The 272,449-nt window shown below is 42.7% G+C and overlaps 1 protein-coding gene across 5 annotated transcripts; it reads right to left on the bottom strand.

The window, feature by feature from the left end:
- Window positions 1-29,730: 29,730 nt before the first annotated feature.
- SIPA1L1 (signal induced proliferation associated 1 like 1) lies at window positions 29,731-234,980 on the bottom strand. Of its 5 annotated transcripts, XM_083166408.1 has the most exons (23): window positions 234,742-234,980; window positions 165,925-166,017; window positions 113,749-115,542; window positions 103,173-103,303; window positions 96,050-96,238; window positions 79,645-79,819; window positions 76,505-76,608; window positions 71,088-71,245; window positions 69,159-69,735; window positions 67,860-68,134; window positions 63,462-63,740; window positions 62,732-62,884; window positions 59,811-59,935; window positions 54,397-54,515; window positions 52,090-52,535; window positions 49,383-49,622; window positions 48,792-48,951; window positions 42,409-42,634; window positions 39,346-39,492; window positions 37,770-37,826; window positions 37,115-37,229; window positions 34,066-34,147; window positions 29,731-32,080 (listed from the first exon to the last, which is right to left on the bottom strand). In XM_083166408.1, exons 3-23 carry the CDS (start codon window positions 115,235-115,237, stop codon window positions 31,937-31,939), a joined length of 5,391 nt encoding a protein of 1,796 aa, XP_083022534.1. In that variant the 5' UTR covers window positions 115,238-115,542; window positions 165,925-166,017; window positions 234,742-234,980; the 3' UTR covers window positions 29,731-31,936. The 5 variants fall into 5 exon arrangements, with proteins under 5 accessions (XP_083022534.1, XP_083022538.1, XP_083022535.1 ...); XM_083166412.1 differs by lacking the exon at window positions 49,383-49,622; XM_083166409.1 differs by lacking the exon at window positions 165,925-166,017.
- Window positions 234,981-272,449: the final 37,469 nt, after the last annotated feature.

Raw genomic sequence — 272,449 nt, 5'->3', positions numbered from 1 at the left:
TCTTGTATCTCCTGTATCTCTTATGTATCTCTTATGTATCTCTTGTATCTCTTGTATCTCCTGTATCTCTTATATATCTCTTATGTATCTCTTATGTATCTCTTATGTATCTCTTATGTATCTCTTATGTATCTCTTATGTATCTCTTATATATCTCTTATATATCTCTTATATATCTCTTATGTATCTCTTATGTATCTCTTGTATCTCCTGTATCTCTTATATATCTCTTATGTATCTCTTATGTATCTCTTATGTATCTCTTATGTATCTCTTGTATCTCTTTTATCTCTTGTATCTCCTGTATCTCCTATATCTCTTATGTATCTCTTATGTATCTCTTATGTATCTCTTATATCTCTTGTATCTCCTGTATCTCTTATATATCTCTTATGTATCTCTTATGTATCTCTTATATATCTCTTATGTATCTCTTATATATCTCTTATCTCTTATGTATCTCTTATGTATCTCTTATGTATCTCTTATGTATCTCTTATGTATCTCTTATGTATCTCTTGTATCTCCTGTATCTCTTATATATCTCTTATATATCTCTTATGTATCTCTTATGTATCTCTTATGTATCTCTTATGTATCTCTTATGTATCTCTTATATCTCTTGTATCTCCTGTATCTCTTATATATCTCTTATGTATCTCTTATGTATCTCTTATATATCTCTTATGTATCTCTTATATATCTCTTATCTCTTATGTATCTCTTATGTATCTCTTATGTATCTCTTATGTATCTCTTATGTATCTCTTATGTATCTCCTGTATCTCTTATATATCTCTTATATATCTCTTATGTATCTCTTATGTATCTCTTATGTATCTCTTATGTATCTCTTATGTATCTCTTATGTATCTCTTATATATCTCTTATATATCTCTTATATATCTCTTATATATCTCCTATATCTCATGTATCTCTTATATATCTCTTATGTATCTCTTATGTATCTCTTATGTATCTCTTATGTATCTCTTATGTATCTCTTATGTATCTCTTATGTATCTCTTATGTATCTCCTGTATCTCCTGTATCTCTTATATATCTCTTATGTATCTCTTATGTATCTCTTATGTATCTCTTATCTCTTATGTATCTCTTATGTATCTCTTATGTATCTCTTATGTATCTCTTATGTATCTCTTATGTATCTCTTATGTATCTCTTATATATCTCTTATATATCTCTTATGTATCTCTTATGTATCTCTTATGTATCTCTTATGTATCTCTTATGTATCTCTTGTATCTCCTGTATCTCTTATGTATCTCTTATATATCTCTTATGTATCTCTTATGTATCTCTTATGTATCTCTTATGTATCTCTTATGTATCTCTTATGTATCTCTTGTATCTCATGTATCTCTTATGTATCTCTTATGTATCTCTTATGTATCTCTTATGTATCTCTTATGTATCTCTTATGTATCTCTTATGTATCTCCTGTATCTCCTGTATCTCTTATATATCTCTTATGTATCTCTTATGTATCTCTTATGTATCTCTTGTATCTCCTGTATCTCTTATATATCTCTTATGTATCTCTTATGTATCTCTTATGTATCTCTTGTATCTCCTGTATCTCTTATATATCTCTTATGTATCTCTTATGTATCTCTTATGTATCTCTTGTATCTCCTGTATCTCCTGTATCTCTTATGTATCTCTTATGTATCTCTTATGTATCTCTTATATATCTCTTATGTATCTCTTATGTATCTCTTGTATCTCCTGTATATCTCTTATATATCTCTTATATATCTCTTATATATCTCTTATGTATCTCTTGTATCTCCTGTATCTCCTATATCTCTTATGTATCTCTTATGTATCTCTTATGTATCTCTTATGTATCTCTTATATCTCTTGTATCTCCTGTATCTCTTATATATCTCTTATGTATCTCTTATGTATCTCTTATGTATCTCTTGTATCTCCTGTATCTCCTATATCTCTTATATATCTCTTATGTATCTCTTATATCTCTTGTATCTCCTGTATCTCTTATGTATCTCTTATGTATCTCTTGTATCTCTTGTATCTCCTGTATCTCTTATATATCTCTTATGTATCTCTTATGTATCTCTTATGTATCTCTTATGTATCTCTTATGTATCTCTTATGTATCTCTTATATATCTCTTATATATCTCTTATATATCTCTTATGTATCTCTTATGTATCTCTTGTATCTCCTGTATCTCTTATATATCTCTTATGTATCTCTTATGTATCTCTTATGTATCTCTTATGTATCTCTTGTATCTCTTTTATCTCTTGTATCTCCTGTATCTCCTATATCTCTTATGTATCTCTTATGTATCTCTTATGTATCTCTTATATCTCTTGTATCTCCTGTATCTCTTATATATCTCTTATGTATCTCTTATGTATCTCTTATATATCTCTTATGTATCTCTTATATATCTCTTATCTCTTATGTATCTCTTATGTATCTCTTATGTATCTCTTATGTATCTCTTATGTATCTCTTATGTATCTCTTGTATCTCCTGTATCTCTTATATATCTCTTATATATCTCTTATGTATCTCTTATGTATCTCTTATGTATCTCTTATGTATCTCTTGTATCTCTTTTATCTCTTGTATCTCCTGTATCTCCTATATCTCTTATGTATCTCTTATGTATCTCTTATGTATCTCTTATATCTCTTGTATCTCCTGTATCTCTTATATATCTCTTATGTATCTCTTATGTATCTCTTATGTATCTCTTATGTATCTCTTATGTATCTCTTATGTATCTCTTGTATCTCCTGTATCTCTTATATATCTCGTATGTATCTCTTATGTATCTCTTATGTATCTCTTATGTATCTCTTATGTATCTCTTATGTATCTCTTATGTATCTCTTATATCTCTTGTATCTCCTGTATCTCTTATATATCTCTTATGTATCTCTTATATATCTCTTATATATCTCTTATCTCTTATGTATCTCTTATATATCTCTTATATATCTCTTATGTATCTCTTATGTATCTCTTATGTATCTCTTATGTATCTCTTATGTATCTCCTGTATCTCCTATGTATCTCTTATGTATCTCTTATGTATCTCTTATGTATCTCTTATATATCTCTTATATATCTCTTATATATCTCTTATATATCTCTTATATATCTCTTATATATCTCTTATATATCTCTTATATCTCCTGTATCTCATGTATCTCTTATGTATCTCTTATGTATCTCTTATGTATCTCTTATGTATCTCTTGTATCTCTTGTATCTCCTGTATCTCTTATATATCTCTTATGTATCTCTTATGTATCTCTTATGTATCTCTTATGTATCTCTTATGTATCTCTTGTATCTCTTGTATCTCCTGTATCTCCTGTATATCTCTTATATATCTCTTATATATCTCTTATATATCTCTTATGTATCTCTTATGTATCTCCTGTATCTCCTATATCTCTTATATATCTCTTATGTATCTCTTATGTATCTCTTATGTATCTCTTATGTATCTCTTATATATCTCTTGTATCTCCTGTATCTCTTATGTATCTCTTATGTATCTCTTATGTATCTCTTATGTATCTCTTATATATCTCTTATGTATCTCTTATATATCTCTTATCTCTTATGTATCTCTTATGTATCTCTTATGTATCTCTTATGTATCTCTTATATATCTCTTATATATCTCTTGTATCTCCTGTATCTCTTATGTATCTCTTATGTATCTCTTATGTATCTCTTATGTATCTCTTATGTATCTCTTATGTATCTCTTATGTATCTCTTATGTATCTCCTGTATCTCCTGTATCTCTTATATATCTCTTATGTATCTCTTATGTATCTCTTGTATCTCCTGTATCTCCTATATCTCTTATATATCTCTTATGTATCTCTTATGTATCTCTTATGTATCTCTTATGTATCTCTTATGTATCTCTTATGTATCTCTTATGTATCTCTTGTATCTCCTGTATATCTCTTATATATCTCTTATATATCTCTTATATATCTCTTATGTATCTCTTATGTATCTCCTGTATCTCCTATATCTCTTATGTATCTCTTATGTATCTCTAATATCTCTTGTATCTCCTGTATCTCTTATATATCTCTTATGTATCTCTTATGTATCTCTTATGTATCTCTTATGTATCTCTTATGTATCTCTTATGTATCTCTTATGTATCTCTTATATATCTCTTATATATCTCTTATGTATCTCTTATGTATCTCTTATGTATCTCTTATGTATCTCCTGTATCTCTTATGTATCTCTTATGTATCTCTTATGTATCTCTTATGTATCTCTTATGTATCTCTTATGTATCTCCTGTATCTCCTGTATATCTCTTATGTATCTCTTATGTATCTCTTATGTATCTCTTGTATCTCCTGTATCTCCTGTATCTCTTATATATCTCTTATGTATCTCTTATGTATCTCTTATGTATCTCTTATGTATCTCTTGTATCTCCTGTATCTCCTATATCTCTTATATATCTCTTATGTATCTCTTATATCTCTTGTATCTCCTGTATCTCTTATATATCTCTTATGTATCTCTTATGTATCTCTTATAAATCTCTTATGTATCTCTTATGTATCTCTTATGTATCTCTTATATATCTCTTATGTATCTCTTATATATCTCTTATGTATCTCTTATGTATCTCTTATGTATCTCTTATGTATCTCTTATGTATCTCTTATGTATCTCTTATATATCTCTTATGTATCTCTTATATATCTCTTATCTCTTATGTATCTCTTATGTATCTCTTATGTATCTCTTATGTATCTCTTATGTATCTCTTATATATCTCTTATGTATCTCTTGTATCTCCTGTATCTCCTATATCTCTTATATATCTCTTATGTATCTCTTATATCTCTTGTATCTCCTGTATCTCTTATATATCTCTTATGTATCTCTTATATATCTCTTATGTATCTCTTATGTATCTCTTATGTATCTCTTATGTATCTCTTATGTATCTCTTATGTATCTCTTATATATATCTTATGTATCTCTTATATATCTCTTATCTCTTATGTATCTCTTATGTATCTCTTATGTATCTCTTATGTATCTCTTGTATCTCCTGTATCTCCTATATCTCTTATATATCTCTTATGTATCTCTTATATCTCTTGTATCTCCTGTATCTCTTATATATCTCTTATGTATCTCTTATGTATCTCTTATGTATCTCTTATGTATCTCTTATGTATCTCCTGTATCTCCTGTATCTCCTATATCTCTTATGTATCTCTTATGTATCTCTTATGTATCTCTTATGTATCTCTTATAAATCTCTTATGTATCTCTTATGTATCTCTTATGTATCTCTTATATCTCTTGTATCTCCTGTATCTCTTATGTATCTCTTATGTATCTCTTATGTATCTCTTATGTATCTCTTATGTATCTCTTATGTATCTCTTATGTATCTCTTATGTATCTCTTATGTATCTCTTATATATCTCTTATGTATCTCTTATGTATCTCTTATAAATCTCTTATGTATCTCTTATGTATCTCTTATGTATCTCTTATATATCTCTTATGTATCTCTTATATATCTCTTATGTATCTCTTATGTATCTCTTATGTATCTCTTATGTATCTCTTGTATCTCCTGTATCTCTTATATATCTCTTATGTATCTCTTATGTATCTCTTATGTATCTCTTATGTATCTCTTATGTATCTCCTGTATCTCCTGTATCTCCTATATCTCTTATGTATCTCTTATGTATCTCTTATGTATCTCTTATGTATCTCTTATAAATCTCTTATGTATCTCTTATGTATCTCTTATGTATCTCTTATATCTCTTGTATCTCCTGTATCTCTTATGTATCTCTTATGTATCTCTTATGTATCTCTTATGTATCTCTTATGTATCTCTTATGTATCTCTTATGTATCTCTTATGTATCTCTTATAAATCTCTTATGTATCTCTTATGTATCTCTTATGTATCTCTTATATATCTCTTATGTATCTCTTATATATCTCTTATGTATCTCTTATGTATCTCTTATGTATCTCTTATGTATCTCTTGTATCTCTTGTATCTCCTGTATCTCTTATATATCTCTTATGTATCTCTTATGTATCTCTTATGTATCTCTTATGTATCTCTTATGTATCTCTTATGTATCTCTTATGTATCTCTTATGTATCTCTTATGTATCTCTTATATATCTTGATGTATCTCTTATATATCTCTTATCTCTTATGTATCTCTTATGTATCTCTTATGTATCTCTTATGTATCTCTTATGTATCTCTTATGTATCTCTTATGTATCTCTTATGTATCTCTTGTATCTCCTATATATCTCTTATGTATCTCTTATGTATCTCTTATGTATCTCCTGTATCTCCTATATCTCTTATGTATCTCTTATGTATCTCTTATATCTCTTGTATCTCCTGTATCTCTTATATATCTCTTATGTATCTCTTATGTATCTCTTATAAATCTCTTATGTATCTCTTATGTATCTCTTATGTATCTCTTATGTATCTCTTATGTATCTCTTATGTATCTCTTATGTATCTCTTATATATCTCTTATGTATCTCTTATATATCTCTTATCTCTTATGTATCTCTTATGTATCTCTTATGTATCTCTTATGTATCTCTTATATATCTCTTATGTATCTCTTATATATCTCTTATGTATCTCTTATGTATCTCTTATGTATCTCTTATGTATCTCTTATGTATCTCTTATGTATCTCTTGTATCTCCTATATATCTCTTATGTATCTCTTATGTATCTCTTATGTATCTCCTGTATCTCCTATATCTCTTATGTATCTCTTATGTATCTCTTATATCTCTTGTATCTCCTGTATCTCTTATATATCTCTTATGTATCTCTTATGTATCTCTTATAAATCTCTTATGTATCTCTTATGTATCTCTTATGTATCTCTTATGTATCTCTTATGTATCTCTTATATATCTCTTATGTATCTCTTATATATCTCTTATCTCTTATGTATCTCTTATGTATCTCTTATGTATCTCTTATGTATCTCTTATATATCTCTTATGTATCTCTTATGTATCTCTTATGTATCTCTTATGTATCTCTTATGTATCTCTTATGTATCTCTTATGTATCTCTTATGTATCTCTTATGTATCTCTTATGTATCTCTTGTATCTCTTGTATCTCCTGTATCTCCTATATCTCTTATGTATCTCTTATGTATCTCTTATGTATCTCTTATGTATCTCTTATCTATCTCTTATGTATCTCTTGTATCTCCTGTATCTCCTATATCTCTTATGTATCTCTTATGTATCTCTTATGTATCTCCTGTATCTCCTGTATATCTCTTATATATCTCTTATATATCTCTTATATATCTCTTATGTATCTCTTATATATCTCTTATATATCTCTTATATATCTCTTATATATCTCTTATATATCTCTCATGTATCTCATGTATCTCTTATATATCTCTTATATATCTCTTATGTATCTCTTATATATCTCTTATCTCTTATGTATCTCTTATGTATCTCTTATGTATCTCTTATGTATCTCTTATGTATCTCTTATGTATCTCTTATGTATCTCTTATGTATCTCTTGTATCTCCTGTATCTCCTATATCTCTTATGTATCTCTTATGTATCTCTTATGTATCTCCTGTATCTCCTGTATATCTCTTATATATCTCTTATATATCTCTCATGTATCTCATGTATCTCTTATATATCTCTTATATATCTCTTATATATCTCTTATCTCTTATGTATCTCTTATGTATCTCTTGTATCTCTTGTATCTCCTGTATCTCTCTTATGTATCTCTTATGTATCTCTTATGTATCTCTTAGTATCTCCTGTATCTCCTGTATCTCCTGTATCTCCTGTATCTCTTATATATCTCTTATATATCTCTTATGTATCTCTTATGTATCTCTTATGTATCTCTTATGTATCTCTTGTATCTCCTGTATCTCTTATATATCTCTTATGTATCTCTTATGTATCTCTTATGTATCTCTTATGTATCTCTTATGTATCTCTTATGTATCTCTTGTATCTCCTGTATCTCTTATATATATCTTATGTATCTCTTGTATCTCTTATATATCTCTTATATATCTCTTATATATCTCTTATATATCTCTTATATATCTCTTATATATCTCCTGTATCTCTTGTATCTCCTGTATCTCTTATATATATCTTATGTATCTCTTGTATCTCTTATATATATCTTATGTATCTCTTGTATCTCTTATATATCTCTTATATATCTCTTATATATCTCTTATATATCTCTTATATATCTCTTATATATCTCTTATATATCTCTTATATATCTCTTATATATCTCCTGTATCTCATGTATCTCATGTATCTCTTATATATCTCTTATATATCTCTTATATATCTCTTATATATCTCTTATATATCTCTTATATATCTCTTATATATCTCCTGTATCTCATGTATCTCATGTATCTCTTATATATCTCTTATATATCTCTTATGTATCTCTTATGTATCTCTTATGTATCTCTTATGTATCTCTTATGTATCTCTTATGTATCTCCTATGTATCTCTTATGTATCTCTTATGTATCTCTTATGTATCTCTTATGTATCTCTTATGTATCTCCTGTATCTCCTGTATCTCCTGTATATCTCTTATATATCTCTTATGTATCTCTTATATCTCTTATATATCTCTTATATATCTCTTATATATCTCTTATATATCTCTTATATATCTCTTATATATCTCTTATATATCTCTTATATATCTCTTATATATCTCTTATATATCTCCTGTATCTCATGTATCTCATGTATCTCTTATATATCTCTTATGTATCTCTTATATATCTCTTATCTCTTATGTATCTCTTATGTATCTCTTGTATCTCCTGTATCTCTTATGTATCTCTTATGTATCTCTTATGTATCTCTTATGTATCTCTTATGTATCTCTTATGTATCTCCTGTATATCTCTTATATATCTCTTATATATCTCTTATGTATCTCTTGTATCTCCTGTATCTCCTATATCTCTTATATATCTCTTATCTCTTATGTATCTCTTATGTATCTCTTATGTATCTCTTGTATCTCCTGTATCTCTTATGTATCTCTTATGTATCTCTTATGTATCTCTTATGTATCTCTTATGTATCTCTTATGTATCTCTTATGTATCTCTTATGTATCTCTTATGTATCTCTTATGTATCTCCTGTATATCTCTTATATATCTCTTATATATCTCTTATGTATCTCTTGTATCTCCTGTATCTCCTATATCTCTTATATATCTCTTATCTCTTATGTATCTCTTATGTATCTCTTATGTATCTCTTATATCTCTTGTATCTCCTGTATCTCTTATGTATCTCTTATGTATCTCTTATGTATCTCTTATGTATCTCTTATGTATCTCTTATGTATCTCTTATGTATCTCCTATGTATCTCCTATGTATCTCCTATGTATCTCTTATGTATCTCTTATGTATCTCTTATGTATCTCTTATGTATCTCTTATGTATCTCCTGTATCTCTTATATATCTCTTATATATCTCTTATGTATCTCTTGTATCTCCTGTATCTCCTATATCTCTTATGTATCTCTTATGTATCTCTTATGTATCTCTTGTATCTCCTGTATCTCCTATATCTCTTATATATCTCTTATGTATCTCTTATGTATCTCTTATGTATCTCTTATGTATCTCCTGTATCTCCTGTATCTCCTATATCTCTTATGTATCTCTTATGTATCTCTTATATCTCTTGTATCTCCTGTATCTCTTATATATCTCTTATGTATCTCTTATGTATCTCTTGTATCTCCTGTATCTCCTGTATCTCTTATGTATCTCTTATGTATCTCTTATGTATCTCTTGTATCTCCTGTATCTCCTGTATCTCTTATGTATCTCTTATGTATCTCTTATGTATCTCCTGTATCTCCTGTATATCTCTTATATATCTCTTATATATCTCTTATGTATCTCTTATGTATCTCCTGTATCTCCTATATCTCTTATATATCTCTTATGTATCTCTTATGTATCTCTTATATCTCTTGTATCTCCTGTATCTCTTATATATCTCTTATGTATCTCTTATGTATCTCTTATGTATCTCTTGTATCTCCTGTATCTCCTGCATCTCTTATATATCTCTTATGTATCTCTTATGTATCTCTTGTATCTCTTATATATCTCTTATGTATCTCTTATGTATCTCTTATATATCTCTTATATATCTCTCATGTATCTCATGTATCTCTTATATATCTCTTATATATCTCTTATATATCTCTTATCTCTTATGTATCTCTTATGTATCTCTTATGTATCTCTTATGTATCTCTTATGTATCTCTTATGTATCTCCTGTATCTCCTGTATCTCCTATATCTCTTATGTATCTCTTATGTATCTCTTATGTATCTCTTATGTATCTCTTATGTATCTCTTATGTATCTCTTATGTATCTCTTATGTATCTCTTATGTATCTCGTATGTATCTCTTGTATCTCTTATATATCTCTTATGTATCTCTTGTATCTCCTGTATCTCTTATATATCTCTTATGTATCTCTTGTATCTCTTATATATCTCTTATGTATCTCTTATGTATCTCTTATATATCTCTTATATATCTCTTATATATCTCTTATATATCTCTTATATATCTCTTATATATCTCTTATATATCTCTTATATATCTCTTATGTATCTCTTGTATCTCCTGTATCTCCTATATCTCTTATATATCTCTTATGTATCTCTTATGTATCTCTTGTATCTCTTGTATCTCCTGTATCTCTTATATATCTCTTATGTATCTCTTATGTATCTCTTGTATCTCCTGTATCTCCTGTATCTCTTATGTATCTCTTATGTATCTCTTATGTATCTCCTGTATCTCCTGTATATCTCTTATATATCTCTTATATATCTCTTATGTATCTCTTATATCTCTTGTATCTCCTGTATCTCTTATGTATCTCTTATGTATCTCTTATGTATCTCTTGTATCTCTTATATATCTCTTATGTATCTCTTATGTATCTCTTATGTATCTCTTATGTATCTCTTATGTATCTCTTATGTATCTCTTGTATCTCCTGTATCTCCTATATCTCTTATATATCTCTTATGTATCTCTTATGTATCTCTTATATCTCTTGTATCTCCTGTATCTCTTATATATCTCTTATGTATCTCTTATGTATCTCTTGTATCTCCTGTATCTCCTGTATCTCTTATGTATCTCTTATGTATCTCTTATGTATCTCCTGTATCTCCTGTATATCTCTTATATATCTCTTATATATCTCTTATGTATCTCTTATGTATCTCTTATATCTCTTGTATCTCCTGTATCTCCTGTATCTCTTATGTATCTCTTATGTATCTCTTATGTATCTCTTATGTATCTCTTATGTATCTCTTGTATCTCTTATATATCTCTTATGTATCTCTTATGTATCTCTTATGTATCTCTTATGTATCTCTTATGTATCTCTTATATATCTCTTATATATCTCTTATATATCTCTTATATATCTCTTATATATCTCTTATATATCTCTTATATATCTCTTATCTCTTATGTATCTCTTATGTATCTCTTATGTATCTCTTATGTATCTCTTATGTATCTCTTATGTATCTCTTATGTATCTCTTATGTATCTCTTATGTATCTCTTGTATCTCCTGTATCTCTCTTATGTATCTCTTATGTATCTCTTATGTATCTCCTGTATCTCCTGTATCTCTTATATATCTCTTATATATCTCTTATGTATCTCTTATGTATCTCTTATGTATCTCTTATGTATCTCTTGTATCTCTTATATATCTCTTGTATCTCCTGTATCTCTTATATATCTCTTATGTATCTCTTGTATCTCTTATATATCTCTTATGTATCTCTTATGTATCTCTTATGTATCTCTTATGTATCTCTTATGTATCTCTTATGTATCTCTTATATATCTCTTATATATCTCTTATATATCTCTTATATATCTCTTATATATCTCTTATATATCTCTTATATATCTCTTATATATCTCTTATATATCTCTTATATATCTCCTGTATCTCATGTATCTCTTATATATCTCTTATGTATCTCTTATGTATCTCTTATGTATCTCCTATGTATCTCCTATGTATCTCCTATGTATCTCCTATGTATCTCTTATGTATCTCTTATGTATCTCTTATGTATCTCTTATGTATCTCTTATGTATCTCTTATGTATCTCTTATGTATCTCTTATGTATCTCTTATGTATCTCTTGTATCTCCTGTATCTCCTATATCTCTTATATATCTCTTATATATCTCTTATATATCTCTTATATATCTCCTATATCTCTTATGTATCTCTTATATATCTCTTATATATCTCTTATGTATCTCCTGTATCTCCTGTATCTCTCTTATATATCTCTTATGTATCTCTTATGTATCTCTTATGTATCTCTTGTATCTCCTGTATCTCCTATATCTCTTATATATCTCTTATATATCTCTTATATATCTCTTATATATCTCCTATATCTCTTATGTATCTCTTATATATCTCTTATATATCTCTTATATATCTCTTATATATCTCTTATATATCTCTTATATATCTCTTATATATCTCCTGTATCTCATGTATCTCATGTATCTCTTATATATCTCTTATGTATCTCTTATATATCTCTTATCTCTTATGTATCTCCTGTATCTCCTGTATCTCTTATGTATCTCTTATGTATCTCTTATGTATCTCTTATGTATCTCTTATGTATCTCTTATGTATCTCCTGTATCTCCTATATCTCCTATCTCTTATGTATCTCTTATGTATCTCTTATGTATCTCTTATATCTCTTGTATCTCCTGTATCTCCTATATCTCTTATGTATCTCTTATGTATCTCTTATGTATCTCCTGTATCTCTTATATATCTCTTATGTATCTCTTATGTATCTCTTGTATCTCCTGTATCTCCTATATCTCTTATGTATCTCTTATGTATCTCTTATCTCTTATGTATCTCTTATGTATCTCTTATGTATCTCCTGTATCTCCTATATCTCTTATGTATCTCTTATGTATCTCTTATGTATCTCTTATGTATCTCTTGTATCTCTTGTATCTCCTGTATCTCTTATATATCTCTTATGTATCTCTTATGTATCTCTTATGTATCTCTTATGTATCTCTTATGTATCTCTTATGTATCTCCTGTATATCTCTTATATATCTCTTATATATCTCTTATGTATCTCTTGTATCTCCTGTATCTCCTATATCTCTTATATATCTCTTATATATCTCTTATATATCTCTTATATATCTCTTATATATCTCCTATATCTCTTATGTATCTCTTATATATCTCTTATATATCTCTTATGTATCTCTTATATCTCTTGTATCTCCTGTATCTCTTATATATCTCTTATGTATCTCTTATGTATCTCTTATGTATCTCTTGTATCTCCTGTATCTCTTATGTATCTCTTATGTATCTCTTATGTATCTCTTGTATCTCCTGTATCTCCTGTATCTCTTATGTATCTCTTATGTATCTCTTATGTATCTCCTGTATCTCCTGTATATCTCTTATATATCTCTTATATATCTCTTATGTATCTCTTATGTATCTCCTGTATCTCCTATATCTCTTATATATCTCTTATGTATCTCTTATGTATCTCTTATGTATCTCTTGTATCTCTTGTATCTCCTGTATCTCTTATGTATCTCTTATGTATCTCTTATGTATCTCTTGTATCTCCTGTATCTCCTGTATCTCTTATGTATCTCTTATGTATCTCTTGTATCTCCTGTATCTCCTGTATCTCTTATGTATCTCTTATGTATCTCTTATGTATCTCCTGTATCTCCTGTATATCTCTTATATATCTCTTATATATCTCTTATGTATCTCTTATGTATCTCCTGTATCTCCTATATCTCTTATGTATCTCTTATGTATCTCTTATGTATCTCTTATGTATCTCTTGTATCTCCTGTATCTCCTGTATCTCTTATGTATCTCTTATGTATCTCTTATGTATCTCTTGTATCTCCTGTATCTCCTGTATCTCTTATGTATCTCTTATGTATCTCTTATGTATCTCTTGTATCTCTTGTATCTCCTGTATCTCTTATGTATCTCTTATGTATCTCTTATGTATCTCCTGTATCTCCTGTATATCTCTTATATATCTCTTATGTATCTCTTATGTATCTCTTATGTATCTCCTGTATCTCCTATATCTCTTATATATCTCTTATGTATCTCTTATGTATCTCTTATGTATCTCTTGTATCTCCTGTATCTCTTATATATCTCTTATGTATCTCTTATGTATCTCTTATGTATCTCTTGTATCTCTTGTATCTCCTGTATCTCTTATGTATCTCTTATGTATCTCTTATGTATCTCTTATGTATCTCTTATATATCTCTTATATATCTCTTATATATCTCTTATATATCTCTTATATATCTCTTATATATCTCTTATATATCTCCTGTATCTCATGTATCTCATGTATCTCTTATATATCTCTCATGTATCTCTTATATATCTCTTATGTATCTCTTATGTATCTCTTATATATCTCTTATCTCTTATGTATCTCTTATGTATCTCCTATGTATCTCCTATGTATCTCTTATGTATCTCTTATATATCTCTTATGTATCTCTTATATATCTCTTATGTATCTCTTATATATCTCTTATCTCTTATATATCTCTTATCTCTTATGTATCTCTTATGTATCTCTTATGTATCTCTTATGTATCTCTTATGTATCTCTTATGTATCTCTTGTATCTCCTGTATCTCCTATATCTCCTATATCTCTTATGTATCTCTTATGTATCTCTTATGTATCTCTTATGTATCTCTTATGTATCTCTTATGTATCTCTTATGTATCTCTTATGTATCTCTTATATATCTCTTATATATCTCTTATATATCTCTTATGTATCTCCTGTATCTCTTATGTATCTCTTATGTATCTCTTGTATCTCCTGTATCTCTTATGTATCTCTTATGTATCTCTTATGTATCTCTTGTATCTCCTATATCTCTTATATATCTCTTATATATCTCTTATATATCTCTTATATATCTCCTATATCTCTTATGTATCTCTTATATATCTCTTATATATCTCTTATATATCTCTTATGTATCTCCTGTATCTCCTGTATCTCCTGTATCTCTCTTATGTATCTCTTATGTATCTCTTATGTATCTCTTATGTATCTCTTATGTATCTCTTGTATCTCCTGTATCTCTTATGTATCTCTTATATATTTCTTATATATCTCTTATATATCTCTTATGTATCTCTTATATATCTCTTATGTATCTCTTATATATCTCTTATCTCTTATGTATCTCTTATGTATCTCTTATGTATCTCTTATGTATCTCTTATGTATCTCTTATGTATCTCTTATGTATCTCTTATGTATCTCTTGTATCTCCTGTATCTCCTATATCTCTTATATATCTCTTATATATCTCTTATATATCTCTTATATATCTCCTATATCTCTTATGTATCTCTTATATATCTCTTATATATCTCTTATGTATCTCCTGTATCTCCTGTATCTCTCTTATATATCTCTTATGTATCTCTTATGTATCTCTTATGTATCTCTTGTATCTCCTGTATCTCCTATATCTCTTATATATCTCTTATATATCTCTTATATATCTCTTATATATCTCCTATATCTCTTATATATCTCTTATATATCTCTTATATATCTCTTATATATCTCTTATATATCTCTTATATATCTCTTATATATCTCTTATATATCTCCTGTATCTCATGTATCTCATGTATCTCTTATATATCTCTTATGTATCTCTTATATATCTCTTATCTCTTATATATCTCTTATGTATCTCTTATGTATCTCTTATGTATCTCTTATGTATCTCTTATGTATCTCTTATGTATCTCTTATGTATCTCTTATGTATCTCTTATATCTCTTGTATCTCCTGTATCTCCTATATCTCTTATGTATCTCTTATGTATCTCTTGTATCTCCTGTATCTCCTATATCTCTTATGTATCTCTTATGTATCTCTTATGTATCTCTTATGTATCTCTTGTATCTCTTGTATCTCCTGTATCTCTTATATATCTCTTATGTATCTCTTATGTATCTCTTATGTATCTCCTGTATCTCCTATATCTCTTATGTATCTCTTATGTATCTCTTATGTATCTCTTATGTATCTCTTGTATCTATTGTATCTCCTGTATCTCTTATGTATCTCTTATGTATCTCTTATGTATCTCTTATGTATCTCTTATGTATCTCTTATATATCTCTTATGTATCTCTTGTATCTCCTGTATCTCCTATATCTCTTATATATCTCTTATATATCTCTTATATATCTCTTATATATCTCTTATATATCTCCTATATCTCTTATGTATCTCTTATATATCTCTTATATATCTCTTATGTATCTCTTATATCTCTTGTATCTCCTGTATCTCTTATATATCTCTTATGTATCTCTTATGTATCTCTTATGTATCTCTTGTATCTCCTGTATCTCTTATGTATCTCTTATGTATCTCTTATGTATCTCTTATGTATCTCTTGTATCTCCTGTATCTCCTGTATCTCTTATGTATCTCTTATGTATCTCTTGTATCTCCTGTATCTCCTGTATCTCTTATGTATCTCTTATGTATCTCTTATGTATCTCCTGTATCTCCTGTATATCTCTTATATATCTCTTATATATCTCTTATGTATCTCTTATGTATCTCCTGTATCTCCTATATCTCTTATATATCTCTTATGTATCTCTTATGTATCTCTTATGTATCTCTTGTATCTCCTGTATCTCCTGTATCTCTTATGTATCTCTTATGTATCTCTTATGTATCTCTTATGTATCTCTTATGTATCTCTTATGTATCTCTTATGTATCTCTTGTATCTCTTGTATCTCCTGTATCTCTTATATATCTCTTATGTATCTCTTATATATCTCTTATCTCTTATATATCTCTTATGTATCTCTTATATATCTCTTATCTCTTATGTATCTCCTGTATCTCCTGTATCTCTTATGTATCTCTTATGTATCTCTTATGTATCTCTTATGTATCTCTTATGTATCTCTTATGTATCTCCTGTATCTCTTATGTATCTCTTATGTATCTCTTATGTATCTCTTATGTATCTCTTATGTATCTCTTATATCTCTTGTATCTCCTGTATCTCCTATATCTCTTATGTATCTCTTATGTATCTCTTGTATCTCCTGTATCTCCTATATCTCTTATGTATCTCTTATGTATCTCTTATGTATCTCTTATGTATCTCTTATGTATCTCTTGTATCTCTTGTATCTCCTGTATCTCTTATATATCTCTTATGTATCTCTTATGTATCTCTTATGTATCTCCTGTATCTCCTATATCTCTTATGTATCTCTTATGTATCTCTTATGTATCTCTTATGTATCTCTTGTATCTCTTGTATCTCCTGTATCTCCTATATCTCTTATGTATCTCTTATGTATCTCTTATGTATCTCTTATGTATCTCTTATGTATCTCTTATGTATCTCTTATGTATCTCTTATGTATCTCTTATATATCTCTTATATATCTCTTATGTATCTCTTGTATCTCCTGTATCTCCTATATCTCTTATATATCTCTTATATATCTCTTATATATCTCTTATATATCTCTTATATATCTCCTATATCTCTTATGTATCTCTTATATATCTCTTATATATCTCTTATGTATCTCTTATGTATCTCTTATATCTCTTGTATCTCCTGTATCTCTTATATATCTCTTATGTATCTCTTATGTATCTCTTATGTATCTCTTGTATCTCCTGTATCTCTTATGTATCTCTTATGTATCTCTTATGTATCTCTTATGTATCTCTTGTATCTCCTGTATCTCCTGTATCTCTTATGTATCTCTTGTATCTCCTGTATCTCCTGTATCTCTTATGTATCTCTTATGTATCTCTTATGTATCTCCTGTATCTCCTGTATATCTCTTATATATCTCTTATATATCTCTTATATATCTCTTATGTATCTCTTATGTATCTCCTGTATCTCCTGTATCTCTTATGTATCTCTTATGTATCTCTTATGTATCTCTTATGTATCTCTTGTATCTCTTGTATCTCCTGTATCTCTTATGTATCTCTTATGTATCTCTTATGTATCTCTTGTATCTCCTGTATCTCCTGTATCTCTTATGTATCTCTTATGTATCTCTTATGTATCTCTTGTATCTCCTGTATCTCCTGTATCTCTTATGTATCTCTTATGTATCTCTTATGTATCTCTTGTATCTCTTGTATCTCCTGTATCTCTTATGTATCTCTTATGTATCTCTTATGTATCTCTTATGTATCTCCTGTATCTCCTGTATATCTCTTATATATCTCTTATGTATCTCTTATGTATCTCTTATGTATCTCCTGTATCTCCTATATCTCTTATATATCTCTTATGTATCTCTTATGTATCTCTTATGTATCTCTTGTATCTCCTGTATCTCTTATATATCTCTTATGTATCTCTTATGTATCTCTTATGTATCTCTTGTATCTCTTGTATCTCCTGTATCTCTTATGTATCTCTTATGTATCTCTTATGTATCTCTTATGTATCTCTTATGTATCTCTTATGTATCTCTTATGTATCTCTTATATATCTCTTATATATCTCTTATATATCTCTTATATATCTCTTATATATCTCCTGTATCTCATGTATCTCATGTATCTCTTATATATCTCTCATGTATCTCTCATATATCTCTTATGTATCTCTTATGTATCTCTTATATATCTCTTATCTCTTATGTATCTCTTATATATCTCTTATGTATCTCTTATATATCTCTTATGTATCTCTTATATATCTCTTATCTCTTATATATCTCTTATCTCTTATGTATCTCTTATGTATCTCTTATGTATCTCTTATGTATCTCTTATGTATCTCTTATGTATCTCTTATGTATCTCTTGTATCTCCTGTATCTCTTATGTATCTCTTATGTATCTCTTATGTATCTCTTATATCTCTTGTATCTCCTGTATCTCCTATATCTCTTATGTATCTCTTATGTATCTCTTATGTATCTCTTATGTATCTCTTATGTATCTCTTATATATCTCTTATATATCTCTTATATATCTCTTATATATCTCTTATGTATCTCCTGTATCTCCTGTATCTCTCTTATATATCTCTTATGTATCTCTTATGTATCTCTTATGTATCTCTTATGTATCTCTTGTATCTCCTGTATCTCTTATGTATCTCTTATGTATCTCTTATGTATCTCTTATGTATCTCTTGTATCTCCTATATCTCTTATATATCTCTTATATATCTCTTATATATCTCCTATATCTCTTATGTATATCTTATATATCTCTTATATATCTCCTGTATCTCCTGTATCTCTCTTATATATCTCTTATGTATCTCTTATGTATCTCTTATGTATCTCTTGTATCTCCTGTATCTCTTATATATCTCTTATGTATCTCTTATGTATCTCTTATGTATCTCTTGTATCTCTTGTATCTCTTATATATCTCTTATGTATCTCTTGTATCTCTTATATATCTCTTATGTATCTCTTATGTATCTCTTATGTATCTCTTGTATCTCCTATATCTCTTATATATCTCCTATATCTCTTATGTATCTCTTATATATCTCTTATATATCTCTTATATATCTCTTATGTATCTCCTGTATCTCCTGTATCTCTCTTATATATCTCTTATGTATCTCTTATGTATCTCTTATGTATCTCTTATGTATCTCTTGTATCTCCTGTATCTCTTATGTATCTCTTATGTATCTCTTATGTATCTCTTATGTATCTCTTATATCTCCTATATCTCTTATATATCTCTTATATATTTCTTATATATCTCTTATATATCTCTTATATATCTCTTATATATCTCCTGTATCTCATGTATCTCATGTATCTCTTATATATCTCTTATGTATCTCTTATATATCTCTTATGTATCTCTTATATATCTCTTATGTATCTCTTATATATCTCTTATGTATCTCTTATATATCTCTTATCTCTTATATATCTCTTATCTCTTATGTATCTCTTATGTATCTCTTATGTATCTCTTATGTATCTCTTATGTATCTCTTATGTATCTCTTATGTATCTCTTATGTATCTCTTATGTATCTCTTATGTATCTCTTATGTATCTCTTATGTATCTCCTGTATCTCTTATGTATCTCTTATGTATCTCTTATGTATCTCTTATGTATCTCTTATGTATCTCTTATATCTCTTGTATCTCCTGTATCTCCTATATCTCTTATGTATCTCTTATGTATCTCTTGTATCTCCTGTATCTCCTATATCTCTTATGTATCTCTTATGTATCTCTTATGTATCTCTTATGTATCTCTTATGTATCTCTTGTATCTCTTGTATCTCCTGTATCTCTTATATATCTCTTATGTATCTCTTATGTATCTCTTATGTATCTCCTGTATCTCCTATATCTCTTATGTATCTCTTATGTATCTCTTATGTATCTCTTATGTATCTCTTGTATCTCTTGTATCTCCTGTATCTCCTATATCTCTTATGTATCTCTTATGTATCTCTTATGTATCTCTTATGTATCTCTTATGTATCTCTTATGTATCTCTTATGTATCTCTTATGTATCTCTTATATATCTCTTATATATCTCTTATGTATCTCTTGTATCTCCTGTATCTCCTATATCTCTTATATATCTCTTATATATCTCTTATATATCTCTTATATATCTCTTATATATCTCCTATATCTCTTATGTATCTCTTATATATCTCTTATATATCTCTTATGTATCTCTTATGTATCTCTTATATCTCTTGTATCTCCTGTATCTCTTATATATCTCTTATGTATCTCTTATGTATCTCTTATGTATCTCTTGTATCTCCTGTATCTCTTATGTATCTCTTATGTATCTCTTATGTATCTCTTATGTATCTCTTGTATCTCCTGTATCTCCTGTATCTCTTATGTATCTCTTGTATCTCCTGTATCTCCTGTATCTCTTATGTATCTCTTATGTATCTCTTATGTATCTCCTGTATCTCCTGTATATCTCTTATATATCTCTTATATATCTCTTATATATCTCTTATGTATCTCTTATGTATCTCCTGTATCTCCTGTATCTCTTATGTATCTCTTATGTATCTCTTATGTATCTCTTATGTATCTCTTGTATCTCTTGTATCTCCTGTATCTCTTATGTATCTCTTATGTATCTCTTATGTATCTCTTGTATCTCCTGTATCTCCTGTATCTCTTATGTATCTCTTATGTATCTCTTATGTATCTCTTGTATCTCCTGTATCTCCTGTATCTCTTATGTATCTCTTATGTATCTCTTATGTATCTCTTGTATCTCTTGTATCTCCTGTATCTCTTATGTATCTCTTATGTATCTCTTATGTATCTCTTATGTATCTCCTGTATCTCCTGTATATCTCTTATATATCTCTTATGTATCTCTTATGTATCTCTTATGTATCTCCTGTATCTCCTATATCTCTTATATATCTCTTATGTATCTCTTATGTATCTCTTATGTATCTCTTGTATCTCCTGTATCTCTTATATATCTCTTATGTATCTCTTATGTATCTCTTATGTATCTCTTGTATCTCTTGTATCTCCTGTATCTCTTATGTATCTCTTATGTATCTCTTATGTATCTCTTATGTATCTCTTATGTATCTCTTATGTATCTCTTATGTATCTCTTATATATCTCTTATATATCTCTTATATATCTCTTATATATCTCTTATATATCTCCTGTATCTCATGTATCTCATGTATCTCTTATATATCTCTCATGTATCTCTCATATATCTCTTATGTATCTCTTATGTATCTCTTATATATCTCTTATCTCTTATGTATCTCTTATATATCTCTTATGTATCTCTTATATATCTCTTATGTATCTCTTATATATCTCTTATCTCTTATATATCTCTTATCTCTTATGTATCTCTTATGTATCTCTTATGTATCTCTTATGTATCTCTTATGTATCTCTTATGTATCTCTTATGTATCTCTTGTATCTCCTGTATCTCTTATGTATCTCTTATGTATCTCTTATGTATCTCTTATATCTCTTGTATCTCCTGTATCTCCTATATCTCTTATGTATCTCTTATGTATCTCTTATGTATCTCTTATGTATCTCTTATGTATCTCTTATATATCTCTTATATATCTCTTATATATCTCTTATATATCTCTTATGTATCTCCTGTATCTCCTGTATCTCTCTTATATATCTCTTATGTATCTCTTATGTATCTCTTATGTATCTCTTATGTATCTCTTGTATCTCCTGTATCTCTTATGTATCTCTTATGTATCTCTTATGTATCTCTTATGTATCTCTTGTATCTCCTATATCTCTTATATATCTCTTATATATCTCTTATATATCTCCTATATCTCTTATGTATATCTTATATATCTCTTATATATCTCCTGTATCTCCTGTATCTCTCTTATATATCTCTTATGTATCTCTTATGTATCTCTTATGTATCTCTTGTATCTCCTGTATCTCTTATATATCTCTTATGTATCTCTTATGTATCTCTTATGTATCTCTTGTATCTCTTGTATCTCTTATATATCTCTTATGTATCTCTTGTATCTCTTATATATCTCTTATGTATCTCTTATGTATCTCTTATGTATCTCTTGTATCTCCTATATCTCTTATATATCTCCTATATCTCTTATGTATCTCTTATATATCTCTTATATATCTCTTATATATCTCTTATGTATCTCCTGTATCTCCTGTATCTCTCTTATATATCTCTTATGTATCTCTTATGTATCTCTTATGTATCTCTTATGTATCTCTTGTATCTCCTGTATCTCTTATGTATCTCTTATGTATCTCTTATGTATCTCTTATGTATCTCTTATATCTCCTATATCTCTTATATATCTCTTATATATTTCTTATATATCTCTTATATATCTCTTATATATCTCTTATATATCTCCTGTATCTCATGTATCTCATGTATCTCTTATATATCTCTTATGTATCTCTTATATATCTCTTATGTATCTCTTATATATCTCTTATGTATCTCTTATATATCTCTTATGTATCTCTTATATATCTCTTATCTCTTATATATCTCTTATCTCTTATGTATCTCTTATGTATCTCTTATGTATCTCTTATGTATCTCTTATGTATCTCTTATGTATCTCTTATGTATCTCTTATGTATCTCTTATGTATCTCTTATGTATCTCTTATGTATCTCTTGTATCTCCTGTATCTCCTATATCTCCTATATCTCCTATGTATCTCTTATGTATCTCTTATGTATCTCTTGTATCTCTTGTATCTCCTGTATCTCTTATGTATCTCTTATGTATCTCTTATGTATCTCTTATGTATCTCTTATGTATCTCTTATGTATCTCTTATGTATCTCTTATGTATCTCTTATGTATCTCTTATATATCTCTTATGTATCTCTTGTATCTCCTGTATCTCCTATATCTCTTATGTATCTCTTATGTATCTCTTATGTATCTCTTATGTATCTCTTGTATCTCTTGTATCTCCTGTATCTCTTATGTATCTCTTATGTATCTCTTATGTATCTCTTATGTATCCCTTGTATCTCTTGTATCTCCTGTATCTCTTATGTATCTCTTATGTATCTCTTATATATCTCTTGTATCTCCTATATCTCTTATATATCTCTTATGTATCTCTTATGTATCTCTTATGTATCTCTTGTATCTCCTGTATCTCTTATGTATCTCTTATGTATCTCCTGTATCTCCTGTATATCTCTTATATATCTCTTATGTATCTCCTGTATCTCCTATATCTCTTATATATCTCTTATGTATCTCTTGTATCTCTTGTATCTCCTGTATCTCTTATATATCTCTTATGTATCTCTTATGTATCTCTTATGTATCTCTTGTATCTCCTGTATCTCCTGTATCTCCTGTATCTCTTATGTATCTCTTATGTATCTCTTATGTATCTCTTATGTATCTCTTATGTATCTCCTGTATATCTCTTATATATCTCTTATATATCTCTTATGTATCTCTTATGTATCTCCTGTATCTCCTGCATCTCTTATGTATCTCTTATGTATCTCTTATGTATCTCTTATGTATCTCCTGTATATCTCTTATATATCTCTTATATATCTCTTATGTATCTCTTATGTATCTCCTGTATCTCCTGCATCTCTTATATATCTCTTATGTATCTCTTATGTATCTCTTGTATCTCTTATGTATCTCTTATGTATCTCTTATGTATCTCCTGTATCTCTTATATATCTCTTATGTATCTCTTATGTATCTCTTATGTATCTCTTGTATCTCCTGTATCTCTTATGTATCTCTTATGTATCTCTTATGTATCTCTTATGTATCTCTTATGTATCTCTTATGTATCTCTTATGTATCTCTTGTCTCTTATGGATCTCTTATGGATCTCTTATGGATCTCTTATGGATCTCTTATGGATCTCTTATGGATCTCTTATGGATCTCTTATGGATCTCTTATACAGATGGGGCCGGGCTCATCTTTGCAGGGGATGGCGATGGCGTCGCCATCGCCATTCCCTGCTCCCGCGCCATCTGTGTGTCGGAAGGGGACGCGCGCGCACGAGGTGCGCGCGCGTCCCCTTCCGACGGTGCTGCCCTCGGTCGCCCGGTGCCCACACCGGGCGCCCGCACCCCCCCACAGCCTCCTCGGGTCCCCCCAGCCCACCTCGAGCGGGAGGCGGACAGTATTGCGTCCGCCTCGCCGGCCGCCCGGATACTGAGACGCACGTGTGTGGGGGACGCACGCGCGTCTCAGTCAGATGGCGCGCCGTGTTGCTGGCGGATCGCCAGCAGCATGCTGCTGGCGATTCGCCAGCAAGCATAAGGCCTGCGCTATCTGTGTATCTCTTATATATATAGGAGAGAGAGAGAGAGATATATATATAGGAGAGAGAGAGAGAGATATATATATAGGAGAGAGAGAGAGAGAGATATATAGGAGAGAGAGAGAGAGATATATATAGGAGAGAGAGAGATATATATATATAGGAGAGAGAGAGAGATATATATATAGGAGAGAGAGAGAGATATAGGAGAGAGAGAGAGAGAGAGAGATATAGGAGAGAGAGAGAGAGAGATATATAGGAGAGAGAGAGAGATATATATATAGGAGAGAGAGAGAGAGAGATATAGGAGAGAGAGAGAGAGAGAGAGAGAGATAGGAGAGAGAGAGAGAGATATATAGGAGAGAGAGAGAGATAGATATATAGGAGAGAGAGAGATAGATATATAGGAGAGAGAGATAGATATATAGGAGAGAGAGATATAGATATATAGGAGAGAGAGATATAGATATATAGGAGATATATATATATAGATATATAGGAGATATATATATATAGATATATAGGAGATATATATATATATAGATATATAGGAGATATATATATATATATATATAGGAGATATATATATATATATATAGGAGATATATATATATAGGAGATATATATATATATAGATATATAGGAGATATATATATATATAGATATATAGGAGATATATATATATAGATATATAGGAGATATATATATATATAGATATATAGGAGATATATATATATAGATATATAGGAGATATATATATATATAGATATATAGGAGATATATATATATAGATATATAGGAGATATATATATATATATATATATATATATATATATATAGGAGATATATATATATATATATATATAGGAGATATATATATATATATATATATATATATATATATATATATATATATATATATATGAGATATATATATATATATATATAGGAGAGATATATATATATATAGGAGAGATATATATATATATATATAGGAGATATATATATATATATATATAGGAGATATATATATATATAGGAGATATATATATATATATAGGAGAGATATATATATATAGGAGAGAGAGATATATATAGGAGAGATATATATATATAGGAGAGATATATATATATATATATATATATATATATATATATATATATATATATATATAGGAGATATATATATATATATATAGGAGATATATATATATATATATATATATAGGAGAGATATATATATATATATATATAGGAGATATATATATATATATATATATATAGGAGAGATATATATATATATAGGAGAGATATATATATATATATAGGAGAGATATATATATATATATATATATAGGAGATATATATATATATAGGAGAGATATATATATATATAGGAGAGATATATATATATAGGAGAGAGAGATATATATAGGAGAGATATATATATATAGGAGAGATATATATATAGGAGAGATATATATATAGGAGAGATATATATATAGGAGAGATATATATATAGGAGAGATATATATATAGGAGAGATATATATATAGGAGAGATATATATATATAGGAGAGATATATATATAGGAGAGATATATATATATATATATAGGAGAGATATATATATATAGGAGAGATATATATATAGGAGAGATATATATATAGGAGATATATATATATATATATAGGAGATATATATATATATAAGATATATATATATATATAGGAGATATATATATAGGAGAGATATATATATAGGAGAGATATATAAGAGATATATCTCTTATGTATCTCTCTCTCTCTCGTGTATCTCTTTCTCTCTCTCTCGTGTATCTCTCTCTCTCTCTCTCTCTCGTGTATCTCTTGTATCTCTTATATCTCTATCTCTCTTATATCTCTATCTCTCTTATATCTCTCTCATCTCCCCCTCCTATATATATCCCCCCCCAATCTCTCCCCCCCCCCCTCCCTATCTCTCCCCCCCCCTCTCCCTATCTCTCCCCCCCCCTCCCTATCTCTCCCCCCCATCTCCCCCCTATCTCTCTCCCCCCCTATCTCTCCCCCCCCTCCCTATCTCTCCCCCCTCCCTATCTCTCCCCCCTCCCTATCTCTCCCCCCTCCCTATCTCTCCCCCCATATCTCTCTCCCCCCATATCTCTCCCCCCCCCTATCTCTCCCCCCCCCAATCTCCCCCCATCTTTCCCCTCCCCAATCTCCCCCCCCATCTCTCTCCCACCCCCCATATCTCCCCCCCCATCTCTCCCCCCCTATCTCTCTCCCCCCCCCCTCCCTATCTCTCCCCCCCCCCTCCCTATCTCTCCCCCCCTCCCTCTCCCCCCTCCCTATCTCTCCCCCCCCTCCCTATCTCTCCCCCCCCCTATCTCTCCCCCCCCCCTCCCTATCTCTCCCCCCAATCTCTCCCCCCCAATCCCCCCCCCCTATCTCTCCCCCCCTCCCTATCTCTCCCCCCCAATCTCCCCCTCCCTATCTCTCCCCCCCTCCCTATCTCTTCCCCCCCTCCCTATCTCTCCCCCCCCTCCCTCCCTATCTCTTCCCCCCCCTCCCTATCTCTAGCCCCCCCCCCCTAATCTCTCCCCCCCCCTATATATTTTTTTCATGAAATGTCTCTGTAGAGTAAGTTTCCGCACAAATGTGTTTAAATGAATGGAAGAATGCGCACTCTGTAAGGGGTCAGGGATGGGAAAGGCGTTGGGGTGGGATGCAGGATGGTGGGGTACCTGGTGTCTGGGATGTGTGTGGTGAGTGTGACTTAAGAGGGTTGATAAAATGTTTGGTCAAATAAACCTTTTTATTGAATTCAAATCGGTTTGGGGTTGTCTTTCCTTGGAACTGGGCCTGTAGTTTCCACAGGATGACCACCACAGTGTCACACTTGAGGGACCTAGGAGAGGGGAAAGGGGATTCCTTTAGGGAACCCATTATCATAGGATCCTCACCTGGATCCTATGTTCCCCCCTATAAGGAGGGGGCAGGGGTGTGGGTAAGTCCAATTATGCACACGTAACTAGACTTACACCCCCCCCCCCCCTTTACAGGTTACCAATCATATCACCAGGAAGAACATAAGATCCAAAGCCTTTCTCACTTCTACACTAGGTGTTTGAAATCACTCAGTAACTTTTATATACAATTTAACCACTTGGTGGCAGCAGAGCACCATTTTTATACTGTATGTATATTTTCTATTGTTTTATTCTTGTGAGGAATATTAAACGAAGCACTGTAATCACTTTATATTATATTAGACTTGCACAAAGTCACTTTATAAAATAACATGTCGTCCATGCATGAACTTTTTTTTTATATACACCGCAGCATCCACGTGTGCACCAGCTGATGACCCTGGAAGCGCACCAGGCTGAAATTCCGCGTTAAATTACCGTTACAGGGCAGGCTATATTCCATAATTCATTTGGTACGCATTTAGTACATTTGTTTAAGGATCATTTATAATGACCATTAACACTGGAGGCTCAAAGTCTCCCCATTGATGAACATCTGATTATCTATATATCTAGATATCTGAATCCGTATAACTATATTTCTGCATATATCTGTATCTCTAAATATCTAAATCGGCATAACTATAGCTGATAATCTGTATAACAATCTATATCTAGATATCAATATCTGTATATTTATATATCTGTATATCAATATATAGAGATGGAGCCCTCCTCATTTAGCCTGTTAATTGGATTAAGTGAGTGATAGGATTACTATGCTAATATACTACTGTATTGTTCTATGTATTGTATTGCTGCTGAGAACAATAGGATAGTCATGGCTAGTCAGGAACAAAGTTGACAGGGGCTGCAACTGTATGCAGCCCATAGGTAAAAACCGCCACTGGACAACACTTATCAATTTAGGTTGCTCCCCACCATGCTTATGGGCTCTTTAAATGGTCATGGAAATACTGTAAGTCTGTACTCAGGTTCACCCTGTCCTGACCAGCTAGACTTTCCATGTCCCTATCAATGTCCCCAGTCACCTGGCACCTCCTATCATCCTCATACAGTGTTGAGGGGGGGCCTTTGTGGGTAGGGGCTGCAAGGCCTGCTGTCATAGGATGCATCTGAGCAGCTTTGAGGAAGCTGCTGAATACCACCAGCAGCACAAATGTCACCATCAGTCTACAGTTGGTTAGATAGCAAAACCTCCAGCAGGGCCCAACCACCACAGGCCAGAAGTAGAACCGCTTAAAATTGCAGCATTCATACTATGGAGGAGGGATCAGTGGAGTGGGGCTCTATGTGATATGCAGGCCTTGTAAAGGGGATGGTGCTTGGTACCGGCATGCTGGATGTTGCCACTTCCAGAAATAAAGATAGGTGGGAAACGGAGCCAGGAGAACAAGCTACTGGCCAATGGAGAGGACAAAAAGGACCAGCCAAGCAGCAACTAGCCTAGCTACCTGGTGCTGGTGGCCCAATCCGCCTCTATGTAAGGACCAAGGCACATTATTTGTATGCTTCATATATTAGGGGGGGGGGGTTACAACAAAAGTTCAGCAAAAACAAACAATGATATTGCGTGTTATGGAAAAGCCGAAATAAATATTTTCCTTTCTTGTGTGCATAAAACACAGAAAACTCTTTTTAAAACCAGTTTTATTGTCAGGATTTTACAAGTTTTCTCTGCAACTTCAGATACAATAACTTTGTTGCAAAATTCTAATAAATAGCCTCTGCCTCAAGCGCCTCCCTTTTTCCAAAGAGGAGAAATCAAAACAAGATTTCCAAACAACCGAGAGGTTAGCAAAAAATTCAATTTACAAGTTACATCAGGCATTATTATATAAATCTCCTTCATACAGTCATTTAAAAAAAAAAAAAAATAAGGACACTCAAAACACTTTGATCGCCATTATAAAAGGTCACCAAATGCCTTTGGCAAGGTAAATCAACTGCGCGTTTCTTGTCATGTGGGTGGAACATACAATAATTCTGTACATGCCTCTTTAAGCTACTAAAAATAAAAGCAAAAAAAAAAAAAAAATGCTTCAATGTGTCACAAACATTACTAATGAAGCATTGCGGGCAATACATTTTCAGAGAACATGTTACATTTCATTACAAAATATAAATCTCTCTGCCTAGATAGAATCTGGTAGCAAATATAGGGTTTGGTTTAAAAATTTTGATATAACGGTCCATTTTGAGACTATGTATATTTCATTGTGAAGAGCATCACATAAAACTGTGGGTGGAATATGGAAATGTTTTTTTTCCCGTCCTTACAATATATATTGCTGAAATATTTAGCCCAAAATTACTTTTTTCTCTTTTTTAAAATGTCTTTAGTGCCATAGAAACCAATATGGCCATCGCCGGTTCCATAGCAACAAATTCTTAAAATACAGCTTAAACTACGCACCTATGCAATGGGGAATATTTTATACAAGATTGCAGCACACAGAATCCAACGCTGTTTTGTGTTCTACAAATGATATGGTTGTGTGCTCCTAAATAGCTTACAATGTAAAAACGTATCAATACGCCAACACGTTAGTGTGCTGTTAACTTTATTTTAAAAAAAAAACTAAAACTTTTTTGCTTTCCATTTTTTTACAGCAAATTTTTCAGATAGTTGAAAAAAAAAAAAGCAGATTCACTAAGAGGGTCCTTCAAGGTCAGGCATCATTTTAAAGAAAGATCTAAGGCCCAGGTGCACCTTATCTGATGATGAATGCATACTGCGATTAAGAAGCGTGGGGCATGGAATGTTCTAGAGATCACGGACATACCACGCACAGCATCAGGCTAATCCCCCCCCCCCACATACTGAAACAAAGGGCATGATTCTGGTTCACTCGCAAAAACAAAGGCCTTCTTTAATGGACAAAACCATGTGCACTGCAGGTGGGGCTGATGTAACATGTACAGAGAGAGTTAGATTTGGGTGAGTTATTTTGTTTCTGTGCAGGCTAAATACTAACTGCTTTATTTTTACACTGCAATATAGATATCAGTTTGAAGTACAGACCTCACCCATATCTAACTCTCTCTGCACATGTTACATCAGCCCCACCTGCAGTGCACATGGTTTTGTCCATTAAAGCAGGAGTTTGCATTTCCGAGTGAACCAGAATCAGTTGATGTGTGTTATGCTTACGAACAAGTGAACCTTAAAATTAATCACTGCCATTTTAATATTTATGCCCCTGTACCTGTGTGTTTTCAGGAGACGTGAGTATTATTGCTGTTTTATCAACAGAAAATGTAAAAATAATCATAATTCATTGTCTATAACAGCCGGTGACGGGAAATCCCAAAATACGCCTTTTGATACAGAACTGTTGTGTGCACCAAACTACAAAAGAACCACAGATTCCATTGTTTACTGGTTACCAAGCAACACATTATAGAAGCTGTACCTTACAGTGCATGTTAGTGAATGGCTTACATTGATTTGATCATACACTTTAGCATTTGAAACCCTCGGTAAAATTGGTAAATATGTTTTATGGCAATATCATTTCTTGTTCAGGGATTATTGCCCAAAAAGTGTTTGCCAGACTTTTTGCTTCCAAAACTGTACATTTACTAATGAAATACTCACATTTCAGTTATTACATGTATTATTTTGTGTTATCCCTGGAACGTAGGAAGTAATTACAAAGATACTTTGCTCGAAACCATGCAAGCAGGTTAATAAAAACGGGGAGATTGAGAACGCTGTGGAGTGTTTGTTTGTACACATAGATCCTGGTGCAGTCAAACCCGAAAAAGTCTACGGCACACACCTGACTGGACGCACAAAGTCTTATATTCTGTTCTGTACAGCCTGTATTGTCTACTAATTCATGTCTATAGTGTTGAACACCCACTCGGTGAACTTCTTCAACTTGGCTGAGGCACTCTGGGATTCCTCCTGCAAGCGCATGTTGTCTTCTCGTAAGAGCTGGATTTCTGCCTGAAGGGTTGCCTTGTCCTCCTTTTCCTACAAGAGCAGGTACAAATGATGGTGAGGAAATCTGCTCAGCTACAGAATACCAATGTTACATAACAATCAATGCATTGGAGCACGGCAAAGCAAGCGTGTCAAGTTAGCCAAGCAATGGCATATAACACAAAACATGGGGCTTGATCCAGAGTTTATCGCACGAGCAAAATCTTTCTCAAATGGACAAAACCCTGCTGCACTGCAGGTGAGGCAGATGTAACATGTGCAGAGTGAGTTACATTTGGGGGAAGTTATTTTGTTTCTGTGCAGGGTAATTACTGGCCGCTTTATTTTTACACTGCAATTTAGATTTCAGTCTCTCTCTGCACATGTTACATCTGTCCCCCCTGCAGTGCAGCAGGGTTTTGCGCATTTGAGAAACATTTTGCACTTGCAATGAAATCTGAATCAGGCCCATATATTGGGCCCTACAACAACATTTAAGGTTTATCCTCTAGAACAGGCCTAGCCAACCTGTGGCTCTCCAGCTTTTGAGAAACTATAAGTACCAGCATGCCTTGTCACAGTTTTGCTATTCGAGAATGCTAAAAATGTGGCAATGCATGCTGGGATGTGTAGTTTCTCAACAGTTGGAGAGCCACAAGTTGGCCAGACCTGCTCTAGAACATGAGTATCAGAAGTAGGGCTGCAAAATATCAGAATATATAGATACAACTGGTGAAATGCTGATCGCTGTCCAGATAACATCCCTTCTGCCAACTGCTCATGGATCAATCAAGATGGAGGAACAACAGCCAAGAAACTAGACGAAGCGTAGGGTACTCCTACACACCCTGACTCTACCATTATACATTCGTACCTATCATCCGTATACCAATAAAACAATCTTTATACTTCACCAAATATTTCTGGTGTGTGGCATAAAGTGGATTGTATCATTAGATTGACACACATAAGGCAATAGGTCGACAGGCAGACGCATGAAAAAGGCCAACAAGAGTTTTTCAGGGTGTTTTGATGCCTATGTCGACATGGACACCCTATTGGTGTACTTCTGTGCTCACCCTGCTTCGGGCACACAGCCATCCTAGTGGGCATAGAGGAAGAATATAAAAAAGTATGAACAAGTTGGTTTAAAGAAAAAATCATGAAAAACCAGTGTCTACCTTTTTCCATGTAAACCTTTTGCTTGTGTCAACTTTCTGCCTGTGGACCAATCGTTGTTGACCTATTGACTGTTAACCTAAAGTAGACACTGCCTAATCTAATGACCGTATATCAGCATAAAGGACAGACAAGCTCATGGAATCAGATAGCAAGTCTCAATACACAATGGGGGGGGTTCTGGTGCATTCGCAAAGGCAAATGCCCTCTCAAATGGACAAAACCATGCTGCACTGCAGGTGGGGCAGATGTAACTTGTGCAGAGAGAATTAGATTTGGGTGGGGTTTGACTTCAAAGTGAGATCTACATTGCATTGTAAAAATAAAGCAGTCAGTATTTTCCCTGCACAGAAACAAAATAACTCACCCAAATCTAACACTCTCTCTGCACATGTTACATCTGCCACCCCCCCCCCCCCCTGCAGCGCACATGGTTTTGTCCATTTGAGAAGAAATTTGCCTTTGAACCAGAATAAGGGACAATATCAGATGGTCTATGCACACTCGCAGTCAGCAGGACAGGACAAACCTACAGTAGCTAAGAGCATTTGCCCTGTACCAAGACTCATGTACAGTATACAGTGGTGTAATGGCAGAGAATGTGGCTTCGCCAGTCTAATAGTGTATTATTAATCCGACTTTACTTGTAACCAAATAATATCGGGAGAATCAAATCATGTATCTGCTTGTCCCGTTATGCATTTCTACTCTGGCATTTAGATGAACTTTAAAGTGTAGCTAAGCGCTACATTGTTACATCAAAGGTCTTAATACTAACGAACTATATAAATGATGTCAAATTGATATAAGCAGAATGTACATCCATTGGTACGTTAGTGTTTCGATGCTCGCCGTACCTTTTTAAGGTCATACTGCAACATTTTCAACATGCTCTCCAGCTGCTCAACCTTTGATGCAAGAGAAGTGGGAGACTCCTTCCTGTAATACAAAAAGAAAGCATGTCCTAAGATCAGCAAGGTGCTAAGTATGAGGAAGACTGTACTCTTCAGCTGTTGTGAAACTACAAGTCTCATCATACTGTACCTTGCCACAGTTTTGCCAGCAGAGAATGCTAAAACTATGGCAAGGCATGCTGGGATGTGTAGTTTCACAACAGCTGGGGGGGCCACAGTTTGGACATGCCTGGTGTATAGGATACCTATATTAATGTCTTCCAATTAAGCAGATGCTTCTCTATAATGACAGCTCTGTCTATCACCAAGACAAGCTATATAAATGCAAATATAGGGTCTCATTTAGAGGTGGGAACAAATAATAACCTGGGTTGAAGTGTAAAGGGTGCTAATGCATTGGTTTTTGCATGCAGGGAAAATACTGACTTACACACAGAATGGGTAGTGTTATATGTACTCTGGGATTTAAGCGCCTACTTATAATTTAATGTTTGAGGGACACCCAAAAATACCCAGTATACTTTAGATTTACTAAGGCGGGATCCATGTCTATTGTGGAGCTTTGCCCTGATAAGATAAGGCCATCTCCAGATTCAGTTTGGAGAGGGAGTGTCCCCCCCCCCCCCCCCAATGACAGGGCTACCTCTCACCCGCCTCGCACCTCTCCAATCCATTCTTAACGCTGCTGCTAGGCTCATCTTCCTCTCCCGCCGCTCTACCTCCGCCTCCCCCCTCTGTTTATCTCTTCACTGGCTCCCCATTCCTTTCCGAGTTCTCTTTAAACTCCTCACCACCACCTACAAGGCTCTCTCCTCCTCCACAGCTCCCTACCTCTCTTCACTGATCTCTATCCACACTCCCTCCCGTCCTCTTCGCTCCATCGCTGACCGCCGACTGACCTCTCACCTAATCACCTCCTCCCACTCCCGTGTCCAAGATTTCTCTCGCGCTGCCCCCCTGCACTGGAACAACCTCCCGCCACCCATCAGGCTATCTGATTCCCTTACCTCCTTCAAGCGCTCCCTCAAAACCCACTTTTTTCGACTAGCCTATCCCTCCTCCTAACCTCTTTTGATCCTCCTATCCTGCCTCCGTTCCTACTTATCCTATTGTATTTCGTTCGTCCACCCACCTATTTTTAGTATGTTAACTCTTATGAGCAGGGCCCTCCTTCCTCACGTACTCACCCTACCTCATTACCTCACCTGTGCTCCTGTCCTGTTCTTCCCTTCCTCTACTTCATCTTCGGTCTCCTTGACTATTTTGACACCTACTTCTGAACTGATGCTGATTTTAGTTCTACCAGCTATATCCCTATTTATACTGTATCTTTCTACACACCCTGTACGTTACCTTGTAATTTTTTTTTTTTTTTTTTGCTATGTACGGCGCTGCGGACACTTTGTGGCGCCTTATAAATAAACGTACTACTACTACTACTACTACATGCACCAGCAAAAGGCTGCACATGTGCATTAGCTGCTATGTGCGTGAACTCAGACCACTCTCAGACCTCTTCTAGATCTTCGCTGGGATTGGCTCTTATTAGCACCTGTCTCCTGGCAAGATTAACATACTTGCGTCAAAATGTTCACAATGTGGATAAGGACAAAATTAATGTATCAAACCTCAATGAAATATGTGCATTTTGTGATACATATGCTCCTAAGAGTTAAGGCCCCATACACATGTCTGACTTCAGGTTGGACCTCATGTCACTTGGAGTCTCCCAGGAGGGCTTTATATAATTTGGCACTTGATGTGCCATGTATTGCATGTAGATTCCTGGTGAGCTGCTGGCGGGGAGCAGGCTGCGGTAGCGACTGGAAGTGGATGCAGGAGATTTCAAAACTCCTATTCAAGTTAATGGGCGGCCACTGATTTATTTGAATAGGAGTTTTGAAATCCCCTTGCCGCAACCTCTCTCTCTCGCTGCCAGCTGCGGGGAAGGGGGGGAAATGAGGGGTTCCTGGAGGCATAGAGCAGGGAGAGCACCTCTACTGCCCGGCGTTTCCTGCAGTTTATAGGTCTGACCGTATGCAATACATTGCGGGTGCTAATAAGCACCGATTATGTGCCACTGATAGGTCCGATCTGATAGATCATACGTCCAAATTGGAGGTGTTTGAGCCAGGTCTGATCCAGTGCACGTTCCCGTGCGCATCGGATCCTGTAGTTCATGGGTCTTCAAACTGTGGCCCTCCAGATGTTGTGAAACTACATGTTCCAAGATGCATTGCCATATATTTTCCTATAAGAGCATGCCAAAACTGTCAGGGCATGCTGGGAAATGTAGTTCCACAACATCTGGAGGGCCGCAGTTTGAAGACCCATGAACTACAGGATCCGATGTGCACAGGAACGTGTACTGGATCAGACCTGTGGTCAAACACCTCCAATTTGCCCAGTTTTCATCTGATACATCCTAATCGGACCTTTAAGCCCCCCACTAAATCTGTCCAAGTATTAAAAAACATACTACTTTTAGTGCAAATAACTCAACTGGGTCCATAGTAAATCCAATATAGAAGGAAAAGGTTACGGATAGCTCGTAGGCCAAGTATGGGAGTGTCTCTTACGTTCTTTCAATTTTTTTAAAAGTCACAGGCCCTTTCCCATCACCATGTTGCTAGGAACATGGGGTCTGATTCTGGATCACTTGCAAAAGCAAATTCACTCTCTAATGGACAAAACCATGTGCACTGCAGGTGGGGCAGATGTAACATGTGCAGAGAGAGTTACATTTGGATGGGATTTGTACTTCAAACTGATATCTATATTACAGTGTAAAAATAAAGCAGCCAGTATTTACTCTGCACAGAAACAAAATAACTCACCCAAATGTATCTCTCTGCACATGTTACAATTGCCCCACCTGCAGTGCAGCATGGTTTTGTCCATTAAAGAAAAAAAGTTTGCTTTTGCAAGTTAACCAGAATCAGGCCCATAACCAAGGGTTTAAACGACCCACAAAGGACTCTGGAAGTCATACCCATAGTAAGTGCTCGATGGAGAGGTGGCTTGGCCTTCTAACTGGTCACCGGCTGAAGCTGAACTTCCAGGTCTATGCTCGTCCTCCGTAGAAGTAAAGAAGGAAGCTCTCTGATCTAGAAGGACATGCGTATAGTCAGTTCTACAGACTTACATCTTAAAGAATAAAAAGATCTCATACAGACGTGTCCTCCTACATCTAGCAACAATACGCCACGTAGCAAGAGATGCCTGGCGCGAGTTAGCCGGCAGTTCGTGTGCAACTCTGATCACATTTGGCTTCTTTGCAGACACAGCCGCAGTTACATACAGAAAACAGGCACTCCGTAATTCATTTTTGTTCATCTTAAATGCATGGTGATGCACTAACACTGTGTACCGCACTAACGACTAGGTGCAATTTAGAAGGGCCATTTAACACGACTGCTGTAACTAAGGGAGGACACATCGGTATAACACAAATAGACATAAACGGTTCCAAATCTTTATTCAGGAACCAAAATAAGCCATCTACACAACAGTTATATCTTATGGTATTTTATCGCTTTTTTCCTGCATGCTATTATTAGACTCAGATTAGTAAGTTAGGCACGAGAACACAATTATATAACATTTAGTGTTGCCACGACTGAACAGTTGGGTAAAAGCATAAATACCTATTTGTGAAGTGCTAGAACACAGTGTGTGATATCCACTTCTGTGATGTAGGTCCACTGTAAGGGAAAAGCATTTACACAATCTCTAAAAAGAAGCCAGAGAACGTGTTCATGGCACAAGGAACAATGTACCAGAGGTGGGAAGGTCTTCTCTGGGACTTGGAAACATTGCGATCTACATGTAATGGAGTGTACACGTGGTTGTACTGTGTGGGTGGCAAAGCTTGTGTCTAACAATAATAACAGCTAGCTGTGTTCCCAGATAGAGGCCTGGAGAACTCTGCCTGAGCACTGATTCAGGGAACCCTGTCGCTGGTTACAGGGTACATAGTTTAACGCTTTCAGTGCAGAACAGATGCTTAAGGTTTACAAGTTTTCAACATATTGGTATGTACAGATACTAATAGTTTATACTCATGGATAAAATACAGCTACTTAGGTTTAAAAAACCAGGGTGGGTAGTTTATTGTAAATATACAGGTTGAGTATCCCGTATCCGAGTATCCGTTATCCGAATTATTCCGAAATACGGACATTCCAGAAAGTGAAAAAAAAATATTTTTTTTGCTAAAAACTCACTGGGGACATATGTAACAGCACTACTGGTGACATGATATGTAACTGGCACTATATATGTGCAAGAAAATGATTGCTTGGCATTACAATTCAATATCTGAGATAGGACACAAATTTTGTTTCATGTTTTGAAACCTTGTTTTTTGAACAAATAAAATATATTTGTTGTATTTTATGTGGTAATAAAATAGATTTGTGTGTATTTTATGTGTTTATACAGCATACATGCAAGATACTTCAAAATACATAATTGAAATATTAAAATATTCCGAAATACGGAATAATCCGTTATCCAAATTTCTTCTGGTCCCGAGCATTTTGGATACGGGATACTCAACCTGTATACAGGTACACCACTGATTTTCCGGCAACCGTTGGTTTTTTAATACGGACAATTTTGTTCCCATGCGCAGAAAATGTTCCGGATTAAAAGAGGTCCTTAACCTCTTTTAATCCTGAACATTTTATGCGCATGGGCGTAAAACGCAAAAAGGCGCAAGTGTTAATGGGTAGAGCTTCCGTGGACACTGCAAGTGACACAGGAAGCATGGGGGGGGGGGGGGCTGTTATGGCATCCAAGGTCACAGCAAGTACCGCACATGGGCGGCACACAAAGCATGGGCACAAGTGTCAGTGGGTACAGCTTCCGTGGACACTGCAGGTGACACAGGAAGCATTGGTGGGGCTGTTATGGCGTCCAAGGTCACAGCAATTACCGCACATGGACGGAAAACACAGTATGAGCAAGTGTCACTGGGTACAGCTTCCAACCGACGATGCCGTAAAATCGGTGGTGTACCTGTGCAGATCTTGGTGGTAGTAGCAAATATTCAAACGAGATCTTACTCTTAGAAGCTTACTCGAGAAGCTTACTCTTCTGGTTATATGGTAGACCTAGAATTTAATCTCACGATGCAATGTTCTTGGTAATTTGGATGATTATATTAAAACGGCTGCCAATATATAGAGATATTTCGACCTGGTCTATGCCACACCTTACCCTCAAATGCTTTGGCAGCATCCACCAAGTTTGACCACTCTATATCAGAGGCAGCATCCGGTAGCGGCATAAGACCAGGATCAGACATGGGCTGCCTTCTTTGATCATGGATGTCCGTGAGGGAAGTGTCCGAGGCAGAAAACTCACCTAGATTACGTGAAACAAACAAAAACACTTTAACCCTTTCAGTGCCAACATCCCCTTGAGAGAGATGCAAAATATCTGATAAAAATACCAGCGTCGCTCACATTTGTTATATAAATTAAAATAAAAAAATGTTGTGGGGAATTTTTTTTCCTATATATATATATATATGGTAAACATTATAGGTCATTATGATGAACATAAATGTTTGCTTGGCAAATCTCAGATCCATTTTTGACAAATTCACTTGGCACTCAAAGGTTAACTCAGTGAAATGGGGATTAACCCCTTGAGTGGTGGGTTTTGCTGGGGCAGGACAAACCTACCAGGGCAGGTTTGTCCTGCCCCAGCAAAACCCACCACAGATCATTAGGCGCCCCCCTCACCTTCGCTCCGGCGTTAGGGCATACCACTCAAGGGGTTAAACCCAGTGCAGGATACGCCCAAGGAGCAGGTGTGGTATGGGTCTCCGACAGTAGGGATCCCGACCGTTATTAGTCAGACGTCGGAATCCCGACTGCCTGTACTCAGACAGCATGGAGATCGCAAAAAAGCCCCTTGCGGGCACGGTGGCTCGCTATGCTACGCGAGCCACCTATTCTATTCTCCCTCGATGGGGGTCGCGGACCCCCACGAGGGAAAATAGCGGGTGGCCGCCGGGCACCCGGCCGTCTGCGTTTTGTCAGTCGGGATCCCGGAGTCGGGTAAATGACTGTCGGGATCCCGACTGTCGGGAACCCGTCAGGCACCCCAAGGAGCCAGGTAGTAACATCAACCACTAGCTATCAATATCTGGGAAACCGCTTTTCAAGACTCAGTGGCTACAATATGCATCTTCCTAGTGCAATGGAATGTTCACCTACCTGCTAGACTTAGGGGGATATTCAATCCCTTCTGCTATTTCTGATGTGGGAAATAGCAGCGGGCGCCTATTCAATGCTGTCTTGCCCACAGCACTGAAGAGGCAGATCGACAGAACGGGCCCAACTTTGAAAGATGTCAGGCCCATTTTGTCGATTACGGCCATGAATTGTCACGATTGTGGCCAAATCTCGGCAATCCATGGCTGTTCATGCAGACACACCTCCTTTTTGCCGATCGCCAAGCAGGACATTGAATCCTACCTGGCCCTATGCAGTTTAGCAAAACAAAAATGGGCCAGGGTCACGGCCGCCAGGACGGATCAACAGTCGTGCCCCGGGATGACCTTCTCCCTTAATCCAATACCATGTGCCAAATTGTTCAGCCACTACCATTTCGTGTATTAATCTGCATGGCAGAACTATAGAACTAATATGTTTCAACCAACTGTTTATTTTAAACACTGCTAAAACGTTCTGTAATGTACTATTCATGGCACATACATTTGTGCACAACAAGTGTCTTATTTTGTGCTATTTGTATAAAAAAATGACTATCATTCCACATGTACCAATCCTTTTTTTATGAACAAACCCAAAACATAAATACTGAAATATTGGGGTATTATGTGTAGAATTTTGAGGGGAAAAAATTATTCGCATTCAATGCTGGGGGGAAAGCCACTCTGTGCATACACACTGAGCGGCTTTCCCTGGGCCGGCGCCGATTGAGGGGGGAGGACGGCTTTGCATAGCCGAGCGCTATGCAAACCCCTCCTGAATGCCGCTCATCTGCTGGTGAGCAGATAAACGGCTTTCTCGGCGATGTTGCGGGAGCACGCAACAGCGTTCATCGCCTGGCCATACACACTGGGCAGCTTTGAGCTGAAATATGCTCAAACCTGCTGTTTTACGCCCAGTGTGTATGTATAAAAGCACAGAAACTGCCATGTTGTAAAAGTAATTATAAACAACTTGCTCTACTAAAAATGAGGTTTAATAAAATGTTCCAATATGTAAAACATAAAAATTACTTTCCTGAAAAACTGTTTAGACCACACCCTAATATTTAAACCGTCCATTCAAATTAATGAGAGCACATTGTATTGCAATGATATGACATTAACCCTTTCAAGTCCAACTTCTAGTCAGGCTCAACAGCCCTAGCGCTAGTAGCAGATCCAATGGTGAGCCGCTTTGAAATAAGAACTTTAACATCTTTCAACATTCAATGTAGGCCATTTTTGAATAAAAAAAATTACAATTAATTTAAACATTTAAACCATACTTGCCTACTAGTTTCAGGGAGATTATAGTTGGTAGTAGAATTTTGCACAGCGCCCCATTGAGGGGGCGTGTCATGCCCCACCCAAAGGGCGTGTCTAGTTCAATATAGAGAGATTGTCAAAAGAGATTGTGCACGTGGCTCCTAGAAGCGTGGGTGTGTACGGCTACATCTGAGAGGAATCTTTTAAAATGACTTATATACAAATGTAGATGAGCCCCACAGCAGTTAGTAAGAGCTACTATACTTGGTAAAGTGCTGGGAAATGGTGCTGATTATTTAATGTAAATGGATCTACCTCTCATTCCTTTTTCCCCAAAAAATTTAACCGTATATTGTGTGCTAGGTGACATGAGGGAGATTGCTAGACTAATGAGGGAGAGAGGGAGATTGCAGCTATGTCAGGGAGTCTCCTGCAGAATGCAGGAAGGTAGGTAACTATGATGTAACAGTGTAATGTGGGCTAGGTGACATGAGGGAGATTGCTAGACTAATAAGGGAGAGAGGGAGATTGCTGCTGTTTAAGGGATGATTTAAACCAGACTGAATTATAAAAAAAAAATTGGACTGCAAAGGGTTAAGAAGCATTTACCTGAGAGAACAATTGACCTGATCGTTAGGTCTCCTAAACAGCAAATAACCACAGGGATGATTTGCCATTGGACAAAAGTGAGATTTAATGCTTGGAGGGAATGTTTTTATTAAAATACTCCTCTTTTCTAAAGAGAAGTAGATGAAAAAGGCTTATTCATTTAGGTATCCTACATTACTCACCATGTACTGACGTCATACCCAAGGTGTAGGATGGTCTGCGCATTTGCAGGGACTTATTCAGAGATGGGTAGGTGCTACTGAAGAGGACATCATTGGGAAGAGCTTGGTCCAGGAGTGAAGCGCGGGCATTGATGAACACCATCTCCCGCTGGCTGCTGTAGATACTCTCATCAGAAAGTGTCCTGTGCAAAGACCGCTTGCTGGTCGGTGTTGTAGGGAAAGACGACTTAAAAACAAGAAAGAAATAAACAAAAGTAAAAAATTGCTGCTTACATTGATTTCTCACATTGGTATAAAATATCCCCCCCGGTTGTTACCTTTACGTACTTCTTTTAACACCATAAAGTTATTCAAGACTGACGATTTGGTGAAATGTTAATTACAAAATGTAAAATGGACCAGCGGACCACACACCAATAGGGGAACCAATATTCCGAATGTGGCAATTCACTGGGAACAATGTTCTCTACTGTAGGAATATCTCACTCTGGGGACCAAAAGTGGCCATTATATTTAGACATAGACCATCATTTTATAAAAATAAAATACTTATATATCACAACTAAATAAATGTTTTCTATGCAGCCACTGAATATGGGCTGTATGGCCGAATTGAACAGCATCTGGGTACAGTAGGTGGATCAGCTCTGAGAATCACCTACTGTACTAGGGATCACTGTAGGTGCAAGTTGCTGATCAGTGAGGGAGGCATATTTACAGTTTGGAAGACATTAGATGTGAGTTATCATGTGTTCCATCACCACAAAAAATATGCCATACCGGAAATTGGTCTTATTGATCAGTGACCCAACTGTTCCCCAGAAGCAGCATTTTGTTTGCTTAACCCAGCGTTTCCCATGTTTTACAGACTTATTATGTACCACACGTGACATTATCAGCTTCACCTTTGAATTTCTTAAACAAAATCAGCCAGTAATAAATACACCTGTGCTCTAACTAGGAGATAAAACACGCACTATTAAGCTGGGTCTACACTTGTCCAAACCCCAAAAGATCACACTCCCGTCCGACTGCTTTGACCAAGTGTGTAGCCTCCGCCAACTGACCATTAAACCTAATCCTGGTCCCTGGTTTTATTAACATTATTAAAAACCTAAAAACCCAATGGCCGACTGATATAGACGTTTGTAAACTGCTAAAACCGAAGCAGTTGAGTCTCTTCCACTCTATACACTGGCACCAAGGCAACACTTGCAAGCTGGCACTTGGAGAACCAGAAGCGACAGTATGACCAGACATTTGTATCTTCCTGGATCCAGGCAGGCATGGCGGCGGACCTGGATCCAGGAAGATACCAATGTTTGGTCATACTGTCACTTCTGGTTCTCCAAGTGCCAGCTTGCAAGGGATGACTTGCTGGCAACTGCATGTGGTCTGCAAAGAACAATATTAACATACCATGGACACTTCCACCATCGCCACCAACAGGGGTGCAGTCCTGGAGTAAGGACCGCATTTTATTTTTTGGGGCCCTCACTTTTAAAGGAATGCCTGGACTGACCAGTTTTAGTTCTTGCTAATGTCATAACACTGAGTGTTCCCTGCTATGGGAAAAGCTGCTTTAACTCGTCTCATCGACCGGTTCCCATTCACTGGCCGGGGATATGATTAATAATTGTTGCAATCTCCAGATCCGATCTGATGCACACCAGCCCGCTGAGCGGAATCGGAAGTATAAGATATTCGCTGACACTTTTCACACGATTTATTGGCCAATCATGTGAAAGGGACCAAATCGCACTAGTGTTTGGTCGCATCTTTAAATAGGGAGGAACGTAACAATAGCACAGTGTTTAGACAGTTCTGGGTACTTGTGTATTTTGGCGGCGCCCCCGATGTCCGTCGTACGACGAACAGATCGCATCGCATCGCATGCCATGCACCCGATGGCATGCGATGCGACGCGATTTTGACCCCCTATACGACCAAAAATCGTATAAGCACCCTAAAGGGTGCTTTTGAGCACCCAAATGGGTGCTTACAATGTTAAATGCACCCCCACGCCACCCCCCACTATAAACGTGAACCCGAAGCGTGGCGAGCGCAGCGAGCCCGCGAGGGGCGGCGGTACGCGTCCTACGACCTTTTCATACCCCCACTATCCACGTCGGCGTGGAGTTGAGAATAGAATAGTGTGGCGAGCACAGCGAGCCACCGAGCCCGAAGCGTGGCGAGCGCGGCGAGCCCCGCGGATACCTTCACAGTTATACGCGTCCCCTCGCGGGCTTCACAGGTGTCCGTGGCCACGCGGACACCTGTGAAGCCCGCGAGGGGACGCGTTTACCTGTGAAGGTATCCGCGTCCCCTCACGGGGCTCGCTACGCTCGCCACGCTTCGGGCTCGGTGGCTCGCTGCGCTCGCCACACTATTCTATTCTCAACTCCACGCCGACGTGGATAGGGGGGGTATGAAAAGGTCGTAGGACGCGTACCGCCGCCCCTCGCGGGCTCGCTGCGCTCGCCACGCTTCGGGTTCACGTTTATAGTGGGGGGTGGCGTGGGGGTGCATTTAACATTGTAAGCACCCATTTGGGTGCTTAACATTGTATAAGCACCCATTAGGGTGCTTATACAATGTTTAATCGCATCGCATCGCATCGTATGGCATCGTATGCCATGTACAATGGCATACAATTTCAAAATTGTATGCCATCGTGCACTATCGTACGATATCGCGTCGCATCGCATACCATCGTATGTGTTATGGTATGCGATGCGATGGGCGCCGCCAAAATACACAAGTACCCAGTTCTGTATTACTAAGCATAAAATTTAAGAACAAGAAAAGGAATCTTGACATAACTTGCAATTTTCCAGCATTTCTTCTTTTTTTGGTTTACTATAGCTGTAGGAGGAGAACATAGAGCAAGGTTGTCAGGGGAACTGTAGGCCCAAAATGAGCCATTATAAAGCGTTTCGAGTTCTATGGGGAAATCTGTTCCGGGGCGATGCACCCATAGGGGAATTTGTATTATTAATTGTGGAACTGCTTGGATCATGAACAGTGATGGATATTTTCATTTTCAATGATAATATCACCACTATGTATTTAGGAAAACCCTTATGGGGAGTGATAGCAATTACCGCTGTCTCTGCTAGTTACATCCCTGGCAGTTTGAAATAGTTTTTTACGTTTGTGAAAAACTTCTCTGGGGGAATCTAACACTATGAATGCACTCAGTGCAGGTTCCGGGATGGAGAATGGGGGATGAAAATATCTCTCTCCCTTTACCATTACTCCATAGGCTAAGGCATCTGAAGATGGCTCAAACTAACGTGGCCAACCTCTACAAAGCTTTACTGTTTATGGTTTAGTACATAGAGGTCAGATCATAGGCCTCATTGATAATAATGGGAACTGCTATCTGTAACGCAAAATTAGCATTATGCAAGAGATTTCTGCGACATCGCCTGTATTAAAACCCCCCCCCCCCCCATATTGAACATCTTTAATGTCATTTAATGTATTAGCATCGTGACTGGTGCCAAGGTTGCTAGCATAGGAGAATAAACAGTATTCTTATATCTACAGGGTGCTGACCAAAGTTCTTAAGGCCCCCACACATTTATGTGACTTCTCAGAGAATGAAGTTGCATAAGATTTCACTTGAACCGCCCGAGAGTTTCCCTGAACGATAGGATCTTATTCGGTCCTTTAGCATGTGATATATCGCATGGGTTACCATTCACCGCTGCCGGAGGCTGTCCGATCCAGAAGATCCTTTGTGCAGCAGGACCGACCTCCGATCCACTGTGCACGGGACTGCGCATCGGATTGGTTGTCTAACACATGCGATTTCTCGGCCCGTTCTGTCAGAATCGGGTGAAAAGTGGCCAAAATGCACTAGTGTATGGCTAGCTTTAGACTTTACCAAGAAGGCGACCATCAGCTCAGCCATCGCATCATTATTACTGCTATTATTTTCTGCGCATTCCCTGGCAGAAGGGAACGGGCCACCAGTTGGGACAACGTATTGCATCTCGGCAGAGTGTTTCCATAGTGCTGACTTTGAAAGACTTAAATACAGCACTAGAGTAATGCTGTGTACACACGGTACAATTTGCCATTCGATGTTGACCATATCGTCAAAATCGAACCGGGATTGTATAGACATCGAATGGAGATAGAACATGTTTTGAAGCTTTCTATCCCGATTCGATGCCGATGCACGCTCCCATTAAGCCGAAATCGAAAAGCCAAATAGTGCAGCAATGAAATCGAACGTACATAGATAGCATGAATTGTATGTAAATAGCACGAGTTAGCAAAGACTGCATAGCAATCGTATCTTTAAATCGAATAGTGAAGCAATCTTACCGTGTGTACACACCACCAAATGGACAGCCTGCTTCTTGCATACTAAGTCCTCTTTACTAGCTAGGTCTGATCGTTCTTAAGCCCTGTACCCACAGGCGATTTAAGCCAATATCGCTGGCTAAATGGTCACCAAGCGACCATATTGCCAATGTTTTTGTTGTGTTGTGGTCCATAAATCGCTAGGAACATGTTCCTGCGATAACGGCTAAAACTTGCTGGTCGCTGGCACACAATGCACTGTGCCCCAGCAACCAGCGAGTTTAGTCAAAATCAGTTAGAGAAAGAATTGGTGCAATTTTCAGCCAAAATCGCTGGTTGCTGATGAAAACGGTACACTGAGCAATATTGTCGCTGGGCAAGATACTGCTGAGCGATATAAAGTCTAAATTGCTGAGCAATCAAATTCCACCATGTGTACACATCTTTAAGCTGGTTAAACATTAACCAACAGTGCAAATCATACAATATCGCTAATGATTTTCCTTGACCTGCCTGGAACTCTTGGACAAACATCATAGTGCAAACACATCAAATTCCATCGTAATCTATAGAATTCAGTGGCCACATCCAGGAGCATGCTGTCATTGACAATATAGTCAGGATTATAGTGCATGTATAGTAGTCGGAGGGTGGTTGATAACAACCCACAGGAGCACGTATTGTTATCTATAATTGGGGGCATTCAATACAGTCCATTTTGTTTTGGTTAGCCGAAAAACTTGGACTTTCCTATTCAGCTGCGGCCATTTTCCAACGGTTGTCAGACATGTTTCACCGCTGCAGTTTCAGTTTTGACAAAGGGTAATATTCAATGCCGGGGGTGAGCGTGGAAAGCGAGCAGGGCTGCCTGCTCGCTATCACCGTTACTCGGTCAACATTCAACTGACACTGGTAGCTACACAAAGGGCGGTATTCAATGAGAATACCTGCGAGGTGCAGCGAATCCTTTTTAGGATTCGCTGCACATTCGCCACGTTCCGGAGCCTCGCCGGCTCCGGTATTCAACGAGTCAGGGGCTCGCACGCCGCAGGGAACCTGAGGACGGTGGCAGACAGAGAGATGGAAGTCTCTCTGCCTGCCCCAGAGCGTATGTGGGGGGGAGGTGGGCTCCCCGGGTGCCAGGCAGCACAGGCTGCCCCCCGGGGGTGCCAGCAGGGGACCGTATATTCACTACACCCGATCGTAACGATCGGGTGCAGTGAATATATGAATATCTAATGAGCGGCTCGGCTCCGGAGCCCCCTGCTGGCTGCTGTGTAAAAAAAAATATATATATATATTTTTAAATTAAATATATATTCATGTGCTTACAGCACATGAATAAAAATAGCATGCCTCTCCTCAGAATAAAATTCCTGATTTTTTGACACCAAATGTAAAAAACAAAACACTTTATTTTAAAAGTTCACATTCCACTTCTCCATAAAAAGATAGTGATTGCTACTCGGTGAATCATGGCGAAAAAAAACCTTCAAATGTATTCGCCATGTGGTCATTGAATAGGGTGATTCACCGTTTTAGTCAAAAATTCGCCAAACAGCACAAATTCGCCATAAAAACATGGCGAATCAGGCTCATTGAATACCGCCCAAAGAGTTTATCAATCACAAAACTTAACATTTATTTATTTATCATAAAATACTTTTGGATGTTCAATCCTATACATACACAGACGCACACAAATATTATTTTGTCGTCACAGATAATGTGGCGCATAAACAATAACGAAAAGAAAAAAACCCTACTTATTTTAACAGTCTTTATAAATAGGGGTTTTTCCTTTTCTTTTCATTATTGTTTCTTGCGAGACCGTAGAATTTGATATACATGACAACAAAATTATATTTATGTATGTCTGTGCATAGGATTGCACATCTGAAAGTATTCTATCATAATTAAATAAATGTTAAATTTTAAAAATTCAAATATGCAAGTGTGCCCCAGAGTACGCGTTCCTTCTTTGTGGTCTACTTGGATGGTTTGCTAGAACCACTTCAACAGGGGTCCAGAAGCACCACTGCTAAAACCATACTTATGACATGTACCTTTAAAGGCTTTTCTGATCCAGCAGGTTGGCCGTCGATATCAATGAGTTTCTTAAGCTCGTCCTGAATGGTAGACACCCTCTTCGGAGATGCCTGAAGGTCTCTAATTGACGCCCGCAGCCTCGTTGGTGGCATTTCTGTACAATCGATCTGGTGTCGTCTTTGAGAGAAAAAAAAATGAAAACCCAAGAGACGGGTCAGGAAGTGCTCAGAAGATTAAAGCATTGCCATCGCTGTAAGCTTGCGTAATTAGAGAAATGAATAAAGATGTGGAAGAAAGAAGGGAAAGGAGATGAAGATCTACTTTGGTATGACACCCAAAATCACATGCATGAATACCTGTTAAAGGAAGAAACCTGGACTCAAATGTGCCTTTCTGGGACACTGTGTGTGTGTTCTTGCGAAGTAACTTGTTAGATACACTGGAGACTACAAACATGCAAAAACATCCCCTTAAATGTCATATAAATAGCAGTACAACATTTTGTGCTGGCGTTCCCCAATGTTGGGTAGTACACAAAAGCGCAGAAGATTTTTCAAGCGACTATAGCATTTTCAATCATCTAAGAGCAGAATAGAAAGGGCTCTTACTTTCTTGAATCCATAAAACCCACAGAGTTTATAGTCCCTTCAGGTTTTTTCCATCCAATCAGGTACTTGCTGGTAGCACCCTGGCGAGGGTAGAAAGTCCTAGGACCAGAAGGGGAGGAGGAAGAGGAGGAGAAAGAAGGTACGAGCTGTGGGGAAGTGGCAGAGTGAGACTCTTCTTTGGGTGAACTTCTGGCACTAGTGAAAACAATGGGACTTGCCGAGTGCCGAGAGCTCATGGTGCTGGGGGAGAATGAGAGAAAGCTGATCTTAATTGCTGGATTTTCACCCACTTTATAAATAACCTAAACTGTGGTCAAAGAATCTGCTCTTTTAGGAGAACAAAATACCTTAATGACCAAGTTAGAATGGATTCACTGATTTGGTTAAATCTTTTGGGAAGGATCTCATCCAAACCTTAAATTCTGATTTTTAAGCTAGCCATACACTAGTGCGATTTTGCCCAATTTCACCTGATTCCGACGCAACGGGCTCAGAAATCTGGTAAAATCGGGCAAATTGCATGTGTTTTAGGTCCGATCCATTTCCCGGTGCACACTGGATCGGAACCACTAGATCGCCAGGGCTGCAGTAGGATCTGTCGGATCAGACAGCCTCCGGCAGCATCGTCAGCGGACCTGCTGCCTGGGAAGCTCCTGGACGATTCAAGAGGGATTGGCTGTAACTTCTGAGAATTTCCGGTAATGTATGGGGGCCTTAAGGTTACTAAAATTTAAGGATGAAAAATATTGTTTAATTTCAGGTGAAAATAGAAAACCCATATTCTTGTTGGCTTATTTGACAAATAACTTGGTGTTTGATATAATCAAATACTGAACAGTATGAGGTCATCTAGGAAAAGAAAACCACATACCCCCAGCCCAAAACCCATCATTGTAAGTCTTGGGCTGGTATATGACTTTAAGGCGACTGGTTTACTTTTAATGTAGAAACCAGCTGCCCAGACACCTTTCCAAATGCGGAAACGTCACTGGCACCTGTCAATCTGCCTCACAGCCGAACTGGAGCCTCGGTATACAGGCTTGCTCAAATGATCTCTGTGGCTTGTAGTGGTTAAGGTCATGTACATGATCTCTATTTATTATATATGTAGCAATTTATGGCTCCCTCTAAATTGTATGAACAAAAGAGGGTTTGGTGTTTTCAAGCATGCAAACACCTTACACGAACAAGAAAGATGCGCCACGTGTTTGTGTGTTCATCGAATGGGAACGTGGTCGGGACAATGCCTGCCGGAGGCGGGCTGTTGATGTTACAGGATGTCAGCCGTCTGCCCCGTTATCGGAGCCGCACACCGCAAATATAGGTCAGTCACCAATCAAATGATTTCGCCCCTGTACGCTCTCATGCAAATGGATGTTTATGCTAAACATCCATCCGCAATGCGGCGGTGGCGGGCATTCGCTGGCCCGGTGGGCGACGTTAGACGGCTCGCTAAGCAGTGTATTTACGCTGCTTAGCGAGTCAATGTGAATCGGGCTCTTTGTATGAGTGAACATTTCTACCTGTGTCTTAAGCAAAGCAAAAGCATCTTCAGCCAGTTAGGTGCATTAGGCCCTTTGTGGGGGAAATCTATTTGATTTGAAAAAACAAAAGTAAAAAATGGCTAACCTACAGGAAATGGCAGCAGGTGAGACCTAGCTGCTGTGCATAGAAATACCTTGGCAATCTATAGAAATTCCAGTGCAATACACTAGACCAAAAAAACACAATGGGGAGGGATTCAATTAGCTGCTGTACGATACCACAGACTAACTGATCCCACAGGGCTATTCAATTAGCCCCCATGTGGGCAGTCATTGGGGATTTTATTTTACCAGCCTCTGACCGGTGGTAAAAGCTCTTGGGAGCAATCAGGACTCCCTGACCTGTTAGTGCAGGAATCAGTGTACTCTTCACAAGGCTGTGCGTTAACACTAGAAGTAAACCTGCCTGTCAGTAGAAGATGGGCGGCTAATTAAATTGCCGACTGCATTAAAGCCCAAGGTTAAACCTATTAATTACCCGTAGTAAAGTACTGCGGGTAATTGAATATCCCCTACACATATGTTTTGTTTGGTTTTTACTCATTAAGAAATTATCCTTCTGATTATTTAATGTACTTTTAAAAATAAATCTAAATGATAAACTATGCTGATAATAGAGGTCTCCTTGCAAAGAAGTGATTGCAAATTGTTTCGTAAGATTTAATGGATGCCTATTTACAGTATTCAACTGCCATGAGCAACCTAATGAACAATCTAAACTAGGGTTGGCCAAACCTGTCCTCCAGATCTACCAACCATGTGTCTCAGGCCACCTGTGGATCTATAGAAGGAATGAAAGCAGCAGGTTTGAAAATGTGACAGTTAGTAATGACTACAGCTGTGCACCAACTAGATGGATTGGAAACGTGGACCAGTGGTAGATCTCGAGGAACGGTTTGGCCACCCCTGATCTAAACCATCTACTTTGTTATATGGGAGGGGAATGAAATGTTTTTTCTACGTAAGGTTATGGGGGATAGGTGTGGCAGAAACAATAATAATAAAAATAAAAGAGATGTAAAGTAACATGACAAAGTTCTGACCCCCTCCTCCACTACTAATAGATTAGAGACTGAAAAGATTCCTTAGCTGAAGAACCCACCACCAAGAGCACCGCAGAGCGACACATCCAATACAGAGGAAGAGTACCACTACGTCATTACCTAGTATGAGATGTGCTGTCACTTAGACTGTAGGCGCTGTTTTCTCTGGTCAATGGCTTAGAACCTATAGGGACTTTCGTGTGATTCTCCATAGCGACAGGAGATTCCCTTTTCCCATCACATACGTGAGACTCCCGGTCACAAGTCCTGTCAGATATTAACCCCACATCACTGACGCTGTGCCACAGGGGTGCCACTTTCTCTTTAGGTGGGCCGGAGCGCGGAGAGGTGGCTGAAGCACCAGGCACGGCGGAGTTGACATGGTTGGTGCTGTAGGAAGTGGTGTCGATGCCGCTATCGGAGGATGTTCCTTGGATGTAGGTGTAGCTGTTCATCTCGGCGTCCAGCCGTTCCCCACTGTCATACCACTTGTCTTCACTGTGAGCACTGGAGGCATTGCTGGAGAGAGTGTTGGTGCTGGAGTGGCTGGAGTAATGGCTGTCAGTCTGTACAAAAGAAAGGTATTGTTCTTATATAACAAATAGCTGTTAAGATGAAAACAGCTATTAAGATTCAAAAACTGGAAAACATTCAGAATGTTGACATTTTATTATCAGTTATTTATATAATGTACACATTCTGCAAAGCTTTACAGATAATATTCAGAATTTGGTATCAGCCCCTACCCTAGTGTAACCCTATTAGTGTTCATTCTAGCACCCTTAACCTTTCAAAATCCAGGCAGTCCCCCTATCCTGTCTGCAGTGTCACGCTCCACTGTGGTGCTTGTAGCACAGTTCTATCTGTAATTCAGCAGAGTGTTACAGACCAATCTGTGCAGGTAGCACCACAGCAGAGAGTGACACCCCAGGAAGGAAAGGGGAGCTGCCTGGATTTTGAAAGGTGCAGGGTTCTAGAATGAACACTACCCTTATCACTACCATAAATGGTCCATACACACTGGGCGATTATGCTGTCATTGCTGGGAGGAAAGCGGCTCAGTGTGTACACTGAGCCGCTTTCCTCCTGTTCGGTGCTGTCAGCAGGGAGTGGGGTGGGGGGGGGGTGGGGGCAAGTAGATGAGTAAGCTTTTCCGACGATGATGCGGAGCAGCTATCAGCTCAAAGTCGCCCACTAGAGATCTAGAGATAAAATTGGACAGTAGCCAATCAACCAATCAGAACATATTTGTACTGTGGGGCAAGAACCATCAGCAATTTTAAAAAAATCAAGTATATTATAAACAAATATTTAATACTTTTAATTATGTTTAATTATTCCCATCTGTAATTAGGGGTGATTTGTACAGAGCATTTAGTCACACTCCAAACAGTTTTATTAGCGACAAAAACAACCTGCATGATCTAAGTAGTAGATAAACACACATTAATAGGCGGAAAACAAAAAATAAACCTAAAAACAAATTGCATAGAAATATGTAATAAATGCCAATCTGTATTTATATTTAAAGGTTTCAGAAAATGTCAGTTCTTATAAAACAAATATCTAAAGAAAATATTTACAGGACTGTAATGCGGCAGTCCTGTTTTTTCATACAGGAATTGTACGGACTGACTTTTATCCAATTATCATGAGATCCAATACATTTGATAATGTGTTAGGGTTCCTCATTGTTAGCTGGAATAGCACATCCTAAGAGGTTTTATATCGCCGATTGGTTGGGGGGGCGGGGGGGATATAAGTACCTAGCTGTATACCATTACTGCTGATCTTGGCCTCAAGTGGGACAAACCATATTGGTGGCGTAATGTTTGTAATAGCTTTCCCAATGACCATTAAATGATGACATCAGAACTTATATACAACTTATACATAATTACAAATAAATAACATTACTTGTATAACACACAGAGGGCAAAACTGACCTCTCCCAATCATAGGGACCATGGCCTCAAGCCTTCCATTGGCTTTTGGACACTAAGTAGGAATAACGTCACTATGGGGTTTATTTAATAAGATGGGCGTTCTATTGAAGAGGGGATGTCGCTATGGGCAACCAATCAGAATGTATTTAGCACATTCTAGACGATAATAGATCAAATCTGATTGGTGGCCAATAACAACATCCCATCTTCAATATAACTCCCATCTCATTAAATAAACCCTATGTGCCTGTATGCTGCTATAGCCTTAGTCCTATTCAATAACACTGGCTAGGCTTGTCCTATTGTTCTTTTCATTAAAACCATTGTTCAAATAAAATAAATTTAAATCATTTGTGCATTGTCTATTCCATTTCTATCCAATGCGCCTCGGTATGTTGTTGGCGCTCCAGCCAGAATTCTACTACAAAACTAATATTTTATTTTAAACGGTGCACTGTGAGGGAAGGAGATGAGACTGTACCTGTCCCTGCTTGTGGGGAGAGAGATGCAGCACGGGGTCCTGGCGGATAAGTCTTCCTGTGGGGCTGTCTCTGTATGATGGATGGACCTTAGACACAGCAGGCAGATGACACGTTGGCTCTGGAAAACAGAGAACTGTTTAAAGGCTTTTGTTCAAATTCTACAACAGCATGTTACTCTACCTGTGGGGAGTCATCAGCAAAACCCAAATTAGCATTTAAATGAGTTTTAAACATGCAGCAGAACAACCTTATAATGAAGGGTACGTAACCGATGAGAAGATGATCATGACAGAGTACAAAGAGGTGTCTGTCCGTAGTCATATATCCATGTAAAATGACAATTTGCATGAGAGTTTTCAAAATGAAAAAACATAACCAAATAAAGAGGATTACATAGCACACAATGGTTTGTCCGGATTACACAGCACATCACACTCTGGTTTGTCTGGATTACACAGCACATCACACACTGGTTTGTCTGGATTACACAGCACATCACACACTGGTTTGTCTGGATTACACAGCACATCACACAATGGTTTGCCCAGTTACATGGCCCATCACACACTGGTTTGCCCGGTTACACGGCCCATCACACAATGGTTCGCCTGGTTACACGGCCCACCACACAATGGTTTGCCCGGTTACATGGCCCATCACACACTGGTTTGCCCGGTTACATGGCCCACCACACACTGGTTTGCCCGGTTACACGGCACATCACACAATGGTTTGTCCGGATTACACAGCACATCACACAATGGTTCGCCCGGTTACATGGCCCACCACACCATTGTGTGATGTACTATGTAACCGGCAAACCATTATTTGCCCAGTCTTGCACCCGTGAGCATGGATATAGCTGTACGCATTAACCTATGGAACACTCTTCCTTCTCCTCTTAAACTCTTAAAAAAAGGTCGATATGGACATGGTTAACACTCAAAAAAATTGACAGGAATTTTTCACACTGTATAAGTGTACCGCGTCCCCTTGCATGGCTTGCCACACTATCATTGTCTCACTCTACGCCCACATGGATAGTAAAGTATGAACCAAGTCGGTCTACACCCAAAAAAGTGATAAACTCATTTTGACCTTTTGAGTGTCTACCTTAAGATTATGTCAATCTTCTGTCAATGCCGACCTATTGACCTAGACATTGTCGAGCCAGGCATACCTGCTATGTGGGCAACAGCTAAACAGTAACCCGGTAACCAGTGGCACACTGTCAACATCCATCTTCCACTTTCACTAAATAAAAACTTTACTTTATTCATTTTCCTAAAATACAGCTCAAGTTAGCCTGATCTAGAGTTTAAATTAATAAAGAGAACAGAAACCCAGTGATTATTTTGACTACATGTTGCGGTTAATGTGGGGGCAGATGTAACGTGCAGAGAGAGTTAAATTTGTGTGAGTTATTTTGTTTCTGTGCAGGGTAAATACTGGCTGCATTATTTTTACACTGCAATTTAGATTTCAGTTTCAACACACCCTACCCAAATCTAACTCTCTCTGCACATGTTACATCGGCCCCACCTGCAGTACATATGGTTTTGCCCATTTTGAGAACAAATTTGTACTGCGATCAGATATGAATAAGGGCCATGGAGTACCCTCTACATACATATATCTCATCTTATACAACCACACTAGCAAAAAGAGATCTGCATTGCTCCAAAACGCCAAATGTAGGTTCTACATGGTAAAGAAACAGGTATATACTGAGCATCTCTATAGCTACAAAATTGGGTATTTTGTCAATATTTTATGCAATGGCTCCATTCTGTTGGAGCATGCACACAATCACATTTACATTCTAAGAAACGACTAGGGTCTAGAAATGAATTCACTCGTCAGCTACAGAAAAACACATCTGCGAAAAAAAAAAAACACATTCTGTCCCTCTAAGAAATTACGAAGCAGTTTAATTGCTGGTTTGCCATGTGAGACATATACTAACTGAACAGATGGCTTCACAATCCAGAAATGGCCAGAGACGAATCTGCTGTTACTAAGCAACTCCTGATTTCAGAACATGAATCTAACTTCTTCAAGGTAGCGCTATACTGTATACTGTATGTATTATTTTCTATGCAACGATTCCGACTTGTTCTGCGTGAGATTTATTTATACAATTAAGGTATCTTGTATTTGTCTTCTCATCGCACTATAGGATTATGTTGCTCATTATTTGTAATTCGGCCAATGATGGCTCTTATGCCTATTAATAAATGCAAACACAGCATCTTATTAAATGTAATGGAAAACAGTAACTTAGATGGACGTGGCTGTGTGCAGCTCATATGCGCATACATACAGATGAAGTGGGCAGCATCCTTGGCCGGTGCTCACCAGATCCCTTGCACTGGCGAGCGCCGGCGATAGAAACTGGGATGCGTGTGCGTGCGTCCCAGTCTCACGGCGGCTGGGCAGCGTCTCCCTGCACGTCTCCACTTCAGGGAAACGCTGCCTAGTTCGGGGGGGGGGGGGGGGGGGGTGTCAGCGAAGCGAGGCAGGCTCCGTTTACAAAGGGGCGCACGAGCGTCTCATGCGCGCGCGCCCCTGGCGGGGCTGCCAATTCTATCGCCAGCACCTGCAAAGATGGAGCTCGTTCCATCTGTATGGAAACAACTTACAAATTACAAACTTACAACTATCCTCATCTCTTTCTCTTAAATTAGTCACAAACTTAAGAAAGATGAGGTTTAATAGGTTTAGGTGTGTATTACAAGGCTGTAACAACAAAGTAACAACATTCCCATGCTCCTAAGATGATAACACTGCTTTCCTTGCATACAAAAAACTGCTTTAGATGCAGTATGTTGTGCTGTAGCATAAAACTAGCTTATGATCAGCAATCGTATCGGCCATGTGGTGAAATATATTATATGAATAAGGACTGTTACCCAATACTGTTTACAACACAATACTGTAGAGAGTTCCCAGCTGACAATTGTGCTTGCCATATTGCTGCCTATATCAACTGTGCCCTTTTGTATTTTTTATTTATGCTGTCGCATTTCTGTATGCCTAAGACTGTGATAACTCATACAGGTGTTAATAAACTGCAGCATTTAAACCAGGCATGTCCAACCTGCGGCCTTCCAGCTGTTGTGAAACTACACATCCCAGCATGCCTTGCCATAGTTTTAGTATTCCCTAATAGCAAAACTGTGGCAAGGCATGATGGGACTTGTAGTTTCACAACAGCTAGAGGGCTGCATGTTGAACATGCTTGATTAAAATGATGCCTCTGAAACAAATGCATTTCTCCACACAGTCTCTCCCTACTTCTCATTTGTTTCTTTATGTAGTGCTGTTGATGTACTCTCACAGTACATGCGTCCTCATACACCCATCTTTTTTGTGTAGCTTATTCCTTTGCTGTGCACTTTTTCCTCCGTAGTGCTTTTTCTACATGTTAATGTCTTAGTTCGGGTATGGGTCAATGGGTTAGCCCAATTTACGTCGACATGCATTGTGTTGACCACTGAAGGTCTACAGGCCTTAGGCGGACACCTGAAATAGGTCGACATGGGCAAGTTTGACAGGGTAAGAAGGTAGACACAATCCTTTCTTGTTCTGAATGTCGACACAGTGCACTCTGCACACGATTTTATTCTTCCACCATGCCTTAGTGGATGGTAGGGCACGAAGTCCCGCCTATCGGCACATGTTGGTTCAAAGGAAAAAACGTGAAAAATTCACGTAGACTTTTTGACTGTCGACATTACCATTGTCAACCTAATGCATAAACTGTTTTCGGTCCTTTTGCATTCAATGTATCTCATGTGATCCTAGCAGGGCTAACGGGCTGGAACAAATATTCACGGCAGCCCGTAGGTACGGCAGCTAGTAATACGGATTTCTTCAGCCAATGGAGGGAGAATGCAGAAAGCTAAACAAGATGTTACCATTTACCAAGCTGATCTATCTCTGTCACTCCAGGTGGGGCCGCATCTAATAAGGAGGAACAGAAATATATGCATGCAATGCAGTCCTACACCGCCTGCTGTTTTATTATACAGCTAATATTTTACACCAGCTGACACTTTCATTGTTCAATGTAATGTAATGAAATGTAAATTCCATAGAAAGGCATTTGACAGAGGTGGTTTAAATATTTGATTGGTAAAGTCTAGATGCAGGTCTAACAATATTTGCATGTATACAAATAATGAACGAATAAGGAGGTGATTCCAGCTTTATCATTTGATATCTCAATAGAAAATAAGGACATCTTTGCAAATTTGCTGTGTGTGTATAAATAAATAAAATATACAAAACACTAATAAATTGCACTGCCCAGTGAATAAAATAATAACAGTGCAAAGACTGTCCTATCTGTGCTTGCCTTTTCAAAGAGTAACCAGCTTGAAAAATTGAATATTAGAGTACCAATAACTAAGTAATCCCTATCTTTATTCCTTCTAGTACCTAAATGAGGAGAGAACACATTCTTGAATTATAACACAGATGTCCTAATAAGGGTGGTCAATCCCAGGATTGGCAGGATCTCAATTCCAGGATTGGAGTATCCAATCCCAGGATTAGGCTGTGCATGCTGGGCAGCATCTGAGCACTCGTTCAGACGCTGGCCACACCCCCGGACACGTCTGCCAATCGCTCTGCTGCCGCACGCCTGGCCTGCTCCCCGGCTTTACCGCCTGCCGGACCAACTGACCATGTAATTGTAGGTGGCAGTTGGTTGGGAGGCATGGCCTCTTTTTTTTTTTTTTTTTTAATTAGGGATACCAATCCAGTGATTGAGCATTTTTCAAACCCAAATCATGGGATTTAAAAAAATGCCCCGGGATTGGCATTCCTAGTTCTAATGCAGGGGTTCTCAAACTATTTTGCCCAGGGACCCCATCAGCCAATACATTTGCTAAAACTGCTGTGAAGGCTTTGGGGATGGCAGGGAGGCAGTGGCAGAGAGGGGGAGGCAAAGAATGACAGTGAAAGGCAGAGAGGTAGAGGGTGGCCCACTATGAATATCTGCACATACAGGAGGAAGCAAGGAGTGTAGCCTGCTGGTTGCAGCAGGACAGGAGAAGCAGAGCTGCCTGATGACTACACAGATCTCTAAGGGGTCAGTACCAACAGTTTGAGAGCAGCTGTTCTAATGAAACCGGTAGTTTTGGACTTGTAACGTATTGGACAGGAATTCAGTTCTCTCCTAGATTTCATTTGTATCGGTTCTGTATGTTAACCAGATGATAACCCTGAGGATAACCTAATCCATCTTCAACATTATCGAAGCAATAAAATGGATGTGAGCCTAGTTCTAGGTAACAAATGGTCAATAATCGAACATCTTCCAGCCTGGCAATTGCGTGCGGCGTATAGGATTGTTGAGGTGAAGCATTTCATTCTAGGGCACCTCTCGCTCACCAGCTATAATTACCTATTTGGTCAGTAACATTGTCATCGCTCCTCTGCCAGCTGGGTGTGGACTTCCCACTGGCCAACATGTCCGGTTGGGTGTTCTGTCTGTCGATAGAAGCTGGTGATCTACGGCCAACTCCGAACCTGTATAAAAGGAAACATGATTATGAAGATAAAGATATACATAGTGGGATACAGTAGCAAACAATGAGCTCTTTACCCTGTAGAATTGCCTTTGGAGCCATGGGTCTAACAAGTTCCTACACGGAATATGTTATTACAAGCAAAAAAACGGTCGGTGTGCTTAGTTTTAATGTATAATTGCAGTGGAGATTTATCAATGCATGAAGACGGAGTGAAGACAGACAAAGGGGCGTCGTTGGGATTGACTTAGTAAATTGCAAAGCTCACAGCTGACCAAGACGACGCCCCAGGGAATATACTCCCCACCGCCGCCCCATCCCCCCCCCCACACCGCAACCATGCGAAGGGATGTTAGGAAGACACATCCCCTCACATGTGACCGCAGCAGGAGAAACCATTCGATGGTCGATGACCATCGAATGATTTCTCCTGCCTTCGCAAATATAAGTCAGTTGAGACCGACTTATATTTGAGGGCTCCGGGACGAAGACAGGGCAGGCGGTCAGCCGCCCACCCGAGTACCCATGGGTATGCCCAGCTCCACCACCGCCACTGATCCTCCCTCCCCACTGCGGGTTTGCAAGTGGGCAGAAATGTGCATGTGCAAACCCGGACCATCTGGGCAGGGGCCGAATTCGGTTCACTTAGTGAACCCGAATCGGCATCAAAGTACCTACCTACCTACCTGCCTGTAAAATGACAGAAGCTGATTGGCTGTTATTTTAGCTCTGCCCAAACTTTGATCAATCTTTTCTCATCGAGGAAAATCGGGGCGGCGTCACAGTATTTTGTTAGCATTATAATTTTATGTTCCTGTACTTGCAGAACGTGTTCTTGATTATGGTCTATTAGAATTGCTCTTATATAAACTGCATCCTGTATAAGTACTTTTATATCTTAATATTCATAACTTTTATTCATGTGATTGGAATGGATGGCACTTTAAAAATACATCATCCTCACAGATTCAAGCTAGCATTGTTTGCCAATGTATATTCTATAGAAACAAAGCCTAACAGAGATCATATAAGTATTTCATTCCTTTATGCTTCTTTCAGTTTTAAGTGCGTTCATTTTCTCTGTCTATTCTGCAGATTTACATAATGAACGCTCTAAATGTCTGTACTGTGTCATGTCAACCACCAAGGCAGTCAACAGCAAAGAGAGAGTGTAGCACCGAGCCTCCTGTAGGAAATAAACAAGTCATTATCACCAGGAGCACAAGACATTCACACAGTCTCGTCTGCCTGGGCTCTGTGATCTGACACTCATTAGATAAAAGGGAACACTGCTGTGATCTCGGATCTCTACACGTCCCAACCTTTACAGTCTGAGAGTCTTCCGTTCACAAATTACTATGCACATCATTAACGATGGAGCATTCATGTTAAGAAGATTTAACCCATGGCCACATATGAACATAAGTGTCCATTGCTTGCCATTATTACACAGGATACCAGTAAAGTTGATGTTGTTTATTCATATTATTTCAAGCAAAATGAAAGATCATATATGCAATGCAATAAAAACAGAATATACACAAAGGATTCAATCATTCTGGAAGGTTTACAGAAGACAATTTTCTGACCAAAGTTGTCTACCAAATACCGAACATATCCTGTGACCTCTACCACGGTATAGCAGATTCTACAGGCCCGACTGAGTTTCACCAACGCTTTTCATATTGGATCAACTTTTATTATTAGACCAATTTAAATATATCATTTTAAATGCTTAAAATATATTGAGATTTGTAGTTTGATTGACAGTCAAAACACATATGATTGACACGTATTAGGTTGACATGACAATGATTAACACACGTACAGTATAAAGGGATAGGGATACCCCTGTGGCTGAGCAGCGCTCCAAAACACTCTCAAGGTGAGCGCAGTACACCCCACCCGCAACCTACACGTACAGTATGGTCGACACAAGATTTTTTTTTTAAAATAAAATGACACCCACTTATGTTGACCCTTTTTGTATCCATTATTCCATGTCAACCTTTAGTATTGGTCAACTATTTCACTGTGAACTGTTCCACATGCACCTAATGACCCTGTCAGCCTATGCCGCGTCGACTGCAGGGGGTGGACCTAATGACTATTGACATAATAATCCATTCCCATAAACAATCTACAGTAGCTCTAAAATGAAGAAATGTATTAAGAATAGTTAAAGAACTGAAAGATTACATAAAATTAAGTTCATCCTACTGAAATGAGTGGCACAAGGGGCAACTAAATTTTGCTTATAGACACTCACTGCTTGTCCAAACTGTGGGTAAATTTGCTGCAATGTACCTTTATCCCCTTTACTGGGAAACTGGTTGCTATACGGTATGTCTATTTTAATAATAATATAACAAAACTGAATTATTATTTTTTCAATTGTCAACTGCGCTGATCTGGGCACAACACAAGGGCTTGTAGCCAAACACAGTCAAACTGGCACCAGTGCAATGCCACTTAGTAGGTAACAGTCTAACAGCTTTAGTACTAGATGACAGTCAGAGGAAAGCAGTAGAGGAGAGGAGTTACCAATGGGTAAGAACAACACTTATCCAGAATAATTCCAAAGAACTTCATTGTAGACGAAGCCTTTGATTGCCAAAAATGAAAATGCCAATTAAAATTAAAGCCCACCCAAATGGGACTTCTTAAAACAAAACTCTGGAAAATGCTACGAATCAAACTCCTGAATGTCACTAGAACTACTGTATAGGCATGTATTGAAAGTCTGCAAGCCCAAAGGGCTTGTGGTTCACAATTAAGACATGGAGGAATGACATACCCTTCAGGCATGGATTTCTGCCTGCGGTGGGAGCCTCCAATCGTGCTGGGATCACTGGATGTGGAAATATTGCTAGGAGAGTTACGGCATTGCGGAGATCGGCCCATAGCGACAGATGAAACAGAGACATACATCTCTGACCCTGGAGACAGCCTTATTTAAACCAAATAAAATATATTTATTGTACATAGTATGTTATTTCTTCCCCAATTATAAAGAGCTGGCAGCGCGTATCTAAATAAAATTCTTAATGAAGTAAAAAGGTGGTCAAGTGGAAGTTGATCCAAAATGAAAAAAAAAAAAAAGTAGTACAATTTGCTACCACATCCAGGTGAGGAAACAGAGGGTTAAATGCTTCACAAAACCTTCTCCTAAGTTGTTTCCATTACCACACTGCCCAGCAAAATTCCACACAATGTTAAATAGGAAGTGTTTCAATGTCAGAGATCTATATAGCATGGTGTAAGAAAGTAAAAAAGTCAACGTATTCCAATATTTATGCCATTCCCCAATATCTATGCCTCAAATTAGGGCAGGCTCCAGAGAAGGGGTCACAGTTCAAAATTCAAATAGGGGAGCCACACCCACTGCTATTCCAAACTGAATTACGGGCAGTGGGTGTGGCTCCCCTATTTGAATTCTGAACTGCACTGCAGCCCCACCCCTAAATCTGCCACTGTTCAACATGCAACCAGTCTTGTCTGCCTTCATTAAAGAGACACGATCTCACCTCTTGTTCTCCAGAGGGCGCCCATCACTTGAAATGCTCCTTGGAATGTTTGCAGAACGTTCTGGTGTCTGTATTTTCCCCTCTCCCTTTACAGAAGAGACTCTCGATGAGGCTGGACTCTGGAGCTGAGAGGGAATTTGTCTCAATTGTGCAGTCTCCCCTTTTGCCGCATTTCTTTGCCACTTGTTGTTATTCCTGAATGGGAATTTCAGCTCATATGGGATGCCCTCATTCATTTTATACTCTACTGTAGGCATGCGATATATCTCTGAGCAACCTCTAAAAGAGAAGACTTTAGTTAGAGGCTGATATCCGTCCAATGTACGACATCTTATCATTTACCAAGATCTATGTTAGTCACACTTGCCAACATTTTATGGCAGCCTACCGGGAAATACTCAAAGCAGGTATTGGTGGACGAGTGCATGACAGTGCAACACAGACCCGCCTCCATCACTACTACGACTTGCAGCATTGGTCAATGAGTCTACGATGAGGCAGTTCCCCACAAATCACATCAAGTACCTGGACCTCTCACTGTAATGCAGAAGTGGATATTGAAGGCTGTTCGACTCTCTTGGGAGTGTGGGAAACCACCCTATAGATTGTAAGCTTGTTAGTCAAAAGTCTGATACTCATAGGGTGATTCTGCTTAGCATGAGTGCTAAGCGATGTTGGGCAGACAAGTTCCCCGGTGGCTAGAGAGTCCATACACATAGTGACGTGTGGTATGGGCGATCTGTGCTGAATCAGGGGTAGATGTATGAAGCTGTGATAAGGAAATAGACTTAATCCAGAGGGAAGTGCCCCATGGCAACCAATCAGCACTGAAGGAACACCTAGAATTTGCATAATATAAAATGATACAGAGCAGCTGATTGGTTGCCATGGGCCACTTCTCCTCTGGCTCACTGCTCCTCCCTTATCACTGCTTCATACATCTACCTCTCAGTTTTCTTTATGCACATGCTAGGCTATCTAGATTTTGACTGCATGTGCTAAAGATCTCAACGAACATGACAAGCACCATGCATAGCCATGGGGTATGTACACAAAGCAATGGGTGCTTCATTTTTAAGCGATCTAGACAGATCCCTAAGAAAATATGGAAAAATCGCCCAATGAGTATTCCCCTAATAGAGCGTACACACACAAAAAAAAAATCTAAATTGAATGCTTTTAGCAGCATTTGATGCAGATTCGATCCTGATGCACGCTCCCGTGTAGTATGAATCAAGTAGAAATATAGTCTTAGGGGGCAAGACTATACAGTACCGATCTGTACTATATAGTCCAAATCAAATGCATTTTGCATACCGTTCAATTAGATCCCAATCGAATCGGGATCTAATCCAAGCAAAATCACCCCATGTGTACCCACTATAAGAGATTCAGCAGGACCTCATCTAAATTCACTTGGATAGGATTGGGAGAAGGCGGAGGGGATGGCGAAGTGTTTATATAGTATGTAACGGATTACATTTATACTGTACACATTATTAGGGTTTGATGAAGTCTAGGATGGCATTAGTAAAGAGAAAGGAAGGGTCTTCTTATGTAGACACACTCAGTAACAAAAATGTTTTAATACTTTGCTTTTATTATTTTATAGTTACAATTACGTACCCCTTCTTATTCAGTAGAGAACAGCAAAATATGCAAAACAACAACTTAATCACAATAAAGAAACATAAATACATAACAGACATTACATGTAAAACCGCCTAACCACATGGTTTCGAACCACTATAATACAACAGTGTATGGGACACGTAACATTGTTGCAACAGTTTCCTCCAATCAAGAGAGTCAGATTGTTAAAAAAAAAAAATTGTGATTAAACACATATGCACATAATGAATGATGTTAAATGTTTCCTATATCCTATAAAAAGGAACCAGTTGCTTAAAAAACTATATACTGTATACAGAGACTAATGAGTCCATATGTGTTTCGGATTGTACTATCATCTAGATGAATTTATCATCATCATAACAACTAATAATCAGAAATCACTAAAACACTGCTCACATATCAGTGTGTACCAGACATCTGTATAATAATTGTGGTTTGGTCACAGTTTCTGTAAATCCGTGGATGGCACATTAAGCACAGACTAATGCAATGGATTAAGCTTTTGTAACGATGGCATATGAAGGTGACTCGAATCTGTTAGTTCAGAAAAGTGGTCTAGACAAAATAATGGTGCTGGGAGCCAAATTGGCATTATAGTCTTGCAAAGAGAAGTTGCAAAAGTTTGTTAATGTTTTTACAAATTTTTTAAGTAGCAACAATCTGAAATGGATAATCGTGCTGCCAATTTTAAGAACAAAAATTATCATATGGGGGGATTAATTTGTATAGGCACAACACATTAATGAGGATCAGAAGGTGCAATTAAATACTACCTTTGACTGGACGAGAGTGCCACGGGCACCCACGTTTCTGACTGCAACCACTAGTTTAGACGGGTGTGATATAGGGCTCGGACAGAAGGGGATCCCGACAGTCAGTATCCCGACGTCGGGATCGACAGGGGGGGCGATCTCAAAGAAGCCCCTTGCGGGCTAGCTGCACTCGCCACGCTGCGGGCCCGGTGGCACGCCACAGGTTATATTCTCCCTCTGTGGGGGTTGTGGACCCCCACAAGGGAGAATAGCCCCTGTGTGTCTGGATCCCCCCCCCGTCAGAGCACCGAGCACCGGCAGTCGGGATCGTGAGGTCGGGATAGTAACTGTCGGGACATCATCCAGCACTCATTTAGACAGATCTAGCCGCTTTGCACAGCAAATCTGTTTTTGGGTGTGACAAGTGCAATAATTAATGGGTTTCCAATACAATGGAATTGCTCCATAGGGTGCCCAATAATTAGGGGCGCATAACAAAATAAATATTGAATAGTCTTCATAGAGCTTTTAGCTGATTCGATAAGGTAACAGGACCTCCCACATGTGTAATGTTCTCAAATTCATTGGAATTTCCCACCAGGCAGGCCAATGACAGTCATAAGACTGAGCCTCATATCAGTCAGGGTTTATACACGAAGACGGGAGTTCTATTTCAGATGGGATGTTGCTATGGGCAACGAATCAGATTCTATTATCTTCTACAACACAGGTTTCTCAAACTCGGTCCTCAGGACCACACACAGTGCATGTTTGCCAGATCTCCTCACAGAATCACAACTTAAATAATTAGCTCCACCTGTGGATCTTTTGAAATGTGTAAATGAGAAGTGAGTGCACCTGTTCACATGCTGGGTGACCAGGAAAATGTGAACTGTGTGGGGTCCTCAGGACCGAGTTTGAGAATCCCTGTTGTAGAAGGTGCTAAATAAAAAGAAGCACATTCTGATTGGTTGCTATGGGCAACATCCCATCTTCAGTAGAACTCCCATCTTAGCAAATAAACCCCATACTGTCCCAACTTGAGTTATCATGACATACACACACATATGTAAGAATACCATTCCTAGATCCATTGGGGACAAAAACATTCCCCCAGGAGGGATGGGGAAAAAAATAGGCTACTAGTTGATAAACTTAAAGGTTACCTCCAAACGAATTAATTTTTCCCCACTTAAAATCACAATACCAGGGGTTCATAAACACGGGCGTCAAGGCACCCCCGAAAAACTAGGTTTTAGGCATATCCCTGCTTGTGCACAGATGGTATCATCAAACTTACTAAGGTAGTAATTAAGTCAAATGTTCACAAGCATGGATATCCCTAAAATATGAACTGCTGGGATGCCTTGAGGACTGTTTTCGGGAACCCCTGCAATACACAATACTCGGAAATAAATTCTAATACTTGTATCTAAACCCTTGCATGAAAAAACTCTGTTGAAAGCTATGTTGCTGCTATAAAGGACCATTCTTAAGGTGCCCACAGACGCATCGATCCCTGCGTGCGTTCTGTGCTTAACTAGCACACATCGCATCGTATGCCTTGTGCATGCGATGTGCATACGATGCTATGCGATAAAAAGCTAGTACAAAAAGTATGTGCAGCACATACTTTTTGTACTGTGCGATGAGGTGCCGCGGGAGCGCGCACCCCATCGCATAGCATCGCCGGGATCGGTGCGTGTGTGGGCACCATTAGTAACATCAGAAGCCATGGAAGACAAAAAAAAAAAACTTCAGACTAGTTTATTGCCATGGATACAACTGCTGTTAATAAGGCAAAATCAGTATTGAGTTACTGAAAAAGACATTGTGTAATGTATGTTTATTACATCAGAAAAAGTGAAAATAAACTAGTCTTACAATTTTAATACATTACAAAACGTAACATATAGTGACTATTTCTATTTGTGGAGTCTGACCATAAGCGTATAAACGGTTTCCATAAATTTGAGATGATGTAATGGATAAAAAAAAACAGAATTAATACCTGCGTGGAATGCCTTCGTCATGAGGTGGGATGATGACAACTTTAACTGTTACCGATGTCCTGAGAAGGTCAATCATCTGCTCGTGGCTCAAAGTGGCCACTGCTACTTTACAAATTTCAACCAATCGGCTTCCTTGTCTTAAGCCGGCCTGCCAAGCATAGCCATAGGGTTCTACCTCTGCAACAATCCCTTCATAATTCACATGAAATCCGAGCTGCCCCAAACCATTCCTTCTCAGAGTCATTTCCACAGTTTCGCATCCTTTTGTAACAATCTGAAACGTAAATCCAAAAATAACGACTTAATAATGGACAAAAGTAATTCAATATTGAGGTATAAAGGCAAAAAAGGCATAAGAGGATGTAAAAAGCACTATTTGTATCAGCTTTAAAAAAAATCTTATATTAAAACTAATATATAAAATACACTGGCCTGCATAAGAACCATTATACATGTCCTAAAACAACTTTAAATTTAAGTCCATTAAGTATTTATTATAACAGGTATTAAAGTCTGTGGCACCTCCTGATCATTGGTCAGTTATTGTCTACCCCATCTGTCACCCCTGTGTGTCTGCCCCATTCGCTTTAAAAATGTAAGCTCTCTCACAAGCAGGGCCCTCTTCCCTAATGTTCTTTGCTGATGCAGCTATGTTTATGTACCCTTTATTTGTCCTCTATTGTATTCAACTGTTACGCTGGCCACATAACTGCTATGGATTGCAGCAGTGTGTGGCCATTCAAACTCCTTTTGAACCGCCGGGGACATTCCCGGGCTGCAGGATCGCATGTAGTCCTTTCACATACGATGTATCACATGCAACCTCGTTCACCAGCACCGGGAGGGGGGTTGGAGTCAGAGGTCGACCTCTGGATCCCATCCGATGCGCACAGGATCGCTCATCGGATTGGATGTCAAACACATCAGAATCAGGTCGAATCGGCCCAAATCTGACACGGTTTCCTGTTTTACTTATCCGTTTATGCATTCTGTAATTGGGCCATGCAAATCCCTTGTGGCGTCATGTAAATAATTAATAACAATTGTGAACGATATCTAGATAACATATGACATAAAGCAGTGGATCTCCACTCCAGTCCTCATGTAGCACAACAAGTCATGTTTTGAGGATGCCCAGGTGAGTTAATCAATTATCCCACCTACGTCCACACACACGGACATCCTCAAAACATAACCTGTTGGGAGAACTTGAGAGTTGAGATTGAGAACCAGTAAATTCTACAATTAACATTAGAAGATATCTGAAACCAGAAATACTTTACACAGCTTGATCTTACCTCCAGCCTCTTGACCATTTCTTTGATCTCATCAGTATTGGTGGTGTAGCTTCTTATAAACACACACTCCCCTCTCTCATAGAAAATTTTAACAGTTGTGTTGTTTGAGGTCCATCCTATAACATCTCGACTTGAGCAGTTAAATATAACCGTTTTTGTTTCATGGTCAATCAAAGCCAATATTTCATTGGAGATGCACAGTAGACACTCGATTTCCAGGGCATTGCTGAAATCTTCAACCTGGACGCTCCAGACAATTGCTCCGGTGCTGTACAGTTCAGCCCAAGAGTATGGCTTTGCCTTTTCTTTTTTCTTTGAAGCCAAGGAGATGAATGGAAACTTTCCAGAAGAATCAATAGAGGTATTGGTGACATTCTTTTCTGCAAGGTCTTTCAAATACTCCTGGTGGGTCCTCGTTGCCATGGCTCGAAACTTCTCCGACTTGTGAGCAGCATTCTCTGCATTAATAACTTTGGCTAAAAGGAAGTCCCTGAATACTGCAGATTTAGGAAAGTTAAAACTTTTTGGAATGGGTGGGCCGAAGGCAGGTACATCTCTTGATCTTGTAACAGCAACACTGCCATATGAAAAACGACAATTAATAGGAGATGCAACAAACCACTAAAACTTCTGAATCCTAACGTTTACATGTAGAGTATGTTGCAATGTTAACAAAACGGCCCCACAAAGGTCTTTTAAACAAAAAGAAGCAATTTTGTAACAAACCAAAATGGACAAACCTAGCAGAGTAGCACTTGGACCAAGTCCAGCAAAACAATGTGCAGGTTTCAGGAGAGGGGGAGAGAGAGAGAGGGGGGGAGGGAGAGAGAGAGGATAAGAGGGAGAGAGAGGGAGGCAGGGAGGGTGAGAGAGGGAGGGTGATAGGGAAGGGGAGAGAGAGAGAGAGAGAGAGACACACAGACAGACAGACATGGAAAAAACGCAACAGTTATCAGCCATTGTTTTTGGGTGCTCAATTTCAAATCAGGTCGCTCTTGGTCACGAGCATTACAGAAGATACCAAACCATGCAGCTATGTTTATGCACCCTGTACTTGTCCTCTATTGTACTCAACTGATGTATCGCAGCAGCGTATAGGCCACCTAACCCTCCTTGAGCCGCCCCGGGACCTCCCCGGGCAGCAGGATTGCATGCGGTCCTTTCACATGTATTGCATGCAACCCGGTTACCCGCCACAGGGAGAGGGGTTTGAGGGGGGCGCGGGCCCGTGCATTGGATCAGATGTAAACACACATCCGATTTGGGCCGATATCTCGTCTCGGTGCTATGCTACAGTGTTTTCCAGGAAAAAACTAACGTCCATTTTTAATGCAGATACAACAGGAAAAATGTGAACGTTACAATTGAAATTTAGATAAAGCAGCACTCACTCATGAAATAAAGGCATATCATTTGAATCAGCAGAAGCTGCTTATGCATCCCATTTACTATGTTTTACAATTAAGACACATCTTAATGAAAAAAGTCACAAAACAGACGCCTGGTCACACAGAGTTCACACATTATGTATAACGCGGCTTGCGTCGTATGAAGGATAGAGGTCTGTGGACACATACAGTATGTACATCTGAACATCTCATTAGTGATTGTGTAAACCTTTAGGAAACAAAGACAGCTTTACTTAGTAAAAGTGGTAACAGTTCTATTTAAATAAACCACACACACACACACACACACACACACACACACACACAATAGTCTATCCTTTACAGTGGCAGCTAGTACTGGTAGTCTGTACCAAATTACAAGGCAAATATGTCACTTCTAGATGTGAAAAAGGTCTGCACGGAAGACCATATCTAATACTGCAATATTTCTACCAGAGCCTGGTAGCAAACAGTTAAAGCAGCTGATCTCTCTCCACTGCACAGTGCTATGCAAAGTGTCCATGCACTGGGGGAATCGTACCTGTAATAGACGGAGTCCGTACACGGGTTGTGAGCTCTTACGATCACGAAGACATGTTGGAAATGAGAGCGGATGTTCTTGGGGCTGAACGGCTGGGCTCCAGGCTCTTGAAACACTATTGTCACAATATCGTTTCCGATGTGACGCTTCCTCAGCAGCTGCAATTAAAGAAAATCACAGCTTTAGACATTTAGGCGACACAATAGATGGGCCTCCTAAACTCTCTTCAAGCAAAAGGAAATGTTACAGTGTTTTATTCAGGAAAGCAGAAGATCACCACGACTGGAACGGAAATATAGACATTTTGTGTTCTTATTTGTGACATACAGACAAAGATGTATTCTCCCGAGTAATATGTTAAAAGTCTGTTGCAGTCACTTGCGTTACATGTACAACGCGTGCAACATATGAGTTTAACATCTTAGGTATAAACACTGTACAAAAGGTCTCATTTTAACAAGTATCAAAACAAAAACAATGATAAATACCTTGGTGTACACAATTTAATTAAATAAGCAAACAATGAACAAATGCAAATATCTTACTTTTTCCCCACACTGGAACATATGCAAATATTATGCCTGAAAAAACAGTACTTTGACTTTTGACACCCCCAAAACAAGTAATTGATGATGACAATACCATCTTATCATTCATTCCTTCTACAAGTCCAAAAGTTACAAATATGGCTTTCACCATCTGTATAACAAAACCTGAATCTTAACCCTTTTTTCAGCAAACCTGGCATACAATAAGGGGGGTATTCAATCCCCGCCGCTATTTCCGAGGGGAGAAATAGCGACGACGATGCTGTCTTTACGGACATCATTGAAGCGGCATCTCGTCAGAACGAACCCGACTTTAAAAGCAGTTGGGACTGTTTTGCCGAAAACTGATGTGTATAGTGGAGATCACAGGCGGATCTCGACAATCCACAGCCGTTTTCCCATACACGCCCCTTTTTCGGCGATCGGCAGGCCGGACATTGAATCCGGTCTGCCGAAAAACAGGCGAGCAGACCGTAAACGTGCCAGGGTCCCGACTGTCAGGACGTACCGACATTTAGGACCTGAGATTGAATACCCTCCTAAATCTGACATGTAGCCATGGAGTGACCACAATAGTAACAAATTCAAAAAGAATTTACAACATTTTTCCATATCCAGGTCCCTGACCTCCTTTGATGCATGAAGGCACAGCAGTGTTTGTCCATAAACATGTGAAAACACGCTGTATTAAATGAATAATGCATTTCTAACTTAACTCTAAAGGGCCCTCTTATCCTCCACCAGCAGTAAATTCTATTTATGAACATAAAGCAAGCAGCAGGGACCCAGACTTCCGTTCCTATGGCAACGTGTGCTGACAACCGCTTACTGTAGCGCACTTGTAATTATTTCTCTATGGAGCTGGCTGTTTTAACTGCTGTGGGATCTGCATAATTACCTATAATAAAGCATTATTTTATTGTCTTTTTTTCTAATAGGATGTTCATTGTTGGAAATGGCAGTATCGCAAGCCGAAATGGCACCCTTTTAACACTAGCAGTTTACAGATAGGAGAACATATGTTAAACATGTTCGATGCAGTTTCAAGATATCAATATCCTAAGGAATTGACATTTATTTCATGTAATGTGCTGATATAGTGCATTATTTTAAGTCTATTGTTTTCTCTGCCTGTCAGGAGGTCCCCAGGTTTGTAGTGTGTGGGGACAGGACAACCTGCAGCCAATAACGCCATCAGAATGTTTATAGCAGAGAATTACACATCTGGCCATGCTGATATTTTGGAAGGCAACTGCCTCTGCTCCTGTAGGAGGGTGTCAGGAGGAGCAGCATGAAATTAGGATGGGAATTCAGTCAAGTAGGGAGCAGATAGGCAGATGCTGCAAGCAGCAGCACAGAGCAATGATATGTAGCGCCTGTCACGGGAAGATTGTGGTGACAAACAGCTTCTATGTGAAACCAATGTAATACGTTCAACTTCTCTTTGTTTTGTTCCTACAATAAAGCATTTTAGAGCACACAGCTAAATGTCATTGTGATCTACTGAACAAATCAAATTTTATGTCCTTTGTTTTAGATAAGAGTTTTTATACAGTTTGTTGCTACTATATATATATATATATATATATATATATATATATATATATATATAGTAGCAATAAATCATGTTTTGCATGCATTTCACTGAATAAAGTTTTGTTGAATGTCGAGGCTTTAATAAAAAAAACTGACATTGCTTTAAATGATACGCGCAGGATTCAATTCACAACAAAGGACCAAATAAAAGTTAGAAGACCGGCTTCTCTTTTCTTTTGTTGCTTCTGTAAATATGAATGGGCTTTTAACTAGTAGCAAAATTATTAGCTTACATCAAAGGCCATTCTCCTTTGACTTGGTCACCGAAATATCATGATCAGATGATGTAAGCAATAGATGGAATAGATTCTCTGCATGCCAAGTAAATGTGTGATTGCTTTTTAAATGTAGGTGGAGGTAGATTTCCGTTTATCAATATTTCTTTGAGCCATCATAACTAACTCTTGTGTAAAGTTAATGTTTTTGCTTTCAAATAATGATACCGGTTATCAAGCCAGTGACACTGCATCACACTTGTCTACCTGACCCTCTCCATGAGGGAGAAAATGCTCTGTTTCTGGACTTCCCTGGTAATGTATGATTGTCATCACCTGTGGGGAGCTAGGTAAAGGTGTTTCACCACAGGTGATGGCAATTATACATTACCAGGGAAGTCCAGGAACAGAGCATTTTCTCCCTCATGGAGAGGGTCAGGTAGGCAAGTATGCACTGCATGCAATGCTTTTGGACTTCTGCATTCCAAATGAACATTTTCAATTCAAGTCTGGTTATTCTTCCAGTGCTGACCAGCTCAGGTATTTTATTTAGCTTGGAGGGACTGGACGAGTAATAATTAGTCCACCTGAGCTAATAAAAGTCCTTCATCAGCATGGTTTCTATAGCACAGATGGAAAGGAGCTGAACTGCCTAAATCGCATTACTAAGCTAAATGTTGTATTGTGCTTGATTGCATTTAACCCTATGAGTGCCAACATCTCAAAATAATGTCCAAAATATCTGATAAAAATGCCAGCATCGCTCACATTTGTTATATATATATTCAAATAAAACATTGTGTGTAAAAAAAGATTAGGTACTTGTTTCCTAGCACGGCCACAATCGCGGGCATCGGGTGTAATTTTTAGTGGTCTGCGACGCGACCGACGCGATGCCCCCGATTTCCCATTGAAATGCATTGAAAAAAGTAAAAATCGCGTCGGTCGCATCGCAGGCGGCTAAAAAAGGCTTAAATGGTCCAGACGCGATGCCCCCGATTTCCCATAGGGAACAATGTTAAATGCCTCAATTTACCCAAATCATCATAGGGAACAATGGTAAATGGGCCAGAAACCCCCAAAAATACTCCTGAACAGTCAAATGGCCCCCCAAAATTATTTTACACCACCCCACGATCAACGTGAACCCGAAGCGTGGCGAGCGCTGCGAGCCCGCGAGGGGCGGCGGTACGCGTCCTCCGACCTTTTCATACCCCCACTATCCACGTCGGCGTGGAGTTGAGAACAGAATAGTGTGGGGAGCGCAGCGAGCCACCGAGCCCGAAGCGTGGCGAGCCCCGCGGATACCTTCACAGGTAAACGCGTCCCTTTGAGGGCTTCACAGGTATCCGCTGCGCTCGCCACACTATTCTATTCTCAACTCCACGCCGACGTGGATAGTGGGGGTATGAAAAGGTCGGAGGACGCGTACCGCCGCCGCTCGCCACGCTTCGGGTTCACGTTGATCGTGTGGTGGCGTAAACTAATTTTGGGGGGCCATTTCACTGTTCAGGGGTGTTTTTGGGGGGCTCTGGACCATTTACCATTGTTCCCTATGATGATTTGGGTAAATTGAGGCATTTAACATTGTTCCCTATGGGAAATCGCGGGCATCGCGTCGGTACCATCGCACCAGATTTTTTAGTGCCCGCGATGCCCCCGATTTTTACTAACGATGCCCACGATCATGATCGGTGTGGCCGTGCTAGTAAACAAGTACCAAAGATTATATTTCCTATATAAAGGTAAACATTAAAGGCCCTTATGATGAATAAATATGGTTATGTCAAATTCACTTGGCACTCAAAGGGTTAATGTTCCTATTATTTTGTGTTGTGTGGTAAGCGTAATGGGGAAGGATTGTATGTGTTTTGTACTGCAGTCCCATTGTGTGAACACGAATAAGGAACTGTATTAACAGATATGTTCTATGAAAGACCATGTTAAAATAACACACGTTGGCAAAGTTAACCCTATGAACACCCAACCGTGTGAGTGTCCATTCATAACCACAAAGTGTATCTGTGACAATAGATGGCGGCTTTTCTATATAGCGTAGCTGGTTCCATAGAATATACCGTAAGACACCTGGAATATTTTGACATCAATGACAGCTTATTTTGGGGTCTGTATAGCTATTAGGCAGAATAAGCAGACAATGAGGAATTTGGTGACCGGAGTCCCTTGTGAGCCGTTTGCTTCAGCTGAAACCATGCAAATTGCAAACAGGTTATTTTAGGAACTATCACTTGTTTCAAAATGCACATAAACCCCTCTGGAATATTGCACAATTTATAATAACAATAAATATATAGTAAAATAGTAAGTAAGGCTGAATAAAGACAATTCATCAAGTTCAACCTGTAATTTTTAAGTTTTAACTTGGAGCCAAGTACTAAATTTGTAGTCCGCTATTACCTTCATTAACTCGTAAGGTGATCTTTATACCTATAGATCTCTTTATAACCATTCACGCCTACCTGACAATCTCCATGAGGGACAAAATGCTCTGTTGTTGGACTTCCCTGGTAAAGACTTCCCAGCTAAAAACGCTAACTTATCCAGCACGTTTGAAACAGATCAGTATCCCTGCAAAAATTGCTTTCACTTTCTGTTATGACATCTTTTAGCACACAAAGGAGTAATTAGGTCCATCGAGTGGCCTCTTGGGATCAGCGGAGGTATTTGACCTCACCGAGTAGTTAGCCTTTTTTATATAGAGATAACCTTTTACATTCTTCTATGTTGGAAAAAGGTCAGGGAGAAGGATATGTCCAAAAGTGAGATATGCTTTATATAAGATTGGGAACCCACATCCTTAAATGCGGTTTAGAGTGCTAAAACGGTGTGCGAATGGGCAAAGGGGATTATGTAGGTGAATTCACCAAGCCTCTGACACTTAAGTTGCTGCAGGTGTGGGGACAGAAAGTCACATGACTGAACACAGAAAGTCACATGACTGAACACAGAAAGTCACAAACTTAACCAGTCTTCCTTAAAACAATCTTTATCCATCAGCATTATTCTGCGTACGAGCTCAAACAAAAAGGTATCTTACCTGTTGCTTGTTGTTTGGGGTATATGGCAGCATGGTAGAGACATGAAACATGATCTCGTAATCCTTATATGTAGTGTAAAGGGAATGGGTACCAGTAGAATCGGCTGTTAACATAATAAAAGGTTAAACTATTAATAAGATGGAGACAAACAAATGACGTAGTATACATAGTAACTACATAGTATTTTCACGTTATATCTGGTAGCTTAAATAGAGTATGGTATGCATTAGCTATAGACCACACATTGTATACCATGCTTCTAAAATAATTTGAATTGAGTCACATAACCAAAGGCACACTGTATCCACTTACCCTGACTGTGGCAGGGAGGTGCTAAATGGGTCCACACACGGGGCTATTTCAGGGCATTTTCTGTCCAGACTATGGCCCTCCAGCTGTTGTGAAACTACACATCCCAGCATGCCTTTCAATACATTTAGCATTCCCTAGAAGCAAAATTGTGGCAATGCATGATGGGACTTGTAGTTTCACAACAGCTGGATGGCCATAGTTTGGGCATGCCTGGTTTAGAAAATGCCACTACATTGCTCCGTGTGTAGGGGCGTTAGCGATGTGTGGCCCCATGTGTCGCTATCGCCCAGCAATTAATATCCAGCATGCTGGATAATCTATAATCGCCAGACAGGGACAGTGTTCTCACCGGAGAACACTCGCCCTTACAGATCGCTCAGCGACACATTGCTGTGTGCTGAGCATTCTGACTGATCCAGTGTCGCTCAGAATGCTCAGAAACTCTCCTTGTGTGTAAGGACCCATTCAAACTCATCGACTGTGCAATGGATTAATAATTGTGCCATGATTTAACCAACTTTGTAGCCATGAGAAATTGGTCAATGATGCAACATGGAAAAGAGATTTTTCACAGTCCTTTGTTTATTTTAATTCATTCTTGATACAACCATTATAAAGTCTATCAATGCTTCCCTTTTATCATTGTATGCCTATTGTTTTTAGAGTTGCACCCACACTGCTCTGGTCTTCCAATCATGTCAATACAGACTATAGACACAGTTTTAACAAAAACACTGGCAAGTAGATGATCTATTTCAAACTCAGAAATGTGATTTGCATTTCCTAAAATCCAGACATTTAAAATACATCTGGTGAAAGTAATTATTCAGTACATCTAATCCATGGAGGATTATGGGGCAACATGCAATGGAAGCAGCATGTTCCCCTTAAACACTGGCGTCACGAGCATGGAACTATTGGGTAACCCTAAGCAAAGCAAGCGCACAACTCTAAATCAAGCAAACTGTGTCCCTGAAATCCCCCTGTGTGTATGCCCCATTAGTCGTATGTGTCAATCTTCAGCTTTAAGTGAAGATATTCCTAATTTCTCACAAATTCTAGCCACGGTGCACCACTACCATCATGGTTGAAGTTTTGGAACGGTCCTGCATAATTAGAAAGCATTATAAAAGGTTAGAAAATTGTGTGCACACACACACACACACACACAACATGGGGGATCGCATTACTTGCTTCAGCAGCAAATACTGTAAGAGGCAGGTTCGCTTTGTTCCATAAACCGTAAATCTACCTACTTCTGTACAGTGTGTCTAGATTTTGCAGCTGCAGTATTTTGTTGCCAGGAAAGGGGAATTAAAACATGGTTGCTCAACGATGAGCTGTTCCAAATGTGTGCTGGACCATGCTTAAATCTTGCTGCAGAGACCAGCCGCACAATCATTTCAAGTTTCCAATACGCTGAATCGACAGAGCTACATGCCAGGGAATACTTTCTGGAACAATGAATCATTTCTTTCTGACGGTGGTCTACCATTCGTAGACAGATAAGGAGGCCTTATTTTGCATTCCCAATGAGTCAGGTGAAGATAAATACTTCTGCAGCTCTAGAGAAAGCTCAACGGTTTTCTAACTCTCCTTTGGTAAAGCAGCACGAGCACTGAATGAGTTTCATTCATTCTTTAATTATTCTGGTAATCCATCAATACAACTATACTGTCCAACAGTTTCCCTATTACCAGCAAATCAGTTGGCTAGGCTTCTAGCAAAGACACTCAACATGGTTCCACTGTACCCTCTTAGTGCCATTACTGAATGTTGATAGGTGGGAGGGAAAAGAGATTAGGGTATCACTTACTCTTACTACTAAGTGTTATTCCTATGCTATGTTTTGATTGGTTAATGTCAGAGTGCTGCAATCTCTATTAAATAGCTGCTAAAATGGTTTTGAGTCTACATACACCTATCATATCTCTGAGTAGCTCCATTTAGTGTATCATGGACTTGGTGAATTAGCAGCTCTTTGAGGGAGAGAGGAGGCCACTGCCAGAGCCATCTACAGTACGAGGAGATTCCATGTCAGAGCCAATGATGTGGACCGTGCATACACAAAACCCCGGCTTCAATTGACTGCATCGGCTAAAGCCTACAGAAACCAGGTAGGGCTGCAGGAAAGGAAGGGAGTGGCTTCACACAGGAAGAACACTCTGCTAATTGCAGCTGGGACTGGCAGTCTCAGAGGGAGAAAACCCCTCCCAATGGGGCTTCCCATTCTGGGAGTGAAAGGCAGCTAGAACTTCCAAAGGGATGTCCCTGCCAGTCACAGCGTAACCAGTGCAGTCTCAGACTGCAACTAGCTCACTGAGGTGGCGGATGTTACTTGGGAGTGGCAAATCCCAGATCCTATATGTAAAACCCGTACACTATATGTAAACTAAAAAGCGGCACAGTGTAGGAAAATGTAGAAAAACTGAGAAAAAAGGGCACAGCTAGGATTAAAAGGCAAAAAAAAGGTCTGATACAAATGACCTAAAACGCAAAAGTCAGATCTGATGAGTAACCTGCACCACGCATATGCTTCATTTGTGTCCGTATATCAATTACTTGTGAGAAAACTAATTCCAAGTACCTAGAACCCTCCATACAGTATATGGTAAGACAGATGAAATATTACCTATTAAGGGCAATGTCAACTTTTTAAATACTAATATACAATACTATATTTGTCGTACATATCAAACTGCCTGGTGTTTTTGGAAGGTTGCTCTAGTCATTCATAGATTGCGTAATAAAATTTATTATTAAAAGAAAATGCTAAATACAGCGCAGTATTATTCCTGCTGAAGTGAAGGTAGCGGTTTATACTTACTTTTGGTATCCAGTTGAGCTCTGTACTTTTCAAATCCTTTAAGTCGGACCCGTTCTCCCAGGAGCTGCAGGAATTCCTCGAAGGCTGGCCCTGCTGCCTCATTATTGTACATTTCCTCCTCTGTGCTTTGACTCGCTTTGCAGTACATAATGCCAACCTTTAGCTGGTAGCTTAGCTGTAACAGGACAATTCGATTAGAGAGAGGACCATATAAGTTCACATCTACCATCTGCTTACTGAGTCTCAAGTACAACACAACACAAGCTGCGCGATCCAGCAGCCGCAGTAACCGCTAATACAAAAACACTTTATGAATTATTGGGATGTATCACTTTTATGTCAAGACCTTAGGTGGGCAGTAATGAATCAATTTAGCGACTAATTTATTAAGCCAACACAGGAGTCAGGAACTAAGTATAGACATCGAATGGTGCCAGACACTGTCTAGTGAACAAGCTTTTTTGCGAAACGTACGTTTAGAGAAGCCGATCACGTGGTGCACCGACGTGACCAGCAGAAACGCTGCTGCTCCCCAGGAGAATGGAGATTTGCCGCTCCAGCACACCTGCAGGGGACAAGCTCAGCATCAGCCTGACAAGGGCGGTAATGTATCACAACTCACGGCGGACATAGTCCTTACCGTGGCTTAGCTGCCGCTCCCCAGGAGAACGGAGATTTGCCGCTCCGGCATACTTGCAGGGGAGAAACTCAGCATCAGCCTTACAAGGGCGGTAATGTATTACGATTCACGGCGGACATAGTCCTTACTGTGGCTTATATTCCATCTGTCAATTTTATTCTTGTTCTTAAGTATGAATCGGTGATATGTAAAAGGGATTGATTGATTGCACACATCTCCCTGGCTTGGTGGTGCCGAAAGGCATTGATCGGCTAAAAAAGCATCAAGTTAGGGGGACATTGCATGATTTACCTGTGTACCCGACCTAACACATGTAGATTTAAATTGTTGAGTTACACTAATAGGGGTGTTTCTACAGGTGTGGATTCAGGTGAAGATTCACCAATAGTATAGGGGTGAAAATAGCAATGTTACTGGAATAACGGCTAAATATTTTAACACTGTATAGAAACGCTATCTGTAAGGGGCATATCTTGCATTGACCACTATTGTAGCAAAGGGCCAATCACAGGATTTGTCTGGCCAAAAAAGAGTATATAGCTACTTTATAAAATCTGTATTCCTGCACCAAACTGTGAGAGGCAACATTGTATAACAAAAGCAACTCTCTGATAAAATGTTGATTAAAAGTAGCAAATTCTGCTGCTAAACATTTACTGTGAGAGGCAACATTATATAACAGATATTTTCAGTGTGTGTAGCCTGGTGTGGAAATCAATGTGTGGGAATTTCTGTCCCCTTATCACATGCAAAACTGGTTGTTATGACAATGAGTGGTATTTCATCAATATAGATGTATAGGAGATACAACCAATTGCACTTATAATTGCAGTTAAAATACTGAGAACCATATATTTGTAATATATGACTGCAAGAGTAAAATGTGTAATAATTAAATATAATTTCTCAGGATAAAAACTCCTAAACTGCATAAATCCACCTCCTATTAATACTGCACCCCTATTTGATCTGTATTCATAAGGTGAGTCCACGTCGGATGTATCAGGTTTGCCTACCCTGCAATGCAAAAGTAACAGAGGGGCACCCTGATTTCCCGTCTTAGGGGCCACCTTTCTTTTCTATAACTCTGGAACCATAAATGGACACAGGACTCTCTCACTCCTTGTTCTATGCGAATAAGTAAGACGAGTGAGCAGCAGAAGTACAGTGTACCACAGAGGTTCTAATATTTGTATTTTCAATCTACATGAAATTTGATACTATCCCTTTACCTATATTCAAGGAGGGTCAGGGCAGATATACCTGGACTGCCTACCCTGCAATGCCATCAAGCAACAGGGGGACACCCAGGAGATCTGTCTAAAGGGATCATCCTTCTACACTATCCCTCTGGGACTCTGTATGTACACAGGGCTCTCTCACCCCTCGTCCTATACAATAAGCAAGATGAGTGGGCAGCAGAAGTTCTGTAGACATAGAAATCCCAACCTCTCTAAAAAGAAGAATAGAAACAGTGGAGATATTATGGTGACCCATGATTAAATCCTTAACACTAATCGATGAGTGAAAGCAACCAACACTGGCACACGACCAAGTGTAAGGAAATATGAAGGTCACTTTTATATCAGAATTTTTCTGATCACCATGAGTCCTAATATCTATACCTAACCCAGTAGGTTATTAATAAATATTCGCAATTAAGGCACAAATACAGAAATATCCATATTTCTTTGCCCTGTCTTTCCCTCTTTCCCCTTTATTTTTCCCTCCCTCCTTCCTGTTGGCAGTAATGTGTGGGACCATATACAACTAACTAATTAACCTAATATGTTTTTGCAGTAAGACATAATACTTTGAGGGAGTCTAGCGTGCACCCCACTCGAGTTTCTTTTTTCTCTTGTTTTGGTTAAATGTAATCAGGTATAACTCGGGGGTGCACCACTGTCCGTCACATAAAAAACACATACGGGGTGATTGACCCACATGTGAAATAAGTGACCAACAAGGAGCAAGTCTCCTAAGGCCAGTTTTGATTTCCCTCATATATGACATAATCAATACAACAAATACGTGTCTATACTAGTGCGAGTCCCCAATCTTTTATTTTTTCGAATTATTGGGATGTATCACTTTTATGTCAAGACCTTAGGTGGGCAGTAATGAATCAATTTAGCGACTAATTTATTAAGCCAAAACAGGAGTCAGGAACTAAGTATAGACATCGAATGGTGCCTTGATGTAGCATGGATACTTTCATTCGATTGAAGAAGACATTGGCCAACCGCAATCGATGACCACACAATCACCACCAATGTTGAGAAATGTGCAGCCTACAGAAGACTAGCCCACTCTTTCAGGAGCCTTGAAGAACCCCATAAAATTCTAGATTCTCACAGACATTCCAGAAGAGTTGGCAAGCATGCTGCACGTAAAACTACAAACTATAATTGGGTTTTCTGGATGTGATAATACATCATGTAAAACCATGAAAGTAACAAATTAAAATAAAAAAATAATAGTAAACAGGTCATGAGGTAACTTAGACTGATGTAAAAAAAATACATCCCAGCTGTTTTTGCACATCAAATATCCAAGTCTGCTACTGCCTTGTATAACAATGTAGGACAGCACATGTCTATGCCGATATTGCACTACTATTTACACAGCCTACGGCCAGACACCTACCCTACCCACACCCCCAGATTATATTGGTACAGTATGTAGTTTTTGGGCAAATGTGAATGACCTATCCTCCGAATCATGAAGTGTGTACCAACAATTGCACTCTCATGTGGGTCATTAACCATATCTTTTGGTTGACATGGCATTGCACATCACACCATTGTTCCACGGGCGGCGTGATAGGTTGGCCGGGAACACATTGTTCTTATGCGCATCCGGCCTAACTGAAAGGGCGATTGCTTTCTACACCACTTTCCAGTTTTACGGAAGCATTATAGATCCCGTTGCGGGCTACATCAATAGTCATGGTGGAGAAACGAACCTTTACCAAGCCAATATCAATACAAAGCGGAAACGATTTCATGGAAACTGGGACAGAGCCCACTTCTTGACTGGCCTGTACATAAAAAGTCTATTTATAATAGAGCGGGCAGACAGTCAGAGCTCATATAGCAACATTTACATCTCATGGTCAAAATACATTTACTTTAAAGTCAAGAATCATTATCAGGGCCTATTAGGTTATATCATTTGACAATTAAATAACTTTCATATGATCTAAATACTGAAGAAGAATTTAATGTTTAACTTACACATGTATATAATGGTCACACTAATTATTGTACATTATGTCACTTAATTTTAAACGTTAAAGCGGTTATGCTCTGTCGAAATCTGTATAAAACCATTAATGTAAGTCAATTTTCCCATTTCCAAAAAACAATCTTATAAAATAAACGCTATAGCCTAACAGTTTCTATAGCCTGTTATACCTGAAGCTCTTCTCTTGCCTACACATGCTGAAGACGACCAATCTGAAGATCGAGCCAAGAGTTATGAACATGCTGCCTATCAACTAGTACTGGGACAGAACACTCTAGAGTACGCCAACCTGTGGTTCTCCAGGTGTTGTGAAATTAGTTATCCCAGCATGCCTTGCCACAGTTTTAGCACGCATACCAAAACTGTAGCAAGGTATGCTGGGACTTGCAGTTTCACGACAGCTGGATAGCAACAGGTTGACCAGGCCTGGTCTCAAGTCCTCGGTCCAGCCCATGTATGTGTGCACATGGCAGGAACACAGTACAATTAGACATTCAGATCTCTGTACGATTGTAACACTGATTTGGCTAGAAAGCGTATTTCATAATTATGTATTTATTTACAGTTTTTTTTATATAGCGCACACATATTCCACAGCGCTTTACAGAGTATAGTTGAACATTCACATCAGTCCCTGCCCCAGTTGAGCTTACAATCTATATTCCCTATCACATGAACACGCACACATTTTTTTTTAAGGTTCATTTTTGTTAGGAGCCAATTAGCCTACCAGCATATTTTTGGATTGTGGGAGGAAACCGGAGTTCCCGGAGGAAACCCATACAAGTACGGGGAGAATATACAAACTCTGCACAGTTAGAGCCATGGTGGGAATCGAACCCATGCCCTCAGCGCTGTGCGGCAGTAATGCTAACCATTCCACCGTCCGTACTGCCCATAATGGAACAGAATACACAAAATCACAAGCTCGCTTAACCCTTTAAGTGCCACCATCTCTGTGAAAGATGTGCAAAATATCCACTAAAAAGTGTCGCTCACATTTGTTATATAAATTCAAATAAAAAATGTTATGATGTGAAAAAAGATATTTCCTTTATAAAGGTAAAACATTACAGGTCATTATGATGAATAAAAAGATTTGCTTGGCAATTTGCACACCTATTTTGACAAATTCCTTTGGCACTCAAACGTTTAAAGCCCTTTAAAACATTTCAAGACGGTCACACACCACATTAAATCTGGAAATAAACTCAAGAAACTGCTGACTGTCTACGGTATATTTCTGTATAGAAATCTGTAATTCCCCATGCACAGTAAATAAGCAAGACGTGAGCTATGCTGTGTGTGGCTAATTGAAGGGCAGCTAGTTCATTTGTGTGTCATGAAGAGACAGAAATGGGAGAATAATTTGCTCAAAGCTTAGGAGGCTGTGGGAGTTCCTACAAATTTCATTGCGATTGAAAGGATAGGTCAGAGGTCAGTCTATAAATAACACTCAAATGGATCTGACAATGCTTTAGCATTACTGGAAATCATTACACTATTGTAAAAGTGTGTTAGTTAATCACAACTTAAAGAATTTGTTTGCCAGTTACGTCCATTAACAGCTGCATATGCATTAGCGACAATTAATGATGTGAGAAATTGCTGGCCTGAAAACCGCTCAGCGCATACACACTGACAGATTTTCCCTCTGCATAGTTCCTGTAGTTAGAGGAAATGCCTTTTTGGTAGCTGCTGACAATATAAAATTATTTATATGTACAGGTTGAGTATCCCGTATCCGAATATCCATTATCCGAATTATTCCGAAATACGGACATTCCAGAAAGTGAAAAAAAAATTTTTTTTTGCTAAAAACTCACTGGGGACATTTGTAACAGCATCACTGGGGACATCATATGTAACTGGCACTATATATGTGCAAGACAATGATTGCTTGGCATTCAAATTCAGTGCTACGTTTTGAAACCTTGTTTTTTGAACAATTAAAATATACTGTATTTGTGTGTATTTTATGTGGTAATAAAATATATTTGTGTGTATATTATGTGTTTATACAGCATAAATGCAAGATACTTCAAAATACTTCATTGAAATATTAAAATATTCCAAAATACGGAATAATCCGTTATCCAAAATTCTCCTGGTCCCGAGCATTTTGGATAAGGGATACTCAACCTGTATTGAAGATGATATTTCCCATTAATACTGACACTAATGATATATTTTCAACAGACTGTGCACAATACAGAGGTGTTTCACATACACCTAGCCTCCTTTCATGTTAAACAGCGCTTCTAGTCCCGACGGGTTTCTTTTTTTGCAACTTTTTCAATTATATAGCACTTTACAGTGTTTGTAAATTGGTGCGAATAGGATGCACAAGCAGCTCTGTTGAATCAAATGATTCAGCATGTGACTTCGGCTGCATTCGCATAAGAAATGCTATGTTACATGGTTTTCCAGGAAAACACTGTAAAGTAACGTTCCATTTCTTATGCAGGCACTCACAGACTATAGACACCCCATTTTGCAAATAAGAAGCTATTTAATGGAAAAAGTCACAGAAACTGAATTCTCACGGAACAGAGTCACACGGAGCTACGAGGTTATGTAGAACTCACGGAGGATAGATCAATGTGGATACATCTATACATGCAGCAAAGAGAGGAATATGCAGAATTGAACACAAATCCGCTGTGATTATACCTGCACTACACACCTGGAGAAAAATGCTTGAATTTGCCTATATGCAGAGTTGATTGTTACTATACGAAGGTGAAGCCCCTTCCATATGTTCCGCATCAAGGTGAGCACCAACAGTTCATCCAAGAACCACCGCTATCCTTGCCACAAGGAACCAGACAAGTTCAAAATTCAGTACGATGTTATGCTGAATACTACAGCAAAATCCAACTGTGCATGTGTTTGCAAACAACAGTCGTCCACCAAAAGTTTCCTGCATCGATCTCTGGAGAGCACGGAACAACTGGCAGTATTCCTGGTCACAATGTGCCACGCTGGAACTGCACAGCGCAGCCTTTACTTATAAATATAGCACTCCTATGCTCCAAAGATAACCGGAAAGATTTATCAAAGCTTGGAGAGAGATCAAGTATTAACCAATCACCAACTGTCATTTTTTAAGACTGGGTTTTAAAAAGGACAGGAGCTGATTGGTTGGTATTTCTCTCCAAACTTTGATAGTTTCCCCCCATGGTAAAAAAACAAAACTAAACTAGTGGAGGGGTGGATCCATGTGCCCAAAGTTACAAGGATTTAGCAATGATTGTTTTATAATAAGGTTATTGATATTTTAAATATATTCAGATGATATTCACATTATAAAGAAACCAACTGTATAGGATTTCCCCATTACTGAACATGGTGGCCAAGCTGAAGCCAATCGTTCATTTTTAAAGTTTCTCTTAAAAGAACAAAAATATATAATTATTATATAAATATATAATATATATATATATAATTTTGAATCCTACAAGATGGTCCTGGTTCTATTCAAGTATTCATCTTCGTCACAATCAACAGATGGAGCGGCTCCCAACTGAGGCCTGAAGCGATTTGGGGAGCTTTCACTTTGTGTTTTGCATGTGGTTGCCCAGGACACGCACAGCATGGTCAGATGCAGCAATTTTAACTTGGGGTCTTTAAAACGTCTCACTGATAATTCATTCATTGCCCTTAGCTGCTAAGCCCCACGCATAGAATTAGGATTGCAGACCCCTGGTCGGCACACAAATTTTCTTTGTCCTCTTGTAAATTTTACTCCTTTATGGTGACAAGTCCCATAAGTAGTAGTAATTGTACTAGCATGGGGTCCTTCTTTTGCAAAAACACATTCTGGCCAGCTATTTTATGGTTATTCACTGCCATCTGTTTTTCTAATAAGTCACGTTTATTGGTTGGTAGGAGGCAGCAGGTTTCCCTAGTCACGGCAAGGAGAAGTTATCGAGACGGCATGCAGTCAGCTTTCTGGCAGTTAGAATGCCGGTGATCAGTAAACCGATGCCAGCATACTGACTGCTGTCATAAGACCGGCGCTGGAACACTGAATTGATCAGGATGCCGATGCTGCAATCGATTTGCATACGCAAACACCCGGAGCGAATGCCTTCAGTGAGTCTCAATTTTGACTGGGAGTTCATAACAGTCCGGGGGTGGTCGCTGGGGTCCGCATGCCAACAAAAACTGTTGCCCGCACCCATGGAAACGCTGGGCAAACACCTGCGGATGCAGGCATGCCTCTACCTACTTGGGACAGGTAGACGAAGTCACATGACGCCAGCGCCTGCCCCCAATACCCACAAGAATGGCCAGGATAGAAGTAAGCCCAGGGTTACTTTTATCTACCAAGAGAGGAGAAATCATTTGATAGTGAGTAACCACTGAATGATTTCTCCTGTGTCCTGATGAATGAAAAATGGATCTGTAAGCGTAAACATCTGCTCGCATTGTAGCGCGGTGATTCGGCCGGAGGCGGGGTGTGTGTTTTCAGTGGAGCAGTATTTACCTGCTCGCTAGGCAGCAAATATACACAGAAAATATTCGCGGCCAAGCAAGCAGGCCTGAATCACCCACTAGCAAGCAGACATGAATCATCCCCTAATAAGCAGGCCTGTTCATTATTTTGGAAAGCTATTTAGCACCTGCTTAAAACAACTATTCCGTACTTTATAAAAAGGTGTGCAGATATTACATTTAAGTTATTCAAAAAGGTGGACGAATATCTGTATACTGTATATGACAAAATGTAACAGGAGTGGGTGTGGGTTTATTTATCGTGCGTAAACCAGCCACTTGGGTTAGCCGGACTTTTAAATTCAAACTTGCTTCATCGCCAAGTAACTTCAGAAATGTCAAGATAACGAAAAGATAAAAAACTCTTGCAGTGCAAGCGAACTCAGGAAGGTAAAGGGACAGACGGATGAGGGATTAAGAGTTCAATTTTTTTAGCACAAATTGTTTACACGTACTAAACTTTATTTACATCTCTACTCAAAATTACGGAGTCTGGCGCCAGGTTTCCCTGGCATGCAGGAAAAATGTTACAGAGCTAATTTCGGCACTTGTAGGAGATAGGAGACACACAAAAGGGATAGTTCTGGGGCCTACTATCTATTTGTAAAGAACACATACATATTAGAACAGACACAGACATTTTCAATGTCCAGGAATGTAAGATAGGAAGAACTGAGTGTGTCAATAAAGGAAACCACACACGATTTTATTTTCATTTGCCAAAATTTCTAAGGAAATAGTCGCTAAGAAAGAGTTGCTTTCATGCAGATTATTCAGTATTAAGCCTTTACGGGAGAACAAGTGAGTATCTATGTTCTGAGAAATGGGGATGTTGGTTCTGCATTTAAAAATAGGCTGTTAGTGGTTTGAATTGGATCAATAAAAATGTAGCATTACTATGAATATCCTCTATTTACAGCTTACCACAAGGACACCACAGCGCCTTACGGAGTACATAAACAGAATAAAAAAATTAAATGACTTACAATACAAAATAATGCTCGACAAGGACATACTGTTCGGAGCTTTTGAATCTGTGCCGAATTTTTCGCCAGGCGCAGAAATAGCAAATTTTGCCCGTTTTTATGGCGATTTAGAGTCGCACTATTCAAACTCCGTGCCAATTTTTTTGCCTGGGTGAAAAATCCGGCGCGGGCAAAAACCACACGGATTAGCAAATTTGCTGGCGATCCACATTTTCAGTTGCATTTGCTGGCATTTTCACCATGCCAATTCGACAAAAAAAAAAAAAACGTGAAAAAGGTATGGACAAAAACTTACTAAAAAATGTCGGCAAATTTTTCTGATCGGAGAATGATTGCAAGGCAAGGATTGAATAAACCCCCTCCCCATGTAGAAATATTGCAGTATCAGTAATCATAGCACTCAAATAAGCAGCAAGGTGGCAGCAACCAAGAGTTAGTTACTGCCCTGATAATAAAAGTAGGGGAAGGATAGGGGCACGAGGAAGGGTCCCCTGCATGTAAGAGCTTGCACTCTAAAAGGGGAGAGGCTGACAAATAGGTGACATATGTGGTATAGACTGTGAGGAAGGAGCAGTGGGTTAGGATGGCACTGAGGAAGAAGTGGAGCTTGAGAGCCTTTTGCAGTTTTGAGAAGGTGTAGAGTCTTTCAGGGAGAGACATTGGGAGCAGCACAGGAGGTAGCATTCAGTTGGCATAAATGTAAGGTAGCAATCCGCACGAATGCGACGCGGCATACAATGTCAGAGTTCCCACTAGGCACATGTCTGGGGGCACTGAAACAGGCTTGGGAGGGAAGCGGTACATCTGTCAGAACAGACTCAGGTCTACAGTCATTAGGTCGACCCCGGAAGGTCGACTGTCCCCAAGTTTGACAGGGTTAAAGGTCGACATGGCTCAAGGGCGACATGGGCCAAGGTCGACATGGCTCAAGGTCGACATGGGCCAAGGTCGACATGGGCCAAGGTCGACAGTCATTAGGTCAACATGAGTTTTTCACTGTTTTTTTTACCCGAATGTCGACACAGTTGACATGGACACAGTTTGAGTCGAACCGCAGCCCCTCGCAGTGCTTCGCTCGGCACACTATTTTATTCTCCCACCATGCCCTAGTGGATGGTAGGGCATGAAATACCACCTGTCGGCACATGTCGGCTCAAAAAACTGTGAAAAACTCATGTCGACCTAATGACTGTCGACCTAAAACCATGTCAACCTTGGCCCATGTCGACCTTGAGCCATGTCGACCTTGGGGACAGTCGACCTTCCGGGGTCGACCTAATGACTGTGGACCTAAGTCTGGTCTGACAGATGACCATTTCCCCTTGGGAGCAGGGGGCTGAGCTACACGAGAACAATCAAGGCTGCTGTCAGGAAGAGAGACACAGACCGAAAGAGATAGAGAGCGAAAAAGAGAGAGAGGTGGCGCTACTGTAGATCCACCAGCAAGAGTCTGTTGGAACTACCCTGCTGCTTGTAAGGTATATGTATCTGTTTGCAGTGTATGTGTGTACTGTGAGCAGTAGGGTGCAGTGTGCAAGTGGGGAGAAGGGGGTGATGTATGGTGTAGTAAGCCGCCGATGTAAGCAATGTGAGCAGCAGGTGGGTAGTGAGGGGTGGGGGGGGAGCAGTGAAGCAGTATGGGTGTGATAGGAGTGATGTGGATTCATTAGAGAAGACAGAGAGAGCAATCAGAGGTAGGACAGCCAGTAGATGGCAGCATAATGCAAACCGTGGTAATTTATAATTTGAAGGAGGAGAGGGTGGTCCATAGGGTCAAAAGCCATGGAGAAGTCAAGAAGAATAAGAAGAGAGTAGCAGCCTTTGGATTTTGAAGCAAGATCATTGCTGACTTTTGTAAGGGCAGTTTTAGTGGACAGTTATACCCCTTTTACACCCAAATCCCGGATCCGACCTGGTATTTGGAACACGGATCCAAGCAAGGTCGGATCCAGGATTTGCACCGTTTACACTGCGGTGCCTACCTGCAGTGTGAATGGGGGCGGCGCTTGGAGATGACATTATATCCAAGCGACAGGACCAGTAATTACCCAGTCGGGACCGCTGAGAGCAATCCCAGCATCAAGGTAAGCTGCTGGGCAGCCCCCAGCCCCCGTCTGCACACAGGCATTCATTCACCTCCTCCTTGCCTCCACCGCTGTCTGAAGAGTACAGCAGACAGCAGCGGAGGCTGTGTGTGCCCCCCGTCCAACCTCCATGTTGACAGCAGGACGCTGCGGTCCACAGGTTGGGCTTTCCCCATTGCTGTAAATGGGAGCTGGGTCGGATGACCCGGTGTACCCGTTTACACTGCCCTCTACCCAGGTCCTGCAAGTGTTCTACTCTGGTCAGGACCTGGGTAGAATTCATTTGTAAAGGGACACAGGTTAACCCCTTCTAGAAAAAGCATAATGTATTAGAAACAAAATTATTTGTCTATACTAGAATATATGCATCTAATAAAACAAAACTCCAGTTTCCGAAAGTAAAATCAGACTAATTGCTTTAATGAGTAAACAACACACTCAAGTTCACCAGTAAATAATGACTTAGCCAATGTGTGGTGAACCACCTCTGACTCACTGATTCAGACGAAGTATGTAAGTATAACAGCTGTTTATATAATGGCTCAATATGTTACAGGAAATCGCCTCCCCTTTATTTAATTAATATCCCAAACTAATAATAGGATGTTTAATAATAATACTCTATTTTCATGCTGTCGTGCCAGAATTAGATGCACTTAGGGCTCGTTCGCCCCCAACTGCCTTTACGGCATTTTTTCCTTCCAAAGTAAGAGAAGTGCATTGCAAACAAAATGAATGGTTTCCTATAAGTTAATTTTCCCTATTGAGGACTAAAATGTAAAACAGACTTCCGGTACTATAGAGTGTATTTAAGCATATTTATTACCATTTATTTATAAAATATCCATATATAAAAGCCAGCACCCACAGACTCCTTAAAAAACAACTTTCAGAAATATACATGATGTCATCATTTCGTTTTATTTCAGTCATCGACATGAATATATACAAAAAAGAAGATCCATATACTGTTCCCAACATCCAGAAAATGCATAGATGTTTCCTGGATAACCAATGTACATGTTCTCATCCAACATTCACTTAAAAAAACTTCCTCCTTGGTTCAGGTCCACAGGAGAAATACGGCAAACGTGGACCATTAACGAGTTTGCCTCAACCAGGGCCTATCTTGCTTCCCAAGATATTGCTCACAGTGCAATCTGTTTGGTGGATGCCCAAATTTACTGACCTGTTTCTAGTGCCCTATTTACACACATAGGTTTCTTTGAATCTTCTATGGCCTGAAACAAATGTAGTTGACCGTTTTGCAAAAGCAGCACATTTTTAAGGAGCTTTCTTTCTGAAATGACTTTACTATCGGTAGAAAACAGATCGGTAGACATTAGCAGGTGTCCATGAAACAGAGTACACCCGACTCGTGTTACATTACCACCCTGGGACAGAAAGTAACAGAAGATAATAAACAGAGAATTATAAACGGTACTTATGTAGTATCTGGGCGTCCGATTTAGAAATCGTATCGGATCGCATCGCATCGTATCGCATCGCATGCGACCAAATCGTATGAGATGTGATGGTCAAGATTTTTCCATAGGATTCAATGTTAAAATGGTCTGAGTCCATTTTAACATAGAATTCAATGGGAAAAAGGGGTCCTTTTCCTTTCCCCACTATCCAAGTGGGCATGGAGTTGGATATAAACCTGTGGCGAGCGTAGCGAGCCACCGAGCCCGAAGCGTGGCGAGCGTAGCGAGCCCCGCGAGGGGACACAGAATACTTTTTAAGAAATATGCATCCGCTTGCCACGCTTCGGGCTCGGTGGCTCGCTGCGCTCGCCACGCTATATAAAATCAACTCTATGCCCACTTGGATAGTGGGGAAATGAACAGGACCTTCTTAACATTGAATCCTATGCAAAATCGCATCGAATCGCATCGCATCGCATCTGATTGTATGCCTTAAGGTAAGGCATACAATCACAAAATCGGCAGCCCAGATACTACATAAGTACCTTATAAACTCCTTAAACAGATCAGCCAAGGAAATGATAATATTCAGTGCAGAGAAATATTATTATTCAGAAGTGTATTTATAGATTGTTCCGCTTGCCAATTACATACAGTACTTGGCTAAACAAATTGCAAGGCCAAACCCATGTGAAAGTAGTTACAGTGACACACCTATTACTTTGTAAAGTGTGGGTCATGGGTATGAATGTCTTAAATAACACTCGCATCTGAATAATTGGGGAAGGCAAGTTCAGGCAAGCTGCAGCTCACAAACTGTTCTCAGCATGCCCGCCGTTACAGTGTTCTTGCTGTTGTGTGCCATTCTCCATTTGGACTGCCTTTATAATGTACCAGCGCCTACCTTGTAACAAGGGTCCTGGTCTCTAACAAACTCACATAATCATAACATAAAACGTATAATACAATATATAATGTTATAAACAATAAAGGTGCCCATACACGCTGCGATTATCGCATGCGTTTTGAACTTTTAAAGTTGGATAGAATCGCACCGTGTACCTGCGGGGATGCGATGCGCGTCCCCGCGGGTACAATATTGTAAAGCACAAAAAGTATCTGCAGGCAGTATTTTTTGTGGTACATTGCATCAAATCACTTTTGGAGTACATGCGATGCAATGAGATGTAAATTACTTAACTATAAACTCCAAAAAAAAAAAAAAGGCTAAAATCGCATTGCACCCGCACAGTACAGTAAATCGCATTGCATCGCATCCCCCTTCAAGTGCCAAAATCGCACAGCACAAATGAAGTACAAAACGCACAGCACACATATCGGCACGTGTATGGGCACCTTGACAAAATAAAGAATAAGAAGAAGAAGAAGTAGAAGAATATGGCAGTACGGATGGTGTAATGGTTAGCATTACTGCCTCACAGCGCTGAGGTCATGGGTTCAATCCCCACCATGGCTTTTACTGTGCGGAGTTTGTATATTCTCCCCGTACTTGCGCGGGTTTACTCCAGGTACTCCGGTTTCCTCCCACAGTGCAAAAATATACTGGTAGGTTAATTGGCTCCCAACAAAAATTAACCCTAGAATGTCTGTGTATGCGTGTATATGTGATAGGGAATATAGATTGTAAGCTCCACTGGGGCAGGGACTGATGTGAATGTTCAAAATATTCTCTGTAAAGCGCTGCGGAATATGTGTGCGCTATATATTCTCTGTAAAGCGCTGTGGAATATGTGTGTGCTATATAAGAAACTGTTAATAAAATAAATAAATAATAAATATGGCAGACTCAAATAATAGATAAAAAAAGCCTACTGTGAGGGACTGCTGGAAAAAAAATCCCCCCACTATTAAAAAAAGTTACTTCAAAGATTTTAAAATTTTTGTTTTCAACATTTAATGTTTTAATAACTATTTAACAAAAAAATATGTTGATGAGAACACTGATCCATATTGGAAGAATAGTTATTGGCTATGAAGCCTAATTACAACAAAACAATGAAATGCCAAATTACCGTAAAAATGACCGAACATATCGTAAGACCCCCCCCCATACACTATGCCACTTGAGCTCGATTTCACCCGATTCCGGTGGATCGGGCTGAGAAATCAGGTGAAATCTGCCAAAATCACATGTGTATGACGGAAGTGTATATTGGACCGGAGTCGGAGGTTCATGTGCTGCCCGTCCGAACTCCAACTCGGACCCCCTCCACACGGCGGGGAACGGGATCACATGCGGTACATTACATGGAGAAGGGCTGCATGCAATGTATCGATTACAATCCTGCCTCCAGTGATGCCCCCAGATGGCTTGAGGAGTATCGGTTCCCACCCAGAAACCCCCCCACCCCCTGGAAAAGTCGCAGAGCGCATCCTTCCTAAGCATAATAAAAACGGGATGCAGTTACAATCCCGGCGGTCGGGATCCCGGCGTTCAGAATCCCGACGCCGGAATCCCGACAGCCTAAATGCCGACACTTTCTCCCTCCTGGGGTGTCCACGACACCCCTGGAGGGAGAATAAATTAGTGTGCCGAGCGTAGCGAGGCACTGGGCCCGCTGCGTGGCGAGCGCAGCGAGCCTGCAGGGGGGGGGGGGGCGATCCACGTCCCCCCCTTGTCGGCATTTCGGCTGTCGGGATTCCGGCTTCGGGATTCTGAACGCCGGGATCCCGACCGCCGGGATTCAATACTGAATCCATCAAAACAAGTAATTGGTTAATGCATTGTTACTTTGGTACCCTAGTAATGGGCATTTAAACTCTACCTATGACATGCAGATACACATTTAACAACCAATGCCGCCATGGTTGGATGTTAAGCAGTTAATACACAGGAATGGATTTCATTCTGCTTGGATGAAAAAGAAAGAAAAAAAAAGACATTCTCCTTGGACTCAATCTTTTGTACCTTCAAAAAATATATATTCCTAATTTCCAAACTGTACAGTTCTGCCCAGAAAGTATTGATCTCTGGTAATATTTAGTTTCAGAGCACATCTGTGTCTGATCAGACAGGATCACACAGCTTGCAATGGTCCTAGTCAGGCACAAATATACTGTAACAAAAACATCCATTTAACCTGAGGTTCCCATGAAGACATATTGGATCACCACTGGACAAGTCCAGGTGTCACCAAGACATTGTGCGTACACCAATATACAAACAATACAAACAATTCTACATACAGTATGTAGAGCACACCACTTATGTATTTCCTGCAATAGCAAAATAATGCAATTACAGTGGGCTGGCAAACTAAAACCAGTATACGGCCCGGTACAACCCAACGTGTATGTGCCCGGTGACCTCGTTAGCGATGGGACCCGGTGGAGTTCCAGCATCAGCATGAGACAAACTAATGATATACTCCACCACCTGCATTTACAGATGGGTGGGACTCGACTTTTCTTTAAAAGCCTCCATCCACTGACGTAAACACAACACTCATCCAATGCAATGAAAGCAGGAAATGACATCAGACCACATAGTGCGGTACATACCCCTTGTTCATCTAGTTTCATGAGCTGCTCCGTAACCTTTGGCGTGTTGAAGGCCAGTCGTAGACACTGTACATTCAGCTCAGGGACAATGTGCTCAAGTACCTCCTTAAGCGGCAGCCCTCTTGCTGTCCCATGCTTTGCAGTTGATGGAATAGCATCTTCAAGAACTGAGCCCCGTAACGTCATCAGCTAAAAGACAGCAAAAGAATATATAGGTCACATAACACCTTATCAGCTCAAAGGCAGAACAAGTCCTTACATTAAGGGCATTTAATACTAATGGATAACCCCTCATTTCCTCATGCGCAGTATTTGTATAGACTCAATAATTCCGCAATGAACTTGAAAAATGATGATTAATATCGCTCATTAGGAACTTAAATTTGACAAAAGTCATTTCTATCAGATTGGGGTAAGTGCTGACTTGATAAAGAAAAATGGGATAAAGAGACAAGATGATTAAGAGCAAGAATTTTTTTTAGATCATATTCAATTTGTACCATCGCTAAGGAAATTAAAGCAACAATTACAAGGTTATTAAATTCTTAATACTTAAAAGTGTTATACCAGTTAAAAAAAAAAAAGATTGTTTTTTTTTCTTTCGAATTTGTATTTGGTATCAAATAATAGTCCCTTCATAATTTGTTACGTTAGTTTCAATGTACTTCCACTTTGAGCTGTGACAGTTTTTAGCCCACAAACTCTACACCCTTCCCCCAGTCCCCATCTGCCCATACTTCCAATCTGTCTTTACCACTCCCTCTCTCCATATCAAGCAAGTTTGAAACGGACCATTGTCCCTGCAAAAATTGCTTTCACTTTCTGTTATGACCTCTTTTAGCACATTAAAGAGTAATTTGGTCCACTGGGTGGCCTCTAGTGGTCATTGGCAGTACTGCAACTCATAGAGGTGAGGGGTAGTTAGCAATATTTAGTTTCAGAGAATGACCCTAAAGCAAGGTTACACTATCAAATTACCACAAAACTAAACAAATAAACAAAAATAAATATGGAATAATTACTGTTATCCCAATATGGAAGGCAATACTCCTATGTCTACAGCATAGTTCATCGTGAGCTCCTAACATTTTTATTTGCTCTCATACAGATGGAAAATATTTTTTCAAGAAATGTTGGTACATTGGTCACAACATATAGCTAATTTAACTATGCAGTATATTTGCTAATTGGAAAATTCAACAGTCAAGTACCAAGTATGCCGTATTAATATGCAAATTACTTTCACAGTTGTTCAACTATCTCAGCAAGACAAAACAATCTCTTAATGATTCTTTAAAACAGTCACGTGAAAAACCAAAATATATTTTAGTACATAAGTTCTAAGCTTTTTCTTTTCTAGCTTAAAGAATGGACAATCCAGACAAAGCAGGTGTTAAAATGCAATACGGTACTCTTTACTTAGAAGGGCGCCCATCTCGGGCATCTCGGGGATTGAATGCACTAAAAAATCGGGTGCGATCAACCGACGAGATGCCCGAGATTTCCCATAGGGAACAATGTTAAATGTCTCAATTGACCCGATTTTCCTGTTCAATGCCTCAATTGACCCAATTTTTCCATAGGAAACAATGTTAAATGGGCCACAGAGGCCAAATAGGCACCCTGAAGTGAATAATGGCCACCCGAATTGTTAACGCCACCCCACGATCAACGTCAACCCGAAGCGTGGCGAGCGCAGCGAGCCCGCGAGGGGCGGCGGTACGCTTCCTACGACCTTTTCATACCCCCACTATCCACGTCGGCGTGGAGTTGAGAATAGAAAGTGTGGCGAGCGCAGCGAGCCACCGAGCCCGAAGCGTGGCGAGCGCAGCGAGCCCCGCGAGGGGACGCGGATACCTTCACAGGTATCCGCGTCCCCTCGCGGGCTTCACAGCTGTCCGCGTACCCTCGCGGGGCTCGCTGCGCTCGCCACGCTTCGGGCTCGGTGGCTCGCTGCGCTCGCCACACTTTCTATTCTCAACTCCACGCCGACGTGGATAGTGGGGGTATGAAAAGGTCGTAGGATGCGTACCGCCGCCCCTCGCGGGCTCGCTGCGCTCGCCACGCATCGGGTTGACGTTGATCGTGGGGTGGCGTTAACAATTCGGGTGGCCATTATACACTTCAGGGTGCCTATTTGGCCTCTGTGGCCCATTTAACATTGTTTCCTATGGAAAAATCGGGTCAATTGAGGCATTGAACAGGAAAATTGGGTCAATTGGGACATTTAACATTGTTCCCTATGGGAAATCTCGGGCATCTCGTCGGTTGATCGCACCCGATTTTTTAGTGCATTCAATCACCGAGATGCCCGAGATTTTTTACTAACGATGCCCACGATCAAAATCGTGGGCGCCCTTCTAAGTAAAGAGTACCTGCAATACATATTTTTTTAACAAACTATTAATTCTTTCTACAGCGCTACAGTGTCCGCAGCCATATTCGCCTTCAAACCACCAGATTGCTTCCCCCACCATCTACAATGACTCACGCAGTACAGAGATAGTTAAAGCACAGTACACAGAACACGAAATGTTCATGTATAGTGACAGATCATTCAAAAGCAACATTCTCTCTCTTCACTGGCTGCAGCGATGTTGTGTAAGGACTTACAATACGGGGATTTTTTTTTTGGGGGGGGGTATATATGGGTGTGTGTATATATATATATATATATATATATATATATATATATATATATATACATACATACATACATTCATACATATACACACACACACACACACACAATTACAGAGATGGTGAGATGATTATCCTTTCATTTAACATGATTGCTTACTCTGGTGATCTGTGACATTTACATGCTATAGAAGGCTTGTTGCTATATTTGGTTCGTTAAAACTGTTGGAAAGATGCAGATCCTGTATCTTGCCAATTACACGACCTGAAACCCTTAAGTAACATGTCCTTCTTCTTAAGGGGTCAAACTCAGCAGTCAGACAGTCTGCTCTTGTGCTGTAAGCCTAAAGTATTTCCGGAATGCGATGAAGACACCAGAAACGGATACAATAAATAAGGAGAAGTGGAACGGTCCATATTACAATTTATTGGATATTGAATTCCAGCAAATACACTGCGTTAGGAACATTTCTTTATTACCATTACTTATACAGCGCTAGGAGATACCATTGCATTTTATAATTGGATTCTAAAAAAAAGAATCTGCAATTTAAATCATCTATTGTCATTATTTATTCATTAACAGTTCCTTACGGAGCGCAAAAATATTCTGTTGTGTTTTACAACTGGAAAGAGTGATAACACAAACTGGGTAGTTAGACAGTCAAAAATGTAGGCGGGCCCTGCTCGCAAGCTCACAATCTATAGGGAAATTATTACTAAACGGAGAGCACAATAGTATGCAGTAGTGCAACTACGGTCTTCTGTTAGAACTAGTGTTTCATTGTGAAGAAGCTATTTAAAATCGGCTTCACAATATATTTTATTTGTAATATATTGAGTGCTAACTATTGGTCTAGGTTATCAGGAATTTAGGGTTTGACCCGGTAATTAGTGCGATATGAAATGGGTTACCAGATCCCGCAAACGAGTAGCAACACGGCAATAAGAACTGGTAAAAAATAAGAGTTCTTACCGGTTCGCTGCCGTATTACCGTGCAGTGTGAACGGGTTAAATGGGTTGAGCGACCCCGACCCATTTCCTGTTCACACTATGGAGGCGGCAGCGCTTGGAGCAGCACCAGCTTTAAGCGCTGCCTCCTCCCTTGCCCCCGATGACGCTTCGACTCCCTGCGACGCCCTCAGATGATGTCAGCAAACCGACAATAATGCCGGTTCGCTGAGGGTATGTGAACATCCCAAAATGCAGGGTCGCGTCGGGAGTGAACCGTTTCAAAGTCCCGGTGCGACCCTGCATTTTTTCGATTATTACAGAACTGCATTCTCTGACTAGCTTATTTACTGGTGCATACCAGGGTTCTTGGCACTGGTCCTGGAAAATTGGCTAGGAGACATACAGATGTGTGTGTCTGTGTATGATGTAAGCAGGACGCTAGTTTAAGGCCCAACATGCTACTAATTTAGGACTACCTTCTCATTACTTTTTGGTTGTGGATTACTGCTAAGCTTACATGCTTCTATGAGCAAATGTAATTCTGAGATTGAGGGGACATCTCTGAATACCATGGGTGTCACTTTTGTCCTTCAGGCTGTTACAATGGTGCAAACATTCCAAGAAATTTGCAATCTCTTACATTAGAAGTAGAATACCAGTGCTGACTCTCAGAGGAGGTGGAAGAACCTAGGCTGAGTATCCTGCTATTAAGAGAACTTCCCTCTAAATGCACCTTTGTTCCTTTCCCCCCTCCATATCATTACAATAACCACATCCCCAAAAACTAATGGGGCCTACACATGGTGCAATTTGATATATTTTTTTTTTTAAATCATGTATTTTTTATTGTGTTTTTCAATGCATAATAACAAAAAACATAACAAACATAACGTAATACAACAAAACAAAAATGGAAAATAAAACAAAAGAAAAATAAAGCAAATCAGTTTCAAGTGTGCGTTAGATCAGTTCAGTCATGTCAGTACATCATGCCATACATAATATTCAGTATTTGCGCTCAATTTGATATTTTTAGTTCAAATTGCATTGTGTCTAGTTCAAATCCCACTGTGCATGCTCCCAGGTAGTCAATATTGCAAGGAAAAATAGTATGTGCAGTCTACTCGTACTGTGTGTACAGTCCAAATTGTATAGCACATATTGTATGGCTCAACTCACATCTCACTGTGTGTAGGCCTCATTATTCACATTGTTTCATGGGGAAAAGTAGATGCACTCATACAGAACACATTTTCTGTTAGGGACATCCCAAGCCTTTGCTGTTCTAGGTCTACACTTCGGTTGAGAAAGTGTAAATTAATAAGTTTATGCAGTAGAAGCACGATGATGGATACAATTGAATAATTAAAAAAATAGCCCAAGATTTGAATGTTCATTCATATAATCTCAGAACATAAATGAACAGGGCAGGTGCAAGGTCTCACTGCTTCATCCTAGCGCCTTCTAACCTGCAAACACCCCCACCTAAGGGAGCTGAGGTGAATTGCATTACAATATACTATATACAGAGAGAAAAGGGAGGACACTTAAGGAGTTTTCGAATTAAAAATAATATTTTGAACAAAGTCACAATATACTTTAACTTAAAAAATGTTTGAGCGCCGTTCATTCTTGTATTCATATTAGCTGGAATGTTAGCAATCAGATAGGCCCTGGAGAGCAATTTTACTTTTTTGCTGAGTGCCATGAAAATTGTTAATTACTGTCCGCCGCCCCCTTTATATGTAACATACTGTATTGTGCCATTTACAAGTGCAAACCCCCATTAAGGCTGTACAACCTGTGGTCTGCAGAAACCCCTAGGGATTATTTAAGTTTTTTTGGTTGACGCTCATCATTGTCAAGGTTCGTATTAAAAGCAGCAGAAGCATTACAGTACCGCTGTTGTGCGGACATGTAGTCAGGTTCTGCATGCTGCTGAAGAGCAGGGATCCAGAGGATTAGATGAGTTGCATCAAGGCTATGCGGTACAGTCATGTGGTGGTGCCCCTTGGGAGCTATAGTTACATCCACCTTCACATGTCGGCACAGAGGAAGTGCTTACACACTATGCAGAGCAGCCTGATGTCTTTTTCAAAGAATGAATGGTTCATAAAATATACAAAAGGGCTGTAAACTAGACTCAAAGTATAATAAAGTATTCATATTCAGAAAGACCAAACCACCTAGGGCAGTATCTTATTGGCACACATAGTGGATCACCCGGAGGATATCTAATTATTCCGGTCAGCCAACACTTATCTGGGATTCTGCTTTGTACATCTCAGTCGCACAAAGCAGAGCCCCAGAAAAGCTGCTCATGGGCTTATCATATCCGATAACACGTGGGCCCAAGGACTTATTCCGGATCCCGTGTGTTATCGCCTAATAATGGGTCGTTGACTGCACAATAAAAATGGTATTGATAGCCTGATAGTACCATCAGGCATAAAAGAGATTTTTTACTATACTAGGCTCTTTCTAACCACCTCATCTATGAACACTCATTCATTACCACGTAAACCAACAGAAACACATGGCACCCATTATTCACCTGTTTGATGTAAAGCAGCAATGAACATAACCATACTGCCCAAATATCTCAATGTGGGACAGAGTCCACAAATTAAGACTAACCCACCTTATGGCATTTGCAACAGTGAAAGACTTCTGTAGAGGTCCGTTCAGATTGACTGGTGAAAGTAAAGCCCCATACACACTAGGCGATATGGTGTGCACTATCGCTCAGAAAGGGCTTTCTGAGCGATATTGTTCACAATATCATCTAGTGTGTACACTCAATATCGTTAATGAAACACGCTCTTACACATTGTTTGCGATCCCCTCCCTCACCCTGCATGTTCAGACGAGGGAGGTCACCGGTAATGACGGCCATGCTGCAGCTGCCCGTCGCAACCCTCCTGCCATTGGTAAGTGTGAATGCACTAGCCGATGCCGGAACCCCGCCGATGCAAATATTAGTGTCGGCAGGGAGTCGACTAGTGTGTAGGGGGCTTAACTTTTGCGACTCATAGATAGTAACAGTGATTTATAGAAAGAATGGTGATTTACTGATGTTATGAATGCATGCAAACTAAAAACAAGTTTGACTTAATGTACTAGGAATTTCAACTTCCTTAACAACTAATACATCTTTCTAACGGATGTCTACAGACTACTGTAGCTTCAGGGGCTGCTTTCTAAGATACTAATTTCTGCTAAAATTACCGTTCCAATTTCCTCCAAGAATGTGCCCCGCAGCAGAATCCAGCACACCCTTTTTTGTCACTACACTGGAGTAAATATTGATAGAAGGGAAGGGATAAGCTGGGAACATACACAGGAATGTAAACCAGGACACTCCTCCATGTAGAAGATAGACTGAGGTCAGTCCTGATAACGGTAATCTTCATTTTAACCCTTGGGTGTCAAAGGAAATATACAATTCATCCAATTTTTTATGAAACGAATGGCTCACAACGTAATAAGAATGAAACACAACATAGAGATAAATAAAAAAAACTTTACCTCACTGGTTCTGAAGATCATCCTGTAGTTGTACTGAGGCCCATTTTCTTTTGCGTCTTCCAGTTTTTCTCTGCGAATACTAACGGCCAACGGACCCAGGTTCTCATCAGACCCAAAGTAATTCCAGTGCTCTGAAAACCGTAGAAATTATTATAGGTAACTCTAGCACGGTGATCAGACGTTATATTAATATTAGAATAGGATATAATATTTCCTATCAGGAATTCAGTGTGCACACCAGAGGCCCTTAGGTCACAAATATTATGCCAAATATCCATCAATGTCCCAAAGTAATGTCTTTTGTATAGTTATTACTGTACAACCACTTACACATAATTCACAGGCCTTTATATTGTGCCTGCTTTTGGCAGTGATCCTTTAAATGTTGTAGCTCATACCTAGAGGGAAAACAAGTGTGTTCCTTATTATTCGAATAATGAGATGGGCGGTTCATGGCAAATTGTGCAAGACAGTGGCCAATCACATTAAGTCCCACCCACATCAGTAACCACAGCAAGGCAAACTCAGTGTTTCCCTGGTGGTTTGGGCATCACAAAGGGAAGAATTATCAATGTTTGGAGAGAGTTAAAGTAGAGGTAGATAAACTACCTAACCAATCAATCAGTGTCTGTCAAATAAATAGCCATAGCTGATTGGTTTGGACCTCATCTCTTTCCAAGCTCTGATAAATGTCCCCCATGATCTAAATGCTGTCCCCACATTCCTTGCAGCAGGTAATTGCTCTCCAGAGAAATTGATGAGTGTCTGACACTCCAGTAATCAAAATCAACTTTAAAAAATGGTACTTATGTAGTAACTGGGCTGCCGATTTTGAAATCGGGTCCATCGCATCGCATCGCAGCCGACCATATCGCATGCGATGGACCCGATTTTTCCATAGGATTCAATGTTAAAATGGACTGAGTCACATGGAATTCAATGGGAAAAGGGCTCCTTTTCATACCCCTACGCTCGCCACGCTTCGGGCTTGGTGGCTCGCTACGCTCGCCCACAGGTTTATATCCAACTCCATGCCCACTTGGATAGTAGGGGTATGAAAAGGAGCCCTTTTCCCATTGAATTCCATGTGACTCAGTCCATTTTAACATTGAATCCTATGGAAAAATCGGGTCCATCGCATGCATCGAAGCGTGGCGAGCGTAGCAAGCCCCGCGAGGGGACAAAGAATACCGTCCCCTCGCGGGGCTCGCTACGCTCGCCACAGGTTTATATCCAACTCCATGCCCACTTGGATAGTAGGGGTATGAAAAGGACCCCTTTTTTCCATTGAATTCCATGTTAAAATGGACTCAGACCATTTTAACAAGTGAATCCTATGGAAAAATCGGGTCATCGCATCGCATGCGATATGGTCGTATGCGATGCGATATCGCATCGCATCTGATTGTATGCCTTAAGTTAAGGCATACAATCAAAAAATCGGCAGCCCAGTTACTACATAAGTACCAAAAAAATCTTAATGTATAAAGACAAGTATAACAAAAACACTAATGTGCATTTTTTCATGTTGCCATTACTTTTAATAAAATCCACTTCTTATTAGTTTGTACCTAGTGAAAGTATGCAGTTATGGGGCTTATATGGTTATACAGAGTGGGGGGGTTCCACAACTAAAATTAAAAAGTAATCTGGCGAGTTATTGGTTTGTACTAAAGCGGACGCTTCTCGACTGGATTTCTTCAATCATGGACAGGTTAATCAATCTCTTTATTGCTTCCACCCACAGAAATGAAAGAGTTAGCTGATTAAAACAATAACTGTGGTGATGTGGGATGGGATTTACAGAAGATTAGCACTTGAGTATGTTTGAACTGCTCCTGAAGACAAAGGCTCAGTCTCAGTCATATACTCCTACAGGTGTCTTTGGATTGCATTACTTTACTGTCATTAGCAATGCTCTGGTAACAACCTAATTACATTTCTCGAGACACAGAATCTTCGTAACGCAATAGGTTGATATAATGGATGGTTACATGTTGAATATGCTACAGTTCATATGATCAAAGTTATACTTAATGAGGTGACCTATTACAGTATTAACAAACCGTCAGTGTGGCATTTATTCTGATATACTATAGCCCGGAGGCTCCTTGCTGAAGTGTTGCCCTTTGTCATAAAAGCATCCATGTAGAATAAGGGCTGCTCTATGCACAGGAAAACCTGTTCCGTAAATGCACTACTAAATGATTAGATGATTTTTAAATGGGCAGATAGGGTTATGGTGTAATGCAGAGGTTCTTAAACATGGTCATTAGGGTACCCCAAATGTCCAAGAGTTAAGGATTGCCATGCTTGGGCACAGGTGACTCAATTAGTAGTTCTTCATTTGATTATGCCATCTGTGCACAAGCAGGGACACCCCTAAAACCTTGACTGTTGAGGTGCCTTGAGGAACACATTTGGGAACCACTGGCTTTAACCCTTCTTCCAACTTATTGGAAAAAAAAATCATTATATTCCAAATATAGCCATAACGATCAATGTTCAGTATCAGGCTTGTGTGGAGTGCATGTGACAGCCCTTCTATGTTTAGCCAATAGAAGAGTAAGAATACTACTCCGGCATAGTCCCCAATTCCCAGAGAGAGTCCCAACCGCATATGTTGATTTTTTACTCTTTTTTTTTTTTAGATATGAGCAGTGGTTCCCAATCTTGGTCCTCAGGAACCCATAACAGTTCATGTTTTCCAGGTCTCCTCGCAGAATTCAACCTGTGGAAATAATTCCACCTGTGGATCTTCTAAAATGTGTCAGAATAATGAGTGCAACTGTCGCGTGACCTTTAAAACGGTTAAACTGTTGGGGGTACTTGAAGACCAGGTTTGGGAACCACTGCTTTAGAGTATAGACCAGGGTTAGCCAACTCCGGTCCTTGAGAGCTACCAACAGTTAATGTTTTCCAGGTCTCCTCACAGAATCACAAGTAAAGTATTTTGCTCCACCTGTGGATCTTTTAAAATGTGCTATATAAGAATCTGTAAATAAATAAATAAGTCAGGCAGGAAAGAGTGCATCTGTGTACCTGTGAGGAGCTGGAAAACTTGACCTGTTGGTAGCTCTCGAGGACTGGAGTTGGCTACCCTTGGTATAGACCAACTGCACTTTTTTTTTTGTTTGTAAAGCTGCATATTTACTATACTTATTAAGGAGGCCACACACGCACCGATGCGGGCGGTGCGAAGCTGTACGATGGGGTGCGCGCTCCCGCGGCACCTCATCGTACAGCACAAAAAGTATGTGCTGCACATACTTTTTGTACTAGCTTTTTCTAGCACAGCATTGCATCGCATGCACATTGTATGCACAAGGCATACGATGCGATGCTATGTGTGCTAGTTAAGCCCACAACGCACGCCGGGATCGGTGCGTGTGTGGGCTGCATTAGTCATTATTAGTTCTTAATCGGTGGGCTTTGCAATAAATCTATACTTAATTTTTTTAAATACATCTACAGTTTTCATTAATATAAAATAATATGTAGGATCATTTTGTAGCAGAAAGATAAGCCTTATAAATACCATAATAATACACATTGCGCTAAAGCTGAAAAACGCAACTTCAATGAACAATATACCAAATTAAATCTGCATTTCCGCATTGTAAGCTTGCAGCAGGGCCCCCTCCTACCTCCAAGTCTGTCTGTTGTTACCCAGTTTGTTCTATAACTGTCAACAATTGTAAAGTGCAACGGAATCTGCTGCGCTATGTAAGAAATTGCAAATATAAGAAACTGTAAATATATAGATAATCCACAAATGAAAAAAAAAAAAATCACCCAACCGCACCATTCCATACTCGCCTACTTATAAAAACGAATGTCAGGGAGATAACACCAAGGGAGTCTGACTACACCCATGGGGCATATCTATTAATGCTTATACATGGAGAAGTCAATATAAAAACAGTATATGGCACAACTATGTGTTATGAAACATACATATTTTAAATTGGATGGAGTAAAAATCCCGGCGGTCGAAATACCGACCCCAGAATCCCGACCGCCGCAATGCCGGCAATTTCTCCTTCTGTAGGTGTCCACGACACCCACAGATGGAGACTAAAATAGTGTGCCGAGCGTAGCGAGGCACCGGACCCCCAAGGGGTGGCGATCCACGTCCCCCCCTTGTTGGTATTTCGGCAGCCGGATTCCGGCGTCGGTATTTCGTCCCCTGGGATTTCGTACTGAATCCTTTTAAATATATACCTGTCTTGCTGTACAAATCTTCCTGAAAGGTTAAAGTGTATATAGTGTAACTTAACGGGGAAGTGGATGACACAAGTCCTTGTCATTTAATTCTTGATTGTAAATGGTAACATAGCTGAAAAAATTTAAGAAACAACTTGAGTTGACTATATGTGTGTTGACCAAAATCAAGTCAACCTTTATAATCTGTCAACCTTCAGCACTGTCTACCTTTTACATGCCAAATTTTTGTAGGACAACCGTTTGGGGCATAACCTACTATCTTTTTATTGTAGATCTATCAACCGGACACCCAAGTTTGTTAGCAATGCTGCAATTTTGTCCTTTGACCTATCATGAGGGCCTCAGTATTATCAGTGTTCAGTCGCAGCTAACTGGCACTCATGGTTACTACACGATAAGGGCAAGATTTCTAAAACTCAGATGGGGTAGGGATAGCAATATTTGGGGGGGTGTACATTTTTCTTTCTCCCTCGTCCCCAACTACCAGTTCCGGCACGCCCAGCCTGCAAGGAGACTTGGGACTTGTGCTTACACAGTAACTGCTGAAATACAGGTAGTAAAAACTTGAATGAGATAATAGAGGCAGCGACAAGGACTGCTCCATTAATCAACACAGATAACGTAATGCTACAGTGTTTGATCAATCTCTAACCCTTAAACACACTTTGTATACAGTACATCTATTTGTGGTTCATTGAGGGAAAGGAACATGGCTTCTATCCAGGCCACAAAAGCCACGACAATATAAATAAATACATCAGCTTTCAATTGGATGACTCAGGGAGACACTTTAAAAAACAAAAGTAGCTTCATTTTCATTATTGCTAATTACCTATAGTATATTTATTATTTTATTAAATAAACAAAAATGGCTTTTTCAATCACACCCAAAATTATAAAAGAATTGACTTAGACAAAAATAGTTTAAATGATTCCGGCAGGGTCTTGGAAAGATAGAGCAAAATGGCTCAGCCGGAAGACAAAGGAGCCACAACTGAGGGGCTCAGTGGAAAAGTGGCAATGGCCTCCCCTGCATCGATTTTAGATTTTTTTCTGCCTATAGCTTCTGCTATCTAGTGTCTACGCCACTAAAGGACCCCTACCAAGGGGAGAAGTTGCAGCTGATCTCCCTTGAGCCGCCAGGTTCCATTCCCCGCAAGCAGGTCCAATCTCTGACTCCGATCTGATGCGCACGTGACAACTTCAAATCGGATGTCAAACACATCCAATGTGGACACTTTTCACCCGACTTCTTGGCCCGATCCATCGGAATCAGGTGAAATTTGGCCAAATCGGACTAGTGGAATGGGGCCTTAACTTCTAACTTAGTGGCATGTGCCCATTTCTCACCAGCAGCAACATACAGTGAATCTGGTAAAATAGGGGAGCAAATAATTGTATAACATGTGCCCCTTTTCCACTGATCCCTTTTAATGCTATGCTGGATTGAATGAAAATCGTTGCCTTTCAGACTATATTTAATTTTGTATAATTTAAAATAAACGGAAGCCATTTTGGGGCAGTTGTATTAAAATATGGTAATGTTTCATAATTAATGGGACCCACTTCTCCTGCACAATGAGAAGCGGGCACCCGAAACAGCCTAAAATATTAACCCCCCTTGCACCGATAAGGAGAGCCGTTATGTGCCGTGTCCACAGCTCTCCTTATCGTGCCCCCGGCAGCACTGCGTAATGCGCACTTTAAAAAAAAAACTCTCTCACCGGCGGGCTGTAATGGGCATGCACGAGATCTCGTGCGCAGCCCGGAGCCAGAAGCAAGGCTGGTATTGTCCCGGCAGTGGGAATAGGACTTTGCTAGCCCTGCACTGGTGAAGCGGCTAAACGGGCGATGTATGTCTGTCATACAATAGACTGAGCCATAAACAGCTGGGGGGATTGAAGGGTACTGCTGCGCCGATCATTCAGAAAGTTGTACGACCCCTTGTGCAGGAATTTGCACCCATTGTTCCGTGTAGTCATAATGAACGATGTGTCAATGACGTGTTAATGATTTACAGTCGTTAAATGACCCAACTAATCCTCTGATCATTTACACAATCTTTCTGTGTGTGCGCATAATATCATTTGGCCAGAAGTGTTCTGGATTTCAAGAGAAACTGGGTGACTGTTCACAAAATCATGTGCGTGCACCTTTACTAACAAGATCTGGTAGCTTGGATGTTGTGGTTATTTTGAAGGGAACAGCAATAGGTATAATAGTTTGGGGAGGACTCAAAGGTTTCTCCCACAGCCTCCACTTGATGGCGCCCAACAGAGCAATTCAATTGTTCCTCCGCTTATGCGCGATTAGCTGTGGGAAGACACATTGTGTGCGCATATCAATTGAAGTGCCCCCATTCTGTTCTACATTGTTTCAGTAACTAAGTAATGTGACTATATGGCTATTAGGATAGTGCATCAATTAGCTGTATTTATATCATTAATACCACATTCTTTTTTTAATACTTGGAGAACAATTATATATAATGTAGCTAACAGTAAACCATTATAAAGTGTTTCTCTTGTGCACTATATAAGAATGTGATATGAAGTAGTTAATAAGCTACAGATTACACTGCTTAATCTAATGCCCAGTTGAGCTCTGTGCTGAGCGATCTAGCAGACCAGCGTCTTCTGGGGAGAGAACACCTGGCAATGACTAGATATTTCAAGCATGCTTAAAATATATACCCCGGCGATAGCGACTCACATCGATGTCGGCAGTACGGATGGTGTAATGGTTAGCATTACTGCCTCACAGCGCTGAGGTCATGGGTTTGATTCCCACCATGGCCCTAACTGTGCGGAGTTTGTATATTCTCCACGTACTTGCGTGGGTTTCCTCCGGGTACTCCGGTTTCCTCCCACAATCCAAAAATATACTGATAGGCTAATTGGCTCCCAACAAAATTAATTAACCCTAGAATGTCTGTGTGTATGTATATGTGTGGTAGGGAATATAGATTGTAAGCTCCACTGGGGCAGGGACTGATGTGAATGTTCAACTATACTCTGTAAAGCGCTGCGGAATCTGTGTGCGCTATATAAATAACTGTTAATAAATAAGTGTTGCTATAGGGCATACACACAGCAATTTATGCCTAATTTCTAAGCAATCTAGTCATGGCACTCTAATGGGGACTACACATGGGGCAATTTCAGTGCATTTTCTTTAGCGATCTCACTAGATCGCTTAGAAAATGTCCATGCATCGATCCGTGTGTAGGGGCCATTGCGATAGCGATGTGCTGCCCCGCGTCTCGCTATCATCCGGTGATGAAGACCCAAGCAAGGAGTTAATCACCGGTCTGGTGCCATTGTTCTCACCGGAGAACACTGGCCCTACCTCATAGCTCAGCACACAGCATTGACATATTGTTGTGCGCTGAGCATACTACATTGCTCAGATCGTTCAGCAACATCTCCCCATGTGTAGGCCCCTTAATGTATCAGAATTTATTTTTTACAATACCCCTGGGCCAAAATGTTCTTAACAAAATAAAAAAAAAAGTAGGAAAAAAAAAATACATTTAGTAAACTGTGTTTATGTGTAATCTTAAGGATCAGTTATGAAGTTAGCAACAGGATTTGCTTCGGTTTGTCTACATATTTTAGCATTGGGAGCCACCAGCTATGGTATGCAGTCGGAGAAGCAGAAACTATCTCCCGAGTGAATATATGGGCTGAATTCTCTCCCCAACAACAACTGTCATCTGTGCAAGCAGACAGGAGCCCTTTAACCCAAGCCATTCTACAGCATAATGTCTCCTCAGTCTGGAACAGACAACATTCCATTTTACAGCTGCTTCTAAACGGCACATGCCGTATTGATAAGTTACAAGAAATGCTGTCCACAGTATTGCTGTTAAAAAAAAATATTTTCTTTATCTTTTTCTGTAATAAATGTATTTACAATATATTCTATATTGCCAGTTCTTCATTTTGGATATGTTGATGCTCTGAGCTTGAACCACAAAGAAGGCTGGATACTTAAAACTGAATGATGTAAGCAACTTTTATACTGCTTTCACATTGCAGAAATGGGTAATGACACGGTATTCTTAAATGGGACTTTAAAACGGGTCTGAGCCTTGAGACCTTTCACACTGCAGGTGAAAACCGTTTTAAAAATCATTTAATACCATTCACACATTCAACCCGTTTAACCCCAAGGGACACGTTTCAAGCCATTGAAATAGAGCTGTTCAAACTGCCAAAAAAACGGCTTTAAAACGTGTAGGACTCTGCTTTTTAACCGTGTTGAAATACCGGTTAACTTTAACCGGTAAATCAACTCTGGCACTTTCACATTGCAGCCTTAAACGTTTTAAAATGGAAAAAAAAACAGCAATATACCGTTTTAAAAGTGCAATGTGAAAGGGGTACATGTGTTTCCTGGGACAAGAAAGCATTAAGGTATTCCATGGACTGTTCTATACAATGCAGTTTCACACTTTCAAATAAAGCACTTAATATATATTTTCTAATGCAATTTGCCCATTTTAAATAATGATACAAAATTCTATCTGATATTGGAAAAAATGCTATATTTAGACATCCATGAAGCATTTGCTTAGCATGTGTTATTAGCTCCTCTAAAAGGTGATGGGGAAGGAACAGAAATACATGGCTTTCTAGTGCAGTGCACAGTGATGTGTCCCAGCATAATACGCAGTGCACAATAACCTGTCCCAGCAGAATACGCAGTGCACAATAACCTGTCCCACTATAATACGCAGTGCACACTGATCTATCCCAGCATAATACGCTGTTCACACTGACCTGTCCCAGCATAATACGCGGTGCACACTGACCTGACCCACTATAATACGCGGTGCACACTGACCTGTCCCAGCATAATACGCGGTGCACACTGACCTGTCCCAGCAGAATACGCGGTGCACACTGACCTGTCCCAGCATAATACGCAGTGCACAATAACCTGTCCCACTATAATACGCGGTGCACACTGACCTATCCCAGCATAATACGCTGTTCACACTGACCTGTCCCAGCATAATACGCGGTGCACGCTCACCTGTCCCAGCATAATACGCAGTGCACACTGACCTGTCCCAGCATAATACGCGGTGCACACTGACCTGTCCCAGCATAATACACGGTGCACACTGACCTGTCCCAGCATAATACGCGGTGCACACTGACCTGACCCACTATAATACGCAGTGCACACTGACCTGTCCCAGCATAATACGCGGTGCACACTGACCTGTCCCAGCATAATACACGGTGCACACTCACCTGTCCCAGCATAATACACGGTGCACACTCACCTGTCCCAGCATAATACGCGGTGCACACTCACCTGTCCCAGCATAATACGCGGTGCACACTCACCTGTCCCAGCATAATACGCGGTGCACACTGACTTGTCCCAGCATAATACGCGGTGCACACTGACCTGTCCCAGCATAATACGCGGTGCACACTGACCTGTCCCAGCATAATACGCGGTGCACACTGACCTGACCCACTATAATACGCGGTGCACACTGACCTGTCCCAGCATAATACGCGGTGCACACTGACCTGTCCCAGCATAATACGCGGTGCACACTGACCTGTCCCAGCATAATACGCGGTGCACACTGACCTGTCCCAGCAGAATACGCGGTGCACACTGACCTGTCCCAGCAGAATACGCGGTGCACACTGACCTGTCCCAGCATAATACGCGGTGCACACTGACCTGTCCCAGCATAATATGCGGTGCACACTGACCTGTCCCAGCATAATACACGGTGCATAATGACCTTTCCCAGCATAATACGCGGTGCACACTGACCTGTCCCAGCATAATACGCGGTGCACAATGACCTGTCCCAGCATAATACGCGGTGCACACTGACCTGTCCCAGCATAATACACGGTGCACACGGTATATTGCCATTTTTTTTTTCCATTTTAAAACATTTAAGGCTGCAATGTGAAAGTCCCAGAGTTGATTTACCGGTATTTCAACACGGTTAAAAAGCAGACTCCTACACGTTTTAAAGCCGTTTTTTTGGCAGTTTGAACAGCTCTATTTCAATGGCTTGAAATGTGTCCCTTGGGGGTTAAACAGGTTGAATGTTTGAATGGTATTAAATGATTTTTAAAACGGTTTTCACCTGCATTGTGAAAGGTCTCAAAGCCCAGACCCGTTTTAAAGTCCCATTTAAGAATGCCGTGCTATGAAGAAGAATATATATATATATATATATATATATATATATATATATATATTGCTCTAACACCCCACCCCCTGATTTAAGGAATTATTTATCAAATAGTTGAGCACATAAATCAAGCATTACCAAAGAACAACAACAAAAAATGCATCTTACCTTTTTGATAGAAATATTTCCGGTAATAATATGCACCAAGGTCTATGTGTTCTACAATGTATCTCTTTGCTCTGTCAATGTGTAAAACCAAGTTTTCCTTTGGGACCTCGAGCACTGCCAAACCTGCATTCGCACAGTGTGAACTCATCGTTGATTCAAAAGAAGAATTTTCACTGCCAGAAAATGAGCCCGAGTTTGACTTGGTCAAGCTGACTTTCTTTTCACCTTCGCCGCCCATTTCATTGCGGAAATATGGACAACTCATTACTAAATCGTTACTCTTGTCATCTCCTTGGTCCACGTTTTCCTTTGAGTTCAGATCTTCTGTACTACCAGTAGGTGAGTTAAAACTGGAAGAGTGTGACAAAGGTCCAGCAGCCAGAGAAGCCGCTGCAGCGGCGGAGGCGCCCGTGGTGGTATTTCGGCGTTTGATAACATTATTCCTGTTGATAACAACTTCACTCAAATCAAACAAAACACTCTGAACATCATAATGAGCAAAACATTTAGGACAAGTCCAAGGCTTAATGCTGTCATCAGAACGACTGTCCTCGATGTCTGAAGACTTTCCAAGCTCACCTTCGGCTTTTGCGTTTCGAAGCTTCCGGAAAATGGAAGAATCTCCCGTCTCCGACTTGGAGCGTCGTTTTAGTGGCTTGTCCCTGTCTTTGAATGCCCGGTGTCCATCTCTCTGACCATCTATAACATCCAGTGATAATCCAGAGCCCCTATTTCCAGTGCTCAGTAGTAGTTCGCTCAGTCTGGATGATCCATGTCCTCGATGATCAGATTTCTCATTTCTATATCCTTTTATAATATCAAAGAAGCTTTCCCCAGATGTCCCCTGTTTGTCTATTGAGGAGGTGCTACCATATTCTCTATGGAGTGATGGTCCAGTTTTAAATGTTGGTGACATGCACTCTTCAAAATGGTCCATATCAAACTCGCTAATTGTAATATCACTGTTACTCCTTTGCCTTATCCTCCGATGAACTTTCCTCGGAGAGCTAGCACTGGAGTAGCCTTCAGGAGAGAGAAACCTAGAGTCTAAGCTTTCGGCCTGTCTTGTTTTGCTTTTAAGTGTGTTTTGAATACTTTTCAGCATAGCAGAATCATTAGAGTTCATACTCGATGTACTCACTTGACTACTAGGACTACTCTTGACAGACATATTGTCTACGCTGGTTGTTTCAATATCCTGACTAGTCCTACTCATTTCTTTCACGTTTTCTTTCCTTGGAGGCCAGTCGGCAATACGTGCTCTAACTCCCATCTTGGGAACACCTGGCATGGAAGATATGTGGTGGGAGCTCTCACTGCGTGGTGGCCCAACGGGAGACATGGCAGAAGACCCTAAATTCCCATTCTGTGACCTGAAACGTCTCATGTAAAAATCATCAGAACGAGCCTTTGTTGGTCCATCCGGTACTGCCGATTGTGTTCCACTTGCAACGGACCTTTCAGTCTGGGACCTTTTCAAACTGGTCATGTTCTGAAGGTATACTCAGCTTTAGAACATTACAGAATAAAACACATCCATCTTGATTCTTTGAAAGAATGATATTCTCCTGGAGAAAACACTCCAGAGTATTCACTGGTTTCATTAGATCTGCCAAGTTATAAATAGATATTTATAATAAAAAAATATGACAGTTTAATGGCTTGTTGCTAACTCATGTGGAACTTGATCCGGTAGCATATTTGAGCTTTGCTTTTCGACAGGGCTGATTATCCCACGGCAGATTGTCGTTGCAACATTATAACATTGATCCTGGGACCGGATAGAATATATACCTGGAAAACAAATAAAAAAATGTAACTGTAGATATGCGATATAGGTATCTATATTTATACAGAAAAAAACATTGTATAGTTGTATTGTATAGTCGGTATTATTCTAGTGTGGCCTACACACGTGGCAATGAGCGCTCTGAGCATCATCAATGTGGTGCTAAACGATCTGTCAGTGCCAGTGTTCTCCATGAGAACACTGGCCCTGACCCCGATGATTAACTAGGTTTATCCAGCATGTTGGATATTTAACCGCCGGGGCAATAGAGATACGCAGGCCGCACATCGATATGACCTTACACACGGAGCAAAGTATGGGCATTTTCTAAGCGATCTCACTAGGCCTTCAGGACCCCACACAGTTCATGTTTTTCAGGTCACCTGACAGGTGCACTCATTACTGACTGACACATTTTAAAAGATCCACAGGTGGAGCTAATTATTTCACTTGATTCTGTGAGGAGACCTGCAAAACATGCGATGTGTCTGATCCGGAGGAGCAAATTTGAGAACCTATGGCTTAAAAAAAAAAATACCTTAATTCTTAGGTGTGTAGGCACGATAGGACTTGCATTTAGCAAACCCGGTGTTAAGCACAAAGTAATACAGCTGATTAGTGCTATAACATAACTACAGGTTTGCTCCTTCATGGAACAAACTAACTTAATAGAAAAGAAGTTCCACATCACATCATTTATAGAGAGATTAAAGTCCGATGAGTTTAAAAAAACTGACAATGACAATTCAAATATGCTTAAACCCCCTTGTCACTCAGCAGCCTTTCAAAATGAAGATACAATAGATTTCCCATTAACTGCTCTTTAACGGCTGACTAGTTAAGAACACCCTAGAGACCAACCTTTGTATAATGGCGCATATAAGATGACAGGTACAAACAAAGGACATTCTTTATTGCACTTCACCCGGAAAAGCTTCACTGGTAGAAACTCTGTCCTAAAATCAAGTGCAGCGCACACAGGTCGCTGATAATTTTGAGAACTACATTCCAATCAGAATATTTAGCAGCAATCTGAAGACCGCTATGGAATAATACAAGCTCAGAGAGGAATGGAATGGGTCAAAGGTTTGCAGCAGCCTTAGGCTGCGGCCCATATCTGTGTATATCAGATGCATATTCATCTCATATGGTTTGAAACCATGAAAAACGCAGCACCACACAGTAACGATGTGAATGCTCTCAGACTTCTGAGTGTTTTTTTGCTTTTACTGAGCAAATTACTGGCATACGGTGCAAAATAGATTAGTTAAAAAAAAGTAATTTTCCTTTTTATCAAAAAGTAATGAGATTTCTCCTCGTTGGTCCACTACATCAAAGGATTGTTTACTGCTCAGAACAGACGCTGTCCTACAACATGCTGGCAACCTTCAGAGCACAATGATTGGATTACTGTTCGTTTTCATATCTTGGGAAACGTAAATAAATGTTTAAATTCTATTCATGTATAAGGACTATTTTCTGTTATTTAAATGCTATAGTGAAACAAGCTTACAGGGTCCTAACTGTCTTTTCTTTTGTATTTCTGCACTTCAGGCCTTGCAGAACAGAACAGCAACACCAGATTATTGTTGTGTAGATGTCACTAGCAGGGGATCTGCAGAGAGAACAATATAGTGCTGAGGAAGCAATTACAAGGAATTGATCGGTACAAAAGAAGATCCCATGCTGGTGGCATTTAAAAGGCTATATATATGTTTTTTTGCATAATGTTTGTGATTTAGTTGAATTTTCCCCCTCCTGTTTCCCCTCTAGTGACAGGATGAAGGCCACATATCGTTTTATAGCTGTCATCTATTGTCTAGAGTTAACAAAATGATGTGCTAAATGGATTATCATTGGGGATGGGGTCGGTATGGGGCAATGAATGGAATTAATGGCAACATCACACAACATATGTGCAGCCTGTATAAGTCTCTGGTTGTATTGAGCTCTTTCCTTGCCATTGGGAGACATTTTGAATGCTGGAAGAAGGAACAGTTTGAACTTGATTCAGACCAGGAAAAAGCCCCAATTTGATCCCAATCGGCCAATGCTTTCATTATAGAGCATGTAGCAGAAGCCACAGAGCACAGTGGCTATAGCTCTGGTGGCGGTTTAGATTTAGATGCAGCCAGACGGCTGCGGGTATCTGGAAGCAGCAATGAAGTGTCACTTACACATTTTTTGAGTCGTGATGAAGAGAGACTGTGGCATCTGACGCCATTGTTAGGAGTTTTCTTTCTGCACACACTTTGAGGGCGATTCAGGTTGGTTTGTAAAAGAAACGCCTTCTTTAATGGTCAAAATCATGTGCACTGCAGGTGGGGCAGATGTAACATGCTGAGAGATACATTTGGGTGGGGTGTGTTAAAACTGAAATCTATATTGCAGTGTAAAGATAATGCAGCCAGTATTTACTCTGCACAGACCCAAATATAACTCTCTCTGCACATGTTACATCTGCTCCACCTGCAGTGCACATGGTTTTGTCCATTAAAGAAGGAGTTTACTTTTACAAACCAACGAAAATCACCCTCTTTGTGCCATGTGACAGAGAGCTACAAAACGAGTGGTGCAGCCACCTAGCTCATATCCCGGGCTCCCTCAGGGGCTATTCCTTAAGTCAGGCTGTTGTGAAACATCATGCCTTGCCACAGTTTTGGTATTAGGAAATGCTAAAACTATGGCAAGGCATGCTGGGTAGTTCCACAACAGCTGGAGGGTGTGTTTTTATTACCTAAACAAATGAACATGGCTATTTGAATTCCACCCATAGTCTAAATATAATGAGTCAATAGTCAAAAGATGCCTATTCTAAGCCCCATACACATGGGGTGATATCTGCTAGCCTGCATGCTGAACGGGATCTAATGCCAGCTGTCCTGACCCGGTGAGCAGCATGACGTGATACTAAAGGTCATGCAGTGCTGACCGCATCCCCACACAGCCTGCCCCGCTTGCTCCTCTGCCGTTGGCCCAGCAGCTCAGTGCGGCACCCCCACACCACCCACCCTGCTCATAGGCTGCTCCATCTGGCTTGCTCCCCAGCCGCACCAAGTACTGTATGTAAGTACTCTAAATGTGAGCGGTGGTCTGTTGGGGGGACGTGGGAGGATATTTTTTTAAATTAGGGATGCCAATCCCAGGAAAACCAGGATTGAGCATTTTTCAAACCCAAATTGGATTGAAAAAAAAGGTACTTATGTAATATCTGGGCTCCCGTTTTTCTTATGAGACTGCGTCCCCTCGCGCGGCTCGCTGCGCTCACCACGCTTCGGGCACGGTGGCTCGCTGCGCTCGCCACACTATATAAAATCAACTCCATGCGTAGTTGGATAGTAGGGGTATGAAAAAATGGGGTGCATTTAACATGGGAGCCCAGATAATACATAAGTACCAAAAAAAATGCCCTGGGATTGGCATCCCTAACAATAACCATTATGAATTATTTGCTTTTCTTCTTAGATCACCAATTAAGTACATTTACTACAAGTTTTGGGCTTTGGGATGTTAACTTATCTAAATCTACAGGTCTGTCTGCGGGGTAATAAAAATTCGACAAGATTAAAGGAAATTTGTGTAGCATGAAAGTTAATTACTATCAATTATTTAACATGGCAAGATGAAACAGTTTTTAAAACCCTGACCAGCTCACTGTAACTGTCTGTCCTGGGAAGAACTTTAAATAACGATTAGACTTAATACCCCCAATTAAAATCTGCTTGCTGAAAGACCAATAACATTAGCTAATAAATCCGTGATCACTGTGAGACCTGACCTTACATATGTATTATTTCAAATGTTAAAATTAACTCTTGCATCTGGCTAGTTCTGAAACTCTCAGCAACTAAATGGGCCCACACACGGGGCGATATAAGCCCAGTTTCAAAGCGATCTGACTAGAATGCTCAGAAATAAAATCACAGATTGCTTCATGGGTGTAAACCCTATAGCGACGGAGATCGCACTGGCAATAACACTGCTCCGCACAGATCGCTCAGCGCACATCGCAGGCACATAGCGTGTGTGCAGCGATGTATGCCAAGCGATCTGTGCCTAGGCATCTCGCTCAACTCAGAAAACCCGTGTGTAAGGGGCTTAGATGCCCTCATACTAATTCCTTCGGTCCCCGGCGCATTCGCAACAGGAAGACTGACTTAGATTTGCAAGCAGGGGGGGGGGGGGGGGGGGAATCATTCCAAGATCGAATGTATTTGCCCCCCGTACGCTACCCTGCAAATGGATGTTTAGGCAAAACATCCATTCGTAAAGCGGCAGGGATGTGCGGACCGTGATGGGGGATGGCCTGTCACATCCAGCGGGTGGCATTAGAAGGCTCACTAAGCAGAAATTTTCCCTACTCCATCAAATGGGGGGAATGGGGAAATGTCTCCTCCCCAGGGGAGGAACCCAAACATCTGCTGGGTTTAAGGCTGTCAGATAAAAGCACTGTCAGACTTTATTTCCCAGGAATAATGCAACTAGATGAGGCCTAAATGACCAGAACATGGAAGCAGCACACCTAGAACCCACCCAACCAGGGGCACTGTACTCCCAGGTTCAGTATGATCAATCTTATTACTGACAGAAATCACGTTTCTAGATAAACTGTACAAATCACAAAGCAAATTAATGGTCACTCGTGTCAGAAAATAATCATGTGTATGAGTGATGTAGACAGTCAGTAAGACACCATTTTTCTTTGCCTGTAGGCGAGAAACTCTGTTAAAAAATCATGTGGTTTATATACCGGAAATAATGCAACTAGATGAGCACCATACGAATGTGTCCACTTACATCTAGCCTCCATTCACATAAGCCAGCCCTTCTGGTTGTGTCATGCCAGGACTAGGAGGGATGTTTAACATGCAGGGAGACTTTTACCATTAAAATGTGTCTAATTGCAAAATGATGCAAATAGAACACACAAGCGGCTTTTGCTGATTAATAAATGTGGCCTCAATGTTGAGTACAATTTTTTTGTTTTGGTTGTATGCGGGTGTGCTGGTATAAATCTCACCACATGTTTCACACATATGTATTTACATATTGACATATATCCTTCCTCTCATATGTTCATCCTCCTTCGGGCACAGTTTTACCTTAACTGGTTCGTAGGCGGGGAATCAGAGGGGAGGAGCCAGTACACCCAGTTCAAAGTTATATATGTGCCTGTCTCCTGCGGACACCCTCTAATACCCCAATGTCTTGAGACCATCCCAGTATCCCATAGGATGATAGTGAAAAGTAGGTAGACAGTCATTATCTCGACAGGCTATATATCAACACATTAAAATGGGCGACATGGCCCACCATGCAGTATAAATAGGTCGCCAGTGTTGGGTCCACACAGATTGCTCAGCACACATCGCCGGTGCATCACATGTGTGTCGGCGATGTGTACTGAGCGATCTGTGGCAAACTACATTGCTGAAGTCGCCCTGTGTGTATACCTCATTAGAGCAGTGGCACGCAGGTTAAGGCCCGTACACACGTGGGTGACAGGGTCCACGTGCTGAGCGATGTGCTTAAGCAGAGATCGCTCAGCACACGGCGCTGGCACACATGTGTAGTACCAGCAATCTGTGCAGACCAGTGTTCTCTGGTGAGAGCATGCAGTCAAAATCTAGTCAGGCAATGGTGACACGCAGGACTGTCAGTACCTGAAAATTCTGAGACGCACGTTTCCCCAAGCCCTTCAGCCTTACCCCACACAAACATGCAGAATGTGTGAGTTGCAGTACACATTGTTCAGGGGTTACTCTTATAATAATGCCCCTTTCAGACCGCACATAAAAAACGGTATTTTGCCGATTTTTAATCTGTGCAGTCTGAAAGGTGCAGAACCACTTTGGGGGGTCCTACCCATTTCAGACCCGGTATTTTGGCATAAAAATCGGGTCTGAAACGGTATTTAGGACCCAGCGCAGTGAATATTTAGTGAGCGCTCATTAAATATTCATATTAAATATTCACTGTGATTCACCCCCTGGAGCCCCTGGACCCCCCAGTCACTTTTCTTATAAGCAGGAGGCTGCTTATAAGAAAAGTGACTTTCGGAAAATGGCTGCCCCATAAACAGGTTTTCCTATGGGGCAGCCATTTTCCGAAAGTCACTTTTTTATATAAGCGCATCCGTCCATACTGCCGGGATCCGCAACGCAGGAGGTACCAGCTGCACGGGGGGGTTTCTTAAACACATTGGGGGGGGGGGGGGGGGGGGGGGTCAAACCAGTTATGCGGTCTGAAAGCAGCATAAGTGATACAGCCAATCTGCTGATGCCTAGACCAATAAAAGACACACTGATCAGCGAGGAATGACATCATTTGGCACGCACACCGTCCCCCTGCACCAGGAACCTTAGATAACTTTATTAAGCTGCATCAGCATTGCCGCACAGGGACAGGGATCTATATGTACGTTTTTGAGGATAATGTATACTATGCTGTGCTTTGTCTCTCCAGCATTATGTTAATATGAATAATCATAGCCTCACCATTGAAAAAAAAAATACACATGACCCGAAAACAGATTTTTCTATTACTCAGAATGAACCATAAAAAGCCTGTGACGTCCTGAGCACAGATTATCTCCGCCATATGCTTCCTTATCCGTGGGTTTTTTCTTTTGCATATACTTAAATCAGAATAAAGTATTTAACATTATGCATCGCACAATGAGACGTTTGCCAAGAACTTACATAAACTACGTAACTCAAGAAAAAAATAACCAACTTAAAAGTTGGTGCCAGGAAGCTATAAACACCCATGTTCTGTTAATTAAAGCGTAAAATGTAGATTTTCTGTAAACACCCACCTATTGGAATTAAAACACACACTGTTAAAATGTTCCTGATAGATCCATGCATTTAACACTACAGCTACCAAAAGCTTATACTGGAGTTCTAGCAGTGATAAGCAACAGTGGACATCCCTAGAACTACCCGTGGATCACAACCCGCTACGTGGGTTCTCTACTTTGTTATGTTCTTCGGGGACCTGCAGCTCCGGTCTTCTGCCTTATGAGTTTCACCAGAAGCACCCAGCTCTTATACATAAATAAGCTGAGGCTTCAGCTTCGTCCTCACTCAGTGCAACAAAACTGCATCATGTCAACTTCTCCACAGTCCGCAACAAAGCAAGGGGTCACACTGTGCAAGCAGCCCAGTAAAAGATCAGAGATGGGGATACATGCAGTGCATCCAACATGGCCTCCATATAGGATGCGCTGTGTGTGTTTCCTGCTTACTTCTTTAGAAGAAGGTACCATTTATACATACTCAATCAAGGGCCATGCTACAAACAAGGATGCAACATATCGACAGAACAAAACTTCCCTGCAGAATTGCACCATCTCTGCCACAAATGCATGGCTTCCAAAAGCTGTGGCAACACCAAATAACCCAAAACAGAACTATCGGATTTATTTTTAGGACAATAAAATGTCATCTTATTACAGAGTAGTGCTTATTATAATCGATTATTATCAATAATTTTTTATTTTTTTATTACTTTGAATGCAAATGATCCCATCTTAAGGATGTTGCTGCAGACATATGTGTGTGTCTTAAGGGGTGTACACACGGAGCAAATTTGTGCTATGTTCTAAGCAATCTGACTAGATTGCTTAGAAAGTAAGCACAGATCTCTCTGTGTGTATGCTCCGAGAGATTAAATATCTCTTGCTAACTAAGTCAGTGCATGCAGTCACAATCTAGTCAAATTGCTTAGCAAATGACTGTAAATCTGTCTGTGTGTACAGAATGAGAGATACTGATCGCAATCTCTCATTCTGAACCATTACCCTGACTTTTTTTGCTTAAGCAAAATTGCTTAGCACAAATCTAAGCGTGTGTATGTGCTCTCCATGGGAGATCTTGACACCAGAAAAATTGCTTAGCAAAATTGCTTAGCACAGATCTCTACGTGTGTATGCCCCTTTACATCATTCCAGTCATCTTAACACAGCAATCCTAAACTTATTTTGGCACAAACTCTTAAGCGAAATGGTTAAATTCAGACACCCAAACAGCCTACACTGCAGAACGCGTCATACAAGTCAGCCTACACTGTGGAAAACGTCACACAAGGCAGCCTACACTGTGGAACGCGTCACACAAGGCAGCCTACACTGTGGAACGCGTCACACAAGGCAGCCTACACTTTGGAACGGGTCACACGTTTCTACAAGTGATCCTGTTTGACAGTCCTTCTACATTTCTCACTAAATAATATTTATATCCCATGATATTTTAGGAAAAACAAATGGGAGGATAAATAAATCAGGCAGCCCTGACTAATTCACACAGGTACACTCACATTTTACAAAGATCATCCCTTAACCCTATGAGCAGTATTCAATGTTGCTGGTAAGAGGTTTTGTCAGGCGAGGATGGCTTTTCCTCGCTGCCGTGTACAATGCTGGGGCCAAATCCTTGTTGTGAGAGGCCGGCGGGGATCCCCTTACACTAAAAGGCTCACCGCCAATGCAGCGAGTCTGCCGCATTTTGTGGTGAGCCTAGTTATTTCCATGGCTACACTTGTTGCTTCCACCTCGCCTCAGGAAACAGTTGAGGAGGCAGATGGTGAGTGAACCTCGCCTCAGGGAAGTGATTGAATACACTGGCCGTCAGTTATCGGCACTGAATACCCCATTTTGAGTGCCAAGTGAATTTGTCAAAGTAGGTGTGAAAATTGCCAAGCAAACCTTTTAATTCATCATAATGACCTGTAATGTTTACCTTGTATAGGAAATATATTTTTAAAAATTTTTTTACACATTTTTTTATTTGAATTTATAGAACAAATGTGAGCAACGCTGGCATTTTTAGCGGATATTTTGCATCTCTCTCTCACGGTTAAATCGGTAGCTCCTCAAAGGGTTTGCACTGAAAGGGTTAAGTCAGTAGCCCCTTCTCAGTAGGACCTATACAAGTGACAGCTGTGGATATGTCCTCTTTAACAGTATACAATGTAAATATTCTAATGGACAACAAATACATGATAATAATGGTTCCTTGGATAGAAATATTTTATTTTAATCACCATCTGCAGAAACCGAAACATCCATTTTTAAATGTACAAAGAAAATGGGGCTATTTTTAAACAAAATTACCTGGAAATCTAGAACAGAGAATAAAGCCAAGAACAGACTTACTGGCAGTATTATAGATTAATGGAATATGGGAAAGTATCCTGGTTTCAAGCTATGCTGGGGGAATATAATTGCTCAAGTATAGCTTTCATCATTTTTCCTATATATTTCTGAACAAGTGCCATTTGATCCTCTGAATGAGCAATACAGACATCCCCTCTGCCCTTGTGATTAGGATGGGAAAATCAGCTTCAGGAAACAGAGAACTCGGAGCAATTATAATGTAAGCTGGACAAGCTGTCCTGTATCAGACACATAATAGAGTTCATACAGTAATAAGCCGTTCATCACTAGTCTGGGGGCAGCTGACCTATACCCCAGCCTCGCACTCCTACGTGACCAAGCATATTCAAGATACCAGAAGGTAAAACAGGATATAAACTGGTATAAACAAATTAGATATCACAAATGTCAAAAGCTAAAAAAGTCCAAGTCTGGATGCTAAGGGCAGTATTCAATCTGTGCCAATATTTCCCAAGGCAGAATTATAGGCGCTCGTTTATATTGAAGGCGGTCATCAGTTTTTTAAAGACAAAACTGTTTTGTCGGCAAGGGCCGTGGAATGGCGTGTGGTAGAACACACCGACAGTCAGGATTCCGACAGTCATTAGCCTGACTGCCCGGACACAGACAGCAGGGGGAGCGCAACAACCCCCCACCACCACCCACGTGGGAGCCGTTGCCCGTCTGTCAGGCTTTTAGCAGTCAGGATTCCGACGTCGGTGTAATGGCTGTTGGAAACCCAACTGCCGGTCAGTCATCCGCCACTCGTGCGATGTCGAATTTTTCCACAGACATTCCAACACTCAACAGTCAGAACATTGGATTCCGACTGTCGAGTTAGGGATGGAACCGGTAAAAATATATCAGATTCCGACTGTTGGGACGTTCTGACAGTCGGAATCCCGGAAATACACCCTAAGCATTTTAAAGAACTTCCCCCACACACAACCATCTTTCCAATTAGGTTGAAATGGTCAATAGGTTAATATGTAAAAGGTCGACCGGCTCAATTGGTCACATGACCATGGTTGACAGGTTTTTTTTTCATACAGTCCCATCCACATGGACAACAATTGGGAATAGTAACCAGTGCTCAGCGCGGCAGTTGAGGAGTGGGGATCCTTGCCCAAAGCGAGATGAGAAAATGCAATACACTAATTGGGGTCACATGTGGTTTAATAAACAAAATGACACACAAAATGTTGTGTAGCACATTTTGTGTCGACCATTTACATGCCAATCTTTTATCCCGTCCACCAATTCCAAGTTGACCTAATGGCCCCTGTCATACTGTTGTCCTATGCCATGTTGGAACATATAGGGTCAACCTATTGACTGTCAACTTAATAAGGTTTGAACCAATGGTCAATACACAAATGAAATACCCATTAAAAAGTAAAACAAAAAAAGCATCTTGTCAGTTTATTTAGAAAAACTCCAGCAATGTATGTGAGGATTCTCCAAAGCAGCAGATGGGAGATACAAGCATAGACCCCCATTGCGGGGGGATGCAGCCACTTTTCATCCGATTCCGACTAATTGTTGCGACGGATCACATGTCCTTTTACTGCGATTGCGATGCAAGGGGTGTTCCCGTGTGCCTTGCATCACAACTGCAGATCTCAGTGGCTGCCACAAGGATCTGTCGGATCCTGCAGCCATGACTCGGTTTGCATATAATACATAGTATGCAAAATGACCACATATGATGTATCCTATGCGGTCAAGCCACCAGGGGTCTGCCATGTGAGTAGGTGATGTACTACATGCAAGGTACCGCGATACATCATACTAGTGGCTCCCATCCACCTAACTTCGAGGTGGATGTATTATATGGGCACATACTGTATAGTGCCAGCATAGCGTTTCCTGCTACACCTCTCTATGATGCAAAGCAATAAGCAGTAGCGGAGGATGTGTAAAGATTGTGTTTGCTGAAGTCCAAAGTGGAATAGTGAAAACTCCCCTCTCCAGCGATAATTGTCACACGGCACAGTGCTATAGTGCCGATGAGCGGTGTCTCTCGCACTCAGCTGGGCATGTGCCAGGGCTCCCATGCAGGCCTAAGCTGGCATCACCAAGGTTCCCTTCTATTAACACCTAGGAATAAAGGTTTTAATAAAACTGAAGAAAAGAAAAAAGTTCTTAAAAAAATATATATATATTTTTTTGTGTGTGATAAGATATTGCTGTGCGGTGCTCTTGTACAAACACTGGGCCTGAATGTGAGCACACAAAATGTCTATAGTGGTCGGCAGCAGCCAAATCCAGTTTTACTACCATATGCAAATGTGAGATTCCATTCAAGGGCCAGAATAAGGTGGTGCACAGGGGCTCAGTATATACGCAGTTACCCATTGACCAAGTTTATACTGCCTTTACTCTGTTTTAACAGTGTAATATTCTCCCATGCAGCTTGCGGTCAGTAATGAGAAGTGGGAGGGGGCCCCCCTGTCTAAAGTGACCCAGGGCCCCCTGAAGGCTTAATCCTGCCCGGTCTACATGTAGTATCTAAGCTACAGATCTGACCACATTTGCATGCTTTTGAATTGCCTTCTGGCCTTCTGTGATGACCAATCCTGTGCACGGGAATGACAGGAGTATGGCTTGACAAATATTACGCTGTAAAACAATGCAACCTTCGTGTAGGAGGTTATTTTGTACTGCTGGTTAATGCAGTTCATCTGTAACAAGGTAGTACAGTACCTCTAGAGCTCTAATTAATTCCTCATTGCTGGTTTATTTCCAATGACAAAGAGAAAAACCAAGTGATCTCCTTGCTGAGCACACAAACACCACCACTAATGAAGCACGGGTCCTTAGGGGGATATCGCAGTCCTGCTGGCTAAGCAGATAAAGGCATTGCAAAGCCGATCTCTCACCGGGACTACTGTGCGACGCATCAAATATTTTGCAGAGGACATGCAGAACAAAGGAAGGACATAAATAACAATGGGAGCAGATTGTTTTATAGTGCCAAAATACAGCATTACCATCAAATGATGCCATAATGAATGTCCTTCTAGGTAATGTAATAATTAGCAAATATGTTGGGGAACTGTTCCACTGTGTATCTCTGATGCCAGTGCGGCTTTGTTTAATTTAGAGGGAACGCACTTTAAATACTATTACATGTAATCTTACCCAACGCAAGCACAGATGAGCAGAACTGTCTGCTCATCAGAAAACCCCAATTTACTTGGCGGCCCAGGGACCCTGCTTCTCTTTGTTAAGATTGCAGCCACGGCACTTGGCCTCATTCCTCCATGCTGCAGCACAGTTTAAACGCCCACTGGTGCTATGTGCACATGCAAAACTAAGGTCTAGTAGCATCTCTTTGTTTTCCTGAGTGGAGTCCCTGAGCTGGTAGTAGTGTAAAGGTGCCCATACACGTACCAATTACCCGGTACTTTTTGTGCTAAAATAGCATCGTTGTGCATGTGATGTGATGCTATTTTAGCACAAAAAGTACCGGGTAATTGGTACATGTATGGGCACCTTATGTGTTATGCATAAAAACACAGCACTGTACATAAAGGGAAGTGTATAAATCTTGCTTAAGAGTGGGCGGAGTAGGTTGCCCATAGAACCAATCAATGATCTAGAACAGTCTATAATAATATAGTTACAGATTTTTGGTGAATCTGAGAAAAATGTTTGTCTCTGGAGAAGGAAAGGTGAGAGCTACCATCAGTCCTGTGTCATGCCAGCAGTAAAGCATCCTGAGACCATTCATGTGTGGGGTTGGTTCCCAGGGAGTGGGCTCACTCAGAGTTTTGCCTAAGAACACAGCCATGAATTAAGAATGGTACCAAGACATCCTCAATGTGCAAACAATGCCTTGTCCAGCATGACGGAACAACTGTCATAAGATGCAACAGTGATTACGTAGTGGCTCGGGGAACAAAACATCAACATTTTGGGTCCATGGTCTGAAAACGAACCAGACCTTAAAGTCTCTGAAATGCTGCGATCTGATTGCAATGAGTGAAACTACGTATCTTTCTCTCTCACACATGCACAACACAGAGGCAATCACAAGGTAGCAGACTAGTGTCAAAGCATTGGCTTCCAGGGGGCTTTCGGGTGTGTGTTCTTCATCCACATGTCTAATCCAAAGACAGTCAATACAAATCATGGACCAGCACTCCCAGTTAGAAAGAAGGCAAAAATGTAATAAAAAAAGCAAATCGCTGTATATGAATTGCCAATGATATTTTTCTCAGTCCTCAGCAGTCTAATCCCTGTACCTTTTGCAAAATATTAGTTCGACCCTGATGTTTTTCCTTGAGATGGGGCTTCTTTGGTACCCTACTTAACACCATGCCATCATCCAAATGTCTTTGCCTCATTGTGCATACAGATGCACTCACACCTGCCTGCGGCCATTCCTGAGCAAGCTCTGCACTGGTGGTGCCCCTAACCCACAGCTGAATAAACTTTAGGAGACATCCTGGTGCTTGAGGCACATTCTAGGGCACCCTGAAGCCTTCTTTCAAAACTATATTGAACTGCTCTATTTGAAGTTCTTGATAATCCGATAAATTGTTGATTGAGGTGCAGCAGCAATATCCTTGCCTGTGAAGCACTTTTTGAGCAAAGCAATCATGACAGCCAGGGTTACCTGCAAGAAAACACATGCAAAGAGGAAGAACAAGGATTTCAAGCGACGACCTCTTTTTTAAGCTTCCAGTCTGTTATTATAATCCACACAACAGAGTGACAAGCCTTGTCCTCATCAATCAACACTCTCACCTGTGTCAACGAGAGAATCACTGCCATTTTGTCAACTGGTCTTTTTGTGGCAGGGCTGAAATGCAGTGGAAATGATGTTTTCTGTATTATATTCATAGCCCTGACAAAGAGGGACTTAATTGCAATGCATGTGATCACTCTTCATGACATTCAAAAATATATGCAGATTGCCATATCGAAAACTGAGGCAGCCGACTGTAATATTTGTGTAATTTTCCAAAAAAAACTTATGACTGTACAGAATAAAAGCACCACAGTTACTTTTGCATCCTAACCCTCCCCCCTCCCCCCCCCCCCCAAAAAAAAAACACAAAACTTAACACAATAAATAAAAGCACAATCTTTCTCATGTGTTACATCTTTAAACCATTTTGCCACAGAGAAATTAGATTTATTCTTCTATAACATGATGACGTGGTCGGCATCTCAAAGAATAGTGCTGCCCAGATAGAGATCAACTCGCTTGTCAAGCGTTAATAAAGCTTTGCATGAGAAAATTACTTTTTGATGACCATTTCAAATTTAAAACTGCAAGGCATTAATTGGAAGACCGAGCACAACATACCATGCACCTGCTTTAGTAGTGGAGTTTAATGGCAGGACTGACAATTACTCCCACATTCCCAGCAAGAGACTAATGGCTTTGCTAAAAATACAAACTAGGCAAAATAGAATGGGTTTGTATGCACCCTGTGCTTCCAGGCTGGAGTGCCGAAAAGGTGGAGGATGGCTGCAAATTAACTACATCAAGGATGGAGGTGCAGAGTTTGTGCTCAGCAGCAGAATGACTGAGTGATTCTTTTTATACAGCAAAGTGCCTTTGGTCTTACAGCCGTGGAAAGGGTTACATAGCAAGCTGGTGATTATCAGCAGCATAAACAACTTGTTAAAATCCTGGTTATAGGAAGTGCACAGCTCTGGTGTGTTATACCCCTTTCAGACAGAAAACAAATGTACTGAGTGAAGCAGTTCTACCCGGTAGTTTTGTGAAGGGTCGAGGACACGGGATTTATGACCCGTGTTGACCATTTCACACAGAAGAAATACCCGTGTTAAATCGGCAAATTACCGGGTAGAAATTTTCAACCCGGTAATTTGTTCTTCTGTGTGAAGGGGAGTCAGGCTGCTGCCTGCAAAATGACACGGCATTTGAAATGCTGTGTATTTGCCGGGATTTTCAGACTTTTCTGTCTGAAAGGGGTATATACACACTAGAAGATTTTCATTTCAAAAGACTTTGCCAAAATATTTGATAGATATATCTTTCACCAAAGTAGTGCATACACACTGAGCTATTTTCCTCAAAGAGCAAAAGATTTTCAGGAGGCGAAAGACTTTGCTGAAAATCTTTCATTTTAAGGATATTTACAGAATGGGCGGAGTTTGAATTCCAAGGGTGGGAGCAGGGGCCATTTTATTCAGTGCATTCCTGTTCTTGGTGCCTGATTCAGACGTACCACCCAACATGACCCATTCCAGGAGGGACAAAATGTTCTGTTTCAGGACTTCTCCCTTAATGTATGATTGCTATCAACTGTGCCAAACAGGGGAATTGATAAGAAAGGTGTTTTTCAACACAGGTGATGGCAATCATTTATTCAGAGGGAAGTCCAGAAACAGAGCATTGTGTCCCTCCTGGAGAAGGTCATGTTGGGAGGTATGTTCAGAGCCGATTGCTGGGCTGCATATATTCGGAGCCCAGCAATCAGGTAAACTCCACCACTCCACGCTGCCCTGACCGGGCAAAATCCCACCCATGTGCATGGCAAAATTTCATTTGCAGCCGTGCACGTAGGGAGAAATCCATTCACTTGTGACAGCAATGTATACGTTACACGATAACAAAATAAACATTGGGGGGGCAGTGGCATATACACTCCTGGCCTGTGAAAAATGTATGGCATTGCTTTGTTGGACAGGGGACTATGCACACCGTAATGCCCATTACACATTATACCACATAACGTAATGCCCATTACACAATATGCCACACACCGTAAAGGCTTTGTGCCAGGGGAAACATGCTCCGTGCCATGGGTAACATGCACAGTGCCAGGGAGAAGTTACTGTGTGCCCTGCACTGTGCAGTAAAGAAGACAGCTGGACAGAGGTGGGAAACCCAGCTGTCTCATAGGTCTATCCGTCCATCGCGTGGCTATTAAAATGACGCTCTGTCTGGCAACTCGTGAGCCAATCGGAACTCACGCCCCCGGCAGCCTATCAGGCATCTTGATTGGCTGCCGGGCCCAGAAATCTGATTGGCTCACGAGCCGAGAGCTGGAGCATCATTTGAAATAGCCACGCCACGGAAGGATGGACCTCAGAGATATCCGGTTTTCCCATCGCTCTGCCCGGCTGTCTCCTTTAGTGATGTAGGCAGGGACAGACAGCGGGGCAAAGTGAGCGGACGGAACGCAGCTCCACCCCATTCCAGCTCACTTTAACCCAGGGCTCGACAAAACCCGGGGGCCAGGTCGCCATGGCGACCAGATTCTGCTGACTGGCAACCAGATTTGCCAGGAAGCAGAACCCCCGGGAAGAGTGGTGGCTTAATAGCAGCGGGCAGCGCAGTTCACAACTCTCCCAGGTGCCGGGAGATGGACAGGGAAAGGCAGGGAGCTGGCAGCAGCGTCTCTGTAAGCAGTGGGTCCCCGTGGCTGGTTATCCTATCAACACTTGCAGCAGCCTTGGGTGCCCGTTTCAGACACGTAAAAAGATGGTGCCGCAGTGGGTTATGTTCAATATGTTCAATATAACAGCTAGCACGGCGGCAGCCCGGCAGAGCGGTGCAGAACTCTCCCGGCTGCCGCTGTATCAGAGCAGGTCAGCAGCGTGCCTATTTCAAAGCCCAAGCACGGCTCCCGATTAGCTCGTGTAATAGGCGCGCCGCAGACCTGCTCTGATGCAGCGGCAGCCGGGAGGGTTCTGCACCGCTCTGCCGGGCTGCCGCCGTGCTAGCTGTTATATTGAACATATTGAACATAACCCACTGCGGCACCATCTTTTTACGTGTCTGAAACGGGCACCCAAGGCTGCTGCAAGTGTTGATAGGATAGCAAGCCACAGGGACCCGCTGCTGCCAGCTCCCTGCCTCTCCCTGTCCATCTCCCGTGTTTTACCGGGCTGCCACAATGCTGGCTGTTGTATTGAACATTATAACCCACCATGGGGACCTGCTGCTTATGCAGAGGGAGGCACCAGAGAACAGAGGCGCTCCCCCCCCCCCCCCGTCATTTTTTTCTCAATATGCCCCTGCCTGGCATCAAGCCACAAACCCATAGCAATGATCATGTAGGTGAGCAGCACTGTGACATAATATGCCATGGGCATTATGGCATGTGGTAATATATGTAATGGGCACTACGGTGTTTGGTTTACCATGTAATGGGCATTAAGGTGTGTGGGGTATATGTAATGGGCATTATTGTGTGTGGTATAGTACGCAAAAGGTTTTTCAGTGTGTGGCATAATGTGTAATGGTCATTGTGGCATGTGGGTATGTGTGACATGTGTAATAGGCATAATGGTGTCACTTTTTGGCGCACACTGTCACTATTTTTTTCTGGCTCCTACATTTTCATCCTGGCTCCTAGATTTTTAAAAAATTTGTCAAGCCCTGCTTTAACCCCTGGTGGGCAGTGGTGCCAATAATATACACATTGCTTGCCTGTGCCAGCAATGTATATTATTACTGGCTTAAAAATAAACCATTGGTGGCCAGTGTACGCTCCCCTCCGTGTTCAGCAGGCGAGGGGGCGGATGAGCAGGTCGGGAAGGGCGGAGCGAGCAGCCTGTGTGGCCGGGCAGGGAAGCGGGACGGACAAGCTGGGCTGTGAGTGACAGCGGGATGGCGCTGTGAGCAGCAGTAGTGTTCCCGCTAGGCTGTTTTAGCATGGCGCTGCGCCCTGCCCGATTTTTACAGGGCAAAATGCGCACTGCCCTGCTAGCAGCGCCCCGCTAAAACAGCGTGGTGCCTGCCCTGGCTGTGTGCACGGGGAAGCGCAGCGCCGCCTTCCCAGCGCTTCCCCGGCAGCACGGTAACTTCGGCGGTGCTGGCCCCGCCTCCTTTAGTGACGGCGCCGGCCGGGCCTGCCCCTTTTCACGATGTCGCGGCCCGGTTACGCCCCTTTTCGTGACGTCGCTGCCCGGGACCGCCCACAATTGTGAAGTCGGCGGGCCCGGTCTGCCCCCCTTGCGCTGCGGCGCCCTGCCCGCCCTCATTTCTAGAGGGAACACTAAGCAGTGAGTATGACGCTGCAGCGGGGAGCGGGGTGGCCGGGGAGGGAGGGAGGGAACTGTCAGCCAGGCTGAAAGCCTCTCATCTTTCAGCCAGGCTGGCTGCTGTACACATTCAGCGATAAGGGCTCAAATATGTCATCATCGCTAGATGTGCTGGTAACACCAGCAGACTGCACACCTCGCTGACGATGATGCGGGAGCGCGCATCATCGCTAGTCGGGGATCTCTGGCCCATACACACTAGGGGATTTTCAGCTGAAAATCGTCAAGTGTGTATGGGCCTTTAACCACATAATAGTATCATTCCGTTAATGTATTTTGGTTTCTTTCTGCTTAAAAATAAGCATTGTATCCCGTAGATAAATGTTCTTAAAATAAAAATAGCACTACAAGCCATAGGCTTAAAACTACCGTCAACGGCCAAAAGCAATAATTACTGCACAATAGGAATATAAAAATAATAGTTACAGTATGTCCGCAATGCACAGGCAATTATTGAATCATTTCTGTTTGATGGTTCTGTTTTTGTGAATGGATTTCTATTTGTGATGTATTCACAATTTTGCAAAGGGTGCCTTTACTTTCTGGGAATAAACAAGGTGAACCCTTCCTGCCTCTGGACATTGCTGTGACACCATATTCATTGTGGACACTCATTCATTTCTCCTTGGTTGGACACGACTCGCTGGCGGACACCGTGCTCTAGAAACCCCTGGTAATATCATCCACACCAGTGAGGTTCCATTCCTGGGCACGGAAGCCATACACGATACTACTGCTGGAATCCCCATTTAGGCGCATCATCTCAGAATTACCACCGGTGATTGAGACTACCAACGTCTGCTCCCACACCTCCAACAGAGGACTGAAACTAATTGTGCGACCCTCTACACCTCCGGCGGTAACCATCTACATACCGCACACATCATGAGGACTTTCCAGCTCCATACTTCTTTCAAAGGATCTAGAGTCTTTCATTGGTAATGTGCACTTACCTGTCCCCCTAAACAAGTGATCACAAATAATAATTATAGATATGTCCATTGAGGCGGGGACATTTTCAATTTTATTTCGTTAATTCCAATTTACGTTTATTACCCACCTTTCTATTTTATTGAGTTATTATATCTCATTGTTTTTATTGCTTCATACATGTAATTGCTGTACTGTGTATACCATTTTTAGTAAAATTTGTTACTTTTTTTAAACCATTGAGTTTTATTTCATTGATATAAGCGCTGCTTAACTCGCCTTGTGCGAGTCCTTTTTTTGCCTTTACTTTCTGCCTCGGTGGCAGCTTTCTGCTCGCGGACCACTGCGAATTCTCGGATTAGTGATCCATGATGAATTAATCAGAATGGGGCAGATGTATTAAGCTTTAACAAGAGATAAATGCAAGGGTTATAAAGAGAGATAAACGTCCAGCCAATCACCTGCCAACTGCCATGGTACATGCTGTGTTTGAAAAAAGTCAGTAAGGAGCTGATTGGCTGGACATTTATCTCTCTTTATCACCCTTGAATTTATCTCTTGTTAAGGCTTTAAGGCTTAATACATCTGCCCCATTGTTCTGTGTCCTCCTTATTCCTCACATCTGGTGTCTCTACTTGAGTTCCGGACTTCCAAAACTACGGCCCTCTGCCAGATCTACAGTACTGGCAGGACTTTCTGGAGTAACTATTTCTGTACTAGTAATTTCTCCTTTTTAAAAAAAAAAAAAAAACCTTAATAAAGGTCCATACCCACTTGGTGTTTTTGCCCAGCCTGTATGGATAACGATGATCACTGGAAAATCGCTGGGCTGAAAAACGCTCCTTGCATACACACACTGAGCGTTTTTCACCCGTTTTAGCAGTTTTCCCCGGTGTGGACGACTTTCCATAGCAGGATGCTATAGAAAGCCATCCACTAAGCCGTTCATCTGCTGGTAAATACCAGTAGATGAGCAACCAGGCCACCAATGATGCGGGAGCCGGTATCGGCACTCACCGCTCATTGCTGTCCCGTACACACCGGGTGGCTTTCAAGCTAAAAGCAGCTCTGATGAGGATCAGCTCGAAGTTACCCAGTGTGTATGGGCCTTTACTTTACCATGGGTAGCAGAGTATACAGTGTTTCAGTTGCCAATGAAGACAGATTAATAAGGAAGGAACCCATGTGTATATAGTTACGCAGATTTACTGAAACCAGATTTGGAAAGTTTACTGTTAATCGAAGCACTGCCAAAAATCTAAATAATAGTACTTTTGTTTAAAATTCACCTTCTCCAGAGCTCTAGGCCATAGTAAATTAACTTGGACAGAGATTTCCGTTTGTAAAAACATAAGTATACTTCAATGACTTTCCATTCCTAAACGCTGTATGCGGCATTATTCTCTCGCCAACATATTTATGGTGCACAGTTAACCCATAAATAGCGCAATTGTAGAAAAATAAACAAACACTGTAATAAAGGTTACATAAACTGTACATAACAGGAAACATACACTGAAGAAAACAAAAAAATTGATTTGACCATGAGTACCTTAAAGCTACAATATACAATAAGGAATGTCCACCTTTAAGATTCCCCCTTTTGGCAGAACCAGTTGAGAAGTATATTCACGAAGCAGGAGGCAGATATTGTGCAATGAAGCCTAAATAGATTAATGGAGGAGGTTGGATGTGTGATACCCGAATTAGCTGTTCCACTTTAAACAGGCGGTTATGCTACAGCATGAATTTGTAGGTGATCATCTTCGCTCATACCTCATTAGAGTGCAAGCAAAAATAAGCAATGGTTTCATTACCAGAACTGCACATAGAGACATAGCTGCAAGGTTCCTAATTGAATCAGTGTTATTGTCTTCTAATGGATTATGTTTTTATAACCCTTCAGTGTCATAAATCTAGCCCTATGGTAAGAGCAGCAAATAACGACAAACCCCAGATGTGTTAGGAGCCAATTCATTTTTCTGAAGCGTGTTGTTCTTCCGGTTTTCATAAATTTGTTAGTACATAGAGCAAAAAATTAATTTGAAGCTTGTTTCTAAAGCTCCATACACACTACTCAACCAAACCGAGCAACAATTGAATTGCTCTGTTGGCAGCCGTGGTGTAGAACAATTGAATCAGCTCCATAGAATACTTATTTGATTCATCAGAAGTAGATGTCCAACTTAAGTTTATTAATCTGTAAGCCACTGTAAGAGCATGGGTTCAAATGAGTGCAGTAACCAAATGTAATTTAAATAAATATGCATGCAAGTAAGCTTATGGCCGGTATTCAATGCTGCGGGTGAGCAGCGGCAGCGAGCAGGGCTGCCTGCTCACTGTCACAGCTCGCAGGGTCAGTATTCAACTGACCCCCTGCACACGCCGATTCCCCCTCTCATTAGCCGTGAGCCTCACTGTATGGGGGAATCCTCGCTGTGCTAGCGAGGATTCCCACGGAACGTTGAATAGGATGAGCGGCCGGCACAGGGGTTAAACAGCGAGGATCGCTGGTTTTCTGCGCCCCCCCCTTCGCCGGCCACATTGAATACATCCTAATAAGACAAAACTCATTGGAAAGGTCTTTAAAAAACGAACATTGTCCAACTTCAGAGCTCTTCTGAATCTTAGTTGGTCAACCAAAACGTTTATGATTTCTTCTAAAATAAAAGCATCTGAACTTTAAAGCTTAAGATATTTGGGATGAACTACTAATATTTTCTGGATGATAAAAAAAAAATTAGAAAAAAAATTCCCCATGTCTTGTGCAGTGGCTTATCCGAGAGTAATTAGGTAAAAATGTCTTACATTCCTTGCTTTGGGAAACGGTCATGCAGAAAATTCATCCAGAAAAACAAAAATCCAAAAGACAGTAAATCTCCCACTTATTACAGATTGGTCTGCAGGATTCAGGAATGAACTGTTGTGTGTAACAAATTCCATGTAGTCTGCCGGAATATTTTAAAGCTCAAGGATTGTCAAAGCTTTTCAAATACACTTATAAATCCATATTTTGGCAAGTATTGAATAAGCTAAAAAAAAAAAAAAAGTCACCAAGTATTTGATACTATGATATTATAGCACAAAGAAAAAAAAAAAGCATAAAAGTTATAAGTAGCTTAACAAGTACATAAAAGGAGAAAATAGTTGACTCGTTTGTGATAACCATATCAGGAGCAACCCGGATAATGTCACCACTACCTGGAAAATCTGTCCTAATATAGACAGATGAGGCAGAGAGAAGACGGGGGTAGGGGGTTCAGGGATGGTAGTGGGTTACAACTGTAGTTCCTAACATTTCGGCTGGTGTTTTGTGCATTGAGAAACATAGCCCAACTTAATAAACATCACATTTGCGTTTTAGTATTATTTATTAATTACGTTATTTATATAGCGCACACATATTCCGCAGCGCTTTACAGACTATAGTTGAACATTCACATCAGTCCCTGCCCCAGTGGAGCTTACAATCTATATTCCCTACCACATGTACACGCACACACAGACATTCTAGGGTTAATTTGTTGGGAGCCAATAAACCTTCCAGTATATTTTTGGAATGTGGGAGGAATGTGTGAAGCAGGAATGCTAACCATTACGGGTGCCGGACGTGATCCCGACAGTCATTTACCCGACGTCGAGATCCCGACTGTCAAAACGCTGACAGGTGGGTGCCCGACAGCCACCTGTTATTTTCGAGGGCAGCGAGCCCTCAAGGGGCTTTGTTGCGCTCACCATGCTCTGAGTCCGGGCAGTCGGGATCCCGACGTCGGGCTAATGACTGTCGGAACCCTATACCACACCCAACCATTACACCGTCCATGCTGCCCAGTTTTCCTTTTATATACAGGAATTAAATACCGCTGTACAATGTATACAAGCACCAATTTGACATCTAAATTGTTATGCAGTTACTGACTCTGCATTATGATAGTTATGACCCCTAAGGGCAGAGAGAGAGACCTGTATACTGTAATAAGCTCACAAAATATACAGACGGTTGAGTAATAGAAATAGCGTTTCAATGAAAGGAAAGTTTTAAGACTAAAAATTCTGGGAAGCTGGTTTTACAATTTCTACTAATGTGAATAACATGCAATTCTCTCGCAAATCATAGAGGAGTCTACGATGTTAGAGTTAAAACAAGTACATTACACAATACCTAAATGAGTCAGTACACGATAATCTTGCAAAACAGAAGTCAATTGTGTTGAAATAGATTTATCGGCCAATAAAAACATCTGCATTACGCTATGATGGATGGTCATCATTGCGGGATCCAATTAGCACCCAAAAATGGACCCACAATCAGGCAAAAAACACATTATTGGAGGTAAGTCCCCGAACATGTGTTATCGCGGGTCACAGTGCCTGCTTATTAGGGATTATGCGTTGTGTGCCAATTCCTAATTACAGAGAGCTGCAGGCTTCGGAACCGGATCAGCTCCAATATACAGATTTCTTTTAAGTCAAATGTGTATTTACAAATTATCATCTTAAACAAAAAAATCATAAAAAGAGCTAAATAAATTGCAATGGGCTCCTTCGGATGTTTTAATGGTTTGTCAAGTTAAAATAAAGTAAAAAGACTTTCACACCAAAATCCCATGTCTGAGTTGTGTTAATGAGCAGCTGACAAACCCATTTCACACCACAAGCTGTAGCAGGATAATTCCGGGTCCGTGTCTCCCTTTCAAAACTAGTGTGAAGTCACTAATACCCCTTTTACACCAAAAACCCTGGTCGGACCCTGGTCTTTGAATGCTGGAGTATCCAGGGTCTGACCCTGCTTTATACCCCATTTACACAGCACTTTGACCTGGGTCGGACCTGGGTCTGCACCATTTACACTGAACCTGGGTCAGCCCTGCCTTAAATAATATTTATATATATATTTATAGAAAAAAAAATATATATATATATATATATATATATATATATATAGAAATATATATATATATATATATATATATAGAAATATATAATATATAGAAATATAATATATATATATATATATATATATATATATATATATATATCAGGGCTGACCCAGGTTAAGTGTTTTTTTTTTTTTTTTTTTTAAGGTGCTGGGGGTGCCGGAGGGTACCTGTCCTGCCTGCTGTGCTTGGTGTACCTGGGGGTACCGGGGTGCTGGGGGGTGCAAGGGGTGCTGAAGGTACCTGTCCTGTCTGCGGTCGGATCTCAGCGGAGAAGATGATGTGCGCCGTTGCTGTACCACCCCCCCCCCCCCCCCCCCGGCAGACGGTCCCTGCGGCGTGCGGCGTATGGAGTGTCAGTGGCGGGGGTCCCTCTGGCGCATGGGAACTAGTACTAGTTCCTATGCGCTGGAGGGACCGCCGATACTGACACTCCATACGCCGCAGGGACCGGCTGCCGGATGCGGGGGGGGGGGGGGGGGTGATACAGCAGCGGCGCACATCATCTTCTCCGCTGAGATCCGACCGCAGACAGGACAGGTACCTTCAGCACCCCTAGCACCCCCGTACCCCCAGCACAGCAGGCTGACAGGTACCCCCCTCTCCTCAGCAGCCGCAGGGACCCCCCTCCTCCCGCAGCAGCTGGGAACATCTTCCCCAGCGCTGCACGCTGTGGACCCGCTGCGGGTGCCTGCACCCGCAGCGGGACCATTTACACCGACATTTACACGGGTCCTATCCGTGTTCTACCCAGGTCAGGACCTGGGTAGAGGACCCGTGTAAATGGAAACGGATACCCCCCATTTACACCGCCGCGGATCCGGGTCTGACCCGCCGCTGACCCGGATTTTTCGGCGGTGTAAAAGGGGTATTAAAGTGGTCACCTTGAAGCACAGCACATCATCACACAGTACTTCCAATCCTCCAATGAGAAGCTATTAAAAACCCTTTTGGCCCACTGCATATCCAGATCATTCTCGAGAATAACTCTGGTAATGACCCAGGTGTACCCGCCAATTTCCAAGGTTGTGCTAGTGAGAAAAGATTATAATGCATTGTAAGGCAAGTCAGATGCCTGGTTGCATAGGGAGAGGTATCAGCAGGAGAAAGACCTCATCTAGAGTATTGTGTTCAGTTCCGGATGCCATTTCTCCAGAAGTATAGCAATACATTAGAGACTGTACAAAGAAGGGCAACTAAAATGGTGCATGGCCTACATCACAAAACGTACCAGGAAAGACTAAAAGATCTTAATATGTATACTTTAGAGCAGAGAAGGGAAAGGGGGGACATGATAGAAACTTTCAAATATATCAAGGGTTTTAACAAGGTACAGGTGGGAGACATTCTTCACAGGAAGAGGAGCAGCAGAACACGAGGGAGGAAGATTCAGGGGAAATTAGAGGAAGAATTACTTCACAAAAAGGGTAGTAGATAAGTGGAACAGCCTCCCATCAGAGGTGGTAGAGGCAAATACAGTAGAGCAATGTAAACATGCTTGGGATAGGCATATTGATATCCCTACAAAGCAATAAGTATCAAATATGGTTTGAGGTAACGGTAAATATGAGGTAAATATGGTTTGAGGTAATGTTTAAAAAAGAAGCAGACTAGATGAGCCAAGTGGTTCTTATCTGCCATCAAATTCTATGTTTCTATGTAAGAATCAGCATCTATGTTTAAGCACTGTGGGGGGGACTTTGTGTTAGGCTACGGGGAGTGGAGAGGGCGGATATGGTAGGCTGCAGGTGGGGGGTAGGTTTAGGCAGTGGGACAGAAGGTTTAGGATGAAGTAGCAGGGTGTGCGGGTTAGGCGCTAACCGGGAGGGTACAGGGACAGGCACAATGGATTATGGTTGGGGGAGGGGGGGGGGGTTTAAGTATCCCTGCAGTCTTACAGGACCCCAGTTGGGGTTCCCTATTTCAGGGTGCCAGCATTGGTATTTTAACCACCAGCAGAGAAAAAAAAAGTAAAACTTGTCAAAATGTCAGTGTATCACCACTTCAAGATGTTGCTATCGCTTGGCGTTGCACTCTAAAATATGTTGAAATGTACAGATAGAGAAAAGTAATGCACACTAAATTGAAAACATATCACAGGCTTATTAATCCCTAATGCTTCACACACACACACACACACACACACACACACACGGGATATGGTCAGGACGGATCCGATACGATTTGCCGGCGGTCGGGATCCCGGCGGTCGGAATCCCGACACTGGAATCTCGACCACCGAAATCCCGACAAGGGGGGGACATGGATCGCCCCCCCCTTGCGGGCTCGCTGCGCTCGCCACGCAGCGGGCCCGGTGCCTCGCTACGTTCGGCACGCTATTTTATTCTCCCTCTATGGGTGTCGAGGACACCCACAGAGGGAGAAAGTTTCGGGATTTCGGCGGTCGGGATTCCAGTGTCGGGATTCCGACCGCCGGGATCCCGACCGCCGGCAAATTAACTGCATCCCGGTCAGGACACCAGAGTACAGCAAAACATAGCGGCAATAGGCCAATAGGCGGGTAGTGACTACGTATATTACTGCGTGCACTCAGAAGTTGTTCCCATGGATTCACTGGGTGCTTTACACATCAGCCCAATGCCTGCCCCACATATTATATTGTACATTAATCACCCGGCAGTGGATTGTACACTTACCGGCCTGACATTTACAGTAAGATTATTATGTCAAGATGACTATTTTGGTATATTTGTTTCTATGTAGATGAACCATTCAAGTTTCTAGCATTCTTCAAGGGCTCACATGAAACAACTCAGTTAGAAAATCAATCAGGGGATCAATAGTTAAAACAAACTTAGCACAGTTTTTACTAGAATTGTATAAAAACCAGATTAAATCTATAAGTATTCAGAACAACTATGGTGTGATCCGGTACTTATGTAATATCTGGGCTCCCGTTTTTCTTATGAGACCGCGTCCCCTCGCCACGCTTCGGGCACGGTGGCTCGCTGCGCTCGCCACACTATATAAAATCAACTCCATGCGTAGTTGGATAGTAGGGGTATGAAAAAATGGGGTGCATTTAACATGGGAGCCCAGATAATACATAAGTACCCGTGATCCAAGTTCCAGCCCAACTTTACTCCAACCGTACTGAACAGAGACATCTCAATACTGTATAGACCAACGCATTTGTCAATAACAAGTAAACTTATCAAGAGCGTAGATCCGGCAAAGCTCTGTCAGACATATGCTGGGTACACACCGAAACAATGTGGCCTCAATTCCCCCAATTTTGATACAATCTTCACAGATTGTATGTTAATTATGCATGATTGGGCAGGATTTAGAATTGATTCCAATGCGATGCGCGTCCCTGCTGGTCATTTTGGAGATCCTACCTGCTGCAGTCAGGATTGGTCAACGATCCCTTCTGCTGGGCACAGATCCTGAGCAGATTGTGTGACCATCATACGATCGTCTCACGATCATGATCGTTCTGGCGTGTACGCTACATTACAAATTAGTAGATCTAAACCCATATATTAATCCAGGGGTTCCCAATCTTTTTTGAATCACGGCACCCTAGAGTATAAGAATTTTTTCACAGCACCCCTAGCCCCCACCAAAAAAAAGCAAAATAAATATAACCTTAAATAGATTGGGTTTATATGCGATTCTTAGGGTCAGTTATGTGGTAAAGGGCAAAATCTGCAAACTCTCTCTTGCTACTGGTAGTTTTCCTTCTTTGCTCAAACATGCAGTGATTACTCCCATTCTGAAAAAAACACAATTCTGACCCTAACTCTCTCTCTATCGTCCTATCTCTCAGCTCCCATGCCTCTCCAAGCTACTGGAGAGACTTGTCTACTCTTGATTCACACACACTTTCTTAACTCTCATACCCTATTAGACCCGCTTCGTCAGGCTTTTATTCACAACACTCCACTGAGACAGCACTGACTAAAGTGGTGAATGATCTGGTAACTGCCAAGTCTAAAGGCCAGTACTCACTACTTATTCTTCTAGATCTCTCTGCTGCGTTTGACATTGTTGATCATACTCTTCACATACAAAATACTGCACTCCCTAGGTCTTAATACAGCCCTTTCCTGGTTCACATCTTACCTATCTCATTACTCTTTCAGTGTTTGCTTCTCTGTCTCTACTTCCTCTTCACTGCCTCTGTCAGTCGGAGTTCTGCAAGGCTCAGTCTTAGGGCCTCTGCTTTTCTCAATCTATACCTCCTCTCTTGGCAAACTCATCAGCTCTTTTGGATTTCCGTATAATTTATATATGGATGATACTCAAATCTATCTATCAACCCCAGTGGTTTTGGGCCGAGTCTCTGAAAGCCTCTCTGCCATCTCATCTTGGATGTCTTCTCGCCACCTCAAACTCTATATTTTCAAAACAGAATTACTTATATTCCTGCCAACTAAGAACAGTTACCATCCTGATATCTTCATCACTGTTGACAACTCGACAATCTACCCTACCCCACAAGCTTGTTGCCTAAGGGTCATCCTCGACTCTGAACTGTCCTTTGGTCCCCACATTCAATCTGTCACCAAATCATGTTACATGCATCTAAAAAACATATCCAAAATACGACCCTATCTCACACAAGACACTACTAAATCTCTTATCCATGCCCTCATTCTATCCCGCTTTGATTATTGCAATAGTCTCCTAACTGGTCTTCCCAAGAACAGACTCTCGCCACTGCAATCCATTTAAAATGCTGCTGCTAGGCTGATCTTCCTAGCAAGATGCTCATCGTCTGCTGATCCGCTCTGCCAGTCCCTCCATTTGTTACCTGCCTTATACCGTATTCAATATAAAACCCTTCTGATAGTATATATAAAGCATTAACCATTCTGCACCAGCATATCTCTTTACTGATCTCAAAATATCTCCCATCCGCTCTGCACAAGATCTGCGTCTCTTCTGCATGGATCACCAGCTCCCATTCACTATTACAGGACTTTCATCGGCTGCTCCCACAATAAGACTCTCCACTAGCCTCCAAATTTTCAAGTGTTCCCTGAAAACTCACCTCTTCAGGCAAGGCTATCATATTTAAGTTCCATACGCATTACCATCTGAGGCACTTACAGTATGTATTATTTAGCTTCCCTTCTGGACTTGTAACTTGGTGGGACTGCTATGCTAATTACTGGTGCCTGTCCTTGTGTTTCCCTCCTATGTCCCTATAGATTGTAAGCTTGCAGCAGGGCCCTCTAACCACCAAGTCTGTCTGTTACCCAGTTTTATCTCGGTTTACAATTGTAAAGCGCAATGGAATCTGCTGCGCTATATAAGAAACTATAAATAAATAAACACATGAAAAAACTGTCAACCTGCATAAGGTCGACATGGAAAAAGCTTGACATGAGTTTTTCCTGATATTTTTGGGTTAAAAACTTACCTCTTCATACTTTACCCTCCCAGTGCACAGAGGAAGAATATAATCGCGTGCCCGCGCTCACCATGCGATGGGACGCGGCTCACTAATAAAAGATGTCTATGTCAACATAGGCATCCAAAAAAGTTAAAAACTCATGTCGACCTTTTTCATATGTTGGCCTTCTGCCGGTTGCCCAATAGTGGTTACCCCTTTTGACGGTCGACCTAGACAGTGTTTATTTAACAGTCCAAGCCCCCTGCCAATGAGTATCCTTTCCACACAACACAGGTAGAATAACTCGGGTCCCTCCTTAAAGGCTGCAGTGTATCCAGATCTGTCCAGAAAATAAACCCAGTAATGGCTAGGGTTGTGTTCAATGCGGCCAGTGAGGGGGTTAACTGGCAGGGGTTAATCATCGAAAACAAGCGATCCTCGCCGCTTAACCCCAGCGCCGGCCATTCACCCTATTCAACATACCGTGGACATCCTTGCTGGCAGAGGACTGCAAGGATTCCCCCAAACAGCGAGGCTCATGGCTAATGCAGGGAGCCCACTGCATTTAGCTGTGGGCCTCGCTGTTTTAGCGGCCGCATACGCTGATTCCACCTCGCTCCAAAAACCAAGCAAGGGTATAGAGCGTGTGCAGGGGGGGGGTCATTTGAAAACTGACCCTGCTCGCTGTGACAGCGAGCCGGTAGCACTGCTCGCTGTCACAGCTCGCAGAAAGCATTGACTACACCCCAGAGTGTTAGGGCACTGATATTGGCCACCCCGTTTTACAAATTATGTGCATATGTATGTTTTCCATATGCACTACTAGTTAAAGCCGAATATATACAGGTAAAGAAGTTAACAACGTACTGTAAGATTTTTAATGTGAACAGAATTAACAGCTGTTTGAATTCTTGCCGTTCTAGCCTCTCTCGATCTGTAAATACGGCTTGCCATGTCCACTTACTGTAGTTCAGAATGTAAACCTTAATGAGCAGAGCCAAAGCTGTGGTAAATTTGCTTTGACCATTAAAGTCTTCAATAAATATTTAATGGGCACGACTCCAGAACAGACTGCAGACAAATCCACAACACTAGCGAGCAGAATGGGTGCTTATGCCAGGTCCTATGCACATCCCAGTGTCAGTTGAAAAAGGATATAAAGAAATAGCAAAGAAGTCATCTGAAGTGAAGAAAAAAGGGGTAATTCAGACCACCTCTCTATCCTGCTTATATTCACTGCCTGACGCTGATTGGCTGAATTCTCTAAGCCAATCAGCATTAAACCAGTCTTCTAAAAAAAAAAAAATTCGAATTCAGCAGCGCTTCCCACCCGCCAAATACCGCTACAAGCTCCTAGCCGCCGCACGGACCCTGCCGACCGGACCCCGCTGCTGCACACAGGTGTGTGCCCGTGGTGCTTCACCACAGGCACACAACTACGGATCAGACTGATAGATGTACTGTGCATCCTGTCCGACCTCCCCACTCAGACAGGCTGGCGCTGATGTCACACAATCTCTCTTAAAGGGCCGGGGCACGCCTGCGTGTTTTCAGTCACTCTAATAAACCAGTCGGTAACCACCCCCCCAAACACAGACTTCCTCTCGGTCAAATCGTGAGGAGATTGCTATGAGATCCATCACACAGTCATGATTATCGATCGGATTGCAAATTTGCACAGCTCAGAATCATCCCCTAAGAGAATAGAGAGCCAGTTAGTTATAGGCATGCAATTCAGCATCAAATATTGACAACTTGCACTCAACTCCGCATTGTGCGCACTGTCCTCAGGCACACTTACAGTAGGTGGTTAAATTCTCATTACCCGTAGCTCTCTATGGAATCAATTTCATACGTTACCCTACCACAGCCACCAGCTTCTTACCTTTCTAGTTCCTTCGCTCAACCAAATTGGCTCATTCTGCAATCTGTGTCAGTTTGTATAGGAAGATACCTGGAGCTTAAAAATTAATGAGAATAAAATAATCCTTCACACGACTGTCACATTCCCGCTCAACCAGAGCTGTATAGAAATTAAATTCTAGAAGAGGCTTATCAGGACTGACGTGGAATAGAAAGACTTAAAGTGAATATTAAAAGCAACTGCTGCAGTACAGTCTGGAATTAATTATTTCATACACATCATGGAGAACACATTACTTGTGTAAGTGAGTGCCACAGCCAATGGAAACTCTCCTCATAGCCAGATTCAAGCTACATTCACTGTGTGCACAACTAACAGCCGCTCAGTGGAAAATAGCAAAAGTTAAAAGAATCTTCCACTTATTACGGAATCCCTTTCCCCCAAGCAAAAGGGAAATATTTGATTTCTCCAGGCATTAAAAGCGAATGTGGATACTGGCGTAACCTGCTGAAGGCATTACACTAATAACCTGATCAATTTGTATATGTTAAGGATTAGCAAATATTGATAAGAAAACACTGCTGCAATATGCATGGCAGCTGTGATAGACAATTATTTTTACACAACAGGATGTTCAAAACATGCGCCATGTAGACCTAACCAATAATAAGCATTTTCGCATTACGGGCACAATTCAGGCTGGATCGCAAAGCAGAAGTTCATATAATGGGCAAAACCAGGTGCACTGAAAGTGGGGCAAATGTAACACGTCCAGAAAGAGTTAAGGAAATCCTGGCTGGTATATTATTACACTAACATTTAGATTTCAGTTTCAACACACCCCACCTAAATACCCCATACAAATGGGGCGACTGAGCAAGGTGTGCTGACCGATCTGTAATGGCCATCTTCAGTGTTCTCTCTGGGGAGAGAACACTGGCGATCACTAGATATATCCTGAATACAGCATATATCTAGTCAGGTGATAGTGATGCGCCGGCCGTCGCTGGGGGGGCCATACACACGGAACGATCAGTGCTTCATTTCTATGTGATCTAGACAGATCGCTTAGAAATGGGGCTGTAAATCGCCCTGTGTGTATGCCCCAAAACTCTCTCTCTGCACACGTTACATTTGCCCCACCTGCAGTGCAACATGGGTTTGTCCATTAAGGTAAAAAATGAGCCTTACAAACCAATCTGAATTAGGCCCTATAGCAGGTTCTGACCTAGTCTGACTTTGGTGTTCCGACCCATCAGCACAGCTGTCTGCTGCATCTGCCCCAGCAGCCCACTGAGAAAGAAGCAGGAGGAGGAACCAATAGGGAAGAGCGAGTCATCTATGAATACACTATGGATTAATTCTAAAATCAGTTAATCTGTAAACTAAAAGTGGAGAGTCCAATTGTGCGGCTCAGACATAGGACGACATACACTGTAAGAATAATGAACTCGATCTAAGCTGAGACGGAGTCATATTTCCAAAAAGCCAACTGCTTTCTGGGAAACGTGAAACTTGTCTACAATCAGTGGGTTGGCGATTGGCTCATATGCCAGACTATACGTATGGAGAGATGAGTCATTTAGGATCAGTAACAATAATGACTAGGGGGAGTTGTACCTTTTTACTAAACATGCATGTGATTACGAAAGAAAACATGTTCCACGTAACCTAGATAAAAGGAATTGGATACAATTCCAATAAAGCAAGCAAAAATATTCCTATGTACTACCCTACTATGTACTATTAGATTACTTTGTCTTTCAAGGTGGTGAGCACAAATTATACAAACTGAGGGCAATGGAGTGTCCTTCCTTTAGATTACAAATGCAAGTAGAAATGCATTTTGATATGATGAGCTGTATAACTACCTGCACTTGAAGTGAGGGGACTGTGGGAGTCTGGTCTGGCATAGTGAGCACCATATTCACGAAGCATGTTTAGTTTTGTCTGATTTACAACCACTGTCTTGTATTCATAAGGGGCCAAACATTGCTGGATTTAAAGATCCCTCCGCCCCCAACTCCCACTTCTGACACCAGAGAGCATGCAAAAAAAAAAAATGTGGATTAACCACCAGCTACAGCTCTACAAAAGGCACATAGCACTCTATAGTAAGCCACGGACAAGCACTATAAACCAGCGTTGACAACTGCTGCATGATTGGTTCTTAACATCAATTATGAGGGAATTTGCAGCGGCAATAACCCCTGCCATCAGTTGTACAATTATTCACAAATTGGTCTGTGTTGAATAGAAGTCAATTAAACTCATAAATTTGTGTGTGGCTAGTGTCATTCCTGACTGAAGGTTTGTTGAAAGTATTTGCACGTAACATTGTGTGTTATATTTTATAAAGTTAGTTTAAAAAAAAATGTTACTGTTCAAACACTGTTCTCAAAAAGCTTTTCATATTATACCACTTGGAAATGGACAAATAATTGCAAAGTTCACATAGAAGCTTTGGATCGCATCACCTCTATAGCCGCCAGTCAATTAGAGAAGGGTTAACAATGGTCAGATTGAATGGAGTTCTATGGGAATGCTCATGTTAATGAATACACTAGATTTAATTGTTAACTTCTTTCTAGCTACAGACTAAACAGTAGATCTAAGCGGATTGCTTCTACCAATGCAATGCCTTCTAGGGAGTCTGAACCAGTCAGACATCCATCAGTGACAGACATTTTATAGTGAGAAAAAGACCATACATCATAAAAAGGTCAGAAGAAGGGCTTTGGGAACACATAGTACCCCTTTCACACCAGAAAATGCAGGGACCCACCTGGGAATATGGCCCAAGGATGATGCCGGGGCATTCCACGTTGACCCCTTTCACACCAGAAAAGTCCCTGCATTTTCTGGTGTGGGAACAAGGCAGGATGGCGGCGGGGGCAGGCAGGAGGTGGAGAGTACTCACCCTGGGTTGCTGGTCCTTGGTGCAGGCCGGGGATCCACACAGGCGGCGGGCACAGATGATGCAGCTCTCCGGCAGCAGTGAGGGCGCCGGAGAGCTGTGTCATCTACATACGCCGCCTGTCCTGTCCTCTGCGCTTGCCGACTGTGTGGATCCCCAGCCTGACAGCACACCGAGGACCGGCAACACGGGGGACTACCCCCTACCGCCCAGGACCCTGGGTAGAACTCGGGAGCAACCCTGCTCCATAGCAGGGTTGAAATACCGGGAAATGTTCCCGGTATTTTGGCTCGGGAACCTTACACACCAGTGCTAGTCGCGGGTTGTTCCCAGGCCCAACTTGGGAATTTAGTCTGGTGTGAAAGGGGTATAAGAGAAGTATGGCACTGATAACCCTAAATATACTCTACATTTAGGAACTACTAGGCAACACAGGAAGCCACGTATAACTGTACACTGTATGAATGAAAATATCTACTGAAAATATCCAATAGAAGTCCTTGGGCGAAAGATACTATGTATACCCAATACTCCGATCTGTGACTCCTTTTCCGTATAGGCCACTGTTGAAAATACCATGAACATTATTGTCCGTTTGGGTATGCTTTACCCATGTGAATGGCATTAGTTTGACGTTCTGTCTCCTAAATAATTATTGCTTATTCAGGGAACAGGGATACATCACCATAGCCCAAAATGAATGGGTATCTCACAGCAGGAAACAATCCTCTTTTCCAGAGGTAAACTGTACACCCTGGGGATTCTGGTGTATTGTTCTACCGACAATCACTTCAGCAACTCTGGCTCATTTACACGTTAAAGCAAAACTGTAATTCATGTGACACGCAAGAAAAGACCAGCGAAACAAGTCAAGTTAACGTTCACTCTTGAACTTGATGCGAACATAAAGGTGACAGGGGAACGGAGGAAATTATTGTGATAATAAAAAAAAAAAAAGGAAAACTGTAGTGCCATAGTAACACTGTGGACAGATAGCAAATATAAATGTCAAAAAACACATCCAAAATCAGTGACAGATCAGATAGTTAGACAAAGTAATGCAATGAAAATAAATAACACGGTGATAAACATACGGTGCAAGGCAGCTTGAATGTATACAGAAATAAAGTTTTGTGAGAATAACCAGCTGAGTGCCGCAGAGATGGTTACTCTGTCTATTGGTAAAGGCCTTCCGTTAACTAAGGTGCACCTTTATCTGGATAAATGGTGTAAGTAGCTTATTTCTTTATATTATTTACTGTTTCTTCTATAGCGCAGCAACCTCCGTTGTGCTTTCTAAGTGGAAACCGTGATAAAACAAACTGGGTAGTAGCAAACCGACACAGAGGTAGAAGGGCCCTGCTCGCAAGCTTACAATCTAGCATTAGGTACACATTTTAGATCACACCTCAAATCAAGATGATTTATTCATTACGGTTCATAAAGAGATCACTCCTTGTAACAAACGCCTTACCGACGGGTGTGGATGATCATTATTAGATCGCGTCAATAGGTCAACCCCAAACGTTGGACATGTGAAAGGTTGACCAGGTCAAAATATAAACATGAAAAAAGGTAGACACAATATTTTCAAATTTTTGTGTCGATGTCAACTGTCGACATGGACCCCCAATTACTGTACGCTTCACCCACTATTCTATTCTCCCTCTATTCCAACATGGATGATGAGGAACAAGCCAGTGAAAAGAGAGAAAAAAAAACACATGTCTACGTTTTTGGGTGTCTACCTTTTTTGAACCTGACCTTGTACACTTGAATTTGGAAGATACATGACCATCTCTGCAGCATAAAATGTTTAATGTTGCCACAAAACTCTATTGTAATTTATAACCAGTGTCAAAAGTTTTTCAATTCAGTTGTTGCTCCAGTTGGACATGCATGCCATGAGCACTCATTATTTTCTCTCGCCCCCATTCCTGAGGGTGAGCATAAACGTGCCAAAAACAATGGGCTCTGGTGCAAACATCTGCACATCGCCCCATTTAAAGTGTTGAGCGATATGCAAATACAGATGCCCACAATTGTTTGCACTTGGTTTTTTTTCCAGCCAATTCAATTAATGCCCATCTTATTTTCTGTAAAATGTACCAGATTTTGTTGGATTCGGGAACTTATCGCAGAATTGTCGCAATAGAACCCTTGAAAAAAAAACACTTACTGCGGATTTTGTATCTAAGCACTAAAGGCCCCCATACACTATGCGATTTTGGGACGATTTCATCCGATTTCGACACTTTGGGCCGATAACCGGGTGAAATCGGCCCAAAATCGCAGGTGTGTGATATCTGATCCGATCCGATGCGCAGTCCCGTGCGCATCGGACCGGATCAGGGAGGTCGGACGGTCAGCATGTACGTTCACGTCCGACCTCCCTGTATGCATATGCCTGCCAGGCATATGCATGCAGACTGACCGAGGGAGCAGTGGGACGGGCAGCGGGTCCCTGAGCGCTTGGCTGGTGGCGCCGGCGAGTGCTGACCTGGCCGGCGGTGTGATGATCACAGTCTCTCATTCAGCAGCGCTGCGGGACGGGACGCGCAGTGGCGGGTATTAGATTTCTAAAATACCTGTCAAATGACTGGCCGTTCTCTGATTGGCTGAGAGCTCTCAGCCAATCAGAGAACGGCCAGTCATTTGACAGGTTTTTTAAAAATCTAAATACCCGCCACTGCGCGTCCCGTCCCGCAGCAGCGGCGCTGCTGATATCTATGATCATCACACCGCCCGGCCAGGTCAGCACTCGCCGGCGGCGCCAGCTAAGCGCTCAGGGACCCGCTGCCCGCCCTGCCACCCCCCCTGCACCTCACCGCCCGACCTCTGCTCCCCGACATGTGATAAATTGCAAGCGAATTATCACATGTCAAATTTGGCTCATCAAGTGCCAAATTGTATGTGAGCCTCCCGGGGAGCTCCCGGGCGGCTCACAGGAGAATTGGGTCCGACTTGTCCTAAGGACAAGTCGGCCTAATGTATGGGGGCCTTAAGAAATCAAATATCGACCAGTGTGTACCCAAATTGTCACTAGCTATCCTCGTTTTTTACACGTCATCAGCAATATTCTTCATTAACTGTACGTACGTACGTACATACATACATACACGTGTGACAAATTCCGCATAATGGCCCTCATTCTAGTCTGTTCGCCCTGTTGCGAATTAGCAAAATGGACCGATGTAGAAGATCTGCGCATGTGCATAATTTAATATGCACAAGTGCAGTTCTTCTCTGCAGGCGCCATCAGAGACTTGCATAGTCTCTGAAGCACTCGCAGCAGGGTGGGCGTACAGGAGTTGAGCAGGGGGCTTTGGCCGCATTTCCTGGGCGTTCCGATGAACACACTGGGTGCATCCAGGAAAACGATGGGTTCCCCCATGTGAACGGAGGCGGCTACCTGGCTTCCGTGGATGGGCAGCTGATGCCACTGGATGTCAGCTGCCCGCCCTGTCCATGGAGCAGGGCTCCGCCAATCTAAGTCATCAATTGGCGACCATCGAATGATTTCGGGCAACCACGCAAGGCTGCAAATGGATGTATATGCAAATCATTCATTCGCAGTGCTGCGGAGAACATCTGCAAATAGTGGGGGCAGGCGTATAGTGGGGGCGGGCGTTTGGGCAAACAGCGAGAAGCGCTAAAACCCACACACACACCTGCCGTAGCGGCCGACATGGGAAACTGTGAATATATGAGTCTCGTTGCGGACGATGTCGCTGTGTTTCTGTTGTCCAGTGTGTATCCAGCTAACCTCTAGGTTATAGTTTGGCTAATAATTTGCCATACCGCTTATTTAATTTGCAAATGCAAAGATGAGGCCACCATGTTCAAATAATTTGACTATTAGAATTCTTCATTATTGCTTTAGAAAAGCCAGCATTCACTGCTCACACCATCCGAATTGGATTTATTAAGAAATGTAACAGATGTAAAAAAACTCCTAAATTAAATCTGCTCAAAATCATTAAATTCTATTCTTCTATAATAACATTGCAGTGTTTAATAAATTGGTTTTTCGAAACCAAGACTCATGACAGCCGATTAAACCGCACTCCTTTTGCTTTTTGAAAGGAAGAGAGGGCTCTAACAGAAATCAGATTTACATGTATTTACTTGCAGCATAATACAGTAGTTGTGCAACATAGGTAAAAGTTATAATATTGTTGTATTTAATTTTCCCATCTTTAATCTAAAGTAGATCCTTTCCTTTACAGGGAGGGCAGCCATCTTGTGAACTGAATCATAACTTCATATTTTAATTATAAAATAAAGACAATGCTACAAAATGATGTGCTAGATGCCTCACGATTGTCAATAGTAACACAAAAAAAAAGACACAAAATCATGTAAGCAGCAGTTTAACATATCAAGAAACACTATGGACCTGTAAACAAAAGGTCCTGCGTCATCACACACAATGCTTCCTAAGCCCCAGCCTCATTGACAGGCCAAGTGTGTTTGGGGGCCGGAAAGGGACGAAGACCGTGTCTGTTCCTCAAAATGGAGGCATGTGGCCTCCATTTTGTAGGAGTGCCAAAGTCAGTGCAAATCTCAAATGGAAATCTGCATAGCCTGTATATTATAAATATGATTAAAAGTAATGAAAACATTATTAAAAATGTTAAATGTGACTGCCATTTTGTACTTAGAATTACTATTTAGAAGCATGTATGCAGAATAAGGCTCTTATTCTGGTGAACTTCGCAGCCTTGTGAGTCTACCAAGGGCTGCCCACTGCACGTACGGTCAGTGGTCAGGGCAGTTGAAGTTTGGAATGCTCTGTCAGAAGTAGTAGTGTTGGCAAACTCAAATACATTTTAGAGAGAGATATACAAATTTCTAGCAGAGAAAAACATACAGAGTTCCACCCCTCGGGGTAAGGTACATTAAGGGTACTGGTCAGTGATACATTGGCCACTAAATAAAGGGTTGTCTAGCTTAAAGAGACTCAGTTAAGTAACGTATATTTAATATAGGTTCAACTCTATGGAGAAGTGTATTTTTTCAACTTCCATAAAAAACCTACCTAAAGGGGGGATATTCAATCCCAAATTCCGACTGTCGGAACTCTGGACGTTTCCGACAATTTAGTCTTATTCAATGTAAGTCAAGCATCAGAAAGTCAGTAAATTGTCGGAAATTGTTTCCGACAAAATAGATCAGATTTTTTTTTTAAATAGTCGGACCTGACAACCTTTAATGCAGTCGCTAACAGCAACATTGAATAGGTGAGTGACTATATTTCCCGTCGGGAAATATCGCCACTGATTGAATACCCCCTATGTAAGTAAAAAGAAAATGAAGGCTTTCACATAATAAAATGATCATAATTCCTCCAGCAGTAATATTTTAGGCAGCCATTAGTACATACTTTAATCATAATGCTATGCGGGGATAGATTCACTGTGAAAATCAATAAACCTTTGTTATCATTTCAGCCACTTACTATTAAGAGACTGAGATATGCTTGATTTAGTTAATTCTTATTTAAATAAATTCATTTTGTAATTTCCGTAATGTGTTCTTTTTTTCCGGTATTGATGGCTTCCCACTTGATTGCACAGCTATTTAGTGTAACATTTCAAATAAATGCCGGTTTTGCAGAGGATTTTCCTTTGCGGGATAGAATCTAGACAAATGTGAACTATCCTTGTTTTATATCATTATTTGCAAAATTCAACAGTGTGGCTTCTAAAAATCTGAGATAAAAATAGGAGTAAAATACTTTTAGGATATTTTAATGATACATCCATTTGGTTTTATTTAAATAATTAAGCCATTCAATTTAGAAGTTGAATCTCTTCCTAAATCTTGCCATTTTGATTTTATTACCAAAACGTGTACCACAGACTTGCATCTGACCACTGAGCAGGTATAGGGCTTGTGCACAAAACATTACACAAATTGGATGACTGCACATGCGCAATCCATCTGTGTGAATGGAGCAAGCAAAGGCTAACCTTCGCTGTCCGTACGCAAGGTGATTGACAGGCGGCGACCGTTTGTGGGCCGCGCACCAGCATTAATTGGGTGAGCCACAGAAAACACAGGCATCGCCTGGTCATTGGGAGGGACGGATGCTGACATCAGCAGTGGCCTCCTTCTCCCCACAGCCTTCACAGGGCTGAGTAAGTCTAGACTTGCTTTGCGCATGCGAACAGGGGGAAACTATTCAATGGTGAGTGATTACGAATGTTTTCCCTCCTGTGTGCATTGCTGTGTACACATTCCCAGCCATGCACATGGTCAGGATTTCATTCATGCGGGGTAGCTTTTACCGGCTTTGAAGACTTACAGCCCAGCGAGCAGGTCGGAATGTGATCTTTTGTTCTGTGCACAGGATGAGTGGGCAATTGCAACCAACTTTTGTGCAACTTTGAATCTGATCCTCGGTGGCCACTACATTAGATACACTTAAACCGCCGGGTCAACGGAGGTTTAGATCGACCATTTTATGGCAGTAATGCTAGTGAGACACCGGCGGGGCCATGGTAGACAGGACTTTTCAGGATTTCTCAGGGGTCCTTGGGCCATGCTTCGGGTACACTATTCTACTCTATCTCTTTGTCCCACTTGGATAACAAAGAATGATCCAAGTGGACCGGCACCAAAAAAATCCTGAAAAATTCGTGTTGACCATATGTATATCGACGATGGTTTTGCCGATCAGCCGCTGGTGTCAAACTACCGGTTACTGCTGCTCTAGCAGCCACTATCTTTACGCATCCGGATACCTGCGGGGCTACCCACGCGAACTTGCAGAGCTCTAGACCCCCAGCCTTTGGAGCAATAGGTTGGGTTATTCCTTCTTTTACAGACTTGAGATAAATATTTTCTCAACTCACGAACAGCTGCTTCCAAATAATCACACAGATCACGGCCATCAGACCCTGCTAAGTCCCAAGCTTATTTTTGGTAGGTTTTGCAGCACAATTAACACAGACAAAAGCACTCCATGCAGTGGCGGAATGTCTGAGTCATATTTTGTTTTCTAGGTCAATAAATAAAGGAGATTCCTAGGATTAACATTCAGCGTTTGTTCCCGGAGGAAAAGATCACAACTTAACTTGAATATCTTGACACAGAAAACATCTTTGCATCTAGCTTTATTAGAACAGAACTATAGACTCTCGTACATTCCCGACAGCCATGTTTCTTAAGACATATTGGGAGAAAATCATTAGTTTTTTGGGTGTTCATCAAAGCTATTCAATTGCTCCCTCTAAAGTGCTAAGTGTGTTCACCCATCAGTACTGGGTTTGGCCACACAAAGCAGTCTAAAGGCACACAAACTCACGTTTCGATGGCCAAACCACCGACTGAACAAAAATTTAAGCTCTCCACCTAAGGAAGAAGCAACCTAAAATATTTTCCCACTATTCACGCCCAGACAGAGCAACAGCTGAATTGCTCCATGAGACGCCATCTAGTGGCAGCAATTAAATTGCCCCCATTATTAGTCAATATATAACACCCCAAAAAGCTTTGTCATGTCAAAAGATGTATATCTCACATTCTTTTAACAACTAGTTACATTTCTGACAACATTCGCATCGGATAAAAGGATGACTTTTCAACTCAACTGGTTGATGAACGTTTCCCCATTTACAATTCCCTGATTCCCAGCAGGATTACAATATGGAAAACAAATGCTATCTTTGGTTAGGAAACAACACAACAAAAAATAGCAGTATAGAAGTCCAATCAAGAGTGGACATTCTGTTCCCAGCCTTGTAAAATTAGAATACTCTGAAAACCTTACTTAAAAAGTACTTTTGAAGCCAGCTGTGGCCCTCATGTTCTAATGCATAGCCAATACAAATTACCACTGAACATCACCTTATAAAAATCAGCCTACCCGCATACAGCTCATACATTAGCCTGTGGCTGTATAATCATGCTGGTGAGAGGGTTTTACAGACAGTGAAATTGCACTCTGTGACTGCAGTGCTATTGAGAAATGACCTTCGAGAGGGAGTAATTTTGGAGTAAAATCGCTGCAGGCCACACTTATAGGGTAGTATCCAATTAGTTGCGGTAATTTACATCAGCTAAAGCAGGATTCCCCAGGGGCTATCCAATTAGTCCCAATTACTGCCACTTTTTGGAGAGTATGCTTTTCACGCCTTCCCTGATAGCAACCCTCATAGTCCAGATACTTATCCAATATTCCATGAGTCATTGCACGAAAATGGGACATTTCTCTCCCATAAAATATGCGCTTTAATTGGATAGCCAATTAAAATTAAAACAAATTTCGGTACTTGTTTCCTAGCACGGCGCCACAGATTCTAATTGCATGAAATCGGGTCGCAAAAATCGGGTCGATCGCATCGCATGCAACCAAATCACATGCAATGCGATCGACCCGACCAACCCACCACGCTTCGGGCTTGGTGGCTCGCCACACTATATAAATTCAATTCCACGCCGACGTGGATAGTGGGGGTATTAAAAGGTCGGAGGATGCATACCGCTGCGCTCGCCACGCTTCGGGTTGGTGTTCATTGTGGGGTGGCGTTAACAATGGGGGGGCATTTGACATACAAATTACCCATCTTGGTGGCTAAACAATCAAAAATCGGGTATGGGGAGCCATTTAACATTGGTTCCTATGTAAAATCGGGTCCATCACATGCCATTATAATGGCATGCAATGGACCCGATTTTAAATGGTCATTTAACATTACATACAATGTTAAATCGGGTCGGTCGCATCGCATGCCATTATAATGGCAAGCGATGGACCCGATTTTTACATAGTCGGGAAAGCTCTTAAAAAGCCGAAATCGGGTCGGTCGGGTCCCATCGCATACCTTAAGTTAAGGTATGCGATGGGACCTGACGGGCGCCCTGCTAGGAAACAAGTACCCAAATTTCTAAAATCAGAAGACAAATGAACAGGGCTAACTGGATACCAGCCATAGTATTCTGACTTGTAGTGTAATATGGGGGATACACTGGAAAGACGGCTCATGTGACAGTCTGGCGATCTATGGGTTATGCTGCTAAACACTTTTGGCCACAAAATATGCCTTGGTTGGCTGTTCAATTTCATTTGTGACCAGTATGTTCCCAGCATTTGCGTTACTGAAAAGTATGCGATAGATTGGGAAGAATTAGGTCAACAGGTTGACCACTACTGATTGACAGGCAAAAGGTAGACAAGAAACAGGTCAACATGGTCAAGTCGTCGACATGAATTTGTCTTTTTCTTTTTGTAAGGTGTTTTTTCCTACTTAACTGTCCACATGTACATAGAGGGAGAATATAATAATGTGCGGCACCGTGTTCAAAGCAGGGTGAGCGAAGCGAGCCATGCAAGGGGGGCGCGGTATCCTTCTACAGTGTTCATGGCGACTTATGGTAATATCGACACCGAAACATTTAAAATGTATGTCAACCTTTTTCATGTTGACCTTTTCCATGTTGATCTATTGATGGTGTCGACCTTATCGACATAATGGACGCCGACCTTTTTCATGTGGCGATCTTTTATGTCAACATATTGACTGTTGACCCTATGACCCATACCCTTACTGAAGGTGGTAGGATGAGTCTGTATAGGGATGTTATGCAAGGGCCCAGGCTACACAAAAGGATGGTTCTTTAATGAGGGTGTAGTATTACAGACCTCCAGCAAGGTCAGTGACTGCAGGTGGAGAGAGAGGGGGCTCTATTCTAATTCATGCTGACACTGCATTGAAATGTCTTGCCTTAGGTGGAAATTAATCTATATGGAGGACATTACAATAAGGGTCTACAATTACCCTATGATTTACAGCATTAAGTAAGTTACTATCAGCTGACTAACAGCAAATTCAATTCAGATCACACAAAAAGAAAACATGCATTAAAAAAAGAAAAAGAAAAACACCTAGATCTGTGTTGCCCAAACGATTTACAACTCAAGATCCATTCTGACCAATCCAAGCCAGAATGACATTTTAAGAAACAAGCAAACATTAAAGCCCAGAACACATTATACGATACCCGCGGCCATCAATATCGGCAGATGCGGGAACCCGGCATCAGCAAATGCACACACACTTGTAGGGGCCCTTCTGCACACTGGATAACAATCCACTCCATAATCTGTACATGCACAGATGACGGAGGGGGCACTACCCCCCTGGGAGTGCTTGTCTTTCGTTGTTGGAGGTTGTTGGGTGATATAATGAACAATATTGTTCAGAAGTGCCAAAATGAGCGATATCGCACATTGCATCACCTAGTGTGTATAGAGCTTAAGATATGTAAAACCATAGTTATCTAAAGGCCCCCATACACTATGATGACTTGTTTGAGTCCCAAGTCGAATCCGATTTCACTTGAACTTCCCCGGAAGTTCCCAGGGAATCCTTTCATCCTATTTCGTACTAGATGTGCTATTTTAACATGCGATTTATCGCATGCAAATTATCTGATGGGCTGTACTACTGGAGCTGGCAAATACAGCTAGATAAAGCAAATTGCATGATATATCGAAGTTGCAAAAACCAGCCACAATGTGCACCGGATGCCTGCGATTTCACTTTATGCTGCGTACAGCAGCAGTTCCGATCTCCGACTCCGACCCTGGGTTACCGCCACATTCTAGAAATACATCGGTGGTAGGGTTCACGCTAGGCTGTTTTAGCGGGGCCCTGCCCCATTTTTAAAGGGCAAAATGTGCCCTGCCCATATAACCGCTGCCTGTCCTCGCCAGAAGCACTGATAAGCCCAGCGCTGCCGTAGATGCCTGGTGCTTCCCCAGCAGTGACTTCGGCAGTGCCAGGCCCGCCCCTTTTGATGATGTTGGTGGTTCAGACCAGCCTCCTTTTGTGATGTCGACAGCTGGGCCCAGCCCTTTCTTGACATCGCAGTCGGGGCCCGCCCCCTTTCGTGAGGTCGCAGTCGGGGCTCACCCACAATGGTGGCGTCGCTGGGCCTGTCCCGTCCCCTTTATGCTGCCCCGATACAGCACCTCCCTGCCCAGATTCTTGAAGAAACACAATGTAGGTTATTTGGCTCCAAACAATAAATTAACCGTAGTGTGTGCGTATGCATGGGGTATGTTGTAAACTCCACTGGAGTAGTGATCATTGTGACGGATGTGTATGCTATATAAGCTCTGCTGATAAATACAATTGTAAACCAGAGTTGTTAGAACATTTTTACTTATGGTAGAGAGTGCTTCCATTACTGATAAATATGACCAAAGCCCAAGGTACCTGAAGCAACTTCGGATTCCATTCTGTCCCAGCCGATTACTGCGACCTTTTAGCAGTAACTAGAATTTCCCGTAATTCATTTTGGGTCGAGCTTTAAGCCAAATGCCTCCAACTCTAGGAACACACTTCCCCACACAGTTCAAGAGCCCCCCACCCTAGAAGCCTTCAAAAACAGACTCAAGACTTTCCTGTTTACTCAATCATTTCCGTAATTCCCTTAAGTATCATTAATGAAAAGCTAGAACGTCCTTTATTGTTCCTGTATTGTATTACATTTAATCTGTTAAGCGTCTTGAGTCCTTTTGGAGAAAGAGTGCTATATCAATTAAATTATTATTATATATCATGTTACTCCAAAATAAAATTGTAACGTGTAATGGTATTTCATTTTATGCAACATTTTTACTTGAGAAACGTTTTTTTATTTATTTTTGGTAATGAGTTTATTAATAGATACAATTTTAAGCTCTCATTCTGGTTGAAACAAAGGGTAAAAACGTGTGAAACTGATACTTCTAATATCAGATACAAGCACAAGGCGATATTATACTGCCCTCTCACAGCAAATAATGCCTCTATTCAATTGAGGACGTCTCAGGACAACTGTAAAACAGCTATTAAACAGCAATAAACCAACTAAAAAATGTGTTAAATCAACTTCATTTTGACATGCAAGGGAAATGAATATGGAAAGTTCAATATTATTAAATGGGGCCTGTGGGAAATGGGAATGCCGAGCAGGGGAGTGACTAACGGGAGAGACAAAAGTTTTATTAAGGACAGCGGCAGAAGACACAGGCTGTATACCGCCAAAACAAACACAAGTTCACGATCCATACCCTTTTTCATTGCAGATAGTATCCATGGAAAGTCACAATGATTCATTCATAGATAAATAAAAAGAAAGTGTACAAGTATGAAAGGAGAAGCACAAAAACCTCCCAAAATACTTCTCCACAGCAATTAAATCACAATTAAATTAAGAAGAAATTCAATTTCAGAACCAGCTGCATATGTCAAGTAATAAAACAACAAAAACTACTTAAATGTATTTTAATCTAATTTTTCATGATTTTGCTTTTCATGCTGTGTGCCAAGAAGAACGCCACTCACCCAATAGAGGTGGAAGCGGCAAACATGTTTTGTGTTACACCACTGCGAAGAAGAATGTAGCCTACGGCAGTGGTTCCCAATCTGTGTGCCGTCGCATCGCTGGGGGGAAGCGGAGGGAGGACAGCTTTGCATAGCGCAGCGCTATGCAAAGCCATCCACAAAGCTGCTCATTTGCTGGTAATACAAGCAGATGGAGGGCTTTCCTGGCGATGATGCAGGAGCACGCATCACCGCTCATAGCCGGCCGTACACAATGGCCGGCTTTGAGCTGAAAGCCGCTCAAAACACGAAGTTTAGGCAGCTTTCAGATCAAAATCGCCCAGTGTAACGATTTAGTTAATTCAATATTTTTTTTCTATATGTCTTAATAAGAAAGGTTTGACCATTGGTGGATTCACTCAAAACTGGTAACATCACTGAGACACTGAGGCATTTTAGGTCAGTCCTCAGTGATGTCACAACTTCCCAAGTAGATAAATCTAAATGGTACTTTGTTCACAAAATGAATATATGTATTGATACATTTTAATACAAGCACAAGTGGTCAGAACCATGCAATACCGTTCGTCGGCACCAAATTGCTCAAAGGTTTTTCCTATAGCAAAATAATGAGCCATAACATACAGTACACCTCCAGGCGATGTCAAGACCATCTCTGAGATGGTGAACCCACTATCTCTGGCTTGTGTGCATAACCTCATACCCATCAAGTGTTTGACAGCCAATCCAGAGGTTTCATGAGGGGTGACCCCTGTACAAGTGCAATCATACTGATGAGACAGGTGACAGGGATTGTTAATTTTTGTCTACATAACCCAAAGAAACAAAAACTATCCTCAGCTCGGACAGAGATACATCAGAGAACCCTGAACCCAGCATTTGGCATAACTTATGTTCTAAGCCCACCCCCAGCTTCCCATTGGCTAGTTTTTACAGGAGTCTCGGGCAGACTTTGAAGGAGAGTAGAGCCAAATGTAGAAATCTGGGTTCAGTGGCGGTAAGACATACAGCGCTGCCGAAGCCCCTTAGTGTCTAAAATATATAAGAAATTGTGAATTTATAAGACCAATACACTGTTCTGCAACACCAATGTACTGTACACATTTTGAATTCTTCCACAAGTTCTTACTTCACAAACACATTATGATGGCTATACAATAACCAAGTGCCTTACAGTATGCAAAAACTCAAAGCAAAGTAATGCCTTCGATCAATGGATCCGCTCCAAAATAGTTTGTTTAACTGTGAGGCTTCCACAATATTTAGTAAAAGGAGAAACTAAACAGAAATCTTCATCGTAGAGTCAACATTTAAAGCAGGGGTGGGCATAAAGAGGCGCTCCAGCTACAATGGCACTACACATCCCAGGATACCATGAGGAGATACAAAAATTGTGGCAGGGCATCCTGGGATGTGCAGCTCAACAACAGCTGGAGGCCATCTTATTGCACAACCCTGGTTTCAGGAGTAGAGGACTTGTCACCTGTGACAGGTACTGGATGACCTGAGGCAAAAAAAAAAGAATAAAACAAAACCCCAACCTCACACAACCACACCTTTTTGGTTTGACAGGATCTCAAGGACTGGTGCAACTGACTTGCTAATCTAGATTTTTAGAATGCAAAATCAACACACATTGCATAGTACAGTAGCCCAAGCCGCCCTCCTGCTCCGCACTGACATGCTGCAGCTGGCAAAGATGTATAAATTCAGTACACGGACTCTATGACTTGGAGGATGGACCGTAATCTATTTACTCACTACTTTCATCTTGAGCTGTGACAGGTTTTATTTTCACGTTGAGATGTGACAGTTTTTAGCCCACAAACTCCCCATCCCACCCCCAGTCCTGTCTGTTTGAAACTGATCAGAAACTGATCAGTGTTCCTGCAAAAAGTGCCTTCGCTTTCTGTTATGACATCTTTTAGCACACAAAGGAGTAATTTGGCCATCATGTGGCCTCTAGTTAGCCATGTAGGGCAGTGTCAGATTTACTTGTATAATAATGCATAAGACACATGCCTTTAGATCTCAGCAGGACTTCGGCTCTACTGGTAGTACAATCCAGCACTTGGTATTACGGATATTACATTTGGATTCTGTATTTACCCAGCGGACAACGCAATATTTAACAGTGCCCTACTCAAGTGCAATCTCTAAGAGGAATATATAAACTGTGCGGATAGCATCTTCCTGTTACATGAAGAGTACTTGAAGCAGAGAGGAATCCTTCTAGTGCTTAGTCTCAGCTCCGGAATGAAAATGGGGCCTGCAACATTAGAGGAGCTCAGATGTTCTAAGGACCAACCACCATCGTAAAATAAAGTTTTTTACTATGGAAAACATGAATATTTCCTGTAACCTCAGCCTGCAAAGTCATCGACATAGTAAGACGGCTCTTATTTGTTTTACTTGGATATCTCTACAGCATTCCAAGATGCTATGCCATAATAAATCAGAGTACAGTTTAAAAGTGGCTAGACTTTCGCTCTATTCAATATGGTTGGGGTCCACAATTTTTATGGAAAATAACCATACGCCAACAAAAATAACAGTTCACTTAATTATCACAATCCTTTCACTATAGTGGCACAGCGATTACCTTATCACTAGCCGCTGCAAATCCTCTGCTGGCGATCTGATGGTGGCCCCAAGTGCACCAGCTATTAAACAATGCTACAGAATAGAGTTTACATTGCATTATATAGAAATATTAGCTTTTCAATTAATATAGAACCTTTTTTTGGATCTTCAAAATTAAAGTGAAACGACTTAAATGAAAACATTTATTGTAGGCTAAAACATGGAGCTTATCTATTATCACATGCCAAATCGGCATTAAAACCTTTGCAACCAAACAATCCCATTCACTCTCTAACCCGCCATAGTCAAACGGAAGATTAGTTGATTTGATTCAGTGAAAACCACCAGAATAAAAGTGCTGACAAACATGCCCTCCTGTCTGCAGTCAGGTTTCTATGGTGTATACTCATTATTCTATAGCCAGTGACAGATTACCCATCACTAGGGTTGCCACCTCTTCCGTATTTCTGGAAATCTCCCGTTTTGGGTGGCAACCCTACCGGAATTTGGGTGTCTACAAAAGCCTCCAGCCTCCAAACGCCCGCCTCTCCCCCTCCCCCTACCCCTACCCCTACCCCTACCCCTACCCTCTCCTCTCCCCTGCCTATGTGTGTGTATATATATACGTTTATAATATAACAATAGGCACTTGAATATGAATTACAGAGGCTACGTCCTCTTTTCTGAACAGGTCACACCCCTTTTACAAGGTCACACCCACTTTCCCTGGGGGGGGGGGGGATCTCCAAGAATCTGTGATGGGTGAGGTGGCAACCCTAACCATCACGGACGGATTCTACAGATACACCGCTGTTAAGGAGCCCACACACGGCGAGACTGCTGAGCGATCGGAGAGCAATGTAGATCGTTTAGCACACAGCGCTGCACAGCTATGTGTCCGCGATCTGTCAGGGCCAACATTCTCCAAGAGAACATTGACCCTGCTCGGTGATTAAGTAGAATTATACAGCACGCTGGATATTAATCGCCCCGGTGGTATCGACATGGGTGGCGTGCATTGCCATCATTATGGCCTCCACACAAGAAGCAATATACGGGCATTTTCTAAGCGATCTAGTAAATGCCCTGAGATCACCCAGTGTGTAGGCCCCATTAGCTGCAGACTTCAGCGACAGTACATATAAGATGTTTATTGTTGGCAAACATGATCACAGCGAGAGATACACAACATTTATTAAGTCATCGCTAGTCAGCACACTGCGGTTCCTTGTCATGCCCTGAATAAAATTAGCTTACCTGCTATATCATCATGCCTCTGGTTGTTCACTTTGATATGCGCTGCTTCTGCTTAGCATCCGAAACCTCTGCAAGAATCCCCATTACTAGGCCCTAGAGAAATAAAACAAAGCCAATGCTTTATTAAACACTCAGGGCTTCCTATGCATTTTCTGCCTTAATATCGCTTTCAAGAGAATATGTTAACTGCAATCCATCACTCCTGACCTGTGTAGGCAAGGCAGACCGGCTCAAATAATTACAAGGTGCATTATACAAAACTATACAGCACATTTCATGGCTGTAGGCAAAAATCATAGTCTAAATACACTAGACTAATTGGGCGTATGAATACAGCGATTTATCTTGTGGCACTTAATGCAAATGCTTAGACAAACCATGAAACACAAGATCAATGACCTTATTCAAAACCGTCAGTACTGAATGCAACTTTCCACAGGGAGTTCTGAGATAAAGAGAAAATAAATAATTTTATTTACCAAGGTTTTAAAATAAAAAATAAATAAAAAAAACCCTCTAATCTGACAACGGAATGGGATCATTGGGTCAACCAAATATTGGTCGACAGTCATTAGGTCAACATCATTGGGTCAACATACTGGAAGGTCGACAGGTGTCTAGGTCGACATGGCACAAGGTAGACAGGTGACAAGGTCGACAACCATTAGGTCTACAGTCAAAAGGTCGACATGGGGTTTTTCACTGTTTTTTACCCGAATGTCGATACAGTCGACATGGACCCCATTTAAAAGTGCACCGCATCCCCTCATATGGCTCACTGCGCTCGGCACACTATTTTATTCACCCACCAGTGGATGGTAGGGCATTAAAAACCGCCTGTCGGCACATGTCTGGTGAAAAACACCATGTCAACCTTTTGACTGTCGACCATTTTAGGTCGACCCATCGACCGTGTCCCCTGACGACACCAATATGCCTTCATCCTGATCCTTTCTTGTACATTAAGAACCTACATTCTAAAAGCGCTGCCTCCTCCCCCGCCCCCGATGATGCGCCAATCCCCGCCGCGCCGAGGGCGGCAATGAACAGGGAATAATGCTGGTTAGCTTTGGGGATGTGAACATCCCAAAATGCAGGTTTGCACCAGGACTGAACCATTTCAAAGTCCCGGTGTGAACCTTCATTTTGCCATGTGAAAGCAGCATAATGCATAATTTTAGGGACAAAATGAGAGAAAGTGGATATTCTAATAAAACCTCAGATAAAAAGAGTAAGCAAAAAACTGACAATCCTATAAAAAACATGTTAAGAATAAAGTGGTATGGTGCTGTACAGGTCTCATTTCTTTATATACAATTCAGTTCTAAAATGTGAATAAAACAGTGACGGGATCAAATCACCAATTTGACCAAAGTACTACAATGCTATAAGTGTTCTTTGTTGTGTCATCTGCAACAAAATGACAGTGAAGAACCTGCCCCCTCACATCTCCACACTCCTCAGTAGTATTCTCCATGAGAACCCTTTGCTCCTCTAGTGACCTCAAAATGACTCTGCAGTGTTCCGTTATAGGATGTGTCCCTTATCCACAACACACACACGCAGCTAATCCCAGAGCCAAATCTCTCATTTACCAACTTCAGATCAAATAAATCTTTACATGCAAAGCTACTATAACGACCAAGTAATACTGAAGTAATGGCATATTTGTCTACAATCCCCCTTTTGTTGGCTCACGTTAATCTAGCTCTAAAGTTCTAAACCGTACCCTGACACTAATGGGAGTCAGTATTTTGGATGGGGTGACGGAAGACTCACCGACAGTCGGAATTACGACTGCTGCCTCGTGGGGGTCCACGACTCCCATAAAGGGAGAATAAAATAGGTGGGCTTCGCTGCGCTGCCCCCCGCTGTGCAGTTGGGATTCCGACGTCAGGCTAATGACTGTCGGAATCCTGACTGTCGGTGTGTTATGTGTAATGATATGATGGCACTTAAACAAATGGCAAATAGTTCGGCAGAGGCGAAAAGCACGTGGATCAGCAAATTCACGCCTTTCTGCCCATTTTTTGGTAAAATCACAGCAGTTTTCACCTGGGTTTTAGTCATTGATCACCTCTGTCTTATCTTCCCCTGTGAACCCTGCTGGATTAGTGCTGAGCAGATAAGCAACAGGTTCACTTAATCTCACATAATACCATACAAACCATCATTAACGTTTATGACATCATGCCAGACAAAGTGCTCTAACAGTGTCTTAAAAGATTCCAGTCTACAAATATGTATTTAGCCTGTAATGATTACCATTCATTCTTTTGAAGAATAACCTCATGTCAAGCATCCATATACGGGTGTGGCTTAGCTTTTAAACAAAGTAAAAATTGAATGGAAATCGTATTTAATCATTAGTAATGTGTTCACATAGAGAAATAAATCAATGCTAGCTGTCTGCAAACAAGTTTAAGATTCGACTCCACAATTTGTTTTAGAATGCCGAAAGTGCGACTGATCAATGTTTTAACGTACGACTTCATGAGAATTATTAGGTGTGGACACCAAACATGCTCGCTGGGTCTGCCAAACACATAATCTGCCTACACAAAAAAGTAGGGGGGGTTTATAGCCACGCATTCCAGCTAGCTGTATATGTAGGCGTTAGAAGGGAAATAATTAAGAAATAATTTAACTTTTAATGTGCTGGCAAGCACCGTGAGTCCTGTTTGGAAAGAAGCGCTACGTAAATGAAATTATTATTATTTCTATATTCTAGCAGATGATACAGAAACAAGGTGTCTAAAAAATAGGATTTTGGGTACCTACCGGTAAATCCTTTTCTCGTAGTCCATATGGGATACTGGGCTTCACTACTATGGGGATTGAGACCTCCGCAGGAGAGACAGGCACATAAAAGAACTTTCAGTGTGGGTGCACTGGCTCCTCCCCTCAATCTCCCTCCACTAGTCAGTTAATGCAAAAACTGTGCCGAAGGAGAGCATGTGAGGAGTATGTGATAATGTATTGTGGTGAGATTCATCCAGCACACCCAAACGAACAAAAAACATATAAAAGAGGTGAATCCTAACAACTTAAGAGGACACCTGTAACTAGAACAATCTATAGTCATATTTATCCTATAGAAAACAAGGCAATAAGCCTAACCATAAAGTAGGTCTGACAGCAGAAAAAGCCGCACTGAGGCGGGCTCCCAGTATCCCATATGGACTACGAGAAAAGGATTTACCGGTAGGTACCCAAAATCCTATTTTCTCTACCGTCCAATGGGATACTGGGCTTCACTACTATGGGGAGGTCCCAAAGCTACCAGAACGGGTGGGAACGTGCGGATTCTGCTGTAGAACCGCATTCCCGAACTGGGAATCCTCCCTGGCCAGGGTGTCAAACTTGTAGAACCTTACAAACGTGTGTTGCCCTGACCAAGTTGCGGCCCTGCATAGCTGCATTGCCGACACCCCTCGAGCAGCCGCCCAAGAGGTACCTACAGACCTGGTTGAATGAGCCTTTACTGAAAAAGGAAGCGACAAACCAGCTGATGCATAAGCCTGCTGGATAGTACATCTTATCCACCTGGCAATGGTACGCGTTGAAGCAGGTAAACCCTTCTTCTGCGCATCATAAAGCACAAACAGGCTGTCCGTCTTACGGATCCTAGCTGTGCGCTTGACATATCCCTTAAGGGTGAGGACCACATCCAAGGTATCTGGTATATCTGGGTGTGTCGCGCTAGAAGGAACCACAATAGGTTGGTTTAGGTGGAACCCTGACACCACCTTTGGAAGGAATTGTGGTCTAGTCCTGAGTTCCGCCCTATCGTTGTGGAACACAAGGTAAGGGCTCCGACAAGATAAGGCCCCGAGCTCGGACACCCTCCTGGCCGAAGCTAGAGCCAGCAAAACAACAGTCTTCCAAGTGAGGTGTCGCAGCTCAGACTCTTCCAATGGAACAAACCGGGCTGATTTTAAGAAAGTAAGAACTACTTCCAAATCCCATGGTGCAGTGGGAGGCACAAAGGGGGGCTGAATCCTCAGCACCCCCTGTAAGAAGGTTTGCACTTCCGGCAAGGCCGCAATCTTTTTCTGAAAAAACACAGATAGTGCAGAGATTTGGACCTTTAAGGAACCCAATCTGAGTCCCTTATCTAGGCCAGCCTGAAGGAAACGTAGCAGACTGTTTAATCGAAAACTGGCCGGAGGCAAGTCATTTTTCTCACACCAGGCAATATATCTGCGCCATATCACATGATAATGAGCAGCCGTCACCGGCTTCCTGGCTTTTATCATTGTAGTGACGACAGAGGGATGGAGACCCTTGTGGACTAAGATCTGCCGCTCAACCTCCAGGCCGTTAAACGTAGCCGCTGTAAGTCCTGGAAGACGAACGGGCCCTGGAGGAGCAGGTCTTCTCTTAGGGGCAGACGCCACGGGTCTTCCACTAGCATGGCCTGAATGTCCCCGTACCAGGCCCTTCTTGGCCAGTCTGGTGCCACCAGTATGGCCTCCGTCCCCTGATGCCGGAGCCGCTTTAGCACCCGAGCCAACAATGGGAGAGGTGGGAAGAGGTACACCAATTGGAAATCCCAGGTCCAGGTGAGAGCGTCCACCGCTATCGCCCCTGGGTCTCTGGTCCGTGCACAGTACATTGCTACCTTGTGGTTCAATCGTGAAGCCATCAGGTCGATCTGAGGGAGCCCCCACAGATCCACTATGGCACTGAACACTTGAGTGTGAAGGCCCCACTCTCCCGGGTGAAGATCGTGACGACTCAGGAAGTCCGCCTCCCAATTGTCGACCCCCGGGATAAAAATGGCAGACAGGGCCTGGACATTCTGTTCCGCCCAGGACAGAATTTTTGACGCTTCTCTCATGCAAGGCATGCTCTTGGTACCACCCTGCCGATTTATATAGGCCACAGTGGTGGCATTGTCCGACTGGACCTGGATCGCCTTTCCCTGTAACAATGGAGCTGCCTGTAACAGGGCATAGTAGACCGCCCTCAACTCCAGCTTGTTGATATGAAGGCCTGACTCCAGTGGAGACCATCGACCCTGTAGGCGGACTCCCTGTGTCACAGCTCCCCAGCCCCTCAGGCTGGCGTCCGTGGTTACCAGAATCCAGTCCTGGATCTGGAACCGTCTGCCTGCCAACAAATTGGATGAATCTAGCCACCACTGTAGCGAGATCCTGGTTCTTGTTGCAAGGCCAATCCTTCTGCGCATCTGCAGGGGGGAGCCGGACCATTTTGTCAGAATATCCAATTGAAAGGTCCTGGAATGGAAGCGGCCAAATTGTATTGCTTCGAATGAAGCCACCATCTTGCCTAGAAGCCGGAGGCAAAGATGGATCTGTACCAGAGGTGACTGTAGGACCTCCCTGACCAGCTGTTGTATTGCAGTGACTTTTTCCATCGGCAGAAAAACTTTTTGTTCTGATGTATCCAGGATCATGCCCAAGAAAACCATCCTCTGGGTTGGAACCAGCGATGATTTGGGCATGTTTAGGATCCACCCGTGGTCTCTTAGAACCTGTATGGACAGATTGAGAGCACTGCTTAAAGCCTCCGCCGACCCTGCTTTTATTAGCAGGTCGTCCAGGTATGGCACTACATTCACCCTTCGGAGCCTGAGTAGTGACATCATTTCCGCCATTACCTTTGTGAAAACCCGCGGGGCTGTCGACAGGCCGAAAGGTAACGCCCGGAATTGGTAATGGTCGTTCCCCAAGGCAAACCTGAGATAGATTTGGTGTGGGGGCCAGATAGGAATGTGTAGATAGGCGTCTTTGACGTCTATAGAGGCCAGGAACTCCCCTCTTTCTAGGCTGGCGATCACAGAGCGCAAGGACTCCATCCTGAACTTGAACACGCGCAGGAAGGGGTTCAGTGACTTTAGATTCAGGATGGGTCTTACTGAGCCGTCTGGCTTCGGTACCAGGAATAAGTTGGAATAATATCCCTGGCCCTGCTCCGTGACTGGCACCGGTACAATTACCTGAGACTGAAGCAGCCTGGTAATGGCCCCCTGAAGGAGCACCTGATCTTCCTGGGATGCTGGAAGTGCCGACCTGAAGTATCGTCTGGGAGGGGGTTTGTCGAATTCCAGCTTGTAACCTAGAGAAATGAGACCTCTGGCCCAGGTATCCAGACCCGAGGCGTCCCACACATGGCTGAAATGCAACAATCGCGCTCCCACCGCGAGAGAGTCTCGTGGCGGGAAAACCCCGTCATGCTGCAGGCTTAGAGGAAGTCGCGGCATTTGGACGGTCCTGGGTGTTGGAGGTGTTAGGCTTCCTAAACTTGCCTCTCGTGCCCCTGCTGGCATTGGAGGCGCCCCTAGCCTTGGGGCGAAACCTGTTCCCACGAAAGGACTGCTGGGAAGCACCTGTGAAGGTACGCTTTGCAACCGTGGGGGCTGATGGAAGGAAGGTAGATTTTCCTGCCGTGGCTTTGGAAATCCAACCGTCTAATTCACTGCCAAACAGCCATTCTCCTGTAAAGGGAATACCCTCCACACTCTTCTTTGAGTCTACATCTGCAGACCACTGAATTGCGCGCGTTAATTGCGCCCAATTCCTTTTGTGCCTCGCACAGGATTTTTGCGGTATCCTGAATGTGACGCAGGCTGTCCCCTATCTGGGCCACAGTCATGTCACCCAACAAGCCTTCCTGAATCTGGGTTGACCAGGTATGAATAGCCTTGGCCATCCAGCAGCTGGCTAAAACTGGACGCTGGGATGCCCCACTAGCCGTATATATGGACTTGAGGGTAGCTTCCAGCCTTCTGTCCGCCCCGTCCTTAAGGGTGGATACCCCTGGGACTGGTAACCCGGTGGCTCCTCCCATTTCTTTCTGCCCAAAGGTTCAAAAGGATATGCATTTGTGAACCTTTTTGAAAGAGTAAACCTCTTATCAGGGTTTTGCCATGCAGCCCTGAAAGCAGTTTCTAACTCTGCCTGCTCAGGGAAGTACACTGGCTGTTTCTTCTGAGTCATGAAGAAAGGATCTCCTTCTGTGGATGCCTCTACAGGGAGATCTAAAACATCCCTAATGGCCCTGATAAGGGGCTCGGGACCATGTACTGCCGTCTCAGGAGCTGGTTCCTGCAGACCCTGCTCCTCACCCTCCTCCAATATGTCCTCATCGTCCTCATCTGTGTCAGGATCCATAGCAGTAGCCTGCCTCTTTTGAGGCTGTGCGGGCGGGGGAGGTACATTTTGGGTATGAAGAATATCCACCCTGGCAGATAACATGGATAATTCCCTCTGAACCCTCTGCGTTTGCTGAGTGTTAGTGGAAAGCTGTGAAGCCACAGAATCCAACAAGGTCTTTATGTTGGAGGCCCACGCAGGCTCCTGCTCGTCTGCCTGCGATTGCCCCGCAAGTTGTGGGGGAACCCCACTGATCTGGGTGTCAGCACTACTGGGCTGTGGTGACATACAAGCCTCACAAGTAACCTGGGACTGTGACTTGGGCACAAACTTGGTGCTACACACCATACAAGTGAACTTTTTCACCATGATGAGATAGTACTACAATGTCTGTAGTAACAAACACAACCCCCACGCAGTCACACACGTGCACACACTGCTGGATGTGTTTCCTCTGAGTGAAAACAGACTATGTGCTTGCTTTATGCTGTGTCTGTAACTAAACAGTGGGGAAAAACAGAGCAATTGGGGAGCCAAGTGCACCCTTAACCTGAACTCACAGATCTGGGTGAGCTGGTAACGCTAAACACAGTGATATAAACAACACAGTGTCTGACTAAGCTAGATAGCGCAGCAGCGCTAAATCGCTATAAAAACCTGCTGTCTCTGCCGTGCTGCAAGTACCCGGATCCACCACGCCAGTGAGGAGCCCTGTAATGGAGTCTGGCAGCGTGTGAAGAAGCAGGAAGTGACAGCGCGCGCCCAGCAGAGCTTGGTCCCGCTCTGAGTGAAGCCCCGCCCCCTATACACGGAGCTGGCGCTTCTATATATTTATACTGACATTAATAAAGGTGTAAAATATATATATAATACATTATAACCTGAGGGGTGTCCCTGGAGGTCCAGCGGCAGCACCCCTATGCCAGTTACCAGACGCGGTGTTCACGCAGTCCCTGCTGGAGAGCCGCCATTACTAGCCGTCGTCTTGCCGCACCAGAAATGGCTGCGGGGACCCCTTGTGGGACCCTCAGCCTGTACTCACCACCGATGTCTTCAGACCTGTCAGGGGTGTGCGGCGGCTAGGGGACTTGCTCGCTACGGCGCAATGCTGTGCGGTGACAAGTCCCACGCAGGACTGGATTGTCCTGTAGCAGGGTCAGCTCTGCACCTGAAGAGGTCGGGGACTGACCCTTCCCCTGACACCCACGAAGCAGGACAGCTGTGTGGTCACTACAGCGCCCCAAAATAACAAACTTGAAAATAAATGTGGAAAAAACTCTGGAGCATCCAGAAGCACTGCCTCTCCTGAGGCACATTTTTCAAAACTGACTAGTGGAGGGAGATTGAGGGGAGGAGCCAGTGCACCCACACTGAAAGTTCTTTTATGTGCCTGTCTCTCCTGCGGAGGTCTCAATCCCCATAGTAGTGAAGCCCAGTATCCCATTGGACGGTAGAGAAATACATTTAAGTCGTGCTTTGTTTCGCTAATGAGCACACGGAAGTGCTAGGTTTGCTAGACCGTTAATAATTAATCAGGAAAGCTATAAAAATGGGACAGGAGCAATACAGCAACCAGAGTACAGGAAGAACCCTTCATTCAGAAGGCTGTTTAGATAAAAATATTAAATCTAACAATGGCAGATAACTCATTACTGCACCAAGCGCAATACATTTAAATCGCTAGATTTAGGGGGATATTCAATCTCCGGTGAGCACCTCCCATCGGGGAGATGCCCACCGGGCCCTATTCAATGCGGTCTTCCCTGACAGCATTGAGCAGAGTATCTCGGCAGAACGAGCCCGACATCACTAGCTGTCGGGCTCGTTCTGCCGAGAACAGCCGAGAAGTGACGAGCTGCCGGCTGCAGCTCGCGGCCACGCCCCCTTTTCGCTCCCCGGCAGGCGGGACATTGAATCCCGCCTGCGTGTTATCGGTCGAGTTGACCGAGAACGGGACTGGGTCACGGCGGTCGAGCAAGCTCGACTGCCGTGACCCTGACATTGAATACCCCCATACTCTTCATAAATTTACACAAGTTTTCTCGAGAATTTAGTCGACAGACACAGTATTAGTGTACCGCTCCGCTCGCCATGCTTCCGGTTCTGTACACTATTATATTCTCCAATATGGTAAAGATTGAACAAGTTATTTAAAAAAAAAAAAATAATCATGAAAGTCATGTCGACCTTTTTCCATTTGGACCTAATGCACAATCGACCTCTTTTCATCTGTCAGCATTAAGAATGTTGACCTTTTGATTGTCAACCTAGACCTGTCAACCTAATGGCCACATCCTTGTCATACACACTGGTTCCGGACACTTTCCCGACAGTCAAAACCCCGACAGTCGGGGTCCAGACGGCCACCGGCAATTCTCCTCCGGGCATTTGGGATCCCGATGTCGGGCTGATGACTGTCTGGATCCTGACTATCTGGACCATATTCCACACCCCATACACACACACACACACACACACACACACACACACACTTCTCATAGACGTTTAGCAACAACTGAAACCAAATGCCTCATATGCTTCCTAAATAAGTATTGAAACTTTAGCTTTCACTTCACACCATAATATTTAATATCTATTCGTTTTTAAAACTTAAATGTAATGAAAAAACATTTTTGTGTGTGGAAATGACTCACTGTATGAGTGGTAATAAATGCATACATGCGTGGTCACATTGGAGATAAATCCAACTGTCCGGCAGTCAGACTGAATCAATGGATTTCGCTGGTGCTCCCTTACGGCAGCCGTCTGATGCCCAGCACATTCATAGCGAGAGCGGTCACTGCATTTTCAGCTGTGAACAATTAAAATCTGTTTCGATTTCAATCATTTCCAGCCATCTTTGGTGTTCAGTGAGGCCCGGCATGTCTTGTCAGCTAAATGCGTTCTCTGCTGAGCCAACTGAAGACACAAACACTGCGTGTGGTCAGATTAGATCTAGTCACATATTAAACAGATTCGGTATAAACGTAGCATTGTGTCTTATTAGACTTCCATTGTGACGACTCGAGATTAGAAACTCAAAGTAAAATAAAACTTACAGCCACAAATAAAAGCCATTTGAAAATACATTAATGAAGAATGACAACCAAAGTTGGCCCATTAAAATAAAACACAATTAGTGGTATAGTTCCTTAGGTGGATAGCTCTTTTGTGGGCTCAACAAATATAAGATCATAGAGTGACAATTTACTAAACAGATAGGTCATATACACATTCAGCCCATATGCATGCCTCTACACTAGGTATGCAGTCATTAGTGTCTAGGTGGACAATATAAAGGGGTCGACCACTAATGGTTGACAGTCAATAGCATGAAATTGCCAAAAGGTGGACAAATTTTTCATGATTTAAAAAGAAAAAAAAACACAGACTTGTTCATACTTTACCATCCCAGTGGGCCTAAAGGGACAATATAATATAGTGTGCCATACACCTTTATACGGTGTCCATGTCGACCAAAACAGTGAAAAAGTCATGTTGAACTTTTACATGTGTCAACCTATTAAATGTCAACCAATAGTGGTCGACCTTTTGACTGTCGACTTAACAACCTAGCTCGCTGTGAATGGCGTACAGCCTGGAGCCGATACTGGAGCTCGCTGTGTATGACGTATAGCCTGGATCCAATACTGGAGCATGCGGTGTATGGTACAAAGCCTGTAGTCGATACTGGAACTTGCTGTGTATGGCGCACAGCCTGGAGCCAATACGGGAGCTCGCTGTGTATGATGCACAGCCCAGAGCTGATGGTGGAGCTCGTTGTGTATCATGTACAGACTGGAGCCAATACTGGAGCTTGCTGTGTATGACGCACAGCCTGGAGCCAATACGGGAGCTCGCTGTGTATGATGCACAGCCCAGAGCTGATGGTGGAGCTCGTTGTGTATCATGTACAGACTGGAGCCAATACTGGAACTTGCTGTGTATGGCGCACAGCCTGGAGCCAATACGGGAGCTCGCTGTGTATGATGCACAGCCCAGAGCTGATGGTGGAGCTCGTTGTGTATCATGCACAGACTGGAGCCAATACTGGAGCTCGCTGTGTATGATGCAGAGACTGGAGCAGATACAGGACACCCGCCGTGTATGACACACAGCCTGGAGTGGATACTGGAGCTCCCTCAGCTGACGGTGGAGCTTGCCGTGCCTGGTGTATCTATGTACCTCTTATCTACCTATGACCTGACTAGATGGGCCAAGTGGTTCTTATCTGCTGTCAAATATTGTGCAGTAGTCATGATTTTGGAATATTTTCAGGTCTTCACCATGTTCGGAGCATCGGAAATTTAGTAGCATCTTACAAATAAAACACCAGTAATGATCATCAACCTGCACAAACAGGAGGAAGACAGCATTTGGGGTGCATATGCTTCCATCATTTAGATAATTCGATTTGCTGCTTTATACAGGGTGTGGGTGTGGAGTAGGATTAGAATCTGCAATCAGTTTGGCATTGATACTCATACTCCTCCCCCGTTGCACCATACCTGCCTACTCTACCTGAGGACTGCCGAAAATCGTGACACTCCCAGCCACAAGGCAAAATTGGCAAGTCTTTGAATTGGACAAGCTTAAATGGGCAAGAGAATCTACAGATTACTACTCCTTCCTCATAGTAACCGTCACCAACAGTCACGTTATAAAAGGTTAAAAGGCAAATGAATTCATAGGCAGCATTATTACACAGTGGCACCATGGACTGTGGGAGGCAAATACACAAAAAAATATATTTTAAGATCTTATACCATGTCACACTTTAAACAAAACCTCCTTACTAATTTTTTTAAGATTTAATTTGAGGATGACCTGAAGATGATTCCCTCTTTCCAATGTTAAATTCAGCAAGCTGGTGACAGTCTGCTCCCAGTTGCTAGGATACCTACGCTACACATGATCGAAAGATTAACATGATGTGTTCAGCCGTTTCAAGGGAGAAAAGTAACAAAAATATCTGATATTTGAAAACATATGTTGCTATGCTGTAGCATTTTCAGGTTACAATGTGAACTTGGAAGAAAAAAAAAAAAAAAGCAGCATGACAAGATGCAAGTTGGAACACGATTACAGTAATTCTGTTACAGGAAGGGTAATCGACCAATCAAAAGCAGATAATTAATAGGTCAGTGTTAAACAGCTGATTGGTGAACTTATCCGCACGCCACAAAATGCGGCATAACAGCAGCCAGCAGGCAATCAGCCTAAGGCATATAAAGGTGACTTTCAGGAGATTTACATATCCGCATGTGTGCAAAATAATCAACATGAAGCAGTTTTAATTTAAAATTTAAATTAAGTGCCAGGGAGCAGGTGGCATGGGCAATAAATAAGAAAGTGGTATTTTTGATGAGGTAATGGTTTGGCCCAGGAGTGGGGAATCTCTGGCCCCCATAGTTAGTTTGACTGGCCTGCCCACCCGCCCGACTGCTTGCCCGAGATTCATTGAAGGGGGAGTTTTCGTGTGAGGTCGGGAGGCGGTGAGCGATTTGTTGCGAGAGGCATCTTATTCAGCGGCAGCCGGAGCGTGGGACGGGTGAAGCAGGCAGCCGGAGCGTGGGACGGGTGAAGCAGGCAGCCGGAGCGTGGGACGGGGAAAGCCGGGTAATTTGTAAGTGGCAAATTTAGATATGACCCCCAAAGGATTTTTTCCAATTCCAAATGGCCGTTGGAAGAAGAAATGTTCCCCACCCCTTTTTGTCAAATCAATTTATTATGGCTGTAGTTGATCACTACCATTCCTTGTATACAAAAATGTAATTCAATATGAAAGATTTAAAAGAGTACATGACAAAAGAAACCATCCATAATTGGCAGTACTCTTGAACTTGATCAAGAAATGTAGCCACTACAATTGCAATCAACGAAGAAAAAAAAGTCTGGTCTTTAGGAAACTCTGCACGGTGGCCAAATAAATAACAGAACGCCAACGAAGACTTCAAAACAAGACTCTGCAAACTATGTAACTTCACTGCACTTTAGTTATAAAACATAGCTTCTAATCTAAACGAACTGAGCTTGTAAGATAAATAGTTCTCAGTGCAATATATACAACCATGAAATGCAATATAGACCGACATAATCCATGCACAAAACAAACCTATATTTTATGTAAACTAAACAAAAAAAGTCCAAGCGATCAGAAAAATATAAACCCAGGGACCCAGCATAACCATTTTAAAATGCCTTATGTACCATATGACTGGCTGGTCCCTGTGCTGTGGGAGGGGCAAGGCTGAATGAGTGGGGGTTTGATTGTTGGCAAAGAATGCGCACACGGTCATTAAAGAATATGCTTCCCTATCCAAATGGGATACTAAATTTACTTTGTTAAAGTCCTCTTCAATAATCATCTTTAGACTCAACTGTAGCCCAATGAAGATTTATCATTCACATTCGCCTTTGTATGCAAAAGATCATCGCTGAGGAGCAGGCAGAATTTGCAAGATTTTTCCAGATTTTTACGAATTAATTTCTAATAGAACAAACTGGTAAATTTCTCTTCTAAAAAAGATTAGAGGCGATAAAACATGGCAAAAAAAATCAGATTTGGTCTATCATTTTCTAGGACGCAATAGAGAAATATATAGAATCTGATTGGTTGTTATGGGAAACATCACTTCTTCATTTTTAGAAACTTTCCCCCAAACTATGAACCCCAAACTAAAGGCCCATACACACGGAGAGACTTCAGCCCCGTGCTGAACGATGTAGTATAGAACCTATCTCTCAGCACACATTGCTGACACATGTCATCTACTGAGCGATCTGTGCTGACTAGTGTTCTCTGCTGAGAACACTGGCAATCTGACTGCATGCAGTCAAGAGCTAGTCAGGCAATGATGACCCCCCTCCGGAGATCAAACTGACTTATCTGCAAGCAGGCGAAAAATCATTAGATGTCGGCAAACATTGAATGGTTTTTTTGCCCTTACACTTAGCATGCAAATATATGTGTCAGCGTACACATATATCCGCATGCTGGGGCGGACATTTGCATGGCGTTTAACCGCTCGGTAAACAGCAAATATCGCTGCACATGGAGCCAAGCTGAATCGCCCCCCTAAATTCAAACAAACACAAATGGAACTTGCAAAATAAGAACAATTGTTCAAATTCTGAAAAAAAAAACCACAAAAAACACACACACACACACACCAAACCGAACTAAATGGACACCCTCCTTTATAAACAGACAACTTCCAATACTGAAATGACATCATTTACTACAAACATGATTCCAGACTGTTTGTCACTATCTGAAAGCCAGACGCGGAACATTACCTGCATGCCTCAATACACAGACACACAGGACAGTCTGCCCTGGTAGAAAGTTGCAGTGCACAGTGCAGTGTATGACGTGTGAGACACCTGGGTGACTCATAGGCGTCTCCAGCAGTGTGGGATAAATTGGTTTCACCTTTCTGTGAACTGCACAGGTTTGTGAATATACACTGTGCAACTGTAGGGCGCAGCCTGAATTAATTTCATAGGCACATCATTATTCTGTACAGTAATCCTAACTAAGAACCCCATAGACAGATTGCTGCATAGCTCAGATGTGAACACAAGCAGGTCAGAGGAGAGTGTTCAGGTGTGAGTGCTAGCTAGCATGAGTGTGTTTGACAGGCAGCGTCACTGGGTTGTCCTCATTGCTAGTAGCTACCCAGCTTAGCAAAAAGGCCACACAATTTTCAACATCTTAACTTTAGACCGTAAGCTCTAACGCAGGAGTGTCCAAACTTTTTGCGACGAGGGCCATATTTGGTTAAGTGTAAATGTGTGGGGGCCGACCATTCAGCCTGACATTTTTTGAATCATTAGGAATCAGAATGGTCCACCAACTCTGCCCCCATTCACTCTATGTCCCCCAGCCTGACCCTTCACTGTATTTTTCCCAGCCTGCCCCCATTCACTGTATGTCCCCAGCCTAACCCTCCTTCACTGTATGTCCCCCACTCTGCCCCCTCCCGTCTCTGTATGTTTCCCAGACCCTTGTGTGAGCCAGAGGAAGGAGAGGCAAAGCAGGCACTGCAAGGACAAGAGATGCTTGGGCTCCCGCTGCTGCCCTCCTTTGCTCTGCATGTTATGGGAGCAAGTTTCCCCGCTGCACCTCCTCCCCACTCACTGCTGTCACTGTAATTGTGGAGTATGGTGATATACGATTCCCACATCTGATGTTTTGCCCGCTTCCAGCTGGAGGCTGCGGGCCACTTGAAATGACAGCACGGGCCGCAATTGGCCCCCGGGCCTGACTTTGGGCATGCCTGCGGTCTAACGGCTAAAGTGCCAATACCTTTTATTTCCAAGTAGGTTTTGAATGTTTTAGCAGTAGGTTCTCTTAAACCAGGGCTTGAATGAAAGTGTAGGAGCCAGACTCATAAGTGCCACTTCCCTACATTGCTCATTGCTATGGGCTTCTTGCTTGATGCCAGTGGTTGCCTGCACTTTGTCTGGGGTTGTTTCTCTCTTCTCCCCCCCACCCCCCCCACCCCCAAACACACACTATTACCATGAGTGGTAACGGCAGAAGCTGGACAGAGCGGTTGACAATCAGGAGTGGAAATGGTAGCTCCTGATTGGCTTGCGAGCCAGCTCGAGTTTTGAAATAGCCGCGTCCCTGCTCTGATACAGCAGAGTGGGTTGTACACCACTCAGCCCTGCTGTTGCCCTTACCGCAAACGCACCACTCTGCCTGGCCAGGGGAATGCTGGGCGGTAGGGTGCACCTTGCAAATCTGGCCGCCAGGAAGCAGAATATGGTCGCCATGGTGACCTGGTCCCCGGGATTTTGTTGATACCCATCTTAAAACACTCTATATAGTGCTTTGAAATGTGGTTGTTGTAAAATAGAAGATTAAAACACAATCAATGTAAATACATGACATTTATTGGAATGTGTAACTATATAAATGTGTTTTAACGTCTCATTGTTTAATTTTCTGCATTTAAATACATTCCATGCCGCTGCCCTTTCTGCTAGATCACCTCTTCCACCTCATTTAAATATTTCAACCCGCAGAGTGATAATTGTATTTTTGCATATGGGCACAAAACTCCATAAACGATAAATGAAACTAAGCAGATATGTGCTGCAGGGGCTTACTTCGTAAAATGCCTCCATTACATTCATTAACTGCATTACGCATGGAGAGAGGGATACACGGAGCACAGTTAACTCAAGTTTCTGTTGGATGGTGCGGCTTATGGACAGGAAACCATACAACGTTCTAGACCAAAGACTGGGTCTGCAATGACCGTTTCCTGCAGTACACAGCCTATGTTATGGAATGCATTACTCCCTGTATGTACCCCAAATCTGCATCAATGTAACACACATAAGGTTCTGTTGCCATGGAAGAAGAAAGCAACAAATAATAACGAGATGCCTGCAACCAGCACCTCTTGTATTGATGCCATTATACGGGATTGCCAAGAAAACGAAGTAAAACTCAGGTTCTTAGAGAACATTTTGCATTGATTTTATAAACTATCATCTGGGGCACCATCTCCTGCTATAGACCTGTATGTCACATTAATACATACCATGTGCTTAGATCACTTAGAAAATGCGGTACTTGTTTCCTAGCACGGCCACAATCGTATGGATCGTGTACCTTTAAGTTAAGGTACACGATCCATACGATGGACCCGATTTCCTTTGAAATCAGGTCCATTTGGCCTGCTAGGACAAAATATTGTGGGCATCGCGTCGGTCGGGACCGTTAACAATGGTCCCGACGCGACCGACGCGATGCCCCCGATTTCCCCATAGGCTTCAATGTTAAAAAATATTTTAACATTGAAATCGTGTCGGGAAAGGTAAAATATCGGGGGCATCGCGTCGGTCGGGACCATTAACAATGGTCCCGATGCGATGCCCCCGATTTTTCCATAGGCTTCAATGTTAAAATATTTTTTAACATTGAAATAGTGAAAAAATGTGAAAAATGTGAAATGGGCCAATATGACCCATTTCACATTATAGATGTCCCCGTCGTCACCCCACGATAGACGCCAACCCGAAGCGTGGCGAGCGCAGCGAGCCCGCGAGGGGCGGCGGTGCGCGTCCTCCGACCTTTTCATTCCCCTACTATCCACGTCGGCGTGGAGTTGAGAATAGAATAGTGTGGCGAGCGCAGCGAGCCACCGAGCCCGAAGCGTGGCGAGCGCAGCGAGCCCCGCGAGGGGACGCGTACAACTTCACAGGTATACGCGTGCGCTCGCCACGCTTCGGGCTCGGTGGCTCGATGCGCTCGCCACACTATTCTATTCTCAACTCCACGCCGACGTGGATAGTAGGGGAATGAAAAGGTCGGAGGACGCGCACCGCCGCCCCTCGCGGGCTCGCTGCGCTCGCCACGCTTCGGGTTGGCGTCTATCTTGGGGTGGGGTGTACGCCGTTAAATTTGGGGGGGTTGGGAATATTTTACATTGAATCCAATGTAAAATCGGGTCCCAGGGACCCGATTTACATTTCATTCAAAAAAAAAAATCAGGTCCAAAATCGGTCGGTCGCATCGCATGCGACCAAATCGCATGCGATGGACCCGATTTTTCCGACACGACCACCCCGATGTAAATCGGTGTGGCCGTGCTAGGAAACAAGTACCGAAAATGCCTGAAATAGCGTGTAGGCCACATATGATGCTCAATCTGTAGAATATCCTTATAGATGGGAGGAGTGGATGGTGGAACAAAATAACACACTGATCTTTACCAAAAGTATAGATTAAAGCAGTCATGTCCAAACTACGTTCCTCCAGCTGTTGAAACTACAAGTCCCATCATGCATTGCCAGAGTTTTTCTATCAGGAAATGCTAAAACTATGGCAAGGCATGCTGGGATGTGTAGTTTCACAACAGCTGGAGGACCACAGTTTGGACATGCCTGGCTTAAAGAAAATATCACAGGACACTTTGCAGGACAAAAGACTTCTAGGGGATTCCCTTAAAATGGCAGCCTATCAAGACTATACTGTACCCAGATGTTTTTCAGAGAATGGCACAGGATTAAAGTATGGTCATGGTCAAAATCTCGACATGAAAATGATTGACACCGGTTTTCCACAACACATTAATCACCCATTTCACAAACTATTATTTTCAGAAAAAGCAGTTTGGCCATAGAAACTCTGCATTGTAGCAGCCAGAACTACAGTATGAAGGACCAAATAAATACGAAATTCCTAAACACCATAGAGAACGCATTTTGCTTTAAAAAAAAATAAAGCTTCTTAAGAGTCTATAAGACAAGTACTGGCACCCCTAGGTACTAGTGGCACATGATGAAGTGGCACAATTGGGGTTACCACCTCTCCTACCACACCACAGCTGTGCCATCTTTATTTAGATTCAATAACAGGACCCTAAAAACCGCTGTTTGTAGTCAAATTAATACATTTCTGAAGTATAGATCGGTCTCCAGATTAGAGATTATCTAACGTGAGCAATCTAGCCGCAAATAAGATAACTCCACCTATTATTGTTTTTTACCTCATAAAAAGGCATTGGCACTCTCCCACAAAAAATGTCTGCACACTGTTAAACATCCAGCATCAAATAAGACTACACCTAGTCTAAAAACTAGTAACACAAGGAAAATTCATCTCATACATTCCCAAGGAATGTATGAGATGGATGTTCGGCATGAATCTTAGGGAAGTCCATACATTGGAAATAACGGATGGTGTAATGGATAGCTTTACTGCCTCACAGCACTGAAGTCATGGGTTTGATTCCCACCATGGCTCTAACTGTGTGGCATTTGTATATTCTCCCTGTGCCTGTGTGGGTTTCCTCCGGGTACTCCGGTTTCCTCCCACATTCCAAAAAATACTGGTAGAATAATTGGCTCCCAACAAAATTAACTCTAGAATGTCTGTGTGCGTGTACATGTGGTAGGGAATATAGACTGTAAGCTTCACTGGGGCAGGGACTGATGTGAATGTTTAAATATTCTCTGGGCTGCTACCAGTGTGCGTATGTTTTGGGCACTCACCCGTTCAGGTTTATTCAAGTAGAATCTGAAAGATTTTTAGGCGTGTAAAATAACAGTAACATAAAGTAACAGGATATTAAATAAAGTTTTGTTACATAAGCTTTTGTTCCATTAACTTGAAGCACATAGCTTACAGCTATAGTGCCAAAATAATTAGCCTGACGATTTTTATTTTTGCCTCATGTGGCGGAATCGTAGCAGCTCTGAAACTTCCTCTACAAGATCTTCATTAGAGGTGCGACTGCTGACAGTTCCTTCTAGATACAAAGTGCCTCCTATGGTTCGCACATTTTTCATTTTGCTTTAAGTGGTTTGTTCATTAGAGCTGGTACAGCCAAGTCTCCTCTGCCGGGCACAGTATACCGCTCCCAGATAGTATGACTTCCACTAACGCACTTATTACTTGGCATGAAAGAAGTAATAGGAGGCCTGGTCTACTGTCAGAAGGGGCAACTGCAAACAGCTAGGTCACAGTGTAGGTCTTTTCTGTAAATTAGCAATGCTTGCAAGTGACTATTGTAGAGATCTCTAGTATTAAAATAACGGGTATTAAATCATATGTGAATTTTTTTTTTTTTTTTTAAATGATAGAAATCCATAATTGTATCCCAGTCCCAGAACAGCACGGATGGTGTAATGTTTAGCATTACTGCCTCACAGCGCTGAGGTCATGGGTTCGATTCCCACCATGGCTCTAACTGTTCAGAGTTTGTATATTCTCCCCGTGCTTGTGTGGGTTTCCTCCGGGTACACCGGTTTCCTCCCACAATCCAAAAATATTCTGGTGGGTTAATTGGCTCCCAACAAAATTAACCCTAGAATGTCTGTGTTTGCGTGTACATGTGGTAGGGAATATAGATTGTAAGCTCCACTGGGGCAGGGACTGATGTAAAGCGCTGCGGAATATGTGTGCACTATAGAAGAAACTGGTTAACCCCTTCCCGACATTTGACGTATATATACGTCATGGCCGGGATGTACTTCCCGACACATGACGTATATATACGTCATGACTTAAAACTGTTTAAACAGTTTAAACATGTCTGCTGTCCCTGACAGCAGACATGTCCCTGCATGCCCAGGGGGGGCGGCGATGCCTCCCCCCCGTCGGCGATCGCTGTGATTGGCTGTTCAATGTGAACAGCCAGTCGCAGCGTTTTCCTGTGTTACCGGCGAATCAGACGCTCGGTAACACAGGGATCAATCACCGCCGGGTGGGAGGGGGCGTGAGGGGGTCACCGGTGATGACCACACCTCACCCCACCTGCCCCCAAGGCTGTGATTGGTCCGTCGGACCGACGGACCAATCACAGCCATGCCGCGTGATTTAAACTAACGGTGACTGCGCTGCAGACGCCATTCCGGTCTGGAATTGCGTGCAGAGCGGTCACCGTGCCAATCTGTCGTGATATACTGACCTGATCCTTGCCTGATACTTACCTGATCACCGTTGGTAGCGTGCTGCCAGCAGCTGGATGCTTCCTGGATCTTGTGACTTCCTGTGTGCTGCTGCTGCAGTGTCATAGAGTCACAGATAGTGAGAGATAGTGAGAGATAGTGAGAGATAGTGACAGAGTGATAGAGAGTGCTATATTTTGTGTCTGCTGCCCCCCCCTTTTGTGCTGATCAGTATATCTGTGCTGATCAGCAACTTTTTGGGGGTGCAGGTTTTTTTTTTTATATATATATACCTGTCAGTTGCACCAAAGGTTGTGCTGCCTGTGCAACTGACTGCTGCCCCCCCTTTTGTGCTGATCAGTATAAACTAAGTGATCAGCACCTTTTTTGGGGTCCAGGGTTTTTTTTTTTTTATATATATACCCTGTCAGGTTGCACCCACAGTTGTGTGCCTGCTGCCCCTCACTGCTAATCAGTGTTGCATCACTGATCTGCAGTTTTTTTTTTTGGAGAGTGCAGTGGGGTTTTGTTTTTACACCCACGTTGCTTTTGTGGGTGTCCTGTGGCCGCTGAGCGCTGATCAGTGACGTACATCACTGAACAGCATTTTCGGCACAGGGTTGATATAATTTTTTTTTTTTTTTATTGGGATCAAATTCCTGTATAAAGTATTTTTTTTTCTGCACTACATACACACTATACACTACATACCCCCCGTGTTGAAATAAAGTTTGTACCCCCCCTACACTATACACGTGTTGAAACATTACACTTACAGAAACACAAAAATAAAAATGGCATCCCAAATGTCATCCCAGTCATCCCAGTCATCCAGAAGAATGTATTCAGCGGAGGAGGCATATGCCATGCTTGCCTCTGACACAGCCAGTGATGCAAGCGGGGAATTTGAAGGATTCGTCTTAACCTCATCTTCCTCCTCTAGTGATGAGGGACCCCCTCAAAGACGCCCCCGTAGAGCAGCTGAGACCCCCCCCCGCCAAATGATTGATCCCGTATGGACCCCACCACCAGACAATTTAGAGCCCCAGGTTCCTGAGTTTTTGGCCATCCCAGGAATCCAATTTGATTCAACAGGTCTCAGAGAAATTGACTTTTTCAAATTATTTTTCTCTGATGATTTTATAAATTTAATGGTGGACCAAAGAAATTTATATGCCCAGCAGTTTATTGCTCAAAACCCCACGTCATCATTTGCTAGGTGGACCCCTGTAGATGCAGTAGAGATGATGACGTTTTGGGGTCTGGTGTTACATATGGGCATAGTAAAAAAGCCAGAAATTAGGCAATATTTGAGTACAGATGTTCTGTACAGCACCCCACTTTACCGTATGGCCATGACTCGGACTCGTTTTGAGACAATCCTTAAATTTTTACATTACACCGATAATGCACAGTGCCCACCCAGAGATGATCCCACCTTTGACCGGCTATTCAAAGTCAGGCCGGTCATTGATCATTTCAGTGCCAAATTTGCAGAGTTGTACATCCCTGAAAGATTTATTTGTATCGACGAGTCCCTTATACATTTTAAAGGAAGGGTTAAATTCCGCCAGTACCTTCCCAGTAAGAGGGCAAGGTATGGCATAAAAATGTATAAACTGTGTGAAAGCACCTCAGGGTACACCCACTGTATAAACTGTGTGAAAGCACCTCAGGGTACACCCACAGGTTTAGGGTATATGAAGGGAAGGATTCAAGAATTGAACCGCCAGAATGCCCCCCCTCCCTCGTAGGTGTAAGTGGAAAAATTGTCTAGGATTTAGTGCACCCCTTCCTGGATAAAGGTTATCACCTCTATGTGGATAACTTTTACACTAGCATCCCCCTGTTTAAGGCCCTTGGTTCAAGAGGTACAGCAGCTTGCGGTACTGTGCGCAAGAACCAAAGAGGCCTCCCAAAAACGCACATTGCCCAAGTACTGAGAAGGGGTGAAAGCAGGGGAATATGCACCGAAAATATGTTGTTGGTCAAATATAAGGACAAGAGGGATGTCCTTATACTGACAACAATTCACGGAGACAGTACCACCTCCGTCCCTGTACGAGGTACCAGTACCCACACCTCAAAACCTAATTGTATCCTAGATTACAATAAGTACATGGGCGGAGTGGATCTTTCAGATCAGGTACTGAAGCCGTACAGTGCCCTGCGGAAAACAAAAATCTGGTACAAGAAGCTGGCCGTGTATATCATCCAGATGGCACTGTATAACGCTTACGTGCTATTCCGTTCTACCAGCCAGAGATGGACATTTATGAACTTTCAAGAGGAAGTCATAAAGGGCCTAATATTTGGGAACCAGCAGGCAGAGGGCCCCAGTACTTCTAGTACTGGCCCCCGTATTGTACCAGGGCAGCATTTTCCTAACGAAATCCCCTCCACTGCAAAAAAGGGCAGGACACAAAAAAGGTGCAAAGTTTGCTATAAAAAGGGAATAAGAAAGGATACTATTTTCCACTGTGAAACTTGTCCCGACAAACCCGGCCTATGTATAAAGGAGTGTTTTAAAATATACCACACATCTGTGGATTATTAGGTTCATCATTTCACCGTGCTTCGGGGTCTTGCTAATGCCACATAGCACCCACCATTCATTCCACCAGAATCTGAGCTGCAAAATCCAAAAATCACTCCTTCCCTTCTGAGTCCTGCCATGCACCCAACTGGTATTTTTTGGTCACATATGAGGCATTGCCGTACTCGGGAGAAATTGGGGCACAGATTTTGGGGTGCTTTGTCTCCTTCATTCCTTGTGAAAATGAAAATTTTTGAGCCAGAACTGCATTTTTGTGTAAAAAATTTAATTTTTCATTTTCACTGCCCAGTTGTACCACAATTGGTGAAACCCCTGGGGGTTTGAAATGTACACTATAGCCCTAAATGAATTCCCTGAGGGGTGTAGTTTGCAAAATGGGGTCACTTGTGGGGGGGTTCCACTGTATTGGTGCTTTGGGGGTCTTGCTAATGCGACATAGCACCCACCAACATTCCACCAGAATCTGTGCTGCAAAATCCAAATATCACTCCTTCCCTTCTGAGTCCTGCCATGCACCCAAATGGTATTTTTTGGTCACATGTGAGGCATTGCCGTACTCGGGAGAAATTGGGGCACAGATTTTGGGGTGCTTTGTCTCCTTCATTCCTTGTGAAAATGAAAATTTTTGAGCCAGAACTGCATTTTTGTGTAAAAAATGTAATTTTTCATTTTCACTGCCCAGTTGTACCACAATTGATGAAACCCCTGGGGGTTTGAAATGTACACTATACCCCTAGATGAATTCTCTGAGGGGTGTAGTTTGCAAAATGGGGTCACTTGTGGGGGGGTTCCACTGTATTGGTGCTTCGGGGGTCTTGCTAATGCCACATAGCACCCACCAACATTCCACCAGAATCTGTGCTGCAAAATCCAAATATCACTCCTTCCCTTCTGAGTCCTGCCATGCACCCAAATGGTATTTTTTGGTCACATGTGAGGCATTGCCGTACTCGGGAGAAATTGGGGCACAGATTTTGGGATGCTTTGTCTCCTTCATTCCTTGTGAAAATGAAAATTTTTGAGCCAGAACTGCATTTTTGTGTAAAAAATGTAATTTTTCATTTTCACAGCCCAGTTGTACAACAATTGGTGAAACCCCTGGGGGTTTGAAATGTACACTATAGCCCTAGATGAATTCCCTGAGGGGTGTAGTTTGCAAAATGGGGTCACTTGTGGGGGGTTCCTAACTTTTAGCATCTTATGGTGCCTAGAAACCTACATGGTGCCTAAAAAATATTCTCATAAAAAGGAGGCTCCAAAATCAAGTAGGTGCTCCTTCTATTATGAAGCCTGTGGTTTGGTCAACGTGCACACTAGGGCCACATATAGGATATTTATGAAAACAAAAGAATTGGGGGAATCAATTTTTAGTCACATTTCTCTAGTAAAATCTACTGTGTTCCTTAGAAAAATGTATTAAAATTGAAAATCTGCTAAAAAAATTAAATTTTGAAATTTCACCTACACTTTGTTTTAATTCCTGTGAAACACCTAAAGGGTTAACAAACTTCCAAAATGCTGTTTTGAATACTGTGAGGGGTGCAGTTTTTGAAATGGCATCATTTATGGGGGTGTCTCACATACAAGTCCCTCAAAGTCACATCAGAACTGAACTGGTCCCTAAAAAAATCAGTGTTTGAAATTTTCTTGAAAATTTGAGAATTTGCTATTCATATTTTAAGCCTCCTAGTGTCCAAAAAAAATTAAAGGAGGTTGTAATAATGATGGAAACATAAAGTATACATATGGTCTATGTTAGTTATTAACTATTTTGAGTGGTATGATTATTTGTCTCACAAGCAGAAAATTTAACATTTTGAAAATTGCTAAATTTTCCATTTTTTTACAACATTTTGGTATTTTTCACAAAAAAACACAGACTGTATCGACCCAAATTTACCACTAACTTGAAGTACAATGTGTCACGAGAAAACAATCTCAAAATCACTGGGATAAGTAAAAGCAAAAAAAAGTTATCCCCACTTAAGTGATACATGTCAGATTTGAAAAAAAGGGCTCTGTCAGGAAGGCAAAAACAGGCTGCGGCGGGAAGGGGTTAAGAGACCATACACCCATGTGTACGCGGCGAATTTTGCCGGAAGCGTGCTCCTGTGACCAGCCCTGGGGTGGTCACTGAGCAGAGGTGCATGCTCCTGAGATCAGCGGTTTCCCCTGTAGAGAGTCTCCTTTCTATCAGTGACCATCTCTGGTCGCTGATTAAAACAGGACACTGAGCAATATATTGCTCCATGTGTATGGAGCTTTAGTTGCATTTGGTTAATTTTTGCATATATATGTCATTACTGCACCCAAGTACTAATATAATATTGTTATGGTATATAGTGTTCCTTCTAGGAACTGGGCAGGGCAGATCGGGGGCAGGGGCTGAAAGAAAGGGGCGGACCAGGTCTGCTGATGTCAAAGTGGGCCGGCCAAAGTTACCAAAGTGGGAAGTAGCTGTGAGGGTACGAGTTCCTCAATCACTCAGACACCGAGCAGATGAAACCAGAAGAATGGTTTATTTTCCACAGCACGCACAAATAGACAATAAACAGTGGCAAAGGTAAATTGCAGAGTAGACAGATATTCAGGTAGCAGGCCCAAACAGACAGTCCTTGTATAGTCACAGTCCCAGATCAGTTCCACAGGGCAAACTATCACTTATCCCACACCGCAGTGATAGCATATAAATCCACACGATACCTAGACAGAGCATAACCTCTTAGTCCAGGACAGTCCATCAAATTCTCTCCTCCTGGCTAGTCTGCAAGTCATTTTAAAAACTTCTCAAATTCCCACGGTGATCGCATCATCTGTGGGGTTGCCCAAGTTCCTGATTGGTGGATTCAAGCATAAGGTATATCCCACCTTCAATCCACAGTTGTCCAACTGCTGCTCTCAACCCCTGCTGGGTGGGTTCCAGTAAGTCTGGAAGTGGCCAGGGATATGCAGAGCAAGATACAATACAACACAAGATTACGTTATGGGCTGATCACCCCCTGTGGTGCCGGGTTCCACTAAGTCTGGTATTGACACAAAGGAGCTGAAGGTAGAGACACAATCATAGTCGGATTACATTATGTCCTGATTACCCCCTGTGAACATTTCCTGTTGGTAGCAGGTGAATTGGATCACCCCCTGTGAAGATTGTCCCTCAGCTAACACCCTCCTGTGATAGCAGGAACAAAAGTATGGTAATGGGACATAACCTTTTGGTGAATTATTTCCTGGGTATTTCCTGGCAGACCATATTAGGGCAAGAGCGATCTGATCTGGAAATACACACAGATTTGGGGGATAGAAACATCTATGGAGAATAAGAGGGTACCGACGGACTAAAATAGTACATTAATTACTACACCTAATAAAATATAGTAATTACAGATTTACAGTGAGTATGATAACCTCACATTCCTTCCCCTACTATTGTAGTCCCGGTACCAAGCTGTTCTGGAACCAATAACAACCTGGAATAGCGGGATGCAGAGCAGAGAATCTGGGGTTTGGATTTACCACCTGAGTCCCACAGGGTGACATCATACCAAACCCATCTTGTAAAAGGCGGCTGGTTTGCAGAACCAGCAAGGGCATGATTACAGTCTAAGTCATACATTGGAACTAACAAGGGATGTAGCGATTCCTCTTCTTCGGATTCTGGGTACCCCCCCTCTGCAACATTGTAACCTACTAATACTTTTGCCTCGGGCACAATGGGGCAGGGACCACTTTCCACCTCCCCCTCTTGCCCAAGGAACAGGGGCCAAACAGCAGGCCAATATAGGGGCTCTGGCCCTGGCACTTCCACCACCCCGTCATGTCCTTCCTCCCCCAAACCCAAACTAGGGGCATGGCAAATTTCAGCCCAGCATTTGGTCTCAATGTCCAGGGCTGAGGAGGGACCCTCCATCAGGAACAATTCCGCTGGTGGCTGCAGGGCAAGCTGGTCCACGGCCAGTACTACCCCCTCAAAAGCCTGGGTCTCACCTGCCGCTTCCTCTGCGCAGTCCTCAGTCTCCAGGATAACCTCCTTCCCCAGCTGAATATGCTGGGCAGCCTGAAGCACGACATCATCTGCGACTGGTATGCTTGTGGCCTGGATGTTGTCGAACACTCCTCTAACCACGGTGATCTCTTCTTGGACGCAGTCCTCATAGATCCCCTGGCAGCAGGATAATAGCTCTTCATCTTCCATCTCAGCAAAAGGGAAGCTGTAGTGCAGCTCCTCCTGAATAACCTCCTTCACTTTGGGGATAACCTCCCCCTGTATAGAACACTGAGCAGCTTCCTCCCTCGGATGGGGGAGAAGCAGTTGCAAACGGTGCCTTTCATCACGCCCCCTGCGACACTGATCTTGCCATGCTGGGGTATCCAGGAGCCCCCGATCAATCGCCTCTTCCTCTGCCACCACGAAGCACTCCTCCAGACACTGCAATTGTTCCCACACACTCAACTGTGCCCCGAAATGGAGGATACATGCCCGATAATCAGCAAAGGCATTTGTAGGATCTCCCTGATCGTGAAGGATCTGCTGAAGGATTTCCCTGCGCGTGCAGGATTGAACTGGTATACCTCGCAGCTGACATTCTGCTATCAGCTCCTCCATACTCATTTCTTCAAGGGCAGTTAGGGGCCCCCCTGACAACGACCCTTCTCTTGCGGTAACAATTAATTCTGTGGCAGACCCCTCGGTTGTCTGCCCAGATTGCAGTAGCCCCCTTCTAGACCTTTCCTCTGGTTCTATCTGGGGCATCAATTTATTCTGGACTTGTCCTTCAGCCTCAGAATATTGTCCTCTTTGTAGCATCTGGGTAACTGTAGCAATCACTTCCTCTGTAAATTCTACAAACTCTGGCTCTCCCAGCAGATTCCACGAGGTGGCCTCACCTTTACAGTGCAGGAATGCATCCCCCAGGTAACACAACTTGTCCTGTATGCTGGATACTCTCCACCCGCTGACCATCTGCTGAGCTTCTTGCCAGTACTCCCAGATATAATGCATCTTTCTGACAATAAATAACAGATCCGGCTTCCCAGCCTGCCGATACACTGAAGAACCTCCATCCCTGAGCTCCTCTGCTCCTTCCCTTGGAAACATTTTCCCTTTCACAGGACTGACACCTGCTCACTTGCTGAACATCACCTTATTGTATTTTCCGTTTCCTTACATATGGTCTGATCCTCTGTTCTCTGTGCTTTCTGTGCTCGATGGTTGGTGTCTGAATGATCCCACTGTCGCTGCCGCCAAATGTGAGGGTACGAGTTCCTCAATCACTCAGACACCGAGCAGATGAAACCAGAAGAATGGTTTATTTTCCACAGCACGCACAAATAGACAATAAACAGTGGCAAAGGTAAATTGCAGAGTAGAAAGATATTCAGGTAGCAGGCCCAAACAGACAGTCCTTGTATAGTCACAGTCCCAGATCAGTTCCACAGGGCAAACTATCACTTATCCCACACCGCAGTGATAGCATATAAGTCCACACGATACCTAGACAGAGCATAACCTCTTAGTCCAGGACAGTCCATCAAATTCTCTCCTCCTGGCTAGTCTGCAAGTCATTTTAAAAACTTCTCAAATTCCCACGGTGATCGCATCATCTGTGGGGTTTCCCAAGTTCCTGATTGGTGGATTCAAGCATAAGGTATATCCCACCTTCAATCCACAGTTGTCCAACTGCTGCTCTCAACCCCTGCTGGGTGGGTTCCAGTAAGTCTGGAAGTGGCCAGGGATATGCAGAGCAAGATACAATACAACACAAGATTACGTTATGGGCTGATCACCCCCTGTGGTGCCGGGTTCCACTAAGTCTGGTATTGACAACATGCAGTATCCCTCGACCTTGAGGGTGGTGTACGAAGGAGAAACAAAGTTTTTCACTGTGCCTGCTGAGGCGGCTGCCTGGCTGGACTCCACCAAACCGGGAAAGCGTCAAGTCTTAGCCAAATAAGAACAAAATGCCTAAAGTTTTGGTAGTAGCTGCCATAATGAATAAGTGAAGAGCGGTTGGGTGGGTTCCTGGGGGTCGGGGGACACCTGATATAATGTTGGGGTAATTTCTTTTCTCATACGGGGGGAAGTGGAGGGGGGGTGGATGTGGTTGAGATCCAAAGTCCCAAGAAGAGGAAGAGACTTTGGGGGATAAGGTATGCCTAGGCTAGGACATACAGGGTGGGGGGAGGTTGGGTGGGGAGTGTATTTGTGTTGTTGTGTAAGTGTTGTAGGCCGCATCCAGGTTAAATTTTTTTTTTATGCTTACTGTTGGATAATATTTCTTGAAATTCAATGGGAATTCGGATAGTGAGTTGGAATGTGAGGGGACTGAATGAGAGAGTTAAGCGCGCCTTAGTGTTAAATCAAACTAAAAAGTACGAAGCGGATATAATTTGTCTTCAGGAGACGCATTTGGTAGGGGATAGGCTGTCCGCTTTGAAGCGTTCGTGGCTTGGCTCTCTCTTTCATGCCCCGTTCACGTCCACGTCTCGGGGAGTGTCTATCTTAATTAAGAAAGGATGTCCCTTTGTTCTGGGGTCAGTAAAAACGGATCCGCAGGGAAGGTATGTGTTTTTGGAAGGCCGTGTCGGCCGATTTAGGTTGTGCATCCTTTCAGTATACATACCACCCCCGTTTTCCTATGATGTGATTAAAGAAGCGGCTGAATTTGTTGCCGATTTTCCGGAGGCACAAACCGTTGTTCTGGGAGATTTTAATAAAGTTATCGATGCAGCCCTAGATAGATGGAAACCCCACTCCAATTGGAAACAGGAAAATAGTAAATTTAGAGATTTTCTGGGTGACCTGGGGTGGTCGGATCCATGGCGTATGAAATACCCAGCCAGTAGACAATACTCCTGTTATTCCAGTACGCATAACGTCTGGTCAAGAATCGATTTGGTGTTAGTGTCCCAAGGGTTGTTAAGTAGGGTGCAGCGTATTGAATACAAACCCCGGGGGGTATCCGACCACTCCCCTATAGTGGTGGAACTTGATTTGGATATAGATAAGGGTTTCAGTTATTGGAAGCTTCGGCCGTTCTGGCTAACACAGCTAGGCAATCAGGAGGTACTAAACGATAAGTTTAATGAATTCTTTGCAATTAATAACAGCACAGCAAACCCGATATTCATCTGGGAAGCCTTTAAGGCTTTTGCTAGGGGCGTACTGATTAGCAAAATTGCCCATGCTAAAAAAACTCATCGTTTGATATCTCAAGGCCTAGAAAGGGCCGTTACGGAAAGGGAGGCTACCTACATAACATCGGGCTCGGAAGTAGATAGGCGAAGTTGGCAGGTGGCTCAACAAGAAATGGTTGACTACCAATTTGATGTTGAATCTCGTAGGATTACGGTGGGTGACCAAGGTAGGACAGCCAATTTGGATCGAGCTGGCAAATGGTTAGCACTCCTAGTTAAACAGGAAGCTCCCGTTAGAACCATTGCTAGTATAAATCTACCGTCAGGAGAGAACTTGACTGATACCCCCGCCATTGCAGCTGCCTTTCGTTCTTTTTACGCTGATACCTATCGCTCGCAGTTGCATATCGACTCTGACTCCATTATAAAATTTCTATCTTCCTTAAATCTACCAAAACTATCTGATGAGGCTAGAGACTATTTAGATTCTCCCATTAGTATAGAAGAAATTAAAACAGTGATTAAGAATCTTCCAAGAAATAAAGCGTCAGGTTTAGATGGATTGCCGGCCGAATTCTATCAGAGGCACATGGAGATTTTGGCACCCGAATTGTTGACGCTTTTCAGCACCATCCTAAAAGAGGGGTCTTTCCCACCCACCATGGCTGCTGCTGTAATTTCTATGATTCCGAAGACTGGGAAGGATCAATATAAATTAGAATCCTACCGCCCTATCTCCATTATGAATACGGATGCAAAAATATTTGCAAAAATTATGGCTATACGGTTGGGTAGGATGGTGGACCATATTGTGCACCCGGACCAAACCGGTTTTAGAGTGGGAAAATCTACCGCGGTCAATTTAAGACGAGTATATTCCTATATTCAGAGCTTTGACGCAGGAAGTACGTTGGCCGCGGTTGCCTCTTTCGATGCGCAAAAAGCATTCGATGTGATAGAATGGGAGTATTTGTGGGCGACTCTGAGAACCTTCGGTTTTGGAGATGGCTTCATCAACTGTATTAAATTGATGTATCAAAAACCGGTGGCGAGAGTCTCTATTAATGGGTATGTAACATCTCCCTTCGATCTTGCGAGGGGTACTCGTCAGGGGTGTCCCCTATCCCCACTACTGTTTGCGGTGGTGGTGGAACCCCTGGCTTGTGCATTAAGAGCAAAACTGGGCGTTAACATTGGATCCCAGGAGGGTAAAAACAACATGGTTTCTTTATACGCCGACGACCTACTGGTGGGCATTTCGAACCCTGTTAGAGATCTGTCATCAGTCTTTATGTGCCTGGAGGAATTCGGTCGGTATTCAGGTATCTCCATGAATTGGGACAAATCTAATTTGTTGTTAGTAGGAAGGGGCACAGTTAATATACAAACAAATTTTCCAATAAAAAGAGTCACAAGATTTAAATATCTTGGAGTTTGCATATCTGCAAACTCCAAGGATTATATTCAGGATAATTTGATCCCTTTAGTACTAGACATTCGAAATAAATTTAAAAGATGGATGAAGCTACCTATTAACCAGATTGGCAGGGTCAACCTGATTAAAATGGCCATCCTTCCAAGGATACTGTATGTTCTTCATCACTCACCAGTATATATTAGTAACAAATTTTTTAAGGAGATCGACGGTATTTTGTCCTCTTTTATTTGGCAAAATAAACGTGCCAGGGTAAAGGTGGCTACCCTGTGTAGAGATAAAATCAAAGGGGGTTTGGCCCTGCCTAACATGAAACTGTATTACCTGGCTTCGCAATTGATGCATATTAGTCCCTGGATTCAGGACAGTGGTTTTACTGTTGAAGATAGGGAATTGGCTGCTCAATTTAACAGGCAATACTCCATGCGGCAGACCATTCTTGCGGGAGATCTGCGACAGGGAATGCCCGCTATTATTAGACAATCTGTATTGGTGTGGGGGGCAGTTAATAAAATTTTGCAATATCATGAGACAGATCCAGATACCCCTATATTTTCCTTTAAATCCACTACAACATTAAAGGCTCAGCAAGGATGGGAGATATGGGGGAAATATGGGATTCAGACTATGGGCCAGATATTTAATGGGGATCAGTTTAAATCATTTGAGGAGCTCCAGATGGAGTTTCTGCTCCCAAATAGTATGCTAATTAGATACTATCAGATTAGGAGTGCATTGTTAAGTGGTAAAAGGGATAGTCAGTTCAAGATTGTGGACTCCCCCTGCAAACTTACGCTTATAAAGTTAGGCCCTTTAAGAAGATTGTCTAAATTATATAGATTCTTATTAGACAACTGGCTTCAGGAAGATCTCCCAAGTCTGAAAAATAAGTGGGAGAAAGATATTCCCGAACTAGCGCAGGCTTCCTGGACTGATATACTGGCGGCACCCAGTAGTGCTACTACTATAGCTCGTATCCAACAGGTGCAATTTAATATATTCCATAGGATTTATGTTACTCCAGAGATGCGTGGGAAGATATCTGGTACACACTCGGACGGATGTCCTAAATGTAAAATAATACCGGGGTCTTTTTGGCATCTGCTGTGGGACTGCGACGTTCTTCGGCAGTTCTGGAGTGGCGTGAAGAAGGCGATGGTTAATCTGGGGTTTAGGTTGGACGAGCTTACTCCTGTTTCCATGATTATGGGTAGTTGGGAAGTGGGGTCTTGCCCATCCGAAATTAGAGGACTTGGGCGAAATTTAAGTACCATTGCAAAAGTGATCGTTGCCAGGTCATGGATGGCTGCTAAGGCCCCCTCTTTTGGAGATTGGGTTGTGTTAGTTAATAAAACATGTAAACTGGATAAAAGGGTTTATGCCTCAAGAGGGGTGGTTAGAAAGCATCGAAAAATTTGGGCAAAGTGGATGGCGTCATGTTACTATATATAGTTAAGTATAAGGTTTACCTCATGGAGTTCTGAGTATAGTTAGATAGGTAAGATGGACACTGACAGGGTTTAGCAATTAAAAAATTGAGTGGCTACTAGGAATAATGTTATGTCGAAAATATGGACACGGGATCACACTGATTAATGGTTTTTCAAATGGATCACTTATTAAATGTGAAAAGGATTGCTACATATGAGTGGTTAGCAATTTAAATTGTTGAATTTAATATAAAGTATTAGTGAGTATTTAGTATTAAGGTTGGGATGTGTTAGATTGAAAAAGTCACTGACACTTAGGGATAATTGATTTTGTAATGTAATTAGTTATACTTCACTTACTTAAGACAGTTGGGATAGTTTGAATTGATGAATTTAACTTTGTAACACTGTAATACTATACCTTTTTTTTTTTTTTTTTTTTTTTTTTTGATTCTTAACAAGTCACCATTAGATTACTAAATCACTTTTGAAGATAAATATTCCTAGTTATCAGTACTAATTGCTAAACCCACTGATTAAAACAGTATTGTCGTGGGATGGAAAGTTATTTGGATGCGGCCTAGTAGTAGTAGCTGTAGAGTTTTATTGTCTGTAATGTACTTCTGTGTTTTTGTATTTGTATGTGTTTTATATATGTACTTTAATAAAGACTGAACTAAAAAAAAAGTCTGGTATTGACACAAAGGAGCTGAAGGTAGAGACACAATCATAGTCGGATTACATTATGTCCTGATTACCCCCTGTGAACATTTCCTGTTGGTAGCAGGGGAATTGGATCACCCCCTGTGAAGATTGTCCCTCAGCTAACACCCTCCTGTGATAGCAGGAACAAAAGTATGGTAATGGGACATAACCTTTTGGTGAATTATTTCCTGGGTATTTCCTGGCAGACCATATTAGGGCAAGAGCGATCTGATCTGGAAATACACACAGATTTGGGGGATAGAAACATCTATGGAGAATAAGAGGGTACCGACGGACTAAAATAGTACATTAATTACTACACCTAATAAAATATAGTAATTACAGATTTACAGTGAGTATGATAACCTCACAGTAGCTGCCAGGCTTCGACATGGGCTCTGAGCTTCCCTGTGCACATTGGCAGCAGGCTGTTCTAGCAGGGTGCATTTTTTTCTCTCCTGGGGTAGATGGCACCTCTAAACACACAGCTGCCAGGAAAACAGTACACCAGTCCTGGGTTTTTGTGCAATCTAGCCCTGGCTAGTTTTACTGTTAAGTACATAAAATAGAATTAAAAAGAAATCCTGTCATATCTGGCCACTATTTCCTCTATCAGGGTGGTAGGACCTAATGCCCCAGGCCTACCACAAACACAGGCATATGCCCAGAACTTACAGTCAGTGAATCATAGTGTCTCATAGTAGGTCTCCTGTCTGTTTCCCCAGATAGTGAGTACCTGACACAGCTTTTAATTCAACTTGCATGCAGTAATTGGCCTCCTTTTGGGCTGAAGGTCTAAAGACCCCAAAAAGGACCTCATAGATGGAGTCCTCCCTTCTCTCACATCCATACCCCAGGAACCCTTATCCTGCTGTCACCAAGAGCTCTCAGCAGAGCAACCACAAACCTTGACTGTATCTTGGGGTTTCAAATACAAGTGTTTGTCCCAGGTTGCTGGCCTACCTCCCACTTATCACTGTACTAGTGCTTCTATCACACAGGAACTACATGGAACAGTGTTGCAACTTGCAAGTCTCTGTGATTATGCAGAATTCCATATAAATGCTGAACACTGTCTGATTACTCATTGACAGTTTTATTGTTGCATCAGTACAGTGTCCTGAGTTCTGTTATGACAGAGATACAATACAATAAATCATTAGTTTCTGCAGATTTAAACATATGCATTGCCTAAGAGGTAAAATGTTCATTACTGGGAATATGCAAACTTGGCAGTGTGAACGCAAGAACGCAGCAGTGTACTCTGGAACTGCTTAAATGAAAGACTTTTAAATAGTTTTCCTGAAAACTGGTATGAAATGCGCCACACAGCAATGCGACTAGCACCAGAAACATCTGCAAAATGGGATATGGTCATCGAGTCACCGCTAAGTAGGTCAACAAGCATAAGATTGACATCACTAGGTCAACATGCAGATAGGTTGACATGATTTTAGCTCAACTTAGGTCATTAGGTAGACATTTGTTTTTTTTACTGTTTTTTTGAGCAAACATGTGCTGACAGGCGGTATTTCATGCCCTACCATCCACTAGGGCAGGGGTGGGGAACCTTTTGGGGTCCAAGGGCTGTTTGCATTAGGTCATAAAGCCTCAGGGGCCATTTAAGGTACTTGTGTATTTTGGCGGCGCCCATCGCATCGCATACCATAACGTATACGATGGTATGCGATGCGACGCGATATCGTACGATAGTGCACGATGGCATACAATTTTGAAATTGTATGCCATTGTACATGGCATACAATGCCATACGATGCGATGCGATTAAACATTGTATAAGCACTCTAATGGGTGCTTATATAATGTTAAGCACCCAATTGGGTGCTTACAATGTTAAATGCACCCCCACGCCACCCCCCCACTATAAACGTGAACCCGAAGCGTGGCGAGCGCAGCGAGCCCGCGAGGGGCGGCAGTACGCGTCCTACGACCTTTTCATACCCCCACTATCCACGTCGGTGTGGAGTTGAGAATAGAATAGTGTGGTGAGCGCAGCGAGCCACCGAGCCCGAAGCGTGGCGAGCGCAGCGAGCCCCGTGAGGGGACACGGATACCTGTGAAGCCCGCGAAGGGACGCGTTTACCTGTGAAGGTATCCGCGTGCGCTCGCCACGCTTCGGGCTCGGTGGCTCGCTGCGCTCGCCACACTATTCTATTCTCAACTCCACGCCGACGTGGATAGTGGGGGTATGAAAAGGTCGTAGGACGCGTACCGCCGCCCCTCGCGGGCTCGCTGCGCTCGCCACGCTTAGGGTTCACGTTTATAGTGGGGGGGTGGCGTGGGGGTGCATTTAACATTGAAAGCACCCTTTAGGGTGCTTATACGATTTTTGGTCGTATAAGGGGTCAAAATCGCATCGCATCGTATGCCATCGGGTGCATGGCATGCGATGCGATCTGTCCGTCGTACGACGGACATCGGGCGCGCCGCCAAAATACACAAGTACCCCATTTAAAATTAAAAAAAAAAAAACTTACAAATTGCCCGGGAAGTCTGATACAGGGGAAAATGTCGCGAGAGGTCGGTAGCTCTCGTGAGATTTCCCCTGCACAGCCGCCGGGCGGGCCACAAAGACCGGCTCCAGGAGCCGCATACGGCCCACGGGCCGGGGGTTCCCCACCGCTGCACTAGAGCGTGGTGGGAGAATAAAATAGTGTGCAGAGCGTAGTGAGTGGTACGTTTCGGTGTCCAAGTCGACACGACATGTGTGGACAGGTGGTATTTCATGCCCTACCAACCATAAGAGCATGGTGGGAGAATAGAATAGTGTACCATGGCGAGCCATGCAGGGGGGACGCGGTGGTACGTTCTTGTGTTTATGTTGACTGTGTCGACATAAGGGAATCTATTCAGAGGTGTCTGCAGCTCTGTACAATAGGTTGGGTACCACCAAAGTTAGTAAATATTCTAGTTATGCGATAGGGAGAAGTATTCTGTGAAACAAAAAAGTAGTGGGGAACATACACTGTAGAAGGCAAAATGCATGAAAATGTACCAACAAATTAGAACTTAAATTTTAGTTCAGTGAATTTCTCTTCTCCCGAAACATCGAAAATGTAATATTAGGATCTGTTATTTATTTCATGCATTTTACCTTCTACTGCGCCATATTTTCCCTATCAGCAGATTCTAGAACCAATGTATTTATCTTTCTCCCCACAGGATCCTTCTCCCCGTGCCTTGAATATTATCCTGCCTAATTTTGGTGGCATTCTGCCAACTGGTTGGAGCTACAGGCGGCTCTGAATTTGGAAATTTTAATTATGACCACATTGTCTTTCCAGATCCCAAACTTCTAATTGCAAACAGTGAAATAACCAGAACAAAACTCCGTAGGGTGCACGACAGAACTGGCTCTATTTGTGCTGCGATCTCAATAAAGGAATTCAACGCAAATGGTAACTGATAATATCCCATATGTGTTTTTTTTATTATAAGGTTATATTTCTAGGGAATACCTTTGCAATTACTAAAAATAAGACATGTATAGGAATAGGTTTCAATGGTAGAAGACAATGGGGACACTGGGCATCTGGATATTAACATTACTCTCAGGACCTTATTCTGGTTGACTCGCAAGGCTGCGAAATTCACAGCCTTATGAGTCCACCAGATACTTCCTGCGGCCTGTCTACTGTCTAGTCGGTGACCATCGAATGATTTCTTCTGCGCTCGCAGATCTCCGAGCACTCTGTGATGTCAGCTGCCCGCCCCGCGCATCTGCATCACCGGGCAATAATCATGGGAATGTCTATGAAGTGCTGGGTATTCCCATGGGTCAATCTCCTGGCCGCACTATTGTGTTCTATAGCCTTCAGCTAATATATCTATTCGCCGTGGGCACTTGCTCCCAGCGGCTGCACATGCAGATTAAAAAAATGTATAAAATAGTTACCCAAAAAAAAAATAATTAGAGCCCGGTGCAAACGCACAGGGGTCCAATTAAACCAGAATAAGGTCCTTAATGCCAATGCTGGCATTCCAATCGTAAGTATGCCAGGCAGGTTAAGGCCCCCATACACTAGGTGATTTGGGCATGATTTCACCCGATTCGGAGGAATCGGGACATGAAATCGACCCATATCGCACATGTAGACATCCCGTCCGACCCAATGCGCGGTCCCGTGCGTATCGGATCAGAGGCGGGAGGTCGGATGGGCTGCACATAAGATTTGATAAATCTTATGTGCAGCCTGGAGCCATGCAGGCAGTTGATGGCAGCAGGTGGGGGATGCCGGGCAGAGGAGGAAGCTTCATCGATTGGCTGAGAGAGGTCTCAGCCAAATCAGTGGCTGGCCATTCATTTGTATTTTTCATTTTATATTTGTATTCTTTTTTTTTTTTTTTTTTTTTTTTAGTGCTCTCCTCCTGCCCTGCCCGGCAGCCAAGCAGCATCTTCTCCCTGCGCAGCCCCTGTTGCTCCTTCCACCCGGCTTCCATTCCCAGTACCTGGCGCTGTGGTTCCCCTCGGCGAGTTCCCCCGCCCACTACAAGTTCAAGCCTTTAGGTTGCAGGTGGGAAATTGGAGGATCTCACACACACAAACAACTTTTGTATTTATACACAAGGCATTAAAAAAAAAAAAAATTTAAAAAATAAATTTTACAAAATAATAAATCTAAAAAATAAACAAACACTGCAAAGATCGATGTACAGCATATAATTTAGCGATTATTTTGTTTGATTACTTGGGGTAGGATCAAAATAAAAAGTTACATACAGAGAGATTTGCTACAGGCATTTGTTCCAACAATGTGAAACATGAAAATCTTGCATTTAAAAACCAGCAGACATTACAGAACGTCGCAGCTCATGATGAATCCGTATTAAACAAGTGAGTCCTTTTCACCTTAGGGCAAAGTACAGACACATATATCATTGGATTAGGAGATTAATTAATTACATTGCATTGTTACTGAACAGTAGTAGGTAAAATAGAACAAACTAAGGAGTGGTACATTGACATAAATATGCTATTATACAAAAGGGATAAAAAGGCAAATTAAGTTTTTAATTAAAATTTCTCAATTAAAATAATTAATACAATAAAACTTAGTGACCATTATTAGCAGGCTTGTTATAAATACTTAAAAGTATAATTTAGCAACTTTTTTTTTTTTTTTTTTAAAGAGTAGGAGTACTCCCTAACACATTTATACCACATTGGGTCCATGCAAGGAGAAGCTTTCCATTGATAGGACCTGCACCAGTTCCAGCTGGTTACAAAACACAAATTGTGATCATTGGCAGGCTACCACTGCAGATGATTGGACAGCAGGCAGAGCTCATCCAATCAAACGCAAAAGCAGCTCTCCCCTCCCCATTCTCATTTAAAAGGAGACTTTACTCAAATGCAAAATGTGGCCATTCCCTATTACTACATCAGCTGTCATTACCTAAAACTGCATTTTCTATTTTAATTTGAATAAAATAAGCATTTACACAGCATTTATATACAGGAAAATGTCTGGTGGTGCCACAAATATAAAAGATGACAATAATGACATCTGTATCCCGCAACCAACAGAATTACACCAAACACTATTCCGTGCTGTGGCTGTTCTGGATTGAGCTAATGGGGCGTTTTCAACTGTGACCACCAGACCCCCATATGCAATTGTTTCTGCTAGGTGGGGGAGGCTTGCTGGGACTTGTAGTTTCACTGCATAACCCAAAGTAATTTTTAAATTCTATTTTGTACACAAAAAGCATCAGCCCGCCACCCAGCACGGACAGCCCCGTGCTTCAGCCCAGGAAGGGTTAAATCTGGGGTGATCCCCACTCCCCCAGGTACCCTATCCAGGGCTGGAGAGCCGGGGAGAGAATGTTACATCCAGGGGACCTTGTATAAAACGTGTCGCACAACTGTGACATTACACTGCTGGCTGTTGGGAGCCCGGTGCTGAATCCAAAATAGGGGGGCCCCTACTCTTTGTCCCCTGTATTTTTGGATACAGAACTGGTCCAAGAGCCCAGTGCTGGTTTCTTTAATATGGTGGGACCGCGTAACTTTTCCCCCCTGTATCTGCAAAACCAGGACCAGCTCAATGAGCCCAGGGATGGGACCCCATGCGGTCTAAAAATCACACCCCATTACAACTCTGTCTCTCGCTCTCAAATATAGTTTCCCAAATGTGGAACTCAAGGCACCTGACCGCCCCAGGTTTTAAGAAAAACCAAGACTGGGTACATGTGATTTACTATATGAATGAATTTGATTTAACTATTGGTGCTCAGCCACGGATATACATAAAATCTGTACCGCTAGGTACCACAGGACAGGTAAAGTAATGATATGGTGTAAAGGAAGTCTAAAGCTGGACACACACTTGAAAAATGGCACAGCGAATTCCTGTACAGTCGGACAGACCGATCACTATTCCGTCCTTCGTTAGTATGCACTAGGAGGCCTTCGATATGGTCAGGTTTGATGTGCGGGATATCGTTGGTATGCAATGAGAAATGTAGGGCATATGTCGGTGCAATTCGCCCGATCAGACGGCATATTGCTCGGTGTGTACCCAGCTTTAGGGACAGTTCTGAATATAAACATGTGCTATGGAATGTGACATACAGTAGCCACGCCTCCTTCTTGTACCCCGCACTACCACTCAGATATCAAGTAAGTCCAATAAATCTAAACATTTCAAAAACACACAGCATCCAAAACATTGATAGAAATTATAATAACGTCATATGTTTACAAAATAGCATTGGTCTTTCTTACCCAAACTGAACAAACTTGTCAATTAAAATAACAGGTCTTGGTGGAAATTTCTACACAATCAATGCCTCCTGCTCACAATAAGCTGCCTTTAAATATATGGGAGAAATCTATTCACTACCAGCTTTACTATTGATTTTTTTTGTTCTCTGGTCTTCTAACCTCCTCCAGAGTAATACAAAGGCAGTAATAGCTTTATTTCAAACAACCTAATCCTCCTCTTGTATTATTCTTAAAGGCTTATTTAACCCATTCCCCCAGGTTAATGTGTGTGACAAGCAGTTCAATAGCCAGCAATGTGGTGTATTCAGTTTTACATGTGAATCACGCAATTTTATTCTTAAGAGGCATTTGGTCCCAGAAGAAAGGATCGATAATGTTGGCGCGCACACACACGGCTGCTTTGCAAATATTCTGATCAAAACGGATAACAAATTTAAGTGTATTCCGACATATATAATGTGTTTGTGTTTTTAAGACGACATTGTTCTGTAGGATAGAGAGTTAGATTTAAAGATCTAACCGCCCAACACATAAGATCCTTCTGCTGCTTACTGTGGTGTAAATAGCATATATTTCTGTTATCACTAATAGTTTGCCTGTCAACAGAACATGGACTTTGATCCTACTGTTTGCTAATTTACTCAAAGTCTGTCTAGACAACCCCTTCCTTTATAATTAAGAAAAAGGAAATTGTTTCAAGGAGGAGAATTCTAGAATGGGATGTAGTGCTGAAGGGTAAGGATATGCACTGGTGCAGAGAGACATTTTTTCCAAATTAAGCAGCATAGAGAACATTGGTTGGTAAAAAAACCGCTGAAATAAAGCCACAATACACAAAAACAGAAATGTTCCTATATGAAGAATCAAGAATTGTTCAAACCGACCATGAAGTTTCCATTGGATGTCTGTTCAACTGTTGAGTAAACCGGTTTCCCACAGCTGGTTACACCGATTCCGTAAAACAGGGTTGTGCCAGTATGAGCCAAAAGACCAAAGAAATATATAGTTTGCTTGTTGCGAGGTCACTGGCTATAACCCTCCGTGTGAATTAATCTCTAGACCAGCGGTTCCCAACCTGAGGTACTTGTACCCCTCTGGGGGGGTTCTCTTCAGACCGGTTTGGGGGGGGGGGGGTACTTGAAAATAATATTGGCAATGGTGGAAAAAGTCTCCTGATGGTGGAAGTAGTCTCACATTGCCATGGAAACAAACCACATCACTTCCTAACCTGTCTGCAACATCATCATTGTCTCCTTGTGCTTTTGTCCAACCAGCAATCCACTGGGAGCTATCCCAGTGACCATCTGCCCCACGGTGTCCTGGATGGAGGAAGCTGTGGCATTAACACTACACTCCACTCCACTCATAAGTACTGTGAATATTTTGAATTGAGAGTAGGGGGTATTCATAAATGAAAATGTTACCAACTACAGGACAATCGTGCAGCTGATGGCTCACTAACAGGGGTCCTCAAACTATTTTGCTCTGGGAGCCCATCAGACAATATAAATAACGACAGGACCCCAGCAAGTTACTGCAGAAGGTCATCACATGACATGTGTGGTCAGCAGACAGCACATACATGGCAGCATTGTGGAGGCACGAAATGATGGGAGGAGTCTAACACAACAACCAATTCAACAGGTTTTTCAGACTCCTTGAATCACTGACTGAGATTAGAAAAGTCATCAGCCTGATGGTGAGCAACATGGAGTCGTGACCCCATGCTGAGAAGGTCGAGGCCCACAGTTTGAGAACCGCTGCCTTATAATAATACCCATATACCAGCGGTATATCAGGAAATCCTCCGATCTCCCTGATGAATGCACTGTTCATTTCTTAAGTCATCTGTCAGCACATGGACATGACAGACCACATATGCTGGATAGTTAGTGGATTATATTATTTCTAAAGATCAGTGTCCACCTTTAAGTAATGAAGTATTCCAGTAATAGAGTTACATTCCGCATGCCCTCTGTGACACAGCCAATACACTACATACTGTGCTTAAGCTTTCTAGAATATAAGCTGCATGGACACCTTCTAACCATGCACAGTGCCAGAAGGAGTGCATAGTGGCCCTTAATTTGGTTCACTCGCAGAGGCAAATTCTTTCTCAAATGGAAAAAAACATGTGCACTGCAGGGGGCAGATGTAACTTGTGCAGAGAGATTTAGATTTGGGTGTGGTGTTACTTCAAAGTGAGATCTATATCGCAGTGTAAAAATAAAGCAGCCAGTATTTACCCTGCACAGAAACAAAATAACTCACCCAAATCTAACTTTATATAGGTTACATCTGCCCCCCTGCAGTGCACATGTTTTTTTTTCCATTTGAGAAGGCATTTGCCTCTATGAGTGAACCAAAATAAGGGCCAATGCGGGTTATTTGGTTCACTCTGACAAAACCATATGCACTGCAGGGGGGCAAATGTAAAATGTGCAGCGACAATTAGATTTGGGAGAGTTATTTTGTTTCTGTGCAGGGAAATACTGGCTGCTTTATTTTTTACACTGCAATATAGATCTCACTTTGAAGTAAAACCCCACCCAAATCTAATTCTCTCTGCACATGTTACATCTGCCCCACCTGCAGTGCACATGGCTTTGTCAGAAAGAGTGAACCAAAATAACCCCCAATGTGAGAGCCCTGGCTGAAACAGGGTAGCCCTATAGAAGGGTTGGGCTATTGCAACATTATAATTAAATAATGAAAAATGTAATTACTTTATAAAAGCCGCCTAGACATGGAGATTGTAATTGCAACCAGGTCATTCCGACACCCAACTCACACACACTCTGCATGTAACTGGGTACAGCCTATAAATATAAGGTAGTGTAGATTTCTTCTATATTTAACCATTTGCTCTATAAAAAGCACACAAACACCAGGTGCGGTATGCAGAATAGGTTACCTGCCTTTATAGGAGAATTCCGTTGGTGTAACATTAATTAAAGGGTTTGCGCCCAGTTTCATGTGAAGAGACATTGCTACAAACTAACCTGGAATGGATATCATGACTTTCCACCTATTGTCCGAGCAATGGGAGCAGGAGCCACGTATCTTTGAAAACGTGTTTTACTTTATTTTTAGACTGCATAAAACATCACATGCTATGGTTTTAATACGGATTGTAAATAGAGTGTCTCCAAAGAGGTGCTGGAACTTCACGTTAGTCAATGGGGTCAATTCAATTAATGGGCATCACGCGGCTGCCACACTTAAGGCATCTCTAGACTCGCCGATAAGGCACAATGAGGGGAAGAAGAAAAAAAAGCACGTCTGGGGTGAGGTCATTTATGTAGGGTACACACCAGTACGACCCGCTCATGATGACGCGGAGCGCACGACCTGCTCACGATGTGCACCGTGAGCGGTACCGATCTGATGGCGACTCGCACCCGGGAGTATGGTCGTTTCCAGATCCTACCTGCTGCAGGTGGGATCTGAATAACGACCTACCGACCGACCCGCGAGGCCGTGCATCCGATCGAAATCGGATCAAAACAGGACTGAAAAGGGCCCAATCACCACACAAACTACATCCAATCGGTCGGAATTGGATCTAGATTGATGGGATCGGGCCCTAGTCGTCCTGGTGTGTACCCAGCATTAGAAGCTAGCTGCCATTGCAGATGTTTTCACAAAACCAACTGCCCCCCTCCCCTCCTATACAAGGATGAGTTGATTGAAACATATAGAGCAGGTAAAAGCCATCCAACATAGTGTAACAGTAACAGTCAGTCAATGTGTCGGGATAATTACAAAAACAAATATACCTTCACAAATGCCAGCAGGAGACTGAAAAACATCTGTATATTGAGCAACAAAACTAAATATTATTTCCTATGAAAGGACTCCCTCTAATGTGGGAATACTTAAGGGTCAACCGTTATAACCTCGGAGATCGGCGGCTTTGCGGGATGCCAGCTGAACGAGTTTTTTTTTTTTTTTTTAAAGGGGCAATCATTTACAAGGCAAAACCATACCTTGTAAATGATTGGCCCTTTAAAAAAGCCTCAGCGTTCGCCCAGCATCGTGCCCATTTGGCACTTGGTCTTGTTTTGCGTGTGATACATATCGCTGCCTGATTTCTGCTACTCAGACAAGTGTAAAGTTAATGCACCGTAGATAAAAACTCAGATACCACATAAAGAAACATAAAAAAAAAAAAAAAAAAACATGTGGTACTCTTTACCTAGAACGGCGCCATCGCGGGCATCGCATGCCATTATAATGGCATGCGATGCGACCGATGCCCCACGATTTTACATAGAAATGCATGTTAAAATGTAAATCGCGTCGGTCGCATCGCATGCGGCCAAAAAAATTGCATGCGATGCGACCGACGCGATTACCGCGATTTTACATAGGGAACAATGTTAAATGGCCCAATTGACCAGATTTTACATAGGGAACAATGTTAAATGGCCCACAGACCCCAAATAGCCACCCTGAAGTGTGAAATGCCCCCCCCCCCAATTGTTAACGCCACCCCACGATCAACATCAACCCGAAGCGTGGCGAGCGCAGCGAGACCGCGAGGGGCGGCGGTACGCGTCCTCCGACCTTTTCATACCCCCACTATCCACGTCGGCGTGGAGTTGAGAATAGAAAGTGTGGCGAGCACAGCGAGCCCGAAGCGTGGCGAGCCCCGCGAGGGGACGCGGATACCTGTGAAGCCCGCGAGGGGACGCGGATACCTGTGAAGGTATCCGCGTCCGCTCGCCACGCTTCGGGCTCGGGGGCTCGCCACACTTCCTATTCTCAACTCCACGCCGACGTGGATAGTGGGGGTATGAAAAGGTCGGAGGACGCGTAACGCCGCCCCTCGCGGGCTCGCTGCGCTCACCACGCTTCGGGTTGACGTTGATCGTGGGGTGGCGTTAACAATTGGGGGGGGGGCATTTCACACTTCAGGGTGGCTATTTGGGGTCTGTGGGCCATTTAACATTGTTCCCTATGTAAAATCGGGTCAATTGGGCCATTTAAAATTGTTCCCTATGTAAAATCGCGATGCGACCGACGCAATTTTTTACCTTGCGATGCCTAAGATCAAAATCGTGGGCGCCGTTCTAGGTAAAGAGTACCAAACATGTTTTTGTAATATAGAGTAAAAACTGTAACAGATTAAGGGGGATATTCAATCTTCAGGTCACGGCAGGCGAGCTTGCTCGCTTGCCGTGACCCAGTCCCGTTCTCGGTCAGCTCGACCGAGAACACGCAGGCGGGATTCAATGTCCCGCCTGCAGCGGGGCGAGAAGGGGGCGTGGCCGCGAGTTGTGGCCGGGAAGTGACGAGCTGCAGCCGGCAGCTCGTCACTTCCCGGCTGTTCTCGGCAGAACGAGCCCGACAGCTAGAGATGTCGGGCTCGTTCTGGCAGGAAACCCTGTTCAATGCTGTCGGGGAAGACAGCATTGAATAGGGCCCGTCGAGCATCTCCCCCACGGGAGATGCTCGACGGAGATTGAATATCCCCCTTAATATTGCACAATATAAACACAGATCAATTATCTGCCAAAGTACGGGAAGGTGGATATAGACCACTGAATGATACATTTTAGTATCTGATATGATCCATTAAATAAATATCATTATAGCATTAACAGCCATAGAATGGGTTTATTACGCAGAAGATGGAATACCAGAGCCGCGTTATCCCCCAAGTGCATTTATCACTTTCAGTGTGTCCTTTCTTTACCTCTACAGCTACATATGAGAACGTGTTAGGTCTGGGAAAAATTTAAAGACAGCTGACTGAAAGAGAACATGATGTAATAGATGAATAGGAGGTTTCAGCTGTGTATTCCTAATTTAAAAAAAGTGTAAATGTTATCTACACTAGAGCAATAAACCACAAAACAAGACTATGTTGTCTATTCAATTACAGTCGGAAACTGCCATTTGTTGGATCCATGATTCGACCTATTCAATAAAAAATAAATGTTTCCCGACAGGTTGGAATACTCCAACCGGTCAGAAAACATGTGGAATAACGGAATAGCTGCCACTCCATGTGCTTTTTTTGGAAACAGCCAAATTCAACAGGTTTTGGCCCGTTTCTGACAATCTCAATCAGACTTTAAAAAAAAGTCCTATTGAGAATATGAGGTGTGAAGAAGGTGCTGCTCACGACGCCGTCCTCCCACTGCTTCTGCTCACAAAGTCCCAGAGCAGGGCCGGGTGAGTAGCAGTCAAATCAGACAGTCGGATTTCGCTGCTCAATTGAATAGGTATTGTTGCATCCATTCCGATGCGTATCGAAATCAGACTTTAATTGAATACTCCCCTATATATTCTTATATGTTTGGCTTCAGTTGACCATCTGTGTATTTTGTAACATACTGTATTATGAATACATACAAGTTTATGTACTATAAGGGTGGTTCACCATCAGTCGCTGAATAACAAAGATCGCTATTTGGCCAGTTGTGCTATTCCACCCATGCATGCACGTTGCAGCACGCAAGGGTTTAAACTGTGGCCCCACTCTAGAAAATGTGACTGCAGTCTAAGTGACGCTGATGGGCGACAACGCACGGCGTTGTGTGGGCAACAATGCAGCATTGGGTGGACATAGGCGTGTCCGGACCATTTTCGAGGTAGTTCGCAGAGGCTGTGTCACATCACACACATTCACTGCAAGCCAAAGTATAATGGCACTGCACTTCCTTTGCAGGTAGGGGGCTACCATAGTTGTGCACGTGCATCACAGCTGTGTACAGACTAACATTACGCTTTTCACTTACACATTTTTAAGTTATAGGAGAGATGTAATTAGCCGCAAGCTGCCATCCTGCTAGAACATGGGTTATCTAGTTAGATCATTTTGCTCATAGCCCACAATTTACTTACCTGCTGCAAACCAAAAAAGTTAGCTTTCTTATAGTAAGTTTTTCTCAAAATGAATGGGAAAAAAATGTTTTTTTTTTTTCTTTCTTCCGAAGTCACCCTCCCACCAGTTATGGCATACTCCGCAGGGATAAAGAAAGTTAGTTCTGGACAGGGATTTAATTTAAAACACATTCACTAGTCCGGTCAGCAGGGAATCTTTCCGTAATCAGTACAATTCATTGGTGCTTGTTTTCATCAGCCACCTGCAGAGAGAATCCCAAGTGGTGGGGTCAGCAGCTGCCCGTCTCTGTTCCATGTTAGTTCCGTTGTGGGATGATGCACTAGAATACAGACTTTTAAACTTATTAAAAGCCCAAGTGTTTACATATGAACAAAGGCAGCAAAATTAGGCTGAGAGTAAAAATTCCGAGACACGCGAGCAGCTGGCAGCATTTAAAAGACACTAAGTGTATCTATCACCAGCAAATAAACCTCAACATTTATATAAACCTCAACATTTGTGTCCGAGAGATTGCTAAGCAAGGGTGGTATGTATCCACTATATATCGTTCATTCTGAAGCTCCGGGGAGTTCAAGTAAAATCGTTATAAATATTGGTAGCCGACTATTGCATAGTGTGTATGGGTCATAACATTGCACAAAGACAACAAGAGATATTCAAATACACATATACACTGCTGTGGATAAATATTCTCACATATTCCGCAGCAGTTTGCCATCAAACCACCAAAATAAATGCCAGACTTAGAATATAAAAAGGTCTGTAATGCCAATTTCCTCTGTCAAGAAATTCAATTTTGGTCAGAAGCCTCAGTGGATTGAAATCACGAGCGACATAATAGTGCTCCAGTGTAACTACAGAGTTCACACAGAGCAATGACTCTCGCAAACCAGATCACTTATATACAGCATTACAGCTAATGAGGGATCATTTTATTTAGCCGTTAATACGTAAAGCAAACAATTACACGCCGTAGTGGCCTGACATATAAAGATGAGGGAGCCTTCTACGGTTGGAATGAGCTGTGTATTCACAAGAGCTTAAAGGTGTGATCCCGTTTAGGAGGATATGTAGTGGAATGTTACCCGGCCAGGGACAGCAGGTAAAATGAGATGTAAGTCTTTATTGCAGGGATTATATTGCATTTTGTAAATACAAATGATTAGTGAGACTTGTGACTCATACAGTAGTTTACTTTCCTCAGTGACAAAGACTGCACAATGCAAAAACACAAACAAAAAAAAGATTACAACTAGACACAGAACAGCATGTAGAAGTTCCAGGGAGTTAAGCTAGGTACACACCAATACCATTCCTGGGCTGATTACCCCGTATCATACAGGTGCATATGCAAGAGCATTAGCCAATAACAGGCATGTGGGGATATTTAATATGGGATTCTGACTGTCGGAACGTCCCAACAGTTGGAATCCTGGGCCATTTCTACCCAGCTCGTCTAAAACTAGACAGACGGAATTTATGTTCCGACACTCGGAACGTGGGCGATTCCTTGAAAACAAGCGCAGATTGTCAAAAAATGGCTGCACATTCGACAATCCATGGTCATTTCCGACAAACGTTTTTTAGGGGTGTCATCCCCCCCTCTAGCTAGGGTGTGTATTTAAAAAGATAAAGGTTTTGTGCATGGGAGTGGGGTAGTGCTGCAGTTTCACCTATCTACCAATGTGACAATGATTAATGTTGCTGAGCATCAGGAGCCAAGGCACACTGACTGCAGTGCATTACTGGGAGTTGACTTATGCTGGGTACACACACCAAAACAATTTGGGCACAATCCCATCAATCTGGATCCAAGTCAGACCGATTGGATGCAGATTGGGTCAAAATTGTTTGGTTGGATCCGATTCCGATCCTACCTGCTGCAGGTAGGATCTGTATAAGATCCATTCATCTGAATACAGATGGTATCGGATCATATGCAAATCGGATCGCACGATTTGCATCCAATCCAAATCGCTTTGGTGTGTACCCAGCATAAGTCCCATGACACTTTGCACAAGAGAGCAGAGGATGAGAGGTTTGTTTCTTAGGCCCATGGAGGACAACAGCAGCCGCCTCGTCATGGGAGGGTTTTTAATCAGAAGAAGCGCTGAGCCTGTGAGGTCTCCTAAAGAGTAAGGTACAGAGGGACAAACACATGCTTGTCATGTGGAAGATATATATTAATCCCCCCCAATGTGGCCAGTAATGACAAGTGCAAGGAGGCCCCCCTATCTAAAGTAACCCAGGCCCCCTGGAGGCTTAATACGACCCTGGGTGTTAACAATGCGTTTTAAAAATGGCATAGGCCGATTAGTTGGTACTCTCGCTCTGCTTTATCGCTCTTCAAGCTTTAAAACATATGGCCCAGTGAGCTATCACAATCACAGTGTGTATGAATATCTGGGTTCATTCCCTGGAGCCGAGGCATTTCCCTCCACAATGAAGGGGCAGAAGAAAAGCGTGCAAGACAGCCACGGCACTGCATGTACTTCCCGATGAAGCGGACTTCAAAATATTATATTGGATGCAACGGCTGGGTGATTCAGCACATCCGACCGATCAATATTTTCAGTCTGGTCGCACACACAGGGGCAAATCAACCAACCATACTTGTATAGTGTATTGCCTGGCATTTAAATGATGAAGTATCGTTCAGGTTTTATTTAATTCCAGGATTTTCTTCTGGTTGCAAGCATGCTCATGCACTTGATAAATGATCAATCAAAATGAGGAAATCGATAGCGGAAGTGAGTACCATCATAAATACAGACATGAATTGAGCCTAGATGCAGTGGTTGACTTCCAATATTTTTAGAAACTGCATTCTGCTCGCTGGTATTTAATTTTCCTATTTAGAGAGGCTTTTAAAACCAACCATGCTATGAGTCAGATCACCTTGGAAACACGATGAAGAAAAATCGAGTACATGGTGTTCCGTGCCTCCAACTCTGGGAAACAAGTCTGTACCATATGCATTTGTGATGCAGATTACAAAGATGGGAATACTGTATAAATGTAATAAAAGTTGTCAATATGCTTAGAAAAGTATACATGTCAGAAAACTAAAAGCATATACTCTTCACGTGTATGCAATATTAGCGCCCTTGTTCAGCAAGGCTTAAACTGGACATGCATGCTGCGATTCTGACGGATTCTTAAGGCTGTGAGAAAAAAAAAAAAAAAAGAGCATTCCATCCAATCTCAAAGTGCCAGACAGCAAGCTTATGCAGCCATCTATCACCTGTGGGGAACTTAAAAGGATAAAACACATGGGGTCGTTTATATCAGACACGATTATGATTAGGGAGACTAGTTTATTTTTAAATATATATTTTTTATTTTCTACCAGTTATTGATTCCTATACTTTAGCTATACAAGCAAATAGTGCATCACTGTAATTATGGCACTGCTGCAGCTGACAATGTCAGTAGCCATCATTTAACCATATTTCCAGACTTGCTATATTTTCACTTCAGTGATTAAACTGGACAGAAGGATTATGACAGAGTGGCAAGATCACAGAATCTGTGGCCAGATGTTTATCACCAAATTGTTGGAAGCTGAGAAATAGTGAATATTTCAAGTTCAAAAGGTAAATGTTTGATTTGAAACCTCTAATTCTTACAATAAAACTTTATACATGCTGCACCCATTCTTAGAAAATAAAGCTTAACATTCCAGAAGCCTATCATCAACCTTATTATACCATTATTACTACATAATAAAAGATGCCAACAAAAGGATAAAGCGATTGTGTAATATTTCAGTGCAATTTATGTGAAAAAGGTTTTTGAAAAAGCTGAGGATCCCCAAGCGAAACGCGTCAGCCGCTAGAGACACCCCATCCGCTTCCAGCATCTACTGTGGATTACAAATTATTTATGGACAGAGCATTGACCAGCACAGGACAACCAGCTGATCATATCACCACTCCAGAGGGTTACCATCTATCTGCAATACTAAAGATGGAGGACTTATCCCGTGAATCTTGAGTGGTATTTGAAACTGTCCTAGCTCATTTCCACAACCGCCAGCTCCACAATACAAGTCCACTATAAGAACGGGGATCCATACTAAGAGGATAACTAGGGGTATCTTATTCCCACAATAATGTACTGATTCAAAGTCAAAGATCACTTTTTTTTATATATTTTATTATATCAGTAATTACATGATAGTTGGTGCCAATAAATGTTTATATTTTAACACATGCATGTGATAGTATCTTTCCTCAAAAGCGCAGTTTTCCTTTTCTTTTGTACACACAAGGGACTATCCCTTTAATTAAAACTGCTGCTGTTGAAAGGAAACCTGAAGCAGCGCCACCACACTAGATTGACGGGCTGCACCTCCTGTTTGAACATGTGCATACCTTCGGTGGATGCTGCCCCTGCACCGACCACATCCTAGCGGGCTCACTACTTAGCCTTAGATTAATGCAAACCTTGCTTCAAAAAACATGCATTTATAAATGAGAAATCATAAAAATATCATTTAAACGGCTACATAGATTCCGAGGAACGGTTTGGCAAGCTCTGGTCTACACAGGACAACTTCACACTACAATGCTGGTGGAATTTAGGTCGCTGCCAGGCCAGAGTTTATTTATTTGTTTATTAACAGTTTCTTATATAGCGCACACATATTCCGCAGCGCTGTACAGAGAATATTTGAACATTCACATCAGTCCCTGCCCCAGTGGAGCTTACAATCTATATTCCCTACCACATGTACACGCACACAAAGACATTCTAGGGTTAATTTGTTGGGCACCAATTAGCCTACCAGTATATTTTTGGATTGTGGGAGGAAACCCGGATTACCCAGAGGAAACCCACGCAAGTACGGGGAGAATATACAAACTCTGCACAGTTAGAGCCATGGCGGAAATCGAACCCATGTCCTCAGCGCTGTAAGGCAGTAATGCTAACGTACTGCTAATCCGTACTGCCCAAGTTCCTTAGGTCGTACCCCTAGGCTATGCTATGGGAGCCACTCAATTTTAGCAGCAGTATGGCTGCTTGCCAATAAACTGCTCTTGCATAAAAGGTGTCTAGCTAGTAATGCAAAAGTGATTCTTACGTAACTGCAATAAAATATCATCGGCGTCATGTATAAAAGACATTTACGGAACAAGAGCGTGTAAATACACATAATGTTAAAGAGGGAAAAATGTCTCCGAAACCCACCGACTTCCCTTCATTGTTGCAATCCCAACAAAAATCCTGCAGTTTGCGATAAGCTACTCCAAGGACGGTAAACAAGACTTACCAACACACAAATCATGACAAGTACTACAAAAAAATAAAGGACACACAGCACAATGAAAGTGTCAAATCCCTAGCTATAAAGTTTAAATATAAAAACAAGGATTCTGCGGTGGGAAAAGACTAATGAAAAAATATTCGCTCCCCACCCTCTTGAAGAAATGGCTTTGCCAGCGTACTAGAGCTGTCCCGAGATGATTACATGTTTCCATCTGTCAAAAGATCAAAAAATATAATTGAGGCACTTGGTAATTACCACCACGAAACCTACAAGACAGCAAGTGAAAGGACAAAATCCTGCCATGTGTCATCAGAAGTGCTGTGTACAGCAGCTTACACTGGTATTGCTTACATTATAGCAAATAGAAAATACCAAGAATGTTGGCACATTTCAATATTTCTGATATATTCCCAACACAGATTGTTTATGGCCAAGTAGATTAACCCGATAGTTAAGAGTTAATAATTACGACAACTGCCTTTGTTATTACGAGGCAAGAACTGTTAGAACCCTACATATACTTAAGAGGTCATTCGGGTTGACTTGCAAATTTAGCTGCTTTGCGAGAAAACGAAACGCTGCCCGCGCGACCTCCTGCCCCCCCTTGCACAGCAAATGTCCCAGCAGGCATGTGATTGGATGTTTTCATAAACATCCATTCGCAGACGTGTGCGGGAAATCTTTTGATGGTCACTGACCATCGAATGATTTCTTAAGTGCTCGTAAATCTAAGTCCCTCTCTGGTGACTCAGATTTGCGTCGCCTTGCTACGTGAACGGGGCGGGCATCTGACATCCGGTGATGTCAACTGCCCACCCACAGAAGGCATGAAGCCGCCCCCGTAATGTCAGCTGTCCAGAACGCCTATTTATGCAGCTAATGCTGCTTTCAGACCGCATAACTGGCTTTGACCCTGTATTTGGAAACGTTTCCAAAAACGGGTCTGCCAGATAAAACCCCTTTCACACCGCAGCACTTAAACGGTATATTACCGTTTAAGTGCCGATTTTTTGACACTGGCAGACCCGTTTTTGGAAACTTTCCAAATACAGGGTCAAAGCCAGTGCAGCCTTCAGCCCTCCCCTCCGTGCAGCTCCCCCCCCTCGCACGTGTCGACCGAGAGCATGTCGACGCCCCCCCGCGCATGTCGACGCCCCCACGCATGTCGACAACACACCCCCCCCCCCCCCCGTGTCGACTTACCCCGTGCCGGTACCTCCGTTGTGGATCCCGGCACTGCAGCTCAGTATGCTCGGAAAGCACTTATGAAAAAAGTGTCTTCCAGAAAATGGCTGCCCCATAGGAAACCCTGTTTAAAAAAACTGTCTTTCGTATGGGGGCAGCCATTTTCTGAAAGACACTTTTTTCATAAGTGCTTTCCGAGCATACTGAGCTGCAGTGCCGGGAACCACAACGGAGATACCGGCACGGGGTAAGTCGACACGGGGGGGGGGCGCCGACACGCGGGGGGGCGTCGACACGCGCGGGGGGCGTCGACACGCGTGCGGGGGGTGTCGACACGCGTGGGGGGGGCTCCAGTGCTGTGAATACTTAATGAGCGCTCATTAAGTATTCACTGTGCTGAATTTAGGACCCAGCTCATTGGCTGGGTCCTAAATACCGTTTCAGAACTGATTTTGAGCCTAAAATACCGGTTCTGAAACGGGTAGGACCCTGCATTTTAACCGGTTAGAAAAAAACGTTTTTTTCTAACCGGTTAAGTGGTCCTGCACCTTTCAGACCGCACACATTACCGTTTTAAAACGGTAAAAAAACGGCAATATACCGTTTTTAAAGTGCGGTCTGAAAGGGGCATTAGTGTTCATTCTAGCACCCGCCAACTTTGAAAACCCATACAGTTCCTGTTCCCTGCCTGGGGTGTCGCTGTCTGCTGTGGTGTTTCTAGCACAGGTCTGATTTGCATATCAGTGCTGATATACAGACCACACTGTGCTAGAAGCACTACAGCAGACAGCGACCCACCAGGCAGGGAGGAGGTACTGCATGGGTTTTCAAAGATGGCGAGTGCTAGAATGAACACTAATGCTTATAAAGTGGGAGGCTGCAGACAGGTGGCAGCCTCCATCTCCCCACGGCCATTTGCAGTCATGTACAGGGGCAGTCATCCACTCTGGTGGGGCGGCGTTTACCTGGTCGATGGGTTCAGTAGATTAGCAGCCCAGCGATCAGGTCTGAATAAGGCCCTAGGAGTCAACTATCACTGGAGTGAGCGAATCAGACCTTATGTTTCTTAAGGCTCTAGGCCTCAGTGTTTGGTAAGACATTATGGAAGACCACTAGCCCTGGGTAAACCACCACAAATGGCTGCTTTCCTCCACGATCCTCCTTTAGTAAATAAAGCTGCACATGGCATGTACAGTAAGTGCTCTTTTTGTTCCCAAAAAATAAAATATACATATATATATATAATTTTTGGGGGATCAAAACAGATTACAGTGTAAAAAAATTGAACAAAATGGTGCACGCCAGCTACCATAAGCCCTAGTTTGCCTTTGAGCATTTTCGACAATGCCATAACATATACAGATGGAGCGGGTCTTATCTTTGCAGCGGGATGCGGTCATTTGGTCTACTGCATTATGGTCGACAGTCATTAGGTCGAATCCATTAGGTCGACATGCTAAAAGGTCGACATGACTCTAGGTCGACATGGGAAAAGGTCGACATGATTCTAGTTCGAACGGTCATTAGTTCAACAAGGTCATTAGTTCGTCATTGTCTATGTCGACATTCACAAGGTCGACATGGAGTTTTTCACTGTTTTTTGAGCCAACATGTGCCGACAGGCGGTATTTCATGCCCTACCATCCACTAGGGCGTGGTGGGAGAATAAAATAGTGTGCCGAGCGTAGCGAGGCACCGTGCCCGACGCATTGCGAGCTGTGTTGACATTCAGGTAAAAAAACAGTGAAAAACCCCATGTCGACCTTGTGAATGTCGACATAGACAATGTCGAACTAATGACCTTGTCGAACTAATGACCTGTCGAACTAATGACCTGTCGAACTAATGACCTTTCGACCTAGAATCATGTCGACCTTTTCCCATGTCGACCTAGAGTCATGTCGACCTTTTAGCATGTCGACCTAATGGATTCGACCTAATGACTTTCGACCATAATGCAATAGACCAAATGATCCCAACCCCTTTGCAGCAAAGGACGCACGCACACAAGACGCTCGCGCACCCCATTCTGACTGAGGTCCCCGCAACCGATGCCTGCCCCCCTCCCCCCCCATCTCCCTGAAGCGGAGACGGGCAGGGTCCCGCCGCCCAGCCACCGAGATACTGGCATGCTCGTCCCAGTCTGATGGAGTCCGTCTCCACCAGCAGTGCCGTTCTTGCGAGCGCCGGCCAAGGAAGAGAGACAGCGCCCATATACTGTAAGTGTACAAAGCTAATTCCATGCCGTTAAACAGACCTAGAGAGTGGTAGAATCGGGTCTTCTCATATTACCATTTCTCCTACTGCTTTGATTGTAAACTCCATTCATGGTCATACTCTAAAATTCTATACTTATTCAACCAAACCAGTGGTGACAGCAAAGTTGACTTATGTACTAAACCAGAGATTCCTGTACACTATGGGGCAAACGTTAAAGGTAGCAGTTGTTTTAACGTTTTTAAAAGATTGCCGTTTTAAATTTGTCATCCAATTCCCATAGATCTTGGCACTTTTAAAAACATTTTAACAGTGTTTATGTGGGTATTCTAATTTGACCACCAGCCCCCACGGCTGTATTAGGAATTCAATAGATAGGGTATATGCTTTTTATTCACAGAGTATAGGCAACAGTGCCTTCTTAACCAACAGAAGTGTTCAGAGATGTGCACGACTTCCAACAGCTTGTGCATTTAATACAGGAAACACAATCAATGACCCCACTTACAAATCATCCACTAATTGGGAAGAAGAAGATAAAAAAAAAAAAAAAAATCACCAGTCTCCACTGCTGTTAGTACTGTGCAGGGAAGGGGGGGGGGTGTAACAATTTTGTGTGTTCTTCACCACGGTTTTATAAAAATCACACCAATCCCTGGACAAATCTACAGTATGTTCTCCTGCACAGCAATCATTTGCAACAGTTCGTAAAACAAAATTAAGTATTTTGGCGTGAGGGGTATTGGTCGACGTGCATTGGGTTGACCACTGAAGGTCAACATGGCATAGGTCAACACGCCTAAGGTTGACATGGATTGAAGGTCGACACAAGCATTAGGTCTACAATGGCTAGGTCGACCTTTTGACTGTTGACCTAATGCTTGTGTTAACCTTCCATCCATGCCGACCTATTTCAGGTGTTGACCTAAACTACATTGACCGCCAGTGGTCGACCCGTTGCATGTCGACCTTCCCAGTGTCGACCTAATGACCATATACCAGACAGAGATATACTGTAAAAATTCACAGGTCCTTGCTTCCACCCCTTCCCCTCACTATAATGCAGATATTTTCAACCGGTGTGCCGCAGCCGCTTACCAGGTGTGCCGTGGCTGTTTTAATGTAGCTGGCCGCTTCCGTGTGCAGCTCTCGCTGCTATTAGTTTCAGCCGCTGCCGCCCGCTGCGCAACCCCTGGTTGCTTCCGTAGGACGGCGTGTGACCTGTTATTATACAAAGGTCATGCACGCCACCTCGCCTTTCCACTTGGAGTGCCTGCCTGCCCGCCCGTGCACCACCGCTGCTCCTCCGGGTCCACCTCCTCTCCTCCACCCACCACTGCTCCTTGTCCACACTGTGTGCACCAGGTATGTGTGGCAGGAGGAATATGCGGGATAAGCGGGTCTCTGTTTGTAAAAAACATTTTCTTAATTAATTTTTATGGAGGGCCAGCTTCCTGTAATATTAGAATTAATGAACAAATGTGCAATGTGTGTATATCTGTAGCCTTACTTTCTTATCTCTTCTCTTTCTGCTGGGTATGTGACATCAATACTGTATTTGTACTACTGTGGGGGCCACTGTGTTTGTATAATTACTGTGGGGCCACTGTGGGTGTGTTTTTTCCCTGTGGGGTCCTGATGGTGTGCCTTGGCAATTTTAAAGTCTCGACGGTGTGCCGCGAGTTGGAAAAGGTTGAAAATCACTGCTAAAATGGTTTTATATTTAACCCCCGTACACACTAAGAGGGTCGTTCAAACTTCTTCTGTCTCCTGTGCGTTCTCACGGGGGACCGATGTTTTGCGCATACGCATTTCTTTGCATGTGCAGATGCAGGGTGCGTGCGGGCATGGCGAACTACATGCTCACAATCCCGCTTGCAACTAGCAGTGCGAGCCATTGGTCTGCAGTGGTGGGCACAGTCCATGGGAACGCCATGCGTTTCACGGGCATTCCCATGAAAATGCTGGGTGTTTCCATGCAAATTGCCTGGTGAGGAGGGTGCGGGCAGAAGTCAGCTGCCTGCTTGCTTCCCGCACAGAGTGCTCGCAGATCAGAGACACCATAGAGGTGTCGACATACCATAGGTCGACACCAGCTTATGGTCAACAAAAGTTTTTCACATGTCTGTTTACAGATGTTGACATGAACATGGTGTAAGCGTACCACTGTGCTCGCCATGCTTCAGGAACCAAGGCAGTCTTTTTTAAACCAAAAAAATAATAATTCACATGAAAAACTTGTGTTGGCCTTCTGTCCTTGTCTACCATTATAAGCTGTCGACCTAGTGACTGTCAACCTAGACATTGCCAATCTAGGGGCCAGATATCGCAAGAGCTACTGTGTTAATGATGTAGGAGACATTGGAGATGTATTAACAGATCAGCAGTAGAATATCCAGTGAACACTAAACAATATCGAGGTTTCCTTTACCAAATGTTATTATGCATTAAAAGCAACATACAGGTAAACAACACAGTCCCTTTCCCAAATACCAAATATTTATACCTTGCAGCCAAGAACTCGCCACACATCATTCTATGTCTCCTACTCTTCAGAAATGTAGACAACCGCTGAAATAAACATCCTCCTCAATAAATTCCATGACCTGACCTTGCACCATTGTTGCACATACTAGCACCACTACCCTATTCCACTGGTGCCATTGTTAGACTCCTTATGTTATGGTTTCCAGATAACTGACAGACATAGGGATCGATTCAATACGCAGCACTGGGAATAGTGCTGGTATGGAGCTCCCAAAAGGTAAACATGGCCTGTGGGCCAATCAAAACATGGTGTGGGGCTTCATGGTTGTCAGGGGTGGAGCGTTGTTCCATGTCCCATGTCCCAGCCCCTTGCGGGGGGGGGGGGGACAGAAGAAAAATAAAACCTTTGTTTACGCTTGACATCGATAGAGGGAAAACATCAGGTTCTCTCCCCATCAATGACAAAGCTACTCTACATCGACCATCGATTTTGGATCATCGCTGGTCGATTGCCATCCCTAGCAAGCACTAGTCAGACTTAGTAGTGCACTGATCAGGATAGCTCTGGGATCTTCCTCCCAACATTAATTCACAGCGCTGTAAATTGAATCGAATACAATATCTATGGTCGATAGTCAATAGGGCAACATACAGCATTAGCAAAACGTCAACACAATAAGTCAACATGAGTTTTACGGATTTTTTTTTTTATTAATTTCATTTTTTTTGCCCTTTTTTCACACTGTACCATCTATGTAAACCCCCGACGTCGCTTCCACCACCAGCAAGTGTTTATGAGGCATTAGACATGGACTCACTGAGAAGTCCATACCCGGCTGTGCTCCCTATACTGCACCTGTCCCTAAGCAAGTCATGAATTTTACTTTGGTGAACACACATGCCATCTGTTAATTCACTTACAAAAAAAAAAAAAAAAATGGGTATGCCTTCTTGAGCGCAGTTACTTCATTAGAATATAAGTCAATCTATTTTCACCATCTTGGCTGAAGCAGAGATATCCTTAAAACTTGGACTAACGATAGCGTTTTGGAACTTCTGGCTTAAACAAAGAAACTTTTAATGCGTGCAACTGCTAATTGCCAGATTAAATACCCAATAGTTCCAAAAGTAGATTTCACATCTGTCTATGAACTAACAATTGTCACGTTATGAAAACAAATGCACTGGAAGCTTGAGATACCAAGCAGACATTTGCTTTGGTTTTCTAATGAAGATATACAGCTAGTTACTATGGACTCCAGCACCTTACCAGCCGTTACCTGGGCACCTGTTTACGAAGTGTTCTCAATGTACAATTACAACAGACAGTTATAAACTGCAAAAACAAACTGTGAAAGACGACAGAAATGTCAATAGACCCACCAGTAAAAGAATCATATAAAAAAAAAAAAATGCACGATAAATTAAAACATCAAATTTGATGACAGTATTTATAGGGGTAGGGGTCATAGGGTAGATCGCATGAAGGTCGACATACATTAGGTCAACAGGGCTTAGGTCGACACCTGAGATACTGTAAGTCAACACAGCTAAAGTCGACAGGGATGGAATGTCTACAATTGGACGGTCAACATTAGTTTTTCGTGTTTTTTGACTGTCAACCTTCCCATTGTTGACCTAATGCTTGTGTTGACCTTCCAAGCCTGTGGACCATAGCCATGTCAACTTAAGCCGTTGACCTTGAGTGGTCGACCGAATGCACATGTCAACCTTCACAGCAAATACTACACACACACAGCTATATGCACCCACACAAGAAGTCTTCAGAAGCGCTAAGCTGTTATTTTCTGATTAAATAAGTGAAGGCAAAGTGGATGTTTTTGTGTGAACCCAGTAAAAGGCGGAAGGGCTCGCGCTGTAGCCAGACAATGCAGTGTTCATAAAACACCAGCTCCTGTTACTGGCACGTCAGAACACGGCTGCAAGCACTGGTTAATCTGCCCGCAACAGCAAATGCTCGGCTACTAGGCCCTAATCATTATCGTCATGCAACATTCCCACGTTTCTTCTTAAAGCAGCATTCCCTTCACAGAGATCAAGGTAGATTGTTTAGAAATATTAGACATTTCTGTTGTGTAATGCAGCATGGAATATTAACACAAATCAGTCACACTACACCGACTGGATTACAACCCCTACAAGTTAACAGAACATACACTTTCCTCTAATGAACAAACTATACACAAATCATTAATACGCATATCTGTTTAAACTGGATTAATTCACAGGGATTCTGTCTTCCTTAATGAGCCCATACACGTACCAATTACCCGGTACTTTTTGTGCTAAAATAGCATCGTTGTGCATATGTTGTGCATGGGATGCGATGCTATTTTAGCACAAAAAGTACCGGGTAATTGGTACGTGTATGGGCACCTTTAGTCTGGTGTTAACGATCTTTTTTAAACTGAGCATATGCACTGGGCAGGTAAACTTCAGGAGTATCATTAGCCCAGTGCCTAGAGAATTGTAGTTCCTAAAAAAGCTGATTATCTCAATTATATAGAAACTAGGTGATTCATCGCGCCCTACGGGCGCTCTTCACACCGGCGTAAGGGGCTACGCCCCTTAATTTGTGAACATTTGTATTGTGAGAAATATGGTTAGAATTGTATGAAAGATGCCCTGTATTGCAGCTTCTGGCAGTGGGTGAGGGTCCAGCGTGGCAGCACAGGAGTACCGGACGGTGGCCCTGAGTCAGTGTCTCCTCCTACTGGGTGGGAGTTAGGGTGCATGAGAGCAGGAGGCTGGGATATGAGGCATGATAGGGGTATGTGGGCAACACAGCGTCAGCGATTACCCAGTGGTGGAAGTTACGGTTCAGGAGAGCAGGAAGCTGGGTAGTGATAGGGGTGTGTGGGCATGTGTGGGCATACGGGGGACTAAAGAGGGTGGTGGACACTGTGCAGCTTCTGCCAGTGGGTGAGGGTCCAGCGTGGCAGCACAGAAATACAGGAGTCAGTGTCTCCTCCGACTGGGTGGGAGTTAGGGTGCATGAGAGCAGGAGGCTGGGCGGTAAAGCATGATAGGGGAATGTGGGCAACACAGGGTGAGCGGGTCTCCACTGGCGGAAGTTACGGGGCAGGAGAACAGGAGGCAGGGCAGTGTCCTCCCACATTGATGGCAAAAGTATTCAACATCGGCCATAAACCATCGATTATTTGAAAATCATTGATGGTCGATGGGCATCCCTAGAACTGGAGGAGGGTGGGGGACAGTATGCAGCTCCCGGCAGTGGGTGAGCGTCTCCTCCCACTGGGAGGGAGTGAGCGTGCATGAGAGCAGGAGGCTGTATAATAGTGGTATGTGGGCAAGACATTGATAAAAGTTGTGGCGCTGGTGCAGAGGGCAGTGGGGAAACCTGCAGTGCGGCAGCCAGGGCCGGATTTCCCACCTAGGGGCGGTACCTGCTTGTGGTGGTACAGGATCCCCCATTGTCACGGGGGTACGTGAAACGCGGGAGCGGGGGCCGCGGTGATCCGCTGGGGGGTGGAATTGCCGGAAGGGGGTCTGGGGGGTCTGCAAATTGCGGGAGGGGGGGTGGTGTGTGGGGATCCGCGGTTAGCGGGAGGGGGCGGGGGTCCGCAAATCGTGGACAGGGGCGCGGGGGGGCTTGAATCGTGGGAAGGGGGGTCCGCAAATTGCGGGAGGGGGGTTGTCGGGGTTAGTGAATTGCGGGAGGGGGGTTGCGGAGGTCCGTGAATTGCGGGAGGGGCGCGTGGGGTGCCGTGAGTCAAGGGGGGGTGGTGCGGGGGTCCGTGAATCACGGGAGGGGTCATGAATCGGGGGAGGGGGGGTCGTGGGGGGTTGCGAATCGCAGGAAGGGGTGTGTGGGGGGGTGCCGTGAATTGCGTGAGGGGGGCATGAATCGCGGGAGGTGGGGTCCCCGAATGTGTGAATTAGGGGGCGGTCGCAAATCGCGAGAAGTGCCGAGGGGGCCCGCAAATCGCGGGAGGGGGGCGCTACGGGGGGTTCTGGAATCGCGGGAGGGGGCGGCGCGAATTGCGGGAGGGGGGTCGCAAATCACAGTAGGGGGGGGTGCCGTAAATCGCGGGAGGGGGGGTCGCGGGGGGCCCTTTTAATGCCGGGAGGGGGGGGTCGCAGGGGTCCGGCGAATCGCGGGAGGGGAGGATGCAGGGGTCCTGCGAATCGCGGGAGGGGGCTCGCGGGAGGGAGGGGTCGCTGGGGTCCCGCGATTTGCGGGAGGGTCGCGGGGGTCCCGCGTTTCGCGGGAGGGGGTGGTTGCGGAGGTCCAGCGAATAGCGGGAGGGGGTGGTCGGGTCTGGGACGGATATTAGACAGCACTTACATCGACAGCCATTACATCGACACCATTAGTTCGACAGCTCAATAGGTCGACATGGTTTTAGGTCGACATACCATTAGGTCGACATGTCATTATGTCGACAGCTCATTAGGTCGACAGCTCATTAGGTCGACAGCTCATTAGGTCGACATGTTTTTAGGTCGACACTGCCATTAGGTCGACAGAGTCTATGTCGCCAGTCAAAAGGTCGACATGGGTTTTTTCACTGTTTTTTTTGGCCGAAATGTCGACACAGTCGACATGGACACAGTTTGAAGTGTACCGCAGCCGCTCGCTATGCTTCGGGCACGGTGCCTCGCTGCGCTCGGCACACTATTTTATTCTCCCACCACGCCCTAGTGGATAGTAGGGCATGAAATACCGCCTGTCGGCACATGTCGGCTCAATAAACAGTGAAAAAACCCATGTCGACCTTTTGACTGTCGACATAGACACTGTCGACCTAATGGCAGTGTCGACCTAAAAACTTGTCGACCTAATGAGCTGTTGACCTAATGAGCTGTCGACATAATGACATGTCGACCTAATGGTATGTCGACCTAAAACCATGTTGACCTATTGAGCTGTCGAACTAATGGTGTCGATGTAATGGCTGTCGATGTAAGTGCTGTCTAACAATAGTCCGGATACCGGGGTGGTCGCGGGGGTCCCGCGAATCGCGGGAGGGGGGGTTCGCGGGGGTCCCGCGAATCGCGGGAGGGGGGGTTCGCGGGGGTCCCGCGAACCACGGGAGGGGGGGTCGCGGGGGTCCCGCGACTCGCGGGAGGGTGGAAAGCGGGGGTCCCGCGAATGGCGGGAGGGGGGTGCGGGGGTCCATCAAATCGCGGGAGGGGGGGTCGCGGGGGTCCCGCGAATTGCGGGAGGGGGGGGGTCGCGGGGGTCCCGCGAATCGCGGGAGGGGGGGGTCGCGGGGGTCCCGCGAATCGCGGGAGGGGGGGTCGCGGGGTCCCGCGAATCGCGGGAGGGGGGTCACGGGGGTCCCGCGATTCGCGGGAGGGGGGGGCGCGGGGGTCCCGCGATTCGCGGGAGGGGGGGCGCGGGGGTCCCGCGATTCGCGGGAGGGGGGGTCGCGGGGGGTCCCGCGGATCGCGGGGGGGGCGCAAATCGCGGGGGGTCCCGCGAATCGCGGGAGGGGGGTCGCGGGGGTCCTGGCAGAGGGTAGGGATGTGCAGGAGTAATGGTGGATGGTGGCTGTGGAGTAATGGTGGATGGTGGGCGTGTACTGTAGCCCTGGCTGGGCGGGGGGAGGTGATGTCAAGGGGGTGGAACGTCATACACATGAAAGTGAAACTGTTTTACACAGGAACGTCATACACATGAAAGTGAAACTGTTTTACACAGGAACGTTCTCCACAGGGGTTGAGTGACAGATCTGGCTAAATATATAAGAGATATAATTCAGCCTTACCAACACCAGAGGAAAATGTAATTACTCAGCAACATATTATTAATTACCAGTTATTTATATAGCGCACACATTCCGCAGCGCGAGAATATTTTAACATTCACATCTGTCCCTGTCCCAGTGGAGCTTACAATCTATATTCCCTACCACATATGCAGTCAAAGGTTAATTTTGTTGGGCGCTAACTAACCTACCAGCATATTTTTGGATTGTAAGAGGAAACCGAAGTACCCGGAGTAAACCCACACAAGCACGGGACTGGGAGAATATACAAACCACGCACAGTTAGAGCCTTGGGGCCTTATTCTAGTTCAGCAGTCCTAGGGCAGCACGGATGTTGTAATGGTTAGCATTACTGCCTCACAGCACTGAGGTCATGGGTTCGATTCTCACTTTGGGCCTTATTTTAGTTCACTCTTTCTGACAAAATCCTTCTTAGATGGACAAAACCATGTGCACTGCAGGGGGGCAGATGTAACATGTGCAGAGAGAATTAGATTTGGGTGAGTTATTTTGTTTCTGTGCAGGGTAAATACTGGCTGCTTTATTTTTACACTGTAATATAGATCTTACTTTGAAGTAAACCCCACCCAAATCTAATTTTCTCTGCACAAGTTACATCTGCCCCACCTGCAGTGCACATGGGTTTTGTCCATCTAAAGGTGCCCATACACATACCTCCCAACTTCCGTCCGGAGGAAATAGGGACAAGCGTCCGAAAAGGGGGTGGGGCGTATGCAAATGAGGGCGCGGCTTATGCTAATTAGCCGCAACCTCATTTTCATACGAGAATAGACACTGTGCGCATGCGCACAGCGTCTATTCTACTAGATTGGGGGGGTCTCCCAACTGCCACCCCCCGCAGCGGGACAATGCCTGCCGTGGGTGGGACGTCGGGACAGGACCCGAAAATCGGGACTGTCCCGACGGAATCGTGACAGTTGGGAGGTATGCATACACGTTACAATTATTGTATACAATATCGCATCTCATAGCATATCGGTTTTGCGATGAGATCAGATGAGATGAGATCTTGTACAAAAAGTATGTGCTGCACATACTTTTTGTACTAGATCTCATCTCATCGCAAAACCGATATGCTATGAGATGCGATATTGTATACAATATTGTATACAATAATTGTAACGTGTATGGACACCTTAAGAAGGATTTTGTCAGAAAGAGTGAACTAGAAAAGTGAGAATCGAACCGATGACCTCAGTGCTGTGAGGCAGTAATGCTAACCATTACAACATCTGTGCTGCCCTAGGACATGAGGACCCTTGTCCCATTGTATAAAGGTTAACTACTGTATGTATATAAGGGGTATGCCTCTGGGTAATTTATTGGACACAATCGCCTGATGAACAACTATTTTCTCCTCAATTGGTTTAAAAAATAAAAAAAAATTCTTCAGTACAAAATTAAACAATTTTTGCCATATGTCTAGCCCATAACCATACTGATATGGCATCTCAAATCAGAAACAGATCTGTGAGAAAAGTATTCGGGAGACTTACAAGTCTAAAAAGGTGCTAAAGCCAAAAATAACCAACTGGATTGAAATAGATGATAATCGAAAAAAAGGTTTTTGCTACATAGATCCTACTGCCTTAATAGAGTAGACAACCATTTTGTGGGCTGAACCAATTCACTAGAAGCCGGTGACATCACCAAATGTAACCTATCAATTCACTAGAAGCCAATGACATCACCAAATGTAACCTATCAATTCACTAGAAGCCAATGACATCACCAAATGTAACCTATCAATTCACTAGAAGCCAATTACATCACCAAATGTAACCTATCAGTTCACTATGTGAAATAATTGAGACAAACACCATTCAAAGTTTAGCTAATCAGTTATGTCACCACCATTGTGAATTTAAAAAAAAAAACAATGGCCGTTATAAGTGAAGTACAGTGAGAATTCCACATTGGTTTTATGTTATTGCAATCTGATTTTACCCCAGGAGCTGCCTGAAAACATGTCCACCTTTGCTCTGACACAGATACATGTAGACAGATTATGGACAGCTCAGCTCTGAGCAACGAAAGCACAGTTTTAATTAAAAAAAGCAAGTGAAAAAGAGCTGGCAATGTCCAGTACTGCTTCTACACTATGTACATTCCCAGGACGTGGAAAGCAGAGCTGTGTATTTGTTAGAAGAATGCAATAAATCACTGCATGGTGACAATATAGATCAGCATAACACAGCTGTGAAAAAGATAATAGTACTGTCTGGTGGGTAATATAAATAAACCTGGAGGCCAGGGTTTTTTTGAATGCCAAAGGCATTTTTCAAATGGAGTTTACATGTGTTTATAATATTTCATGTTCGTGTTTTAGAGTTACCATACTCAATAGCAATACCTTGCATTAGGGTATTCCAGAACACTACTCGTTTCATTGCACGCAGATGGAAGATGCGAGTGGGAATGTGGTTTACATGGTGTGTGAGCAACAGTCAGGAAGTCAGGAAGATGACCAACATATTGATACATGGCATGTGTGTGAAGATGCATTGTGTCACATCACAGGGCTGGGAGTCAGTATGGATGTATCCTAATATACTTTATATAGGCAGTGCAGATGCAGATAGTGGAACAGATTTCAGCAGCATTGGTTATGCCAGATACTATGCCTTGAAATGACAGCTGCTCCTATAGATTGTAAGCTTGCGAGCAGGGCCCTCCTACATTTTGACTGTCTGTAAATACCCTGTTTTGTTGTATCACTGTCGCCTATGTAAAGCGCAATATAAGAAACTGTTAATAAATAAATAAATAAATAAATATGCTGCCCTGAGATTTGCTTTGTATAAAGCTAGGAGAGTTTGAGTGTTGCTTTCCTGATTCTATGCATGGACAAATATTTGGTATTTTAGTATCAATTCTGTGTGTCCTGGCAGAATGCCATAAATCATAGCAGAAGGCAATGAAGGGATGTCTTGTGCCAGTCCAGTGATAGATGAAGGATGTATGAGGCCAGTCAAGTGTGCGGAGTTATTTATTTTCTGCAACAAACTATTAGTGAGCAGTGAGAATGGACAGTGGGGATGGGGAGAGGGAGTTGTATACCAGTCACCTGCACTGCCCATGAAGCAATGTGGCATAGGATAACCAAGTGCAGTACCCAATGATTAGGGTGGTGATCCAGTCCAAAGCAACCGTGCAGTGCCAGTTGGGGCACAGCATATCGGGGTTGTGAGAAGGTTTAGTGTTTACTAGAGCTCTGTATGATGAGAGTCTGTGTGTCAGTGCAGTGTGTTGTGTGCCAGTGCAGTGTCTGATGAAGATGTGCTGTGTGCCAGTACAGTGAATTAAAAATATATGCCATGTGTCAGTGAGTGAATATGTGCCATGTGCCATGTGCAGTGCACGATGAAGATGTGATGTGTGCCATGTGCAGTGCACGATGAAGAGGTGTGCCATGTGCAGTGCACGATGAAGATGTGATGTGTGCCAGTGCATGATGATGTGCCGTGGGCCAGTGCAAGATGAGTGCCAGTGCAGTGTGTGCTAGAGCAGTGTATATAGAAAATGTGCTTTTGTACCAGTTCAGGGTTATGTGCCTGTGTATGTGATGTAATTATCTGTGTGCAATGCAGTGTATGTGATGTGGATATGCTGTGTGTAGTGCACTGTACTGTAGATGCAGTGTGAGAAGATGCACTGTATGATTAAAATGCAGTGTAGTGTGCTTATAAGTACTGTATGATGTAAATGCAGTGTACTGGGTTCTGTGGATGCAGCGTGAGGGTGCACTCTATGATGTAGATGCAGCGTGCAAAGATGCACTGTGTGGTGTAGATGCCGCATGAGAAGATGCAGTAAGGGTGCACTGTATGATGTAGATGCAGTGTGAGGGTGCACTGTATGCTGTAGCTGCAGTGTGAGAAGATGCACTGTGTGCTGCAGATGCAGTAAGGGTGCACTGTATGATTTAGATGCAGCGTGAGAAGATGCACTGTGTGCTGTAGATGCAGTAAGGGTGCACTGTATGATGTAGATGCAGTGTGAGGGTGCACTGTATGATGTAGATGCAGTGTGAGAAGATGCACTGTGATATGTAGATGCAGTGAAGATGCACTGTGAGATGTAGATGCAGCGGAGAAGATGCACTGTGTGATGTAGATGCAGTAAGGGTGCACTGTATGATGTAGATGCAGTGTGAGGTTGCACTGTATGATGTAGATGCAGTGTGAGAAGATGCACTGGGTGATGTAGATGCAGTGTGAGAAGATGCACTGGGTGATGAAGATGCAGTGTGAGAAGATGCACTGGGTGATGTAGATGCAGTGTGAGAAGATGCACTGGGTGATGTAGATGCAGTGTGAGAAGATGCACTGGGTGATGTAGATGCAGTGTGAGAAAGTGCACTGTGTGATGTAGATGCAGTGTGAGAAGGTGCAGTGCGGACAGGAACGCTTCGTGCAGCGCAGTATGTAGATCCCAGTACACGGTGCAGCCGGCTCTCCATACTGCACAATCTCAGTACCTGTGATTGTGTGGCTGCTCCTCCTGCAGGACGCACTCCCGGTCACCGTCCCCACAGTAATCCAGCACAGACCGTGCCCCACCATCAGCCCCACTCCCTTCCCTCCGCAGTCCGAGGCGCTCCCGGAGCCCCGATGCTTCCAGCGGCCTCTCCAGATCCACCCAGACTCCGCTCTCCGACCGCACAAGTTGAGAACAAAGTTGCTCCCCGCCCGCTAGCTCCGAGCCCCTGCGGCTTATTCTCGCGAGACTTCCTATTGGCCAAAATGGCGGCGGGCGGTGCTGAGGGCGGTGCGGGTTCCCATGGCAACACCAGTAACTCTTCTGATGAGGGGGCAGCAGCGCAGTGATCGAGCTTGCCTTGAATTCCATGTGTGTGCCACCTGCTGTTATAGCACCTACTTCTGCCACACGTACGGCGGCCAGCGCAAATACGTGACAAGGCAGATCTGCATAGTGTGGCTGGCTCCCTGCATAATAGGCTCACCCCGGTATATGTCTGTGGTGTTACATGATTGCTTGTACAGGCTGGAATAAGCAGTGCATTGCAGTGTGATAGGGTACAGGTCAGGCTCACTGTATTACACGGGGGGGGGCTGCAATCTGCCTTTGGGCAATCGCAGCTGGCAGCCCCACGAGAAGTGCCCGGCACTGATTTGCGTATCCAATAAGTATGGTTACATCCAGTGCTATCCAATTAAGGTAAAACCTTGGGTACCGCACAGTGGTGCGTGTAAGTTTGTCCCAGTTCCCCGGAGGCAAGATTAATATTGGTGCCCCCCCCCCCCCCCCCCCCCCCCCCCACACAATGTTAATCAAAATATATATAGTCTGTTATGAAATATATATTATATACTGTATATATATATATATATATATATATATATATACAGAGAGAGAGAGAAAGAGAGAGAACACATATTTCAGAAGTCAGCCACAGAAGCAATTTTGATGGCTTTCAATTAATGGTTTTAAACTGGCAGTGGTGGAGAGGTGCCCCCTTGAGAGCAGGAGCCCGGCGGCAGATGACTCCATTGCCTCCCAGAGTTCTGCCTCTGGTACCGCATGACACCTAAAATAGGTCGACAAGGCAAAGGTCAGAAGGTCAACATAAGCAGGTTGCTAATGGGAAGGTTGGCAGTCAAGGTCAGCATGAGTTTTTCATGGGGGGTTTTTTTTTTGTCCCAAAGTTGCCATGCTTCGGGCACACAATTTTCTTCTCCCACCACACTGTAGTGAATGGAAGGGTATGAAATACTCCCTGTCGGCATATGTTACTCAAAAAGTAAATCATGTCAACAGTCGACCTTCCCATTGTGGACCTAATGCTTGTGTCGGCCTTCTGACCCTGTTGACCAAGTCCAGCCTGAGTAATACCCAGTGGCGTATCTATAATGACTGCAGTGTTTAACGGGGTACACATCATGGACACTGTACACATTTTTACACTCTGGAGTCCAGCGGCGGCAGCAGGAGCTCTGCAGTAATCGAGGGAAAAATGAGGCGGCGGTTATTTTTCAGCGATCTGCATATGCGTAGTGGAGCCTGAGCGCTCTAGTGCTCAGATGCCACAATGCAGCAGAGGTTCCAGCATGACACAAGAGCGCTCAGACCCTACTGCTTGCGGCAGAGAGGAGGGGCCATGGCTGGGGAGCCTGCAAACAGACGCCCCTGGTAATACTCCTTTCACACTGCACCTCAAATTATTACTGCCGGGTTTTTGCCGGGGCAAGGTGCAGTGTGAAAGCACTAAACCTTATAACCCAGGTCGACCAACCCAGCAATTTGATCCGGGATTGAAGCAGGGCCGGTGCTAGGGTGTCCAGCGCCCTCCTGCAAACCATACATTTTGCGCCCTTTCACATTGCCATTGCAACAAGCTGCATCCCGATTGTGGGAGCTTATGCAACATGCGATCCTATGGAGGATCTGGGGTGCATGTACATGTATGCATACACCATCTCAGTGCTGTGTCCGCAAAATGTTGCAGGCACTAAAGGTTCCCATACAAGCTGCGAGAATAGCATACGTTATGGGCTAGATCGCATCGCACGGCATGCATGCAATGTGTGTGCGATGCGATCCCAAAGCAGTACAAAAAGTATGTGCAGCACATACTTTTTGTACTGTGCGATGTGATGCCCGCAGGAGCGCACATCGCATCGCACGCTGCTATTGCAGCGTGTATAGCCACCTTTAGGCGCATAACCCAGCCCATTATTTAAAAAGTGTCTAAATATACAGATGGAGCTGGTCTCTTCTTTGCTGGCACTGCGCCAGCGCCAGAATCTGGCGAAGAGGCGCCCCATCTGACTGAGACGCGCGTGCATCTCAGTTTCCCGTCGGCGGGGGGATGGGAACCCTGTCCTCCGCTTCAGGGAGACGGACAGGGTTGGGGGGGGCGGCAAGGCGGCGGGGACCCGGGGGAAGCCCCGTTGTAAGGCGACGCGCGCGCATCCCCTTATGGCGGCTGGCGGGGGATGGCGGCTGGCGAATCTTCCGCCATCCCCTGCAAGAGCGAGACCCACTCCATCTGTATATATAAAAAAATCTACAATTATTAAAATATTTGTTATAAACATGTATAATAAAAGACTCACTGTTCTTTTGCTGTTAAACTCTTGTGCAGTCCCTCCTCTTCTATCTGCGTAGGCAGGACGCTGAGGACGCCATTACACCCCTCTCGTGACTGAGGGGGAAAGGAGGGGAGAGAAGGAGGAGATGGTAGAAGAGGGGAGGAGATAGAGGGGGCAGAGTGTTGAGGATTGGCATTGGCACTGGCACAGCACACTGAGAAGAGGGAAGGAAGGGGAGGCGCTGCTGCCTGTTCGTCATTTGATTGACAGCTGACAGGCGCAGGGAGCAATGGGTAGGGGGCGGATCCAGACATGACATGTCATCCAGGCATTCACAGACAGCGCTTCATGCCTCAGCGCAAGTGTCCGTGAGGAAGAGGCGGCAGGTCGCAGGAGGAGGACAGTGTGTGCGCGGTGCAGCTCTTTATACTGCCGCTCGCCCGCTGTCAGATAGGCACTGACAGTGAGGACTGAGGCAGCTTTAGCAGAGCAGGGAGGGAGACAGCGCCTTTTCAGCATGGCGCCTCCCTGCTTTGCAGGAGCTGCTGAGTGGGTAGCGCCGGCCCTGGATTGTGTATAATGGGCAACCTGGGTTTAATGTGAAAGTGCCAGGCCTGGGTCAGAGCCAGGTTGGACCCGGGATCTCGGCAATGCGAAGTGAAAGTGGTATAAGTTTGGACTCACTCAGGCTGCAGTTGCAGAGGGACACCACAATGTTCCCCTTGATCTGCAATCACAGTTTCATGCAACCGCAAATGCAGACACGGGGTGGTATACACCTCCTCCTGCATATGCTTAAGGATTGTGTATGCTAAGGTACTGCGCGCAGCTTATCGTATGTGATCCTTAATGAATTAGGCCTTATTGTCACATAATATAGGTTTATCCAGTGATTACATGTAGCAACCAATAAATACGGTAAATAAAAAAGAAAAATACAGGGTATGATGAAGGCAGTGGCAGTAATTGGGTCGGTGACCAAAAAGCCCCCCCTGAATCCTGTGCATTCTGAAAAGAGGGCATGGCCTTGTAAAAAGCATAGTTGCCTAAACTCTTCAGATTCGGTCAGGGGTACCAATATCAAGTTTCTATGCAAGGACAGTGATTTGCTGTAATCACTGTGATTTAGGGGGTTATTCTGGTTGATTCACTCGGATGCAAATTTGCATCCTTGTGAGTCAACCAAACCAGCACCTTCGAAAGGTGGCCTGGCCACCACCCATTCGCAGCGTGTGTTGCACGCACTGGCTGCAAATGTCTTACATAAACATCCATTCGCAGCCTGCGGGGGGAACATCATTCGATAGTCGCCTGAGTATTTAGTATACCCTAATGTATGAAGGAGGGGTCAGCCATGAGCGTGCCCGGGAGTCCCGGCACTGGAGGAAGCACATTGCAAGACTGGCTGCTTTTGGAGTCCCTGCCCCTACATGGTCTCTGTCACACATCTGGCCAGTATAATCGTATCCTGCAATCCGAATTTGGGTGATAATACAGCGCCCGATCACATTGCTAATTCAATTATAGCTAACTGGGCCTCTCTGAAAGATATGGAAGTGGGTTTGGAGGCAGTGGCGTAAGTTCGCCCAAGTTGCCCGGAGGCAAGGTAATTATTGATGCCCCTCCCCCCAGGACATCCAGAAAATATTTTATAACTCTTGTTACATTGCACCACATTTATTTACATTATTATTTATTTGAAACAAATACATTGCTTAGCATCATACCCAGGATTAGAACCTGGGACCTGTCTCACTGGAGGTAGACACCTTACAGTCTCCTGCACTGTAGGGGCCTTATTCAGACTTGCTAGGCTGCGTATATTCAGAACCTAGCTAGCAGGTTAATGCCGTCACAGTGAACGCACACCCCTCACCCCTCCGGTCCGATACCCTCGCTACGCTGCTTACACATCTGCTCACAAACGTCCGCTTAGAGGAGAAATCCTTCAATGTTTGCTCACCACATGTAGCCCAGGACTTACTCTTCTGCTGCATGGTTTTCTATGAATTGGGGGTGGGCCCTGATGTCATGTGATGTCATGTGATGTCATCCGCCCACCCCCTTTCAGGCCTGGCCAGCATTTCTATGGGCATGCCCCCACCATTTTTGAGGACACGCCCATGAAATGCCGGGTGCCCACCCCGGAACCTCTCTGGCTGCCAATCAATGTGTGAACTCCCCACTCAGTGAAAATCTTGCTGAAGGCGTCTGCTGCTCGGGTGGCACATGCGCATTAATGCCTATGCACATGCGCAAAACCCCACCATCGGAAACGGGGCCGAATTCGGACCTGATAAAGCAGGTCGGAATGGGCCTCTAAGTGTGCAGATTTTAATAATGTACAATTGTTAGTTTAAAACCGGGTAGGGTGTGATGTCTATTGTCCTGCTAGGAGGGGAATCAATACGAATGTCTTTTAATTTAACTGATGCCCCCTTGGGAGCAGGAGCCCAGTGGCAGATGACTCCATTGCCTCCCAGAGTTACGCCTCTGTTTTCCCTGTACGGTGGAATCAGTGGTGGATTTTACATGTGAGCTAAAGTGCAGGCCCACCCCAGTAACATCTACCACCTCAGTGACTTTCCTATTGGAATTGCTACATGCCAGTCACCTCTAGGACAAGCACTCCCTTTGGGTGGTGTTTCCTGCCTCTGGAACTGCTAGTCCAGACTGTGATTAGCAGAGGACTCCCATTCTTTCTGTCAGCCTTACCTGGCATCTATGGGCTGCAGCCCATGCAGTCCATAGTAGGCAGGGATATGAAAATGTGCAGCCAAACCTCTGTACCCATGTACCAGCAGGGCAGCCGAGAGGTATGCTGGGAACCGGTAATTTTTTTTTAGGGGTGACGTAATCGCAGGGGCGTGAGCACCTCCCGTGATTAGGCCACTCCCCAAAAATGATTAGAGTGGGTGAAAAAAAACTCTAAAGTTGAGGGGGTGTTATTGCCCCTCCCCCCCTCAACAGCAGCAGCAGCACACACCTACAGCATGTGCTGTGCTGACAGCAGGCTCAGCATGAGCTCTCACGCTGTCAGTGAGATGCTCATGATGAGCCTGCGGTCAGCACAGCACATGCGGTGGGTGTGTGCTGCTGCCCGGGAGGGGGGAAGGGGGAGTTGGACCAGGGCCCCTCAGCAAGCCCCGGCCTGGGTAATTAGTACCCACCCCCCCTCTCGGCAGCCCTGTGTACCAATCCCAGAGCCTGCCAGGTCCCTTCCACAGGTGCCAGGAACTGTTTTCTCGCTTCCTCTCCGGGCATGGGAAGAAAAAGCATCCATATCCAAACAGATAGGCGCTGCTTAAACTGTTTCATCTAAAGGTTTTCTTAAAAAGAACAAAAAACACACATCTTATTTAGTATACCACAATATACGTTACATTAGTTGTCTCTGTTAATGACTGGTGAAAACTTGGTCCAGTACTTGTTATAAGTTGCTATTTTATTGACCCACTCCCGGGTTAACTGAATAAAAACATGGGTACTTGTGAGTTATCCGGGCTGCCGATTTCTAAATCGGGTCGGATCGGGTACATCGCATCGCATCGCATGCGACCATCGGATGCGATGCGATGCGATGCGATGACCCGATTTTTCCATAGGAATCAATGTTAAAATGGACTGAGTCCATTTTAACATGGAATTCAATGGGAAAAAGTGGTCCTTTTCATACCCCTACTATCCAAGTGGGCATGGAGTTGGATATAAACCTGTGGCGAGCGTAGCGAGCCACCGAGCCCGAAGCGTGGCGAGCGTAGCGAGCCCCGCGAGGGGACACAGAATACCGTCCCCTCGCGGGGCTCGCTTCGCTCGCCACGCTTCGGGCTCGGTGGCTCGCTACGCTCGCCACAGGTTTATATCCAACTCCATGCCCACTTGGATAGTAGGGGTATGAAAAGGACCCCTTTTTCCCATTGAATTCCATGTTAAAATGGACTCAGTCCATTTTAACATTGATTCCTATGGAAAAATCGGGTCATCGCATCCGATGATCGCATGCGATGCGATGCGATGCGATATCGCATCGCATCGCATCTGATTGTATGCCTTAACTTAAGGCATACAATCAAAAAATCGGCAGCCCAGATAACTCACAAGTACCAAAACATGTTTGTTTTATTGATATATATTATGTGTCAATGTGTATAAGCGCCACCTAGATTTGTAATTGATCAAAGATACCACCATACTAGCTTGTAATTTCTTATATCTGATTAATTCTGATGTTCTGATCGCATGTTCTCATTTCCTTCTTGGCCACACCTAGTGGCTTCTTTCCCAGTTCTGGCATTAATGTGATAATTACAGATTATTTCATATCTAAATTGGTGCTCCGTGAGGCATACAGCACGTGCAACATGAGATAAGAATGATATTATAATATATTAGTACCCTCTGTATTATGACAAAGGATAGATAAGGCTATTATATATTTTGCAATAGACTAAGCCCCAACACTTTGGCTGTCAAAATAATCTTTTGTAACTTCTCTCAATAGTAAAAAACAAGTTACTAAATCTTAAACCGGGTACACAGCGACCTTTCGAGCCGAGAGTGAACGCCTTCACAAAATGAGTGAAAGGCATTGGGGCCAGTGGAAAACGCAGGCTTTCTAGAGGGGGGTTTCCAAATTCAGTCCACAATCTCACACTCTATGCAACATTGGAGCAATGCCGTAGTCTGGAGGAGCGGTAGAAGAACCAAGTAATGATCCCTAGACATTAATGAACACATTGGTCTTATTTTACACTGGATATAATTCAGTATTAATTTGTAACACTATGGATGGTCTATAGTATTGGCTGTATCAAACATTTAAATAATATAAATAAGTGGTCAAGAAAAGGTTAATATACCATTATAATAAATACAAAAACATAATGGAACTAGTAATGCACTTAAGCTTACATTCTCCCACTAATAGTAAGGCTCCTGTCTCTTCTTCCTGGTAGCTGCTCTCTGGTCTACTGCACTGATGGATGACTCAAATCCACACACACAGGAAACTTGTTAGATGCTGCTACCACTGGGCACGTGCAGCAGCTCTCCTCTGTCCCTTAAACTGCATAATATTGCTATTGTTGTCATAATTTTAGCCACTTGCCAAGTGGAGGGGGGTTGCCGGGCAACCGGAAACCACCCCGGCGTTTGCCTATGGGGGCGGTCGCAGCGTTTCATTGTCCTGCCTACAAAAATGGTCGGTGCGTCCATGGGCTGGATCTTAACAGAAGTATTGTTTGTACTTTGAAAAGCAAACCTACCAAAAGTTACCATACTCCGGAATCTACACTCCCTTTATTATGAGGATTGTATTCTTATTTTACATAAAAAATACACATCATCTAGACTTGCCGCATCTTTTTCACATAAGAGGATAAATCTCTAAGTCGAGTATACCAATATAAATACAAAATGGAATTAATTACACCTCATCAATAGCCTGTGAAGCACAAAATATAACCATTTATTAACAGAACATCAATTCAAAACATTGTTTATTAAAAACACTTTTAAATATTTGGTGTGGGTTAAAACCTTTGTAGCAATGGCCATATACTGTATACTGTATACATAATCCTAAGTGGTTAGAGCGCAAAAGTCCGAACACAACCTCTATATCAATCGCATGAATGTATGGGGCCAGGGGATGGAAGTGCCAATCTATCATAGGAGCCATACACTCCACATTGTAAGCACCAGGAAAAGCAGAACAGAGAATACAGACTGATGTTGAGTAAATTGTCTTCCTAAATCAGGGATGGGGAACCTATGGGCTTCCAGCTGTTGTTGAACTACACATCCCAGCATGCCCTGCAACAGTTTTAGCATGGCCAAATAGCAAAACTGTAGCAGGGCATTATGGTATATATAGTTCAATAACTGAAGGACCAACGTTTCCCCATCCCTGTCCTAAATGGTGGAAAACAGTACCATGGGAGTAAGGACCTTATTGTGGTTGACTCGGGCATTTACATGGGCTATGCCCCCTGCCACTGCCCCACGCCCCCGCCCGTACTGCTAGGTGTTTACACCAAGCGTCTGCACATGCGCATTAAAATCACTAAAAATCCGTCCCCCCGTGCGGGACTTATTAAACTAAAATAAAACCCTATAGGTGCGTACACGGGCTATAATCGCTGGAAATATGGTCGCTGAGCGTCCATATTGCCACCGATTGGAGTGTGCACCGGCGATAAATCGTCGGGTGCGTGCTCCCGTTTTTAGCCCCCCTTATGATCGCTGGTCGCAGGAGCTTGCTTTTGTGACCAGCTGATTCCCTCTGTGGCTCCCCCGGCAGAGGTTCCCTTTCATCAGGGACCATCTCTGGTCGCTGATGAAAAGGAGACACTGAGCAATATGATTGCTGAGCAATATAATGCTAGCGACATATTGCCCCGTGTGTACACAGCTTAAGTGTGATGTGCGTCTTCTGTTCTAGTAATGGTGCATAATAGCTAGGTTTACCAGACTATCCTTTTAAACCGGGATGCTCACTTATTACTCTGGTTCTGCAATTGAGTAAAACCATGTGAAATGTAGGCTTGAATTCATCCAACCACAGAACCCATGTAATTCATTAGTGTCCCGGTTTAAAGGGATAATATAGTAAGCCTAGTTTTAGCCACTGTAATCCTGCTAAATGTCCCTAAACATGACCTTATGAGTATAGTGTGATGAGCGTCATATGTTCTAGTAACCTTACAGCGACTGTGATCTCCGGCAACCACCGCCAATGGAGGACGCTAGTTTCACATATAAACTGAAGATGTAGGGTAGGTGCGCCTGTGCCGTACCCAGGGGTGCAAGTACAGCGGTACGGGGTGGTACTTGCGTACCGGTAAAATATATATTGCCGGTACCCCGTACCGCCATAACAAATACCCCCCGAACTGTGTAATGCGCATTGGCAGTGTGGGGGCATATGATATCTGGCACTGTGGGGGCATATGATATCGGGCATATGATATCTGGCACTGTGGGGGCATATGATATCTGGCACTGTGGGGGGCATATGATATCTGGCACTGTGGGGGGCATATGATATCTGGCACTGTGGGGGCATATGATATCTGGCACTGTGGGGGCATATGATATCTGGCACTGTGGGGGCATATGATATCTGGCACTGTGGCGGCATATGATATCTGGCACTGTGGGGGCATATGATATATGGCACTGTGGGGGCATATGATATCTGACACTGTGGGGGCATATGATATCTGGCACTGTGAGGGCATATGATATCTGGCACTGTGGGGGCATATGATATCTGGCACTGAGGGCATATGTGTGGCACTGTGGGGGCATATCTGGCACTGTTGGGGCATATTAGTAATGGAAATCAGTTGTGCGGCAGCAGTGCAATGAGCATTATGGTGTGGGGCATAGTGTGTAACGGCATTATGGCATGGGTAATATGTAGTGGGTGTGTGACACGTAACAGGCATTACTGTGTACATTTTAGTCGCGCGCCTTCGTTTGTAGTTTATTTGGCTCCTACATTTTGTGTGGTTTGTCATATAGCCACTCCCCCTAGTGTCATATGACCACGCCCTGACCACGCCCATTTTTCGCAGCGCGCCTTCAGCCCGCAGCACAGTACAACTTAGTCGTTTTTTCTACTTGCACCACTGGCCGTACCTGTAGGGATCCGTGCCCAAATAACACTAGGCTTGTGAGTGCAGAAGCGCCTTGCTCTGTATAGTCAGTGAGTGGAACCTTTCTTGCACTCACTGCTAGTGAGGTGGATGGATCCAGGAGATCCGAAGCCAGTGCCACTGGACGGTGTGAGTAGACCACTGCTATTGGGACCCAGAACCAAGTGATATCAGGTGTAATCCTTATTCAGTATTGGTCCTCAGTCATTGCTGAACGCTGCTCCACCACAATCAGCAATTTGCTTTTCACATAGCCAGCAGCCCATTGCATCAGAGACTGCCTGTCAGTGCTGTGCGGTCTGCCTACATGCTTGCCATCCTCCACCCCAAAAAAGTCAAACAACATTTATAACGGAAACAAAAAGAGTGGTAACACTACCACACACAGCACTCACGCAGAAGGCAGATAGACAAAGAACACAAAGGACAAAGATATTTATAAAAATATAAGAAACTAGACCAATAGCTGGACAATGCCACAGAGACAAAACAATCGGCAATCAAAGGCAACACTCACCAAACGAGTGGCTTAACCCTATGAGCGCCAACGTTGCTGTGAGAGATCCTTAAAATATCCGCTAAAAAATGCCAGCGTCGCTCACAGCTGCGTTGCAGGTGGGGCAGATGTAACACATGCAGACCCAAATCTAACTCTCTCTGTGCATGTTACATTTGCCGCACCTGCAGTGCAACATGCCTTTGTCCATTTGCAGCTCAGGATAATTAAATACTATATTGCTCATAGGTTGGTATAGCCTATAGATTTGCAAGACTTTATTTTGGGGATCAATCAGCACCACCCATTTCTAAATAATTCTGAGGCACGTGGAAATAAGCATTGCCCACTCATTTCTAATCCTGCAACCTCAACAAAGGATTCTGTAATGAACACTGAGGCAGTCATCGCTTTATACGAGGGGCTATGCCTTGCTAAATAGCATTGTGCCTGGTGCTTTTATAAATAGCACTAATGCTTTCTGAAATGAACATCTCATGCATGTCTGGTATCTGTCTTGTTTATAGAGTATTGGTAGCGTTTTCCCTTTTCTTTTCTTTAATGATTCCAGTGAATTAACAGGCCTTCAGCTAATATGTGATGTCATTCATTCTGCGCACATCACTGAAGCCCCTGGGTGGAAAATGAAATGGTTACCAAAATATAGCTAGTCAGGAACTGACACATATATAATCACAATTTCTACTACACTATGGGCCTTATTCAGACGTGTTTGCTTGACTGTGTATACTCGCAGCCTAGCGAACAGTGCTGCCCGCCGCCCTGCTGAATTGGTCTGAACGGCCATTATATTCACTTACAGAAATATAAGTTCTGTATTTAGCTAATGATCCAAAAATGATACTGAAAGTGATGTAACTACATACAGACAGTGCCGCCAAGAGGGGGGGGAGCGGGTATTAATTACCCGGGCTCGGGCTTGCTGGTGGGGCCCGGCGGGAGCCCTGGTCCGAAAGCTCCCCCCTCCCCTGCCCTTCCCTCCCGGGCAGCAGCAGCACACACGTACAGCACGTGCTGTGGTGAAAGAATGCTCAGCATGAGCATCTAACTGACAGCGTGAGAGCTCATGCTGAGCCTGCTTTCAGCACAGATCATGTTGTAGGTGTGCTGCTGCTGCTACTGCTGCTGCTGCTGCTGAGGAGGGGGGGGGGGGGGGAGACAATACCAACAATCCCCCTCGACTGTAGACAGTTTTTTCACCCCCCTAAACATTTTTGTGGGCGTGGCCTAATAGCGGTAGGTGGCCATGCCTCCCACGATTAGGCCACATCCCAAAATTTTACCGGGCCCGTCATTACTCTCTAGCTGCCCTGCATACAGATGAAGCCAACATTTAAATATGAATGTGACGGCCGATAAGAACCGCCTGGACCATCTAGTCTGACCGTTTTGTTTTGTCCTTTAGGCAATTCACTATATGATCCTTAGTTCTTTGTAAGAATATCCTTATGCAGGGCAGCCATCAGATGGGGGTCTGTAGGGACTCCAGTCCGGGGTCCATATAGACACGGGGGCCCAGGACTGGAGCTTATGAAGTGTAATTGTAGTAGTATGGCCAGTGCTGCAGATACAGGTCTCACTAGGCATTCGAGGGGCCCGAGAAAGGGAAGGGGGCCCTGCCTATTTTGCCAGTCCCTGGCCCAAGAATGAGCTGAATTCAATGCTGCTGGCGAGGGGGTCCTCGCCGTATTCAATCTTGGGGCCAAATCCTCACTGTGAGAGGCCTATGAGGATCCCCTTACGTGGCGAGGTTCACAGCAAATGCAGTGAGTCCGTCACATTTTGAAGTGAGCCTTGTTATTTTAATGGCCACACTCACTGCTTCCACCTTAGGGAGCACTGGTCCCGGCGGCTCCATTCTTCTGCTGAGGACCACCACAAAATGGCCGCCCCCATACAGCAGACAGTTTCAGAGAACAGTGTGCTATATGGGGGCGGCCATTTTGTGGTGGTCCTCAGCAGAAGAACGGAGCCGCCGGGACCAGCGAGATAGGTAAGTCTGCGGGGGATTGGGGGGTGTAACTATAGCACCGCAGCCCCCGGCGCCCTCACATGCACAGCGCCCCCTGCGGTGGTGGGGGCTGCGGTGCTATAGTTACGCGGCTGACCCTGACGACGAGTTATCGGCACTTCTATGTACCGCCAGGGCATTGAATACCCCTCAATTTCTGATAGCAGCCTTGTCCTTATGTCTATCCCAAGCTGGGTACACACTGAGCGATATGCCATCTGTTCGGAGCTGGGTACTGCAGTGTGATACTCTTAGATTTGGGTGAGTTATTTTGTTCCTGTGCAGGGTAAATACGGGCTGCTTTATTTTTAAGTCCCCCATACACTATGCGACTTGTACGAGGGGAGAAGTCACATCCAATTCCCCTATGAGCCACTTGGCAGCTTCCCGGGAGGCTCAAATGCGATTTGGAATTTGATGTGCCTTTTTTTTTTTTCATGCAATAAATTGCATGCGAGTTATGTAAAGGATCCCGGGGAGCTGCAGCAACGGCGGGAGGCAAGTGAATTCAGATAAACCTTACCAAATTAATGGGTGGCCTGATTGGCTGAGAGGGCTCTCTCAGCCAATTAGCGGCCACACATTCTTTGGTATATGTATATATATATATATATATCCAACAGGGATTTTGTAAGTCAGGCAGCCCTAACATAGCAACCGAAAAACCTGTGGCGCGAAACAAGAGTCTGTTCTCCATATATATATATATATATATATATATATATATATATTTTTTTTTTTAAGTCTCCTGCCCACTGCAAAATCACCCGTGATCTGCCACTGATGGGTACAATTCTGATTTATCTTATGTTCTGCAGGTCTGACCTCTGATTCTGACCCGATGAGCACGGGACCGCACATTGGATTGGATGTCACACACATGCGATTTGTGGCCTGTTCCGCCGGAGTCGGGTGAAATCGGGTATATGGGGGCCATTATATTGCAATTTAGATTTCGGATTCAACACACCTCAACCAAATCTAACTCTCTCTGCACATGTTACATCTTCCCCAACTGCAGTGCAGCATGGTTTTGCCATCTTTTAGAACAAATTGGTCCTGCGATCAGGCCTGAATAGGCTCATGGTTTGAGATATTGGGATCGCTATCTAATGTGTCTTTCATCAACTTGGCACAGGACTATGGAGTTTGTATGTGCCCCTCATGCTTGTGTGGGTTTCCTTCGGGGTACCCCAGTTTCCTCCCACACTCCAACTACATACTGGTAAGTTAAATGTCAAAAAAATGATCTTATGTGTGTATGTAAATCAATCATTTGAAAGAGGAAGTTAGAGTGACAGCTGTCATCCTGTTGCACAGCAGATGACTAAAGCGATGATGTCCCAAGTTGACAGTGACACCACCATCCTGTCACAATCTGATAGTAGTGAAGAAGAAATTAGCATCCAAGACTACTAGGAGGAAAAATACAAAATGTGATGCACCTTGTATAAACTAGCGATGTGTTACTAAAGTTGTCGGGTAGTAGTTACTAAATCAACATTAATGCTTATGGCAGACTCAATGCTGACATTATTATGTTGACTGGACAATGTTGACAAAGTTGTAATGCTATGTAGAGCGTTTACAGCTGCGTCGGCATTGTCCTGTCAACATAATGTTGTTGAGGTGTTTGCAAAATTATGAGATTAGCGTCATTTTAGCCCCGCCCCTCGCCATGGACCCACGGAAACCGGTATTTAGTGCAGTACGGAGGGGGGGGGGGGGGCTGCATAGCCCTTGCGGGAGGATTGCCCACCTTCCCAGGGGGCCGGGAGGTGGAATAGTATTCAAATCTTATTGTTGCTACTTTTTTAATGTACTGGGGGAATTTGTATTTTCTTGTTTAGAATAACCCTCCGTTCATGCACCTGAGAAGTATTGGAAAGATGCCATTTGCTGTCATGTTCTCAGTTTGGGTACACGTGACGTAGCTACAGTATTTTGCCTGTACTCGACCCCATATACTGTATTTCAAATAAAATAGATTGCTTTGGGAAATCAGCGCATTAGCTTTCCTGTGGTTAAAATGAGGAAGTTAAACAATCGCTCACTGAAACAATTGACTTTGGTAGAATACACGATTCAATTTCCTGTGGAACTCATTGCGTTAAAGAAGTAATAGAATTCAAACGACTGATGTTAATATTATGAATGTATGATACAAGTTGCGTGTAATCATCTATAAAACTGCAGTTTATTATAGAAAAAGAAACTACATATACAGTAGGTTGTGTTTTTTTTTTTTACTTCCATTTCACAACATCTTATGTTGAATTCTTAAACCCATGGGAGTGAATGAGTGAGGGGAGGGTGAGTGAGGGGAGGGGGGGGGGGGTTTCCTAGTTGCAACGCAATGGTACTAGGGGGCACAAGCAGACAGTGCTGATAAATGTGATCTGATACTTGTATAATGTGTGTGACTGAAGGTGCCCATACACTTGTCCGGTTTGGGACGATTTCCCCAAATCCCTAGTGATCGGGCCATGTGAAAGGACAGCGGGTGTGATTTTAATTTGCTCAGTAAGCTGCAAAGCTCGCAGTTTACCAAGCTCCCATGTCGCTGCCCTGCCGATTCCCCACCCTTCCCCCACCATTTCTCCATTTGCAACCATGCCGCCACCGCCTCCGTCCACCCACTGTCTCTCCCTTCCCTCTGCAAACTGCCCCCCGAGTGAGCAACTCACCGATGCCATTCGCAGTAGGGGTTTGCTCGTGCAAGGAAGGGGTCGGGTGGCCCATACACTATGCAGCGATACATTGCAGTAGTGTATGGGCGCCTTGAGTCTGTATAGAGGTCAAAATGAGATTTAGGGGTAAATCTTTACCTGGCAGCTCTGCATACTGTATGTGGTTATATGTACAACGTGGTACTGTAGTTTCTTCCTCTCAGCTATCAGGAACACAGGGCCACAGAAAGTCTACACATAAACACTAGTGTGATGGAGACTGCCGTGTGGAGGAATTGCAGGGAGATGTATGGATGCACTGTTTGCCACTAGAATCTTGTTTCACAGTTCAAACCTTTCTGTGCACAAGCAATTCCCTGTTACCAGCACTCACACATCCGGCTTCTGGCACATGAGACGCTTTTCACTGATGCCAGAGACTTTCTCATTCACAAGTTGGGGTCGCTAAGCAACATCACTCCCACACTGAAAACATTATTTTCCGTATACATGTATCTCTATTTTCATCTCAGGAATTGAAAATGCCTTAACTTGTCGGGTGCCAGAAAAGAGGCCATGTCAGCAAATGCCACAGGCATCTGTGCACCTTGTTTGCTATTTGTCGCACTGCCTGTGGGGATAGCTGCTGTATATACGAACTTGTTGTTGGACATTCGTTAGTTACAATGGAAGACGGAGATGTTTTTGACCATTTTTGGGGACATGTCATGTACAGTTGATGCACTGTGTGTGTGTGTGTGTGTGTGTGTGTGTGTGTGTGTGTATATATGTCCTTCGTATACTATAAAATATATTTGATTGTTGCTTGACACTTGGGGCCCAAATCAGACCTGCTCAATGTCCATTAGGCCATCGGCCATTCTGGCCTTTGCCAGAAGTGCCAAATGGCCAGTCCGGCCATCTGGCCCTTCATGCTTCCATTTGTTTCCTCATATCTACATTATTGCAATTCTCTTTACTTGGGTGTATAGCAAAAAATATATATGCACCACTTGAAGCTGATATTAAACACACCTGCCAGGCAGGCTGTTAACTAACCAGCCCAGTTTCAGCCCAGACAGCACCAATTCTCCTTTCATTGGCTGCCTGTAAGATAAACAATAGATTTCAAGAGTATTACTGTCATTCAAAACCCTACATAACTGTGGTTCAAGGTACCTGAAGTAGCTTTTGATTCCTTACTGCCCCGCTCACACTGGAGTATTTATAATGGATGCAGTGTGTGGTGCACAGGGGCACCTGGGAATAGGGGTGCCCACAATGCACATCCTGCACCTATGTGTAATTACATTCCTCCCTGCAGTCCTTGGTGATGTGGGGACTTGATGATGTGGAGACTTGCTTGCAGCTGCTTGGTCGTGGAAACCATTTTTTATTCTCTCTCTAGCATGTGGACACAGAGCCTAACTCCGCCCCTGAGGGACTCCCAAACTCCACCCACCTCTGATTTTCCTGATGTCCGGTAAGTTATAGAGCAGGGATGACTATTGGCTATAGATCTCTTGCTTAATCAATATTTGTACTTGTAATCTTTCTAGTTGTAAACCTACAATGATGTATCAGAGCCCCTGACCCACGATACAGTTGCTACCGCCTTTAAGCTTATTGCTTTATCATTTTGATGTACTTATTGTATATATATATATATATATATATATATATATATATATATATATATATATATATATATATATATATATATATATATATATATTAATGTTTAAAGCAAGAGAAATTCAACCCAAGCAGTAACATCTTGATGACACATTGGCCCTTATTCTAGTTGAATCGGATGGATGCATAGTTTCGGACAGGAACCGAGTGTTTTTAGCCCCGCCTTCCGTATGGATCGCTCACAACGGCCGAATGCGTTAAGACGCCGACCAAACGGACTGCGAGTGTATTTTTCATACGAACACCTCCTCCATCTCTGGGAACCTCCCCCATTCGATGGTCGCCAACCATCGAATGCTGGACTGAGTGGTCAGGCAGCACCGAGTGCTCCAGACCACTCGGGCATTTCTCAGTGCAAAAGCAGGGATATGGGCGGGCAGCTGGCATCCGGCTATGTCATATGTCCGCCCCCCACATGTGCGTCACGGCCGCATTACCATAGGTACACCCAGCGTTTTCATGGGAACGCCCATGAAACGTGGGGCGTACGCATATGGTAATGAGCAAAATCAGCCCTTCACGCCCCTCTCCACCCCCTGCTCGGATGGTTCCGTACGATCATTTTCTGCACGGACCTCACGCCGCGTTCGGACGTGTGAGGCATTCGCACATGTGCAGATACGCCTCTGCACATGCGCAAACACCAACCATCGGCCGTCCGTCCGCATTCGGAGCCATCCGACTCAATCAGAATAAGGGACATTATTACTCAACAAGCGTTTACTTACAGGCATCCAGCAGCCTGCCTTTAACCCTTTTAGGTCTAGTCAGGCTCAACAGCCCTAGCGCTAGTAGCAGATACAATGGTGAGCCACTTTAAAATAAGAACATTAACCTCGTTCAACATTCAATGTGGACCATTTTTTAATGAAACAAAAAATTACAATTAATTTAAACGTTTAAACCAGACTGTTTGAATTGCAAAAACAAAATTGGACTGCAAAGGGTTAATGTCCTTTTAGCCAACAGCAATATAAGGCATTGTGCTTTCAGCTGAGTAAGTCAGGATACGTAAAGACTCCGCATTAGGTGCCCAGTGGACTGTAGATTGGGGAGAATCTATTCTGGACTTACAATTTCTGCCTGAGGGCTTTTCCTCCGTAGGTTTTGACCTTTGAAAGAGTTCCTGCAATAGGATCAGTGACAGCCGCACATAAGCCTTGAGATGTTCATTGCCACTAAATGACATACTCATTTTCTGCTCATAAATCTCATTAGAACTCTATTATTCTGCTGACTAACATTTATCTTTTTTTGCTGCCAAAAGACCCTTCTGTCATTTTATAATTCATGGAAGTTAATCTTAGTGCTGTTTCTCTGGGGCCTCTGTGTGCTTATGTCTATACGGCAGTGAACCCTTTGAGTGCCAACGTTGCTGTAAGAGATCCTCAAAATATCCGCTAAAAATGTCAGCATCGCTCACAGCCGCGCAGGGGTTAAAGTAAGGGGGAACAGGGTCCACATCTAAGTTCCACCTCTACCACAGTCCTGAATAGTCATTCCAACAGAAAAGCCTGTCCCAGCAGCTTCTTCTTCTTGCATGGCGTATGTGATGTCATACCATCACCATGACCACCGTTGAAGTGAAGAAGGGACACTAAGTGGAACAGGCTCTGTGGAACAGGCTCTGTGCATGCTGCAGACAGGTGAGAGGGGGCTGGAGGGACTCAGAGGTGGGGAAGCTGATGGAGGGACACAGGGAATGGAGCTGCTGTGGGACATGGACAGAGAGCTCCTGGATTGACAGAGACAGATGTGCATAAGCAGCACAACTGTGAACATTATGTGTATAAGGAGCAATACTGTGTGACTTAACATGAATCAAGGGCACTACATGCGGTGTAATGTGTACATGATTGTGCTACTGTGTGTTGTTATTCTAATTGGAGTCCCTATTGTGTGACCACACCCCTTCTTGTAGGACCATTATCCCTTTATGGGAGGTAGGGCACAAATTCACTAGTCTAGTCTCTGCCTAATGTACGGGAAGGGGGGGGGGGTGTTAGGGGAAAGTAGTTCCACCACCTCTCCATGACCACTTCAAGCCTTGCAGCCACTGTTCTTTTTTTTGGGTGCAATATTTAACTAATCTTCAAATAAATTACTTGGCAGTATTTGTATTAATTTAAACTAAAAGAACAGTCGCTGTGAGCGACGCTGGCATTTTTAATGGATATTTTGAGGATTTAGATAGATTTTTCCAGAAAAAAACTAAATTACTATGCAGACCATTTTTAAATTAATATTTTTTTTGTATACATTTTTTTATTGAGTCATAAACATAATAGAATACAAGCATTGGGGCAGATGTATTCAGCCTGGTAAAGTGATAAAGTGGGAGGTGCTAATGCACCAGCCAATCACCTCCTAACTGTCATTTTTCAAACATAGTTGATTGGCTGTTGCGTTATCGCCTTCTACTTTATCTCTTCACCAGGCTTAATACATTTGCCCCATTATGCCGTACAATACACACTCTAAAACAATAACATAAATCAATAATAATATTTCCATAGATTTTTTCTTCTAATAGGACATAAAGTACAAAAAATAATACAAAATATTAACAGACAAAAAAGAGCAAGGGATGCATTTTTTTCTTTAGACACTAAGGCGATATCAATGAAATGCTTGAATAACAGGTAAGTCCTGAGTGTGATGTTGAAGGTTCTCAAGTGTAAGCTCTGGAACTGTGCGAGGAAGCATGTTCCAGAGGGGGAACGGGATCCCGGCTCTGAGAATTGCCAACAGTCAGAAGACAAACCCTGTTTTAGGCAAGTAGTACAGTTCTAGGAAAGTACTCTACCCTTCAATCCTAAACCTAACCCTCTTTTCCCACAGGCCAACCCTAACCTTCAACCCCCCTCCCCAGCAGCCTAAAGCTAAACCTCCCTTCAGCAGCATATACCAACCTACCCTGATACGTTCAAGATGTTGCTATCGAGATTCTAGCATTAGCATTCTGTCTACAGTCATCCTGACCGCCAGAACTACATCCCCCAAAGCTAAATAGCTCAATTTCTAACTTAAGGAAAGGAAAATCCATACTGTGCTGGGGAGATTAAGGGCTGCTGGAGAGGTGTTGGTGGGGGGGGGCTGCCGGGACTCCAGGCCCATACAATAAGGGGGCCCGGGAACTGGAGTCTATCAAATATAATAATACAAAGTTAACACTCCCTTGAAGCAATGTAGAGGTAGAGCAGTTCCGGCAGTGCTGTGGACACCGGAGGTTCTAGAAGGGGAAGAGGGCCCCTACCAATTTTGTTAGTCCAGGCCCCACAATTGCTCATGAAAGCCCTGATGCTAGGATTGCTCCTCAAGTGAAACAGCGGTGTGGCATGTGGTTATGCCCCCAAAATGTACTCTTAAGGTTGTCCTTATATTGTATTTGTAATTTGTATGTATTGTGTATCTTTAAGGGGATTGTGTACCCCCTTGGACTGTTATATGACATTTTTAAATAATAATAATAAAAATAAACAAAAAGGTTGTCATAGAATTCTGACTTAGCTGCTCTGGTGGTGCTTTATCAAGGTGGGGCATTCCATGTTTAAATGCTGTCACTGAATAACTTGGAGCCATGGGTGCAGCCATGATGGTTTGGATTAGCTAAACACCAGTATCCAGTCTCTGCCTGTCTGCTGCAATAACATGACCTTGTTCACCTATCCCCTGCAACAGCACCTTACTTATACCTTCACCGCCATAGCCACCTTCTCAGAACAATATGAAATTAAACTTACCAGTGGGTATTTTCTGCCTCCAATCAACTGCCTGAACCTGCTCTCCTGTTTCCTGGATTATTTGCCTTGCTACCTAGAAAGATGCTGATGCCAGACTTAATCAGGGGTATATCGTCTAGATAAAATAAACTCATCAGAATGAGTGGAAATTCATAGGAATAATTTGTTTCTTGCCCATATTTTCCTGAGCGATTAATTGAGTCTAAACCCAGTGGTGCTCAGACTAGCTTTGTCTGGGCGTTAAACCCGATTAAGGTGTAAACCTATAAAATTTCCAACAGTCTCAATCCTGTGGACAGTTGAGTGGGACCAACAACCCAGTGTAAGTCTCTGGCTACTCTGCCCAGTGTAAGTCTCTGGCTACTCTGCCCAGTGTAAGTCTCTGGCTACTCTGCCCAGTGTAAGTCTCTGGCTACTCTGCCCAGTGTAAGTCTCTGGCTACTCTGCCCAGTGTAAGTCTCTGGCTACTCTGCCCAGTGTAAAAATAATTTGATGGTGAGCAGTTTATGAATGGTTTTGAACTTACTCGCACATCTGCAAATAGATTTGCAGCCGTACACATCTATTCACACACAGAGAACACATGGCAGGATTTCACTCTGGCAGGGTAGGTAATGTCTACCTGAATGCTGGCCGCTGTGAATTTGCAGCCATGTGATCAGGTCTGAATGACCCCCTATGTATCTTCATTATTTCATATGCAATTGGATGAAAGCCTTTCCATAATATTTAATACAGTGAATACTGAGAGTTTAAAGAGCCCTAATATGAAGATCACAAATCCAAATAATTTTTCTCTATTAGTAAAAGAAATCACTGGATCTGATTGATATCACCAACACCCAGCACCTTATTGTCTTATGTGTTAGGCACACTCCATACTTGTAGGTGACACTAACATTTCCTTTAAATTCCTCATTGCAGATGGGTCCTTACTCAGATCTGATCGCAGTACAAGTTTGGGCAAAACGATGCTGCACTGCAGGGTGGGGTGTGTTGAAACTGAAATCTAAATTGCAGTGTAAAAATAAAGCAGCCAGTATTTACCCTGCACAGAAACAAAATAACTCCCCCAAATCTAACTCTCTCTATACTGTACATGTTACATCTGCCCCACCTGCAGTGCACATGGTTTTGCCCATTTTGAGAACAAATTTGTACTGCGATCAGATCTGAATAAGGGCCATGGAGTGTCCGCCATCAGGTATATCCCCCCCCCCCCCCCCCCCCCATCCCCTAGCACTGCACTTACTTTATTTTAAATATAAACAAGTAATTCAGAGGCATGAACACATTAAATAGTAATATTTTTCCATCACGGATTCCAAAAGCTATTTTTTTCCACAGGCTCTGAAAATGGCTGCGGTTCCCTCTTCAGATAAATGAAAGACTGATTCTCCAATTACTGCTGCAGAGAGATAAGTATGTATCCATTAGGATGTGCTCCACCAACTGTGGAGTATGCTCTGATAGTCTCATCTAAGCCTTTAACAAAGGGCAAAAGATTCCTAAGGTTACCTGCACCAGGATCTCTACTTCCACTATTTTACAAAACTCTGTCATCATTATTAATAATACAAATAACTTGGTGCTTTCAGAAATAGAACTCAGGTCCTGAGTCTAATGAACGGTTACAGCCAATCCTTACTCATGGTTGTGGCATTGGGTCAGCAACTGAAGGTCGACATGGCTCCGGTCTGCACATGACATAGGCCGACATGGTTGGAAAGTCGACACAAGCATATGGTCCCCAATGGCTAGGTCCACAGTCAAAAGCACGACATGAGGTTTTCACTTTTTTTGAGCCGACATGTGCCGACAGGCGGTATTTCTTGCCCTGCCATCCACTAGGGAAGGCATGGGGAACCTTTGGCCCTCCAGATGTTGTTGAACTACACATCCCAGCATGCCCTGCTACGGTTTTGCTATTTGTCCATGCTAAAACTGTTGCAAAGCATGCTGGGATCTGTAGTTCAACAACAGCTGTAGAGCCGGAGTTTCCCCATCCCTACACTAGGGCATGGAGGGAGAATAGAATAGTGTGAGCGTAGGGAGGCACTGTGCCCAAAGCATGGCAAGAACAGCGGTGCACTTTTATGGTGACTATGTCGACATTGGTGACAAACCCATGTTGGCCATTTGACTGTCGACCTTGCCACTGTCGACCGAATGCTAGTTTTGACCTTTTAACCATGTTGAACTATTTCATGTGTCGACATAAGTCATCCCGACCGTCAGTGGTCACCCAATAACCCATACCCCTCTATACAGGTGAATAGCAGCCTAACAGTCAGTTGCTATGAGTGTAACCACGTTGTACAGTTCTGTTACATTAGCACACAGCTAGTATTAGTGGAACGCATGTACACAGGCCAATATGCGGAAACTGCGCACTACAGTATAATGTTACTTCCATATGTTAAGTAGTCATCACCAAATTTATCATGAATGATACAAATGTGTAAGTGCCAAATGATTATTTTTATACGGATACATAGGGCCTGATTCACCTGATCGCATGGCTGCGAATTATCAGACCGAACGATTATCAATAGACTGCGCATGTGTACGGCCTGTGAGCAAGGCCTTTCCGCAATAAAATCCTGCTACTTTTATCGCTGGCTGTGCACAAGGTGATTGACAGGAAGCCGGCATTTGTGGGTGTTAACCAGATGTCTTCTTGGAGTTTCAGGGAAAACGCAGGCGTGGCCAGGTGTTCTAGGGAAAGGCGTGTAACGTCATCTGCTCCGGCCCTGATCTGACAGCTTCTATCGCAGTCGCTGAGTAATCCCTTGGCTACACACAGACTGCACACACTGGAAGCATCATTAGTTGGTGAGGGTGTTGCGAATGGATTTGCAGCTAATCGCCGATCAAGCCGTGCCATGTAAATCCAATAGTCTTCAAGGGCCCCGGTGCACCAATGTTAGTTCTGCTTCTGCCCCCATGCAAGGATGGATGTCTGCCTCTGCCCTCAGGCTGGGACTATTTCCACAGTGGCTAAGATTAACGCAGAAATCCATTAACAGCTATGTGGGCTATGCAGTCACCCCCACCACTGGCAGACGACGAGAAAGAGGTCAGCAGTGGGCAGGAGGTTTCGAATTAATAGGGCAACCACTGATTGGCTGAGAGAGCTCGCCCTTTAACTGTCAGCAGCTTCATCAGAATAGTATGAACTCACACTTGCCAGTCATCCACGAGTGCTGGGAGACTCCTGATTTTCTAGGCAGCTCCCAAACCCGTGGATAAGTAGCCCATACTTGCTACTTCTCAGGGAGATTGTAAAGGGGACGTCTAGAAGTGCGGACATGTACTGCTACATCTGAGTCATACAATGACAAATCCAATTGTAGATGAGCCCCAAAGCAGTAGTACTTAAAGAAAAGACACCGATACATGTCAGGGTTTGTATTGTGTTTTACAAGTGGTTCCTTTTAAGTGGCCTTCACCCTTTCAGGGGGCCGAATTTTGGGACCCTCCCAACCATTCCGTGAGGGTAGGTATAGTTAAAATGCATGTAGCCATATAGATCATTGTGCCTTATAACCAATGCAGGAAATACCACTGCTGCTTATATTTGGATGTATAGATTTCAGATCCCCCTATAAAATGTAACAGCTTCATAATATGGAGGTGAAATTAGGGAGATTCCTTGACCCTTCAGGGAGACAGGGAGATTGCTACTATTTCTGGGAGTCTCCGCAGAATGCCGGAGGGTAGGTAACTATGAAGTGTCCATATGTTCTTTACAAGACAAGCAGGACGAGGAGATCATCCAGAGAACCGCTGTCCTGTATGGAAGGAGTAAAGCTAATGATGTGAATTTGCATAATTTAGCCCTGCCCCCTCCCCACGGACTTATAAATGAGATTCTTTTTTTCTTACAATATTTTTATTGAGACAGTGGATGGCATACAGTGGCGTAACTACTGTAAGGCAGCCCCAGCTGCCGCTTGGGGGAGCAAGTGGAAGCAGGGTCTGTGTTTGCGCCAGCACCAGCTCGACGCACTGACATGCTGCTGCCTGCCGCTGCCCACTTGCCGAGAACCGGAGGCGAGTCAGTCGACACATCCCCCCACTGATTCAATTGACTGTACACAGAGCCGGCTATTGGCTACTGTGTACAGGGGGGGGGGGGGGAGCACCACAAACATTTTGGCAGGGGGGAGCAAAATTTATAGTTACGCCACTGATGGCATACATACAATGAATGATGCATACACGAATGTAATTTACAGGAATGTCATTACACCAAGTAGGAAATGTTCAGAATAGGGATGATGCATCAATGTGGGGGTGTAACAAGCTGTAGCTAACGACTTTCATGAAAGCTTCTATTTTAGTTTATCCTTCTGTATCTTACCAGCAGGAGACACAAAGGGGAATCATTTACTAAGATGGAAGTTCTGTTTCAGATGGGATGTTGCTATGGCCAACCAATCAGATGCTATCTACTATCTTCTAGAAAGTGCTAAATAAAGAACAAGAAGATTCTGATTGGTTGCCCGTAGCAACATCTCATGTGAAATAGAACTCCCATCTTCGTCAATTTCCTCCAAAAGGGGTACATTTACTAACATAGGAGATGGCTCTTTGGAAGATGGAATGTTGCCTATAGCAATGTGAGAAGGATCATTCAAATTAGTACGTAATTTCTCTGTATTAGGGGGTTATGCAGCCCTGATCGCAGGGTTCAAATTTTCAGCCCTGCCAATTATTGTATTGATAGACTGCGCGTGTGTATGGATCCTAGACAGGATGTTCAGGATGGATTCCAGCAAGACAGGAAATCCAGAAAGAAAGGAAGCCGGCGTTTGGGGGTGGTAACCGCCCATTTTTTGGGAGTGTAAGGAAGATCACAGGCATGCCCTGCCCAGGGGCGTAACTAGGTATTCGTAGGCCCCATAGCAAAAGTTTAAAAGGGCTCTCTATTTAGTAACTGTATGTAAAACATAATACTTATACAGTAGAGATGGCCCCCTTCAGCTCTGGGCCCCATAGAAGCTGCACCCCTTGCATTTATGATAGTTACGCTCTTGGCCCTGTTGTTTCATGGAGGGTGTGTGACGTCAGCTTCGGCTTCGATCAACCTGTTTTGTTTTTTTACACACGGGCCGAGTAAGTCCTGCATTCGAAGGCGATAGAATTTGTGGTACTCTTTACCTAGAAGGGCGCCTATCGCGGGCATCGCATGCACTAAAAAAAAAAAAACGCATACGATGCGACCGACGCGATGACCGCGATTTCCCATAGGGAACAATGTTAAATGTCCCAATTGACCCGATTTTCCATAGGGAACAATATTAAATGTCCCAATTGACCCGATTTTCCATAGGGAACAATGTTAAATGGCCCACAGAGGCCAAATAGGCACCCTGAAGTGTGAAATGGCCCCCCCAATTGTTAACGCCACCCCACGATCAACGTCAACCCGAAGCGTGGCGAGCCCGCGAGGGGCGGCGGTACGCGTCCTCCGACCTTTTTCATACCCCCACTATCCACGTCGGATAGTGGGGGTATGAAAAGGTCGGAGGACGCGTAATGCTGCGCTCGCCACGCTTCGGGTTGACTTTGATCGTGGGGTGGCGTTAACAATTGGGGGGGCCATTTCACATGTCAGGGTGCATATTTGGCCTCTGTGGGCCATTTAACATTGTTCCCTATGGAAAATCGGGTCAATTGGGACATTTAACATTGTTCCCTATGGGAAATCGGGTCAATTGGGACATTTAACATTGTTCCCTATGGGAAATCGCGGTCATCGCGTCGGTCGCATCGCATGTGATTTTTTGGTCGCATGCGATGCGACCGACGCAATTTTTTTTTTCTTACGATGCCCACGATCAAAATCGTGGGCGCCCTTCTAGGTAAAGAGTACCGAATTTGCTCTTGCCAAGCTGTAATACCTGTACGGTGGTGACCTGAACATAGGGGAGGTCACATATACAAGTAGTTCAAGGAAATCGCTTTAGGAGGTAGGTTAGGGTGTGAGAAAGCTTAGTCTAAGACATTTGTTCCAGTCTGTTGGGAAAATGGAATGTCAGATTTATTTATGGTTTGGGAAAAGATCAACGGTTTCTTCAATGAAGTTAATAGTTCTGATTGAGGAAAACTCTAGTTTAGAACAGGATCGGGTCTTTAGAACGGCCATTTTGAAAGGTTGGATTACATCATAGAAGGTAAAAATACATTTTTGTTATTTTGAACCAGACAGATCTCGCTGAGATTAGTTATAATTTATTTATTTATTAGCAGTTTCTTATATATCGCACACATATTCCGCAGCGCTTTACAGAGATCATTTTTGAACATTCACATCAGTCCCTGCCCCAGTGGAGCTTACAATCTATATTCCCTACCACATGTGCATGCACACGCAGACATTCTAGGGTTAATTTTGTTGGGAGCCAATTAACCTATCAGTATATTTTTGGAATGTGGGAGGAAACCGGAGCACCCGGAGGAAACCCACGCAAGCACGAGGAGAATATACAAACTCCGCACAGTTAATGGGTTGTCTAATACCGTAAAAGATATATCTGTTTTTTATTGACTTATTCAGAAAAGCCACCAAGTGTGTGTCAGGTATACGTGGCTGTTCTAGAACAGAATTAGACTACTGATTTATAGAGAGGAGCCAGCCTTTGAAATAAAGACTATAGCAGCTTAATTATAGAGGTATTTGTGAGGAAAATGTATACCTCCTCCTATTTTGTTTACTAAATAAGGTTCTTAGTACATGCTTGGCCAAAACCACACCCCCCCTAACGTGTCAAGGTGAACCTTATCATGCGGCTCCCTACTATTGACACATTATATACATTTATCTGTCTACTAGTGATCTAGGTCTGTGGTACAATAAACATGTGGAGCATATCAACATGCATTTATATATGTGAAGGTCACAATATAAATAAGTTCCGTTCTATACAACATTCGGTGAAGGGCAAATGCAGATTTTCCTTCTGTCATTGCAAATTGTCCAAATTATCCTCCCGTGTTGTTTATAGATCCCAGCGTGATACATGCGAGATTATCAGGTCATAAGCAATGGGAAATGGACCTAGAATGTACAGTATATTGCCACCTGCTGCAGTAATATGCAGTTTTATTAAAGTTTTGGTTGTTACCATGGTAACCCTACAACATTTACAGTAACAGGCTGCTCCAGTTATTTGTGTTGTGGACATTTCAGATAATGAATTAACTCTAAATAACATATTAGGTCATTCATATCAACACTGACTGATGGGTGTGAGTGACCCCTCAGACTCCAGTGCTGCAGACATGGCAAGATATTTTCCCATTTAGACAAATATCTGAATAATAAATACCCATGTTTGTTAAACACCACCATAGCTTACCCTCCAACATTTTGCAAATAAAAATCTGTACAGGGGGCGTGGCCACGGATATAGGGGTATGACCACAGGTATAGGGGGTGTGGCCACCCTTGCCCAGATCCAGCAGCAGCTCCTACACTGAGTGAAGGCAGCACTATCCATATTGATTGATGACCTAGGTAGATTAAAGGAATGGTCCAGAGCATGGCAACTACAGTTTAATGCCAAAAAATGCAAAATGATGCACTTGGGTCTCAAAAATCCAAAGACTAAATATAGTATAAATAGGGTTACCACCTCATCCCTTTAATTCCGGACACATATTAATTACACAGGTTCTGTGGCAGTTTAAAACCAGGTGAAATGGAGTCTTGAAGTCAGCCAGCCACAGATCCTGTGTAATTAATATGTGTCCGGAAGGGATGAGGTGGTAACCCCAAGGATAAATGGCACTATAATGGAAACTACTGAGGAAGAGAGGGATCTAGGTGTCACTATTTCAGGGGACTTAAAGGCAGGTAGGCAATGTAACAAAGCAATGAAGAAGGCAAGTCAGATGCTTGGTTGCATAGGGAGAGGAATCAGCAGTAGAAATAAAGAAGTAATAATGCCACTGTATAGGTCATTGGTGCGACCTCATCTAGAGTATTGTGTTCAGTTCTGGAGGCCATATCTCCAGAAGGATATAAATACATTATACAGTGACCCTGGGGTGCCTTGGAGTAGTTGCAGGGGTGCCCTGGATTGAGGACAAATAGAAGTGAATCCTGTCCATTACCTCATAACTGACCCTAAGGTTGACATAAAAACACAATTTACTTGATTTAATACTTTTTTTCTGATTTTATCAATGAGAAACTTTTGGCCTAGGGGTGCCGTGAATACATTTTTGATACTCAGTGGTGCCGTGGTTGAAAAAAGTTTGGGAACCACTGCATTAGAGACTGTACAAAGAAGGGCAACTAAAATGGTGCATGGCCTACATCACAAAACGTACCAGGATAGACTAAAAGATCTTAATATGTATAATTTAGAGCAGAGAAAGGAAAGGAGGGACATGATAGAAACTTTCAAATATATCAAGGGCTTTAACAAGGTACAGGTGGGAGACATTCTTCACAGGGGGCGGGATGTACTAAAGGGAAAATGCGGTAAAACACCCGTTTTACTGCATTTTCCTATGTATCAATACCCGTCCGCCCCGTTTTCGCTAGGCAGGGTATTGCCACCCTCTGGGTGGCAATACCCTATAGAAGCCTTTGGGCTTCTTTCGCCGCCCGCCATCCGCGCCTCCTCCCTCCCGTCCTCCTTTGATTTCCTCCTCCCCCTGGTGTCACAGCCGGGAGGACATCCAGCTTCAGGGGGGAGGAGGAGACACAGGGGGATGCTGACAGCCGCCTCGAGGTGACGGAGACCCCCGCAGACCACATCACAGGTATCGCGGGGGTCTCCGTCACCACAACCCGATGCTAGCCGCATATGTTAGTACATATGCGGCAGCATCGCGGCGGCTGCCATGCGAAGGGCGGCAATGTATATTAATACATCCCGCCCAGGAAGAGGAGCAACAGAACACGAGGACATGCACTGACACTAGAGGGAGGAAGATTCAGGGGAAATCTGAGGAAGAATTTCTTCACAGAAAGGGTAGTGGATAAGTGGAATAGCCTCCCATCAGAGGTGGTAGAGGCAAATACAGTAGTACAATTTATACATGCTTGGGATAGGCATTACAAAAAAATAAGGATCAAATATGGTTTGAGGTAACATGTTTAAAAAGGGGCAGACTAGATGGGCCAAGTGGTTCTTATCTGCCGTCAAATTCTATGTTTCTATGTTACCCGGCCTAGGTAGCGGATAAACGCAAGGCATATATGCCGCTCTTTCCCTCATCTCCTTATAGCTCCGCCTCCAGTCCCATGCCACAGCCATCATCCAGAAAAGGCCTTTGCAGACAGGGTGCGCAGACGGGTCACAGAGGTGATGTCAGGGTGCGCAGACGGGTCACAGAGGTGATGTCAGGCCTCTGTGACAGCAGCCAGATACTGCAGGAGAATAACACACTTTAGCACCTGGCTCTTTTCACTGAAGAAGCGCCATCAATTTGGCATCACACCCTCCAAGGGTAACAATGGGGGTGCAGGCCACACCCGCCTTATGATGCCACTGGGAGCTGGCATTTGGTGTCACCCCATCGGATTATTAGTGCTACTACAGATTTATGGTGAGTGCTTGGTTCTGTTCTACAAGCAGCATTACCCTTACATAGGCAAATGCAGGGAGGGGGGGTTCTGGTTCCCCGGAAAAACCCCCTCCTCTTGGCAAGTGCCTTAAATTATGACAACAATAGCACTGGTATATATTATATGATCAATAAAGCTGCCACCACATCATGCAGTGCATACTTGCCTACTTTTGAAAACTAGTTTCAGTGAGATTATAGTTGGTAGCACAATTTTGTACAGCACCCCATTGAGGGGGCGTGTCATGCTCCCCTTAAAGGGCGTGTCTAGTTCCATATATGGAGAGATTGTGAAAAGAGATTGTGAACATGGCACCTAGAAGCGTGGGTGTGTACTGCTACATCTGAGAGGAATCTTTTTAAAATCATTGTATCCAAATGTAGATGAGTCCCAAAGCAGTTAGTAAAGGCCCCCATACACTATGCGATTTGGGCCCGATTTTGCCCGATTCGTAAAATCGGCCCAAATCGCATATGGAGACATGCCCTCCGACCTGATGAGCGGCCCTGTGCGCATCGGAGTGGAGTCGGCAGGTCGGACGGGCTGCACATAAGATTTTCTAAATCTTATGTGCTGCCCGGAGCCGCGCGGGGACTGCAGCTGGCGGGGGGACCTACCAGAGCCGGGCGGAGGGATCAGGGGAGCGGCGCAGGGAGCCCGGCAGAGGAGGAGACGAAGCTGCCGTCAGTGGGAGCAGTGGGGGCAGCGCAGAGTACCAGGGAGCCGGGCAGGAGAAGACGCTGCCAGGCAGCGCGAGTGGCGCCGAGAGCAGAACACTTAAAAAAAAAAAGCCCATACAAACGCATAGGAAGCCATTGATTGGCTGAGACCTCTCTCAGCCAATCGCTAATTGGCTGAGAGAGGTCTCAGCCAATCAATGGCTTCCTATGCGTTTGTATGGGCTTTTTTAAATTTTAAGTGTTCTGCTGCTCCCGAATCCCGCCGCTGCCCGGCAGCGGCTTCTCCTGCCCGGCCCGGCTTCCTGGTACTCTGCGCTGCCCCCACTGCTCTCGCTGATGGCAGTGGCTTCTTACACGGCTCCCTGCGCCCCAGGATCACCGGCGCCCCCCTGCCCCTCACCGCCCCCTGCTCCTCACCGCCCGCAGCTCCCCGTTACATGTGGTAAATCACAAGCGATTTATCACATGTAAATTTGGCACATCAAGTGACAAATTGTATGTGAGCCTCCCGGGGAGCTGCCGGGCGGCTCACTTGAGAATTGGGTCCGACTTGTCCTAAGGACAAGTCGGCCTAATGTATGGGGGCCTTAAGAGCCACTATACTTGGTAAAGTGCTGGGAAATGGTGCTGATGATTCAACGTAAATGTATCTGTCTCTCATAGAAAGCTTAGAAAGTTCAGTACTGGTTCTATTATGTTTGTGTATTTATTTATTTATTATGATGTGTGTAACCTTTTTCCTGACCACTTATTTTATTTAAATGTTTGAAACAGCCTGTACTATAGACCATCTGTACTGTTAAATATTAATACTCTATTCCATACAGTATCCAGTGTATAACAAGACCAATTTTTAGGGATGTTCCCATTCCCCAGACTCTTGTACTTACACCAATGCGCTGCAGAGTGAGAAATTTTGGATTACATTTGGAACCCCCCCTTTAAATTTCCTGCATGTGCCACTGCCTTACATACGTTCAGAACGTGTTATTCTGGTGTTGGTTCGCTGTTGGTTTGGTTAAGCTGAAACCTAAAATAAAGGTCATTACATCCATCTGCAATTAATCAGAATAAATCAAAGATCTTTAATACAGTATTTAGCTAAGAGAGCCCTTATATAACCCTTGTATACAATACAATTAATCTACACACTATCATATATCCAACAGATGGCTAAGATCCTACTTGAGTATTAATTACTTAATAGGTTGAGCATGTTTACCATTACTTACAATTACTTTGCCTTAAATGCAATGTAGTCTAAAGTTCAAATAGGGGAACTGCACCAACTGTCCTCCCAAACTGAATCACTGCCAATTGGTGCGGCTCCCCTATTTGAACTTTGGACTGCACCGCAGCTCCTCCTCTGAAGCCGCCACTGCTTAAACGGTTGTTACATCTCACTGATATTTTTGTGTCATTGTTGACATAAACAAGTATTTCCAAATGTTAAGAATAGATCAGTGTGTGCAAATATAGCCACTATATGGGGGTAATTCTGGTGCACTTGCAAAGGAAAATTCACTCTCTAATGGACAAAACCATGTGCACTGCAGGGGGGTGAGGGCAGATGTAACATGTGCAGAGAGTTTGATTTGGGTGCGGTTTCTACTTCAAACTGATATCTGTATTGCAGTGTAAAAATAAAGCAGCCAGTATTTCAGTATTTACCCTCCACAGAAAAAATATAACACCCAAATCTAACACTTTTTGCACATGTTACATCAGCCCCACCTGCGGTGCATTTGGTTTTGTCCATGAGGGAGCGCATTTGCCTTTACGAGTGAACCAGAATAACCCCCTATAAGTGAATCTACAAACATATTTGTAGATATACTTATAGTAATAGATAGATATAGACAGATATATAGACGGATAGATATAGCAATAGTAACATCGCTGATAAAGGCAAATAATTATTTTTCTCAATATACATGGGTCATTTTTACAGACAGGGTTCTGCAAACTATTATGAAGGAACATTTCTGTTACAAGAAAGATTTAATTTTCACCAGGTTTTTATAGGCAACACATATTCTGCATCACGTTATGGAGACTATGGTCGTTCATATCATCAGACTGAAAGACTAAATAGCTCTTGCACAATTGGGAATGCATCGCAAATAGCAATGAATTGACATTGGCTGTATTTGTATTTCTTTATACTAACTGAGCAGTCACTGTGAGCAATGCTGGAATTTTTAGCGGATACTTTGAGGATCGCTAACAACAAAGTTGGCGCTCAAAGGGTTAAGCTGGTGGTATATTTTTGGATTGTGGGAGGATATTGGAGCACCTAAAAGAAACCCACACAAGCACCCGGAGAACATGCAAACTCCACAGCTCCCAACATGACCCGTTCCAGTAGGGACAGAATGTTCTGGAATTTATCATTGGCATCACCAATGTTGAAACACCTGTCTTAGCAAGTTACCTGTTCATAACAGGTGATGGCAATCCTAAATTGATACTTAAGCCCAGGTACAGAGCATTTTGTCCCTCCTGGAATGGGTCATGTTGGGAGATATGAAACTCCAATGTTAAGCCGTGTACACAGAGTACTCAATCCCAATGATTTCGGCTCTGCCCCCTGTGTATCAAGATAAACCATCAGAGAGACGGCTAACCATCAGTGGCGTAACTATCAAAACTGCCCCCCCAGTAAAGATAACAAACACCCACCCAACGCTGCCGCCCATGCCCCCATGCCTTACTTTCTGCTGTCCTTCAGTGCCAGGGACCCACAGCCGGCTCCCCTCCTGGATTCTGCTGGTATGAAAAATGGACCATACCAAAATGTCCGCCCCCATAGAGCAGACAGTTTCAGAGAACTGTCTGCTCTATGGGGCGGACATTTTATGATGGGTCGTTTCAGCAGAAGCCAGGAGGGGAGCCGGCTGCGAGTCCCTGGCACTGAAGGAAGTAGAATGTAAGGCACTGGAGCATGGGCATGACCCCCCCCCCCCCCCCCCGCGACCAAAGGGTCTGCGGAGCTACGGTTACGCCACTGAACTACATCCTGCCAGCCACAGGATCTGAGTGTAGCACAGGGTTGCCTACCTGATCCTCTCCTTCAGGGAGAAATGCTCTGTTCCTGGACTTCCCTGGTAACAGCCATCACCTGTGGTGAAACACCTGGGACTGGGAAATGGGTCAGTGAGTAATGAGTACACCTGTGCACCTGTTGAGGGACCTGGGATATATGTCAGTAAGTATTGTGTACACCTGTGCCCCTGGGAAATGTGTCCGTGAGTAGTGATTACACATGTGCACCTTCTGAGTGACATGGGGAAATGTGTCAGTGAGTAATGAGTACACATGTGCACCTGCTGGGTGATTGAAAAATGTGTCAGTGAGTTATGACTACACCTATGGAGTGAAAGGGGAATGTGCCAATGAGTAATAATTACACCTATGCACCTGCTGGGTAACTTGGGCAATGGGTAATGTGTCAGTGCGTAATTATAATACACGTGCACCTGCTAGGTGACCAGGAAATGTGTCAGTGACTAATGAGTGCACCTGCTGGGTGACCTAGGAAGTGTATCAGTGAGTATCGAGTACAACTGTGCACCTGCTTGGTGACCTGGGAAGTGTATCAGTGAGTAACGAGTACAACTGTGCACCTGCTTGGTGACCTAGGAAGTGTATCAGTGAGTAATGAGTACACCTGTGCACCTGCTATGTGACTGGGAAATGTGTAAAATAAAACCTCCGTAAATAACTAAATATAATAAGAAAAAAACATGATGTCTTCTTGCAAAGCGCAACGGAATATGCTGCGCTATATAAGAAACTGTAAATAAATAAATAAATAAATAGTGTAGACTTATGTAATTGTGCTGTAAGCTAAAATATATCACAGGCAAGATTACTAAAAATAAATATCATTATTTGTTAAAAGTTTTAAAGAGATTCATGCAGTTACAGTAAACTGTTTGAACAGAGACAGAGAAGGATGAGTGATCCGTTAATGGAAGTACAGAAGTCCAACCTGTGAGAAGACAGAAATATCTGCCAGGGTATAATTACGTCTTATGCACCGAGCGCTCTTAAAAAAACACCAGATCAAATTTCATCCATTCCCAGTAATTACACATCCCTGAAGTGTTTTAACATGCACAGAACACCCAAATAAAGCAACGATCCTTCTGATTGCAATATAAAAGACAACATAGGAGAAAAATTTACAATTATTAACTCTCAGGTGTTTATTTTATTGTTCCCTTTGGTAGCTTGCAAATATAATTACCATAACAATGTTATATGAATTTTGATTGCCTGTGTGCTACATATGTACATACCTCCCAACATGACCCATTCTAGCAGGGACACAATGCTCTGCTCCTGGACTTCCCTCTTAATGTATGATTCCCATCACCTGTGTTGAACAGGTTAATGGCTAAGACAGGTGTTTCAACACAGGTGATGGCAATTACACATTAATACAATGTTCTAATTGCTGCCCCTGCAAAATCCCGGGTTTTTATTCCCAAACTGCACCTTAAACCCGGAAAATTCCCGTATCTAACCCGTTCACACTGCTTCCTTTTTCTGCCCTGCCAACAAGTGTGAGGAATCTAAGAGCAGCTTTTATTGGCTGTTGAAAGAGCAGCTTTGATTGTCCATACGGGCACCACCACTCTTCCTCCGGTTGAGATCATGCACCCTGGGGTACTTCTTATGAAGTGCTTGCAGTTTGTTCACAACCTGTAGCTGGGTTTTATGGATGCCACGGGCAGACAGTATATTTGATATGTTGTAGTACACGGTTGAATCCTTGACAGTGCCAGTCACTTGCTTCTTTATATCCTCCTCCCCTCTCACAGCCAGCAGCTCCAGCACCTCCTCATCCCTCCAGTGCCCCATGTCTCATCTCCTTTCTGCAGCATTAAATGGATGTCACCTGATCTTATTCCCCAATCAGCTTGCTTTTTCACATCCTGTGTGTGCCTGCCACTCCAGGAATTGACCAGGAACCAGCCCTTTACCCATCATCATTGCCACCATTTTGGGGAACAGTTGGACTTGTGCCACTTTGGAAGAACCAACATTGGATCACTACTCCATACCCAGCTGGGTCATCTATCTGACAGATCCCTCCAGGTGAGCTACCAACATCCACAGCCACCTTTTTGAGCTGACTGTCTTCCCAGGACAAATATATCCAGGATCCATTGTGGCCTTCGGTGGCGAGCGCAGCGATCCACCGTGCCCAAAGCGTGGCGACCGGACCCGGAAAACTAAGCAAATAGCTTAGTGGGCCCCCAACGAACATATAAGTACCGAATAATCTTTCTGTCAAAGTCGCCTCCCCTCCTGCATTCTGCAGGAGACTCCCTGAAATAACAGCAATCTCCCTCATTTCACCTAGCACACATTACACTGTTACATCATAGTTACCTCCCCTCCTGCATTCTGCAGGAGACTCCCTGAAATAGCAGCAATCTCCCTCATCAGTCTAGCAATCTCCCTCATGTCACCTAACCCACATTACACTGTTTCATTTTTGGGGAAAGAAGGAATGAGACAGATACATTTACATTGAATCATCAGCACCATTTCCCAGCACTTTACCAAGTATAGTCTCTCTTACTAACTGCTTTGGGGATCATCTACATTTGGATATGTCATTTTAAAAGATTCCTCTCAGATGTAGCAATACACACCCACGCTTCTAGGTGCCATGTTCACAATCTCTCCATATATGGAACTAGACACGCCCTTTGGGTGGAGCATTACACGGCCCCTTAATGGGGCGCTGTGCAAAATTCTAATACTTACCAACTATAATCTCCCTGAAACTAGTTTTCAAAATGAGGCAAGTCTGGTGCATGTATCATGCCGCAGTATATCATCTGGCCGTTGACCTGCTCGCTGGGCTGGTCTGAATTAGTCCCAAAATAAAAGTGAGAAATATCCATATATAAGGACATGTAGATTGTTTTGGCATAGAGAGATTTGCGAGGTTATATCAGACCGCTGATTACACTGTCTGCGGGAGTGATTATCTCTTCTCTATGCTCCTCTTCTTGAAGTTCTAGCTCAGAAAACAGAACAAAGAATATCTGCCACCTCCAACGCGGTTTCTCTCACTGATCTGGTTTATGTAATGTTGGTAATTATTTTAGAATGAAATTAAAACAAGTGGGAAGCAACACATTCTCAACCACTCTCTGCATTTCAATGTGGAGCCAGAGGTGAACCTCGTCACATTAAGATAAGCTAATGTTAAGCAATAATGCATTCTTCACAGCTGAATTAATGTCCTTCAGCCAGTGAAGCAGGAAATACATTCACAATGAATTAGATTTTTATTTTGGATGGGGTAGGTATAAACGCTGAATTGCTGCCAAAATACACTGTGAGCTCACAGACCAAAATAGAGTCAGCGAGGGGGCCTGAGCAATTTAAATTCTTGGGGTAGACTGGGCACTATCTTGTTCTACGTTCTAGTTGTCTTCTACGTACACTGACATTCTGTTCATGCACTTGATGCCGTGATCAACATTCTTTCCCATGAAAGTATCAAAGAAGCTTTGTTCAGACATGATTATTCTTTAAAGGG

This window comes from Crinia signifera, chromosome 12 (assembly GCF_055691185.1).
Source record: "Crinia signifera chromosome 12, ASM5569118v1, whole genome shotgun sequence".
NCBI classification, from domain to species: Eukaryota; Metazoa; Chordata; class Amphibia; order Anura; family Myobatrachidae; genus Crinia; species Crinia signifera.
Note: the sequence above shows the minus strand (reverse complement) of the source record. Positions and strands in the feature narration are given on the sequence as shown.

What these genes read in the sequence shown, in the direction of transcription:
- SIPA1L1 (XM_083166408.1), bottom strand. Translation starts at nt 115,237, where the DNA reads ATGACCAGTTTGAAAAGGTCCCAGACTGAAAGGTCCGTTGCAAGTGGA. An exon ending in ACGGACTCCGTCTATTACAG is followed by an intron (nt 69,736 to 71,087) that starts GTACGATTCCCC and finishes TTCATATGGCAG; the next exon opens with TGTTGCTGTTACAAGATCAA. An exon ending in TTCTAGCACTTCACAAATAG is followed by an intron (nt 37,230 to 37,769) that starts GTATTTATGCTT and finishes ATGTCCTTCTAG; the next exon opens with ATCAGAGAGCTTCCTTCTTT.